The following is a 257,119-nucleotide window of genomic DNA, read 5'->3' on the forward strand; positions in this document are numbered from 1 at the left end:
CCAAAAGTACAGGAAAAGTCTGGGTCTACCGAAATGGAGGTGCAAGTCATTATTGAGAAAACACCAGACACAGACGATAATAAAACTGTATGCATAGAGCCTCCAAAAGCTCAGAGAGCAGCCGCGGCGAGAGCATCTATATCAGCGGGCCCAATCACAGCCTTAGAGATTGAATCCAGTTCATCAGCCGCCGAAAATGCATCGCTTGCGAATTTAGATTCAATTGCAACGATGCTAATTGAACCAACGAAGCTTTCATTGCCTGATGTAAGCCGGCGAACGTCATTGGCATCAGAAAGAGAAGAAGATGCCATGTCCGAGGCCTCAGACACATTCTCATCAGAAGTTAAGGCCATTCGAAGAATGGAAAAATGGTGCAAGAAAGGATGGCCGAAAGGAAAGCCTAGGCGGTAAACTTTGGATTCGGAAGTTGTATTAGAATTTGATATCGTAAACCTTTTTTTTTAAATTTTTTTTGAAGTGCGACGGAGCTAATGACCAAAGTAGTCGATAACCCGAAAAACATAAAAAAAAATAATAAAAAAAATAAAAATATTTTTAATCAGAGAGAGCAAAAAACTATGAAATTCGAACGAGTTACATTATCAAACGATTCTAACCTATCTCATTATTTTTTTTACCTACCACCCCCTAATCACCCCTTGATTAAAAGTTACGCATTGCGCATCCTCAGTGAGTGACTTGGCCACTAACCTCCCGAGACCCCGCAGGATCCAGCTGTATGCTGTGCCCTGCTCTGCCCTGCCCTGCGGGGGCCACTCGGTTGGTCGGGACTCGATTCTTTTTTGTGCTATGCCTCTAACCGGTGCTCTCCCGTGAAGATGGGCTCCAGCCGGTTCTCAGTCTTTTATTTTTCTCCCGACGCAAGGGGTCCCCAATCAGTCATCAAAGACGGTCCACCTCAGCGAGCCGCCTTCTCATGACCAGGGCTGCCCTTGTAAATCCTTACCAACAGAACTAAATTAAATTAAGCCCAGTCCCATTCCCTGGCGTCTCTTTCTTTATTTTTTATGATTCTAGTTACCTTCGTAACTACTACATCTCATTCAGACCTCTCCTTCATCATATACCCATCGTATTCTCAGGAATCAGATCACTCAATCCCAGTGCTTGTCTCACATGATCCCATTTGCAACACCGATAAACCCTGTGCTCAGTCAAATCCAGCTCGTTACAATATCGACATTTTGGACTTGCACGCCAGCCAAACCGGTTGAGGTAGGCCTCAAATTCATCATGCCCTGTTAGTAACTGTGAAAAATAGAAATCAACCTCCTCGTAACCCCTGTTAATCTACACACCAACTTGCGGAATGATCCTTCTGGTCCAGCTACCAGTTCTAGATGTCTCCCACATTGCTTACCATTCATCAATCATCTGTCTCCTATCTTTGATCCGCGACATCCCATCATAAACTCTCCGCAACATCTGGGCCCGCAAGTTTACAGGGGGTATACCTGTTATAATCTCAACGGCGTTTTTGGATACCGTCTTATAGCATGAAACAATACGAATTGTAGTTTTCTTTTTTCTTTTTAGCTTGATTAACTTGATTAACGACGCAGAACAACAGCCAAATTTCTCTTGCGAACTGGGGGAAAGTTAAATCACCATCACATTGGTAACGGGCGACCTGCTTAAAAGTACAAGTAGTTGGAGATCGTTTACGGAGGCGGTCTAAGAGCTCCAGATTCACAGAACATAAGGGGTCTGGTTCAGGACAGGCTGCGGCGCGAGTGCACAGATGCCTTGCAAGGGTTGGAATGATGCATAGAGCACAGAGAGGAGGTGGAATTGATGGCTGAGCAATTCGACTAAGCCATTAAGACTGGCTGCATAAGCGTTCTACGGCGGCACCGCAGCCAATGGACGGACCCTTATGCGGTGGCCAGTCCGCTGATCAGAGATTGCCTGGAGCCGTCATGACCGTCGCTTCCGGGGAGCCGTCTGTTAGACGCAGGCGGAAACCTGGGAAAAAGTGGTGGTCCTCTGACCTTAGCGTGCTGCACGTAAGAGTTACGTCCGCTAGGAATAGATACCAACGTCGCTCCCTAACGGGAATTATTATTGACGACGTACGCGCTGAGTGTCGGCAGATCTACTGGCGCGCCCGTAACGAGTATGTTCATGCCAGCAAGGAAGCCAAATTCAAGTTTTGGCTAGACTCCATGCGCGAGTTAGAGAGCAACCACTGGGAGCACGCGAAGCCATGTTACCGGTCAAATCCATTGCACGTGCTGTCCAATGTTCGATGCGGGTTTGGTGGCCGAGAACACACTTTAACATCTTTTGTGACTTACCAGGCGTTTCTGGATACTCTGTTTCCACATGCTCCGGAGGGTGAAGCAAACGTCGGCATCAGGGCGAGTGAGACACCATTCCCTGACATGCGAGCTGTGAATCGTGTAGATATATACCGAGTGGTTTCTCGAATGGCACTGAGAAAGGCACCAGGGATTGACCAACTTGACCCGGATATTCTCTATCGTCTGCTCCTGTCATAAGAGAGCCGCTTCGCAAGCTGTTCTTGGGGTAACTTACTTGGGGCTGCTTTCCGGCCTGCTGGAAGGTGGCTTTAGTGAGGGTGCTCGTAAAATCAGAAAAGGATTCTAGTGAGGTCGGTAGTTGTTATCGACTCATTAGCCTCTTGCCGATTATCGGTAAGTTGCTGGAAAGGCTAGTTGTGGAACGGCTCTGGGAAAATATCGATATGAACTGTTTTCTAAATCGACGCCAGTCATGAAAGCGGTTGGCACCTAGGATTGCTTCTTAAATGCTCTTGCCGAGGTGGAAAGCGCCGACTGTAAATATGTTTTGGTAATTTTTATTGACATAAAGGCAGTATTTCCTTCCTTGCGTTGGAGTTCTGTCCTGTATGAGTTGGAACGCCGCAATGTTCCTATAGCCCTACAGGCCGTAGTACGTGACTACTAGTAAAACCACACGGCTCTGTTTAAAGATGCGCACCTAGTTGTGGAAAAATTCGTGACCAGGGAAAGCTCGGAGGCTTCCGCCGTCTCAGTGATGCACAAACTTAGGAAGATAGCTTGGAAAGACTATGGGTTGTGGAGGTGTTAAATATACATGGTGTACCGAGGTGTCCTCCGATGCGACCTCTGATGCGGCGCCCGTTTGGGCGCATATGTTGGATATGAATAGAGCACTTGTTCAAAATTTAAGGAGTGCCCAGCGCAGAGCCTTAATTATATGCACTGGTGTTTTTAAAAACCTCCTATGAGGCTACCACCCTATTGGAAAGGTTGTCCCAATTGATTTAGTGGTGAAAGTTCGGGCAGCCATGTGGAGATTGCAAAGTGCTTGGGAGGCCGAAGTGTTTGGGATGCGGTTTTGAGCCGGGCTAGTACCGGAGCGGAACGGTGATCACAATGCACTGGATCTAAATTTTGTTCAGTTGCCTATCTTCCGCCTGCGGAAGAGGCTGCACAGCCTGGCGATGGATGCATGATAGCTGGAATGGCTCACCACGACTAAGGGAAGAAGATCCTTGTATAAATTTATACAACAGGTTCTGGGAGGGATGGTATGCCTCGAGCTCGTTTTTAAGGGCATCGGGTGCCCAGGTGTTCACCAATCACATTAATTTGAACCAATATCTGTATCAATTCCGCCTGGCAGCTGATGAGCTGTGCATCAGCGGAGAGGTCTGTCAAATGAACAGCTGATGTTTGACTGCCCTGCTTTTGGTTGGGGCCAAAGACCGGGCCACCCTGGAACTTAGACGTCAAGGGGAAAATTGGCCTCTCAGAAGCGGCGAGTCAATGTGGCGAGAGCCGCATTGTCGGACCGTGTTAGAGTTCCTTCATGGAATTGCTTTGTTCAACCGACATCAATAGTTTACCTAAGGAAAAAGACTCCTACCACACTGGTGTGGGAAGCTAAATTAGAGATATATATGGCTGACAACCAGCCAATTAAGGGTCCAAGCGCTTTAATTTCATGAACAGGTACTTGCTGGCATTCAGAAATCAAGGCGTGGCAGCGAATTGCATTCTAGACGAAATAAATTTTAGTTTATGGATGTCATATATATTTTTAGTAGTTGATGGGGTGTGCCTACTCATTTTAGCAAATATATGACAAATGAGTGGTTGGGACATGTAAGCCGGTGGTGTATGGCAACGCGCTTATTCCGCTCACACCGTTAGGTAAGCTCTAAGAGCTGTTTTGGATACTGGTCGCTAAACTGTTCGGGGTTCAGTTGCCGTTTGTGCACAGACATTAGGTCTTATGCTTTAGGGCGACTGAATGGGGTGGTGGAGGGAGCAAACCAATATATTCCAGCTATTTTTTATAATTTATTTTTTTAAGACAATCATTTATCACATCGTATTTCTCTTTCAAATTAATACCATAAGCAATAGATATCAAAGGATATTTTTACTGTTGTGTAGTAGAAACACTTTTAAACTATATTTGGACAAATCTATGAAAAGGTGCCAGTCCTCAGGTTTATGAACTTGTCCTAAGTGAAGCTCATCAATATTTGTGCAATAAAACACATTATTTTAATCAATAAAGTACTGAGAAAGTTCTTTTTGTTGGCTTCAAAAGCCCAAAATTTTTGTATTTTTTTGAAGTAAATTCCAACCTTGCAGTCTAGATCCTAACAGTTGAGGTTGATTTTTTGATAAATTTAAATCCCTAACCATTTAATTCACCTTGTGAAATAAGATGTAGCTTATTAGAACATAATTCAAAATCAAAACTATTGTTGTCTTCTTCAGTACTGCCTGATTCTTTATCGCTGCTTTCGAAACAAACATTCACAGGTGACTCAGGAACCGAAATAATTTCACTGTGAGGTACAGGCCTGATTGCAGATTGCAATGAAGGATATTTTACAGTATGTTAAGATTTTTCGAAATTTCAGACCAACATGTTAAACAACAATCAGTTAAATGATTCTTTGGTTCACGCCAAACCATAGGTACAGTAAGTGGCAAACCTTTTGCATACTTTTCAGCCATCCTCTTTAATATACAGAACAATTAGTGGATACTATATGAGGAGCCCACGTCTTATCCTGATCACTATTGTACACTGAAAGTACAAATGATATGCTTTTTTAATTAAAGGTGTAATGTTTTTTCTGTATGATTTTACGGTAAGCTCACCACATACATAATATAAGGCATCCACATCATTTACACAATTTTGAGTGATTATGATACTGAACTGTTAATAAACTTAAGACAGCCATAAGACTGAACAAAATTAATTCATTCCTAAATCCAGTGCTCAATACAAACAACACAGCTTTGTTTTCAGCTACATGTTTTGATCTGCACAGGCAATCTTGTCCATGAAGGCTTACACTTTAGTATTAGATATGATGTCATAATATGTGACTATGATATGATTTAATTGTTTGTCTAATATTGTTTATTTATAGCTTACAAATTATGTTAATAAAGTTAAACAATAAAACATTAACTAACAAAATACAATATAGGAGCTTAAAATGCTAACTATATGATAAAAAATTAAAAAACTTCTTTAATTAAAATTTAAAAATTTTTCAAAAATGATTGGTGATAGAAAGATTCTGAGTTCATATTAATTTTCAGCATAAAAAAACAGATTAAAATCATATATCGCATGTTAGGAAACAAAACTTTCGTTCATCAGTGTTATTATTTTCCAAAAAGGCTTCACGAACATCAACGGACAGGTTTAAAAATTGGCTAGATTGATATAAGTAATGATTTGAATTACAGAATAAATATTGGCTAAAGTTAAATTTTGAATAAAAACTGACATTTTTTCTTTTATATTGTCTGTTATGATTTAAAGTAAAACATTTGGCAAAAGTTTTAGATGAATTATTGTAGCGAATTACTTTCACATTGCTTCCTGTATTCACTTGTGCATTTGATGTAACTACGTTAAGGTTTTCTAGAAGTGTTATTCTCGTGTTGAGAGGTTCTATATTCTTTAAAGTTGGAAACCTTTGATTTGACAATTTCTCATTTCATAATCTTAAAGTGTTGTAATCCAATTCGGATGTTAGAAATTAGACTACGATAAATTCATATGTATTAACAGGAAGTTGCAGTGCTTCAAGTGAATTTACATGTGAGGATATTTTGTTAATAAAATTAGATAAGTATCTACAGATTATCTTTTGGTGGAGTCTGAACTTACGATTATGAGATGAAACTTATGATTAGCATTATGAGATGCGATTAAATATTTGTTGTCAAATCGTACCTTTAATAATTCTCGAAAATATAGTTTTCGTTAGTTATTGGCAGATCTTTAATAATGGCTAATGCTTCATCTTTTAACGAAGCATGCAAGTAATGTAGTTTTTGTAAATTTGTTAAATCAGTATTATTATGTATTAAGTCAATAAATATGGTTATAAAAATGCTGTCACTCTTAACATATTACCTCTAAATACAGGTTAAATACCTCTAAATACCTCTAAAATACCTCTAAATACTGGTTGTAATTGTGTTTGTTTAAATAATGTATTTGAATTAATTTCTTTATTAGATGATTTTTGATTATTACTATTAGTATAATTTATTAAATGTTGCATTTTGCGTTGTGAAAATCTTCTTGATTTGTAAAAAGATTTAAAGAACGCAAATTGCAAGTCAACTTAATTTGTAAGTCAATTCTATAATCTTGTGAGGGATCAAATTTATCAGTATAGTTGCAAATTCTCGTTGTAGAGGCTTTTACTGACTCTCTTTGTCTTTATGGAATTGGAAAAATTCCATAATTATATTAGATAACTCAAATTAATAATATGAATAAATTAACAATTAATATAATCCACCCTACCAGCACGTTGATATGTTCTCTAGATCTTTTGGCTTAGAAGCCATCATCAGGAGTTAAAATGAATGCATTAAAGTCAAAGTTTAAAACATCATAGTTAAAATTTAAAAACAGTCATGACTGTCTGTTCAATTGGAGTATACTAGTAGAACCGGGACAGTCATGACTTATTTTAGTCATGACCTAGATCTAGAGAACATACCAACGTGCTGATAAGTTGGATTATAATAATTGTTTATTTATTTATTTAAGATATCAGCGGTACCATGTTTGATAAATTAATAATATGAAATGTTAACAAAGTAAATTAAATGTGAAATGAATCAGTGATATTACACAAATGATGAAACAACCTAAATTAAATATAATAATAATAAATTAAGATGTTATGTGAGTTGTAGATCTAGATGCTGTGAGTCCCTTTATGCAGTAGATCATTGAATATGAAGATTTTTGAATGATGTTTTTTGAAATCGTAGATTTTATCCGCAGTTCTGATAGATTAAATGATGAATTCTCTAAAAATGTAGATTATATATATCCGTGGTCGGAGCACCAAAAAAAATGTTGAAATAATATCCGCCTTGGTGTGTTACCTTGGTCAGAGTAATTACTCTATGTATTTACTGCTGGTTCAAACAATAAATAAATATAGACATTATTAACATCAGTTCATTATTAGATTTAATCCTTTAATCTTTGAATGAATAATACAAGATTATGTATAAGTGTGTATAAATACTTTTAATGAACAAATAAAATGTATTATATGTGGTACATTGTTAAAGAATACAAATTATATTTTTTACGTTGACTCCATGAAGATTGATAGAAGGCTGGAAGAAGACTGACTGAATGTAGTGCGGAGCTGGCTTATGTATTGTGTACGGTGCCGCTGAATCGTCAGGAGCCAAGTGCATCCGAAAGGAGCTGTGTGAACTGTATGGAACCGAGTGCAGCCGACATGAGTCGAGTGTAAACTGAGAAAGACCTTTAAATTTTAAAGTCCTTAAATAAATTTTTAATAACATGCACTGAGTCTGAACAACGTCAGTGTAAATGTGTATTTTATTATTTATTATGTCAGAATGTGTTTTGTTTTTCTTTCAGTAAATTAATGCATTTTTAAAATATTTTCTTTTCGATTTGCACGCGCCCTTCATTTAGTGTTGTCATCCCCCCTAGGGAGGCGCACGCCCCAAGCTTTACAAAACTGCAATATGTGAAAGATGTGTAACTCATACCTCACAGTGAAACACATAATAAAGGAGTGCACATTGTATAGAGATTTCAGAATGATTTATAATGATTTCAAACCTAGGATTTTTCGTACCATAACATTAATCGATGGTACATATTATTTTAAATCACGTGAATATTTTTATACTACACTTTTTATAAAGATCATCTGCCAATCGTAAAAGAAGTTTGTAGATAATCTCTTATACAATTCCTCTGGTTTATAGCGAAATAATAATATTCATATATTCTTTACCATCTTAACATAAAAAATCCTGTAATTTATTAACTGAACACTATAGTCAGTGGATGTTCCTCTAAAATACACACACAAACGTAGTTGATATAGTTTAAATAAATTCAGTAGGTGTAAAATTTTCAAGAACCGTTAATAAAACAGAAAAAAGTAAATAAATAAATGTTTTTTTTTTTAGATGATCTTTTAAGAGTTTTTTAAGCGCTTGGCAAAGCCCATTCCCAAATTTCAGTTGTGCAGACCTTCTGTTTATTAAATAATCTCACGTTTCAAATACCACTGCTAACTGAAAGAGGAAGTTAGCAGAAAATTTCTAGTAATTAAATTCGTGTATGAATATCGTGTATAATATTGGTGTAGTTTGCTATCTATGCAAGAATTTGGTCCTCCGGTCCTCATGAAATTAAAAATTTTTAATCTACGCAACTTTTCCGCAATTGAGAATTAAGAAAGCTCAGTTGAGCATAATATAGTAGTAGATTGCTGAACTGGATTGAGCTTATTGCTACCTATGACCGCGACGTCTTGTTGGGGTACACTACCCCCTCCACTATAAACTTAGTAGTATCAACACTACTTCAGACACCTCAGATAGAATTATTGCGAATTACCACAAACACTTTACTAAAAAGATTCTAGATAGCTATCGAAATTAATCTCTTGTATACGGATTTTATAGAGAATCTTTAGAGATCAAATCTTATTTTAAATAAAAGGAAGTAACAGAAATTGAATAACGCATACTCGTAGTAAATTTAAAATTAAAAAAGCAGTATTGTGATCTTAACATTTGTATCTCAATTAAAAATAACTTATTCGGTCGTTTACAATAGCAGTGGTATGTGGCTGCTGGTCTCTGGGTAGGGGTCCTAACGGGACGTTGCCAATGTCACATGGTCAGGGACACAGGCGGGCCGGAAACAAAGTAGAACACTAACACACAAGTACTAGTAACACACACTAAAACAGGAGCACTATTAAACACAATCTTCCACTTTCACTTCTCAAGAGAGACTCTCCGTTATTATTACAAAGTAATGTTATATATTTCAAAAAATCGACAAAATCCTTTTCCATCTACAACATGTCTCAATTCCAATCCGCCTGTTTTCTCTTTCCTTCCATATCACAGGTAAAATGCATGCTATAATCCTATTTCCAGTCTGCCGAGATGTTCTACCGGATGAATTGGGCTAATGTTTCTTTATTTTGCTCGGAATGGCTCACAGATATGTGTATCAAGCATCAACAGACTTTCAAAGAAATTTTTCTTTGTTTGAGTAATAACCTCAAAAAGTTTCTCAATTGAGTAATAAATTAGGATTTTTTCAGGCATTCTCAGTGGAGACCCTAGTTTGGGATTCGATGACACTTGATGACATATCTGAGGATCATTCTAAGAAGAATTAAAAATTATCAGCATGATTCATTCAGTAGAATGGCCAGATAGATTGGAAATAGGTTTTTAGTCAAATCTTTTTAATATACGAAAGATAGCAAAAACAATATATTTCAGGATATGAAATCCTGAAAGTTGTAAATATCATAAATAATAATGTAGTAATTCATCACAAGTAATGTATTTATTATAAAATTAGTTAACTAGGAAGGGAAGAATTATAAAAACCTTTTCCTAGATTTTAAACAATTTTTGTGATATATTTAAGATAACAGGGATGACAGGGCTGAAGATCAAACTCCAAGTAAAATCGAAAAAGTGTTATAAAGTTTTAGAAGAATTAAACAAAAAAAAAAATGGTTGTAGTATTGATCGCATTAAAAAACTTGGTTTTGAATTCAAATTATTGATGATGAAATTAGTATGATCAAGAAAGTTCAGTTTATCACTAAAATGAATACCTAAATCAATTGCTGAGATTTTCTGTTCTAGCTTTCCATCACAAACAGAGCAATCATATAATCAACTGATTTTGTCCTAGTGAAACTAACAACAAAACACTTTGATACAAAAATTTAATATATTCTCCTTGCTCAATCTTATCACTACCTAAATACTACTTTGCAGCTGGTCAGAGTCAAAAAGAGATAAATTTAAAAAAAACAAAATCTTTAAGTTATCCATAAGCATTAATATTGATAACGCTTAAGGTTAATTCCAGTGTCATTATAAATGCTGAAAATAATGGGATACAAATTTATCATTTGAGAAAAACTGGAGTTAACCTCAAATCTATCAGAAATAAATCGACTATATTTACATTAAACTTGTCAAAATATATCACTTTCATTGGTCTAAAAAACATGTTTATTCTGTTATATGCATTTAATAAGGTTTGTGATAGTATTTTTTGCTCTGATATGAAATCCGGAAACCAAAATTTAATAGAAGGCAGGATTTTGTAGAAAGACGGATTCTAAGAAGATCTAATTGCATAAGGGATTATAGCCTATAGTATGCTATTATCTTATCTAATATCCAATTTTCTTTAGTTTTTTCCTGCATTCAGCCTCTTTAATATCCTTTTTCAATTTTCAGCAGTAATCAGCAGACATATTTAGTATCCATTTTCCCTGGTTGAGTGTTTCCATCATTGATACATCCTGGTGAAAGTGCTCATCACTTACATCACAAAGGTTAGGTGGAAAAGCATCCAAATGTGAATGCAACATATGTATTTTTATAAACATTTTGCATCCCATTTTTTTATAGTTTTCAATAAGTTCACTCACCAGTTATACAAAGTTTTCAGCCATGCTTTTGCTCAGGAATGATTTGACAATATAATTTTGAAATGTTACTAATGCTGATATCTTAGATTCATTCAAACTCCTCTCAAAGTCCGAACTTTTTATTAGATTATGTTTCTATGGACCAAGAAATTATTACTTTGATTTTTTTCTCACTGAACCTAATAAAATGTCTTTAGTCCTAATAAAGTTTTGCCTTCAGTCCTAACAAAATGCTTTTGAAAAAATATTTTTGTTACATTCAAACTGTATTGCAACTAATTTTTATATGGTTAAAAAGCTTCTATGCATTTCTAAATTCTCTAAAATTATTAAATTAAAAAATGAACTATTTCACCACTTAAGGCATAACACTAGCACGTTTTATAAGATCAGAAGAGGTAGGAATTATTACTTTGTAGTGTTACTCAAAACGCATTTTTTAATTTTGACTGTAGTGTTATTCGAAAACCATTTTGTATCAGATGACGTTTTATAACCTTCATCTCAATGCAATTTTTTATTTAAGCCATTCTAAATCAAATTTCTTTTACTTAGGCCAGATTTTTTTTATTTCAGGCTTCCTGAAATAATGAGAACGTTGCCTTTTTTCGTACGGGCTTACACTTATTCAACTTACACTTATTTAGACTTAAAATTTATGTACAAATTACAGATTTTACTAAATGTTATACTGTTGATATATAAAATTAAATTTCCACTGAGTTTTTAGTCTTAATAAAAATCTGATGTGGGTCACATGACTTTCTTGTACGCCTATTATAAATTACACACACACATTTTTAAAATGAAAAGTACATAAAATTTTATTTCATTAATAACTTGTGATATTTTTCAAAAAGTCCAAAATCAAATTTATTTTTGGATTTTGGGCTTTTTTGGACACTTTTGGTTCATCGATTGCAATCAAAAAGGGAGGTGCATAACTAGATGTAACAACAGTTCTAAATCCAAAATTTCAACATCTTACGGCTAATCGTTTTTGGGTTATGCGAGGTACATACGTATGTACGTACGTACATACATACTTGCAGACGTCACACCGAAACTAGTTAAAATCGATTCAGGGATGGTCAAAATGAATATTTCCGTTGAAATCTGAAAACCGAAATTTTTCACAATCACAATACTTTCTTTAATTCGTAAAAATAAGTAATAAAAAGAACGAAACACGGTAATTAATTTTTCATAGAAGCGAAAAGTAATTTTTCGTTCCACTTCCAGTCAGTAATTTTTCCAGTCAGACGGTGACGTGATATACAAGAAAAAGAAGATATTCAGCTTTAGAAAACCGAAGAACGTTGTATCAAAATAAAATTTTTATCCAATGCAAAATCAACCTGTGGATTTTCCTATTATTCAAAATGTTGAATGCTGGTGATGCAATTAATCGATATGGAGAAGTGAAATAGGGAGGGATTAGAAAAAGGTGAGTGGTTGAAGGCAACCGATTGCTTTAAATAAAATAATATTGTCTATTTACTTGTGAGTTAATAATTATGAAATGTTCAGTTCTTGCGAAAATGAATTTGAGAAGCGAAAGAAGTCAAGTACTGGTTGGGAAAAATAATTGAAGAAGGTGTGTGATAATCATTCATTGAGAACCCTATTAAAAAAGATACACTGTTGAAGTAGATGAATCGTGTTTCTTGTGCAGGAAACGTACCTTAGGGAAATATTTTCCCTTAGATATTCACAACAATTGACTTTTTAGGAGGTCGTGTTCCACGAAATCAAAGAAACGTTCTGTATGCTGTACCTGAAAATAGTGTAACACCAGTGTGTGTCAAAAAAAAAACAAAAAAATACTACTTTCTGTCACGGAAAGGATACCGCCGCCTGAATAATGCTGAGAATATGCAGTTTCACTGTTAAAAAAAATTTATAAAATTTGTAAATTCTACTGTAAATATTTTACCATGCCACGTGTGCTCGAGGTCAAACGATACAACCGATATAGACCAGCGCAAAAGGACGCAATGATTCGTATTTTGCGAGTTCATATAGCTACAGAGGCGGTATCGGGAAACCGATCTATTCCATAAAACGTTGAAAGATGAATTCTGGCTTCACAAAGACAAAAGGGGGAGTTCCCGGTAAAACAAAATATGTTTTATAGTTTAGAATTCTAGATTAAAATTAACTTTTTATTCAAAACGGCGTAGGCGGGGATATTCATAAAACTCAAAGCATAATTTTTTGAGCTAGTAACTTTAAGATTGTTTGTAATTTGAATGACATAATGAATATGAAAGCGGAAGGGTATTTAAAGAGAAACATAAAATATAATTTTAAAATCGATGATCGTCAAGATAATAAACTAATCCTACAATGAATCCAACGTAGACCTTTTGATGCATTAATTCATTTATCTACAAAAACTATTTTTACCAACAATTCAGCCTTCATTATTCTACAGAACTGTTGTATCTGCGAAGGGAAATCTTTTTACCGATTCGTTTTGTGGTTTTCTATTCAACGTAAAAGATAACTATAAAAAACCACAAATAAAGTTCAATCAAAAACAAAAGTTAACTCACTAAAAACTGCTTTATAGTTACTTACTTCACAGTTAACTATTCAAAACTGAAATGATCCTGAAATTTCCAAAAATAGGAACTCTGGATTTGTGAGTAGAATCTAACCATATTTATCATTAAAGATAAAGATCATGCCAGATTTTTATTATCATTTTTAAACAAAAACTTATTAGTAAGTCTTTTCGGTTTCATAAACATAGTCGGGTAGTATTTTAAATTGCTTGGTAGGCCTTGGTGCAATATATACAACGTGGATGGAAATACACATTGTTGGTAAATAAAGAAATTCGAACGGAACTTGATCCGAATAAACTTTCGTTATTTCAAACTTATATTTTCTAAACCTCTAATCAAACCACGATAGTACTCTCATTTTAGTTAAATTTTTATTTTATTACATATTTGTAACATATCGAACATAACCACAGTAATTAACTACTGTAATTATATATACAGAAATTAAAATTAGGATGAGGCTAATGAAATCGATATAATTGAATTTTTAAAGTACAGAAGCAAATATATTCCTTTAAAGAATAGCAGCAAAAAATGCATTTTTTTTGTGAAAGTATTAAATATATTGCTATTACAACTCTCATCAATTAAATAGCATTTCACATTGCTTTAAAGTAATAATTAACTTATTTAATAACAAAGAACAAAACAGCTACAACTGGAAAATTAAATTCAAAGTCGTCGTAAGCATTGGACCATACCTATTTACTTAGATGCTGATTAGAATTAAAAGTGCATGATGGTTAGAAGTTGTATTTTCAAGGGGTTCGGGACATCGTCTCTTAACGGAGCGTTAAATGTGTCGCGGACGAGGTGTACGACGGTTGCATGTCGAACCTGACCTAGTTATGTTTATCAATAGGTGGCGGCGAGGAAGACCTAGCTCCGATGAGTACAGCTGCGGCCCACGCCAATTCTAGTAGCAGTATTGTCGGTGCAACCATGTGAGCAGTACGACTACGTCTCTACAGTTTACGTTGCTTCAACGTAGTACAACGCCGATTTCAACCGGTATGATAAACCGTAATGACCATTAATGAGAGCTGGAATAATTCATTTACGAAAATTTTATTTATTATTTATTTAATAAAATTAGAAGTGTAAGTACACACAGTAGAAAATGAATTTCAAGTAATAGTGCAAAAAAAAATGCGTAAGTTTATCAGTTGTTTCATCATATCTTGTAACTGGTAAATAAAAAATTAAAAGCTTATTATATTATTTTAATTGATAATGAAATCTGAGTTATTCGATCATTTAGGTTTATAGTCTGACAATTTGTAAAAATTCTATTCTTGCATACGCTGAGTGGTAGAAAAATGTGGGTTTCTGTGAATTGTTCATTCACGGAATATTACCTTTTATCGAATATTAAAAGTTATTTATTATTTGTTTATTTTAATAAAGAAATAATTTAAATCTTATTAAATTGTTGAAAAAACGAATGAACGTAAATGAAAAATTGGTTCGGACAGCTAAAAAAAAATATATATATATGTATATATATATATATATATATATATATATGTATATATATATATGTATATATATATATATATATATATATATATATGTATATATATATAAACAAAACTTATTTTTAGAGAGATCAGGTTTTAGAAAAAAATAATCATTGTTATTGTTATAAATTAAAATCATTGTTATAAATGAAGTAAGATAATTAGAATACAAAATTGGAGTAAAAAGTTATCTTAGAGTTAATAAAAAAAATTAAGTAATTGTAATAAAAGATTAAAATGTAATAAAACTGATACTATACCCGCATTCCGAAGAGTCTTACCTCATACTCGGCACTAGAAGATACCGATAAATAGTATAAAAAAACTAAAACCTAAAATTAATAAAAGAAAAAAACAGCTATAATAATAATAATAATAATAATAATAATAATAAACTAAAATAAATAAATTTAAAAAAATATTTACCAAACACTATAAACAATATTTCTGCGGTGTTTATAAAATAAAAAAAAAAAAAAACAACTGTTAACTGAAAGCTATAATGTAGTTTTAGACAATCCCAGTCTAAGGCGGAAAGATCAGAGTATAAACCCCTCACACTTCATATCAGATTACCCACCACGACCTAATAATACACCTCCTTATAAGGTTTACATTAAAATTACAGAATTTATCTGAAGTAAGACAGAAATTCTATGAACCTTCAACAAATTCAAAATTCAAAAATTTTCGTTTTCAGTCGGTTTTATGAAACGGATTTATATTTTTGAGTTTATTCTCTACTTCTTTTATTTGCATATCATGTGTTTTTGCAGTAAATAAGCAATAAGGATAGTTATTCAGAATTTTTTTTCCTTTAGATTGTTCCTCTCTGCTTGCAAGTATGCAACGCGAAAGAATTACAGCAACTTTTAATAATAAGTTTGGTGAGATATTGCAGACAATTAAAATAATATGTAAAAAGCTGAAATTTCAGCATACTTACTGAAAGAAGAGTAGTCTAATATTCATAATAAACATACTTAAACTTCCCAAAATTTACATGCGAAATTCATTCTAAAAGCCGTCCAAAATTCCTATTTCCGGACTAACCACCGTTTATTTGATTGATTTAGTAAATTTTTTTTATAACCACGTTAATGTTAGTTTATATACTTATTATTATTATTACTTTAATGAAAAAAAAAAAAAAATAGTGTACAGATAATATTTGAATTTACAGAAAAAAGTCATTCAACAGATCATTGTTAGGTAGCAAATAATAGGAATGGATATTCTAATCGATGTTAGCTGGATAGGTATTACAGAATCAAAATTTATAAAATTATTGTTAAAATTTGTATAATTTGTACTGCATTTATTGCAAGAAATACTAATTCAAATAAACATATTAATATTATAATATTATTAATAATTATATTAGCATAATCTTTATTATTACAGTAATACAATTTATTGTTTTGGTAATTTTAATCCTACTAATAGTAGGTTTAAGTTTATTAAATTACGTCAACAATAATATTGTTGAAAATTTTAATGAAAAATTAAAATAGTGATCAAAGAAATGTTAAAAGAAAAATAAAACATTTGTTCAGAGATTATCAGTTATTTTCAATATATATATATATATATATATATATATATATATATATATATATATATATATATAATTAGACAATATGTGTTGCCAATTATTGGATAAAAATAGTTAATACACAGATAAAATGAAGTACATAAATTGAAGGAAATTTGTATTTCAAAACGGAGGCAGTAATAATTGAATGCTGAAAGTTTTAGGTTATTAAATACTATTTGGGTACGGTATTACTTCTAGAATTTTGCTCTATTTTTTATTATAAGATTCTGAACTAGTTGGATTAAGACATAATGTAAACGGTTTGGTTTTAAAAATTCCCAAATCGGCTTTTTAAATAAACATTAGGTTTATTAATTATTTGGCTGTAGAAGTGTAAAAATTTCTATTAACTTTCTGAAAGTTTTACTGTAATCCCTCGGGTGACATTTATCAGGCGGTTAACCCGGTGAGATGTCTGTTACTCATATAGGAGTAAAGTAGCGGAAAAGTATTTATTGAGCTCATGAGTAGGCACTCTATGCTGTGAAGGACCTTTTTTCGTTTCCTATGACAATTCCTATTAGTGAAATTGAGTATGATTTCCATAAAGATATAATTTATTTGAATTCGGTCTATCCCATGAAATATTTTCACATTCTATACTTTGGGAAACGGTTCGAGGTATTTTTCTTCCAAATCATTTCATGTTCAAAGCGGAGTTATCATACATATAACCTTTCAAAAGGTTCTACAGAAGGTTAAATTTTTGAGAATATTTTGTTGATGAGTTCGGTAGGTATTTTGGATGACAAACAGGCGGATTGATGAATCATGTTTGTACGATAACTGTTTCTCAATTGAACTTAAGAGTTATTCAAGTAACATATTTATGTCACGAAAAAAATTGGATTCCTGCTCTGACTACAATGTCTACTCGTCTTAATTTATTGTAGAAAAACACACAAATTTGCGTACAGTTTTCTTTTCTTATCTGCGAAAATGTGAATGTAATACTAATACAGTAGCTGTAATACAAGTATAATGAATCTAGAAATAACCATTTCCATCAAACGATATTTTTATTTAATGCACACTATAGTAAAAAGTTAAAGAATTTTGATTATGTAAGAACTTTTAGGACAAAGAAATTCCTTAAAATATAAGTCGCTGCGTTAGCAAACTTTATTCACATTATTTAAAAAAAAATTTTTCTGATGAAAAAATAAAAAATCAAGTAATACCTTTGATCAACTTTGTCACCCTGAATCTATGTAGGTAAACAAAAAAAAGAGAAGGACAATTATTTTTCATTTTACAAAGGTATCTTTGTAAAAATTCAAGAATTTAAAAAAATACGTTACTCCGATAGAAATAAAACCAATATTCTTAGTTAATATTTAGTTACAATAATTCGAAAAGGCCCAAATTACTTTCAAGGATATGAGCAAGAAAAGGGAGAGAAATAAATATTTTATTAAAACCATGAATCTATATGGAAATCATTACCGAAATTCACGTACTAGTTTTACCCCCGAGTTGTAGCTGTGTGGCGAGGCATTGCTTTAATTGAACACGAACGTCAAAAAGAAATTTATGTTCAACGTAGGTGTTTTAAATGCCGCTTAGACAAACAAGAATACTTTTAAGAAATCAGAATGAAAATGCCGATGAGACAAACAAGAATACCGTTAAGAAATCAGAATGAAAATGCCGATGAGACAAACAAGAATACCTTTAAGAAATCAGAATGAACAAAATACAGATGCACGAAATGTTAAAAGAATGTGTAAAAAGGATTAAGTTTTAAGAATTAAAGCGGATACAACACATACTCAGAAGTTATATAAGTCCTAATTAATTCAAAATAAAATTCTATGTTGGTACGTTTTTGAAACGTCAACATAGCAGAAATATTAAGATCCTTGGGGTGCATATTTTATGTAGTTAAAAATGGTTGGCACTCTTGGCAGGGAAGAGTATGGCAGGGAATATGTAAACCCTTTATATACTATTTTAATTGGATTTACATATGATTTTACATATTATATCACATACTATTTTCCATTCTTCCGTTTATTTTAAGCTACTGACAACATAAGTAGAATATGTATTTATTCTGCTTTTATTTATCCTATTCTGCTTTATATCCTTTTATTTTAGTGTTTTTAGAATAAAAAAAAAGAAGAAAATGTGGGAAACTGTGAGCCTGAACGTCCTCAACCTTAATCTTTTTCAAATTGAAGTATGTTATATAATTAATAAAAATACAAGTTTCAAAAGTCGGAAGAATGAAATTACCTCATTACTCTTCCTCAGAATCTGTAATGGTCTAGCGTTATTATCAGCTGTTTTGGGCAACTTCATCATATAGTCAGGATAGAGTGAAGCAAGACTGGACCATAAATAATGTACTCGGGTCTTGTAGTCCCTGTATTTTCTTTTGAAAAAGAAGTCTGCGAGATTCCCGTGCGAGTAGTGCTTACAATTTCCTACCGAGGAACGTTTGAATGCACTTCTCGTCACGCACGCTCGATTGTCTGTGAATGAGCTCCCGTGTCCAGATGTATGAAATTATAATTGTGGTTGATCACTAAATGTTGGTAGCCCTCGTGTTGGAAACAATTATATGTCTTACAGCAATCGCTAACAATTATTGTATCGGAGAGAATATACTTTTGTATGATAGGCAATAAGGAGGCGTGTGTGATAGCTGGTGTAGCTATCACACTTTATTCTATTGTTGAAAGTAAGAATTATTAAAGTTGATTTGGGAAAAAAGATCTGAAACAGTAATTTGGATTTACAGGGTGTATAAAAAAAAATATCGGTACTTATCGGTTATACGGGACCCCTACTGAAATCCAATTATTTGCGTATATAAAAATAAAATAACCTATACGTATAACTTATTGTATATAATTTTTATTTTCAACGTTAATCAGACGAGGTTAGCGAGCAAAGCGAGCGTAGGATATGTTTGATTAGATTATGTTGATTTCGTGTAATGACGTATCGCACACTATATCAATATAACCTAACCAAACATAACCTACGCTCGCTTCGTCTAATTAAAGTTAAATATACAAATTATATATATATATATATATATATATTTAGTGTTTTTCGTTATGAGAGCAAAAACAAATATTAATTTGAACTAATTTAATATTAACTTTAGTTTTCAATTTAATAGAAATAAATACATAATAATGTTTTATTTTTTTTTGCGGGAGGAGGTGGAAATGCATTTATGCACGGAGTGTCGGGTTCCCACTGATAGTATTATCCAGTCTCCATCAGCAAACTACCTACTAAAACCACCCCCCTTTCTATCAGGACTCGACCCGGAACCGTTTAACATATTACTTCCCGCCGAGTCTTCCTATACCAGTCTGAGAAAGCCGCTACCTAATTTTCGGAACTATTCAAGTCCCCTTCTTGGTCCTGAGAATGCTGCCGATTACGGAGCATCATCGCAACCATTTTGTGGGGGCTCACTGCTCCGAGATTTGCCTCTAGTGTCCCTCGATCTGCCAGCCACCGAGCACATTTGAAAAAGGTGTGCTCGGCGTCGTCCCATACACCGGGGTAATAGTGGCAATCAGGGTACGGCACTTTCCCAATGACATGGAGGTAAACGCGGAAGTAGCCGTGACCCGTTAAAAACTGGGTCATTTAGTATTCCACCTCTCCATGCCGCCGTTCCGTCCACGGTCTGACCAGAGGGATAAGCCTTGCGGTTCATCGTCCTCTGGTCACGTGGTCCCAGGTTTCTTGCCATGCGATAGACAACCAGTACTGAAAGCTCGGAAACCGTTCGATACGCGGAAGCGACTCTCAAGGCCGCGGTGCGTTGCTCCTGTACGAGCCGCTTCCGATTTCTTTCGAATCTTAATGTCTGCGCCAACACTTCCACCCCGTATAACAGGACGGAATGCACCGTGGACATCTGCAATCGCCGTCTGCTGGCCTTCGCCGAAGCTGCTCAGCAAAGCCGAGTTTCCAGTCAATCATCATACCTAGGTACTTTGCGGCCGGCTTGGTCTTGACAACCTCAACCCCGACTCCCAGGGAGAGAAGGGTGTCGATACGCTTCTTCGTTGGAACCAAGATCTTCGTTTTGCTGAAATCTAGAGAAAATTTCTGGTCCCTTGGATGCGTTTCCGGAGACTTCTGTGGTCTTTTGGTTTACTGGAAGTGTTTTTGGCTTTCGGTAGCGTGTGTACCTACAGTTAGTTTCAAGGCGTACTGATAGCACACTGCGGCTGCTGTTAAGCATAAATTGTAGACTTGTTATTTGCTGTTCTCTTGCCATGTATAAGGCACAGCTTTCTGCGACGCGTACCCTCCTCACCGCGGCGAAGAGGTTGCAACGACTTCTGGACGTAAGCCCCTGCAACGAGTAAGGGAAATACTTCCTGCTAGTCCTACTTGCGTTCTTTTCAAACGAGGGCCGTAATCCGTGGTTATTTTATAACTGATCCAGAAGCGGCTAAGAGGTACAAGGAGAGACAGAAGAATATGTCACGTCTTCAGCTGCCCGTGCTCGCTGCGAGCAGTCGTCACGAAAGTGGGCTTGCACAAAATTTCAGTAGGAGGAAGACAGTGAGAGTCTCGATCCATGCGTAGGGAGGACAGGGAAGCTTCGACCATGGAAGGATTCCAGGAAGTAGCGAGTAAGCCCACGAGCCAGTGCCTTCGACTTCCTCTGAGGATGAGGTATTGGAGATGGAGTTAGGGACACCCACCATCACCCACCATGACTGCGTTAAATCTAACGCAGTCATTGAGGCATTCAAAAAAGCGAAGGACAGACATGGCAGTTCTGCCCCGCTGGTTAAAGTAGCTAACAGTGAGAATAAATGTTCCAAAGGACCTTAAGTCTAGTCTGTTCGGGAGCTGAATATAACCTCTGGTCCCCCACTTCAGCTCTAACTTTGAGCACCACTTGGATTTCCAGCTAGTTGATCGCAACCAACATTTACTTATTTGCTCCTTAATAAGTGTGCACTTCAATTCAACAAATCGCCGTGCTTAATTTTGTAAATCGTATCCGGGAGAGTGAAAATCACGCTCCCGAACAAGACCCCTATTGATACTTGAACTACTCTAACCGAGGCTCAGTGTCAAGCAAGACTATCTCCGGCCAATCAAACTATCGGGCGGACCTTAGCTATCCGGGTAACTAACACTAAGTAAACCTGCCAGTCCAAGATGCGAGGAGAAGTAAGCTAGTCAAATAAAATTGATAAATACAGTAGCAGAAACTGCTTAGAAAGAGTTCTCTACTAGGTTTCCTTTACCTACTGAAACAGCATTTCAGTGAAGACCGAAGCAACTCAAACTAAGGAGATTTCCCCAATCCATCCCCAGTGCAAAAGCGTCCCAGCAAGCAGGAATAGAAACACGCAGAAAATGCCCAGAGTTCATCACCTAACTCGTGCCAAAGTAGCGATTTGGCAAATCGCAATAGATCTAATAGGCCTTCTGTATCGAGGAATGGGAAAATCGTCACACATGTGAAAAGACCACAAAAACCGGATGACCTGGTAGATCGCTCTACCAGTAAAGAGCGCTACAAAAAGCAACCCCGAGACTCACAACAATCGTTCACCTAACTCTGTACACAGACATCAAGCATCAATGAAAAGTCCTACCGTCCCAGAGAATTTAAATAGAATTTTACCGCTCGTAAATAACAGCCAGATTTCCTTACTGTTGACCGAATGTCTTCACTCTTTGCGCAACCTTTTACAGTTGACGTAGGATGGAGAGCCTCAGATTTCTGCGATAATCTTAACGCTTGTGACCCTCCTCGCCACAATGAGCGCAGACTGACGCTTGCTTACAGAACTAACTTGGCCCTGTGGCCAAAACGACAGCACTTAAAGCACCTTTGTAAATCAATGTACCCCTGACTCAACAGGACGTGAGATCGAGAAACAACCTATCCTAGACACAAACCTTTTGAAGAGACCAGCACCAAGTTCAAATACACCGTGATAACTTTGGGAATCTCACTTCCCAATCTTGAAGAGTAGGCTACACTCTTTGTTAAACGCGGCCTCATCTAACTCATTCAAAACCAGTATCAGACCCATGCTGGTCTCTTTAATTTCCCTAATCTTGAGTTTTTTCCGGTTACTACAAAAAGCAACCTGGAAATCCTCCTTGAGTTGTCTACTAGTTTTAGTAGACCCCTCAGCCTTATTTACAAATAACACATCGGACTGCTTCGAGGTTTGACTAGCCTCGCGCTTGCTCCGTACAACGTCAGTGTAACGGTTCGGCTGTTTGGGAGAAGGCGTCGGAACCTGAACTACCTTGACCTCCGTGGGCTTAGAGGCCAACTTTTCAAAACCGTCTACAAAAGCAGAGAGAACTCGCCTAATATGCCGTACACGTGGCAATATTCTGCTCCGCGCCCCTGCACTGACGCTGCGGGGACTCTCAACAAAATCCAGAAGATTGTCTACAATTTGTTGCGCTGCAGCCAAAATCGCGTCAGAACTGCCAGGTCTGCCCTGTGTCGCCTTGAATTCTTGACCAACGGGTTGCCTCTCACTTTCCGGATGGGTGTCCCTTCATCCATGTTCGAGCCTTTGCCCTCTGAGTTCGAGGAGAACGGGGGAAATTTCCGATTTCCTCTTCTGCTCAGGCCTAACATGGCCAGAGTTACCCTAGCCTCACTACCATGGGATTTCGACATGCTAATCTTCCTCTTCCTCTTCCTAGTCTTCCTCTTCTAATTAAATTTGAGCAAGCCAACAAATGTGATTACTGTTAGCAGCAAGCTACAGACAGCTGGATATTCCCCAGTCACTTTTTGAACAGCCTTCTATATTCCCCTGTCACTTTTTGTATCCTTTAGCCGCTTCTGGATCGGTTATAAGAGTACAACCACGGATTACTGCCATTGTTCTAAAGGACACTGAGTCTGAGGGTACTGAATCCTCTAGACGCATCTGAGGAGAGGTTCCTATATCCCAACCTCGTAGGGGGAAGAGACCCACCTTGTGACGTTAACGGTCGCCGGACCAGATGACCCCTCAGAACTCCGTTCCGAGCACTGAGGGTCTTTACCGGAGGTCGTCTTTAGACCCTCTAACTGATTACAGCTCAGTCATCAGCCAGGTTTCGGTCGGGTTGCCTCCGATGTAATTATCTCCGCAGACACTCGCATCAGTAAAATACATATCAAATTTCGCCTTCACGTAGGCCTCAAACGGACATCTTCACACCCAACCTAACATGATTCCCTCAAATTAACTGACCGAAACCGCCGAAGCGCAAACCCCGCGCATAGTCCAAATTTGACAGCACTGTTCGTGCCTGTGAATGCCTCAGAAAACGAACGAGTTTAAAATTAAATCAGTGCTACACTCATACCAATCAAAATTATTTCTTACGCAACATAGAAATTCAGATCTACACCCAAACAAGTCGACCGATTTACGTCACCTAACAAGAGGAACGATTTCTCTCCAGACATGGTGCCTGGAGAGAAACTGTGTGATATACCGATGGGGGAGACCCATCCAATCGCACCTAAATCTGACACTATAGGAAATAGACCATGCATGTAGCGACCTGTGGGGGATTCATCCTATCTGACCTGCGAAGACGCAAGGCCCCGCTCTTCAATCTCCTGCTTTTGTTCTGACGTCAAAAGGTTATTTAACTTGGAAGTGTAGCGTTCCTTACGCTCATTAGCAAAGATATCCATTGGTTTGATTCCGGATAAAATGATAGGTGATGATAGTTGAGGGAAAGAGCAAAAGGATTTCTCCCGTTTGGTTTTTGTATTGAGATGTATTCAACGTTTGTATGCAATTGGTAATTCTACAAAATGTGTAGTCTGTTTTGTTCATAATACCTGCAGATAGCTCATGTCCTAAAATGGGGGATTTAACTGAAAGCTAGAAAGCGAATATGTACACTTCAATATATAATAAAGTCCTTTACCTTGAAGGAATTTTATGAATATTTTTATATAATAGTGAAATCGTTAAAAGATTTCATGTAATCCGCCTGCTTTGTGTCTAGGTCGAACATATTCTTTTGCCGGATGATTTACATTTTAGTAAAAATTACGATATATTAAGGAAATGGTTACCCTGTGATTGGGCAAGACCAATTGCTGAATTGCGTGCGATTAACCGTACTGAATATTTGGAGGTAAATTAATCTGAAATAAAATATATTATTAAATTGTAGATCAGACATTATGTTTGTAGTAACAGATTATTTTCTTATTTCTTTACAGGTAGAGAATAATATCAAACAGCAGCTATGGATGACCGAACAATTGATTTAATTTTTACGGGTTCCCTGGAAAGTTTACCTCCTGTCAGTTCGAAGATTGTTCGTATTTTTACGAGTTCAACATTTACTGGTAATATCTTAACAATTCGTATTTTTTAGTGTTAAATTACATTTATTAAATATTAGATGAAACTTCACAGAATTTAGTAAACATAATTTTTTAATGAAACTTTACAAATTCTTTTTTAATACGAAATTTCAGTTGCAGATAAAGTCTAAATAACACGGTCTTATATCCCATTAAATTAATGTCATTATTTTTCACTTTTCATTCACTTAAAGAAATTTTGCAACGGCGTTTATTAAAATGGGTGAAATGTAACTTCTGATATTTGACTTGTCTGGCATTTCTCCCACCACCATTCCATTCGGTCGTCATAAAGAATAAGATAGAGTGTCCGTGCCACAAATGGCTACTGTGCCTCAAAACGGTTTAGCAACCAATATCCTAATTAGCTCCTAGAGCTTACCTAACTGCGTGAGCGAAATAATTGTGGTGCCCTACACCACTCGCTTGAGTGTCCCACCCCTCACTCGTCATGTATTACGAAAATTGATAGGCGCATCCCATCTTCATACTAAAATATGACAATATTTTAGTATTGACGGAAAATTTATTCCGTCAAGGATAGCAATTTGCTGTCACGCCTAGGTCGCTGAATTCCAGCAAGTACCTGTCCACCATATTATAGCGCTTGGAACTATATTTCACCGATGGCCAGCCATTTCTCTAGGGTAGCTTCCTACAGAAAGCGGTAGGAGTCTTATATCACTTAAACTACTGATGTTGGTTGAACAAAGCAACGGCATCAAGGATCTCCCACACGGTCCGACAATGCTGCTCACGCCACATTGACTAGCCGCTTATGAGATATTTACATATCAGACGTTCGCGGTGATTCACGACCACAGCTAGAAGACTGGGCGCAGGCGGCTTTGTCAGCCGTCAATTTTTCCCTTCTTCTCTAAGTTCCAGGGTGGCCTGAGTTCTGCCCCCCCCCCCACAAACAGCTGGGCAGTCCAGTATCATGTGTTCGTTCGACTGAACCTTTCCGCAGACGCACAGCTCATCAACTGCTAGGTGGAACCGAAGTAAATATTGGTTCAAATTCGCGTGTTTGGAGAGTACTTGGGCTCCCGTTGCCCTTATAAACGAATTAGAGGCGTACCATCCCCCCAACTCCTGAATAAATCTATACAAGGACCTACCCTTAGTCGTAGCGTGCCATTCCTGCTGCCATGCTTCCATCGTGAGGCTGTAAACCCTCTTCCGCAGGCGGGAGATGGGCAACTGTTCGAAATTTAGAACCGGTGCATTGCGATCACCGTTCCGCTGCGTTACTGGCCCGGCTCGAAACCGCATCCCAAATACCTCGGCCTGCCCACCTCTTCGCAATTTCCACATGGCTGCCCGATCTTTCACCACTAAATCGATTGGGAAAGCCTTTCCCAATACGGTGGTAGCTTCGTAGAAGGGTGTTTTAAACACACCAGTGCGTACGATTAAGTTTCTGCGCTGGGCACTCCCTAAAATTTGAATAAGTGCTGAATTTCTTTCTAACCTATTCTCCCAAACGGACTCAGCATAAGAGGTCATACTTTCGAAGACACCTCGGAACATCATGTACAAATGACGGCCCGACAGCCCGTAGTCCATCCGAACAATTCTCCCAAGCTTGTACATCACAGAGACGGCGTCCTCCGCTACTTGTGTAATGTGGTTGCTAAACAGCAACTTCTCATCAAACAAAACACCTTGGTACTTATGAACTCTAACTCGGCTGATTACATAGCCTTTATACTTAATATGGGGGTTACGACTGTACGATAATTAGTCTGCACCCTTGAGAAGTATACACTTCGTCTTGTGCACAGCAATCTTTAAATTTTGCATGTCCCTCCAGATATGCAAAATTCTGCGGCTGACAAAGCCGCCTGCGCCCAGTCGTCTAGCTGTGGTCGTGAATTATCACAAAAGTCTGATACGTAATTTTTTTTCATAATATTTATACTTATTATACTTACTAATAAGTTTCAGTTGATTGAGAAATTAGGTACTTCGCATTATCAGAAAAGCTTGAAATTGACATCCGGAATTCAAGGAAGAATATTTGTATATATATATACATATATTATACATATATATTTATATATACATATTTATATATACATATATATATATATATACGTACATATTTATGAAGTTATTTATCTAAGAACAAAAATCTTCTGTTTTGTACAATTTTTAATAATTTTGAAGTTCGTTGAGCTGTATAATAAACGTTAGCTATGACCTTAGCTGTAGATTCAAATCGACCAAAAATATTGGGAATTTAACTGGTCAGAAGTTATAATAAAGCCAAATAAAATTAATCAATTTATTTTAATTTATCTAGTTTCAAATATATATTAATTTTTATTTTTATCTTAGGTAAAAGGTTACTGAATTATAAATACCAGTATTTTAGGAATGAAATTTGTAAAAAGATTAAATTACCTTAAAATATTCTACAGATGATAAAAATCTATGTAGATAAATGTTAAGGCCTGATTCTGTGATAATGATGCTACACATGACATTGAAGGATATAATCTGTAATTTATTCAAAGCTTTAGTTTATACGGTATTTCGAAGCTTGGAAAATGTTACATTTATATTGAAATGAAAAATAAAACGACTAGTTTTGATTGTCTAATGTAATGTCTATAAATAAAAATATAATGTGAAGGAGCTCAATCTAAACTCTATCATCTTGAATTTATCATATTAAAAGTGGTAAAATTATAGTACTATAATCAAAACCTCATATAGTAATGCATACTATTTAATCGAGTAGTATGTTCTTGTATTAAATAATTAAGTATTTTTTAATATTATACGTGCATTGCATACAGTTGATATCAATTTCATTGCAAGTGTTTTAAATTTTTAATTAGTAAATTAGTTTTAAGCCCATCAAAACAACTCACATCTACTTCTTAAACTATTACTATCTACGTTCTCGATACAACATATAATCATTATTAGAAGTATAGTAAACATATAAAACTAAACATATTCAAAAGTTTTAAATATTTAAAAGATCGCTGGTTGGTTGGTACTTTGTTTTACTAAGAAATGAAAGAAACGGGCCGTTCCTTTTTTGCGCTAATCCGATTAACTAATTGTAGTAGTCGCTTTGTAACACTTCTGATGATAATCTGGTAAATTTCAAACTGGGCTTATATATACATACACGCAAAACCCACATTTACGCCTTAATTATTATATCGCTGTGATAAGACTTAAAATATTTTCATCTGAAAAAATTTACCGATTTTTTTCAGACACGACTATGGAGCGGAATACTCTTATGGCACAATGTTACCCGAAGTTAAAAGATTATTGCCGAGAAAAACATGGTTTAGAATTTCAGGTGAACACTTTCCTTGTTAATAATTATAAAAATAGATCTTTTGGTAGTTTAATATTAGTTTAAGAAATTACACATTTATTTTGTCTACGGGAAAAGTTTAATTATATTCTAAATTAAATTTATTATTTGATTCTGTTTGTATAATTTTTGTTTGACATACAATTTTTTATTTAAAAATTGTTCTTTATATTTGTTCTTTTATATCTGATGTGAACAACACATAACTTCCTTGTACGCCTATCAAATTATACACATTAAAATACATATTTTTTTTAAAAATAAAAAGTACGTAAAATTTTATTTTGTTAATAACTTCTGATATTTTTTCATGTTTTTTTTTTATTGTTATTATTGAATTATTATTTATCGTAATTTTTTTTACAATCGGAGGTTAATAATTATTAATAAATCAATATCTATAAATTAAAAAAAAAGTTAAAAAAAGAGATGAAGTTGATTCGAACCGATATGCCTTCCCCTTGTAAGATCCAAATATTCCATTAATTTTATTTTACTTGGCTATAACTCTGTAATCAATGAAAATAAGTACCACGTATGGAATATAGTTGAAAATTTCTCAATGAGGGCTTATTACTGCAGTTAAGAAAAGGTCCAAAATCCCAATTTTTTTGGATTTTGGGCTCTTTTTGGACACTTTTGGTTCGGTCGATTGCAATCAAAAGATGAGGTGCATAACTAGATGTTACAACAGTTCTAAATCAAAAATTTCAACATCCTACGGCTAATCGTTCTTGAGTTATGCAAGATACATACGTACATACACGTACGTATAGACGTCACGTCGAAACTAGTCAAAATGAATTCAGGGGTGGTCAAAATGCATATTTACGTTGAAATCTGAAAACCGAAATAATTCGTGATCATAATATTTATTTTACTTCGTACAAGGAAGTAAAAATGATTTGACATCCATTGTGTTTATTCATTTCATGTGTCTACCTAATTTTAACAATAAAATTGAATCAGAGTAATACTAGAGAATATTTACAAAGGATAAATTTTTTAATTAATTCAGTATAATAAAGCGGTCGACTCCTCCATTATGATATTTATCAATTGATACAGAAGAATCATCAACTTTTAATCACTCATTCAGTCATAACAGTAACAGGTGCTGTTGGAGTTTAAGTTATCTTGATATATTAGTAGACAAATTATATTTGGTACGTGGGCTGCGCCCGTACACTGCGAAAATCGGGCTGCGAAAAAAATATCCGACTGCGGAAAAATTGGAATAAAAATATACGTGCTAGAAGTAAAATAAAAAAATCCCTTCGGCACGCCAGAAGGCGAAGGTAGAATTCACCGGTGCTAAGTAGGGCATAAAAAAATTTTCACTTCAAAGTTAAGAAAAACTTCAAATTTACTCAATACGACAATGGTTGCATGTGAAAAAAGTTTCACATATTTAGTATACAATTCCAGCAATGTTTACAGAGTGTTTACACATTCTTATAATTCCAGCAACATTTTGGTCATCCACTGCCGTAAGGGTTGGTTATATCAAGAATTGTTTCAGACAAACGTTTTAGATAATGCTTACACGACTAACGACCACTATAAACCCATTTGATACTGTGCGTATAAGGAAAGTATGATTATTTTGTTTTCGAAACCCCATTTTTTCTACCCCCTGGGCCAATGGTTGGTGATATCAAAAAACTTTACTGAGATACCATTTAGGCCCTTATCCAAAGAATAGTAGAAACTTTAAACGAATTCTATATTTTTGTTAATGAGAAAGTTATGGCGATATTATGTTTTTTCGAAAAAGCCCCCCCCCCCTCATTTCTATCCCTATGGTCCGATTTTGCCCATTAACGAACTCGACCGAGATTTTTGGTCGTTATACTTTATGTATCAATTTGAAAGTGATTGGCGCAAAATTACAGCAGTTATCATGTCCTCAAGAAAGTGAAATATAGGTATATATTTATATAAATGTATATATAAACCTTTTAGCTGACGGTGGTTTTTGGGTCTTGAGGGTGTGAAACGCGAAGATATGTTGACATTTTTCGGAAGTCGAATCATGGTACCCATTACAATAGGTAGCTTTCTTATGAAATCTACCAAATTATAGACAGACAATTCATTTTAATATCTGCTGTATTAAATACAAAGACTCGGTTTACCTGCAATCTATTCACATTTTTGTCGCATAAATGAGCTAAATAAAAGGAAAATAGGTCCAGAGGTAGAGAAAATAAAAAAGGGTTCAGAAGGAAGGAAAAATAATAAACTAAATTAAAATTTTCAACAGAAAAGTAAAAATGTTTTAAACTAATGATTAAATGATTAAATAAAATGATTAAACTAACTGGAAATTATCATTTAGAGCTGCTACATCCCTTTGAAAAATTACTTTGTGCTACAGAAATTCATTTCAAAACTTAATGATTATAAAAATTAGAACTCATACAAAAGAAGTATGCACACATGAGAGATAAACGTCGCACACATAAAATATTAAAAACGAATGAATACTTTTACTGAATCATTTTAGCATTTATCTGATGTTTATTTCTTAATATGTATTTTTATTGAAGAAACTACGGTTGTTTATTATAGGTGCAGGCCAAAGACTCATTCTTAATGTGATTTGCGCCTTATTATTGATGTGAAGTGGTTTTAGTAGGCGTTATTTACTATTCAATAACGTTTTAAAAATCACTTTAATCACGTTTTTGGTAAAACTGATTTAAGTTGTTTATTCTCTTTTTCTACTAACAATAGTAAATTAACTGTACTTAAACTTTATAATATCGTTATGAACAATAACTATATTGTACAGTAATGAAAACCAGTAATTAATAAAACTGTTTTATGAAGATTGTAAAATATTTGCTTTATTTAAAAATATTAATACCTAAAACTAATTACTAATTTATCATCTATTTATTAATATTGTTAATTATGTATATCGAATGTATTTAAATTAGGTGTGGTCAGCCTGTGAGATTCCAAAATCTAATAAAAAAAATCACACACTGATCTTTTAAAAAAGAGTGGGAAATTAAGTGAATCTGTTACTATACACTGAAATTAATAGAATTAATTCATTAGATAAACAGTAAATATCTTTAAGCGATTGATTGTTTTTAAGGAAATTATCTGAATTTATTTCCCCTAAAATATTTTAGAATTTTTGGAGTCCGAAAGATTTTTAAAGCGGATACATAAGGGTTCCTTATCTCATTTGCTTTGATAAAATCTAATTATTATATTCCTTATATCAAAATAACAATAATAGAAGGCAATATAATTCTATCGGTATAAAATTACTGAACTGCCAGGAATTTGTGGTAACTTTTTGTGATAAAGATATGGTGGAGTTAAAAAATCACTTGGTTCCGTCCTGCAGTACATCATTTCAGAAGTAAATGAAAAGTGGATAGACTTTTATTAAGTTTAAAAATAGTACAGGAAATAATTTTCCTTTTAACGGTTTTTAATTCACCATTTAAGGACTTAATCTTCATTATTATCACTGTAATGTTCCACTTTTGCCGTCGGGTGCTGCTACCTAGCGAGGGCTAGAGCTCTCCGGCAAGCTATGGTCATACGATGTCCTACGTCATAATACCGCAAGGAGTGGTCATTATGATGTAGCGACTTCTATTCATTCGGCGCCAGAATCTAACCCAGAGCGGTCGTGTTGTACATTCAGTCTGGATGGATGCGCATACTAATGTTCGGATGAACACTTATTTTATTGTATACTTACATGTTATTAAGTTCAATTATGTGTGTTACGTTATATGTTAGATGTTCAGTTATATGTTACCGAAATGTCAAGACGACAAGAAATTAATTTACAATTCAATAAGCAACAAGGCATTGTTTCAATTCATCACCTATGCCTCTACAGTTCATACTCGTTCTAAAACCTACCACAATGGTTCTATGGTCCTCCACATCGCAAGAGATCTAACAATCACAATTTCTTTTAATGTGAAATACCGTATGTTGATTTTAAAGGAACATAAAGAGACAATTTTCATAAATCGAACATTATTTCTTAATAATTAAGAAAAAATACTTTTCAAGTTGAAAATTAATATGTTTATCTACAGACTGCAGTTTTACGTGCATGAATAAAATAAACAGATAAATGAGGAATTTCAATTGATATAAAGTAACTTTTTTTTTACCGCAATTCTGCGGTACCTGTCAAAAGTTATATGATGAGTGTAAATGAGTACTAAAATGTCAATGACATTTGAACAGCGAGAAGATTAATGAGTCTCAGAGTGTTTGTTGGTATCGACCGATACGTACCAACAGGCACCAGTCATTTGATAGCTAGCGCGCTGTACCCCATCACCGACGACTAACTGCTAGGTTAAAAGAAAAATAACTAACGGGAAAGAATAAAAGTAATAGTAAAAGATAAAGTAGTCGAAAAAAATAAAAGTTTAAAAATACTTTCCCGAGGAAAATATTTTAGATATCTTTGTTGATATTTATTGACTACATTTTGTTCATATAATTTTTAGTTTTATCATTCAAAAAAAATATTCTTTAAAATCATTATACTACATAAAACGTAGAACTAAATTGAAATTAGTTCTTTAAATGATAAAGTTGGACGTAAAAATACGATACTTTTTTATGTTGATACTGAGGCACTTGTTAGTGAGTTGACCATTGATTTATCATGCACTATTCGTTCAAGAAAGTAATTTTGATATTTGTAGTCGTATTACAAAACTAATTAATTGATGATTGCAAAAAACTACATTATGATCTTTATACGGGCTACAACAAGGCACTCTTCAAGGCGAATAGTAATTTTAAAAAATCGATTTAAATAAAATAATTTAAACTAGAAATTGACGTTTTTACCAATTTCATCTATGCTTTTTAATTTAATACCGATTTTTTTAAACGAATTGATGGAACAGTAAAGGGTAACCTCCTTCAGAATTTTTAATTAATCTTTTCAGAAAATTTTGAAAAAAGCTAAGAGAAAATAAAATATTCTTGTACAGGTATACGGATGGATATTTTTGCTGTTTTGATACTTCTCACAACATTTTTTTTTTTTACGTAAAAGAAATTAAAAAAATATCAAAGTTACTTATGAGATTGAAAGTAAACAGATGGTGGAAGTTAAAAATATCACTCGGTTTCTTCCTGTAGCAAATCATATAACTAATTAATTCATAAAGATAATAAAATCGGTTTTAATATTTAAAGAAAAAATAGATAATTCAGGAAAGGTTCTTTTCACTCAAGTCACGTACTATGAAAGCTTTCGTTTAATTTATACAGCAAACCTAATGCCACTTGGTGAAGAAACTTATGGCAAAAAAGTGCATTTTATCAAAAATGCTGGTGAATTCAATCGTTTTACCAAAGAAGTCAATGGCAACGTACAGAAAAAAATCGACAACAAATCTAACGGTCAGAAAAACATTCTTACTTTGTAATAACAAAGAGAAAGAATCGAATAATCGTGATCAATAATTAAACATTGGCCTCAGAAAATTAAAAAAACGAGATAAAAAACTTAATTTCGTTATCTTGGCTTTGTGTAAGAAATTGTCTCTGCACTCATAAACGCTAAAGACAACTAAACCCGCTAAAGAGACGGCATAAACTGATTTTCCGGAGCTATGATAGCAGTATAGGATATGCAGGGAAAACTAAAATAGAAACTAGAATAAAAAAGAGTATTTGGTTGATTACTGAAAGAGAATACCAGGGAAACTTCATCGATAAATTGCGTTATTATATTTTGGATTTTAGAATTTTTAATTTATTTCAAATCATTCTGTGAACGTTTCCTAAGGTAAGAACATTAATCGTTTATCCTTTCTCTTAAATTTTGTTAATGGGAGAGGATATACGCTTGGGTGAAGTTCATGCTATTCCTTTCCTCATTGAGATAAAGTTTAAATCTTATTTAATCCTATGTAAAAGGTACTCATTAGGCCGTGGTGGGTAATCTGGCCGTGGTGGGTAATCTGTATCAGAGGTTTTTTTTTGGTTAAATTGTTTTAAGCAACTTTAAGCGTTCGACTGGGATTGCCCTAAAACGATTTATTTGTTAGAAATACTCATTTTGCCATGTTTCATAAGTACTATTTTGTTCTAATTAACATCTGTTATTTATTCTTTGGTTTATTTAATTTTTATTTATCTATTTACGTTTTTATGAACTCGTATTATTTCCTCATTATCTGCTGGTGATAATTGTTTAAGAAACGAAGTGATTATCAAGATAATTAATAGTTTCGTGAAAACAGCTTTTGGGCATTTTCTTGATTTCAAACTTATCGCTAATATGAAAAAAAAAAACGCCGTAGGAATCGATAACAAGGTAAATCACCTGGTGTGATTAGTCAACGACAGCAAAGCTTCAATTACAATTGATGAGGACATTGTTAATATTCGAACCTTTCTTTTTCCTGTTTAGCCTCCGGTAACTATCGTTTAGATAATACTTCAGAGGATGAATGAGGATGATATGTATGAGTGTGAATGAAGTGTAATCTTGTACATTCTCAGTTCGACCATACCTGAGATGTGTGGTTAATTGAAACCATACCACCAAAGAAAACCGGTATCCACGATCTAGTATTCAAGTCCGTGTAAAAATAGCTGGCTTTACTAGGACTTGAACGCTGGAACTCTCGACTTCCAAATCAGCTGATTTGGGAAGACGCGTTCAACACTAGACCAACCCGGTGGGTTAATATTCGAACCTATTGTTAATATTTTTCACTCTAATAACCTTGTAAACCTTAACAAAGAAAATTGGAAATCTAAATGGCAAACAATCAAATCATTTCTAGAGTGAAGTTATCGGTATCCTTGTATGCATTTCTCTCTATGTAGAAATCAAGCGAGGGAGCAAGTAAACGTTAACTGGTGCCATACCGATCAAGTGTGGTGGATGATCTACAACGTTATTTGCCTGTTTATTTTTGACAAATTGTTTCTGCGGACAAAATCTTTGGTACACCGTGTTGATAAATAACGATGCATTTCCAGACGATTGAGAAGAATACTAAGGGATTGAAATTAAGGAACTCAAAAAATTTCCTTCTAGAATTTTTTTCTACAATGGGCTCAATATTTTTTATCTGTCATGGTGGCTAGGAGTTCACTGTTAACGTCATCAGCAACTCTTATACAAAAAACAATTCCTATAATTTATTATTTTCATTACTGTGTTACCTTTTCAAGCAATTTTAATTTCTCTAACGGCGCTTCGTGATACAAATTGAAAAATTAAATGTAGAACACGTTATACAATCATAATATTCCTGGGGTTTCGCTTCATTAATGCCAGATAAATCTGTTACTGATTGTAAAGAATTTTCTTGATTTGGCACTTTGTCGTCAATAGAACTATTGTTCAAGCAATTGTTGCCTTTAAAATTGTGTGTTTGGTAATTTTGAGACTCATCTTTAAAAATCTTCAGACACGTCCCATGGTAACGGAAACAGCAATTGACACATAGAAGATTCTTCTGTTTGCCATAAAACGGATGTTTGAAGAGGGAACAAGAGTCCGAACATGGCGTGAAGCTTAACAGTAACCAAGGTAACAAATTGAAACTAAAAGACGGTCGTCTGAAAATACCTGCCTTACAACAAGAGTTTTATAAAATTACAAATTAACTTAATAATAAAAATTATTAAAAAATGGCAAAAATATAATTTTGATTTGAATAGTAAATTGTACTTCTAATAATAATCAGAAAATTTGAAAATCAATCGGTGAACTAATTTTCGATAAATCAGCTTTATAAGAGGAGAAAAATTACATATTAATAATGTTCATACATTAGATTCTGATTTACTAGTAATTATATAATTAATCGAGATTAAAAACAGGAAAAGTAAGCGCTTATGATAACCATCGTTAAACGTACAATTGTAATAACAATAATCTTAATTATAACCGTAATATTAAAATAATAATAACTATAAAACAACAACAGCAATGATGGTAAAATAACAGAATACGTGTTAATAAAATAATAATAATAATAATAATAATAAAAAATATATAAATAAAGAACTAAATGAATAAAATAGAAGTAGGAGATGGGTGGCAGAAGCCTGTGTAGCGAAAGGAATTCTTCATGAAGGGAGGTTTAACCTATAAACACGTGTTAAATTTGTAGTTTAGACACGTGGCCACATGAAGCAAGGAGACGAAAATAAGAGACGCACTTTCGAGGGGAGGCTGTGCCGCTTAACCTATAATTACCACGAGGTGAAAAAAAAGATAGCAAAAGAAAACTGAAAAAATGAATAAAACAAGTGAAATGACTATTATTGATAGTAAGATGGTAAGAAGGTGCAAGAGGTGGCAATAAGAAACATATTAAATAAAGAAAAAAAGAAAACAAAAAGAGGAAGCCATGTGGGACATGAACATATTTTAAAAATATACGGCATTCATCAAAATATTATTGATCTCCTTAAGGAGATCATGGGAGTTCATGGTGTGTAGAAGTGGTACTCCCTAGAGGAGGAAATAAGTCAAAACCAATCCCAATACGACGCGGTATTTTTCAAGGCGATACTTTGAGCCCCTTGTGGTTGTGCCTAGCTGTGAACTCTCTCTCAAGTATGTTGCACCAATCGGGACGCGAAAGGGAAAAGTATATACACTATCAATCACCTAATGTACATGGACGATCTCAAACTGTATGCTAGCAGTGATATAGAACTTTCAAGTTTGCTGAATATTACAGCCATATTCAACAATGATATCCGGATGCACTTTGGTGTCGGGAAATGTGCCACTCTAAAGGTTACAAGGTGTTACTAAAGTGTCCTCTGCCACTAGACGCAGAGTACTGCCACTTACAAATATCTTGCTTTCAAACAGACCCTCATTATAAAAAATAAATTAAGCAAATAGCAGTTAGAGAAAGTAATCAGAGAAAGACTCCGCAAAATCCTGGAGACAGAACTCAACGCAAAAAACAAAATCAAAGCCATTAACTCTTGGTGTGCCAGTTCTCAAATAGACATTTGGAGTTATTCATTGGTCCCAGACAGATCTTGAAAACCTGGACATCTTGGTACGCACAACATTCACAAAATACAGGATGCGTCATCCTAAATCCGTAGTAGAACGTTTGTATATCTCTCGTAAAGAAGGTGGTAGAGGCCTCCTCGACCTGAAGTCGCTTTGTAACAGACAGACTGCATCAATGAAGAGATATTTTCTCTTCAGGTCTGAAACATCGTGATTGCACAAAACAATAGTTACATCTGACAAGGGCTACTCCCCTCTAAAACTGAATGATGACGATTTCTACTCCAATATCATTACAACAAGTGATAGGATCCAAGCATGGAAATCTAAAGCACTCCACGATAGATTTCCCATTCTCTCGAAAATGCCGATAAGGACGCATCTATGCGTTGGCTAAAGGATGGAAAAACTCTTTAGAAAAACTGAAGGGTTTATCCACGCTATCCAGGAACAGGTCATCGCGACAATTACAAAAAGTTCATAGAAAATCAGGACATCAGTGATGAGTGCAGAGTATGCCATCAATCAACCGAAACAATTGATCATTTCATAACTGAATGCTCCAACTTGGCTTACACGGAATATCTGAATCGCCACAATCTTACAGTAAACATTGTTCATCAGGCATTGGCTTTAAATTAAGACTTGTAGATGACAGAGAGCATTGTCCTTATTATGAATATAAGGCCAAACCTACATTGGAAAATGAGAATTATAGACTGTATCTCCCCCGATACGTGCAAGATTTTACGTACTTGTTAAATGAACCAAACATTGAATGAAATATGCCCCAATGGCCTCTTATACTGAAATTCCGGAAGTGAATCTCCGAGACAAATAATAATAATAAATAATTCTTGTTTATAAACTATGCAATGTCCTTTTAGAGATCCAGTGGAAAGTGGAATGGGAGTTTATTAACTACATAAACCAAATTCTCAGTTCGGATTGCATTAGATGTAGATTATTGTCTCTTCGCTTTTGTTAGGAATGTATTCAGATACTGCAAGTTCTACCTTAACAAAGTATCTGAGAGAGCTACAATTTATTAATAAAAAGTAAATTTACTGAAATTTGACGGAACTCGATCCAAGCTGTAACATTCTAAAACTTTCTTTAACGGGTACGTGACCGGTAGATCTTTTTACCGGTACGTGAAACATGATGGGCCTGTGAAAGAAGGCAAGAAACAATTGCTGGTGTCCAAAATCAAAAAAAGAGATTATGACTGTTACTGATTTCGACAAACTGTTGTATTTTATAATAATATTGTTAAATATTTTAGATACGTTATGTGTAATAACTACATTTATTTCATAATTTACTTGTTTTTAATAAAACTTTTTTATAAATTCACAAATTATTTTATTCATATTTCATAAGTTTTTGGAATGTAACGAAAATACTGACTACAAGATTTCTTGTTATTTTCTACCATGAAAGGGAATATTAGGGCCTTAACCTTGTAATTTCAATCTAACATTTTTTACTATACATAATCGATGTAGTTAATGATATATATTTTTTATGAGTATTATTGTTTGACCCCAAGGGAACATATTACGTCCAAAATGACAAAATGATATATTGTTCACTTCTCTTTCTACTGCAACTAAAGATGACTCTGTAACGTACATATTCGACTATAATTTTAATTTTTAATTTAAATGACCGTACTCTTAAACTTCAGTTAATTTTGCATCGGCATCAGTTAACATGGGCTACAAACCGCAACAATCAATATAAATTTTTAATGAAAACGGTTTTGTTGATTCAAAACTTAATAAACATTTTCAAAAAAACATATAGATTCATGATAAATTAGAGGAGAATATTTCAGGTTACTAGAGAAATAAAAATCGGTTCCTCTTTTAATAGAAAGTCTAAAATAAGGAAGAAAGAGAAAAAACAGTCTTTAATTTGCATATAAAAAATATAGTTTTCTTGTTTTTCTAGCGGAAATGCTACGTTTAAGGACTTTTTAATTAATGATTTCATAATTAATAGATTAGTGATTGTTTTATGCTCATTACGAATTCTTTTAGGAGTTAATGACGAATAATCAATGTCCATTAATGGAAAGGGTGGGCTTAATATTCAAAACAAAATGTTTACAACTCAGTTTTATTTAACATCATAATCCATAAAATTTTTTTTTAAGATGACGGCATCGACTACTTTGGTCATTTTGCCCTTTGAAAATTGAAATTTATAGTATATTAAAAATGTCATGTCTGACCGGAATTCGAACCTAGGACCTCCAGATGAAAGGCTGAGATGCTACCACTCCGCCAAGGAGATCGGAATTTACTTTTTAAAGAACGAGAAAGGAAGAATGGAAAAAATAGGTAAAATTCTTCAAGAAAGGAATCTGTGATTTTTAACTTAAATCTTTTTTTAGCTGTTTGAAAAAACAATAAAAAAGACATTTCTAGTCTTAGTTGATCTCATATAAATTACCAAACTATTTATCATCGTATTTTTTGTGCATCTAGTTTGATTAGCTGATTGATTTATTTTTTTAAGAAAAATTTAGATGAAATCGTTAACGTTAAAAATATTTTGCGAGGTTTTATCATTGCAATTTATTTTCGATAAATATCTAAAATGCTATAATCTTAAATTTATAGCTGGTGTTATTTATACTTAAAAAACTATCGGTATAATTCAGTTTTTAGAATAAAAAAATGAATTCAATAATAATAGATATATAATAAAATAGACATTGTGCTTGTGAATATGAATATATTGTGACGTGCACAATGTCAAATCAAATTAAGTTAACTGATTCTATAAAAGGAACCATGAAAAACATCTAGAGGGAGTTTTGATGGCATTTTACATATAAAAATATAATTTAGCTTAAAAATTTATGATAATTTAATTTTAATTATAACTTCGAAAAACTCGTTTAATTGTGAGATTGCATTAGCAATATTTTTACTTGTTAGGCACGACCACTTTTTGTTAAAAATCTAGATATGGTATAACAGTAGTGTAATAGAATAGTAAAGTAGCAGCATAGCTCTAGCTAGTAGCTCAAGACAAAAAGTATGGTAATCAGTCAAAAAATGAGGTATGGGGTTTTTGCATTTCTCGACGTTTCATAACTCACAAACCTCAAAAAAAAAAGAGAAGTAAGGTTCTTATATACGTAAAAACATTACTATCTATGTTGTGTACGTAAGTACGTGTGTATGAATCTTAAAAACCTTTGACTGGTTAAACCGATTTTGATTAAATTTGGCACAGAATGTATATGGGAAAATTTGTTGGTAAATTTTAGAGTCAATATCTCCAGGAGGTGAGCTAGATAGTTTCTTTGGGATCAATTTTCTTAAAATTTTGTTAACATAATACCACTTTACACTGTATATTAAGCTCAATACATGCGTATATGCTTATCTTACCATTTAAAAAAAAAAACTTTGTCCCCAAATACGTCCCTTACCAAAAATCCCTCCAAAAAATGTAAAAAAGCTATTTTTTCATTTATTGTATAATTTTTAAACGAATCTTTTTAATGTCTTCCTATGCATAGTAATAGTGTGAATACAATGTTTTGAGCCGATCAGAATTTAAAAAACATTTTTTTTTGAAGTTTTTAAACTTTTTTCATGCATCGTTAATTTTTTACTATATAATAATAAATAACCGGTGCTAGAAAAGTATAACAAGTTTGTTTTTAGCTTCTTTTTAATACTTCGCAATAACAGACATGTAATATTATTCGAAAAAATTACATTAGTGTTACATCAGGTTAATATGTTTGTTATTAACCTGTCTTGCAATAATGAATTTACTTCTCCATTTATTTTGAACTGTAACGAGTAAGTTGAGGAAACTACGTAATATCCGCTTTCTCGTTTAAGAGGACTGCATAAAGATATTAATTTTTAAACAAAATTTACTACTGTGTTCAGAGAAATAATAGCCTACTCCACTACATGAAAATAACTTCTGTTTGATATGTTTCTTAGAAAGTTCTGTTTCTTAAATGTATACTAAAATAAATACATTTTTAACAGCGATAGGAATTGAAAAAGTAAATGTTGGAAAACTTGCGGTGCGTGTACCAGAGTCTTGTTTAACAACAAACATTAATTTCCTGTCTTTTAATATCACCAACTTTACGTTTTGCTGCATCAATGTATCAGCATCATCAGGGAATGAAAATGTCCACAATTACGTTTTGTCAGTCTTGCATACAAAAAAAAACATATCACACCAAATATTATTTATTAAAGTATGTATTTAGAAAAAGTACGCTAGCAAATTGTCGTGTTGTTCGGTCTAAGCCTACGCCTGAACTGATTAAATTAGTATTAATGTTTCTTTATCTTTTGTTATCAATGCAGAAAACATGTTATCAGTTTCAACATATATATGTGTTCATTTGTGAGTTTCAAACCAATCGATTTTGATTTTTATATATTTGTTAACTTACCACGCATTCATATTATAGAATTTATTACAAGCTTTTAATATCTTCATAGTTTCATCAATTACTTGATATTCATGTCCCGTTTTCAAAATATGACGCTCATAATTTGAGTTTTCTGGCTGATTCAATGCTATAGCAGCTATATGCATGTGTTTTGTACCTATTTTTAAAATTTATTGTTTGGCCAGTATATATACTATGACACGATTCGCAAGAAATGTTTTACATACCAAATCTGTGGTAAGACGATAATTAGAATTATATATGTTTTAGTAGAGAGAAATATATATATATATATATATATATATATATATATATATATATATATATATACTCACTCCCCGACGCAGCTTTGCTCGCTCTATATGGTTATTTGTGTTTCTTGTAGCGGTCAATCTTTTTATTTTATGTTTATTAGTCAAGTAATCGGAGGCAGGTGCAGCCAATCACACATGCAGTAAGGTCGTGCACCTTCACGCTCCTTAAAAAAAATCGGAATTAAAAAAGAAACCGAAAATGGTTTTTATGTATTTATCTGAAGAGTATTTGTAAGCCCAAATCTACTGAATATTTCATTTACTATAGTCTGGATTGGGAAAATTTACAATCATCGTTCAAAACTTATTTTACCATTCTTCATACCCTTTCAAGTTCGAATTTCAAAAATCTAGAAACTAAAGATTACATACACCAAAAAATCTGGCTGATTTCTTTATTTGTTACCGAGAGATTAAAAAAATAAAAGGGTTTCAAAAAAATTTCGAAAATAAATTTTAACCCTTGAAACTCAGAATGAAACTCAAAAAATCTAGAAATTTGTGTTTATATGTTCGTAATCAATCAATTCAAATCCAGCTCACACAGTGATAGATACTCACCGTTCACAATTCATTAAAATTTGTGCTTCAACCGGCAAATCTACACTACTACATTATATGGAAAGATCGGGTAGTATTTTTATTTATCCCGAACGAACAAAAACCCGCTTCCTCTTTACATATATATATATATATATATATATATATATATATATTCCATTTAATATATTTATTCTAGTATGCAATGTTTTAGGTTGTCGACATGAGATGGGGCGTGAGAGATGAGGCTACAGACGATCATATGACAACAGAACTCTGCATGCGTGAAATAGAAAATTGCCAAAGACTATCAATGGGCCCAAATTTTGTGGTAATTCTACTATTTGCCTTTTGTTACTATTTGAGGAAGAATACTTTACTAAATGCAAAAAAAAAATGCTGAAATGTTCGTTCGGTGATAGTAATTGCACATTCATGTAATGTTAGTAATGATTTTTAGGTGCATCACATAACAAAAATAAACTAGACAACAAGCTCTCGTTTTACTTGAATTTATTCAAGTAAAACGAGCTTTACGGGAGGTGATCTCAATACCTCGGCATTGACATCTTTCAGTCTAGCCTCAGCCAGGATGTCACCGATGCGATTGCCACAAGTAACATTTCCATCGATGTACTATTTACTATCATGAACTCATAAACAAAATACATCATACCAAATCTTAAATATTCTGAATGGACTGCACGGTAACAAAGGAACTGAACTACCTACCCGAAATAGGCAAAAGTGAGGTCAGCACACAACACGAAACAAAAAACATAAAGCATAATACACAAAACACTAAAACACAACACTAACACTAAACACAAAAAAATCAACAGCAAAACATAAATATAATACAACAACAAAACTTAAAGCGGGAAAGTCCAAGCAAAGTCCTAAACCCCCTAAGCAATCCTTTCCTTTGCAAGATAAGTTATAAAATTTTCCACAATCGCCCATTCACCCCGGTTCTTCAAATTAGTACGGAGATCTAATGCTGACTCGATGCTATCGAGCCGACAAATAGTTTCCGTGCGCATCAGCTCGTATTTCGCACATTGATATAATACTTGGTAAGCGTCATCTAGTTCTACATTGCGGAGTCTACAAGGCCGAATTTCTGCAGACTGTCTCGAAAAGTGCCATGGCCAGAAAGAAATTGCTTCACATACTTATTAGGGTGTACCCAAGAGGCGTCCTACAAACAAACAACATTTGCGAAGAGATTATGCGTATAACTCCTACCTTCTGTCTCATCCCATCTGGCTTGCCACAAGGCATCGCTGTTTTTTAATCACTCGAATTTTTTCTGAAGTCAGCTCACGGAACTTCTTTGCAACATACCGCTGCTGCTCCTCTGACGCAATTAAGTCTATCGGTTTCACGCCTGCAATCACCAAGATCGCCTCCCGTGAAACTGTACGGTAACCAAAGGTTATCGTTAACAATTTCAGGTGTTAAGCTCTCAATAAAATATCCCGATAAATTTTTAATTTTAGTCATCCGTCCAAACAGGCGCCGCATATAGCACAATAGCCACGCACACATCCTTATACAAGATACTCGTAATCTTGATATTAAGATCCCAATCAGGACAGACCACACGTCGAACACCAAAGAAGTTACTACAGGCCTTCTCCGCGACGTATTGAAGGTGATTCTTATATTGAAATTTCTTATCAAGAAACATCCTGAGGTACTTTTGAACCTGAACAGGCACTGCATCCCCGTGGAACTGAGCGACCTCTCTTTGCACCCGCAGATGGTAAGCGGTCTCTCCAGCTTCACTATTATCAGGCAATAAATCGTCTAGTAATCTGTGTAAAATTTTAGACGTATCCGACATTACATCAAACCTGGTCAAGAGAGCAGACAGAAGAACATCCTTTCGTAATTTGTGCCTTAAGACCCTACTACGCCCCAGGGATCCCTGTTTCCCTGCTTAGAACAAAGAAATGCCAGGAATCCCTTTTCGCAGTCCGGACATTATAAAAATAATGACATCTCAGATCTCTATATTCGGGAACAAGGGCTGCCCGCCGTTCTGGATCACCCTCATGTTGAGAAGCTCTCAGTAAATGATAAACGGCTCTCTTCATGCCTGACAGTTCCCTATTCTAACATAATGTAAGCCTCTCTTGATCGCAACAACGGGGAATTGAACAGTCAGCGGCATCAATAAAAGCCGCCGATAAACCAACTGCTAGGTCTTCCAAATCGAAGACATCCAGATTCCGATACAAAACTCAGAGCCTGGCCGAAAGAAAATCAACAGATTTATTTCAGTTGGCATGCCTACGCAGGAAACAACCCTGAACCGGAACGTTATGTCGGTAGCGCTCACTCAAACCACCAGCAATCTCAAAGACAATCAATCGATGATCACTTGAGCAATCATCAACTACCTTCCAATTACAAACATTGACAGCGATCAACCCACCAACGGTAACATCGATGTTTGTTCCACTAAACAATCGACGCCCATCTACCATACTTAAGTAGGTGGACAACTCACCAGGTACGTTATATACCTGTAAATCATGCTGGGCTAAAAAGTTCTCTATTAATTCACTGCCATCATCGGTGAAACCGCTGTGCCGCAACAGCATTCACATCCGCACCTATAAGGATTGGACCAGTGCCAGAGAATCGTAGGATTTTATCCCAATCCTCAAGATGATGATCAACAGGGTCTCTATAGTGGAAATATGAACTAGTAACATACATATGCAAGTTCTGAAGATCCACACGGACAACGACGAGATGTTGATTATTGAGAGCTGTCGAATAAAGACACAATCGAGTTCCCTTCTGCACAAAACAGCGGACATGGTTTCATAATCACAGTAGAACCTCTTCCAACGAAAAAACCTGGCAGATCACCGGACACAATATATGGATGCTGCAACAAAAAAAACATCCAACCCCCTACTAATGCAGTCTCTCCAAACTGAATCTAAGAAATGCAAACACCCTATGCTTTTAAGTGACCAGTTCTAATCATTTAACGAAATAGAATTACAGTACATGTCAAGAGCTCTCTGATAACACCACAATCTTTCCTGTTCACACAGTGCTTATGGTCCTTCCGAAGACGTTTGCAATTAACATAAGTCTGACCTTCCGATTTCCTTGGACACTCCTCAGGCATGTGTCCATCACCATAATGATCGCAAACTGCAGGATTTTCACAGAACTTAGCTCTGTAACAAAACCTATAGCACTTAAAACAGCGCTGGACATGTAAGTAATCCTTGGCCTTACACGAAGAGAAGTCTACAAACAATCTGCTCTCTGCAGTGAAGCTCTTGAAATGTTTAGAACTTACTTCGAAAATCCCATGGTAGTGCTCCGCCTTACGACTACTCGATTTAAGTAATAATCGACACTCAGACTTGAATGTAATCTTATCCATCTGAGTATTTTGCTCCCTAATGCGAGCCATTAATTCTTCCTCAGACAGCCGTCGATTTATGTCATATCACTTAAGGACGCCTCTTTCCTTTAGGGTCGGATTTTCCAACTTAAAAGGATCAGAGATGGCCCGCACAGTTTCTTTGTCGTCAACAATGACGACTAACACCTTTTTCGTCTCTCTAACATTACGAATTCTCAGGCTCTGCTCCTTTTGTCGAAGGACGGCAAAAGAGGAATCCTTCATCTCCTTTGTTTCCCCTTCCTTTAGGTTGACGAACACAACCTGTGGCTGCTTACGGGATAGACTAGCCTCCCACCTCTCTTTCAACACCTCTTCTTACCGTTTACGTTGAGACAACCCCTGCTGTGGAACCAAGGGAGCGGCGGAAACTATCTCCCGCACAACCTCTCTTACTTCAGGGTTACTAACCAATTTTTCATAGCCTTGATTCAAGTCCTCAACAATGGATTTGAATTCCCTGATCTTAGGGAGAATCTTACTGCGCATAAAGCCTTAGTACTTCTTGGATTTTCAAAAAATTGAATTAAGAAGTCGTACTTCTCTTCAAACGCCCGTACTAATGGTACTGAACCTCCAACCCTCCCATTACCTTCAGAAAACTCCTCAATCGTTAATTGATCTTTATTCTTTCCAGCCCGCGAAGAACCACTTGCTCGCGACTTCTGATCCCCAGAAGAGGATGAAGAGTCGTAGAGCCTAACCTCAACTGTTTCCTTACACCTAGCGAGATTTAGCCCGCTTGGACTTACCCTTTTTTCTTCAGTTTCAAACATTTCTGAACTCACAAACCCAACCAAAACAGTATCCTAAACACAAATGCACACTGATGTAGTAAATAAACAACAGCCAATGGCGAAACACCTTAACAAAATCACTAACACTAGAAACACAAGTTAACAAAGATGAAAACCACTAACAAACAACGTAAACAAATTGTTGCCAAGTGGTTGCTAATCAACAACTTTTAATAAATACTAAAATAAATAGTAGTTAAATTAAACGATTTAAACTGAACTAAATATTTTTAACTTTAATATAACTTAAGTATAAATTAATATTAAACTGTCCAAGTCAGTTCCAGTCACAAAAGGCCAAACAAGCTACTACTTATGTAAGTGGCTTAGATAACCGTAAAGGCTACCTATACGTCCAAAAATTCACAAATAGATATATATATTTACTAATCACTTAAAAACTATACAGAAATAAAACCCAATTTCTTACTTATGTATCCTGCAAAGATACTTTGTTAATAATAAACAAAGAAAACCGGATTATAAATAAACTTTTCAGCACCTACACAAACTCAACCGCCCTAGTTCGCGTTGCGTGTTGAACTCAATCTTTTTTCCTGCCGAATTATGTGTAAGAAGCTTAAAAACAGTTGCCATATACTAAACAATAACTACAAAATTGTAATTAAAAAAAAAATAAATAGCCAACAGAAAATATTTAAAAAATAAATTGTTTATGAAAGTATTAAAAAAATGAAACCATTTTTCTTTTAGTACAGTATTATTTTATAATGAAAATTGATGAAAGATTAATAAGATTAAGATAATTTATTACATTCTCTTTTATGCAGATTGATAAAGTATAAATTTTTTCTTTGTGAAAAAGTAATCTTTATGAGATTTGTTAGAGTTTGTTTGACAAACTCGTAAGTTTTCAATTTTGGGTATGAAATATAGATTCTAAAAAAGTATTAAGAAAGTATTGTTAAAACAAAAACAAAACTATGAATTCGTATGTTGGTCCTGAGGCAGATCGGTGTATTGTAATCATTTTTCATCTGTCTGACTTGTTTTCCTTTTCTTCAATAACTATATTTTTTTGTCTATATTCATAATAATTTTTCCTTTGTTCTAAAGAGTCTGCCAAGACTTTTATCATCTGTACAGAATTTTTTTTTGTAAATCTACTATTTTATTTTTTCTAAAAGTTCGATTTTCATCCTATTCGCATTCACTAATTACTCAATTACTTTTATTTGTTAGCATTACGATGAATTAAATAAGTGTTTTCTATTACCAGCGCATTTTCCTTTACAAATCAAAAGTATTTACAGAATTATATATTAATTTTAATGGAATATTTTGCGATGCTTAACTTTTTACTTGTCTTAGGTTTATTTAATGTCTTTGTATAACTAGTGTCTTTAAAAATTATACGGAAACGAGTATTAATAAGTCAAAAGTCAACTTGATTGCGATCTATGTTGTCCTTATAATTTCTTCAAATTTACTAAACTAATAGTCACATAATCAGAATTTAATGGTGGTTTTCGTAATAATTAGCCATTTTACTCAAAGTAAACATACGTGAACAAAATTTCAGGTTCTTACGTTGATTCACAACGTTAGGAATGTGTATTTTTGTAAGTATGGAAGTAAAAATAATTTAATGTAAAGATCAGACAACTTCAGAAATTTTTAACTTAATTTATTACAACCGTTTAAACGAGTCTCCGATCAGTCTGAATGTAGGGCTTTTCTGAAAAGGCTGTTAGTTTGAAAAGATTAAAGCCAGATCCCATAATATAAATATTCAAAATAAAATTTTCTAATACGGTTTGGGATTTTTCAACATAAACTAAATTATTTTATAATAAATTTACACTGTTATACAAAGTCATTATATTTTTTCTTTTCCGGGGTAATCTCAGGCTACTAAAACGATTAAAAAATTCCTTCATGGTCTAAAAGTAGTTAGCTTTTATGTAATGAAGTAGAAACTTCCTAAATGATATTGCTATACAGCATTTAAGCCACTGAATCTTTTTTCTAATTTCAACCAGTTTGATTCACTTCTCGATACAAATTATTTAGAATTTGATTTGATTTAAAATTTAAAAAAAAATTCTAAATTCTAAATTTGATCATACATAATAAATAGGTGCTGAATACCCTAGTAACTTACTGACTTTTTGTTCCTGCAAGTAAGCCGTTAGTATGTTCTTTTGGGCTGCATTCATCTATAACGACTAGACATGAGGAAACAATTGAAATAAACAATATTATACAATATTTGAGCTGTGTTTTTTAAAATTTGTTCTACCTTCAAGGGAATGTAAAAATCTTAACGATATCAAAGTGGTTCAGTAACCTTATCCTACCAGTACCTCTGGTTCTCTAGTTTTCTCAAGTATCAGAAACTGAAATATTTTAAATTTTGTTTTCTTTAAAAAACAGTTGTAATTTCGGACAGAAATTCAATGATTTTAAATATTTTGCAATATTCTTACACCTCATCTCCAGTTATAAAGAAAAATTATGTATTATACATACAGAGTGTTCCAAGACTTTACCGAACTTCAGAAACTGATTCAGGACCCGAAAATGAGCAAAAATGTTCATATCGATATAAGTCCTATTTTGCTTTGTTTTCTTTCTTGACGCCATTTTGTGATTTTCAACAAATAATTATTTCTCAGGAACAGGTAAACCTACTTTAATTAAATTTGACAGATCTAAGACTAATGACTTGTTCTACAAAATAAAAAAAATTGAAAACGTCACCTTCAAAAATTTCAAAATGTCAACCATGTTAATTTTTTAATCTTCAGTTTCTTTGTAATTATATTTGTTTGTTTAAATTTTTACTTATTAAACATTTATGAAGCACTTTAATTTGAACAAAATGCTACCTTGTTTGTAAAAATACGTTGATAAACAATCGAGTTATTGCGGACAATTAACCCGGCAGTACGTTTGCGAACCGTAATTCAAGCTGATCGTTTTTTACCCCATTTATTTCCTCACTAAATGTAGTAAAAATTATTAATAATAAAATAAAGAATTATAGGAAATTAATAAAAAATAAATGAATAATAATAAAAATCACCTTGCATTCCAGTGCACATATATATGTACATATAGTCTTTGACACAGTGTATCAGTAAGTCCCTGAACATCTCCCTGCAATGAACATAATTATATCCATTTGTAATCCTCCAGTTAAATGTATTCGTAAACGAGCGGCAAAAATTAATACAACGCGATCAAAAATTCATGAACGTATTAAAAAAGACTTGAATATGATACCAATTCGACCAAATTTTGAGAATGAATTATCGGTTGGAAATATGGAAACAGCGTGTTGCAGCCTACTTGCTTTATTATCAGAATTCTATAATGCGGTGTTCTACAAAACAGCGCTGTTTTCAGATGGATTTATTACTGTTCATAAAGCAGGAGAGTGATTTTCTGGGATAAAAAGAATCTTCATTTTGTGTGTGAATCATCGGAAAGGAATCCACCACATATCATGATATGACTGGCACGACATTGCGGTACTAACTGGGTCCATACTTTTTTGAAGATTACGTTAATGTTGTAATGTTGGTGAAGACCTCAATTTAAAAAAAAAGTATGCCATAGAACGTGTCTGGATACAGCAAGACGGTTCCAGCTCATTTTTCTGTTTGATTCTGTTCAATTTCTTAAACGGAAAGTTTCCAGGTCGCTGGATCGGCCGCGATCCACATCTCGATTCCCTCCCGAAGGGAGAAGATCCCACCTCGTAGCGTGTCCGGTCGCTACACCACCCCCTCCGTTCCTAGCCAGTAGTGGCTTTAACGGAGGACATCTCGCCCTCAAACTGATTGCGCACCAGGCCCCGCAGAGATGCCACCGATGCAGATGCCCCGAGGGACATCTGCATCGGTAAAGTTCACCCCGAGATAGTTTTATGTGTTTATGCCTTCAGAAAGAAGACAAGGGACACCTGCAGCTACCACGTCGCCCTCAGGAACTAAGCTAGAAGCCTAACCGCGGATTGAAGACCCCGCGCCTAGCACTAACTTTATTGAGCCAATTATCGAATGTCTCAGATCCGAGCAAACTACCACTATAACAAAACTTTCCCACTAAAGTTTAACACAGCGAAATTTAGACCTTGTTCCCTTAAGAACCCCGCTTATTACTCGAAATGAGTTTAATACTGACTCCGCTCCGTTCTGCCCGGGAGAGGAGAATTAACGCCTACTCCTATACAGCTTCATCGCGGAGTCCCGCGTGACATTCACCATCTTTCGTCACCGCCGCCGAAACGCCGCTGCATACCGCCGAAGCGGCACCCAGGGACGCCCCGCCGACAGTGTCGTTAGCTCACAGAATGCCCTCGTCGAAGCGCGACCGCACCGCCCGGGACAAGGATAACCATGCCCGTTGGCAGCGGCCGCAACTCCGCCGACAGCTTTACTCCAACAAAATAACACCAATTATTCTAACCGAGGCACGCTGCCATAAGCGCCTACCTTCGGCCAGTCAACTGCCCAGGCGGTCCCTAGCCACCCAGGTCCCTATCACCTACTAAATCCCTTCGGCAGTCCTGCTCAGGGCGAGGAAGCGAAGGAAGCCGGCAACTATAGTCCACTCTCTACGAGTCCTCCAGTTGACTCGTAGATCCAAAACAGAGTTTACTCTCTCGAGTTCCCTAGTAACTCTGGTACGCTCAGCTTCGTACCGGGGACATATGTGTAGGACATGGTCCACGGTGTCATCGACCCTACAGTCCGGGGCCGCGATCCACAGCTTAAATTGCAATTGTCACCGAGAAGCCCTGACCTTACTACAACCGACAACTCATTGTGAGGAGTAAACAAGGCCTAGCTCAACGCCAATAATTAACCAACGTCGCTAATTATACCTCAACGTCGATAACAACAAATGAATAAGTTTGTAATGATTTGGTAGGAAGACTCTAACTTTGGAGATAATTCTTAACGAGTCAAGAAGGACGTGGAGACGTATTACTCTGTGTGTTCAGCACGAGATGCATATACAGATACTCTGCATAAATAATTCGTAAGTACAAATGTATTTAAACTTCAAAATCTGTACTAAGTTCACAACGAATATTTGTCTAGGGGTACGGGGACTTCTAGCAGGTACTGTACATATATTATATATTGAAGTCATTAATATTCTCTAAAAAATGTAATAACTCTTAATTAATACCTTATTATCATTAATTAAATCAAATTACTCACAGAACTTCTGTGTTTCATAATAGGTTTTTCTGGGACAGAAATATGGTTATCGTCCAATTCCAACATACATTGTCAGCTCGGAGTTACAGATGCTACGAGATGAGTTAGCCGCAAACGGTACGGACGTTTCATTACTAGATACGTGGTACCGTAAAGACAGTAATGCAGTACCGCCGGTTTCTGTCCTCCAACCTATTTCTTCTATCTTAGTTAACTTTAACAATAAGGTAACACTCCATAATTTTCAGCATTTTAAAAATATTTTTTAAATAGTAAAACTTTATTAATAAAATTATACGTAATTAGTAATAAATTAAACACTATTTAATAAAATAGAATAAACATCTAAATGCCATTGGAAATTAAAAAGTTAATTAGATAATTATTAATTAATAATAAAGAATTGGCATTTGGTAGTAGCATAAAGGAGCTCTTAGTAAATAAATGACATTATTAACATACAGTAAAAAAATGAAGCGCGTATTCGTTGGAATAAAACTTTTTAACCGTTTATTCGGTATAAAAAGTGCCAGATATGGCCAAGAATACATTCAGTAGAGTACAAGAAGATATTATCAAAAATGTCACTTTCTAAAGTTTTTTTTCTATCAACCTTCAGTGAAAATTCAGCTACTTCAACTGAAGGGCTGGATAGTGAAGCATTTTGTTTTATTAAATTCAGATTCAAATAACAGCAACTGTGTGTTGTAAAACCAGCTACATTTCAACTACATAATGTTCAAATTTATTTGTTTAAAAAGCAACTATTTTTCAAGTTTCTGCTACAGAAAACTGAATAAAAATAAGTTATTTGGAATAATAAGAAGAAATATTGAAAGATGACATCTTAAAATTGAAATAGTGTGCTAGAGGAATAGATTTTTTTAAATTTTTATTTAATGATAAAAATGGTTTAATGTTACGAAAAAATTAAGAAAAAGAGTAAGCTTCAGCCAAAGGAAATATTTAAAATTCCTGTGAAAGTGCGGTTTTAAACCGGCAAATTATATGAAAATTTTGAATGTGTTTGTTTGAGTTAAATGAATAAATTTTCTTTCAATTTGATCGAAAAAAGATATTTCAAGATCGGGAAAATAGTAATAATAGTGGTATGAAATAAGCATTTCATCGATAAAAAGAAGATCGGAAGTAATAAATAGATTTATTTTTACTTGTAATCCCTAGTTTTATTTTTACTTAAGAATTCTAGAATTGTTCTTCAGAAGATTATAGCTTATTGTGTAATAATGCCGAAAGATTTTTATCAGAATATTTTCAAAGCTGTTGATATTTAATGCGTTTGGTTACTAATTAACTTGTTTATATTTTTAACAAGAAAAACTTACTTTATTATTTTAGTATGAGCTATGGTGCATTAAATTAATTTTACTGTTAAAGGCAATTTAGTTTAATTAAGAATCTTGGATATGTTTTTTACGGGTAAGTTACCAAGCTGGAGTGTATAAATTAATTAGTCTTCATATGTAAATAATGCCATAAATGATGATGAATTGCATGTTGAATAAACAGTGAAAGTCGGCGCTATCTGCTGAGAACTGTCATTTGAAATTTTGTATGCAAATTTATGTTAATCAAGCATTAAATGCTTTGTTAATATACTGTAATCAGTAAGTGAGTTTAGTGAAGTGAATTTTAGATCTTGAGTAAGGATAAAATATACGGTATATATATATATATATTTTTTTTTCTTCTTATTTTTACCGATTCCCACAAGCTGAATTCAGTTAACAAATTAAAATTATATGATTAGAACGAAGTTACAGATTCAAAAAAATAATAGTTCTAATATTTAAAAAGTTTAGAGTAAAGAATTGAGTGCTCTACTGTAAATTACAGCTATTATTTATTATAGTAAAAGTTATTAAAAAAAGGTTAAATTTTTTTTTTTTTAATACATTTAATTTAAATATTTATTTTAATTCTCGCCGTACAAAATATATTAACCTCTGGTCTCCTTGAGTGCGTCCAGAGGACTATGGAGTCTGTCTATTGTCAGTAACGTTTTGGCTGATGGTCGTGTGTGTACCTTCCAGCAGTATCAAGGTTTTTCTGATTCTCAGACTGCGACTACAGTTAGCACTTTGCGTTATACTCATTACTTTTGGATTTTTGTGATGTTATAAGGTGTCGATTTCTGCGACACGTACCCGCCTTATCGCGGCTGAAAGGTGGCAACGACTCCTGGTCGGAAGACCCCGTAACAAGCAAGAGAATACTCCCTAGTCCTGGTTGCGCTCTTTTCAAAGCGAAGGCCGTAATCTGTGGTGCGCTTGTTACCGATCCAGTAGCGGACAAGAGGTACAAAGAGTGACAGGGGAATACAGAAGGTCCCCAGCTACCCGTACTCGCTGCGGGCAGTAGTCAAATTTATGGGCTTGCCCAGTGTAGAAAGTAAAAGGAAGACAGTGAGAATATCGTTAGGTCTAGTGGATAAGGAATCTTCGACCATGGAAGGTTTCCAGGAGGTAGCGAAGAAGTCCAGGCGGAAAAGAAAGCCGGAGCTTGTGCCTTCGACTTCCTCGGAAGACGAGACGAGTGAGATGGACGCAGGAACACCAACCCGGGTTAAGCAGACCCCCATGGTAGAGGCCTTCAAAAAAAGCGAAGGGAAGACCTGGCAGTTTTGCCCCGCTCGATAAAGCAGTACAGAAGGACCTGGACTACTTGTTCGACTTCTTAGCGCTTCTTGGGGGCTCAGTGTGGGGACGAGGAAGACCATTCTTTTTTCCCGTCTGACTAAGTTGCGAGAGGCGTTTTCTGCTATTGCAGAAGGCTTTGAGGGCTTGGCCTCCCAGCTCAAGGTGGTCAAGGTTCTTCCCAAGGTGATACAGGCTCAAGCTCAGCCCAGGCGTTACGCTGATCTTCTAAAATCCAAGCGCGAGACCAGCAGGACGGCTAAGAAGCCGGAGGTTTTTTTTGTTAATAAGGCGGAGGGCTCGCAGACCACGAGTAAGGACCTCAAGCGTGACTTCCAGGTTGCCCTTCGTGACAACCGGAAGCAGCTAAAGATTAGAGACATTAAAAAAACCAGCAAAGGGCTGGTAGTTGTTTCTAAAAATAAGGAGTCAGTCCTTAAGGAATCATAAAGGAATCTCCAGCCATCCAGAAGCTCGCGGAGAAGGTCAACCCCAAGCGACTACGTAGGCCCCGAGTCAAAGTTTATGACATTGAGCTGAGCCTCTCCGAGGATGAGGTTCTGTCTCTCATCCGAGAGCAGAACACTGACTTGGACGAGGCCTCATTCAAAGATCAATCAGGATGGTCTTAAAGACTGGCAAGTATGATACCTCACTGTATCCACGGTGTTTTTGAGTTAGGGGCTGGTCTCCACCAGAAGTTCGTGTCGGAGGGATGAATCTTCGTTGATTTTGCGTCCTGTCGCTTCAAGGAATACACTGATGTGCAGCGTTGCTTTAAGTGTTGTAGATTCGGCCACAGGGCCAAGTTCTGTAAGTATGTGTCGGTCTGCCCACATTGTGGTGAGGAGGGTCACAAGCTTGACGATTGTCCTCAAAAGAAAGAGGCTTCGTCTTGCGTTAACTGTAAAAGGTTACGCAAAAGTCATAGGCACTCGGTTAATAGTAAGGAGTACGGTTGCTACTTAAGAGCTGTTGAAATGTACATCAACTCTCTTGATGGTTAGGTTCGGTCAACTAAATGTTCATGGTGCCTATGTAGTCCAAGTTGAGTTAGGTGAAGTTGTCGAAAAACGGAGCGTTGATGTTCTTTTCTACATCACCCGTACGTGGTTAAGGGTGATCTGCAAGGCTTTTCAGGTTGGAAGAGGTTTTTCGTTAGTGATAGTAAAGCCGACGTACTGTGCAGGAAGTCTTTAGATAGTGTCTTCTTACGGCAGGCTTTTGACACACATCACGTTGTTAAGCTTGTCGTAGATGGTATGGACCTGGTTGTTGTTAATTCGTACTTTCAGTAGAGGGATTCCACTGCACAGCATTTGGAAAGATGGGATAGGATTGTTTGGTTGGTAGCGGGTCGTCCTATTCTTATAGGAGCTGATGCGAATGCCAAATCGCTTCTTTGGCACAGTGGGATCACAGATGATGGCGGCGAACTGATCGAAGGTTTCATCGCACAGCATCAGTTTGGTGTTTTTAATGTAGTCGGCGAATTGTCTACCTTCGCTGGTGCAGTCAGTTTTCGGAGGGCCTTCCATGGTACCACCATTGATGTTACCATTGGTAAAGATATCCTTGGTAGGATTCTTAACTGGTCGGTAGTCGATGATTGCGAAAGTAATAACGGGCTAATGGTTTTTGATTTGGTAGGTGGGCGATGTCTTTAGGAGTGATGATCCTGTTCAACAGGGGCGCTTCCTGCACAGGCATGCGGTTTGGCCAAGGTTTTCGAATTTTTTTGCGGCCAGGCTTCGAGTTTTTGCTCGAAGTCTGGACAAGGTCCCTTTAGATAACCTGGCAGAGAATGTTTCTTCTGCGATAGTTGAAGCCGCTGAGCAATCGATTCCCAGAGGTACGGGTCGGGAGAGAGTAGCTGGATGGTGGACTCGGGACCGCGACGATGCGGACTGTGGGCTAGCTCAGAAGAGCCGCACGGTGTGAAGGTGATCCCGTGCAGTTTTGATTGCGGATTATCGTCGGAAGAGGACCGAGTATTTTTACAAGGTTATGTCTTCTAAACGTTATTCCTGCCGCTCTTTTGTGCAAAAGCAGGGAAATAAAGACCCATGGGATGTTGTCTATAGAGTACTTGGTCATAAGCGTAAAAAAACATTCTCCTGTCGGCTCTCTCAACTCAGGATGGAGTGGTTACAGATAGAGATGGTGTCCTCACTCTTCTCATGAACGATCTGCTTTCAGGTGATAACGAGGTTGGTGAAACCTCGTATCATCAACGTGTTCGCAGGGAAGTTGTATGTTTTCACTCTGAGAATTTATCTTCTGAAATTACTGAGGCGGAATTTCACCAAGTAATTTGTAGCCTGGCTAGGAATAAAGCCCCCGGATATGATAGTATCTCGGTATGCTCCTTGTTCGCACGTTGCTGTTGATTCTTGGTCCTTTGATTAGGGTTTTTAATAGGATGCTCGTTGCTGGGTATTTCCCAGTATGTTTGAAACGTGGAATGTTCAAATTGCTCTTCAAAGGTGGTCACAAGGATCTCACTGTAAGTACTTCTTACCGTCCTCTGACGCTGTTGCCTGTAGTAGGTAAGGTTTACTAGAAGGTATTGTACCTCTGCATTAATTGTAGGTTGACTTCTAACCATTTCTGATGGACGACCAGTATGGTTTTCGCCCCGGCAAGGGAACAGAGGATGCAATTCTTAGGGTAATGGATCTGACTTCGTCCAGCGAGTGCAAATATATACTTGGTGTCTTTTTGGACATATCCGGGGTCTTCAATAACTTAGGGTGGCTCTCTGCCTTGTTTCAACTTCAGCAGCGTGGGTGCATGCTAAAAATGAGATTAGAACTCTCTAAAGCTATTTCAGTGACACAACTGTAGTTCTTCATGATGGGAGCTCGGAAGTAGGAAAGACCCTGTCAAAAGGTTGTCCACTGGGCAGTGTTCTAAGGCCACTAGTCTGGGTCGTTGAGTTCGACTCTCTCATGCGATTGCAGATGCCCAGTGGCTGCCGCATCGCGGCTTATGCCGACGTTTGATTGCCGCTGGTCGAGGGCAATTCGCGTGTCGAGATAGAGCTCAGAGCGACACAGGCATGCAAGGTGTTAAGGTTGTGGAGTCCTCAGCTTAAGATGGTTTTCAGTGCGAAGAAAACCCCTATGATGTTTCTGAAGAGTCTCCTAGCAGCAACTCGTCACCTGCGGGTTGTAATGGACGGCCTTCCGATTAGGTATGTTACCGTTCAGAAGTATCTGGGTGTTATCCTTGATGAGAAGCTTCAATTCAATAATCACCTTCAGTTTGTTGCAAAGGCAAAGAAGGCCATTGATGTTTTCTTTGGTGTCCGTAGAGTCATTAATCGCTATTGGGGGCTGAAATATCGTATCATGTGTATTCTTTACAAAGGTATCTGTGAGGCCATAGTCTTGTACGCTGTGCCCGTCTGGGCTCATCGTTTACAATTCTAATGTTGTAGGGATATTCTTTCGTAAGGCCAGCGTCTTCTATTGTTAGCTGTTGTCGATCACCATGATCGCCGGCATGAAACCCCTTGATATTTCAGCTACGGAACGTAACAAGTGGTACATTCCCACGAAGGAAGGCCTTCTTACTTCAGGGAGTCTGCGAGAAATTGAAGACCAAGGTTTTGACTCTTGGCAAGGTAGGTGGAACGATTCTTCTACTGTTCGATACACGCATGGTATTTTTCCAAATGTTAGGGAGCTGTGAGCAATTAGTTGCGTTTCCCTCAATCGGTATATAACTCAATTCCTTTCAGTACATGGTGCCTTTAGGAGTAGTTTGGCTAGGTTTGGTTTGGCTGACTCCGGCTTGTGTCCGGATTGTAGGGTCGATGATACTGTGGACCATGTCCTGTATGTCTGTCCCCGGTACGAAGCTGAACGTACCAGAGTTGTTAGAACCTTGAGAGAATGGATTCCTTCTTTGACCTGCGAGTCAACTGGAGGACTTGCAGAGATTGGACAATTGTGGCTGACTTCTTCCGCTTTCTTACCCTGCGCAGGACGGCCGAGAAGATTTAGTAGAGTAGCATCCCTGGTGGCTAGGGACTGCCTGGGCAGTTGATTGGCCGAAGGTAGGTGCACTGGCAGCGAGTCACGGTTAGTTAGAATTGTGGTGATTCTTTAATTGTATAGCTGTCAGCGGAACGGCGACTGCACTACCGAGGGCATGGGTTACCATGCAGCCGTGACATGTAACGGTGTTTGGACGAGAGCAGTTTTGAATGAGTACACGACACTGTCGGCGGCGGGATGGCGACTTCACTGCCGAGGGCATGGATCCCATGCTACCGTGAGGTGTAGCGGCATCTCGACGACGGTTGAAAGCAAGTAAATATCATTGGGACTCTGCGATGGAGTTGAGTGGGAGTAGGAGGTCTGTCCGCCTCTCCCTGGTAGACCAGATCGTAGTCCGTAATTAACCTATGTCTGGGGTATGAACTGAAGTTGAGTTTTTAGGGAATTTAGACTAAATTTCGTTGTTGCGAGCAACACTTTTTGGTGGTACGTTGTATTTAAATTGCCTTGAATTCGAGACATTTTTTAGAAATTGGCTCCTCAATAAAAGAAGAACTAGGCGCGGGGTTCGTGCTTCAGAGGACTCGGTTAGCTAGTTCAGAGGGAAACAACGTGGGACATTCAACATATCCGGACGAGGCCTACAGCGAAGGCAAAAGCTAAGTTCAAAAATCACCGATACAAATGTCTACCGAGGCATTTACATTGGTGGCATCCCAACGAGGTCTGGCTTATTATTGTGAGATGTAAAATGTTAGAGGGCGATAGACGACTCCCGTTAAAAAGCCCGTCAGCTCTATGAACGTTGGCGGGAGGGGGGTGCGGGTCGACCAGAAGCGTCACAAGACGGGTGTCTTCCCCTACGGGGTTGGGATGTAAAAATATATTATTACCACAAATGAAATTATCATAATATTTCTTACGATAAGTTTAAATCAACTATGACACGAAAACATAGATCTGTTACAACGAAAATGCGGGGTCTTCACAGAATAACTTGCATAGCTTATTCTGAAATTATCCATGATGAGATATCCCAAACTTGTTTGAAAGCAATTTGTTTTATGTAACAAGCCTCAGGAAAACCATCTCGCTGATTAAAAAATTCCATTTATTTTCCTTTGATTCAAGGTACCTTGAACATCTCTAGAACTTTTAGAAGTATTTAATAAAAAATTAAAAAGAAACACGACTGAAAAAAACAATGCTGACAAGCATTACTCTTTAATATAAGATAATCACTAATTTAGAACAATTAAAAAGCGTGCGTGTGACAATTTTGTATATAGTATAATTTTTTTTCAAATTCTTTAAATTTATTTAACTATATTTACGATATTAGGTAGTATCGTTTATAGTGATATCGGATATAATGACCAAAAACTTGTCTCTTTGTTGGTTTGGTATGTTGTAAGTAGATAAGTACAGTATGTATATTGTTTATAATTGCATCGGTTGTAGTGACAGCCGGTAATTATGACTTATTTTTTCTACTGCATTGCAAACTTTTATCGCTTATAATTGCGGACGGAGGTAACGTAGTAACGTAGTATATCTACATTGTAGTTACAGAAATATTTTGACGGTTAAAATGAGTCACTTTTTCTTTTTTACCTGCATATGTACTATAGTTTTTCTTTTTCTTATCTACTTCCTGTACCAGATTATTGTAAACTGAAGCAGCCACATTCAGTTGTTATTAATCGTTTACTGTGAGCGTATCATATCGTGTGGGAACAATATTTTATTTTAGATATCCTGAGTAATTCATTTAACAGTGATTTAATTATGACTTCGCGAAAAAATTCACTATAGAGGAAAAGGCGCACATTATCTGGCGGTTAGAGAATGGTGAAACTAATAAGGACATTGCCCAAGAATTAGGCGTAGGTCATAAGACAATATCGGTGATATGGATGAACAGTGAAAAAATTAAGAAAGATTTTGAAACATTCTATGAAATCAAAATAATTACGGCCTAGTCGTAAAGATACAAAATTTAAATAAATGAAAATACACAATTTTTTAACGTGATAAATAGAAAAAAAAAATTAATTGAAAAATTAGTTAAATAAAATTGACTTAAAAGAAAAAAAATACATAGAACCAGAATGTAAAATTATTTATATTAACATTGAAATCAATAGAATAAAAGGCAATAAATTCATGATGTGAAGAATGAAAGTAAAACATAATAATTTCATAATGGAGAAATAAAAACTAATAAAAATAAGATAACATATAAGAAGAAGATATGAAATATTCATAAGACAAGAAAACTGAATATTATTATGAATTTATACATCCTTAGCATTCACTTAAACATTCACAGTTTATATATGTAGATTTTTTTTTTAATGTAGGTAGTATATTAATTTATTTTGTTGTATGCTGTTCATTATAATAATATGATAAATTTCTTTTTATTAGTGTAGATTAGTTTTGTATTTCAACTTGATAATTTAAAATGTATATTATGTTTCATCCATTCATCTATTTGTTTTATTAGATTACTTTTTATTAATCGGTCGTAAAAATGACTGAAGAATGTTAGAAAATATACTGTAGTAATACGGAAGTTTACGTTTGCGAACGGTTAATTTTGAAAAAATTAACCGTTATATAAGTATTTTTTACTGCTGAACGAGTATTGTACGGTGTATTTTTAAATTCAAAATCATTTACGTATTTATTTAAGTGTAATATTATTTTGTTGATATATATTTGCCTCAAAGTAGGTACTTTAAATTCTTCAAATAAGCGTGTACCGGGATATAACCTTGGTCTACCAAGAGCTGCTCTAATTAAATATTTCTGGAGAAAAATTTTTTATTAAGATGGGTGTCATACGCTCCTCCCCATATTTCGATTCCATATTGAAAAAGTGAATGAGCATAAGAAAAATAAATAATTATTTTTATTTCAAAATCTTTAATTTTGTTTACTTTGTAAAAAGTACGTAAAAGGTATTTTAGTCGTGATGTTAAATATTGTTCATGGATATTTCATTCATATGAGTTCATTCACAGCTTTCAGAGCAAAATTCTAAAAAGCATAGCGGAACCACCGTGGTTTGTGGGAAATGCTGAGATTTTCAAGTATCTGGGGACCCTGTTTGTTCACGAAGAGATTGGACATCTGAGCACGAAATATATATATAGTTACCACATATTTGCCTAATTTAACATCGGCGGACGAACACGGTAGCAACTCAGATGTGAGTTTTTTTTTTTTTTTTTTCTCACAGCTCCCCTGGGCCGGACCGACTTGTTGGTATTACGCCGCCCAGGGGAGTGTCTTTAAACTCAAATAGGCCTCCCCACCTACCGGCTATATACCGGCATGGCAGGTCGGCCTACCGGTTAGCTCTTTTTGAGAGTTCTTTATTAATATTGCCCTTTTCGACACCACGCCAGACCCAGTTCGCCGCGACGCGGCGCCGGGTCCCTTCAGTATTCAGTGTGCTGTTACCTGACTGTTACCCGTGGAGTCCTTGGTGGCTCATCAGTGCCAACACACCGCAGCATGCTGGACCTCACCAGCAAGGCTGTCCACCCAGTCCTACTCTAGCCAACACCTTGTCTTCTCTCATCGGAGTATTTCTGTAGAACAACTTGTCTAACAAAAGTAGCAAAATTATTCCAGTTTGACTCGCTTCTTAGCATGTAGTCTATTGTTGTCTCTGGAGTTATACCTGTGAGTGCCTTACTATGTCTAAGCGTGTCCCACCTATTGCACTCAAAATAGGTGTGCTCAGCATCATCTATCTCGTTGCAGTAGTTGCAAATTGGCTCTTCTCTCTTGCCTATTTTGTGCAGGTATTTATTGAAGGAACCATGTCCTGTAAAAAACTGCGATAGGTGATGATCAACCTCACCAAATCTTCTCGACAACCATGGCTTGATGTTGGGGATGAGGGTTCTCGTCCATCGACCCACAGCTTCCTGCGACCATCTTTCCTGCCAGATATTATAAACGCCATCCCTGACCTCTTGTTCTGGCTTGCCTTGTGCCCTCTCCACCCTCTTTTTTGCGATTAGGTCAATAGGAGGTGTACCCGATAACACGCACAGGGCGGCATAGGACACTGTCCTGTACGCGGACACAACACCTAGGAGCACACATCTGTGCGTCCTTGCCAGTCTCTCTTTGTTGCGCCTGATGGCGATAGAGCGCCACCAGGCCGGAATGGCATACATAAGCGAAGACACGACGGTGGTCGCCAGTAAACGGCGCTTTGAGGCCAGAGGGGCATTCTGCGATGACATAATGATGTTTAGACTTTTTATCATCCTTTCTGCCTTGTTGCATACATTGACTATGTGCTCGGTGTATCTACCGTTTTTCTGGAGGATAACTCCTAAGTACTTGATGTTATTCGCTTCTTCTATAGCATGACCGTTGATGGAAATATTGAACGGTTCTAGCACTCTTCTACCCGTAAAGGCAATACACCGGCATTTTTCCTTAGACAGTTGCAGGCCCCTGGACCTCAACCACTCCTGTTTAGTGTCGATGGCCGCATACACCATCTCGCGCACCTCCAAGACCGTTCTTTCCTCTACGAGGACTGCAAGGTCATCTGCATAAGCCAGGACCTGGACGGCGACAGGAAACTCCTTCTGAAGGAGTTCATCTATAATCACCAGCCACAACAACGGCCCCAGAACAGAGCCCTGCGGAACTCCACCGTGCATTTGAAAATGTACTGTTTCTTCCTGTGCTTCTACCAGACATCCTCTGTTGGACAAGTAACATTCAATTTGCCTACGGAGGTACGGGCCGAGGCCCCTAGCTGCAATTGCGTCATTAATGTGACCCCAACCAATAGCCCCGAACGCGTTTTTTATGTCTAGTGACAACATCAGTGGAATTCTCCTGGTTCGCCAAGTGCCTCTCTTTACCTCGTCGTCCCATCCCGAAATTCGGCAGATAGCCTGCACGGTGGATCGCCCCCGAATAAACCCGTACTGGTTAGGACTGATTCCGGCTCCCTTTTCTAGTTCTTTGATGATGCGGCCAGCCAGCATCTTTTCTACTAGCTTCCCCATCATGTTAAGGAGGATCAGGGGTCTATAGGTTATATCTTCCTCCGAAGAGGTGCCTTTAGGTAGGAATACCACTCTGGCCTCCTTCCAGCAGTCGGGGAAGTCTCCGTTCTCCATGCCGTGGCTGGAAATCTCGAGCATCTCCCAGGGAGCCTTCTGAACCAGCCCCTTGATCACTGTCGCGGGAATCTTGTCTGGGCCAGGGCTCTTTTTGGTTGCCAAACTCCTCGCCGCAAGTTGTAGCTCTTCCATGGTGAATCTTCTATTGTCGCAAGGTGTGGATCTCACGATATCAGGCACTGTATGCGGGAACAACCTGGCTACCTCCCTTGCAACACTGGTCTTATTGAGGATAGGCATACGTCTCCCGAACTTTTTGGTCACAATACGATATGCCTGGCTCCAAGGATTGCTGTCAAGCTCTTCGCAGAGCCTGATCCAGCAATCCTCATTGCGTCTCTTAATAGCCTTATTGAGCGTTCTTCTTGCCTCGAGGTATCTATTGGCTATTTCCTGGTACCCTTCTCTGTTATTTCTAAGAATACGTTGTTTCCTTCTCCTAAGGGACTGGAGCTCTTGTCTCATTGCTTCAATTTCAGCAGTCCACCAATATACGGAGCGCCTCCTTGTATTGTTAGCTGCCATTCTGTCCATTTCCTGCTTTATTATATTAGATAAAGCCTCAGGTGATTGTTGATGTCTATCAGACAGTCTACTTGCAGTCCTGTTGACGATTTGCTCTATTTGTAAGGATGAGAATCTCGGTGGGGGGGAGTGCACTTCACGCCTGAAATCTACGTCTTTCAGATCCAAGATAGAGGCGCGGTGATCGCTCACTATATCTTCTGAGAGAACCATCCACTGGTACTGATTCCTTCTCCACCTACAGTCCAGGATGGTGAGGTCAAGCACCGACCGATGACCTCTCGCTACGTACGTGGGCGTATCGTCATTAATGCAGATGCAGCCGGCAGTTTCCAGGAGATCGGCAAGGATCTGTCCCCTCCTGTTGGTGTGTCGACTGCCAGCCGCCACCATTTTGCCGTTAAAATCACCCAACATTACGATCCTCTTGGTTGAATTGGTAATCACACCTTGTAAAGTGTCGATGAAGTTAGTAAAGTCCGCGATCGCAATGTCGGGCGAAATGTACACACCCACGAATAGAGTTGTTTCGATCTCAACAGACACCACGCCACTACCTCTAAACTTGAAATTCCATTGTATACTATGACTTACGTCCATAATGGCAACATCTCCCGACATATCAACAGTCCATCCAAGTTTGGCAGCTTCATATTTATTGGGTTCGGTGACCACAAGGAGGTCTACGTTCTTGTCTGCAACAACACGACTAATTAAGTCGTGAGCGAGAATACTCCTATTGGCATTCGCTAACATAGTCCTAATCATGTAATTTTTTCTTACATTGCCATGCTCCAGTCCTGTGTTCACCGTTCTTACAATCGAGGCATTGCTTAGGTTCAAGACAATCCGCTATCTTGTGACCTCTGCTACAGCAGTTGAAGCACAAATCGAGCCTATCTGGGCCTTTACATTCGTGCCTTCTATGGCCCGTGCCCCAACAACGATAGCACCTGTCTTCATCTTCCCGGATGTACGCCCGGCAACTAATCCATCCGATTCTTATTCTTTCCTCGACCAGTTTGCATGCCGCTCTGTAAGAGGTCATGACCGTAATATTTTGTGTCTCGCCAAAACCTTTTCTCATGGATGTTATCTTGACTTCCTCGCTAGAACCCACGCGATTTATAATGGCGGCCATAACCTCTTGCTCTGTTGTGTCATGCTCGACATCTCGGATGTGCACAACAGTTCTCCTTCCAGCTCTGCTTTTTATATCAACGTGAAGGTCGGCAGCCTTGTCCCTCAGGATAGATGTAAATTGTTCCGCTTTCTCTGCACCCTGTATCCTAACGTGGAGCTCCTCGTTACGGCCCTATCGCAATGAGATGACGTTATTTGGCTCCTCGCTAGTGACAGCATCCTTCATGGACCGGAGGAGCTCCGCGTACGTTTTTCCTTCTGCCTTAACAATCACTGTTTGGCTTTGCTCCGCCGGTGGAGTAGCCTTCTTTATCGGGATTTGATTATTACCGATGTGCCTGGTCCCACCATCCCCTTGGAGAGTTAACACATATACAGGTGTTTCCCTTGCTCTGAAGATATAGGATATGATCTTCTTGGCAAAATTTCCCATACTGCCCGAAGGCAGTATATACGCTGAATTTGGTGACTATATAGCTATCTTTTTGAACGCCTTCAATAAACAAGAAAGGGTTTCCTTTTCCGGGGCTCTCGAGTCATAATGTATCTTAAATTTCTTCTTCTTTTCTTCAACGGGTTGGTCTCCTATTAGAGTTATTTCGTCTTTTATGATGTCACCAGCTGCGAGTTTGTTACCCATATCCTGCTCACCTACTCTCCTTAAATCTCTAAGAGTACAAGTGTCTTTGACTTCAGGTGGAAGGTCAGTAACCAACTTTAGCTTGCCCCTAAGTGAGTTAGGCCACCTTTTAGGGAGGAGCTCAATGAGTTCTTCATCACTCAAATCGCTGGTCAAAATATACTCCATGTAATCGTCACCCGCAATAGGGTCCGTTTGGGTAGCTTGGGAAGTCTTTGTGTCTGGAGAGGACAGCTCGGAAAGCGCATTCAGTCTCTCGTATACTCGCCTTAGATCCTGTTCATGGGTCGCAATGTACTTATTCAAACCTGGGCCTAAATGCTGTTTTAACGATATCAGTATCAGACCCAATTGGTATGCTAGACTGCTCACTGTATCGGGCGCCTCTTCTTCCTCCTCGGAAGATCCTTGACGGAGCCTCTTCTTCCCTTTTAGATCGGTTTTCTTGACCATCGCCGATTTTGTCATGCTGCTGCTACTTTGGGCGGATATCCCATCCATAGGGAGTGAACCACGTTTTCGCATGTTATAGTACTGTACTCAGGGGGCCGTCCCAAGTTCTACGAATACCCACTCGGGGAAGGGGCCCCAAAAAAAAAATTGGGTGGGGTTGAGGGGGTTAAGAAAAATGTATGTGACCGAAAATGGGGTCAAAAAATTTGGGGGGGGGTCAAAAAATTAGGGGGTTAGGGAAGGCTTTGGGACGAATTTATGTCCAGGTAGGAAGGAAATCGAGTGAGTAGTTCTCGAGATATTAGTAGAAATGTAATTCCCTAATAAAACAGCTCTGAGGACTTAGAAAAAATCTCTACTAGTACGACGATAATACGAGAGAATAATTACAAGTCCTTGTTTACCACAATAAACACGCCTGTATGAGCCTGTGTATTAACATAGAACAATTTCGCTAAGAATTGAATAATTCTAACCTCAAATTCACTATATAAATTATTAAAAAAGTAGTTTTAATTCACTTGATCGTACTTAAAGTAACGTCCAATAAAACTACGATGCACTAGAAACGTAAAAATGCATTCACCTGTTATAAATCTTCAGATGTGAGCTGGCGTACAGTATACGTACGCGCTGAAACAATCACCACTACCGCCGCGCAGATGACTGCGCAGTTCTCCCACTATAGTAGCGCTGCGGCCCCATCACTTTTAGGTTCCAATAAAAGAGCGTGCGTGAGAGAGAATTTTCAACTAAGGTTAACGGTATGTAACTTCGGTTACTACCAATTCTCGGAAAGTGCAGGACAAAGAACAATGAAAAGGTAATCGGATGAAGAAGAAGGAAGACCCTCTACTCGTCCCCACATCACGGACTGGAGTCCGGAACAAAGCCCAGCAGAGATGCGTCCTGAAAGGCAGTCATAACAGAAGTGGATGAAGAGCTTCTACACAACTCTTCCTTTAAAACTTACATAAAAATTAACACAAATCAACAATTGCGACTCCTTCGGAAAAGTGGGCGCATTGCTCCCTCCATATAGTTAGTGCCCCGTTGTGGCGTATTCCTGCTAGCCTATGAAGCGTTAGCACCGAAAGGACTTCAGTGGACGGTCTTAAGGGGAATTACGTCGGGAGGACAGGTTGCGTAAGCCTAGCCTTCCGCGGTCGGCCCATAAAATGGGTTCGATAACGCTGGTTTAACAACGGATTGGAATGCAATTAAATCCGTCCCTAAAACACAAAATACTAAGACAAAACTTGTAAAATTAGACCCGTCATTTAAAAATAAACCTTAAAAACAAGCCCGATAGAATCATCCAGCAGCAAGGGACTCTGTCCAGGTTCTGCGATCCGTAGGGAGAATATATAAACTCCTGCCAACTTTGCATTCCATTCCATTCCATTCCAATTTTCAATTCATCGTTGACCACCACTTGGAGAAGACCAAGAAGAAGAAGAAAAAATAGTTCCCTGGCCGCCTCAACGTGGGACCACCCGTCGGATGCCAACATCCCCGCCGGAGCAGTAGGCCTGTCCGGCCCGCCGAGGGAGCCGCTGGATGCGGACGTTACCTTCCCGCTCCAGCTCGCCGGGCTTCAATCGCCCTGGCCGGCGGACTCAGCAGCAGCAGCCGGCCCAGCGTGGGATCGCTCGAGAAGAACCGCCTCGGCCGCGCCGGCGAAGAACGACCGACGCCGACCCGACACTGCGGGGCTCCGGGGGCCACCACTGTCACGCTGTAGTAGGGACCCAACTGCCGCTGAGGGTAAGACCGGTCGGACTTCAACGGACGAGCCGCAACTCCCCGACTTTGCCGGAGACCAGCTTCCGGACCCAACAGCTCTTATCAGAGCTAACGGAAAAAACGGATCTTTTCAGGGCCACCACAAGGGTTTGAATTATGAGCCGTCGAAACCATTCGACGATAACACCCTTTCTCAGGGCTACTATAAGGTTAGTAATTACAGCGAACTGTCGAAGCCAATCGACGACAAAAACTGCCGTTTTCAGGACTACCATAAGGTTAGTAAATGCTACGTACCATCAAAGACATTCGGCGGCAATATATATATATATATATATATATATATATCTCGACTAAACGCTCATGTTAATCTCGCTTTAAATTTGTTGCAAAATATCGAGTATTTCAGACGATAAAAAGAAATTCACGTGTTGAATCAAGAAATCGGATCCCGATTTTGAAGATGTTGTTCTGATGATAGATGAATGGTCTTCTAAGTTGAAGGACTGTGAGGTTACTGAACAATTCAGGAAGATGGTATGTATCTTGCTATAATTCTGATCATGTGTACTTTCTGTACTCTATGATTATTTACGTTTTGATTTGTGTTGATTATTATTACGGTTATTATTTTATTGTTATTTGGATTATGTAATAATTACTGTTGGACTTTGCAATTATTTAATACCATTATTTTGATTATGTGTTATTTACTTTTTGGACTCTACGTCCAAAAAGTAAATAACACAAAAGTAAATAACTTTCTGGTTATTTATGAGTTGATTATTATTCCAACATGTATATTTTGTTATTTAATTACTCCGACTATGTATTGAATACTTCTGGACATTACAATTTTGTAATTTAAATTAAATTAGAGTTATTTATGTATTATTCAGTTGTTTTGCTTTTGAGGAATATCACTGGATGCTCCTCTTTCACGTAGTATTTGATGAAAGATTTACTAATGGTTTCTGTAACGGAAAGCGATTGTAAATAAAAGATTATAAAAAAAAAATTACGAAAAGAGTAAATGTAATCAACACATCAATAATCGTAGTGTAAAGAAAGTACACATAATCAGAATTAAGGTAAGCCGTAAATATATCATCATAATTAACCACGTATAACATAGTATGGATATGTTCGAAACACATATGATCCTCCTGAATTGTTCCGTAACCTCACAGTCGTTCAACTTAGGAGCCTTACCATCTTCACCATAAGTATCCGATCCCTAGATCGGAAACATAGCCTGAGCTGTCTGGGATCCTCGTTATTGCCCAACGAATTTAAAGCGAAATGTTTAACATTATTTCGTGCTCAGATGTCCAATCTCTTCGTGAACAAATGGGGTCCTCAGGTACTTGTGAATCTCGGCATTCTTCACAAACCGCGACGGTTATGCTCCTTAGAATTTTGCTCTGGAACTTTTGGATGATCTCCACATTGCTCTTACTAGCAGTTCCCCGTAGTTCAATTCCGTATATCCAGACTGGCTTCAGAAACACTTTGCATATTAGCAGCTTATATTCAGAAGATATTATGGTGATTTGAATTTAATTTTTTTAAATAAAACGGTTAAAAGCAACGGAAAAAAATTAAATTAACACATTTATGAAGTTGTATTTTATACGATGATAAAGTTACCTTTTCTTTTTTATAGAAATAAATTTTTAACGGAACTGCTAAATTATGTTAAATTCTAAAAATCTAATATTTGCAGCAGCGTATGGATTGTAAATGTTGTGAATAATCACTTTAGTTTGTTACAAATGTTCTATTATTCTATTAAAACCCCAGATCAAATAATTCTTTAATATAGCCGGTAAACAATTTAGTATAAAGTACAGTGTAATTGGGATAAAATACAATAGCAATTAAAACAAATATAGGAAGCACAACATAGACAAGTATTCAAAAATAAAAAAATAAGAGAAAGAAACGGTCAGTTATTTTATCATTAGTGAAAGCTACGAAGTTGAAGATTTAAATTAAATCTTTGAAACTTATTTTAGATAATTAGTTAATTATAAAAAATAAATATTGTTATTTCCGATAAATTGTCATCAAAAACAAAATTATACTAACGAAATAATACTAAATTTATCAAAACAGTTAATAAACTGCACTATGTAAATTTGAATTTATAATAAACTTCTGTAGTTGTAAATTTGATCCGAAAAAGTCATATATCGTAATCAGACAGTTCTATGAAAGTGGTAGAGGTTATATAATGTAGTTTGGCACACTTCGTGATAGTAAAGAAATATATTCGACATGAAAAGAATCTTAAAAAAAGAAATCTGTATTCGTGCAGGCCCTGTCTCGACAGATGTCGTGATTCAATTTCAAAAGTTCAGTTATAAGACGAATTTTATGTGGTGCAATGCTTATTACACAATAGGAAGAATACTTAGTAACATATTGTAACTCATAATGTATTTTTTAGAATGTTTACGAGTAATAAATATCTAGACATGAAAACGTTAATATTACAGTGGAAAGTAAAATGTTCGCTGTTATGTAAATTGAAATAAAATTATTTTAGTAATTTATAATTTCCATATTTCTTTAGTAAAGTGGTCTGGAAAAACGTATATATGTATTTATAAAAACTTAAAATTCATGTTATGTAACAGCATCAATTAAATTTAGAATAAGTACATAATTTGAATAAAAAAGTTGACAAAAAAAAGGTTATTGAAGATTTTTAAGCAGACTGTTAAGTCTTTAGAGCTAGGATGGACTGTATTAATTGTTGATGAAAGAATGAGACAATGTTCTTCTAGGTAATTGAATTTAATTCGTAAAAGATACTAAATGACATACTAGATAACTAAACCACATAGTCACGAAGAAATACATGACCACGCCAGACGGGATTTTTAACTCTAATGAATTGTATGAACTGGTTCGCAGGCCAGCGCTAATAAAAACTAGAGAGCAGCACTAGCTGGCTCAAAATAGGAACCGAACACAGACTAAATAAAGTTAATAAACATTTCACTACAAAACGATGAGTGAAGAATTATGAGTTTATTGTTCATAAAATTAGTAATTCTGTAGTCAAACTTAACGGTTGCAGCAGCAAATTAATAATTTTATATTTTTCTGAAGCAAAAGCATTAAAATAATAAATTAACATATGATATGTTAATTTCGTAAATAAAACAAGCGTGGAGTAGAAAAATCATAAAACAAAATTACTTAATCGTGGTTATTGATTAAAACCTAATCCATAAATTAATTTGGAGTTTGACATTGCAAGTGACTATTATAATGAAATTCGTTCTGAATCATTCAGGACCAAAAGTTCAATCCAGCTGTCGTAATCAAAATTTCAGTCATTACAATACCATAATTACAGACATATTTTAGAAGTAGAGGTTTAATTAACGGCATTATATTATTCTGGTCAGCCAGAGTCTGAACTGAATAAGGCCACTGTCAGAATGTTAATGTTAAAAAAAGGAGCAGACACATTTTTACTCGATCTTGCTATTTCATGTAATATAATGACGTTTTATCGCAATTTACCATCATTTATTAAACATTTTACAATATTTCTTAATAATGTGAAATAAATTAATAATACATTGTTAATTTAATAATTATAAGTATTTAATACGATCAGTGAATAATGTAAACAACATGATTCTAGAAAGAGAAACACATAGGCGATACTGATAAACTCGTAAAAATATAAAAATTGCTATCAAAGAGAAAATAATTTTTCAACTTTATACATTTTTAATTATTTCTCTTGATACTTTTCTTCAGTTGCTATAAAAGTTTAAGATAAATGTTTTGTCTTTGAAGAGAACAAGTTTCAAATAATTCGGTTACCAGATTCATCTATTACCATTTTAAAATGATATGATTACCTTTTAAAACGATAACCTTCTTCAACATGCTTTGTAAAAACAAATTTAATTTTTCTGTTGCGGCAAGCAAAATGTTAATTTCTCAAATAAGTTCATATCATAGTCAACTACCTTTGAAAAAGGGGACGACGCTGATCTTTCCAGAGAAAACTAATTTGATTTCGCTTCTCGTTTTAGTGCATTTGGGAGCTCTAAACAGCTGCTCTTTTAGTATTAGCATTACGAATTTAAATTATGTTACCCAATTACTGAGTCACGTACATCAAAGATTCAGATAACAAAATTGTAAATATGTATTAACGGAAACTCATCTTTTTATTCAAAATTTATTATTTTCCTCAAGTAACTACTAGTGAAATTATTCATAACTTCAATTAAATAGTGTTAAACTAATTTATTATTTCTTTTTTAATTACAAATTATTATTATTTACTCTACTAACCTTAATTGTACGAATTTTCTACTTGGTATTTATGAATATATACATACGAATGTTATAAATCGAAAAAGTATGCGATCTAAAATAATTTTCTAACTACTTTAATTTCAGCTGTATCTTTGTTTATGAATCAATTTTGGCAAATGATGCCATTTTGTTTAGAATAAAACGCTTAATATTTTACCCAATTAAACTTAATTCGATAAAACTAATATTTAATTAATTATTAATGATTAAAATCGTTAAAGAACCACTATTTTGGGAATTTTTAAAGATAACATTTTCAAACTTATTTATTTGTAGAACCTTTTTTGAGTATATGTTACACCAAATTTCAATAAAACATCTCAGTCCGTTATCGTAAAAATTTTCATTGAAAAGACCTAAAATGGCGGACAGAGGAAAATTGAAGCGAGTGGCATTTGTTTACATGAGAATTTTTACTTATTTTTACTTCCTGGATCAATCTCTTAAACATGGCAAAACTTTCCAGAATATTCTGGATACTAGATTAAAAATTTATCATGAAAAATTAAATTAAGATGTGTATGTGTATGTGTGTGTGTGTGTGTGTGTGTGTGTGTGTGTGTGTGTGTGTGTGTTGTGTGTGTGAATATATATATTGTACTAGTGTAATATGTTCTGTTAGTAAAATATTCCTAACTTTTTTGGAATAATTTTACATACAACAATAAATGTACATTAAACGGTTGTTAAACAATCAAAATCAGAAGATATGGATTAATTAAGATAAACACACATACTGAAAAGGAATCAATAAAAAATAAAAGGAAAATTGTCAATAAAAAGAGGTAATCAATTGAACAAACAATTACTAATTAACCCTATAATAAGATTATTTCAACCTTTCGAAATAAAGTGAAAATAAAAATATTTGTTGACCAAAAACTAAGTATCGTTTTCATCCGTCCGAGTGAAAACGGTTTAAACCATTTGAATTCCCCCAGTAATTTAAACATTCTCTTGAATATGGCTTTGATAAAAATTTATTTAAAAAAAAGTGGAGATAGCACTAACCTTATTAACTTTAATGTCATACAAACAACTCCTACGCTAAAAAATTACAAATAGTATTTCCCGCGAGTTTGGTATTATGTGTAATTTATAATTTTAAATAAAAATGAAAATAAAAAAAAATTCAAAGTTTTATCAGTATTTAAAACGAAATCTAATTTAAAATATTTTCTTTTCCTTTTAGATTTAGAATTTCTTCACATTACTAGAAGAATTAAAGAAAACTCTTATTGTACATTATATTTTAAAAATTAGTGACTGAAAGGTTGTTATAAAAACAGTATTTGTGCTAAGGTAGGCGAACCGATGGATGATGAAGAACCAGCTGCTACTTTAATTTAATGATATTAAAATAACTAGATTTATGTCGAGTAATATTAAAAAATAACCTCACTTTTTTCTAAAAATATTGATAAATATTATGTCATTTTTTCACGTTTTTAAAAAAAATAATAATTGTTAAGTAAGGTAAGAACTTTTTTATTTTCAGAGAATCCCAAAACTTCAACAACATGATCAAGCTGTCTGGTGGGATACATTAGCAAAAATGCAAAAATTATTTCGCAAAGCAGCTGCATCGCTGTACAATGCTAATAAAATACCGAAAGACATCATGCACAATTATTTCATGTCAGGTAAATTTATTAGTTTGATCAAAGATTAATTAGCAAGACCGAATAACAATAAGCTTGAGTTTTTTCTTAATCTACAGTCTGTTAGAAAATTCTAAAAAATGGTGGGGTGAGGTCATTATTTTAATAATTTATGTTCATTTATTCACATTATATTTAGACATTTATTTTACTCTTTTGTTTATAAAACATTTTTTAAAAATCTGTCTTTTAATTACGTTTTGTAATTTGTTTCAGTAATAACGGTTTTAAAATATCTCACACTAAAAAATAAATAATTTAGCGGTACTGAATAGTGAGTAAATGCATTTTTATATTTTATTGGTTGACTTTAGTGACAGAGCGAGAAGTGATAAATGGCATTCTGAACGTGAAGAATACAAAAAACCATTGCCTAGCGTATGTGAGGTATATAAACAATATTAACTTACAAAATCTAAAGAAAGCATCGTTATTTTTGGATATTCTGAACCGAAGTTTAGATACGGAAGCTGCTCGTCTTCTGGGTAACTTGCGAGATGAACGACTTACTGCTAAAATAGAAACCAGCAATTATCAAAGGTAGGTTTTCTATAGAAGCAAAACATTATTGTGCTTGAAATAATTGAAAACTATAGTGAAAAAATTATTGAGTTAGAAATATTTAAATATTCTACATTATAAAACAATGCTCCGATATTTTATCCTAGTTGTATTAAACCTAGTAATACTCATCACATTAACTGTTAAATATTTCTTGGTGACTATTTAATGCTTATAATGAAAAATAAAGAATAGTTTTATAGACACGGTTTGAAGCGTGGCTGTTTCACAAAGCTACGAAATATTTACGTATAACAGACGTTGTATGATTGTTTCATATTTGAATTGAAGGTTATCAGTGTGCTACAGCATTGCTACTCGACGTTATGATTCCTGCATTTAGTCAGTATTGAGATGCGGCGGACATTAAAATGAATTCATTACATTTGTAGATCAGTACTCCTGGTATGCAAAAAATTTAAGCAATAAAATGTTTAACCTCTGCCATAACACCACTGTAAAATTGCCACACTGATTTTCTTTCTTTTGTATTACTGGCTTTTTTTATATAAAATGAATGTCTTAAAATTATATTTAGAATTAAAATAGAACAACTGATTAATAAATATTTTATTATAATTTTGGAAGCCGATGAGTGTGGTTTTAATGAAGGTAATGATTTAGATTTCTTGAAAGAGTAAAATGAGCGTGAAATTAATAGAGAACGGTTCTTGATCTTGAAAAGAAAGATATCTGGAGAAAGAGGTAAAGAAGTCGGAGCAGTGGTACTATCTACGGAGATTAATGAATCATAAAGAAATGAAAAACATTCCTTTAATAGGATGAAGAGGATGATATAATTTTCTTGGAGGAAGTACTTTATATTTAACTAATCCAAACCAGTTCGAATCATAACTTTCCGGCTAGTGAATCTTTTCAGGATGTCCATTTGTGTAAAATGCACAGTTATAAAACTGAAAGTAGGATACCAAGTACAAACATCAATAGATTTCACTTTTTATCAGTTACTTTCAACTTGCTAGCATTAGTTCCTCCGCCAAAGAAATCATCTGTAGGATTAAGTGCTTCCTTAAATTTCACTTTTCAGAATCTTTTAACTTTATATACACCGGAAGCATTGATATGACCAAGTTTCTGTCAAACTAAAACCAGCTTCCTTAATCTTTTCACTTCTCTTTTGAGATTTAACATTAAAATTAACTGTACTTTCTTACTTAACATCGTTTATCGTGTGAGGTTTATAACACTTCAGACAATTCTGCCAGAAAATCTGTGGTACTAGTAAACAGTTTTTGTCTTTTTATCATAGCCATCAGATAGGTAATTGGAGAATTTTTCTACTTCTACATGCTCAACCCCCAATTAATACAAACAATTTACCATTCAAGCTATACAAACGAATAATTATAATCTAGATCCAGGCTAGGACTTTGTAAAGAAATTTACGCACATTGACGAAAATATCGTGTTATAAAGAATAATTTTTGAACTACTTAAATATTTTTTATATGAAAAAATTAGATAGAAGAAGTAAATATAACAACCAAAATAAAAGTAAAACGAGAGGGTAACTGATAGAGAACCGTTCCTGATCTTGAAGAAAAAAAGATCTGACGAAGAGATGAAGAAATCGGTGAAGAGGAAATATCTACGGAGACTAATGAAATTTATACTAACTGAAGTTTACGTAAAGAAATGAAAAACAAACATGCGAGAGTCAAGGTGGAGTAGAGTAGATTTGAAGAGAATAAAAGTACTTTTATTTTGTTTGACGATACTGCTGAACGTTGTACAGAAAAAGGATCACATCGAAATCTCAACGTTTAAGTCGAAAGGAATTATTCCTATTAAAAAATTATTCATATTCACCCGATAACACATTTTCAATATGGACCGTGCAATTCACAAATACAATGCTGGGTGGTAACCGGTTGAATAATCTTAAATAGTTAAACTTTTAATCTTAAAATTGTTCAAAGATTTTTACCGATTCAATAATCTATTGTTTTAAACTTGAAACATAAAATTGAATACGTACGCCGTAATAGGAAATATTAGACAGAAATAGCTCACTAGAGCTCATATAGAGTTCTAAGGTTCAAATCCTAGTAATGGCAGTTACTTTTAAACGTATTTGAATACTAGATCGTGGATACCGGTGTTCCTTGGTGGTTGGGTTTTCAATTAACCACACATTTCAGGAACGGTTGACCTGAGACAGTGCAAGACTGCAATTCATTTACAATCATACATATCTTCCTCATTCATCCTCTAAAGGAATACCTTCACGGTGGTTCCAAAAAACAGAAAAAAAGAGAGAGCTCATCTATAAAATCTGAGAGGTCATTCATAAAACTTTCAGCTGTTGCAACTAAAATTTATCAGCTGATAAGTTAAAGAAGTCACGAAAAATTCTAATAACATTTAAACTACTATCTCTAACAGCCTAATAAGTTACAATTTTTTATTTTTTTTTTGAACTAACTACGCATTATTGCTTATGTTAATTATTTTCTTGTACTTTTACATTTTTAGTGTTAATTCTTCTGAGCAATGATTTTTACATAGAAAATTAAAAAATAACATTCTACGAGTCGGACCGTGGAATGTTAGAAGTCTAAAAAAGGTTGGTAGGTTAGACAATTTAAAGAGGGAAATGGGTAGATTAAATGTAGATGTAGTAGGAATTATCGAGGTTTGGTGAAAACAGGAAAACGACTTTTAGTCAGGTGACTTTAGAATAATTAACTCAGTTTCAAATAAAGGGCAGGCAGGAATAGGTTTCATAATGAACAAGAAGATAGGGAAGAGAGTAGAATATTTCAAAATGCATACTGATAGAATCAACGTAATAAGGATAAAATCAAAACCTAAGCCGACAACGATTGTTAATGTCTATATGATTATAAGTACCCATGATGATAATGAGGTAGAATGTGTATACGAAGAAATTAACGGAACAATTAAACATTTAAAAGGGGGATGAAAATTTAATAATAGTTGGAAATTGGAATGCAAGCATTGAAAAAGGCAAGGAAGAAAATATTGTGGGTGAATATGGGCGGTCAAAAGGAATGAAAGAGGGGACCGACTTATTGAGTTTTGCACGAAGTATAATTTAGTAATTGCCAACACCCAGTTTAAAAACCATAATAGAAGAATATACACATGGAAAAAGCCAGGTAATACTGCAAGGTATCAGGTAGATTATATCATGGTTAAAAAAAAAAGTTAGACATCAACTCGTATACTAGATCGTGGATATCGGTGTTCTTTGGTGGTTGGGTTTCAATTAACCACACATCTCAGAAATGGTCGAACTGAGAATGTACAAGACTACACTTCATTTACACTCATACATATCATCCTCATTCATCCTCTGAAGTATTATCTGAACGGTAGTTACCGGAGGCTAAACAGGAAAAACAGAAACAGACATCAACTCGTCGATTGCAAAGCTTACCCTGGAGCAGACACTGATAGCGACCATAATTTAGTGATAATGAAATGTAGATTGGAGTTTACAATCCTGAAGAAAAGGTGTCAGACGAATCGGTGAAATTTAGAGAAGTTTGAGGAACAGAAGGTAAAGAAGATTTTTGAGGAGGATATCGCAAGAGGTCTGAGTAAAAAAGGTAAGGTAGAATATTTAGAAGAAGAATGGAAGAATGTTAAAAAGGAAATTTTTAAATCATCAGATGCAAATTTAGGCGAAAAAAGAGAACTGGAAGAAAACCTTGGATATCAAAGGATATATTGGAGCTGTTGGATGAACGTAGAAAGCATAAGTGATGAAGATGGTAAAAGGAACTATCGAAAATTAAGAAATACCATAAACAGGAAATGAAAATTAGCGAAAGAAGAGTGGACTAAAGAAAAGTGTTCAGAAATGGAAAGATAAATAATGATCATTGGGAAAATGGAGGTAACATACAGGAAGTTAAGGAGAATTTTGTGATACATAAATTAAAATCTAATAATGTATTAAACAAAGATGGTACATCGATTGATAGAAAAGGTCGATAGGTGGGTGGTATATATTGAAGAAATATACGGAGGAAATGAATTAGAAACTGGTGTTATAGAGGAAGAAGAGGAGCTCAGAGAGGACGAAAAAGGAAATACAATACTGAGATCTGAATTAAAAAACAATACAATCTGAGAGAATTAAAAAATTTGAATGGCAGAAAGACTTCTGGGATACCTGCAGAATTACTGCGCAGTGAAAGTGAGGAAGCGATAGATAAATTATACAAATAATGTATATATACATATACATGTAAATGTATACATATATATACAAATATACAGGTGTGTAATATTTACGAAAAAGGGGAAGTTCCGTCAGACTTCAAAAAGAGTGTTATAGTCATGATACCAAAGAAAGCAGGAGCAGATAAATGTGAAGAATACAGAAGAATTAGCTTAACTTGACATGCATCAAAAATCTTAACTAGAATCTGTACAGAAGAATTGAGAGGAGAGTGGAAGAAGTATTAGGAAAAGACCAATTTGGTTTCAGAAAAAGTATAGGGGCAAGGAAAGCAATTTTAGTACTCAGATTAATAGTAGAAGAAGATTAAGGAAAAAAACCAACATATTTGGCATTTATGAACTTAGAAAAGGCGTTTGATAACGTAGACTAGAATAAAATGTTCGCATTTAAACAAAAATTTAGGGTTCAAGTATGAGATAGAAACCAAATCATTAACATTTACAGGAATTAAATTGCAACAGTAATAATCGAAGAACATAAGACAGAAGCCGTGATAAAAAAGGAAACCGACAAGGATGTTCCCTATCACCGTTACTTTTTAATCTTTACGTAGAACTAGCTGTTAATGATGTTAAAGAACAATTTAGACCCGGAGAAATAGTGCAAGGTGAAAAGATAAAGAGGTTACGATTTGCCGGTTATACAGTAAGTCTTGCTGAGTAAAAACGATTTAGAAACACTGAATGGCATGGAAGAAGTCTTACGCAAGAACTACCGCATGAAAATAAACAAGAACATAACGAAAGTAATGAAATGTAGTAGAAATAACGAAGATGGACCACTGAATATAAAAATAGAAAGAGAAGAGATTACGGAGGTAGAATTTGTTGTTTGGAAAGTAGAATTACTAAAGATGGACGAAGCAGGAGCGATATAAAATGCCGAATAGCACAAGTGAAACGAGTTTTCAGTCAAAAATATAATTTGCTTGCATCAAAAATAAATTTAAACGTCAGGAAAAGATTTTTGAAAATATATGTTTAGAGTGTCGCTTTATATGGAAGTGAAACTTGGACGATCGGAGTACCTGAGAAGAAAAGATTAGAAGCTTTTGAAATGTGGTGCTATAGGAGAATGCTAAAAATCAGATGGGTGGATAAAGTGATAAATGAAGAAGTGTTGCGGCAAATCAATGAAGAAAAAATATAAAAAAAAGAAAAAAAAAATTTTTTTTTGAAAAAATATAATTAAAAGAAGAGACAGACTTGTAGGCCATATATTAAGGCATCCTGGAGTAGTCGCTTTGATATTGAAGGGACCTGTAGATTGGAAAAATTGTCCAGGTAGGCAATGTTTGGAATATGTAAAACAAATTATTAGGGATGCAGGATGTATGGGGTACACCGAAATTAAACGACTGGCACCAGATAGGGAATCTTGGAGAGCTGCACCAAACCAGTCAAATGACTGAAGACAAAAAAAATTCCTAACTAGTTTTCTTTGCAAATTTTAATTTTTGTTAATATTTTTAAAGTTATCCAAACCATAAGTTTTATGATTAAGTTTAAAAGGTAAGTTTTTTTAGGTAAAACTTATCACTTAGTAAATTAAATATGACTGTAGATTGTCATTATATTTTTGAAGATAAAATCGGTATTCTACTGAGGAGGAATAAAAAAAATATGTTTAGTGCCTTTTATATATAAAAAGTTCAAAAAAAATAAAATTATAATATTAATCTCAAAAATAATAAAATTATAAACATAAAATCTGTTACAGACAACATAATTTAACACAAATCCCCAAAAAATTATAAAATTATTACAGAAAAAATAAAAATTTATTGGGGATTGCAGTCGGGCTGAGAAATCGGCTATAAAAATCCCATTATGCTCAAAAATATTTTAAAACACTGACTTCAGATTAAAAGAAAATTAATGTATAGGTGCTTCAGGTGGTTCGAAGGTAGAGCAGATTTGTTAAGAGCTGCCTGAAATATTTTAATCGATAACAACTGACGATTAAAGTAAGAAACAGGTGAATTTATAGATATTAAGATATATATATCTTAATACTGTTACTTTGATAAGAAAATAAAATGAACTCAACCGTTATTTCTGACATGTTTAAAAGATTGAATGTTAGAAATACACGGGATAGGATTAAATCTTGTGCTCGTATTATTGACCTTAAATAAAATCAGAAACAAAACAGAAAAATTTGTACTAAAAAGTAAAACAATAATTCTGTTTTTGAGAAGATTACTTTTAAAAATACTTTCTATACATCCATAAGTAACAGCGTACCCCAAACTGTTCTTTTTAGTCATTTATCAATAGACATTTTTTTAAAAAGTAATTTTCTTGAAAAAAAAAATATTTTTTACTTTTTAGTAAGATTTGTTTTGTTACTTTCTCGTACGAAGTAAAGGAGGTATTGTGTTCGCGAAAAATTTCGGTTTTCAGATTTCAACAGAAATAGCCATGACCATCCCTGAATCCATTTTGACTAGTTCCGGCGTGACGTCGGAACTAGTCAAAATACGTACAAACGTACGTATGTACAAGATAATATGTACAAGATACGTACAAACGTACGTACGTTTGTACATATCTTGCATAACTCAAAAACTATTATCCCAAAAGTGTCAAAAAAGCCCAAAATCTAAAAAAATAATTGGAATTTGGGCTTTTTCTTAACTGCAGTAATAAGCCCTCATTGAGAGCTTTTCAACGATATATAAACATAAGTGGTACTTTTTTCATTGTTTCATTGAATTTATAAATCGCTAATAGTACGTGTAAAATATTTCTTATTGTGATTTATGAATATGCAAAGCATGAAGTAATAGATCCATCATTCATGTGTCCTTGATACGTAAAATCAATATTTGTTTTTATATACGTTTTTACACAAGCGTCTCGTTATAAACTACATTTTTGGTTCTTCAGTTATCACAGCAAATAAAGAGCTCGCTGCATTTGCTTGCTCGAGAACATGCCATATACAACTGCCCACGAGAAAAGCAACTAGCTCGTAAATCTACAGTAGTTGTACGTGAAGTTTAAATTTGACTTATTGATGGTTGATGCAAAATATATTTTAACTGGAAACTGGAGTCTTTTAGTTAAACAGAAAGTTGTTAGATATGATTGGAATTCTTGGGATAAATACAGTTTTTCCTTTGCAGCAGCCTGTTAAGATAATCGCTTCGATGATATATTTTTAGACTTAACTTTCAATCGAGTTCCATTACATAATTGTGGTGGCTTCAGATTTCTCATGAGTATAATTGAACACCTATCTTTAATTTTAATGTGTAAGCTGGTAATCCTGATAACGATAAAAAATTCAAAAATTCGGGTAATGAACTGCATCCTCTTTGCTCAAAACTGAATTAATGGATTAGTATGTATTTTAGTCTCCTGGAAATTCTCACAGTATGAAGCTATTTATGACATTTACTTGTTCATTTCTTGGAGCTAGTATCACACGGTCACATAACCACGCATCATAGTGTAAATTTACAAACTCAATGAGCCCATAAACCTTTCCAATTAACTCCGCCATTGAAGAAACTGTACTTTTCATATATATATGAAAAGCAATATAGATACTTGGGATTCGTACTGGCTAGGAGTGCCAGCCGAACTTCACTCTGTTCTGGTGTCTCCGTAGCTCTCAATTGAGATATGTGTAGGTTATGAATATCTAATCTTGCCTACTTGGTTTCATCTTCATTTGCATTCTTTTTTTAGTATTTTTGACGCGTTTTTTCTAACCGTCTTTAAAGCCGAATCTCTGACTCTTTCTTCAACGTTTTAGAATTTTGTTTATTTCCTTTCCTACATGTTTACAAAGATTCGGTGTCTTTCGACACTTCTTTCATTTTACTACTACTTTTTTTTAATTGTATAACAATTTTAAAATGACAATTAAGTTTTTATTTTTACTTGTTTTAATTATTTAGCAAATAAAAAAATTATATGCAGTTTTATTCTAATTATAATCTGGAGAATTACTTTCTATAATTATAAATGATACCAGTTATTTATAACCAAATCAGACAATTAGTGTACATAAATTTACGCTAGTTACATTTAAATTCGCTTCAACAGCCATCTGATCGACTCATACTGAATCGACAGTCAAAATCAATCGGATGAATAGCTATATCGTATCGATTCAATTTCCTTCCTTATGATCTTCCTCTTGCGTTATGTATAGGCACAATCATACATATATATAAAATATATGAAATTAACAATAGAATACTGTATTGTAACCCGACTTACTGTCATTGAGTAAAATTTCACCATTGTATGACGTCGGGAAACGAGTTTAATTAAGGTTGCAAGATTGAACCTTGCAAAGTTGCAACGGTTGAACCGTTGCAAGTTAAAAGAAAAGAATGTAAAAATTTTATTGATTAATATTTCCGTTGCTATTTTTACCTTCTACACTTACTTGTAGAACCGTATTCAGTGACTCTGTAAACCTGTTTGTGACACTTACTGTTATATAACGAATTTCCTTCTTCTATAACTCGAATTAATATTTCTTCGTTTGTTTTCATTCATTTTGTAACCAACTAACATAATTTAAACGTTTCTCTACAGAAGAACACTGCATTTCAAAAACCACTATTTTTCAGTTTTTTTCTGATCTCCTGTTGTCTACGTTTAACTACTATTAAGAGCTATACACCATAAAAATGCAAAAAAAAAATTTTTTTGCAATTCCTTTCTTCTGTACAATTTTAATTTTAGCTTCTTGATTATTTAAATATTATAAGTACCTTTGCTTTTTCCGTTACATATTCTCTTTTCTCAAAACTTAAAAAAACTGCATTCTTTGCTACTAAATATGCATTTTTAAAATCTATAAATGTCGTATATGCAGTTTTGTTTTTTTTTTCAAACTACTTTTTAAAATTTAAGCAGTTACAGAAGGGCTTCATCTAACATTCTCGACATCTTCCTGCATTATTCTTCCCTAATATGATATTCCATTCCCTCATTATTAGTAGATCAATCATTACCTTTTATTTACGTTTCTAAATTACCAATTCCTTGTTTATCTCTTCTGTCTGTATGTTTTCTGCTGAAGAGGTTGATGTAAACTTGCACTGTTGTAGACGGTTAGGTTTGAATCTATCCTGATTAAAATTATTTTTTCATCGTGTTAGGGCCCATAGTAAAATATTACTGAAAACATGTTTGTATAAAATAGAAGAATTGCTACACAAAAATACGTGAAGTGGAGGGTATAATACTACACAACGTAATTATAACATACGTATCAGGTGAATTTCATTCGTTGGCTGAAATCGAATTACTTTTGTGAAGCATCTCAAAATTATGTTGCAAAAACGATTTCATCAGCGTAACTGCCAGGGTAAGGAATGAGGAGAGGGTAACTTTAATACTTTAATAAAGGATTAAGGCGTGGTGGCTATTGAGTTAATTTTATAGTGTGGATGAATTTCTGAAAATCCTAAATTTTCTGATGTAAACGTATATATATATATATATATATATATATATATATATATATATATATAAATGTTCTGTTGTAAATGTGTAGATTATTTACTTTTGTGTATTAAGCGTAAATATTGTGTTGTAACTGAAACGTTGTAATTGACTAATTGCAAGTATAACATTATAATTGTTATTATTGCAATCTCAAGTATTGTTTATACCTAAATGTACTATATGTGTATAAAATAACCATGAAAATGTTCATAAATAAATCATTTAACCAGAAAGTTTTTTGTAAAACATTCCAATGTTAATACTATTGAATCATAATTCATAAAAAATTTAATCAATTTTATATATTATTTTGCATTAAAGGTACACTTACTGTCAGTTATAAAAGAAAAAAAAAAGAAAATCAACCGATCACATCTTCTTTGGTAAATATTGTAGTATTTTTTTTTTAATAGGAAAAGTGCTCTCAAATTCGATAGAATTTTACTTGAAATATTAAGCTTGATTTTATTAGTTCTATTAACTAAGTACATTATTCTATAATTTAATATTTAGGCTCACACTAGTATAAAATTTATTAACTGTAACAAAATTTTTGAAGAATTAATTTTATTTCGTTTTGTTGGTTTGTAATTGAAAAACATTTTTGAATTAGGTATACTGTCGAGTGGATCGGCAGAGAAGGTCTTGACCCAGAGACGCATGAAGAATATCTACAGCACTTCATTATGCATTTCTATAAAAATATCGTTAAGTTGGTCGATCGAGCGATGCGCAAAGAAGATTCTAGTGCCCAGGGGCAGATTGTTACCGAGATTCTACAGCACCTGCACGCCTGTAACAACTCTGTTAAGGTTTCATTATTTGATAAAAACGTATACTAAGTATTTTTTTTTGTGCCTGGAGATATTTATAATTCTTTCTGTTTGTAGCGTTGGGATTATCAATTATAATGTATATTTTAAAACAAATATAACATACCGATAATCGGTTCTAAATATATTTTACTTGTAACATCAACTTTGAAATATGTTAATCAGCTGCGCTGCAGCAATACTGTAACAGTCTATGTCAAGAAACCGTAAAAGAAATTGTATTTAAACGTTTTCAATAGAATTTTGTTTAAAGTGGTTTGTGTTATTGATATTAAATATTACTTCTTCTTAAAACTATATAGTTATTATTTTAATTCGTTTACATTTTATCAGAAAATAATTACACTCTAATAAACAGAATTAGTGTTTAGTTTTGTAGTTGTTGCAACAGCCGGTTAAATGGTCACTGTTTCAATCGTATACTAAACAAGATTATTACATTAAATTTGATAAAAAAAACTCGCTTTTTTCTGAAATGAGTGAAATAATGCGATGCAAAATGTTTTGTTTTTAAAACGAGATTGTTAAAAATGTAATTATTGCCACTAATAAAGTATTTATGTATGTATTATTTTTAGATTAACCTACTGAGTACAGTAATAGGGTAAAATTTAACAGAAAATCGAACGATTATTTTTTTATAATTTAATGGGAAAAAATTGTCTTCTTTAACGTAAAATATAGTTTACAAAATCAAGTCTTAAAATTTTATCCTTAAACTCCGATTTGCCTATAAATTGTATTTCTGTGATTAAAATCACACTAAATGTGATTAAACCGAGACCATTGATGTACATTAATGTATTATAGAATTAGTGTGCTTTAAAGCTTAAAAAGTGCACATCTTATATTTTATATTAGTAGAAATAATAATTCAATATTAAAATTACTGACGCTTAATGGCAGTAAATAAAATTGTTTTTAAGATTGAATTACATTATTTTTTCCACAACTGTAGTATTCTACATCTCTGTAAACTTTAGCCAAATTTTTTCCAGCTGATTAAAATTTCACTAACATAAATAAAAATAGATCGCAATACTTAATAGAATACAATAATTATACGATTTTATATTTACATGTCTGAAAATATGGATTTTCATCACTGCAAGTGTAATTAAAATGAAATAATCTACCTGTTAAAGAAAAAGAAAAAAACACGTAACCTATATAATGTTAAAGATTTAGTTTGAAGAAAATTTACAAAATTTTACCTTGAAAAATAACTTTCTCCATTAAAACCATGAAAAAAAAATTCTGTATAATGTCCTCATTTCATGTCATGTATTCAGTTAGATTTTGTTCAACTACTGAACGGAAAAAAACACAATTTTCTATTCAAACTATAAATAAAGATGATTTGATGGTTTCAATCTTACTTAGTTAATTTAAATGCATTGTATTTCAGATTAATATATCTATTAAACTTGATGTATTGTAACAATATTTCTTTAGTTGAGTAATGTGTAACATTCGAACTCTTTATTGCATTAGGTTTGATTGCGACGGTGTGAAAATTTATTGTTTTTAAAGATCTATTTCAGAATATTATCTTTACTAAATAAAGATTTTATACCGTTAAACAACTTTGTTTTAATAAAAAAAAACAGGTATATTAATGAAATAAAACAAAATTGATTATTTAAAAATTAAACTTTTTAATTTTAAATCTGAAAACTGTTCATATCTAATTTAAAAATAAAAAATTATTAAAATAAAAATGATAAAAAATATATATACCAATGAGTATGATTACAATAATTTTATATATATATATATATATATATATATATATATTTACACAGACACACACACACACACACACTTCCTTTCTTATTCTTTCTTTAACTTTCCCGCTTATCAGTATTCTGTTTTTTTTAAATATAAATTATTTGAGGACTTAGGCTAACTTTAAGTTTTAAACATTGATGTATTACAGTGGCAAGTCTGTCTGTGCAAACATTTGAATTATTGCTATTGTTGTAACAAAAGAAAGACTCAGAGGCAACCAATTCGACCTAATTTAGTAGTCTGGATCAACTGTACTCGTATATTGCATAAAATTGATTTTATGACTGTAAATCACATTTTTTAAGAGTTACGGTTATGAACTATATTACTCTTTCATTGTTTAAAGCAACGTTTTAGTAGTTAATTTATTCAGAACCTCCCCAAAAACAGCAAATTGAATGACAGAAAATCCCACTTAACGGGAAGAAATCTATTTTCTGTTCTTCAGAATAGAACAGCTGTGTACTATCCGCTGAAAAGAGAAGTCAGGCTTGTATTACTGCTAAATTAATGCTTCGTTTTTTAATTATTTTAAAATGCAGTAATGTATTTTTGCTATCGTTTTTGTTAGGTAAACGTTTAATATAAAAACAGCCACTAAACATTTGTTCTACAGTTTATAAAAAATCCATTTTTATAAAAAAACCTGTTGGTTAAATTGATTTTATTTTAATCGAGATTACAAACGTATAACAATCAGAAAAGAGGAGAAATTACGTACTCTGTCCTGAACTCTATTCTCAGAATATTATAAATTTTCTCTAATGTTGTTGAATAAACAGCATTTATTAGAACATTTGCTTTACAAAATTATGATTTATTTTCATATTCGCTTTAAAAAAGGCACTAAACATAATACTTAAAATAACTTTATATATATTTTTAATAGTTTTAAAAAGTATTTCTCCATAAAAACACATATACAATTGATATGACTGAAGGTCGTCTGTTAATTCAGGTCGTTTGCATCAACAAAAAGACTCCTTAGATTTCAAAATAACTAAGTAAAATCGATATCGGTAGATAAAATTCATTACTCGAGTCTAATTAATGAATACATGTTAAAAGAAAATAAAGTATTCCAAGAATAAGTAACACAATAATGAAAAATACCTAAAATAATCGCAGTACATAACAATTTACATTTTACAATTACGTTCAACAATAATAAAATTAACTGACTAGCTATAGTTACAGTGTAATCAAAGTTACTGTTAAATATGCATTACTATTTTTTTTTCATTACTGCTATACATTCTTAAAGATAATGTAGGCTTTTGTTAAACAGTTTCCATTTAGATTTTATATAATTACTTAAAAACAGAGTTAGTGCCTTCTGGAATTATAATCAAATTCTCATATGGAAATACCTGCTTCAAATACATAAAAATGTTTCTTTTATGACTGTTATTTACAATCCCGAACACATTAATTCTATTTGTGTCGGAAATCATCAGTCATTTATGCTTAGATTTCTTTACGGCTTTTCTAATTGTAGAAGTTTGAAAAATTTACTTATTTTTTATTCGAAATTTGTTGTAGTAGTAAGTGTAGATCCTAAGCCGGAAAGACATGGCGCTCTCTTCTATGCTTGAGAGCCCTACAGTCTTTATATTGCTTCTATCGATGAGTATCTAGCCTAATAACTCGCTAAACAATGTGCTAAAGATCAAGAGGTCTCGTTTTATTTCCCGCTGGATTTTATACTGTGATTTACAAATTTGTTTCATTTCTAAGGTTCGACATGAAAAATCTAATGAAAATTAAAAAAAAAACTTCTTTTCGTTATTATTATTTAATACAGCTTGTCTTTAAGTTTGTGTCTCTTTCCCACAAAAATAGTACGTGTATCTACAATTAATTACTCAGTATAGTAATCACAGCTCCACAATCACAGTTGTGGCTCAGTTTACATATTTCGTGTTTTTACGCAGTATCTTTTGCTTATAAATAAAATTTATGGAGTTAAACACAATATTACGACTTATCTAAGATGACAAGAGAACTGTCTAAAATGAAAATGAGATTAAAAATAGATCGAATGACGTATATTAGTTAATTTGTACGAATAAATCGATCAAACTAATTGATTTAAGGAAAATGCTGTTTTTAATATTTTATATTTTATTAGTATTATCTACTGGTGGCCAGTTGGTAATATTAATACTGATTTCTCTTATTTTAATAGTTTGCTCTTTTGGGTATGTCTGTTGTTCCAAATAGAAGAACAGACACACACACACACACACACACACACACACACACACACACATACACACTTGCATATATACAAAACCAATTATTTTTTTGAGTAAGCTACAGGTTGGAATTAAATATATTTGTTAGTGTCATTGAAGCTAAAATTTATCCTACGTGTTTTTAGGTTTTCTATGGAAGAGAAGATGAATTGGTGAGAATAAAAACTTACATGAGTGACAATTCCGATAAGCCTCTAGTCTTATACGGTGAAGGAGGCTGCGGTAAGACTTCTCTTTTGGCACAGTCAGCCGGTCTTAGTTCTGAAGAGTGGTTTGCAGGCGCCAAACCGATATGTATAATTCGTTTCTTGGGAACGACTCCGGATAGCTCCGCTCTTACTCCTACTCTTATTTCTATTTGTCAACAGGTTTGCTTTATTTCATAGAATTTAAGTTTTATTGCCTGTTTACTATTACTTAAAAAAGTATGTTTCGTACAAAATTTTAGTAGGATTTGGAGATACTCAATTTGTAACTTAAAAGAAAAAAACAATTATTTAATAAAAAGAGGCGCAAGTAGAATACAAAAAAATACTATGCAGTAATATTTAGTTGTGTATAATCAGAGATAATTAGACTAGCGATATCAGAATAAGTTATTTTCAAAAGACAAATTTTGGGAATTTCAAATTTTTTTTAACAATAAAAAATCAAACTTTTCACAGAAACAACAGAAAGGATTTCTTTACTTTTCGGAACTTCATTTCATTTCTTGATTCTTCTCTTACGTTTCCAAAAAGAGCAGGAGGAGATCATTGCCAGTTACTCAAATAAACACCTAAAGTAATAGTTATTACACAAACAAATAAAGAAGCATATGGTGGTATTAAATGTAATTTGCAAATGATGTAAGGAGTTAACTTAGCTGATTATTTTTCATTGCTTACAGTTTATTTTTGTTTCATTCATTGTTTTATATAATATTTCCGTGGAAGTTCTGTGTTTGACTGATCATTTCATGCACTTAGAAAAGTTAAAAAAGTTATTAATTTTAATTGTTTGGTTCTTACTCTTTAAATAATTGCACTAATGCTATTTAGGCTACACTACCAAGTAGTAATAAAAAATTCATTTCAATAAACTAATTAAAAGATCAAAACATACACGCGCCCGCGCAGTTTGTATAACGGTACATTGATTCCAATTTTTTATTTTTAAAAAATGCTAATTTTTATATCAGCTAATTTTATTTTCATAAAGTCTTTTACGTAACCTCTAAAGAATTCGTTAGGTTTATTTTCAATTACCCAAGCTTAGTATACTTCTAAAACGCTTTATATAACTTCTTCGCAGCAATATTCTCGATTCTTTCCGTATTTCAGTAATTTTCCATCACAGGCAAAATGATTACACATTAAAAAATTATCTTATGTAAAGTATTCTTTGCATAACGATAACATAATTTTCTCTCCTTTAATAGGAAGAAGAAGAGGATATAAGTTTCTTGGAGGAAGTACTTTAATTTAACTAATCCAAACCAGTTCGAGTCATAACCTTCCGGCTAGTGAATCTTTTCAGGATGTCCAGTTGTATAGAATGCACGATTATAAAACTGAAAGTAGTAGAAATTACAAACATCAATATATTTCACATTTTATCAGTTACTTTCAACTTGATAGCATTAGTTCCTCCGCCAAAGAAATCATCTGTAGGATTAAGTGCTTCTATAAATTTCATCTCTTCAGAATTTTTTAACTTCATGTACGCCGGAAGCATTGATAGGACCATGTTTCTGTCAAACTAAAACCAGCTTCCTTAATCTTTTCACTTCTCTTTTGAGACTTAACATTCGAATTAACCGTACTTTCTTACTTAACATCGTTTGTCGTGTGTGGTTTGTAACACTTCAGACAATTCTGCCAGAAAATCTGTGATACTAGTAAATAGTTTTTGTCTTTTTATCATAGCCGTCAGATAGGTAATATTTTCAACTTCTACGTGCTCAACCACCAATTAATACAAATGATTTACCATTTAAGCTATACAAACAAACAATCATAATCCTAGGATTTTGTAAAGAAATTTCCGCACATTCACTAAAACATCGTGGTTATAAAGAATAATTTTTGAAGTAATTAAATAAATATTTTTTACATAAAAAACGTAGATAGAAGTAAATCTAACAGCCAAAATAAAGTTATAGGAAAGTTGTTTTTTCTTTAAAAACAGTGAAAAAGTGGAAAAAGTGAGTTATTTGTTAGAGCAAAATATGCTGAGGAAACCTTACCAATAAAACTGCTTAGGATAAATCTGAACAAAAACAATTAATTTATATCTACTTCAGCGACGTGAAACAAAGTTAATATGTAAACTAATATAAAATGCTGACTCGGACACCACAGAAAACGTGATGCAATGTGGTATACACCACAATACAATTACGTAATGTACACTTTATTAAAAAATTGGAGGTTCGTATCTTACTTTCAAATGAAACTATTTAAATGAGGTGCAGCAAAAAAATGTGTATAAGTAATTTAATAGGCGTATAAGGAAGTCATGTGTTGTCCACATCAGATTTTTATTATTGTAAGAAATATATTAATTTTCTTTTCAGATTTCCTACAATTACATGTTACCTTTTGAAGATATTCCTGACGATCTGGTACCACTTACAGCTCACTTTAAACATTTGTTAACACATGCTAGTAAAGAACAACCTTTGCTTGTCTTCCTCGATTCGGTGGATCAGCTTACGGGAGCGCAAGACTCAAATAATGTCTCATGGCTACCGACTCGTTTACCCCCTAACTGCAAGGTAGGTTAATGTTCGAATTAATACTATACTAAAGTAGTAAATTATGTACTTATACGTTAATTTATTAGTGTATATTGTATAGTTTAATGCTTATACTCTAGTTTATCATACTAATAAAGTAATTACTACTATGAACTACACTAATGCACGACTAGTTGGAAGATGGTGTCAGAGAATGCAACAACAATTTTCTCTATTTTGATTACACGTCGATGAAATGACATACAAGACCAGAAAAATGTAACAAACTGCTAACAAAAAGGTTTCTCAGATAATCCATGGCAACATAAAACAGGCATATCTTATTTTCTTTATTTTCATAATCCTTCGTACTAGCACAGCTACGGTTCCTGAGGTGATATATAAAGTATTATTATTATGTTCCGATCGCAATAAAAGATTTATTTATATGATAACATTATAAAAAAGGAAATTTTTAAATTTAAAATGCACAAGTGACTTATCTGAAACAAATTTTCGTTACATATCATGAATCTAAGTTTTTATAGTATAGAAAACATTCAATAAAATTTCTAACAGGTAAATTAAACAAAACTATCATGATAATGACAAATTTAGTTTATAGAATGAATTGTTGTAATTTCAGCTAAATTGGAAAAAACAAATTTATTTTTTTCAAAGAACGATTTTTAGAACACCTAAAATGTTTTTAAAAACAATATTTTGAAAATTCTTATGTGGCCGACCACCACCTAACGTTACCGACCATCCAAATAATGTGAAAATTTTGGAAATACGTTAACAAAAATTTACATTATCACAATTGAAGACATATTGTATTTAAAAAAAAAATAAATTACAGGTTTTTAAAATAAGCAACTGTTTAGGTCGTTAACATTGTACGAGTGATGATAATATACTTTACTTATATTGTTAGTTATTTATTAACTAGAATGAATAAAAATAAAATCAATAATATCGTTTTAATTATAATAAGTTTTAAATTCCATTAACTTTATTTTAGAACAAAGAAAATTTCATTTTATTAGGTTCTGAATAATCAAATCACTACTTTTCGTGGATTTGTGGAGACCTAGTTCAATTCAAAATAGTTTTCCCACTTTATTACTAAATAAATCGGTAGTAAGTAGTAGAAAAACATAACTTCTATACATACCAAGTAGAAAGTAAACAATATGTGAACAAGTAAAACATAGTAATCAATGATAAAGTAAACAAATAACTTATGTTGAAAAAGCGTAAGTCTCATGGAGGGATAGCACACACTTGGTAGCTAAGAAATCTACATTACGTGATTTATCGGCGTCTACGATTTTATCTGGTTTAGGTTGGTAGTTTTTGCAGTTTTTATATTGTTTTTTTGTGTTTGAAAATATTAAACCTATTGAATAATGAACAAAAATATATTTATTTTTTGTAAGGCCAAGGCTACACGTTTTTTTAACGAAGAAAATGCGCTAAATAGAATGAGGAAAGTAACCTATTATTTGAATTTTTAATCACGCTAAGTGGATATTCATTTCTGCACAACGTCGAAATAATTTAAAAAAAAATGTATATTACGATTTGTTTTTGTTTTTATAATTCTCTTTCCGTTAGCTATCAACATCCACTTCTACGAAGGATTCTTAAACATTCATCCAGCTTTTAATTTTGTATTTCCGCCCTTAATATTTTCAAATGCAAAATATGATGATATCAAAAAAAAGTAGTATGGTGGTATCACACTGCACTTTCTTTTCTAGATTCTTAATTTCATTTCATTCTTCCTTCAATTACCTTTCCCTAGTTTTTCTGTTTTTCCTTAACTTTTTTTATTTGTGATACATGGTACTTCGATTTTCTCCTGTCTTATTCTTATGCTTCCTTCTTTCTTTATCTCCATAGTTTCTTGGCTCTGTTTCTTTCAAGATAACCTCATTCTTCCTCTGCTCTTTGTACTATGAAATTTTTTTATTCTCATTCAGGTGTTTACTCAATGTTCTCATTTTCCTTTTTTCTTTCTTTAATTGCCTTAGATAGTGTTTCTGTCACTGCTTCCTCATCCAATTCCTTCAATTTTTATAAGTTGCTTTACTTAACTGCCCTTCCTTTTTCTACTTTTTTAAAGCTTTTCTTATTTACATCACAAGTAACATATGTTCACTCTTGATAACTGCACCCACAGGCTTTCTTAACAGCATTCCTATACCTTTCATCAACAGAGATATGGTATATCTTTATCCCAAGAAGGTATATCTTTATCTCATCCTTTCATGGTTTTTGAACCAAATGTTGGTAATAAATAATTTTTCTCTTACAAAAATTTTAATCTGTTCCTCCTATTCTTCACCTCTAAGCCAACCACACTTTCTCCTTCAGTTTCTTTATCCACAATGTATCAGTTTTCCATCAGTACCTTACAGCAGTCCTTTTCTGATTTTAATACGAGTAGATCTTCTATACTCTCATACACTTCTCTTCTATATATTATTCATAATTTGATATTAGGATGTATACTTGTATTATAACTAATCTTCTGGTAACATCCCAATCCTTAATGATATTCATCTAACATTTATATTACATACTTTCTGCATTATTTTGTTACTTCGTTACTTATAATTTATTGGCACTCTGTTTTTTCCTTTCTTTCTTCCAGAGTAAAATGTGATGAATTCTCCTCTGTTCATTACAGCCTGCCCTTCCTACCATACTTCACCCAGTCCTAATATATTAATTTTATTTATCTCCATTTCCCTCTTGATATTCTTTAACTATCCATAATGTAATAGATCTTGATATTCCAGGTTACTACACGCAGTCAGTCTTGTACTTCTTTTGTTTTTTCCTCTGGAATTCTGAATGTGAAACTATTCTAACAAAAAAGGCAGCATCATAGTGAAGTGGTAAGGAATTCTTACCTCTAGCGGTAAGAATACCTCTTATCCTAGTGGTACACTAGGATCTAACTTCTGTTAGTATGAGTGATTTCTAGAAATACATTTTTCCTGTTTATATTGACTGTTTTAATTTATTACATGAGTTTTTAGTACAGAGTTGCAACATTTATTCTGTAGGACTGGTGGTCCTAAAGTAAAAGTACAAGAAAATTTTATATAAGTGCATATTTATTTTAAAAAAACAAAAGTTAACCAGTTTAATTTTATTATAATTGAGAAATTTTGCTATGCTCATGGTTTAAATTTAAATTTACATGATGAAGAAAGTTAATGTGCTTGTGAATCTAATGTTAGAAAATAAAAAGGGATGAAATGACTAAAATTAGAATAAAAAATTATAAATTTGAATTTGTTATAAAAAATTAAAATAAAAGAATATTCTGTATAGCAGCAGTTCTCAACCTTTCAATCTCTGTGCCCCCCTTTGAACACTGATGTGATTTCACGCCTCCCTGCCACCATTACCATATGTGGTTGGAATATCGGAATATGAAACTTAAGCTGGTTAGGTCAGGTTACATTAGCTAAAGCTGGTTATTAAATTAAACTTCAGATAATTTTATACACATTTAATATTACTACACTTAACTGTGTTTTCAACACATTACGATTTCATTAATTTATGAAAACAAAGAATCATAGAACTAAATAAAAATTTATTTGAGGTAATCTATGATCTATAAGAGGGTTATGCGTGTAGTATCAGTCACTTTCGCAACATTAATGAGAGAGCTGGTACTATTTGTCCTTGACAAGTTTTTCAATATTTGGTTGTAATATTTGGTTCACACCTCAGGTCACTTTTGACATCCAGCATTGCTTGATATTTTGACTTTATGTATGCTAATGTAGAAAATCCAGATTCACAGAGATATGTGGATTAAAACTGTACTAACAACATTGCAGCTTCCAAAGCAACTTGTGGGTAAACAAGAAAATAGCTTAACCATAAATCTTCAATATCCATGTTTGAAAATTCCGCGTTTGCTTGAGAATCACATTTTAGGTCAGTTGCCTGTTCCTGAATATGATCAGTAAGTATATCCACGTCAATTTTAAAGGGATCTCTTATAAAAACTGCCAGTTCTCTGAACTAATATCTGGAAAATAGTCTCCAATTTCATTTTTCAGTGCTACCAAATGCCCTGATATAAGGTCCTTCAATTTATTTATTAGGTGTAATGTAAGATTTTTTATATTTTCGAGGAGGTCATTCAATCTTGGAAAGGATAAAAAGTTTGGCTCTGAACTCTGAAGGCGGTGTTGCCAAAGAGCTATCTTTTCTGTAAAACTCTTAACTGCATCATAAGTCTTCAGAATGATTTACTGACCTTGTAGCTTGAGATTCAGAAAGTTGAGTGTTTCAAAAAAGTCTGATAAATATGCCAAGTAAAAGATAAATTTATCAGCTGTAAGCTTACTGTACACATCTTCTTGTCTTGAAGTCATCAAAAAATTTCAATTCCGATTTTAAGTTAAATAATCTAGCAAACCTTTGGACAGCCATCAAAATTCTGTGTGTAAAAGAAGAATCTCTTGGTCACTGTTCAATTCTTGACACAACGCCTCAAAGAGTCTAGTGTTCAAAGCGCTGGATTTGACATGGTTTACTATTTTAATTGCTATGTTTAAAGCAACATTAAATGATTAAGGTAGAGTCTGACAAGCTAAAGCTTGTCTGTGAATGACACAGTGAGACATTGAGAACCAATTATTTTTGGGTTTTTATCTTAGCCAATTCTATAAATCCCGATCGGCATCCTATCATAGCTTGGGCTGTCAGTACACATTCCAATAACTTTCTTCCAAGGAAGGTCATTAGCTGCTAAAAAAAATATGAAGAGTAGAAAATATGTTAACAGCTTTAGTTGTCATTTCAAGAGAATTTGAAAACAATATTTCCTCAAAGAATTGTTTTCCTTCAATAAATCTGTAGTAAAACAATAACTGTGCTTGTTTTGAAATTTCGGTTGTTTCATCACACTGCAAAGAAAAGAATGGGGAACTGTTTAGTTTTTGTAATACTTGGTTTTTTAATCCAGAGCCATTTTCTCAATTCTGAATTTTTTTGTGTCGTTTGACAGAGAAAGTTTTGCAACTTCATTATACTACAAGCAGTAAATAAACAAGGTTTTATTTGTGACTCACCAATTGTATGAGGTTTCTTGTCTTTTGCTATCAACAAGGCAATTTTGAAAGAAACAGCTATATCATTTTCCATTAGAAAACTTCCAGTGGGATCAGGTTTCATGCGTTGAAGACAGTTTTTATTGGCAATAAAAAAGGCTGTAGGCTTGTCTTTCAGGGCAGAATGTTTTGTAGTCAAATGTCGTTCCAAACGTCCAGGCCACATTGCATCAATACTCAGAACAACACGGAAAATAACAACACATTCAGGTAAATGACTACCTTTTTTTCTCAATGAAGGTAAATCAGTATTTAATAGTCTTCACTATATAGTCTTTTTTGTTGTAGTGATTTAGCATTTTCACTCCTCCTACTACTACAACAACACACAAATTGTCACTCTCACTTTTTAATGCGTTTAAAACAACACCGACGTCAAGAATCACAACAAAAATGGTGGCTCACAACTACGCTCACACGCAGAGACGATCACACGACTGACGACACTGGTACGCATGACACCAGATGATGCCGGAGTAGGAATAACAAAGGGAATGCAGCTCAGCGAATAACCGTTCTCTTACTCTTACAGTGTAGCCAGATGTACGACAATTATCGTGTTATTACAATAATCGTGTGTTCGAGTACAACGTACAAAAAACTATGATAATTTTGAAAATATACACACGACCACAAAACTAAGTAAATTATAGTTTTATTTTTTTATTATTTTTTTTTTTTTAATACACTCACGCCTCTGTTGAAATTCTTCTACGCTCTCCAGGAACCACAACTGTATAGAATGTATTTAAATAAATAAATAAAAAAATTGTTATAAGTTACATTTCTTTCTGCTCTAAATGCATGGTATTATACTAGTAAGACACACAAAGTAATTGTAAAAAAAATTGGAAGCTTACTCCATGGAAAAAGTAAAACCTAAATTTTCGTTAGAAATTTATATGTAAATTTTAAGAAACTGATAATAAGATAGTCCAAATAGATTGTATAAAATTTTGTATTTCATAAGGAAGAAAGAAAACCTGAGTTGAAGTAGTAGTTCAAGTTCACCTTTTTGTTTTGAAAATAAAGGAAAATAATTATTGGTTTTAGAAGTTAGACAAATAAAGCAACTCAAAAAGTAATAAAAATCAGTGTTAGAAGAAAATATCTGGTTCTACTTACTGATTGACTCAATACAGAGGTGCCTGAACCGCGACTTCAATTTAAAAGTGTAGAACAAACGTATTAAAGAACAAATTACTGGACTAAAGAGTAAGCTCAAACGAGATTTTTCCAACAAAACATAACGAGTTTCTGAAAAGTTTTGTAATGATATCGTAGAAAGTGAAATCCGGATAAAGAGTTATGAAACAAAGGAGAATGCTCACTTCTTATGGGACGAAAATTTTCAATAATTACAAGGAAAAGATGCCATATAGCTAATTACTTAATTATAAAGCGATTTTGCAGGAAAACTATTTCAAGTATGGTAACATTCCTTTTATCGTCACTTAGAAATTTTTTCGGATTATAAGAAAAAATGATTATTTTAAAAAGTATGAGTTTTTGAAATGTTTGAATGATACAAATTCAAAAGGAATTTCAACTAAAATTGATATTTTCTGTCCAGTTCTACCTTCTTATTCTTGTGATGAATAAATCTATTTAAACAAAGAAAAAATTATCAAATATTTTTGTTATTTTGTGACGTATCAATAAGTGCATATAATATTGCTTTTTGTAAGCTATTCCTACAAGCCAGTACACTGTGGGTAAATTTAACTGATTTATAAAATGATTTATAATATAGACTAATATTAGAGATGTGTTTCAATTTTAATTTTCATTTAATTATTTTTTTTATGAATTTAGCTAATCGTCTCCTGTGCAGCCGAAGCTGGTAATCCAGAAGTATCTAATGATTATCATGTTCTACGAAGAATTATTGATATAGAAGAACAATTTATTGAAGTCACTGACCTGGGAGAAGAACTCGCTATGCAAGTAATAAGGTCAGATTTCTTTCCATCGAATCAAACGTAATTAGTCCATTTTAATGCAGCCTATACACTATGAAATTAACACACATTCAGTTAACTTTTAATATTTTCTGTTTTTTAGAAATAATGACTAATACAATATTCACACACACACACACACACACACACACACACACACACACACACACACACACACATACACACACACACACACACACACACACACACACACACACATGCACGCACAGAGAGTGTGAGAGGGGCATACATTGGGTTTTATTTTCATACATGTGTGTGTCTTTGCGCTCTCTTGTGCGTGCGTGAGTTTGTGCAATTTTGTTGTAATTTCATAAGAATTTTAATGTTACAGTAAACATTTCTAACTGGATTTGTCTTACGAAAACGGGAAACAAAGAATCTAGTAGGTTTTGGGATCACAGTCAGAAGAAAGTGGTTTTATTTTTAATCTTAATTCTAATTTAAAAACTTTCCCAAGGTCATTCGCACAGAAAATTCTACTTAATCTCTCAAGACATTAGGAGCCGATACTGGCCAATACTCTTTGACTTAGGTCTCAAATGTTACTTTAGCCATTTTCTGTCATTCTGTCTGAAAATCGAGTTATTAATTTTAAACCTTTTTTTTCACAAAATATCTGTGATTAAAAGATTAGTTTAGCTATTACAGATTTTTTCTGGTTTTATTGTAGGATATTTTTAGTTTTTGAAGAAATCAAGATCTGGAGATAAATATTTTTTATGGACTTTGTGGTATTCTTAATATACATTTAGAAGAACGCCAAATTTAATTATGATTTTAAATTAACCGAAATCGAACTATCTATTTTAAAATTACAAAAAAAATTACTTATTTTCGATTTTCAGTCATTTAATTGACTCAAAATTGTAAAAATCTTAGTTTATAATTGTTAAGACTCAATATATATAACTGAAATATAAAATAACCCTTTCATAGAAAAAATTGTTGAATAAAATTTTCAGTATAAAATGTTATATAAAAAAAAAATATTATGTTTATGATGTGATACACAGATTTATGAGTTAGAAAAGAATTGTTTTGTATTTAAAAAAAAGAAAGAGTGAAATTTTTTTTCTTTTCACCATTAACTTTTTAAAGTTTCATTTAGTGGCGAAGAAATAAATTAATAATATTTAATATCATAAAAATGCTCATAAAAAGATGCTTTCTGTTTTGCTGATTTGATGAAATATTTAGGAAATAAAATTGCAATCTCTTAAATAGACTTTATAACACTGCCAGTACTCTAAATCTGTGGTTTGTTGGAATAAATTGCAATTTCTATGCGAATATATATATATATATATATATATATATATATATATATATATATATATATATATATATATATATATTTTATAATTAAAATAGAATTATAACATTTATTTTGAGTTTTAATGTATATTTCTAGTACCAAGAAAATAATTCATCCCATATATTTTAATTTGAATCAGCTGAAATTTATCCAATAAACCGATTTTTATTTTACGAAAACTCTTTTTCAAAAATAGCATTTCTTATACTACTATACTCTTCCTATACTACTATAACTCATTTTTCTATGAATTTTCTACAGTAGTACTGATACTACTATAACTCTTCCTATAACAAGCCTCTCGTTTTTCTTAAAAATGTAATTAATTACAAAAAAATATAATTCATATTTTATTCATCTGTCATTTCTAAAGCAAATATAACTTGTTGGTTCCAGCAACTCAATATTTTAATATAGAATAATCATACAACGTTCAACATAGGATTTGGAATATAAATATTGGACTTAGATTTTAAATAACTTAGTACCTCATAACTTAAATAACTTTAGTACATCTGTAAGTGTAAATTATGACGAAGTGAATTTACACTTCGTGAAGCTGGAAATATTTAGCAGTAAAAATGTTGTCTATTATATTTTAGATTTATTCTATTCTGCATAAAAAATCTACTTTAGAAGTACTATGTTAATTTATTTTTCAGTTTTAATCGTTTTATAAGCACTGCTTATAAAGATCCAAAGATTAAATTCCAAGATTACAAGAATTACTTTAATTCATTGTATTAAGAAATGTTGGCGTAGGAGTACCTCTACATGTTTCCAAGTACTTAGATCTAGTAAATATTCAACCTTAACCCGCAGAAGACCATCAGAAACGAAGGAATCAAGGGCAAGGAAAAGAGAATAGAGTGAAAGGACATTATTTTATCAGGGGGCTGTGGAACGAGATAAACAATCCGACCCAATGGATTACTTTACACCCAAGATCGATACTTTTTCCGTAATCACTCGGTAAGAAGGGATATTTCTACCATAAATGGGATCAAATTACTCATTACTGATTTTTCTATGAACAGCTGAAACATATGCTTTCTCTCATGATAAGGAGAAGCCACCTGAGAACAGGCTTCTTTTTTTAGAAAACCCGTCGTTTTTCATCAGAAATGTTTGTAAAATTTTCTACCAATTAAATAATTAACGTAAAATAACATAACATAACATATCAGTTACAATATCAACAAAATTGCTAGTCCATTTTTAAAAAGTTACTTTCGATATAATTATTGTAGAATCTTCAGAAGAGAAAATTCTACATTTTGCTCTATCCCAAAATTTAAAATATTCATGAAATTTGTGGTTAATTTAGGTAGGGTACAATATTCTTAATAAGTTGTTTTCTTTGTAATACAGGATGTGGATGAAAACAGCTCATCGTGATTTAACAAATTACCAGTGGAGATTAGTAGCCAATGCAATAGACAAATGCTCGTTACCAATTTTCGTGAAGCTAGTTTTTGCTGAAATCTGCAGGTGGCGCAGTTACACAAAACCTCAGGATACACATTTGGCTTCTACAGTAATGGATTCCATCATGCTACTTTTTGAAAGAGTTGAGAAACAGGTACAAAATTATTCTCCATCATAAAATGCTGAAAATACTCTTATATGTACCTATTCGTAAATAAGTTGAAATTCTTTCCCAGCTAGGAAAAGTTTCATCTTCATGAAACTCATCTCAATGATCTGTTGAAATCGTTTGACGATCTACGCAAAGTAATGATAGAATAGTGTCTTCAACTTTTATCCGAATGATCTCGGATTCGAATCCAGGAATTTACAAGAGCTTGGAAGTTTATATACTTGACAAATATCATATTCCTACACACAAGCCTTGAGCATAGATGACAAGTCAGTTGAATAAAAATCTCCCAAAAAAAAGTTATGTTCAGAAAAAACAAATAATCTAAGTCTGAAAATAAAGTAATATTATTTCCTACCTTTCTAAACTGATATGAATGAAATAATTTGGTGTTTTATGTGGAATTTTTATGCTAAAACTGTCTGATTTTTAAACAGTTCAGTAAAAAATATACTTTCTCTTTCTTCATTACTTTTTCAACAAAAAAATGTATGGAAAAACTTCAATCTTGTTTTTTACTTTAATTAAAATACGCTTATGTGCCCGCGTTGCTCGGGGTCATAATCTCTTCATAGACCCATTCATCTCTTTTTTTACAAATATTGACACTAACTTTTGATAACAAACATAAATCTCCATTGAATTAATTTTTATTGAATTTAACCTAGTTCAACTGTAGGATACAAATATAGTCTGTTAATTACTTTACAATATTATGGTTTGAATGAAAATGCGAGGAGTTTGAAGTAAGAACATGTAACTTTCTAACAATACACAGTGCAATAACTAATGAAATTATACAAATATGTACAGATTCACTATATGTAAATAAAATATGCTGCTATAAAAATACGTGCAATTTAATTTAATAGGTTGACTGCTACGTTTGATTACGGTAACAGTTTTTTCTCACTGTGATGAATTTGTCTCTCACTAACTTTTTCCATATTTGCTCCTGAGAGCTAAATTATCTCTCAGTGCAGGTCGTTAAGTATACTTGCAGGTAGTTTACTATTCATAAAAAGTACAGAGAATTATTAACTTTTTTTGAACACTCGTAACCTTTTTAATAAACACGCTGCATAAATGCTAAGCACATTTCCAAAAAACTATAGATTTTTCTACGTTGTGCAATAGAGAAATTCTATTTAAAATTGATTTATAAAATAATCTCTCAGCTGTTTTTTTAACTGCCTGCACTGAGAAATAAATTTTCTTTCTCAGGAACAAATATGAAAAAACTCAGTGAGAGACAAATTTATATCTTACTGTATCGAAAAAAGCTGTTACCCAAATCAAGCGTTGAAGTCAACGCGTAAATCGTGCCGTGAGCATTGAGAAAGATGCTGCAAAGAGCTATAAGTTGGATACGAAGACACATATATACATACACAAATGTACAGTATACAAACAACTAATGCAACTCTATAGGAAGTACAAATGTACTATATACATTCAAAATATTTAGGTATAAAACAGAACTCACAGTTAAATCACAGAGGTATAAAGAAACAAATCACCAACTTGTTCTCTGGACGAATCAGCGAGCTCCTTCACAGAAACCTGAACTCGAGAAACCTCTTCAAAGCGATAAACACTTTTGCTATTCCCGTCCTAAGATACTCCTTTGGTATCATAAGATGGACCAAAACAGACCTGGAAAATCTTTAATGCGAACTTCGGGTTCTCCTCACTAAAAATAATAAGCACCATCCAAATTCATGCGTAAAACGAATGACAAGCGCGCGACATAGAGAGGACGTGGAATAGTTGACATCCAGAATCTTCACAGTAAGCAACTACATATACTCAGACAATACTTCCTAGGAAAAACGCATCCACTCAGCCACCCGACAAATAGATATGTGTTATATTCCCCTCAACCTATCTTCACCAAATGCATTAAACGAGACTTACACAATAGACCAGAAGAAACAGGAATGGGCGGTACTAATATACATCACTACCTTACACATCGATAAATGACTCAGCTGCGATTGGTTACGAAGAGGCTCTTTGTTTCCTGAAACTGAGGGCCTGTTGTCTATCCAAGACCAGGTCATCAACGTACTCAATTACAGGAAATTTATCTTAAAGAACAAAACTGTAGCCTCTGACCTTTGTAGGAAATTCAAAATGTTTTCTGAGACAATAAACCACATAACCGCCGGATGCAAGATTCTTGGCGCCACTAACTACACAGAGACACAACAATGAAGCCAAAATAATTCACCGAGAACTGGTTAACACTCACCAACTAAATATAATAAACGTGCGGTACTACAAGTGTAACCCACTCACAGTAAGAGAGAGCAGCTCATATAAATCTACTACGAAAAGCCTATCCTTACAGATAAAACCGTTATCGCTAATAGATCAAATTGAGATCAAGGGAGTTTGAAATCCAAAACATTCAGTCCAGAGACTGATGTCTCTGGAAATACTCAGGATCACGAACCGTATCCACGGCACAATTAAAAAATCGGTCATACTAAACACGTGCAGGATTGTCAGAATGTTCTTAAATCAATAACTGGATAATTTGTCATGTAACCGATAAGTACTGTAAATAAGTATATATAACAAGAACAGAAATGTAATAACCTAATTAATTCAGCCGGATTTTAACTTTAAAATAATATTTATATATATGTATATGTATGCAGTATAACCAGAAACTTTAGAAATAATGTAAACCTTTGAATAGACTTGGCTATGACCCGTCTTCTCAATGTATCCGAAAGTGTAAATGCTTTCGAGAGTCTACAATAATAATAATAATAATAAAATATTTGGAAGAGATGACTAACCAGCGAAGAATGCTGGCGTCTAGTATATATTTTACATAATATTTATGTATATTGTTCAGATTTTAATCAGCCAGCAACAAAACAGTAAAGAATGTAAACATTTTTAAATTTGCTTGTAAAATTTACTAAAGTTAATTTTAAGAAAAATCTGATGCAAAAATCATCAGTACATAATAAAAATATTATTTGGTCAATAAAAAAAAGAGATAAATGAGTAAATAATACTTTTAATTATTTTCATAATGATAATTATTGTGTATATTTAATCGCAGTAAATTATTTGGTGGAAAACTGTTTCACTTTAATTTAGAGAATTATTATTTATTGTTGACAGCACGGTCGTATTCTCGTATTTCATGCTCTTGCGTATATTACCGCTGCCAAGAGTGGACTATCTGAATCAGAATTGGAGGATTTAATATCTTTAGATGATAAAGTTTTAGACGATGTATATCAGTACCACATGCCTCCCGTACGTCGAATACCGCCCCTTCTTTGGACACGAATTCGAAATGATCTTCCAAATTATTTATCTGAACGTGAGGCAGATGGAGTCAGCGTACTCAACTGGTATCACAGGTTGCTATACTGTACTTACTGAAATATATTTTAAGATTACTAAATTTTTATTCATTCTAATAATTTATAGTAGTCTAGTATGACAACAGTAATTTTTTTAGCTTAATTTAAATTTCAAGTTATAAAAGGTATATTTATAAAAAAATTAGACTTGTTTAAAATTGCAATATAATTTTTTGAGATATAACCGTTATTTTTAAATAAAATTATTGATTACAAAAAATATCGAATCTATAATTTATTATTTACACAATTTGCTAATAATCCAATAAGTTTCTCAAAATTGTACGACCTAATTATCTAATGTAACTCTTTTATCTCTGCAAAATGATACTGGCAACTATATTTTTTCATGAATTAAATTTAAGAATTAGGAGTTCATATTAACGAATCAGTAGGTACTAAACTGGTATATTGAACAAATGATTTAAAATGGTTTTTATAAACCTAATAAAAGAAAAATATATCTGTTTCATGTATTCATGGAAACATTTAATTAATAATAACTGATGTAAAGTAAAAATTGTTTCCAACTGAATTTGGAAAAAATATAAATTACTTAGACTACTTATATAATAAATACCATTTAATATAAATTAAATTATAAAATGTTTTAACTTACCTAAGTTTTTTTCTATAATCTTGTTTAAATTAGTTGTTTGCGAATAAGATGTCGACTTTTATTCGACAACATGTAATTTGACAAGCTGCAAATCAACCTTTTCCGTTTCAGGAAAATGTCGCTCCGACTATTTTCGGCGCAGGAAATCAAGCACCACAGAATTTTTTATTGTGTGTGTGTGTATATATATATATATAAACCATTTTCAGTATATAAATAATTTCCTTATTTATCCAGGTTTTTTCTCATTTTAACCATACCAGAATTCTAATTGGAACTGTTATTTCGAAAAATGTAAAGATTTCATAGCTCAGTTAAATTAACAAAAGTAATGATCTGAATAAAAAAAACTATTTTCAAATCGTCTATTGATCAAAAAGGGCTGGGTACAAAGAGGACAGAAAATCAGTTTGAATATTCATCACAACATAGGAATCTGCTGAGTTTTTGCAGATTTATTCCATACCCCTCGAATCAAGGTACTAGTACTAGATAAAAATTCAACTTATTCAATAATAACAGAAAAAGTAAATAAAATTTTCATTATTACTTTTTATTATAGTTAATTACTTCTGATAACTTAAGTCTTATTAAGAAGAAGCTTAAGGACATATTAGATGAGATAATAGGTGGATATATGGAATACGATATGTCCATTTGTTGTATAATTTTATTTCAATTCATTAGAAAGTTTGTACCCTAAAAGTTTTTACAAGCTAAAGTAAACCATTTAAAAATGTAATAAAAGTCTATAAACTAATTTATATTGAAAGTATTTTTTGACAATGTTTCTCTTCAGATCAATGAAGGCAATATGCTAAATGAAACATTTGCCAGAGCAGCGCTTAAAGAAGTTAGTACTAATAAGAAGAATTAATTGCCATTAAACTTTAATGTATTTTGTATGTTTTAATGAAAAGGATGAAGCTTCAAATATCTTTTTAAAATATGAACAGCGAACCGACTGATAGGTATTTTACTGATTATTGTTACAACATTTTTCAGACAATTTAGAGACACAGCAAGGGAACGTTATTTCAAGAATGTTAACATGGCAATATACTTCCATTCATCCATTGCCGACTACTACCTTGGCATCTGGGGAGGTGGAAACCCTAAACCTTTCAAGTACACTGAAATACAAAGGCATAGGTACGGGCATAAGATGTTAATTAATATTATTATTATTTTTTTTTACTGCTTCGTTACACTTTAAGTTCGTATTTTAATAATAACTTTTTTTTTTTTTTTAGTTTACTAAAATAAAATCTTTAACTGATTTTCATATTTAAAAAAAACTTCTGTATAGATGTTTCGTGTTAATTTATATTATATCATTAAAAAAAGGCAAATAGTATATGTTCTTGAAATTCTAAGAAAATATAAATATAACGTGTTTATTATAAAAAGAAATAATCGAGAAATGAAATTACACAACAGGGAAAGCTGAGAATGAAAGTAAGCGTGTGAAACTGGAATGGTAACGTAGCTATTTGAATTTCTCCTAATGTTCGAGGCTCGGCTGATAAATTTTGATATTGGAATGAAATAAAATTACAATACCTTAGCCACAAAATGCAATATTTATTTTTCAATATAATTCCCGTTTACACTGATACACTTTTCCCAACGTGTGTCAAATGTTTGCATTCCACCACTGAAAAATTCTGGCGATCTTTCTCGGATACAAGTGGCCACTTGTGATACAAGTGGCTTCCTTGGATGGAGCCAAATCGGGGAGTATGGCGGATTCGGAATAGGCTGAAACTTCAACTTGCGGAGAGCCCCTGTAGTGGCACGTGCGGTACCCATCGCGCACAGATTTTATGGCAACCCAATTGCTCGATAAATGACCTACTTGTTCTTTAGATATGCCTAACTGAATAGCGATGCGTTGCTGGGTGACTTGCCGGTCACTTTGAAGCAAATCCTCCATCTCCTTTCGATGTTTCTCGTCAGTCTCAGAAACCCGTCGTCCGCTGCGAGGTGCATCCTCAATTGTCCCTTTATAAGCTTCACATTCGCGAAATTTCAATGTCCACCTATTCACAATACTCCTGTTAACATCATAACCCTGTAGGGGAAGACACCCGCCTAGTGACGTTCCGGTCTCCACACCCTCCCCCGTTCATTGCCCTGTTGGGCTTTAACGGGAGTCGTCTATCGCCCTCTTACTTTTTATATCTCATAGTAATAAGCCTGGCCTCGTTGGAATGCCACCGATATAAATGCCTCGGTAGAAATTTACATTGGTGATTTATTAATTCAGCTTTTGCCTTCACTGTAGGACTCGTCCGGACATCTTGAATGCCCTACATCGTATCCCTCTGAACTAGCTAACCAAGTTCGCGGAAGCACGAACCTAGTTCTACTTATATTCAGCCAATTTCGTGAATGTCTCGTAATAGGCAAATTTAAACACAACATACCACCAAAATGTTGATCGCAACAACGAAATTTATTCCTAAATTCCCTTACTGAACTAGTTCATACCCCAGACGTAGGTTGAATTATGGACTTCGGTCTGGTCTACTAGGGAGAGGCAGACAGACTTCCTACTTCCAATTAGCTCCATCGCAGAGTCCCGCGTGACATTCACCTCATAAATCATCGTCGAAAAGCCACTGCACCTCACGGCTGCATGGTATCCCATGCCCATCGGCAGTGCAATGCCCGTTCCGTCGACAGCTTTTGCAATTATGATCATCTCTTGTCTATCTAACTGTGGCTCCCTGCTAAAACGCCTACTTTCGGCCAATCAAACTGTCCAGGCGGATCTTAGCCACCCAGGTTCTTACTCTACTAGATCCCCGCGGTCGTCCTGCGCAGGGCGAGGAATCGAAGGAAGCCAGCAATTGTCCAATCTCTGCGTGTCCTCCAGTCGAATCGCAGTTCATTCTCTCAAGTTCCCTAACAACTCTGATACGCTCAGCTTCGTACCGGGGACAGACATACAGAACATGGTCCACCGTGTCATCTACCCTACAATCCGGGGTCAACCAAGCTAAACCTAGCCAAACTATCCCTAAAAGCACCATGTCCCGAAAGAAATTGGGTTATATGCCGATTGGGAGAAACCCAGCTAATCGCTCGCAACTCCCTAACATTTGGAAAAATACCATGCGTGTATCGACCAGTAGAATAATCTTTCCACCTAGCTTACCAAGAGTCAAAACATTGGTCTTCGATTTCTCGTATACGCCTTGACGTTAGAAGGCGTATATTTCCTTATTGGAAATATACCGCTGGCTACGTTCCGTAGTTAAAATGTCAATATGTTTTATGCAGGCGATCAAAGTGACTGCCTCTCGCCAGACAGTTCTGTAGCCACCGATAAAAAGTAACAATAGAAGACGCTGGGCTCGCAAAAGAATATCCCTCTAACATTGGAATGTATACGATGAGCCCTGACGGGCGCAGCGTACAACATTATGGCCTCCTTTGTAAAGAACCTTTGTAAAGAATACGCATGGTACGATAATTCAACCCGCAATCGGGATATTAATAAAACAAAATCTGAAAGCGAAAACCTGAAATTTCCCTTGAGACGTCAAGGGAGACGTCGGTGATACGAGATATCACCAACCTCGGTACCATCTGGAAGCAGATCGTCCATCAGATGAGTGAGGACACGATCTTTATCTATAACAACACCATCCTGGGTCGAGAGAGCCGACAGAAGAATGTATTTTTTCCACTTATGACCAAGTACTCGATAAACGACACCTCATGGGTCTTTATTTTCCTGCTCTTGCACTTAAGAGGGCCAGGAATCACGTTTAGAAGACCAAATCATATGAAAATACTCGGTCCTCTTCCGACGATAATCCGCTATCAAGACTACACGCCGATCAGGATCACTTGCACATTGTGCGGCTCTCCTGAGTTGACCCACTGCCCACTTCATCGCAGTCAAGTCCCGTGTCCACCATCCAGCTACTATTTCTCGACCCATACTTCTGGGTATGAAATGTTAAGCGGCTTCAACTACCTCAGACGAAAAATTCTCTGCAAGGTTGTCTTACGGGACTTCGAGCAAAACCTTTCAGCCTGGCCGCAATAATATTCGATAACATAGGCCAATCCGCACGTGTGTGCAGGAAGCGCCCTTGCTGAACAGGAACGTCACCCCTAAAGACATCGCGTAGTCCACCTATTAAATCAAAAACTATTAGCCGGTGATCGTTTTCGCAATCATCGACTGTCGACAAATTTAGAATCCTACCGGGGATATCCTTACCACTGGTAACATCAATGTTGCTACCATGGAAGGCCCTTCGTAATCCGACTGCACCGGCAAAGGTAGTCAAGTCGCCGCTACATTAAAAACATCAAAATGATGCTGCGCGATGAAAACTTCGATTAATTGGCCACCATCGTCCATGATCTCACTATGCCAAAGAAGCGATTTGGTATTCGCATCCAACCTAACAATTCTATCCATCCTTCCAAGTGCTGTTTAGTGGGATCCCTGCACTGAAAATACGAACTAACTACAACCAGGTCCAAACCATTCACGGAAAGCTTAACAACGACATGATGCGTGTCAGAGGCCTGCCACACGAAGACACTATCTATAGACTTCCTGCACAGTACGGCGGATTTACTGTCACCAACGAAAAACTTATTCCAACCTGAAAAACCTGGCAGATCACCCATGATCATGACATGTGGTCATCTGACCACATACGAATGGTGCAGAAGAAGAACATCGAGGCTCCGTTTCTCAACAACCTCACCTAATTCAACTTGGACTGCATACGCTCTTTGGGCATTAAATTGTCCGAACCTAACCATCGAGAGAATTGAAGTACATCTCAACTGCTCTCAAGTAGCAACCACACTCCTTACTACTGACTGAGTGCTTATGACTTTTGCGCAACCTTTTACAGTTAACGCAAGACGGAGCCTCCTTCTTTTACCGACAGTCTTCACGCTTATGGCCCTCCTCGCCATAATTCGCGCAGACCGACGCATACTTACAGAACTTGGTCCTATGGCCAAATCTAAGCCAAACCTTAAAGCATCGTTGCACGTCAAGGTATTCCTTGACGCGACAGGATACGAAATCAACGAAGATTCGTCCCTCCGACATGAAGTTCTGATGGCTACCAGCCGCCTCTAACTTAAATACTCTGTGATACCATTGGGCATCACGCTTACCAGTCTTGAAGATGAGCCTACACTGTTCCTTAAACGAGGCCTCGTCCAAGTCAGTGTTCTGCTCTCGGATGAGATGCAGAATCTCGTCGTCGAAGAGGCTCCGTTCGTTGTCATATACAATGACGCGGGACCTTTTTAGACGCTTGGGATCTACCTTCACCTCCAGCTTCTGGACTGCAGGAGACTCCTTGATGATGCGGACTGTCTTCTTGATCTCAGCAACAACTACGAGCCATTTACTGGTCTCCTTGATGTCCCTGATCTTTAGCTGATTCCGGTCGCCACGAAGGGTAGTCCGGAAATGACGCTTGAGTTCTTGGCTCGTGGTCTTCGAGCCCTCTACCCTGTTGACAAAAAGGACCTTTTAGCCCCCTTGCTGGACTTGCGCTTGATCTTCAGCACGTCAGCATGGCGATTGGGCTGCGCTGGGGCCTGGACCACCTTAGGCTGGACTTTGACCTGGCGGGGCTTGGAGGCTAAAGCCTCGAAACCATTTTCCACCGTAAAGCCTCTTTGATTTTTGGCGAGATGGGGAAGAATCGTCTTCCTAGTTCTCACACTGACGTCGCCGGGAAGTGTCAGTAACCCGAATAAGTAGTCCGGGTCCTCCTGGACTACTTAGTGGACTAGCCAGCGGGGCAGAACTGCCAGGTCTGCCCTTCGCTTTTATGAATGTCTCTACTCCGGGGTTGGTTTGCACCCGTGTCCATCTCACCATCTCGTCCTTAGAAGAGCTTGTTGATGGCACACGCTCCGACTTCCTCTTTCGCCTGGACTTGTAGAAAGCCTGGACTGGTAGAAGATTCCCTAACCTAAACAAAGAACTAACGAAATTCTCGCTCTCTTCTTCCTATCCGTAACTCTTGGCAAGCCCACAAATGTGACAATTGCCCGCAGCGAGTACGGGCATTCTGGAGACCTTCTGTATTCCCCTGTCACTCTTTGTACCTCTTGGCCGCTAATGGATCAATCAGTTAGGTGCAATTAATGAATGTACGGCACGAAACCACAGATTACGGCTCCCGCTCTGAAAAGAGCTCAAGCAGGACTAGGGAAAATTCTTTGCTTGTTACAGGGTCTTACGAACAGGATTCGTTGCCACCTTTCAGCCCCGATGAAGAGGGTACGTATCATATAAACCCTGTTACATCTGAAAGTCAGAAATAATCAGTCTAAAGTGAATATGCACTAACTGTGTCCGCAGTCTGATAAGAAAACCCTTGCTACTACTGAAAGGTACACCCACGACAAGCAGCCAAAAAATCACTGAGAATAGACTCAAGCCACAGGAACTTTGGACGCACTTAAGGAGACCAGAATTGTGTATTCCTGTCAACAGTTTCACTACCGTAAACCTCTTTTAAACGATGAAAAATATTCGTAGGATTTACATTTTTTGCTGTTAAAGATTCGATCACTGCACGCTGTTTTAACCGTGTTTACATATCGGCCGTACTCGACTTCATTTTAACTGGTACTGAAAACAAACCAGTAAACAGATTTCAATGCATTATTACAGGTTTGTAGAGGAGGATTTTAGCTATCATGTGCTGCCACGCCCAACTCGATAGTACCTTTTTTCTACATGTAGCACACTAGTGTGCAAAATTTATCAGCCGAACCTTGTGCATGGTTCTTAAAAAAATAAACAATTCAAGAAAAATTGAGTAGTGTACCCGATCGAACTGTGCGTTAGGTATTGCTGTTGTAACCATCTTGAAGAAGTAATATGCATTTTTTTATCAGGTATTGAGACAGCATGAATATGCTTGTATGTTAAATGCCAAAGCTGTAATAGCTGTAGGCATTCACAAGTCATTCGAGAAAATTACATAATCTCAAGAATAAAAGTATCCGATGCCAGGATTTATAGCGAACATGACGAATGATGTAGTCTCGCCCTCACAGAGCCAAAACTACTTTTGCATTTTGGCATGCTGAAATGGAGGTCCCTACAAGTGAGACCTGCACTTTATTTATGGCAAGTTGGCTGCATAGTGAATGTATTACTTTCACAAAAACAAACTCTGATTGCTGTCTTGTACTTTAGCTGTTTTACATATGTCACAGTCATAAGAAAGACTGGAACAGATAGTGAAAAGCAAAATATTAATTCATTATGTACATTACTCTACTCAGAAAGGGATATTAAGAAGTTATCAAATTAGAGTGATTTCAATACTCATTTTAAATAACAGTAGTGGAAATATAAAGTTTGAAACAGTTTAGAGTTGTAGAATACTGTTGACCGTTTCACCATTTTTATTCTGTATAACATGAAGAATCCAATCCATGACAGTCGACCTCATCTTTCTTTACTTAATCTGTAAGTAAAATATTTTTTCCGCCATAAATTTTAATGTAAAAATTTAATATAGTTCACAAAAGAAAATTTTACCCAGATTTCATTTTAAACTGGCAAATTGCAAGAAATCATTAAACAATTCCCTTAAAGTTACTTCAACAGTTTTCACATCTCTAATGTATGGTAAACTGAAGTCATGGAATACTAATTATTCCAAACAAGCCATTCGATGTGAGTGTTAAGATTCACTTGTTTCTTTGTCCTCTTGCTTAATGTAAACATCTCCTGTCATCTTCTTCTTTCTTTTTATTTGTTAATACCCAGCTATCTAAATTATTCTTAGAATTAATTATATGAATTTACTTTCCTTTAAGATGTATTAGCAACAACATCACTAAATTTTTATTGTTCTAGCTAGACATATTTAATATATATTTAAAATGTGAATAAATTTGAACTTAACTAAAAACACAAATTATTATAACTCATTGCAATGTTGAATTAATGAAGTGTAATTTTGAAACTAAATAAAGAAAGTGATTATTAATAATTGGTTCGGCATTACTTAATGTATACAGTTTACTCAACCAACAAACTGCTCCGCGGCTGAAATTGTTGTACATTATTTTTGGTTCTCCAGGCCAGATCATTAAAAAATGTGAATAAGACCGGATAATTAAATAATTATTTGACATATCAGCTATATGTAAAGTTCTGGCGTATATAAATACATGGTAGCTTGCTAAATTCAATCTTCATTGGTGATCTTCAATAATAATAATAATTAACTTATGAATGAACGAAAATATTATTTTGGAGTTTTCTTCAGTACATTGAAACGGGAGTCACAATTTACGTTAACACCATTATCAATATAATATTATTTGTGTAATTTAGTTTTAATTTGTTTTTCGGTGGTAAGAGACAAAACCTTAGCCATTATTAAAAATCTTTCAATAAACAATGAAAATTATAAAATTGCATTAGATGTATTGATAAAACAATATGATAATAAAATATGGTTGCATATTTTAATGCAGGTCACATTTTAAAAAGAAGCTTTTTAAAAAGAGAATCATTAGATGTTCTATCTAAATTCATTAATGACATTTCTTCATTTGTCAACTAACTTGAAGCAATGAAACTTCCAGTTAACATATACGAGAGGAATTCATTGTAATTCAATTTCTAACAAGGCTTGATTATAGTACTGCCAGATTATGGAAGGAAAGATTATCAAATAAGGATTGTCCAAACTTCAAGAGTTTCTAGAATTTCTTGGGACAGGTGACACATCCTGGAAAATCCTAAAGTACTACAAACTCACAATTCAGTATTGGAAATGTTAAAGGACATTACAACAATGCATTTAAATCTCATCGGAAACATCCTACTTCAAACATTAACAAGATTCATAAACAACATAATGGTAGTTATTATTCTAGATCTAACTTTAAACATTGTTTATTTTGTAATCTCAATCATCAATTACAAAAATGCAAAGAATTTTTAAGTTTACCCAGTGATGAACAAAGAGACTCAATAAAGAAAATTTGCCTATTTTTGGCATAAATAATGCATTAGCCAAATCTGATTATAATGTAGTACTTGCACTGCATTCACTATACAAAAACTTTTCATACCTGGCACATTGTACTGTTTTGTCAGACATAATTAATAACCTTCCATTACATACATTTGAAACTTCTCATCTTAATCTACCTCAAAATCTATTCTTTGCAGATCCTAAATTTAATACATCAAATAATATTGATATTTTAATCAGATTTATGCACAATCTTAAATTAAATTGGTCCGAACGAATCACTGGTCATTTAACTACATGGGAATTAAATCAGACCCTTATCTTTTTCATAAAACAGTCTTCAGTGATGAAATAAATAAACTTAAAACAATCAAATTATTTCTAATCAAAGTAAAATTATTTCACTTGACCCATTTCTGGATGACTTAGGACTATTACGAGTGGGAGGTAGATTACAACACTCTTTATTTTATTATCAAACTAAACATCCTATTATCCTACAGTCAAAGGCAAATATAACTAAATTAATTATTACTGTTGAGCACATATGTCTTTTTCATTCTGGGATACAATTGACTCATCATTCATTTCGCCAGAAATACTGGATCTTAAATGCTAAAACAAGCATTTCATCAATCATTAATAAATGTTTGAACTGTTTTTTTTAACACAAATACTCAAGTGCAACAACTAGGTCAGTTACCACCTTTCAGAGCGGTACCTTCTCATTCATTCTCTTTCTGTGCAATAGACTATGGAGATCCACTTACTATTCGTCATGGTGGGCAGCAGTCCAAAGGTCCAAATTTATATTTATATTAGTATAACATTTGTGTACCTTTTATTATAACTTAATTATATATTCTCATGTTATTATAAGAAAAAATAACTTCTTTTTTGATGTCAGATTATTTTCTTTGTCCTCTTGCTTAATGTAAACATCTCCTGTCATCTTCTATTTATTAATGAACCAGCTGATCTTAATTGTTCGAATTAATTGTATGAACAGCAACAACATCCCTAAATTTTTATTGTTCAAGCTAGATATATTTAATGTATATTTAAAATGTGAACTTAACTAAAAACATAAACTATTATAACTCATTGCAGTGTTTAATTAATGAAGTGTAAATTTTGAAAGTAAATAAAGGAAGTGATTATTAATAATTGGTTATCTGGCATTACTTAATGTATACACTTTACAAACCAATGAGTTGCTCTGCAACTGAAATCATTGTATAGTTAGTAGTCTTTATTTACGAGTAATAAACTACTAAAGAGTACTAAAACTACGAACTAGTAGACAGTGACCTATGCAAAGTGTAACGAAGTGTCAATAATTACTTTTGTTTTTAAGAAGATATATAACTGTTTTTGCCCATATTACCATATAAATAACCAGATGTATTCTGTGATTAATTAAGTGCACAAAATTGTGTATGACAAAATAAAAATTCCTCTACCTTATACTGTGACAAGTAATCATTGACAATGTGCTTGACAAGAACTGTAAGATATATACTATTAAAAAGGGTGAATGAAGGTAGTAAACAAATTCATGACTTCTCATTCCTTTTGTTTTCCCAGTTTTATCATTTAAATTAGAATAAATATACTATTATATTTTTATTTGTATTGAGGACAATTTAAAATAGTTTTTCTATCTCATACATTTTGTTTTATTTCTCAGCTAATTTGTATTGCATCAATGTAATAGCTTTACATGATAAGTTATTTTTATTACAATCACAGTTAAAAATATTTTTTTTAAAAAAGCATTAGTCTTGAATATTTAAAATAAAAGATATTATCATAATCTATTATAATTGGTATGGTAAATAAATGAATATGTTTTGTTTAAGATTTAAAATAAACATTTGGAAAAATTAAATAACCAATCGGTAAGTATAATATTTGTTTGATTCTTTTTTCAGGTTTAATTTAACCGATAAAGAGGGCTCTGCGGACAGAAAAGTACCCATTCAGCCTCTTGTATTTTATTCAAAGGATGGGAAAGTTACACGCTACAATTTAAGAAAGGCAAGCTTCATCAATTAATTCCTTTTTTTCTTAAAATTTTACATTTATAAATCACAAAAAGTGATTTATAAATGTAAATCTACCATCAGTAGTAAAGCTGTAGTAAAGCTGCCATCATCTATTGTTTTATTTAAAAAAAATTTGATTCAGTTTTGTACTAACATTATTTTATATTGTTGATGTGTAACTTGTCTGCTTCTTTCTTGCAAGATCATTCAAAAATTTAATTTAATACAGTCTACACACCAACAAATTTGATTCGTGCTCAAACCGATATAATTTATGTTCATTATGCTAATGTGTTAATTTAGATCTAATCAATTTGTCATGCATTCAATTGCATAATCTCTTAAAATTTATTTTCCGTAGATTGCTTTTCATCTAGTTACATTAGTTGTGTCTAATTGACTTGTGTACAATACTGATCTTTCTATTTCATTTTTTTTTATGATTAATATTACCAATTTTTCTGGCAAAGGTTAGGCTACAAATTAGGCTATTTTCATTACATTATAAAATGTTTAAACATTTTAAAAAGGTAAAATTTTATTTTCAGATAATATTGAAACAGATGTAAAAAAAACACACAAAATAATGAAAATTAGGTTTGAATAATATTCATAATCATACTTCTAATGTATGTATTTGAATTATATTCATCTGCGAATTGAAAGTACTTCCCATTAGAAACTGATAACGTACTTTGAGAAGTGGGTTTTTAAAGTTATAGAACCTAACTGAAAATTAAATTATCTCAGAAGTGGTGTCGGTTTGCTTTTAAATGTGACTGATGTAGTAAGATTTTCTTTGTACAAACTGTACTGTACAGAACCATCTGTACTGCTATTCAGATGGTTGTTTTGACTTTTATGAGATCATAACTTATCATTAATAACATAGACCTTAAGAGAAGTGTTGAGTAAATGTTTGATGTGTTGAGAAGTGAAGAACAATATGGTTAAATTTCTTCATCATTTGACATTAGCTGGTTTTGTTGCAGTACATAGTTTTTGGATGATGTGCTTTGTCTAAAAGGAAATGAGAGCAAAGATCTGGGACAATGAATGGAACAGTACACGTAAACAGTCCAAATTTTGAATAAATATAAGGGGTAGAAAGTAACTGTAGTGAAAGGAAAGTAACAATTATTAATTAGGTAGGGTACTTGAAGTGAGGATATTTTTAAAAAATCGATGCAAAGTTAGTTAAAATGATCAAGGAATGTGGAAAATTAAAGGGGCTGAAAAGTGCTGATATCCTTCTCCAATAAGATCAGAGGTGGCTAAAGCTGAATTTAAGCATATATGTCAAGAATTGCATAACATAAATTTTTGACAAGGATCTTTCGGGACAATGTTCATAAGTACATCATGAGGAGGGGTGTTTTATGCTACTTGTTAGTCCAGGAAACTTATTTATCGTCCCTCAATATATGTGGGGTAGGATGATCGAGGATTCCGCATTCTAGATTAATTTTAGGGGTCAAAATATATATCATGCCTAGGTATCTCTTCTTCTTCGCCTATATCCTTAAACACAATTATCAAATTAGTGAAGATTTTTCCATAAATTAGTAGAAGGCAGTTAAAAGTTATTGAAGTGTCTTCTACATCTATTTTAAAAAATGTAAGAAAATGAGAATCTTACATGTAACTGAATCATTTTTCAAATATTTTGTGAATACTTGAGACAGCTATCTCTCACTGATCCGTAATTTCAACTAAAAATACTGTAATAGTCGGTCGGGTAATTATCGAGAAATAATTATTTTAGGATAATAAAATAAAAATGAAATAACTTTATTAAAGAAAATTACTGAACGAAATTTTGTACTTCCAGATTTTATACTTGACATTGAAGTATTAATTTTGTTTATCATGTTTAAATTTAATTTTTAATTTCTTTATTCTTCATTTTACAGTTTGGAGAAATGCCGTTTCACATGGTGAGATCGCGCAGGTTTAAAGATCTTTACGAGAACGTCTTGTTTAACTACAAGTGGTTGCATGCTAAATTATCATCATGTCCCTTGCAGGCAGTGCTTAGTGATTTTGAAGATGCTTGCGTTAATATAGATGACAGAGAGGCGACGAGGTTAGATTTCTGCTTTATTTTAGAATTAACTTTGTTTTAATTATCCGAAAATAATATATATTGTAAATGAATATTCTTTAACTACTATTTTATAAAATATAATTAAAAATTCTACAAATACCGAACAGAATGATTCATCTACATGTGACTGACGAATTCCATCAAGTTATTTACCATATTTTTTTTGTGAAATGTACTCCAAAACTACTCTGCTTATTAATATGAAAAAATTCTTCGTGGAAGGCGTTATTTAAATATTAAATTGCAGGTATGCACTATAACATGAAACTATTCCAGAAAAATTAGAGAATGTTTAACGATGAAGTTCGTGAAATAAAAATTAATATTTAATTTAGAATTTAAAGTATGGTTCGTTGACAATGCAGATCATATTGTTAATAATTTAAGTAGCATTTAATTTTTTTTAACAGAAAATTTAATTATACATAAACTTTTATAAACTGATAAATCCAATTTTTTTTCTCTTTAACTAAAGACGAAATAGAAAAAGTGCTAAAATGTTGAAGCCGAAAGCATCAGCTGATTTTAATTATTTAGCAGAAAAGTTTTCTTAACAGTGTTACACAACCATTATATGAGATACTGTGCCATCTATGAATTTGATGATGGGAGCCTGATATTTTTTCCTGTTGTGTTCGTGAAGGCTATTTTCATTTTAAAAAGAGTCAGTAAGAAGAATGTTCTTGACTAACGACCATTTTCCATTTCTACCGTATCGATGAGAGGGCGTAGTAGATTGATCTCTTTCATCGATAAATTTTACATCTTTTTGCCCATCTTTTGGTCCAATTCTTAATGGTGCCGATGTTAACGCGAAGTCGCTTCTCTGGCACAATGGGATCACTGATCATGGCAGTGACTCAATTGATAGTTTCATCGCGCAGCATAATTTTGAGGTCTTTAATATTATAGACCAGATGGCCGCTTATGTCGGTATGGTTGGCAGAGAAGGGCCTTTTCAGGTACAAATATTGATTTCACCATTGGTAGGGAGATCCCTGGCAGGATCCTTGACTAGCCTGTGGTCGACGACTGTTCTAGCGATCATCGGTTGATACTATTTGAAATAGCGGATGAACTGCGCGATGGCCACGAGGGGCACTTTCCTGTTTACCGGGGGCGCTTCCTGTATAGGAAGGCGGACTGGCCGAAATTCTCCTCTTTGTTGGAGTCCAGACCAGAGATTTTTCTCGAGACCTTGACGGCCTGCCATTAGATGTCCTGGCAGAAAATTTCTCTTCTGTGGTGGCGGCGGCTGAAGCCACTATTCCTAAAAGCACTGGCCGGGAACGTATATCTTGGTGGTCCCGGAATCTGACAGCAATGAAGCAGTCTGTGAATCGACTCAGAAGGGCTGCGCAACGAGTGGTGAGCCCGATCGGTGTGCGGTCCTAACTGCGGATTACCGCAGAAGAAGGGCTAGGTACTTTCACAGCATTAGGTCCTCCAAGCGTAATTCCTGGCGTTCCTTCGTTCAGGACCAAGGGAATAGAGACCCTTGGGGAGTCGTGTAGAGAACTCTTGGACATAAGCGCAGGAAAGATCTCCTCTTGTCAGCTTTGTCGTCCGCGGGGATTTGGTGATTGATAAGGACCATGTTCTTAATATTTTGCTGAATGATTTGCTCCCGGATGACACTATGGTGGGTGAGGTTTCATACCACCGGCGTGTCAGGCGGAAAGTAGCGATTTTCGAGACCGACTTACAATCTTCTGAGATCACTGAGACGGAGGTGCGTCAGGTGATCTGCAGTATGGCACCGCACAAGGCCCCGCATATGATTGTATCACAGCGGAGCTCTTCGTCCGAGCGTTTCCAGTTGTTCTTGGTCCTCTATCTAGAATACATAACAGGTTGCTCTTCGCCGGCCATTTTCCGGCATGTTGGAAGCGTGGAGACTTGGTATTGTTCAAAGGTGGCGACAAAGATCCTACTGTTAGTTCTTCTTACTGTCCACTAATGCTCTTGCCCGTGATTTGCAAGGTTTTTGAGAAGGTCCTACATTTGCGCATTAATGTTAGATTGGTCACTGATCATTTTCTGATTGACAGCTAGTATGGTTTCCGACCGGGCCAGGGCACTGAGAATGCCATACTAAAGGTGATACATATAGCTTCCTCTAGTTCATGCAAATATGTATAAGGGATTTTTCTGGACATATCCGGGGCATTTAATAACTTATGGGAGGGAAGGAAGGGGATTCACGAACCATTGTAGGGTTTCGAGCTGCTCATGCAGCTCCGGCTGTAAAGTCTCCAACAAAACATGATTTTAAGCCCAGAGAAAGTCACATTGATGTTGCTTAAGGGCGATTGGCTGCTTCCGGACGAATCCGGGTTAGGATGGCTGGTCTCCCCATTCGGTACGTTACGGCTCAAAAGTACCTGGATGTTATCCTTGACGAGAATTTTCGGTTCAAGGAACATCTACAGTATGTGGTATAAAAGGCCGCTGATGCTTTTTATGAAATCCGTAGTCATTCATCCCAATTGGGGGTTGAATTACCGTACAATGTGTATCTTTACAAAGGTGTCTATTATGGTTATAGATGTCAGGAGGCTATTCTGATATATGCTGCACCTGTCTGGACTCACCGCTTGGCTTTTAGGTGTTACGCGGACATTTTGCTGCGGGCCCAGCGACTCCTCTTGCTGGCTGTTATAGACGATTTAGAACAGTCTCGCGGGAGGCAGTCTGTGTTATAACCGGAGTCAAACCAATAGATATCTTGGCTACTGAGAGTAAGGAACGCTACATTTCCAAGGTAAATAACCTATTGACGTCTGAACGAAAGCAGGAGATTGCAGACCGAGGCCTTGCGTCTTGACAGGTCAGGTGGGACGAATCTCCCACAGGTCGCTCGCTATACGCATGGTATATTTCCTATAGTGTCTAATGTAGGTGCGATTAGATTGGTTTCCTCCAATCGGTATATTACACAGTTTCTCTCCGGGCATAGTGCTTTTCGGGCGAGTTTGGCTAGGTTCCGTTTGGTGGATTCGAGTCAATGCCCGGACTGTGGAACTGATGATACAGTGGACCACGTCCTCTATGTCTGTCCCCGATATGAGGTCGAACGTTCATGAACTGTTAGGGAACTTGAGAGAATTCCTTTCTGGATCTCCGTATTAACTGGATGATCCGCGAGGAGTGGTCTGTAGTGGCTGGTTTTCTTCACGCCCTTGCGATGTGCACGTCTGTAGAGGGGGGTTAGTTGTGGGATTTGATCGTGGCGTAGGCATTAGATTAGTTGAAGGTAGGCGCATTGGCATCGGCTTGTATTTATATTGTTTATGATTCGATTTGTGGCCGCGCTACTGGGGTATGGTAGCCCGTGCAACCGGGGCCGTGGCGGTCCTGATTGCGACTTGGTAATACCGCGCGAGACTCCATGATGGGACCTGGTGATGGTGTGGGGTTTGTCACCCGCTTCTGCGTGAACCGCAATGAAGTTACGTTTCCCGTGTTAGGTGACTTAATTTGGTCGACTTATTTGAGTGTAGGTCTGAATTTCTACGTTGCGTAAAACATAATTTTGATTAGAATGAGTGTAGCACTGATATAACTTTCAACCCGTTCGTTTTCTAGGCATTCACCGTTACGAACCTGTTGTCAAATTTGGACTAGGCTTCCACGGTTTCGGTTAGTTAATTTTAGGGAATCATGCTAGGTTGGACGTGAAGATGTCCATTTGAGGCCTACGTGAAGGCAAAATTTGATTTGTATTTTACTGTCGCAAATATCTGCCGAGGCATTTACATCGGTGGCATCCCGACCAAGGCCTGGGTTATGACTGTAAGATGTAATCAGTTAGAGGGTCTAAAGACGACCTCCGTTAAAGCCCCTCAGGGCTCGGAACGGAGGGAGTGGTGTGGCGACCGGTAACGTCAGAAGGTGGGTGTCTTCCCCCTACGTGGTTGGGATGTGGGGTTCCTCATTCGTGTTTGGACCGCTGTTTTTCCTCATTTAGGTTAATAATCTTACTGCATATTTGGATGAAGTTAACATTATAGTAGTGGCTGACAACACAAGTAACGTTTTTGCCAGTTTACCAGAAGAAGGTTTGTATTTAATAACTTAATTCGAACAAAAAAAATAACTGATTCCATACATTTTTAAGATAAGAAACATCTTATCTCTGATTTTCAAATTATGCAAACGGTCAGTCTTCAGAATTTAGGATCACATGAAAATATTTTGTGTTCAATATTCGTACTAATCTAAACAGGTCCTTTCATATAAATCAAATTTTTTTAAAATTAAACTCAGTTTGTTACATTTTTGACCTTTCATAAGGATTTTTAATTTTCTGGTCTGAGATAATATTCTTTATGGATAATATTCTGTATTAATAAGTTTTACGATAAAATTATGGATATTATGGTCGATATATATATGTTTTATATAAATATATGTATATATATAAAACGTTTTATGGTGTAGAAAGGGTGATCCGTTGATGACCAATAAATAAGTTTTATTTATATCCTTGATTAGAATTGTTTAAAAGTAAAAAAGTTACATATTCACTGTATACTTTTTTAATGTTTCTTTTCAAGCCATGTTCAACTAAGAACTTGGTTTTGGTAAAAATTGTCAATCAGTTTCATAACCACGCTAGCAGAATGGTTTTTAAAAATACTTAACAGTAAATGTTTATTGATGAGAAAGTTGTAATTCGGGGTATGTAGCTTTTATCTTGATATTAATGTCTCTCTGTGATTTTAAATGATCAATCTTTTAAAAGCTGTATAATAAGTTTATTTTTATAAATTTGTTACTCATTTGAATGTAATATCTATTATCTTTATATTAATTTTACGATTTTTAATTAATGTAAGTTTGTTCTTATGGATGTAATTTCATAAAGATTAATTTTTTAAAATCGAATTTTTATGTTTATATTTCACTTTATATATGTATGTGTATATTTTGATAATATATTAAATTTTTCTGAATGCAAAATAACATGAAATGAATACTTGAAATGAAATGGATAATGTCACATAGAATATTAAATCGTAATTGAAAGGGTTAAAAATGAAAGAATTTGGGATATTCGAAGAAAAGGTTTGTACTTCAGTGTTACGTTGTTTTACTACAGTAATTTAAAAAAGAGATGTGTAATTACAAAATACAACGTACAAATTGGTTAATTAATATATATGACATAAGTTTCTTCGTTAATACTTGTATTATGCATACATTGTTTATAATATTTCATTACATTTATATTCAGTAAATAAATTTTTCTATCTAATCCTTTATTATTCCCAAACGTTAGATTACAGTAATTGTTAAGCAATTTTGATTATTTGGTTTGAATAAACACCAGGAATTTTTTTTTTTGTGAAAAATGAAAATTTTGTTTATTAACAAATCCGTTAAGATGGAAATGGACTTGCTAATGGCCAATTTTCCCCTTGACCTCTAAGTTCCAGGGTGACCTGAATTCTGGTCCCCCAAGAACTGGGCAGTCAAACATCATGTTTTCGTTCGACTGGACCTTCCCGCAGACGCACAGTTCATCAGCCACCTGCGCCACACGGCCACAAAGCCACCTGCGCTCGGTCTTCTAGCTGCAATCGTGAGTTACCAGGAACTAACAGGAGACAGTTATAGGCGAAAGACTGGGCCGTGACCCCTTCCGGGAATGTCAGTCCCAAAAATCCGTCGAATAGCAGGTTCCACAGCAAGTTCAACAACGAGAACGGAGCCCTGCGGGCTTCCCCTGGTGACGGATTTTTCCACAACTAGGTGCGCATACTTAAACAGACAAAACTGTGTGATTGCGACGTTCCAACACATGGAGGACAGAACTCCAACACAAGGAAGGAAATGCTGCCTCTATGTCAATAAAAATTGCCAAAACATATTTACAGTCGGCTGTTTTACCTCGGCAAGAGCATTTAAGATGCAATCCTCGGTGCCAACCCCTTTCATGAAGCCATACTGGCCTCGATTTAGAAGGGAATTCATATCGATCTTTCCCAGAGCCGTTCCACAACCAGCCTTTCACGCAACTTCCCAGTTACCGGCAACAGGTTGATAGGTCGATAACTGCTGACCTCACTCGGATCCTTTCCTGATTTTAAGAGCACCCTCACCAAAGCCACCTTCCTTAAGTCGGAAAGCAACCCAAGTTTAGGCACCCCCAAAACAACCTGCCAAGCGGCTCTCTTACGACAGGCAGCAGATGACAGAAAATTTCCGGGTCAATTTGGTCAATCCCCGGTGCCTTTCTCAGTGCCATTCAAGAAACCACTCGGTCTATATCTACGGGTTCCACAGCCCGTATACCAGGGAATGGTGTCTCACCCGCCCTTACGTCGACTTCTGCTTCACCCTCCGGAGCATCTGGAAACAGAATATCCAGGATCGCCTGGTAAGTCGTAGATATTTAACTGTGTCAAAAAAAAAATACATGTAAAACAAAAATGAAACTCTAGTTTATCTATTATTTCCACATATACACATACACGTATATGCAGACATGTAATTTAACACTATCAGACTCTCTAATCATTTCGACAGTGAAATTGAGATAATTAGATAAAGAAATCACACTGAAAAATAAAAAACAAGTAGTGGAATGATTATGGTGTTTGACGGATAAATACTAACCTACGTGGGTACTACAAGCATATGATGTAGACGTTCAAACACCTTGTAATCCCTGCATCCGTAAAGATTCTTTCAGACAATACTAGACATTTTAGTATATAGAACGACAGCAAGGGGTCAACAGTTCAAAAAAAAAAAAAATTTAGACAATTAAAAAAATATAATTAATTTTCAACTATCTGAAGGCGGATACAGTAGAGTAGTAAAACCTTGGATTAACGAGTTATTTGTCCTACTCCTACAAATGTTTACTTATACAATATGTACAAAAATTATAAATTTGTTATAGTTTGCAATATAAATTGAAAATACTCAAACTTTGCTATCGAATATCACTCAGCTTCATCAGAATGTTATTGTTTTCTAATATTCTATTATGTACCAGCAAATTAAGAAATATATATTTTTTTAAGTGTAAAAGTACATGCAGTTTTATTTATTCTTAAATATTTAATTTTAAGAATGTTTGATAAAGCAACCAAACGTTTTGGAATTATTTACAGCGTAATAATATTGAACGTAAACGTAAGGTTATATTTATTTATTTATTTATTTATGATTTATGATAAATGCCAGCTAGCGTACTGATTATCATAGACATAATTGATTTAATATTTGAGACACAATAGAAAAAATAAATAGAAAATATAAATTACAAAATTAAACGTAACGATAATAGGCAGCACGAGAAATTAAAAAAACGTTTGATGCTTAAAAATTTGTTTATATTAAATTATTTAACAGTTTACTAAACACGCACTCACAAACTACTGAACTGAAAAAAGTGTGTGGTTCACTAAGAAATTGTGAAAATACTTTCTAAAATCTTCGCGGCAATGATTTGATTTAATTTGTAGTGATATTTATTTGCACAGTCGTAAGTGTAGTAAAGAATTTTTTAAAACGGTATAAAAGTGTGAACAATGTGTAGCAAAGTAAATGTCAAAGGTCAGATCTTACGCACATTCTAAAAATCAACATTTTGGAACAAGGTGGGTAACAGACTACTTCATAGTGTATGATTTACTGCTAAACTGATGTCACACCATTTCCACTTCAATTTAAATAACTAAAGCCCTACAGTTCCATTTGATAAAAGTAAAGTGGAGTCGTGAAAGGTAAATGCCATATTTTACCCTTCCATATGATATGAATACAGATAAAAAAATTAAAATAGTAAACTCTATAAAATTTATATTAACTATATTATGAACTGCTCCATAAATGAGAATCTCTTCTGAGAGAATATTGAAAAAAATAACTATTCTTATAATTATGACTTTCTGTAAGATAGGTAACTGAAAAAAAAAATTACGGCGATGGGAAAAAATACATCTGTATATATTACGCTAAAAAAAAGTAAATCAGTATACAGATCCTAGCTGTAAAAGCAGAGTAAAATTCGTGGTTTTAAAAATATTTTATTCCATTGATATCGGTAGCCGTGTGGTTTTCATTGAGAAAAATAAGTACGTATGGATTCAGGTTGAAAATAAATATAAGTTTTACTTAATATTTATTTTGAAAACGAATTACTTTTGTCTCTTTTTTATTATTTGTGAAGAAAATCGCATTTTGGATCGTGAAACTGGAGTAAAATTTTTAAAATTAATAAATAAATATAATTTTAACTTGAGGAATATTGCTAGGAGTTATTTCTCCGTTTATTTATCGTTTTAAACTATTATTACTAACGTTTCCTTCTCAACAAAAAAATTCTCTTTCAGAGTTATTTGCTTTTGTTCAACGTTCAATGATGTTATTTCATAAAATCATTTACGAAAAATGCTGTAAACCTATCATTTAAAACAACAGTGAAACTTCATATCACAATTTTAATTTAAAGTGCAAACATTAACAAGAACATTATAAGGGGGAAAAAAATAGTAGCCCTTACAGTCTTCGAGTAATTCCAAAAATATTTTGTGAAAAATCTCAAAAGCTGGAAGATACGATCTAATTTACGAAGGGTGAAAACTGTACAAATTACCAGAAGGCGAAGTGGGAGGTTGAAGTAACTGATGAAATAGCAATGTATGCAACCTTTTAACATAAATAATACTGAACAATTTTAATTAAAACAATTTTTTTGTAATTTTACCATCCTTATTAAAATCATTCATAACTCCATTATATTTTTTATAAGCACTTACAGATACAATAAAATACTGGTACCGCATATTTTGACTAAAGTATTGATTACCGCACAAGTATTGATTATCATTTCTAAGTCATTTAAAAGTCATAGATTATGGATGATTTATCAATAGATTATTGTCATTATCAGTTTTGCTTGTATATAACTAAATGCATATATATATATATATATATATATATATATATTCCATTGCATAAAATAAATAGTCTGCATATTAGGCATTCATTTATGTTTGTTAAATATTTGTGTCTGTAATCTATGCTTATTTTATACCTGCAGACGTTTTATACTATTAATTTTTACTGTTATTTTATTTTGTTTAGTGCAGAGTAACCATTAAATCCATTTATAACTGTCTTAAAATTAAGAATTCGATGTTTGAAATTAGCAGAAAATAAACTGCTAGCACAGATAATTTCCCCAATTTAAAACATACTTTTAGTGCATAACTTTTATATTAGAGGTTTCAAACAATTTTATATTTCTAACAAGGTTCATGCTATTAAATTATTTCGAGATATTGTAACACAATCCAAAATTAATGCTTTCTATTTCTAATTGTGCTGTAAATTTAAAGATACGCTAAAATCCATAAAACTTTCAAATGCTATGCTTAGGAATAACCCATAGGTTTAATAAATTTAGTTTGATGTGTTACGAAAGACAACTTTACTGTCTGCTTCCTTTTTTTTGTAGAGGTGGGAAATCCATTTTACAGACGCCGAAGCGGTGTCAGGGTCGTTATCAGGTTCCGCTAGGTTTTAAGAAGAGCGTAGTATACACCTGCACACTACCGACTAAACCTTCACTTCTGGCTATCCTCCCTCCTGGCATAGCTAATAAGCATTCTATCAGGTAGGAGGAAATCGCCCATACACATATTCGTACACCACATTCATACATAGTATACAGCAATAAAAGTACATTATATAACCTCAAACAATATTCAGAATACGTATTGGTATAGTAAAGTAATAAATAATATAATAATAATAATACAACATAATACTATTAAACAATGGCTCTTTCTACCCCCAAAGGGATACTGGAATTTAAAAATAATTATATAATCACCCTGTACAATATACAGTATCATAATGCATTATATACATGCTACATGGTTTGCGATTATGTAACACAATCACCCATTAGTACACCAGTGTTATACTATATTCATGCATAATATGCAGTAATGGAAATACATATTGAAATCTCTTACAATACACAAAATACATATTGGTAAAGTAAAAATAATATAATGAAATAAAATAATGATACATCAGAATACAAATAAACAATGGTTGATGTTACCCTAAAAGAGAGACTGAAATGAATACATTATATTTACAATATTATAATGCAAGATTTTTTTTTATATCATAATATAATAATTATATTTATTACTCCCCCAGATAAGGGGACTACAATGAATATGATTATACAATACAATCACCCTTATAATGTACACCGATCGTACACTACATTTATACATAATATGTAGCTTATAGAAATCCTTAATATATCCGAAAATAATATACATTTTAAAATTTTGGTAAGGATAATAATACAATAAATAAATAATGCAAAAATAAATAGTACCAGAAATAAAATACAAAAATACAATAAATAAAATGATACAATATTATAGACAAAGTGAGCAACAGATGTAAAGGAAATACAATATACAGGTGCCTATAATACTACCTACTATCTATGTAGCCAAATATTATACACACATCTGTTAAGGCACATAAGAGAAGGCCTGGGTGCAGAGGACGGATACTCTTTCATTTATATTAGTTACTGCCAAAATTATCAGTTATCACCAGCACCTAACTCTATCACGGGTCTCCTCCTAGGCTTTTAGGTCATGCATGATTGTTTTAACGCATTCAGCAATCATCACCCAGTTCCTCTCTGAGTGTAACAGTATGTCCTGCACCTTTTCTGATGCAAACATGTCCTACTGATGTAGAGCGTCTAGTGGCTTTCTCCTCTCATCATATCTGGTATACCAGAAAAGTATGTGATGAGCGGTTTCTTCTTCATTGCTCACTGAGCACAAGTTGGAGAGATCCATACCAAATCTATGCAGGTAGGACCTGAACCCACTATGTCCCGTCAGAAACTGCGTGAGGTAGTAATCCACCGAGCCATGGCGACTATTGCTCCAGCGCTTTATGTCTCCAAGCATTCGGTGCGTCCATCAACCCTTCTCACCTCGGTCCCCTCTCTGCTGTCATATGTATTTCATTTCAGTCAATACTTCAGCAGGCTACTGTTTTCACTCTTCGGGAGGAAGATTCCTTGCTTCCTATTTCCTCCTTCGTTGTTCCACAACTAGATCTATGGAAAGGAGTCCCGCAAGGACCTCTGCCACTGTACCTGATACAATAATCGGAGACAGCACCTTCTGTGGTGGGCCTCCAGCGACCCTCTGTGTTTACCATACACCATGACTCCTGCCCACACTTCAGCGCCATACGAAACGTGGAGCGGGCCACGCTTGTAAAATGTTTCCTTCTTTGCTGTTTGGGGCCGTTGTAGTTGGGCAACAGGCTAGCAACTATCCTCAACACTCTGTCTGCTTTTTTACTCGCCTGAAGAGTGTGTATTCCAAAGCGTAACCTGGCATCAATCCACACGCCCAGGTATTTCACATGTGGCCTAGACGTGATGCGCTGTCTTTTCACGGTGAACATCAGCCTAGGTCACCGTTTTCCTGTCCTTTTTCCTGTTTAGCCTCCGGGAATTACCGTCAGGTATTACTTCAGAGGATGAATGAGGATGATAAATGAGGATGAGTGTAAGTGGACTGTAGTTTTGTACAGCCTCAGGTCGACCATTTCTGAGATGTGTGGTTAATTGAAACCTAATCACTAAAGAACACCGGTATCCACAATCTAGTATTCAAATCCGTAAAAAAGTAATTGCCTCTACTAGGACTTGAACGCTGAAACTCTCGACTTCGAAATCAGCTGATTTGCAAACACGCGTTCACAACTAGACCAACCCCGTGAGTTTAGGTCACCGTTTGGCTGAAGTTATCATTACAGCTTCGGTTTTTTTAGGTATCAAATTTAGTCCGACTCCTCGCATCCGTATTCTAATGTTGTCATAGACGTTGTGTATTTTGCCCACAGCCTCTCTCTTGTTGTTAGCTTTGACCACCAGCGCTAGATCATTCGCATACCCCATTAGGGTGACTCCCGAGGGGCAGCGGAAGTCGGAGCACATCGTCGTAGCAGCGGTTCCAGAGGGTTAGTCCAAGAACTGACCCCCTGCGTTACTCCCCTGTCTAATGCTCGTTCTAGTATGTTTCCCTCAACTTCACATAAGTTTGCGTCCTGTCAGGCAAGATATAATAGTCCTGATAAGATATTCAGGGATCCCATGTGAGTGAAGTGAGTGTCCAGTAGCCGTGTGTGTTATGCTATGAAGGCATTCCTAACGTCTAAAGTGACCAGCACGCACATTCTATCCGTGAACTGACAACCGTTATTCCTTGTAATATTACAAGCCATCTCGAGGACAGAAGCAACCGCTTTAAGATCGAAACTGCCCTTACGGAAACCATATTATCTTGCAGAAAGTCTGCCCGTCTCTTCTACTGATTCAACGAGTGTGTTCTGTAATAGTCGCTCCAGTATTTTGCGGTTGCATTTATCTTGGCGAGTGGTCTATATAAAGTGGGAAGTTCCGGGTCGTTCCCTATCTTATGCATAAGCACCAGTCTCTGCCTCATCCACCTATCCGGGAATACCTCTTCTTTCAGGCATGCAATCAGAACGTCCAAGAATGCATATGGTGCGGCCTGGGCTGCTGCCTTAACCACCATATTAGGTAGTAGATCCGGCCCGGGTGACTAATCTGCTAGCATGTGCGTTTCACAGCAGCAGCCAGCTCCCCTTCAGTGAACAGCGGTGAAGGTCACTCGTTGCCTCGTTCGCCCGCTGCAACAACTTCTCCACCAGGGAGAATGTAGCTGATTTCCTTTCCATCTGTTGTAGTAGGTTCTCTTGGTCTCAGGACCCTTTTTACTAGCAATGTTTAGGGTCGCAAGGGTCTGAGTCCACCTCTGAAAGCGGACGTTGTCAGCAGGATTTCTTTGATTCTCTGATCATGACATCAAGTTGCCTCCTGCTCTCTTTGAATTGGGCCTTGTCTATTGCTCTGAGTCAGTCAAGGCGATCGCGTGTAGCCAGTCTTCTATATTTGTGGCATTCTTTTCTTTTTTCGCAGATTTCTTACGTTCACCAGTATACAGGAGGGTGTCCTTTGCCTGTATGTCTTTTTGGTAGCACTTGATCTCACGCCGCACTCAGAGCATTAACTAATATGCAGTTATTTCTTCAGCTGTGGTGAATCCCGTAATTCCCTGCAGGTCACTTTGTTCCAGTGGTTTTTCTCCACAATCTCCTTCATATCTACGATCGCAATTGTATCAATAGCTCCATCTCTTCTGCCAGGGAGGCCTGTGTTGGTACTGCGGTATGTACCTTTTGGCCATTTTCTTGTTATGAATTCTGCCATTTTCTCATTGATGATTCCATTTTCGAGTCCATTTTGTAAAGGGCAGCCTGTGGCAACCACGGTTTGTGTTGCTACCTGTGATGTGCTTCTCTTCTTTATTTTAGGTGTGTTTCCACTAATCATCCTCCTTAGCTTGTTAACTGTAGGGAGTAATTCTTCATCGACTTCCTTTATGGTGCGTTTCACTTTTTATCTACGCTTATTGGAAGTGCTGTAGCCAGATGCTCTACTTTCGCAGTTATTTCCTCGATCTACATCGTTGTAACCTTTCCTTCAGTGGTTGTGTGCATTATTCTGGCCTTTCCGTCTTTGTTCTATTTCCAGTACTATTCTTTGGGGGCTGTCCATCAGGCTGTGTGTCAGTTTTCGTTGCACTAGTATTGGTCTTTATTGTAGGAGTCACGAGCTCTCCATGTCTCTCATATCCTTTCTCTTTCATTTTCAAAAAATACATTTTTAGTGTGGGAGGGTGTAGTTGAAAAGAAAATATTTTTTTTGGTGGGTGGGGGAGGCCGGTTGAAGCCATCAACAATTTTCTTTTCTTGAATATAAGTCTTCGTTAACGGTTAACATTCACTGATAATAATTCTTGAATAATTTACGTAGGTAATTCCAGAGTAGTGATCAATAAATATTATAAATGTGCAAAAAGCAACCAAGAGTGATTTTCAGCAGGAGAAGTAAAATCGATTTTTCTTTATTCTACCTGAACTAATAATTAACATGATATTCTTTGTATGAAGGGATACTGAAAAAACAAAAAAAAAAAATTAAAGCGATAAGGTTAATTTTAAAAAAAGTTACATATTTTTTCAAAATACGAACTTGAAAAAATATATTATTGGATACAGTCAACTTTATGCAAAAGAAAATCTAATGTTGGACTTTTTTTTAATAAAATATACTGAAATTGAATACTACTTTACAAAAATACTTCCTTTTATGGAAATGTTTGATTTCAAAATCAGGAAAGTTTTTTCTTACAGTTTATGAGTCCTCAAAGAGAAAAGAGATTAGACATTCTATCTCTAACTCCGTTTTATGTATTTAACTGACTGAACTTTTATTGTAAATTTATTTGCTTTGAAGTTGCTAATGAATTTCTTAAAAGTTTAGAGTTATGTCAAGAAAATTTTGAAAAGCTTTCCATTAAATAAGTATTAAAGATTTTGAAAATAGTGATTAGAATTTTCTTTACCTTTCAATGGAATTTATACCTGTTTAAATGACAATTTTTATTAACATATAACCTTTCCTGAATTAAACTAATTAATTTAAAAACCTATTTTTACAGAATTTATTAAATCAATATTTCTGTTTTATACTATTTTTTTTTGTGGGAATAAGTAATGTTAAAAAATGTATAACTTATGTGATGACATTTGTGAGTTGGTAATGAGAAGATGCTCTATAACTGATTTTCAACTGCTGGATGTTTTCAATAGGGCAGAAGTCAGGTTGCTGCAGAGGTGAGTCCGGTAATTCAAGGGGTCAAACACGTGAGTTAGGTCATGCATGACCGCTCTCTGTTTATTTTATCTCTTATACATTATTTATTTTTTACGCAAATGTCTACTTATAAATAGTTATATTTTATATTTGTTCTTTTATACATTCGTGTTATTTGATTTCAGCTCTCGTAATTTGTCTGTAATATTGTCTAGCTGTATTCTATTGTGTATCTGTCTGCGTGTGTTGTTTTCTTTCGCTTGTAGGTAATTAATGATAGCAGTTGTTGACTCATGCTTATAAAACTTTATTCGATTTCTTTATTATTTCTTTGTTTAAAACTCTTTTATCTTGACCTTAAAGTCTTTTACACTCTTTATCTTATTAAATGTATATATTTGTAGTGTTAGTAATTTTGTCAAGTAGTTTTTTAATTTTTAATTGAATTTTAAAATATTATGATGTAATTAAGAAATTAGTGGTAAGAGAAATAATTATTGTGTAATGATTGTATTTTGTGATTATTTATGATTTTCTTCTGGGGAGAAGGGACAGAAGAAAAAGACACCACATTTGAAAACCAAGAATTCGAAAAATGCCAAGGACCATGGAATACCGAATATAGAAGTTTAGCAATTATAATTTCACCTTTTTATTTATAGCTTTTACTGAAAGAAATTTGACTTTAACCATAAAACATTATCGTTAATTTATGGTAATATTCGATAAAATTTAATCGAAACCATGGAAGTGCTGCTTAACATTCTAACGATTCCAGTTGAACTTATATTTTACACTGTATGTTTAGTAATATAAATAGTTTGGAATTTATTAGAGGAGAAGATCGTAAGCCCCAAACTGTAGTAAAGGAAGAAAAAAAGAGTTTAAGAATTCGTAAGTGGTGATTAGATGGTCGTTAATTTTATTAATAATTTATACTATTATATGATTAGAAATTGACTTCATAAGAAAATGAATTTTATGTCAAAACATCTAATGTCGGCCATATATCTGTCAAATCGCATATGAAAAAAAACCAAAAAAAAAAAAAAAAAACAGTTACAAATAAAATTTTAAACATTAGCTTAAAAATAAACATTAGTTCGTAAGGTTATATTTATATTTTTATTGACATTAAATAAATGTTGTGATTTAGTTATTTTCAAAAAAGTAATTTTCGTTATAAATTAGATAATTTTTATGTCACTTAAAGTTTTTATATTAGATATTTTTAACTACCTTTTACAATTTCTGTTTTATGATGTTGCCAATTTCTTTTTCAACTTTTATTAATCATTCATTCCTTTCTAAATCACAAATATTCTTCTGCTACGCTACTTTTTTATTTTTAAGATGTGTTTAGTTTTATCATACTTAGTAATTACTTTATTTTAGAAAACAATTTGTTAAGTAAATAATGAAAATATGGAATGTAAAATTTTTAATTTTAAGCGTATTAAATTTAACTTATTTACATATTCTTTAATATTACTTTCGGGTCTTTTTTTGTATATTTCGCTAAAGTTACTATTTTTATAAAAAGTTTAATTAAAAATTCCTTTAATATACTTCGCAAATGTTTTCTCTGGTAAAGTAAAAGCCATGTTGCCCTGACTGTTTTGAAAGTAAAAAATTCTATGTTTGTTTAGTTGCACTACTTTGCCTATTTTAGTATTTTAACTTCAAAATCTACTATTAATATATATAATTATTACATATTGATTAATATAATTATATGTATGTATACTGGCAGTACTAAACTATTGAAATAACTTCTTCTGAAAAAAAATCGTAGTTTTATATTAAAATAATAATAAGCCATGTATTTCTCGTTTCTTTTGCTCCTAAATTTTTAAATATGGCAGTTTAATGTAATGAAAGAATTACTTTGGAATAATCCAAGCTTTATGTTAATTTACATTTTTAAGTAGATAAACCTAAAAACGTCTATTAACGATAATAATAATAATAAAAATAATAATAATATAAAAATAACAACAACAATAATAATAATGCCCCGGATAAATCCAACCCCACGTCCGTCCGAAAATAGCGGGGGTGGGAGGCATGACCATAATCTGTTTGCCGATGCTGGGTAGAGTGCGGACGGGAAGTGCCCATCCCTCTTCCCGGCTCTGGAGTCGGGTTGAGATAGGCTGCTGTGAGCTTGTTCTGCCGACGTCTTGCGCCGTTTAGCATGAGTCAGTCACATAGGCCCTTGGCAGGGATTGCCCCATAGGTAAGGGTATCGGAGTCCTTACTGTCACTTGTGAACCCTGATATGCTGGTATCATGAGTCAGGGAGAGCCTGACTCCCCGCCCGGGTTAAATTTGTGGGAGGCGGCTGACTGGGGAAACTCAGGCAGGTTCAATGATCCGGAGCACGCCCAACTTTCTTTCCGCCCCAGCTTGTGACATCGTGACTGGCGTATTATAGGATTATGGACAATTTTTCATCCACATCTTCCGTGGCACAGTGTCCACGTAAAACCCACGTCCTGGGAAGACTTTGTCTTCGCTGGCAAAGAGAAGGAACGGCGTAGAATTTAGCGATAAAGAAGAGGTTATAGATGTACAAGGGAAGAAGGAAATCTGTAAGTTTAGAACGAAGAGTGCAAATCTAGGCGTACTGACGGTATTTTACTGCTACTGCTCTCCCGAGTCTGGATTTGACTGTTATATAGAGTTCCTAAATGACTTATTTCTGGTGATTGGACGTCATCTAACGGAAAACCTAGTAGTAGCGGTAACTTTAATGCAAAGTCATGTGAGTTTGCCGGGGACATCACGGATATCAGGGGCCTCCAGCTCAGAGGTAGAATAGCGGTTGCCAATCAACTATGCCACAACGAACAAATGGCAACATATTTCCAGAGGATCATCAACATCTGCTATAGATTTTACCTTTGTTTTAAGCAGTCAGGTGTCTCGATTCGTGGACTAAGATGTTCTGGAAGAAGACTCACTTTCCCAACACCTGTTTGTTGAGTTTGCAACAAGGGATTCCACCGGGGTTCAAAGTCCTGAACGGAAAATCGTGTCTAAACGGGGCTGTACCCGGTTTAAAGAGATGATCCAAACTCATCTGACTGGAAGGTTGTCATCGGAAGAGCTGATGACTGATTCAAGCGGTTTATGCCGAAGCCGACGTGCTGGTCTCTTGTAATCCATCGCGTCATGCATGTTAGTGGAATGTCAGAATCGCTTGCCTCAGACAGGAGGCGTGAGTGGCCGGGAGATTTCTCCAATAGCCATGAAGCATGGCTCTTCGGAAGTTCAAGTGACGGCTCGTCATTGTTTTGTAGTGGCCAGGGGAGCATTCAAGGTGGCAATTAAAGAAGCTAAGAAGAGCTGTTGACAGCAGTTGTTTGAGGTTATTGATCGAGATTTTTGGTGGAATGGCTTTCGGCTGGTAACAAACAAGTTTGGCAGGAAAGCTCCAGTCCTCACAGAGGAGCAAGTTTTGGGGGCTATCTAAATGTTGTTTCACGAGGGGGATGATCCTCCGAGGGAGGAAACTGTCATTGACGACTCGTCACTCTTCACTGAAGACGAACTACTGCAACCCAGGAAACGGCTAAAACTGCATAACAGTGAGGGGTCGGATGGCCCCGGACTGTATGAATGACTAGGTCTTTCGGATTCTTGTAGAGAAGACCCTGATAGAAAGTTTTGAGGTTATGAACAGTTTCCTACTGTCTGATAACATCCCTTAGTCATGGAAGGAATTCCGGTTGCTATTGTTATCGAAGCCTGGACGATCAAACATTTACCGTCCGATATGATTTACAAATTCCATCTGCAAACTACTAGAAAAGATGGTTGATGCTCTGCTGAAACAGGACATTGGAGCTTCATGGTGGTTTATCGGAATATCAGTATGGCTTCTGCAAAGGCAGGTCTGCCCCAGACGCTGTGGGGCGGGTATGCCGCTTTGTCGAGGAAGCAGCTGCTGACACCTGGCGTACCAGGCGCATTCCGGTCATCTTGCTTCTTGATGTCAAGAATGCCTTGGATTCGCTACGTTGAGGTGCGGTGTTTGAAGCATTAAGAGCTAAACAGATTGGTGGAGGTACGAGACGGCTTGGGTAGCATTATCTAGAAGACATATGGCTCGTTTATGACATGCCGAGATCTCGACTTCAGTTTCCGACCAAGTGTAGAGTTCCACAGGGATCGGTGATTTAACTGACCCTATGGAATATGGTATTTGACGGGTGCTTTGTCTCCACTAACCAGCCGGGGTGGTGCTGATTGCTTTTGCAGACGACCTTGCGCTGGTGACCTCCGCGAAACACGCTGACGAAGTGGTTGCTACTGCCAACGCGGCAATTCGTCTAGTGCAAGATTGGTTGGACGGCAATTTCTGCTTATAAGACATCTCTAAACTCTCCTGTAGGGAGGCATCTCATGCCTCCGCTATGAATTAAGGTTGGAGACAATTTCATTTTCTAAGTGGAGGCGACGAAATATTTGGGGGTGTGGTTAGATCATCGCCGCTCCTTCACGGTACATGTTAAAGAGACGTCGGGGAAGGCAGGAACGATGGAATCTTCCCCCAGTAGATTACTGAGCAATGTAGCCGGCCTTCAGGCCTCTAAAAACAGCCCTCTGTGAGAATTTTATAAATTTAGAGCTACTATATAGAATTGAGGTTTGGTCATAAGCATTGGGGAGGGATCGAAACCGCCGTATAGTTGAGGGAGTGCAGCGGAGAATCGCTCTCCGTATTGCGTCGGCATATCCTTCTGTCTCGACTGAGGCGGGGTTGTTCACTACAGGAGTCCCTCCGTTTCAACAACTTGCTGCCATGCGACTTAGATTTCTTCGTAGGGCAGCTAAAGCTGCGATGGTTTACCGAATGTATTACAAATGGCTGGGATCGGTCCTCTACAGGGTGGTGGACTGATGCGCTAAAAATTCGGCAAGTGAAACCTTGGGTCAATAAAAAAATTGGTTAAATCTTCTACTGGCTGACCAAGTTTTTGATTGGTTACAGCGTGTTCCGGGAGTACTTGCATGTGCGATAGTGAACTGGTGACCCCTTCTGTCTCTCTTGCGGGGAGCTTGATACCCTGGAGCATGTTGTGTTCGACTGTGGCCGTGGAACAGGGAACGTTAGCAATGCGAATGGATTACTGGATAATTGTCAGTAGAGAATGTCGTGGATCTTATGTTGGCGGATTACGTGCAATTTCGGGCAATATCCGATTACGTTACACGTATCCTTCAGCAGAAGGGTAGAGATGATGGGGCAACGAGGGGATGAGGGACAGCTTTCTGCTGAGCTGTTATTCCTTTACGCATACACAGATGGGTGGCAGTGATGAGGCTCGTGGACTCTTTCTTGTGAGGAAAGAAAAGATCGTAGCCCTGGCGGAAATACCCTTTCAGGTGTTTTCATTAGTGGCAGGATGGCATGAAGACCGAGTCCCGGCTTCTGAAGTGGAGGAACGGAGAACGACATAATGGTGCCTGGTAATCCTATTTCGGGAGTTAGAGGCAGGCAATAAATTAAGATCCGAACGGCAAGCCGACCTGTTATGCCTTACGTACCGCCTATCGGCAGTACGTAAGGCATAAGAGGGCTGTTAGGTATAAGGAAACTCTTCCGGACTGTGTTATGCAACATTGTGGTATCCGGAAATTACACCTTTCGGAATCGAATCGAGTTGGTCAGCCGCCGAAAATATATCACTAACGATCGCACTAAGTCTAAATTCGATAACAATGATGCTAATTGCTTCATATACATTGTCATCACCTGATGTCAGCCGCAGAACGTCACTGGTATCAGAAAGAGAGGAAGATGTGCCATGTCCGAGGCCTCATACACTTTGTCATCAGAAGTTGAAACCTTAAGGAGAATGGAAAAAAGATGCAAGAAAGGATGATCGAAAGCAAAGTCTAGATGGTAAACAAACAAATGTAATATGTTCAAGAATCCATATTCAACGTCATTAAATTTCTGTATTTGTTATACTTTGTAAGCAAGAAAGAATTAATAGTTCTAGTTTCATTGGAAGTGTGAAAAATTTAAGCCTTTTTTTATTTTTTCTGAAGTGGAGAGGCTAATGACCAAAGTAGTGAATGCCCCTAAAAACTTCAAAAAACATTTAAAAAAAAAATAAAATAGTAATAATGATAATAACAAAGCCATGAGGTAAGTAATCCCCACGTCCGGAACATAAGATCTACGTTCCACGACCAGGGCGGAAACAGCTGTACTATTCATAATGCTGGCTAACGCGGCTCCGACTGTTTTCCTCGGAGATGGAATTTCTTCGGTGGTCTGATTCCACCCACAGGTCGTACTACAAAGGACTGGATTTTCGGCCAACTGCAAGTATGAAAAACTTAAATGATTAAGGAAATGGATTCACACCATCTTTAGAGCTGATGATGTAGCGGGCAGAGTCGAGGTGATTGCAGATGTAACGGAGGCCCTTTCGCTATCCACATGTCCTCCGCGATGGCAAACATGTACTTAAAGTGCTCATGTATGTCGGATCATGGGGCCCTGAAAACTTTGGTATGTAGGGGCCTGTAGTCAGTGCAGAGATTGCACATTCGCTCCCTGCCAGGACATATGTCGGTTCAATCAGAGTACCGGATCGGACCTCCGGGGTTGATAGCTCGTTGTCGTCGTCGTCCTCGGCTTCGGTGGTGTCCTATGCCGGGAGCCGGGAGCTACCCGGCCGATGACATACTTATCGATCATGAAGCTGTTCGAAAAATGGAAATGAAGAAGAAAAAAGGATGACCGAAAGGCAAACCAAAAGATTAAATAATTTAAAAAAATAGCGAGTTGATAATTCAATGGAATATGAATGAATGTTTGTCGAGCATCAATGAGCTCAAAGCTTGTTACATGTTGTAGATCCACTTTGTACATGCCTGCAAGAAACAAGTTTCTGCCGAAATAAAAATTTCTATGTAAGAAGATAAATACATTTTGGCGAGATCACCGCCAAATATAAGGTTAGAGGTGGAGTAGTTATATTAACATCGACTAGAGTTACCATCGAAGCTGTTGAAATAAGTACATATCTGCAAGCGGTCGCAATCAGACTGAAGCGTCCGCTTCAGATCACTATTTGTAGCATAAACTTGCCGAATTTTGATTGGAAGGAGGATGACATAGCACGATTAATTGCTTACCTTCCCCCAGCAATACTGCTGGTGGGTGACTTCAATGCACGTAAATTCTCTTTGGGAGTCATATCGAGTAGATCCCCGTGGAAGCGAATTGGAAAAGTTCCTGCTGGGTTCTGATTTCATTATCTTTAATGATGGTTCAGGAACTTTTTAGAATGCCAGAGATGTATCAATGTCCTGTATAGATCTAACACTTATAAGTGCATCGATAGCACCGAGGTACACTTTCCATGTTTTAGAGGATCTACATGGAAGCGATCCTTTTCCGATGCAAGTTGTAACTGACGTTACAAGAAAAATATATTCCATCAATAAGATGGTTGTTTGATAAGGCAGATTGGACGAGCTTCGTAGTTAGGACGATACCTCCTGAAACAACAGGGATTATCGAAGCTGATGTAGACGCTATAACTAATGCCATACTTGATTCGGCATCAAGATATATTCCCAGAACATGTGGGAAGCTCAAGAAGCGACCCGTTCCGTGGTTGAACGATGAAATAAGTGAAGCTGTTAAAACAAATAAAACAGCATATAATGCTTTTAAGAGTCCACTATTATAAAATCTAATTGCCTTTAAATAATATAGGGCGTATGCAAATAGACTTATGATAGATTCTAAAAAACGATCCTGGCTGCAATACGTGTCATCCATTAACAGAAACACGACTGCATCAGACGTTTGAAAGAAAGTGAAGGCTATTTGTAGGCGTCAAACTTTACTACCATAACTCCAAACGAAACTGCAGAGTTACTAGTCAATCATTTCGAAGAAGCCAGCAAAACGGCTAATTAAGATGAATATCTCAGAACACAAAAAACAGAACTTGAGGGGTCTGCTAAATTTCACAACGGAAATGAATTAGTCATATATACCATTGAAAATAGAAAAACTTGTGAGAGCATTGGAGAAAGCCGGCAATACAGCTGCTGCTCGGGATGAAATTCATTGTCATGATCAGACAGCTGAATACTATTGTAAAATGTAAATTGATAGAATTATATAATCAGATAAGGCGGGAAGGAATGTACCCGCAGCAGTGGAAAAAACACATATTGTTCCAGTTACAAAGAAAGATAATTATCTGACAGATCCCAATAGTTACCATCCTATTTCTTTGACGTGCGCTACGGGAAAAATATTTGAAAAAATGATAAATAATCGGCTCGTTTGGATTTTAGAAAAATGAAATCTCTTATCTTCACATCAAGCAGGTTTTCGACAATACCACTCTACTACTGATCAAAGGATAAACTTAGAGAACATCATATGTAACAGCCTTATCACAAGAAAACATTGTGTCAGAATCTTCTTTGACCTGCATAAGTCATTCGACATGACCTGGCGTCATGGAATGTTGCTCCATTACATAGAGCAATCGCGGCAATCTGCCAGTATTACTCAGCAACTATATACGTGAACGACCGTACTTTTCAAGTACGTGTTAACAATGAATACTCAATATTCCAACCCCGTAGGGGAAGACATCCGCCTTGTGACGCTTTCAGTCGCCACACTCTCTCCGTTCGTGATGGACTTTCACGGGATTTCGGTCTCTAACTTTTTACATCTCACAGTAATAAGCCACGCCTCGTTGAGATGCCACCGATGTAAATGCCTCGGTAGACATCTACATCGGTGATTTTTAAACTCAGCTTTTGCCTTCGCTGCAGGCCTCATCCAGACATTTTGAATGTCCTACATCGTTGCCCTTTGAACAAACTAACCATGTTCGCGGAAGTACGAACCCCACGCCTAGTTCTACATTTACTGAGCCACTATAGTCTAAATGTCTTTCAAGATTTGAGGCAAAATGAGAAACAGCATACCACCACAAATATTGTTCGTAACAATGAAATTGAGTCCTAGTTCCCTTAGTAAACATAACTTTCAGTTCATACCCCTGACTTGGTTAATTTACGGACTCCGGTATGATCTACAAGGGAGATGCGGACAGACCTCCTCCTCATCCCACTCAGCTCCATCGCAGAGTCCCGCATGACATTTGCTTACTTACTACCATCGTCGAGATGCTACTACATCACTCAGCAGTGCTGTCGCCGTTCCGCCGGTAGTGATGCTTGCTCATTCAAAACTTCCCTCGTCAAAACGACGCTACACCTCACGGTTGCATAGTAACCATACTCTCGGGTGCAGCCGTTGTTCCGCTGACGGCTAACATTCAATAATAATACCACAACTTCTAAACTAACCGTGGCTCGATGCCAACACGCCTACCTCCGGCCAATCAACTGCCCAGGCGGTCCCTAGCCACTCGGGGTGCTACTCTACTATAGACCTTCATCCGAGATGCTCAGGGCGAGAAAACGGAGGATGCCAGCCACAATGGTCCATTCTCTGCGAGATCAAAGGTTGACTCGCAGATCAAAGAAAGAATCCACTCTCTCGAGCTCCCTAACAACTCTGGTACGTTCAGCCTTGTACCGAGTACAAACATAAAGGACATGGTCCACAGTATCATCGATCAAAAAGTTCAAGCAAAAGCCCAAATCAACCAAACCAAACCTAGGCAAACTATTCCTAAAAGCACCATGTCCTGAAAGGAATTGAGTTGTGTACCGATTGGTGAAGACCCGACTAATTGCTTGCAGCTTTCTAACATTTGGAAAAATACCACACATTTATTGACCAGTAGAAAAATCGTTCCACCTAGCTTGCCAAGAGTCAAAACCTTGGTCTTCGATTTCTCGTGTACGCCAAGACGTAAGAAGGCCTCCTTTCTTAAAAACATACTGCTTGCTAGGTTCCGTAGCTAAAATGTAAGTGGGTTTGATGCCAGTGATTAGGAGAGACTGCTTCTCTCGAGACAGTTCTTGTTAGCTGACAACAGCTAACAATATAAGACACCGGGCTCGCAATAGAATATCCCTAAGCAATGGAATTGTAAACGATGAACCCAAACGGACGCAGGATACAAGATTATGGCCTCACAGACACCTTTATAAAGAATACGCATGGTACGTTAATTCAACCCCCAGTGGGGATGAATGACTCTTCGACACCAAAGAAGGCATCAATAGCCTTCCTTGCGACAAACTGAAGGTGCTCCTTGAATTGAAGTCTCATAAAATATCTGGATGACACCCAGATATTTCTGAACGATAACGTACCTAATCGGAAGGCTGTCCATCACGACCCGTCGGTTACGGGTCACGGCTAGACGACCTTTAAGAAACATCATAGTGGTCTTCTCCGCAGTGAATACCATCTTATGCTGAAGACTTCACAAACTGACAATCTTGCATTACTGTGTCGCTTTGAGCTCTATCTCGGCACGCGAGGTACCCTCGACACGCAGCAACCCATCGTCGGTATAAGCCACTATACGGTAGCACTGGCATCCGCAACCCAATTAGATAATTAAACTCGACGATCCAGACGAGTGGACCTTCAATACTGCCTTGTGAACAACCTTTTGACAGGATCTTTCCTACTTCCGAGCCGCCGTCGCGAAGGACGACGGTTCTGTTGATGAAGTAGCTCGAGAGAGTTCTAATTTCGTTTTGCGTTCAGCTACGTTGCTGAAGCTGAAACAAGGCAGAGGGCCATCACAGGTTATTGAAGGCCCCGGGTATGTCCAAAAAGACGCTGAATACATATTTGTACTCGCTTGTCGAAGCCAAATCCATTACCCTAAGAATTGCGTATTCTGTGCCCTTGCCAGGGCGAAAACCATACTGGTCGTCCATCAGCATATGGTTAGAATTCAACCTACTATTAAGATGGAGGTACAAGACCTTCTCGAATACCTTACCTACCACAAGCAAGAGCGTCAGAGGCCAGTTAGCAGAACGTACAGTGCTGTCCTCGTCGCCACTTTTGAAGAATAGCTTCAACTTATCACGTTTCCAACGCGCTGGAAAATATCCAGCAAAAAGTATCCTATTAAAAACCCCAGTCAAGGGACCAAGAATTACTGGCAACGTACGAACAAGGAGCTCCACTCTGATACCATCATATCCGGGGACTTTATTCCTAGTCAGGTTATAAATCACTTTGTAATCTCAGAAAACAAATTCTCAGAGCAAAAACCTACTCCTCTACTCCCCGAACACGTCGATGATAAGAGGTATCTCCTGGATCGAGGTCAGTATCATCTGGAAGTAGGTCGTTCATCAGAAGAGTGAGGACATGATCTTTGTCTATTACAACTCCATCCTGGATCGAAAGAACCGACAGAAAATTGTCTTTTTTCTTCTTATGACCAAGAACTCTATACACGACACCCCTGGGTCTTATTTCCTTGCTCTTGTTCAAAAGAGCGCCAGGAATCACGCTTAGAAGACCTAACCTTATGAAATATATATTCATCAGAAAAAATGATTGGAAAATGGCGTATCAGAAGGCTCGCCGTTGAGTGGTACCTTGTTCACGATTGCCATCAATAAACTGATATTAACCATTCCAGCAGAAATCAGCAGAAGTGATTTTTTCTATGATTTGACAATTGCGTATACCAGCAACATTACAGCTATGGCGAAGTACAAATTGCAACGTACGATAAACACCCTCAACAAAGTTGCGAAAAATAATGGTTTCATATTTGTACCAGATAAAACGTGCTGTGTACACTCCTGTAGGAAGAGAATTCCTCACGAAAGTCTTGTTTTGACTATCGATGACCATCCAATAGAATACAAAGATAATGTATGATTTTTAGATCTGTTACTAGATAAATGCTTTCAGTGGGATTACATATACAGAACTTGATTGATAGATGCACAAAAGCTCTCTACACTATGGAACATTTATCCAACTTCAATTGGGGCTCTGATAAAGGAATACTACTGAGGTTGTATAAAGCATTGGTTTAATCGAAACTCGACAACCGATATATTGTAAGCATTCGCTAGACAATTACATTTAAGAAAGTTAGACGTAATAAATAACAGCAAAATAAGATATGCCACAGGCGCTTTCCGTACAAGTCCGGCGACTAGTCAATGTCGGAAGCCGGAATTGCCAGAAGAGATCCTATTGCTAAGATATGCGGCAAATACATGGGCTTGCCTACCCATATAAATAATAAATCTTTTAACAATCATCCTTTGGCTGCATTATACGAATGTTGTGCTACTTATTCCAGACCAACCGGATTAAGGAATCACAAATTAACAAGAAAATTTGAAATTGCTTTACCAGAGACATTAGAAATTTCTACAAAAAAATTACCGCCATGGCTCTTACCAGCGGTTAACACAATATTGGATCTCTTCTGTTGAAAAATAAAAGAGAAGCCAGCAGTAATCATCCAACTGGAATTTTTATCAACCGTCAGTAGCTACGAAGTATACATAAAAATTTATATTGGCAGTTCTAAAACCGAATACGGTGTTGGATGCTCCATATATGTAAATGGAGAAGCCATTCTCCATTCTTGGAAATTGCCAGATATGGCAAGTGTTTATACGGCAGAACTTATTACCATTCTGCAAGCTCTTCACTGCTCTGAACATTTCTGCAAAGAGAGAGTGCTTTTATGTCCGACTCGATAAGTACACTTATTGTAATTCGGAAAAAGAACATTAAGGACGTCCTTATTTCAAACATCCTGTACATTTTGTACGTTTTAAATCGACAATGACAGCGATGTGTATTTGTATGAATTCCAGAGCATGCTGGTATTGCAGGAAATGAAAGCGCAGACGAAGCTGCCAGAGAGGCACCAGTCTGTGATAACTTGGATAGAATTCCTGTACAAGCGGCAGATGTTAAAGATTGTCTACCTAATACAATAAGAAACAGGTGGAGCAATGATTGGAGAAGATAAAATACGAAACTAAACTGTGTTAAAACTTCTCCATATAAATGTTAGAGCGACCTGATGCTGACTCGCCGAGAAAAAATTGGCGGTGACCAGACTTAGAATCGGTCACCCACGAATAACAATTTCATATTTGTTAACTGGCGAAGAAAGACCAGTGTGCTGTGTTTGTTATAAAGTACTTACAGTCAAGCAGCTAATAGAAAAGTTTACCATATTCGAGGACCTCAGAAAGAGGATCGGTCTAATAAATAATATTGCTGCTGATCTGGAAAATGAAAAAGAAATAAGTAGTTGCTTATGTACACGCCAGTGGACTAATAACAAGTGCATAAGTAAATTTTAGTTGTGTTAAGGAATTTCAAAACGAAGTAGTTTCATTCCATGAAATGGATATTTTTCAATAATATTGGTATTGTGAAGACATTATTTTTTATTTTATTTTTTAATATTTTATTTTAATATCAAGGCCCTTTACACTCTGTAAATGTTCTCAGTGTCTTTAATATATGCGAGTGCCTAAATATATTGTGTTGGTGTTTTTAAATAAAATACAAGGGCCCTTTACACCCTTACATATGACGAACCGGAAAAATAAAATAATAACAACAATAATAAGAATGTATCCATCTATCTTCAATACTAATTAAAACTAAACGAACAAACATGAATTTTTCTTTTTTTTGTTAATGATGTTTAATTTGGTTGTAACTAACAATTTTATTTATTATTTCTATGTAGATTTTTTTTTACATTAATTAACTTTTATTGATTATATTTGCCTCAAGTAATATTGCTTTAACTGTAAAGAAGTATTGCATGCTTAAATTAAAATTTTATATTTTTACTTTACTATATAATACCTGTGCCATGCCTACCTTCTTATTTGTAAATTTTTTGAATAAGACATAAAATATTTACCTATTTTATGATTTTGTACGGACGATTTTTACACTAGCCTTTTTATGTGCATAAGAAATGAGATCAATTATGAGTGGTGAAAAATGTTCAACCTAGCTTCAAACCGAATTCAAGAATTTCAATGTATTCATATACAATAATTAAATAATATCTGTTTATACTAATTACAATATTAATATTTTATATATTACGTATTTATACGGATATTTATTTGATTAATAAAAAGGTAGAAGTAAATTAGTAGATTTGATTTCAATATCGTGTTCACATAGATCTGTATATCTGACAGTGCAATTTGTTGCAATGTGTTTCATGTATTTTAATAGGTAAAAATTAAAAGTGTGAAGATTATGATATAATTGATACTCTGTTCCTAATAAACTGCTAGCGGATATAGCAAGTATAGCTTTAATTATATTTCAACAAACATTAAAAAATTAAAAGATACTCACGAAATTCATGAAAATGACTCAATCTTAATAAAAAATTCGACTCATCGAATTGTTATAAGATAGAGTAAATTTTCAGAACGTTTTATGAAATTATTTTAATTTTTGTATGATTGTTACAATTGTAATAGGAGCTGTACTTTCTTAGCTTCGCGAGGAGTATTCTTGTGATAAAAATGTAGTAGTCCTGGAGTTCATCTTATTTACAGTTTACTAATTTATTTTTACAGTAATTTATTTTTACAGGCGTAAGTAGTTTATAAGCACCATAATATGAGTATGCTGGACTAAAATATTTTCCCATGCATTATTTTACGTATGATTTCATTCATAAATATAAGAAGTTTGAAAAATTGCTAAGAAATGAAGTAAAATATTTTCTGTTGATTCTTTGGATTGTTGCAAATATACGAGGGTAGGTCAATTATTATCCGCAATGTAGTTATAAATTTTATTGCAATACAAATAGGAAACTTACATGTACATCACTTTTCATCATAGTCCCCTTGCATTTCAACGCACTTGGTCCATCGTTACACAAGTTTCCTGATGCCCTCATAAAAGAAGGTTTTCGGTTGAGCTGCGAGCCAAGAACGCACCGCTTCTTTCACTGTTTCGTCTGAGGTAAATCGACGGCCCCTTAATGCCTCTTTGAGTGGACCAAACAAGTGGTAATCAGAAGGGGCAAGATTAGGACTATACGGAGGATGAGTCAGTACTTCAAAGTTGAGTTTCTGGTGCGTTTCAGCAGTGTAGGCAGCAGTATGTGGACGGGCATTGTCGTGCAACAACAGAACACCTTTCAACAGCAGTCCTCGGGGTTTGCTTCGAATTGCTTGGCATTTAGCTTGGCATTTAGCATCTTATCGTAACGCGCACTGTTTATTGTCGTGCCCCTTTCCTCATTGTTGGGTAAAATTAACAAAAATAAAATGACACATAGCTCGTATTTGCCAAACAAAATTGGACTTTAATTAGAAAAAAACAAATAAAGTGCATATAAGCTAATAATGTGAAAATCTACAATTTAACAAAACCTGAAAACAAAAGAATTTAAAACACCTTTTTTAAAAACATACACTTATAAAATTAAATGAAATTACGAAATAAACTTAACTTAATTCTGACTAGTCCAAACTTCTTTGTGTGGAGTTACTTAAAAGAGATTGTTTATAGGAGCAATCCACACATCTTGCAGGAATTGAAGACCAACATTACCAGTGCCATGCAGGTAATAGCCAGGCTACACCTAACAAGAGTAGCCAGAAAGATGATCAAACGTGTTGGCAAGTTCATAGAAGTGGATGGACATCATTTTGAACGCTTTTTGTAATTAATTATGTTGTGTTATATGTAATGATGGGGCCTGTTATATGTTGAGCACTCTGTATTATATGCGTATATTATTATATAATATAATTATATATATATAATTTATCAATTTAATCGTCAAAATTAATTAGTATAATAAGTTAAGTATTATTTAAACATCTGTTGAAAATCAGAATGTTGAGGAATTCAAAGAATGACTACTTATGTTGCAGCTGTAATGCGTGCTGCTTTTCATCACAGATCAAAATTGAATTATAAAGATGAGCTCTTGAGAAATGGAGAGACATTTATTTGAAATGTTAACATCAGCAAAATTACATGTTATTTATCACTACCAAAACCATATTACGGTTATTACATTAAAACCGTATATAAATTAGTTCCCTGTCAGTTACTTATGAAAATTTTCTTTTATTTAAATTATTGGATATTGTAACAGCACTGTTAAACAGTTATATTTATAAATTTCAAAATTCACACTTAAAAACGAAATTTGTTTAATATTTTTGTTACCCACTTAGTCGACTTGTTACGACTTAGCCGTGGCCGAGTAGAAAGCGTATCGGCATTTTGTGCGGTAGTCCCGGGTTCGAATCTCGGTCAGGCATGACACTTTTTCTTACGCTACCAATTTCCACCAGGCTAATGATCATAGCTGTTTATGGCCGCTCTTTCATAACAGAAATAAATAAAGGATAAAAATATTTTTTTCTCAATGCGCAAAATGTTCCATTATCAAATATCCTATTCTCAAGCAAAACGGAGAGATCCTTATTGGAAACAACTCCGCTAAGACGGGGAGAGATTCATTTAGAAAAAAACCGCAAGATCGTTTTTCTTAATAATTAGCTTACCAGTGATTACTTACCCATGATTACTTTCTTCTTTTTAATAAACGAGAAAAAACTCAACAATAATACTATCACTTAATTATTTAATTTCATAAATGCTTAATTAATGTAAAACTTACATTTTATCTGTTAAACTAACTAGTCAAAATTAGTTTTACTTTTAGTAATAAAATTATTTTCATTTTTAAACTTTATATTTTTTTATAGTAACCTTTATACAAGCAATATTGATTACTGGATTGAAATGTGTGATTTTGTATCTACTACTGTAATATTTTCATTATTTTAACATACATGCAATTACCAATAAATATTTATAAGAAATATGCAGACATACGAGTTTGCTGTACATGTCAGTGTTACCGTAACCTGGTTAATTAATTTAATTTTAGAAGAATATGATAGATGAAAAAGTGTTTTAATATTAACAGTGAAGCTAGTAAACATCCAATATGTTATCAATAAAAGTTTGATAAATCATTTAATATTATTTAGTATAGGAAACAGTAGGTAAAGTATAGTACGTATATATAGTAACAGTAATAACAGTACAGTATACAGTATAATCTATTTTATTAAAACACTCAGTGATTTAAAAATGTACATACAGAATTATTGTCTGGAAACAGAAACAAACATTATTATTCTGTCTAAACAATTTACTACGAATTACAAAAAATTACATTGAAATATTTGCATTGAAAGATAAACGATCTAATTCATAATTGTATTACAGAGAATTGATGCTAGTAGCCGATGCCTTGCGATTGGGTGGAGCAATTCTTAGTCTGTATCCTGATATGTTGGCACCGCAGTTAATCGGCAGGCTCTTACCTGAAATCGGGCCCAATCCGAACGTTAAGATGCTAATAGGACAATGTGACCGATTTGGACTTGAAAACTGCGCTTTATTACCTTTCTACCACTGTTTACATACTCCTGGTGGGCCATTAAAGGTACTTAAAAGACTTAAATTTATTTTTCTAAAGCTAACTTTTTATGTTAAAAATTTAAATGAAATACTTCCTAATATTTATTTTAAAAATAGTGTACGTGTATTTTATGTGTACATAAAAGGCCTGACAGTCTATTAAATAATAATAATAATTTATTATTTAAGTTATTTATTTACAATACCAAATTAATAACATAAACTCATCTTTAATAAAGTTGGTCAAAAGATATTTCCTACTTAAACGTATATAATGAAAATATAAAATGAGGTGATACGTTTTCTTGTTTTTCCCTTACTTGTTTTGTCGGTAGAGACGGATTCCATACGCTGTTGAACTATGTAACTCTCTCCGGTCCAAGCCTTTCCTCCAACATCCCTCAGATTTTTGCAGTCTCTCCCTGCCCCTTTTCTCTTTACTATTTAGTCTTACTGGTCCTCTCCTTTCATCCTCTCTTGCCCACGCTCCTTGTTTTGGCATTCACGGCCCATCCATAATGTTCTCATCGAATCAAAATTCTTCCTTTCCACCCGATCCACAGTTAAATTATGCTCTAATTCTTAGTTGATAAAATTTTATCTGATTCCATTCTTTCTTAGACGTCTCATTTTTGATCTTGTTAATTTACTCATATGCTTAGCCAGGGGTTTTCAACTCCACTGAAATGGTATGTGATTTTAGATTACATCGTAATTTATTTTAACTATTACTACTATTATTATAAAAATTTCAAACTATATAAAATTTAAAACAACCCTTATTATTGCAATTATAAATATTTATCCATTTTAGATGTGTTATTCGGCTACCGTCTTAGCTATTCATACACTGTTAGGCAATTTTCCTTTCATGCAATCTGTATTTCACATTAATTATTTAGTAGAGGCACCGATTATGTAATACTCTTTACTTTGCTAATGACGCGAAGAAAACTTTTCTAATTCCATTGTTTTACACAGAATTCCTTTCATTATTAATCAGGTTACAATAACAGCTGGCTGAAACTGAGAGATGATTAAAACACTAGACGTACACTGAGATTTAATTAAAAACTGTACGAGATAGATGTTAGTACAGTGAAACAGATAATAACTTCAATGCATCGATCAGATCCACTTATAAATAACTCCATCTTGTTTTTTCTTGTTCAGTATAAAAACTACTGTATTACTTTAGTTTAATCGAAAATTTTATTGTAAAATAGATTTTTAAGTTTATAACAGATATGTATTAAGTTTATGTGATATGTATTAAGGTGGAAAATCCAAAATATTTTTCAACCAGGTAATCATAGCTTTGGGGGAGAAATTTGGTTAGAAATTCATACGTACTACATAAAGTATCAATATGTCACAACTACGTATTGCTGAACCGGTGATAATATATTATTTTGTTATATCTTTTGTTAAAGGTGTTAATACAATCAAATATGGCTGTAATGAAACATTATTATCGAATGTTAACAGGTGATTTTTTAAATATAACGATGCTAAAATTTAAACAATAAAATTAGTTTTTATACATCACCACTTTTGAGAAAATAAATAACAGTTTTAAAAATTTTAATACATACTATAGCATAGATCAGAAAGTGTCCTATGTATACCTGTTTAGAATACTGTAGAATCTTTGAACACCGTATCTTTACAAATTATGCCGATAAATAAAAAAATAAATTTCGTAAAAAATTTATTAATTTGGTTTGGATGTTTAATTTTGTTGAATCTAAACACAATTTTGGTGATAATAAATAATTTTTAAATTAGTAAATTTGAATTTTGATTAAAATAATCATTTTTTGATCTATTTTTTAAAATTGATTTTCTAAGGCATTTTTTAATTTTATTTGTTACTACTTAAAGAATACAAACAAACTATTGGTATTACTAAAATATACGTCCTTGTATATTTTTTATACGTCCTTTTATATTGATTTTGAACATTTAAAAAAAAAATAATTTCTTGGATTAAAATTTGTGGCAAATTTAGGGATAGTATCACCTAATAATAATTCCATTTATGGTGATGCTTGGGAAGTTAATATTACTGACTTGTATTTAGTTTTTAACAAATGTTAAATTTACTATACATTAAATGTATAGTAAAATGTTGTTAAAATCTTTTTCCCGGTTTTTCTTTCAATCTGAGATTTTTGTAATTATTTTACAAACAAATTTCTATTTATTTTCTGAAATTGTAAATATCATTAATAACTAATGATAAATATCGTTGTAAAAAGGAATGAGTTATATAAGATATGCAGGACTTGGATTTTATTGAAAAAAAATGGATAAACTACTTCAAAGCTTGTTTATCTACTCCTAAATAAGTAAAATTAGTAAAAAGAAAAAAAAACGCTTTCACAATCAGTTACGGAAGAAGATTTACAGAAAAAATGGCTTTGTCATAAAAAATCGATTTTAATAATCTTAAAAATACATGGCAATAGTAGCTAAATTACTGTGGAAAAGTCAGAAAATCGGTGAAGTATATAAAGTAGATTTTTTATACTCGTATTAATGAAATATTTTAAGTTAATCAGTTTTCTTGCAGTTTTATTAACAAAGTTAATGCAGTTAGTTATAGTGTAATTTGTAATCATGAAGTAGTTTTTACTTAAAGTTATTGCTGATAGTAACGTAGTTTACATGTCACCTGTCACCGATAAGGAAATTAAGGGTGAAATTTTACCTTTAAATGAAAATAAATCTGCGTGCATTGGTTTAATAAGTTTAATAAGATATTCAATTAATTAATGATCAAATAAGACCTGTTATAAGTTGCATTAATAGCTTTCGTAGTGATAAATAAAATTAATGTCCAATTTCGATACTCCCAGTTTTAAATAAATTGCTTGAACTGCGTACGTAGTAGTCTTCATAAATCGTTGAGGATAACGATTATCTAGGAATTAGTCGATACGGCTTTAGGTAGGGGCTGGGAGTTAAATTATTTACTGATTACTCTTATTATATAAAATGTAAATTTTGCTAAAGCAAACCATACTTTAATTCAATTATATATCTTTGAAAGGTTTACTGGCATTCATTTTCACTCATTAGCCTTGAAGAAACTTTAGGATATTGGATATGGAGTACCAATGTTTCCTTGGTTTAAAAGTTATTTATCCAACCTTCACATTTTTGTAAGAGTGAATTGAAATTAAAAGTGATTCTAAATTATTTCTGCCCTGTATGGAACAGAGTATCTTAGAACCTTATTGGTTTTTTTATACAAAAATTATGTATAAAGATAATAAGAAATTAAAAAAAAAACCGTGTTGAATATTTTCATTTTGCTGATGATGTCTCTTTATTAAAGCCTTACTATGATTTACAATATGGTTATAATAAATTACTGCGATTAATTCAGAAATTAATTATTATAAAGGAAAATTTATTACAATAAAGGTAAAACAATCATTTTGTATATTCGATCTTCTAAGAACCAAAAATGTAGAAAAATGAGAAGTTAATCCTTGTAAAAATAACCTAACCATAAGAAATTCATGATAAGTTAATATGTATTAAGGTGATAAGTTGTTATTAAGCTATAGCATGACTTGGAAGTTGATTACTGTGTATATAAAAATATTAAATAACCATGCAAATCAGGAAGCTGCCTATAATTTACATAATGTTAATAGCCAACTTATTTCAACGAAACTTCGTTTTTAATTTTATATATACATATAAAATATTACCTCCCCGTCGAAGCTTCACCCGCGCTATATGGTTACTTGCGTTTCCCATAGCAGTCAATCTTTTTATTTTATGTTTTTTAGTCAAGTAACCGGAGGCAGGTGCAGCCAGTCATAAATTAACGGGGACAGTAACTGTTTTGGTTGAGCCTCAGCCCTGTATACCTTCGCACCCGAATATATTCCTGGCCACCAAGATCGCCTGAATTAATACCATTAGATTTTTGTGCCTCGGAATGGATAAAAAGTGTTGTATACAAAACAAAAATACATTTTCGTGAGAAATTAATTAATTGCTCGCATTAAGGATACGGCTGAGCAACTTAAGGACAGCCCAGAAGAACTAAAAACGGCAAAAAATGCAGTACAGAAGCGTGAAAAGAAATGTGTTGAAAATGCCGGGCTTCTTTTGAAAATTTATAAAACAGGTAAGTATAATGCACATTGGTCCACTGAACTATTTCTAAATAAAATTCGAAGTTTTCTAACTTTCATTTCTTTTATTCAAGTTATCTTACATCATTTTGTATAGAATTAAATTTTCTAGTAGTCTTGTTTAAAACTTTTATGTGTTCATTACCCATTTAACAAATTTATTGTACGATAAACATAAAAAACAGGTTTTTTACCCCAATTTATTGGTTTTAACCTCAGATTTCTCAAAATCTACTGCAGATACAGTTCTGGAATCTATTTTATTCGGTTTTTAAAGTCAAAAAGCATAAGAGATCACTAATTCTGCTTCTTAATTAACGTCCTAAAAATTTCAGTATCACCTCCTTTCACCGGGGTAACTAAAATTCCCGCAAAAGTTTTCACTAACTGTAACTCGCTATCGAAAAATTAGGGACATATGTTTTTCCGTTAACTCTTCCGTTATTTTCAACAGTGGAATAGGTGATGAAAGTTCCGGGAGAATTTCATGATACACTTTGTATAATCTAAAGAGAAAAATCTATAAACTACCAAAATCACCAAAATTTACCAAAATTCGGCAATTTTACTTTTAAATGAATGGCCAGTTGAAGGCAAGGATTTTTTTCGGGATAGTGTGTCATTAAAAATTATATCTAATTTACGAACTTTAGATCTGATGAAACAAGAGGTTTAATAAATATATTGAAGAAAGTGCCGCCTATAAGTTTTTCTTGAGAGAAATATTTTTAATAGATATTATGTAAACTTTAAATAAAAATTCGATTAATTTTTCTTATACATCAGAATTTCACTCAAACGTTTGATGGCGTTTGAATACGGATTCTGTCACCAATCTTATCTGAAGTGAAAGCCATTTGGAAAAACATAAATGCGAAATATATATATATTCCTTATCGTTTCTGCCATTGCCAAGAATTATTTTTGTAATGTTATTATTTTTAATTGTCTAAAAAAGAATTACTACTTAGAATGCAAGTAAGAAAATTTTAGCATGAACGTTAAGTTATTGTTACAATTCTAAAGCGTGTAGGTTTTTAATAATACTATATAACACCGTATTCAGTAATAAAAAATTGTGTGAAACAATCCTGCAAATAAATTTTCTTTATTTCGATAACCATAAAATTCTATTAGCTAAGACCTTAATATAATGATAAATTACAACAATTAAAATAACTGAAAAATCTCAATTTCATTTAAAATGAAAAGTGTTTATATCTAAAAGAAGAAAAATAATTTTGATGGCTTAGTAAACTGTTCAGTGTTGATTTTAGAGAAATTAAATTTGAATTTAAAGAATTTACAGTAATTTATCGTTTTTATAATTACTCAATGTTGAACAATTCATCATCTACTGAAGTAACTTCGAGCTTTATACTCATTAAAAGTCCGTCCATTCAATTCTACCTCTTAGGGCGTTCAATAAAGATATTAGCAATTCATGTTCGGGGTCTGAGTTTGCACTAAGGCTTCATCAGTCTTAGTGCAAACATCTTTCATTTACATAGGACTACCATACCACAAAGTTCTATCTGCTCTCTCTCTCTCTCTACAATATATAACAATCAGTATATGTACAAATCTTGAGAGTATCACAACTTATTAGTATTTTCATATTTTTAATAACTTCGTTTATTAAATACCTAGTTTTTAATAAACTCCTCCTCATAACCTCCTCCTCGAGTTTGATACTTTTTTTACCTCCGGGACCACCGTCAGATACTGCTTCAGAAGATGAGATGAATGATTTGTAGCGTGTGTAAAAATGCCATGCCTGACTGGGATTCGAACACGAGACCTGGAATTGATACTTCATAACGATAAAATTCGAGAGTGGTTTATTTCCTAATATTTGTTGTCTGAAGAAAAACTATTTTATCCTATTTTTAGTTGAACTCTACTACAAAGTCGAGTCGATGGATATAAAACCCACATCAACTGCGAAAAACATTAGTCATATTAGCTGATTAAAAATTAATCTTTTTCCATTGAAGACTCCTCCTCCAATTTGACAGTTTCTCCAACTGTTGTTGGTCCAACAGTTTTCCATTTATCGGCGATTTGTTTTATGTTGTAGCTTTTTATAGTTAGGAATAATTATTAAAAAGCAAAAGAAAAAAAGCAGCGGTGTGTTCATTTTGATAAGTTAAGTAAGAAAATAAGAACAATAATGAGCAACAACTCAATTACGTCGCAGATGATGTGATATTTATAAACAAAATTTGATTTAATATTTTGCGTTTGAACGATGAATGCATTTGTTCTTTCCCAAGAAAATGATTAGCCGACGCTTTGTTTAGTGAACTGCAGTTAGAAATCTGTCTATATTATGTGGTAGTTATAATACATCACTCTCCACAGCAGTTAATATAGCAGTTATAAACAAAGTGTTTTCAAATCCTTTTTGCCACGATTGTTTTGATGAATTTTTAACTATTGTAAATATTTTATGATTCAGGTTATCAAAACGATCAAGTTTTTCATTTAAAATAATAACCGTAATAGGATGAAACAGCAGTCTTTACACGTATGTTAAAAGCCGTAACTATTATGGTTATTCACTTCCCTGAGATAGTCGCTAAAAGATTACAGTATCATTAGCAACATTTATTCTAACCTTATTGAGAAAAATGAATAGGTTTTTCTTTTTTACAAAGCGCATATACTTATATTGTCATATCAAGCCCAGCCGGAATGCAAGTGATATGCAGTCCTAAAACTAAACATTTACTTCCTGTTTACTCAGACATTGACTGAAGTGAAAATCACCACTCTTACGTAAAGCTAATACGTTAGAGTTGTCATAAGATAGATAACAACTCCATACAGTGTAGAAAGTCTAAAATAATTTAGACAGTCATAAAAAGACTGGATCAAAAGTAATGTAAGGAAAGAAAACTATCTCTTTCTGTAAAAAATAATGCACTCTTATTTCCATTCTCTTTTAGTGTGTTTTCTCTAAGGGAGATACTAATACTTGAAAAATGATAACAATCGTAAAAACGAATTGGATGATAACAGAGAAAAATAAAATTACATATGTCATAATATGACATATTATAACATATGATATATTTATATTTATTTATTTAAATTTATTATGATATACCTATTTATTTTTTTTTTTTTTATACTTATGACATATTTTATATTATTATTAGTATTAAGATAGGTCATTTCTGATACATGTTAATCCATGGATAGTCAATGATGCGTGTCATCTGGATCACGTTACTGAAATGGGTCACGTTACCCCCTCCCAAAAATGTAGATGTACGAAGAGGACGGATTGTATAAGCAAGAGTGTACCTACCTTCAGAAGCGCCCTAACTCGTGTGAGAAATGAAAGAGTGTTCACATTACGTATCGTTTTATTCCATTATACCATTTTCTTTTATATTCGATCTTTAAATTTTTTTTAGTTTAATCGTATACCTATTTTTTTGCCAAAACATTATAGAAGCTTAATCATGCAACCATGCTTAATCATCGTAGATTTAAATTATTATTTTTTTATGGTGGTATCAACAGTATAACATAAATGTTAACGGAAAAATTGAATTGAAATTTCTATTCATGACAAATAAAAATCCCATCGGATTGTTTATGTTTATTAAAGTAATATTAAAAAGAGGAAGAAAGTTATAAACATTAAGAGGTTATTTAATTGTAGTAAGATTTTAGCTGTAGTCTTTCTTTCAGATATTGGGTTCGAATCACGATCAGACTTGGCATTTTTCATACTTAACAAATTTCATCTCTCAATCTCTTTGTAAGCTAACTTTAAGCCGTAGTTGACAAAAAAAAAAAAATAACTACTGTTACAACCTTATTAAAAGAGCAAAACTGTAGCGGGGGTTGGCGGGAATTGCTTAGCGTTATTCACTAAAGGACTTGACAAATTTAGAATTAATAAAATTAAATTTGCGGTGGGATAGGTGTGAAATTACCACCCTCCATCTTCAGAAGTGTACATTTTCGCGTCATTCACCATCCAATTGAAATTATTTCTACTGTAAGTAATACTTTGTTATCCTTAGTGAGGTATTTAGTTCAAGTTATACATCCTTGTCAATAGCTTGCATGTGATGATATTAATCTGGAAATGGAGTTCGCTTATGTAAAACATCATTCAATTTTCTTTACTGCACAATTCCAGTAAAATATGTTCATAATTTATTTAGCACTTTACGTCATCGATCACTCAAACAATTTCCTTGTTTTTCCTCAATCATTCTCTTGTATGTCAAATAAATATTTAAAAAAAGCTCAGTTGTATTTGTTCTCATTTTCTATCGAATAGTAGATTTGCCGCTTAAAGAAATTCCTTTTTCTATTCAGTTGGAACTTTTTTCAAAGTTAGATATTTATTTGTTTAGCCACAATTTGAATCTGAATTTTAAAAGTAATGTTTATTTTACCAAAAAAAAAATCTTCTTCAGATTGATATTTAAAATATATATATATGTGTGTGTGTGTGTGTGTGTATTCCATTTGTAACCCTATTCTTATATATTCTTTGAAAATCTATTGGGAAAAATGTATAATTTACTATTATGATTAACACTTATTCTAAAAGATATTTTGGTATAGTTATGACGATTTCTTTTGTAATATAACGTAATACGTATGAGTATTTAATATAAAGCGTAGGAATTTAGTACAATAATAGTTTATACATCCTGAGCCCGATAGCGGAAGACACCCGCCTTGTAAAGATCCCGGTCTCGCCACACCAGGCTCTCCGTTCTTAGCCCTGTTGGGCTTTACAGTAGGTCGTCTAAACTTGATAACACTACACTATCATCAGTTTGGCCTCCGTCAGGATACCACCGATGCAAATGCCTCGACAGACATTTCCATAAATGTATTTACACAACCTATTATCATCTTCCTATGGCCTTTTCCAACCACGACCACCTACCATAACTTACAACTCTCAACTATCAAATTAATCGATTCGCGGAAGCGCCACTCTCCAACAGAAGGTTTAACAAAAATTCTTCCTATATCTAACTTCAATTAGACTATGCCCTCAGATCACTAAAACGCCTATCTTGGCTAAGTAAACATCCAGATGGGCCCCTAGCCATCTGGGTTGCTATTCTATCTACACACCGATAACAGCATCAGACCCTCTCAGCCATCCTCTGCAGGGCTAAGAATTTAAGAAAGCCAGCAACTATATTCCATTCCCTTTCGGTATTAACTTGCAGATTAAAACCAAAATTGATCGTCGCTCTCTTGCTACTTTGTTGCGTTCAGTATCGTACCTGGGACAGACATATAAGACATGGCGTACATCATGCACTATGTCCAGAAGGAAACTGTGTAATATGCCGATTGGGGGGTATCCACCTAACTACCTGCGCACTTCTCACATCAGGATAAATACCAGGTGTGTAACGGCCATTGAATGATTCAGTCCACCTGACCTGCCACGAATGGTCGTATATTTCTTTTATGCGCCCAGAAGAAAGTTGGCCTACCTTCTTACCATCAAAAGGGAATTGGTGTTTAGGTCGCAAGGATATCAATGGACTTAATACCATAAATAAAAACCATCTCTCGAGAGGCAGTGATATAGGCACCGATCACAAATAACAATAGGAGATGCTGGTCTCTCAACAAAGTATTCCTACAACATTTGTACCTCATTCGATGAGCCCAGACAAGTGCAGCATGCAACCATATATCGAACACACATGGTTCTGACATTAAGCTCCTAATCGGGGTAAATTGCTCTCCGAAACCGAAGAAAGCAGTACAAACTTTTTTGGCAGAACACTGAAAGTGTTCTTTTAATTAAAGATTCTCATCAAGGATAACATCTAAATACTTCTGCATTAGGTCATACATAATTCGATGACCTACCTTTGATACACCAAGTTATTGTGTAACAGCTAATCTGCCCTTGAACAACATCATCATTATTTTCTCTGGACTAAACAACATATTATGTTGTAAACTCCACAACTGGAGTATTTTGCAAGCCTAGGTAGTCCGGAATTCGATCTCATTCTTCGAATCTCCTTTTACCAGAAAAAGCCTACCATCTGCGTACGATATGACGTGGTATCCACTGGGTAACCTCAATCGCATCACAGTGTTGAATTCAACAACCCAGAGCAAGGGTCCTAAAACACTACCTTGAGGACAACCTTTTGGTAGTGTTTTTCTTACTTCTGAGACGCTGTACCAAAGAACAACGTCTCGATTGCTGAAATAATTCATTCATTTCATTCTGCGTACAGTCTTGCTTCTGCAGCTGAATCAAGGCAGAGAGCCACCTTAAATTATTAAAAGTCCCTGCTATATCCAAAAAGATACCTAACATTATCAGACTCACTAGAAGAAACAATGTTCATAACCTTAAGAATAAAATCTTCTGTGCCCCTGCCTGGGCGAAAACCATACTGATCAACTATCAAAAACTTTCTAGAATTAAATTTATCAGTTATACGAAGATACAATTCTGTTCCTTCTTAAAAACCTTTCCAACAACTGGCAGAAGCGTTAAAAGCCTACAAGAGGAGGTTACAGTAAGTCCTTGTTATCACCTTTACACAAAAATTTCAGAACTTTTTTCCCAGGAAACAGAGAAATCGTCAGCAAAGAATATCCTATTAAACATTCTAGTCCAAGTACCATCATAAATTCCAACAGAACGGACAAGAAGCTCCACAACATAACATCGAAACCGGGGCTTTACTCCTACCAGAACTGAAAATTTCCTGATGTACCTCTCTGACTCTGTAATTTCCACAGGTAAAACATCAGAGAGAAAATCAGCAACTTCCTCTCGGACTCCCAGATGATACGAGGTTTCATTAGTTACAACATTATCCGGCAATAAATCATTCAATATATTATTTAAAATCTCGGGTTTATTAGAGGCAACACTCTGCTGGGTCAAGGGAGCCGATAAAAGAATATATTTCTTACGCTTATGCCGTAAGACTCTACACATAATACCAGAAGGGTTTTTATTTCCTTGCTCTATAACAAATAAAAAACGCCTTTTTAATGTCCTTACGAAATTTTCTGACCAGATGAAAATATTCAAATCTCTGTTTTGATAGTCGTCTACTAAAACCGTTCACCGTTTAGGATTACTTTCCCGCTAAGCTCTCTTAAGACGGTTCACGGACTGTTTTAACAAAGAAAACTATCTAGTCCATTAAGGGGCATTTTTCTCTCGACGCGAACTACAGGTAACTGAATTCTCAGCGGCATTGAAGAAAGCCACGGAAACATTTTCTGCTAGGTCTTCCGACTAGTATCATCCAGACTTCGTCTGAGACACAGAGTCTAGCTGAGAGAATATTAACAAATTTAGGGCAGTCCACCTTCCTGTACAGGAAGCGCCTCTGATGAACAGGGACATTGCATCTATAAGCGTCTCGCAACTCCTTGACCGACTCAAGGATAATTAATGGATGATCATTGGGACAATCATCAACAACAGACCAAGTATCAACCCTACCAGGAATATTCCTACCAACAGTAATATCAAAATTCGTTCGTTCCAGCAAACAATCTTCTTCCATCTTTCATTTCAGCATATGTTGATAACTTACCGGTAATTTATACAGCATTAATATCTTCAAAACGAATATTAGGGTGTAAATTGGGTTAACTCTCTTTAAAAAATCATTACAATTCAAAAAATAAACAAGTTGAATTCTTTCAGTCAAAATCAATTTCCGTGCTTCTCCAAGTTTTTCATTTTTCTGACCTATCTTTGTGGGGTTCATAGCAATTTCTCAAAATTATGTAGTATAGTTTTATGTTCACTCGAAGTTGCACTCCCTTGTGGCTCGTTGTCCGCGAGAAAGTTAACTTAAATGAAATTTAAGTTGCTCACTTTATGAGCAAAATAAATTCAAACTTCTACAAACCAAGCAAAATTGTGTCAAATAACATTTTATAAATGAAAAAAAAATGAAAAGGTATATTAAATTAAAATCTGAATTTACAATAACAAAAGTTAACATTTTCTTCTAAAGATTTTCGAAGTGAGCTCCTTGCCCAGCGATACACATTTTGCTCTAGTGATCATATTGAGAATCACCTGATGAAACAAAGGTTGTCAGTGTAATCGATTTCTTGTTGAATGTTCACTTTCAGTTCATCGATAATGTAAGGATTTGATTCATAAACTCTATCCATCAAATAGACTAAAAGAAAAAAAAGAAACTAAATAAATCCGGGAAATACGGAAGCTACCATTCTCTGCCGAGAGTTCTTTCTTCTCTAAAAGTCTCATGAACGCGTGCTACTGAATCGTTGGATGTTTGAAATGTCGTTCCAACTTGTCTTCTTTATTACGATCCACAAAATGGAAATAAAATTCTTCGAAAATTGTATTAAAATTCAACATTTTAATTGTATCTTTCAAAAATTGTACACTTTTGTTTTGACTGTCGTGTCAAAAATATTGACTCTTCAATAAGATTACCAGAAAAAGTACACCATATACCTATTTTCTCATCTTGAAATGAAGTGAAGTGGACCCTCAAACGTTTGATATTGTGTTAATTAACACGCCCAGATAAATGAAACCAAGCCTTCGCTATCATGATAAACAGTATCAGGTCTCTTTCATCGATCATTTTTTTCAGAAATAAGTAGCAATAATTAAAATGTTTTGGTTTGTCTTACACAGTTGTCACACAGTTAGTTAAGTCGTTACACAGTTGTTACACGGTATTTTTTACATTTAAATCATGAAGAATCAACAAAATGTATATTTTAGACCACTGTTGTGATAACTTATAATTTTTTTGCACTGGCAGAGATTGAATGCCCTCTGGAGTCCTAACGGAAGGTTGCCTATTTTGTTTTGCGTTTGAAACCTACCCCGTTGTACGCCATTTTTAACCAAATAGTGCTTGCTATCTTTTCTGGGAATGGCATTCGGAAGTTTTTCCGTGAATTATTGACGCGTTTCTTGAAACGATCCAGAACTCACATAAGCTTCCATTACAGAAATTACTTATTCAGTTGAATAAGGCATCTTGGAAAAACACAACTGCAAAGAGCGAAAGTACTGCACTGAAGCATGAACAGTTTACAATTGACGAAAACAGACGACAGTAGTAACATACACAACTAATAATGGCACTATTAGTAGCAGCATTAGAAGTGAGACTCAAATAACTGTAAAGAAATATAACTAATTTTAGAAATAAAAGTAGAGCTTTAGTTAACGTTGTATCATAATTCAGAAAGCTGGTTTTATACTTAAGAATGTGGGTTAAAGTAGTTTACTGTGTTCATAATTTCGATTTTAAGGTTTTATGGTTTTTTTTGTTTTTAATTAAATGAATTGCTTAAAAATAAACACTGAGTTTCTTATCTATTTTACTTATACGATTTCAACAAATTCAACGTGTAGGTAATATTATTGTTGACAGTATTCATTGGAAGGCCATCAGTTTGCGGTATTTGACTTTTGCATGACAGACGACTACAGGTACATAGTTAGCATCTCGAACAAGTTCATAACATGGGATCTGTCAACCAGCGATTTGACCCGTGACGTCAATCCAGGCTTGGAGGGGATAATGCAACAACTTTGCCTTAGTCCGGATAGTAGATTTGCTGCAGCTTATACTAATAATAACCAGGTGAGCGTTACATGTGGCCATAAATCTCAATCTAATTTTGTATTTATGCGAGTGGAATAATTAATTCAAACATTTTACGTGTATTCTACTTTACTACATATTTGACTTATGCATACATTTATTCATGTACTTAATGACTTCATAACTTAATGAATATTATCTCGTACTTTATGATTACTTCTAGAACTGAAAAGATAATTAAAATAATTAAGTTAGGAATGTGTTGTTAAGCATAACATAATAAAAAGTATATATTTAGTAAATTATGTACACAAATTCATGTAAGTTTACCTAAATAGTATATAACATAACATTTACAAAATAAATAATTACTGTGTATGTTATTTGTGCAAATCATTCACCCATAAGCTATCTTTTTGGAAAAAAGTTTATAGAAGCAATTTTATTTCAAATCAAGGAAAAGTTGAGAACTGCAAGTTTTTAGAATAAAATCCTTTTTTTGCAGAAGGCTCTAAAAATCTTTTTAATTACTTGTATATAACACAATTTAATTTGTTGAAGATTTATAAAAATACACATATGTTAATTTGATAAAAACTTGTAAAAGCGAAGTAATGTTGTAAAAACTGTTATTGTAATAGATTTTTTATTATGTATGTTAATATAGTTAACTTACTCTTACGTTAATGAAAAAATGGTAATGAGAAAATAAGAAGACTGAGGTTGCCTCGAGTAATTTCAAAATTCCCATCCGTTAGTAGGAAAGTATTCTGATATAGGTAAATTGGAAAAAAGGGTGCCGTAAACTAGAGGGTCCCTGCACATGGTTTTCCCTGCGGGATCACGTGGAGATACCTTCAACTGAACTGTAGTCAAGGAAATACTCCCTACAAACAATTCCCTCCGGGATCATTAACTCTCCCTTACACTCACACAAACCTAGTGTGAGCTATTAGATAGCCCTAACAAGAGAGCCGCCTATCTAGGAACATCAAGGAAGTCCCTGAAAACCAAATCATACAAACAAAACTACGCCTATGAAAACACACCTGCGTCCAAAATGCATCACATATATGCACGTGCGCGCTCTTACACACACTCAGGTACTCAAACCCAATCCTTCTCACTCAATTACTCAAAAAACACCCCAATACTCCAATTCCCGCCCCTGAAGCCTATTTATAATATCCTGTCAGAAGAGACCAAGCTTGGAGCGCCCAGCAAAGAAAAACAATGTCCATTCTCATTTTTCGTCCTAATCATACCATATAAAGCACAAACATACCACGTAAAACGATAACATCTCACAAGCACGTACATTCTATATCAGCCAACCACTCCAAACGCAACATCACACACTTCCTAAATTTTCATACAACCCATCCCATAATCATTCCAATTATACAATTTCAATTCTAATCTCTTCCGCATATTTCGAAAAAAAAAACATATAGTTACTCTCCTCTTCATACAATCACACTTCAGCACTTTTCCCATTTAGCAACCGCCTCCAACGAGATCGCCCCGTCTGTCACACAGACATTCACCTTCCTCCTATCCCGTTGCACGACTCTTATTCACATCAACAAATCTAATGAATCCCACGCAGCATACAAAGCGCCTCCAAACTAGCAGTTCTGTAGACAACTCACAATTTAATTAACAAATAAGTTCTATCCGCTCAAACACACGTAAAGCATCACTCTAACTTACAGTAACATATATAAAATTTGACTCCACTCAAACACGAAACATCAGTAATAACGCCAGAGAGTGAATGGAATACTACCACCATTAATAAACTTCGTTCAGTTAAGAATACTGTGTCACCTTGGAGGTCTTCATGTAGGAATAACCGTTGTGAAGAGGTTATTATTTGCCGTTTGCGAATAGGGCACACTAGGCTCACTCATGGCTCACTCAAACGGGTGCATCAGTCTGATGACACAGACTGATGCACCCGTTTGTGTTCGCTGCGACTGCCAACTGATGGTACACCACATACTAGTGGACTGTGTCTGTTATCTGGCACTGCCACGGAAATTTAAATTTGGGGCTAACATCAGAAATATTTTAGGTAACAATATGACTATCTTATCAAATGTCTTACGATCTTAAGGCCGTATATCTGGATCAAAAATTTGATTATTGATTCAATCTATTTCGTCTATTTTTGCCATTTGGCAAATTCCAGATGGTATTTTTGTTTTTCTAAGTTAGATATTAATTATTGTATTTAATTGTGGTTTTTATTCGCTTTTAGCATACAATATGGCATTTTCCATCTATTCTACTTTTTTGTAATTTTTAGGTTAATCGTTTAAATTTCATTTTTTATTATATAAATATCGTGCTCGGGCGCTAACGACGACACTTAGTTTTCCGCCCAGGAAAACAAAGAAAAAACCAACGCCACACCACTTAAAATTCCAATACGCCTTGCCAACCCGTTCTACTTACTAAATTCCCGTTCCACCTCTGTACCCAAAATAATACACATTTTCATTCATACCCAAATACCATAAATATAGCAAAGATGCACCAAATCATCCTCCATCTTTCCTTAGTCTCAAAGAACCTTTTGAAGAAATATTTGAGTGGTATGAATTCGTGACAAACTCATAATAATATACTACCCACCAAAAAGCGAAATATGAAAAATAGACATAGAAAAAATAATGAAGCAATAATTTTTATTGATGCACCAGTTTATTTCTTACATCTGAATTATGACACTAATAATGAAATCTAATTTTTGGAAGCTAAAAATCCAACGTAAATTACATTTGCTGAATTTAATAATCACAAAGAGAGTTCTTTTAGGATTTCTATCTAAACTAAATGTTCTTAAAATTGTGTATTATACAATCAGTATAATCAGAATTTAATAAAAGAAATAGATGGGATATTAAACTATGTTAACTACGCGGATTTATTAGGTTTCTTTGGTTGTTTAATATTTTGTTAAACTTAACGTTGCTTCTTTCGTAACTACAAAAAATGAAACACTGAAGTCAGAAGGACAGAAAAAAATATCAGTTATCCCTACAATGAAAATTATATATATTTTGATATTTGTTGCTTCTTACAGTTGGTTTGTAATTATTATGTTCACCAGCACTAAACGGGATTCTGTTGTAACATTTGTTTTTATTTGATTTAATTAATGCTTCTTTACAAGTTCCACTGAATACTACTCATATTCACTTACTTTGCGTTTGCACGAAATGTATCTCGTATGCACCAACACACACACACACACACACACACACACACACACACACACACACACACACACACACACACACACACACACACACACACACACACACACACACACACACACACACACACACACACACACACAAACTCTCAAACTACTTTTCATTCACTTATTTATTAAAGCATTTACTGATTAATTACTTTACTTATATAAAACGACCTCTAATTAAACTATACATTGAAAAAAAATTAAACCTCCGAGAGTAAAAGTGGCGTTAAAATTATTAGTCGAATAAATGTAACTTTTACAAAAAGAATTTTGAAATTATCTTACTTTCCTAAAGGTTGAGAAATCAGAAAATAGACAATTAGTTTTTGTTATGTAATTGACAGAAATTTCAATGATAAATCGAAGGGGAGGGCAAAACAGTATCAGTCCTCCACAGTTAACTGTCAGTATTTCAAAATTTTCAGTTTCAGAATTTTAGAGTTTCATGAAATTGTTATATATGTTTAACACAGAGGTATTATATATGTTTTCAAAATGTGAAGTTTGACTAATGATAAAAGTTTTATGCCGATAAAAGAAAATTCATGTCGTACTGCAATGAGGCGAGAAATCTGCGTCTGTAGAGCGGAAACTCATGAAGGTGATCCGTGATCCTTTGCGACTGCCATTTTGTGGCAGTTGCAAAGGGCATCACAACTACCGTTCAAAAACTGTCCAGTTCACAAAATGGAAACGGCGATTCAGGAGGTTAAAACCCTGCAAAAATAAGTTATCCTGTTGCGAGGAAAATTGTTAGCAGTCAAACATCTACCGACAATGACTTATGCAGAAGCAGTTGCTGCCATTTCTTCATTCAAAGTTACTGCGGAGCAGTATTTGCCTGCTCTTGCGCCAAATCTTGCTGCTATGATTGAGTAAATCATAGATACTAGGAAGAAATCTATTCAACCAAAGGAACAAGTAAACCCCGGCCAGATGCAGTCACCGTTGAACGTTAAAAAATAAGGATAAGGAGTCATCTGAAAAACCCAAAAACATTTTCCTTCGCCCAGAAAGGCGAAAGAAGATGTGGCAAGGGCGCAGAAGAATTCTGAGATTGGTGCAGTGCAGGTGAAAGTTACGATGGAGAAAACTTTAGATACTGTGACTGCCAACAAGCAGCCATGGAACCTCCAAAAGCCCAGAGGGAAGCTACGGAAAGTAAGTACTCGGCCTTTCCTTTTTCCTTTTTCCTTTCCCTTTTTTTAGAACAGCAATCCCAAAAATGTCATTGGAGAGTGCATAATATTTGGAGTCTTTGACAATGATGCTAACCACTCCATCTAGATCGGTATCACCTGATGTTGATCGCGGAACATCCCTGGAAGAATATACCATGCCCGAGGCCTCAGGCACCATGTCATCGGAGGTAGAGGTTATCAGGAGGACGAAGAAAAATGTAAGAAATGATGACCTCTGGGAAAGCCTAGGCGATAAACGAACGTGATATGTTTATAAATCAAGATTTTCAAAGTTAGAATGATTTTATAATAGCTTTGACATCAAAGTTGAAAATATTGGGCCTTTTTTTATTTTATTTTTTGTTTAGGAAAAGGAATAATGAACAAAGTAGTTTATGCTCAAAACCCTGAAGTAAAAATATAATAAGAATAATAATCATAACAAAATCGCTAAATTTTTAAATACGTTTTAATTATTTAGAAGCTACAAAATAGGAAATTTCCTTAATATTACGATATTATAATTTATCCTTAATATCCTACAAAAATAGGATATTAAGGTTAAATTTTAAATTGAAGTGAAATTTTTAATTTAAGAATTAAGCTATGAAGGTGTAAATTTAAGGATAAATTAAAAATTAATAATTGTTTTATTTTATGACTGAAATACTTCAGAATGAATCATGAATCAACAGAAAACAGTATATTTTATTAACCATGTTAGGTTATAGATTTTTTTTTAATCATTCATTAAGCACCCCAAAGGCAACTGATTCCTCGCCGTTACTGGTAAAACCAGTCGCCTCAGGGTACCGAGGCAGCAGTCTCTGCGCACCCGGTCTTGCCCCTCACCAAAGGGTTCTCCCATCGAGGTCCCCCTAGTTTCATCGGGTCACACCGACTCTCTCTTCCTCTGGGTAGCCAATGCATCCCTTCACTAGGGGGCTACCCGCCTCCGGCCCTAACCTACCAGATTCAGTTGTGCGCTCCGCTCACATTCACTCTCCCCGCGGCGTGACACGCAGCCTCATACCTCGAGGGTCCCCTATACCATCATCGAGAGTCCCGATGCACCGATGCACCCACTCAAAGTTAGTGCGTGGGCGGACCAGGACACCCTAGGCATACGGGCTAATTCCCGTTCCTGCACGTCGCCACGTTTCATCCATCTTCCAAAAATCTTTCGTTTTTTTTACTTTTTTTTAAAAGTATTCTTTCTTAGTAATTCTTTTTTCTTAGTTTTTTCTTTTTTTTCGCTATTCCTCCTGTTTTCCCTTTTTTTGTTGTCCTTTCCTCCCTTCTTTTTGTTTTTTTTGTCTTGCTTTCTTCCCTGTTTTCCTACCCTTCTCCTCCTCCTCCTCCGACTCCTTGTGTCATGCAATCCACTAAGTTGCAAACCATGAGGCGCGAACCAAGATTATCGATTTGATTCAGGCTACTTTAGTATAATAACAAAACTTTTATTACATATGTTTTCCTCTAAATTACACTGTTATACCTATATAATTTCATTCTATTTACAGAGCACAAGTTTCTGTTCTGTCTGCAAAAATAATAATCTTAAAAGCAATAATTTAGGGAAAATAATATTGTTTTTATGGAATTTAATTTCGTTCAGATTTTTTATTAGGCTTTCAAAATTTCTTATCTTGATTATCTTTCATCTCGTTTCCCGAGGTTGGGACGACCTTGACTTAAAACGTGACATTAGAAGGAAGTAACATATTACGAGAGGTTATCTCTAAAGTAAAAAACCTTGTTTCTGAAAAATTTATAAATATTTCTTATTTCCCTTAAACTACTATTATTACCCTTGTAATATTTCTCTATGTAATCACCACATGAATTAAGACATTTATCGTAGCGATACACCAGCTTCAATATACCCTCGTCGTATTCTCCTGCCGCTATTCCGTTTAGCCACTGATTAACAGCATTTTTAAGTTCATCGACAGTCGCGAATTGCTTACTGCTCATACAATTTTTCAATTTCCCAACAACTGGTAACCAGAAGAAGCTAAGTCCGGACCATATGGCGGGTGATCGTAAATTTCCCATCCAAATGTTCTCAGTAAATGAGTGTCAGACCCGCAACATGTGGACGTGTAACAGGATGTGCCGTCGATCATCCGCCTACGTCGCCGATTTTGAATGCGCGCCGTAACTTAGTAGAGTTTCGCAGTAAGTTTCTGCATTTATAGTCGTTCCACGTAGCGTGAAATCGATCAACAGTATGTCAAACCGATCCCAAAAGAGTGTGGCCATCAGTTTGCGTTCAAATGGCTGTGGCTTGACGTTTGTTGGTTTTTTTGGTAATTGAGGATGACGCCATTCTGTTGGCTGCCGTTTTCTCTCTGACGTGTAATACGAAATCTATGTTTTATCGCCGGTAACAATTGAATTAAGGAACTCATCGTCTTTTTCTGTGTAGCGCATTAAAAATTCCAAAGCAGATTCCGTTCAGAATTTTTGACGTTCCGTTAAGACGTGATGAAATTTCGTTAAGACAGACCTTTCTGAAGCCTAAATGTTCAAGAACGTTACAACTTTTGAAACATCAGGAAAAAGAAGGACCAGGTTGGAAATCGTTGAGTTACGATCTTTTATAATTTCATCGTCGACGCGGTTCAACAAGCGCTCGGTGATAATCGAGGGCTTCTCCGATCGTTCTTCATCGTGCACAATAATTCTGTTATTTCTAAAACTTTCACACCATTTCCGGACATTTCTTTGATTAATTACATTATAACCGTACACAACAACCAACTGCCTATGAATTTCAGCCGGATTAACGTTTTGATGGTTTAAAAAACTATGATTCCACGTATTTCATAGTCTGCGGTAATATCGATTTTCTTATTAATTTTATAACGTAATAACTCACACATAATAAAAGATACTCTCTCTTTTTTCCTGTTTAGCCTCCGGTAACTACCGTTTAGATAATTCTCCAGAGGATGAATGAGGATGATATGTATGAGTGTAAATGAAAAGTAGTCTTGTACCTTCTCAGTTCGACCATTCTTGAGATGTGTGGTTAATTGAAACCAACCACCAAAGAACACCGGTATCCACGATCTAGTATTCAAATAATAAAAGATACTAGAACGCAACAACTTACAGACAACAATGCAGTGTGTACATTACTAGCATGGCCATAAACGACACAGGTTCGCCAATCTTATGGAGAGAAATTTCCCAGCGGTCTTTACTTTAGAGATAATCCAAGTATATAAAATCTTTACAAGATTGAAAGGTATATCGTTTTTTTTTTTTTATAAAGAAGAAAAGAAAAATAGACCTAAATTTCATTTTAAAAAAATAATAAAATTTATATTAGCGAAGTCCTTAGAAAATATTTAGGACTTTTAGAAGTTAGTTTATTTTATGGGCAATAATTTATTTGTATTTCCGTAATAAGATGAAGTATTACATGATGACCGTATACAAATAAAATCCTTCTGTAATTCTCTACTGCCAGGGATCTAGTTCCAAAAAAAAAAAATTGAATCATTTATACTTAAATTTATTGAGTCTGAATTTCATGTTGAATTATCAGCGATTAAAAATATTTAATACAATAAAATTTTTAAAATTACTAAATATGGAAAGTTTGAATTGTATTCCTAATATAAAAAAAAATAAATAAACTAAAATTTAGATAGAAAGAAATTGAAATTGTATTTTATTATATATATATATATATATATATATATATATATATAACACCAAATCTAGTTGGTAGATGTTATACTAATAAATTTCATATTGACTTTTTATGTAGACTGTACTATTGAATATGCTGACTAGTGAATACGTGATCCTAGAGAACCCTCTTCCGGAAGAAGAGAATGTGTGTGGAGTATTCCTTCTCAATTCCCACCTATTTATTCACGGCCACTCCAACTACTGCCGATTTGATATGCGAGGAAATTTAGAGGGAAGGTTTGTAAATAAAATGTGTAATAATATCTTTCTTTGTTAGAATATAATAAGTTTCATTAAAACTAAAGCGTTATTTTTTTCTGAATACCAACTGCTGAGAAATTATTCCATAATATTATTTCTTTTTTAACAAAAACAAACATTTCTAGTTCTTTTGAAAATTATGTAAAAAATACGAGTAAGCATTTATGGTTTTAATTTTATTAAAGAATAAATGCAAAACCTAAGTTTATTATTATCTCTAGTTGAAAAATGTAAATGACAATAATCTATCATACAATCTATTATACAATTTTATTTTATTTTCATGTAATGGGAGATGACGGGAAATGGGGATGATGGAAAATATAAAATTGTTTCAGTAATCATTCCTAGAAGCCATTAAGAATTTCATTAGTAGAAATAACTAAAGCCGTTAAGAATTTGCCAGTAATCTGCATTACTGATAAACATAATCTTTTATCCATAGTCATATCCATCATTTTTTATCCATAGTAATATGTAAACGACGATGTTGACTTTAACTGGAAAATTATCAAGTGTCATGCATCCATTAATTTTGAAAATTTCACATAAACAGGAAAAAGTGATAAAAAATATAGCTTAGTTAGGGTGAGTATTATTCTAATAATACAATTAACCATAAAAGCATTAATGGAATTAACCATGGAATTAAGATATTTTTGAGATTATTTAAAATAATTATCAAAAGTATTTACAAATTACTCATTCTGAAAGTAGTATATCAGTACGATATACATTAATGCAATTGTAAAATTGCAATTTCTCGCGTCTATTCTAAAAATTCATTATCTCTTTAAGTTAAATGAAAATCTAAAGAGAGGAAAAGCACGGATCAATACCTGGACAGGCTAAAAACATTACAGTAAGCTTAACACCTAAATTTATATTAATCTTTTTTAATCAAGGAATCTGAGGATCTGTTCTGAAAGGAGAACGAAAATATGATAAAACATTCAAGAATATTCATAATGCTAGTTCCTAAAAGTTTCAGACTCCCAAGATTCGTTCTCGCAATATAAAACTGAACCGAAGTTAACTACCTTATGGAACTAAAAAAATCTATTGAAGATATAATAAATCATTATAGCATTAACATTTTATTTTAGATATAACATTTTTTTTTTATAGATGAAAGTTTTTTCTTTATAGATTGTAAATTTTGTGTAAATCAAAGACGATTATTGATATCATATTAAGACGATTAGAGCTTAGTCTAAAAATTAGACGATTTTTAAATTAGCTCTAATCGAAAAGGATTAAGATGATATATTTTTAATGAATAGATAAAACAATAGGTAAATTAGTTGATAAATCATGGGACTGAAAATGGAGACTGAGAAACTGAACAACTACAACTATAAAACAAACTATATTTTTAACTTGCTTCCAAATTATACTCTCTGTTAAAACTCAGTCGAATCAAAACGTTCAGGTTTGTAAAAGCTTCCGAATAAATAGAAAACCAATTTTCAACTTTGTAAAATAAATTGTGAAAGTTTGACTAAAAATAATTAATTCTGATTGGCACTGAGCGATCTTTATTCATTTCTACGTTTGTGTGATTTTGATATAATTGGAAGTAATAATTTTAGGACATTTATCGAAATTAATTTTCTTCAAATTCAAATTTATTCTAATAATAATTTTACAGATACATACACAAAGTTGCATTCTCTAGAATACTTGGAGCAAAGGTAAAAATACGAGTGCCAAAGGTAAAAATACATAAAAGAGTAAAAATTCAGTGGGTAAAATTTTCAGTTTTTTGAAAACCTTAAGAGATGAGTTGAAACTGCTTTTCTTTTAGAATTGCGTCATAAAATGTAAAAAGTGACTATCCATTACACTATAGATCTTTACACTCTTAATAACAGGATTTCTTTTTAATGCAATCCTAAAATCTATGTTTTTTTTACTAGAAAATATGTTAATTTTTAACTTAAAACACACTGAAATGATATAATAATAAAAAAATTGTTAAGTTTTCTCAACTTTAAACGCACCGAAAAAAACGGTGCGTTTAGCCTTTGAAGGCTAAAAGGCTTATAAATTTGGTAATAAATTTCCAAAATTTATTACCTATTAGTATTATCATATTTTACCACCTTAGAAATGTATTTGTATTTATTCATAAAATATTATTGAAAAACAAAGATTAGTAAAACTTTACATAAAGATTAATGTCTTTATTAATAATATCTTTAAAACGAGTGCTAATTATTAGCGTTAAATTTTTCATCAAAAAAATTAATAGGAAAATTAATTAAAATGTCTTTGCGTTCTACATTTAAATTTTAATCGTCGTTAGTACATAAATTCTATTACAATAACAAGGAATATTTCATCAAAGCAACGCAAAAAGCTTTTTACTTGAAGGATACAATTACATACCGTGGATTTCATTAATTACTGAATAAATTATAACTTAGGAGAATAATCATTATTTTAATCTTTTATTAAATAAAAGAAGGACTACACTAAAATTTCATTAAGAAAATTAATAGATAAAATTTATAATTACTTGAATTTATGTTTGCAGTAGGTAAGTTATTATTTGCCATTAATGTATTAGTTTTGAATAAAAAATTTAGATTAGGTTTTTAACCTTACGCTGTTTTAAATTGAAATTTACATGGTCGTATCATATTATAATGCAAAGGTTTTCCAGTCCTGAAAATCCTAATCAGTGGCCAATGTTGAAGATGGAGTACACAAGTATGGAGGACTACAGGTTCCTGTTTTGGTCCGGCTCTTTGGAAGATCCATCTATGCTGCTGCGTGTTAACAGACCTGAAAGTGAGCTCAAACCATTTTATTTCCGTAGGTAAGTTATTGTTCACTTCAAATTAGATTTTAGTTTATTAACATTAATTACAGTGGGAAAATTGTCAGCAGCCAAATCAGTGGAAATAAAAGAATCTTATTAAAAGTTAATGTCTACAGGAGTAAATACTCAAAAGAATCCTCCCCGTATATCCAGATCCCGTAGGAGACGCTTGCCTTGTGACGCTTGCGGTCGCCACAACCCCTACCACCATTCCTAACCATGATGGATTTTAAAGACCATCATGACTTTAAAAACGAAGTCGTCTTTCTGTCGGTTCTGTCGCTGAAGTAGCACGAGAGATTTCTTATTTCGTTTAGCGTGCACCCGCACTGTTAAAGTTGAAACAAGACAGAGGTCCATCACAAGTTATTGAAGGCCCCAGATATGTCCAAAAAGAAGCCAAGTACATACTTGCAGTCGGTGGACGAAGCCAGACTCATTACCCTAAGAATGGCGCCTTCTGTGCCTTGCCGGGGCGAAACCCGTACTTACCGTCCATCAGCATATGATTAGAAGTCAACCTAGAATTAGTGCGGAGGTACAAGACCTTATCAAAAACCTTACCTACTACAGGCAAGAGCGTCAGAGAACGGTAAGAACTCACAGTGGGATCCTTAATGTCACCTTTGAAGAGCAATTTCAACATACCACGTTTCCAACACGCTGGAAAATATCCAGCGAAAAACATCCTATTAAAAATCCTAGACAAAGGACCAAGAATCACCGGCAACGTGCGAACAAGGAGCTCCACCGAGATACCATCATATCCGGGAACTTTATTCCTAGCCAGGCTACAAATCACTTGGCGGAATTCCACCTCAGTAATCTCAAAAGAAAAATTCTCAGAGAAAACACCTACAACTTCCCTGCGAACACGCTGGTACGAGGTTTCATCAACCTCAGCATCATCTGGAAGCAGATCGTTCATCAGAAAAGTGAGGACACGATCTTTGTCTATAACAACTCCATCCTGGGTCGAGAGAGCCGACAGAAGAATACATTTTTTCTGCTTATGACCATGTACTTTATAGATAACACCCCATGGGTCTTTATTTCCTTGCTCTTGTACAAAAGAGCGCCAGGAATCGCGTTTAAAAGATATAACCTTGTGAATATACTCGGTCCTCCTCCAACAATAATCCGCAATCTAAACTACATGGCGTTCAGGATTACCCTCTTCCCGTGTGGCTCTCCTGAGCCAGGCCACAGTCCGCTTCATCGCGGTCAAGTCACGAGTCCATCATCCAGCTATTATCTCTCAACCCGTACTTCTGAGAATCGACTGCTCAGCGGCTTCAACTACTGCAGAATAAAGTTCTCTGCCAGGTCGTCTAACGGAAATTCGTTAGAGTTTGAGCAAAGACTCAGAGCCTGGCCACAAAAATATTTTAAAACGTAGGTCAAACCGCCCGTCTGTGCAGGAAGCGCCCCTGCTGAACAGGGATGTTCCCCCTATAGACTTGCGCAGCCCGTCTACTAACTCAAAAACTATCAGTCGATGATCACTCACCCAATCATCGGCAACAGACCAGTTCTGAATCCTACCTGGGATATCCTTACCAATGGTAATATCGATGTTGGTACCATGGAAGGCCCTGCGCAACTCAACAGCACCAGCGAAGGTGGGCAATTCTCCAGCTGCATTAAAGACATCGAAATGATGCTGCTCGATGAAGCCTTCGATTAACTCACCACCATCGTCCGTCATCCCACTGTGCTAAAGAGGCGATCTGGCATTCGCATCTGCACCTATAAGAATCAGACAACCCGCTATCAGCCTAACAATTCTATCCCATCTTTCCAAATGCTGTTCAGTTGGATTCCTGCGGCTTTTTATAGTCTTTAGATAGTGTCTTCAAACGGCTAGCCGTTTGAAGACACTATCTAAAGACTTCCTACAAGTACGGCGGATTTACTATCACCAACGATCCTACCGGGGAAACCTGGCAGATTACCCTTGACCACGTACAGCTGTTGCAGAAGGAAAACATAGAGGTTCCGTTTTTTGACAAATTCACCTAACTCAACTTGGACTACTTAGACACCCTGGGCATTAAGTTGACCGAATCTAACCAGTGAGATAGTTGAAATAAATCTCAACTGCCCTCTTGTAACAACCACACTCCTTGCTATTCACGGAGTGCCTATGACTCTTGCGCAACCTCTTACAGTTGACGCAAGTCGGAGCCTCTTTTTTCTGCGGACAGTCCTCACGCTTGTGGCCCTCTTCACCACCATGCCCGCAGACCATAGCGTACTTACAAATTTTGGCCCTGTGGCCGAAGCGACAACATTTAAAGCACCGCTGCACGTCAAGGTATTCTTTGACGCGACACGATGCAAAATCCAGAACGATTCTATCCTCCGACAAGAACTTGAAACCAGAGATCAGAGCCTAATTCGAACACCCCGTAATACCCAGCGGCATCACGCTTTCCTGTTTTGAAGATGAACCTATTCTCTTGTTTGAACGCAGCCTCGCGGACGTCATAAACAACATTGACACAAGTATTTCTAGCACAGGAGCAGTGTTACTCCTCGTCAAATCCATAAAAAGTAATTTTTTTGCTATAAGTGCCCAACCATGAGATTTATGTGTCTAATTAATCCAAGGAATAGTTCTGTAACTCGTAATTTAAGAAATAAATTCGTTTAATCAAACAAAAATATGTCCCATTAAGATTTAAGAACGGCATAAAAAACGAAATCTTCTTAAAATTCGGAAGTTTGATACAAATCAGTGACTTGATTCTTAACGGAAACTAACATATACCGTATTCTAAGATTTAAAAAATGTTTTGAATTGTTAATGACACATTAATTCGTAACCTATAAAAACCGTTTCTCAAAAAAAAGTTCAATATGTCAATATGTTCAACATGTAATATTTTATTTATCAGTATAAAATGTATTAGTAAATTTAGCTTTTTCTAAACAAATTTTAAAATCATTTCACATCAAGATATCTTTATCTTTTTCAGCGCAATGGTTATGTCAAAAGACAAAAGAAGGTTGTTCTGTTGCACACAAAACGGTAATTACAGCGTGAGAGAATACTCAGCACCCAAAGGAGCAACTTCTTGGACGCTAGTTCGCAAACTGCCATCAACTTGTGAGTTATTGAATCTTAAAATTTTGTTTATGATTAGTTTGCATTTTTAGTACGAGGTGCAGGTTTTTCTTACTCGTGAATAATATACGTTGAACGTCATCAAAAATCGTTTTAAAATGAGTACCTTTGAGTAAATAACATCTAATATCAGATTGAATGTGCATAACTGACTAACAGATGGATCAACCTGAAATATAAAAATATTATAGTCGTTTAGAATTGTTTGTAAAATCAGATGTTATGCACAGGCGGCGCAACTAATTTTAATGCTTGGTGCCACGGCAGCGACAGCCATAATTCAAATCATTCTACTAACCTTTTAGCATAACATTTGCTTCATTGCCTAACAGTGAATGGGCCTTAGTATGATGTATTGTGGTATTGGTATTGGATGGTAGAACAGAAGTTTTTGAAATTTTAATCACCAAAGTGTATAGCTAATGTTTTGACATTTTAAAATTTGATTTGATAATGACATAGAAACAAGTATTGTAATGACACAGTGTAATGACATAGAAACTGGTTTGTATGCAACTTCCATTATATTATTATAAAGAAATAATAAATGATCCCATAATATTGTCAAGGATGTGTACTTGTCGCATATATTCAGCTTCCGTTTCTTATGCTTTATCACAAAATACCTTCCAATTGTTTTCATGCTGGTCTTCGGAGCGCGAGTAGTCACTGACATCAGGAGAGATAGCAATTAGCTCTCCACTGAAGAAGACTTGCAATATAAAGAGGTCTCGCAGACGAGAAAAGACTACACATTTGTTTTCTCAGGTGAAAATGTAAAAACCGGTAACCTTGGACCAAGCTTCAAGGCGAGATATAGTGTTACGTAGTAGCCTATGTGCTTTTGTTGTTGGGTGGGACGCAATATATATCGCAAAATCAACAAATAAAGAACATGAGAAATGTGGCTGCACACATTTAGTAATACTGTTGATGGCTATAGAAAATAAGGTGGCACTTAATACCCTTCCTTGAGGTACTCTGTTCTCCAAGATGACGCTACCCGAGAGATAATCTCGTACACGAACACAGAAACTTCGGTCATTTAAGAAACCCCTAATAGAAGCGAGCATATTCTCCTTGTTTCCCCATTTTTTGAGGGTGCGTAGAATACTACGTCGCCAGGCCGTGTTGAACGCTTTGCTGATGTCAAGGAAGATAGCGATGAGGCGCTGGCATAGTAGGAAAGCGTTTTGAATAGCTGTCTCCAGTGACACTAAATGGTCAATGGAGGATCGTCCTTGTCAGAAAGTACACTATTCTGGAGATAAAAGGCCATGTCTTCCCACATTCCAAGTAAGCCTCCGGTTCACCATTCTCTCCATTACTTTGCATAAGACGCTTATCAAGGCGATAGGGAGGTAGCTTGCGGGGCTTGCTTTGTCTTCATCAGGTTTAATAACGGCTTCTGACCAGATGAGTGAGAAGACTTTTGCGGAGAATAAATCATTATAACCGTTCAACAAGTGTTGTAATGCCGAATGAGAAGGTGCGACAGCATACCGAGACGAATGTTGTCAGGTCCAGGAGAGTTGTCATGGGAGGTTCTAAGTGCGTGCAACAACTCGTTGAATGCGAATAAAGCATTTAATTCACCGGCCGAATCACGAATGTTCAGCGATAATACTTCTATCTGTATCTTGTACCTCCGAAATTCGTTACTGTATACTGAAGTGAGAAATATCGAGAGGAAAGAGTTTGCTAAGGTAGTTGCCACTGCAGAAGATGATGAAAGGAGTTCTCCTTCATGAATAAGCCTGAGAATAGATTGTTTTGGTGATCCGCAAATTGCATGGATCGTTTTTCATACAGTAGACGTGGAAGTAGTGCGTGAGATGGTATCCACGTATTTCCTCCATGATTTCATCTTAGCGTCCAAGAATACCCGACGAAATACCGCTCTACCCTTACGGTACAAATCTGGATGTTCATTTGTAGGCCAGTGGTTAAATTTACACAGCGCCTGCCGTCGTCTGCTAATAGCGTTTTGGCAATCTCATTCCACCAAGGAACAAAAGGACATTCTAGGGTTTCCCGATGTTTGTGGGATATAAATATTAGCATTCCCAAGTATGATGGACATAAAAGAGGAAAGTTGATCAAGGACGCCCGCGCCAACATCATACTTTCATACTTTGATGGGAAGGGTTATGGTAATGGTTCCAATCCGCCTTTTCAACAATCCATCTCCGAGGACATTTTTTCTTCTCGTGGTCGGCAGCAAAAGCAATAATAATCTGCCTGTGATTACTGCCGTGAAAGTCATCACAAAAAGACGAGGGAGTAAACTCGTCGAGCATACGAAAAGATCGATGTTGGACAATGTAAAAGATGACAAGGACATGAATGTGTGTGACCCTAATGGGTCACACACATTCTGCAGAATGATTTTAGCAGAAAAAGATGCAAGTTTTGCCTCACTCTGTTTATCATATATCCTCAGAGGAGCAGTAAAATGTGTCCCAGAAATATGGTGAGCATTGGAGCATTGACGTCTCCTACTATTAACGAAGTCGATGAGATCTGCGTGAGGAGATTTGACAGTTCTAGAGCATTGAACTCTGGATGAACATTGAGTCTGGAGAGAGATACAAATTGCAGACATGCAATTTGATGGGGATAGAGACCTTCACAGCAACAGCAGGAATTGGGGTAGTTAGTGGTATCCTTATAGCCGACATTTCATTCCGCATAAAAATAGCAACTTCACCAATCTCCCAACAGTATATTAGACAGTCGTATCTCCCAGCGACTTGAACAGATAACATCTGAACAAGTTGTTTTAGCTCACTGCAGGATCCGCACTGCTGATTACCTTATACTGTGGGAGCTTGTTTTGATGTAGCGGTGACAAAAGACACATCTGGTTTAACCAGGTTACGTGAGTTTTTCTGTATTGCAGCCGGAAAAGATAGCTTTTGCTCGGTAGAGATTCTGAGAATTGCCTTTTCTTCTTTAAAAGTTGAGCAATCTCGGGAGTTAGTTGTATGTGAACCACTGCAGTTCACACATTTTTCATCTTCATGGCAGTGAGTGTCATTGTGACCTTCCTTAGCACATCGAGCACAGATCTCTGACTTCGAGCAAGATGTTGTAGTGTGACCATAACCTTGGCATTTGAAACGACGCGGGTAGGATATGAATGGTCGTACCCGAACCGACAGGTAATCCATTCAGGTGGCACCAGGAGATTAAACGTTATCGTAAGAGAAGTTATTGGTTCTTCCGTTCCGCTCTGCTATTTCATTATACGTTTCACATCTACAACTTCTTGGGTTCGAAGCTCATCACCTATTTCCGTTACATTCAGCTGTTTTTTTGCAGAAGTTCCCTGCAAAATATTACTCTCCGGCTGGTATTTAAAATTTTGTGGCAAATCGTACTTACATTTATACCGCTCATATTAGTAACACGTAAAAGAGATCTATTCTGTTCACCGTTATGATTTTCGATTAATATCGATCCATCACTTAATTTTTTTATGTTCTTCGGTGAGTCACATGATCCTGTTATTACCTTGTTAATCAGGGGGGGCGAGACCTTGTGAAGGGACCTTCCTGAGTATTTCGCATATCAACGAATGTAATGTTTTTAAACTATGGATGGGCTGCTTTACAATTTGCATTGTTTTCTTCATTATTGACATCCTCGTCAGACAAAGTTGATTGAGACCTTTCCACAAGATTGTTTTTGGAGGTTCTTTCAGATGGACCACCAACCAACATAGGAGTTTCGTTTAGACTTGTGATTTTGGCCCCACGAGTTCTGGCGATATAACGGACCACTCCAGCAGAGCGCACGCGTACTGGAACTAGAGCTAAATACAATTGGGTTCCCCCAGGTACCCAGAGGACATCGTTCGAGACTCACTACGAATAAACTACGTGGTAGTGAGTCTCGGTTATTATCGTAAAAATAAACACGGACAAGCCAAGTACTATGATTCAGGAAATGAGTCACCTTTCTTAAAATCATATCAAGAAACAATATTGCTATGAGCTCGTAGTTTTCAAATACAGCCAGCCAATTTAAAAAAAAATAATTATCCATAAGCCTACGTTATTGAATGTTTGAGTACAATCCAGTTACTAGTTCTTCTGTTGTTTTGTTTTGATCCTGTAAAAGTATTTGTGCAAATTCCGTTTTTTTTTTTTATTCGAGGTTTGATTGAGAAAGGTTTTTTCATATTTTATAAACGGTTGTGTGTTTTTAGTGTTTTATATTTATCACTGAACTGTCTACTGTAAAAAACAAAAAACTAAAACGGCAGGTACGGGAAATAATAAATAGTGAGTATGAGTTTATGAAACAAGAAGGTGATAGATTTCCGTAGTCAGAAAAAGAAGATAAACAACTTATTAAAATTAAAAGATGTGAAGATAGAACAGCAGCTGCGTGTGGGGTGTCGCGATCCCAAGTCCAAAAAGTAAGAAAATATAAAAAGTCGTTGCTAAAAAAATTAGTCGAAAATCCTGCGGAGATTTCTTTCTCTACTTCAATAAAACATAAACCCCGTGAAAAGCCTACAATGGGGACTAGTTGACTTTGGCAAGTGCGTGGTAAGATTGACTATAAAAGAATTTCACGAAATTCATAAACAATTGCTGTCGGTAAAAAATATGAAATTATCCCTAAAATATGCCATTAGTTATTCAGGAAACGAGACAAGTTTGAGAAAAATAATAAAAGAAAACAGCTTTAGGTGGAGAAAAACTGAAAGTAGCAGGAAGGTCCTAAGCGACTTGACCTATGGTTGAGCGTATTCACTCTCTGACTGCCGTAATAAAATTTAAAATCGAAAATAAGCAGATAGTGTACCTAGATGAGTCATATATATTATTTTGTCATACTAAACATAAGTATTGGTAACGTGATTCACGTGACGGACTGAAAGTTCTTATTTAAAAAGGCAGCAGACTTAATATAGTGCACGTTGGAAGAGAAATAGTTGATAAAAACCGCCTTACTATCTTGGCAAGTAAGTTTAAATAGCGGTGATCACAAAGCTTAAATGAAACCAAAAAATTAAATAAAATGGACGTAGAAAATATTAATTCCAAACCTTCCGATAATTCTATGATAATTTCTGACAAATACCCTATCATAATGCCGTTTTAGAAAAATAAAAAAATTCATATTCAAGAAAGGAAAATATGATTAAAGTAGTTGTAGAAACATTCTGTTTCTCATTCTTCCTTGGTGCTGAAACCACAATTGTGCAAACTGGTAAAAGCAAACAGGGAAAAGATCAAGATGTCTATGTATTTAACGAACTTTTAAAACAAAAATCACATGACGTTCTCTGACTACTTCCATATTACCGATTTAAATCCTTTAGTATTGGTTTAGTCAGAAGTTAAAGGATATGTAGCAAGTCGCAATGCAACTTTTGATATCAAAGACGGTAAAAGGCTATGTGAAAATAAAGTGGCCGACATGAATGAAATCAATTTTTTTTTTTAATGAGATGTGCAGGCATCGACTGCTACGATCATTTAGCCTGAATGGAAGTTTGTAGCGTATGAAAAATGCCATGCCTGACCGGGATTCTAACCCAGGATCTCCGGGAGAAAGGGGGAGACGCTACCACTTGCGTCACGGAGGCCGGCTTGATTATCCGACTTATATGAATTTTACTTAACCAAGTGAAAATGGTTGATCATAAATATCTAAGTTCAAAATATGAAGAAATTCATACGGAAGCGACAGTCAAAGAAATAGAAATGAAAATAACTAACAATAAGTCACAATAAATTAATCACTGTCACAGTTTGTAGCACTTTAGCAACCCCGTTAGAGCAATCCTTAGAGAAATAGAGTCCGTTAGCTCATGGTATGATCCACTGAAACAGGTGTCAGGACATTTTTTAACATCGACTGCAGTCGTTTATAGACTGAAAAAGCAAGTAAACAGATTTATCTTTATTTAGCTTATCACATAGCCTGTTCGGACTGGGTTCAGGCTGCAAATACAGATTAGTTAATGGATTTTTAAGATGTATTATTAGTAAACTTTATGAATCAGAATTATTGATTTATAATTTTTAATTTCATACAAATTTTTCAATAAGCACTCTGTACATGTAAACGAAACATTTATTGTGTAATAATATTTAGCTAATTAATTTCAGTAATTTGCAATGAAAACTTTTATGTATTAGTATTCCATATTCTTTTTTCCTCATTCTCTCCTATATATATATATATATATATATATATATATATATATATATATATTGAACAAATTATAAAAAAATGTTAAAGTGATTAAATAATTTTTTTCGTTTACTTTAGTGCTTGTATTCTAATATTAGCGGAATTTATATATATAATTTGAATCACAATGTCATTAAGTAATTAAATGTATTCATATAAAAATAGTTGCATGTATAGATAGTTGAATATATGTCATTATATGTATATATATTTTTTTCTTTTTAAATGCTAGGGTGTGTAATGAATAATTTATTGTTGCATTTTATGACGTACATGGAAGTCTGTGATAATTTGTGTGTTTATTTACGCTGCACTTAAATGGAGTAGTGTATTATGTTTATTTTATAAAAATATACAGCCTGCAGGTTCTATTAAAAAATTCTATTTCTGACTTTTTTTTGTGGACGATAAAAGCTTTCGCGTTATAATTGCTTAGACTAAACATAAAACAAAAAAGACAACTATAACTAGACAACAGAAACATAAAAAGTATAAAATTTAACAAAAAATAAATAAAATATAACGAGATCGGAGAGGAGTTATCCGAGGGCAATTTCTCTGATAAGAGAAAGATTAAAGAACTAACATAAAAACTCATCAGTTATAAGAAAAATAACTGCATTAAAAACTTTTAACACCAGTACAAAATATATAGACGAGTAATACAAAAATAGAATAAAAAATGATCGTTTGATTAACATGAAAAAAAAAATTAAATTCTATGTTGATTGCTAGTACCTCATAGAAATAACCCGGCCTAAATCTTCCTTATCATTGGTCAGGATTAGGCAAATGTTTCTGGGCAATTTAAATTTACAACGTAAGGCTGCATAACATATGCAATTCAAAAGGATGTAGTGCGCAGTCAAACGGCATTAGCATCGTAGGCATACTGGTGCGTTTCCTGCTGACATCAGGTACCCGTGACTAGCACTGGTATATCCTAATCGCTTTCGGCAGAGGACACCTTCTTCTCAGCGAATTGTTCTGCATGAAGAATCTAGTGGCAACCCAGTATTCTTGATGTACAGGAATTTATTATCCCTGTAGTTGTCCAGTCACCTTGACACTTTGCTCGAAGTGTGTTTTTTACACATTTAATAAAGTTGGAAGTAGTAACACTAGTGGTGAAGGACAGTTGACTTCATGCGTCATTAGCAGCGGAATATGCTCGTTCATAACTTGGAATCTCACATGGCTAGGGATCCAGCAGAAACTCACTTCTGTATTCCGCTGTTTTAACTTAGCAATTGCATTATATATATTCGGTGATGATAGAATATCGGGAAGGCAAATCTTTTAAAGCTTGAAGTGCCCTACACGATTCGCTACAAATAAGGATATCACGGTATTTAGCGTTAATGATATTCATAGCGTACAGTTCAGCAATAAAACCCCTTGTAATACTAGGTAGACCAAACATATAGGTTCTTTCATTAACAACGAATGCTCATCCAACGGTATCATTCTGCTTTTATCCATCTGTGTATACTACTGCGTCTGGGTTTGTCTTGGAAAGAAACTGGTAAAATATTTACCGAAGAGCAAAATGAGTTGTTGATATTTTATTGTATATGGTAAGGTCAAAATTAAAATTTATGGGGTCGATTCTCCACGGAGAATATGAACTGGAATAAATTGGGAAAATAGTGTGTATAAATTTAAAAGTTGCAGTAAACGCTGGGTACGAGCCGTGTGCTCGTATCCAGCGCTGTATAACAAGGATGGTTCTGATACCTTTGTAAATGAGGATTCGCAAGGACTGCGTTAAAAATCAGGTGATTCGGTTGTTCTTTGACCCGGATACACTAAGACGCTAGAAGTTGGTCCCGTCTATCCCAAAGTGATGGCTCACCGCAATTAACAAGTATGCTTCCGACAATGATCGAAATACGCTCATAATAGCGTCTACTGTCATAGATAGTTTTAACAGTTAATTGCATTCTGCAATAAGTATAGAATTTCTTAACTTACGTTGATATGAGGACATTAAAAATACGGCCGAATTATTTTCGACAACAGACATATTGTACATAAGAAATTCCAAATATGAAGACTAAAAGACTGTGGAATTTGTTTCGGTGTATTATAAACGTAATTAGAGATTTCAAAAAAAGAAGTTTGCTGGAAAACCTTACTGTTAAAAACATTAGATTAAAATGTTTATAGAAGTAACATGAACTCTGAATAGAAAAATGCTCAATTCATTAACTTTATTATTCATCAAGTATGTATAATATTTATTCATAATGATGCTCTGTGTGTATGTACGCACGTGCATGTGCACGCGTAAGCGTGTGTGTAGTAAAATCCAGATTCAGTTATATATTTATTCAGGTATATTAAATTAAGTACGTGTACATCCAGGTTAACTATGAACGGTGAATCTTTGTAAAAATAAGGAAAAATGAGGCAGATAATAAGGAATATCTGAACTATGACTTGGCTAAAACTATTTTGATTAATTCAGTATTATATCAAATGTACATAAAAATTCTAACATAAATTTTAAAAGTCATACGTGAAAGAGTATTTTGAACTCTCAGGGTAAAAGTTTAACTACCTTTTCTGGATTAGAGTTAATATGAATTGATAAGTGTGAGAGTTTGGATGTAACATAATACCAAAAGTAATAATTTTACAATGAAGACGAATTATTGATTTCTTCTTAATGTTTTTTTTTCATCCTTAGTAGAAATATAAAATTTCTGTCCATTCTGACTATATTTTATATTCAAGAACGTATATAGTTATAACTTTTTCATTAAGTTATTGTATAATTTTCATTAATTTTCTTCTATTTAAATTGGCTCTCGTGATATTACCAATAATAAATATACCTAAAACCTTTACTGAATACCTTAAAATACTTTCGAAATATAAGCATGACTAAATATATTTCTGACGCTAATATTACTTAAACAAGTTAAATGCAAAATTTCTATAAATGATAACTGTGCAAAATTATTCTCATCAACGCGAATAAAAGATTCGTAATTAAGGAAGACTTGAGGTAGTATATTATCCGATTGTCTTTAATAGAAATAATACAACCTAAAATATTTTCTTTATTTGATTCACTTAAATATTTACCATATTTTTTCAGAACAAATTTTGCTTTCCTTTCATTACTTTTAACATATATTTACAAAATGTACACTTTAATGTCATTATAGAATTAAGTTATCACGAAAGAACCACTAATACATATGTATGCTAGTAAAACCAATAGTTAGTGAAAGTGGTATTATCAAGTAAGTTTATTAAAGTTCTAATAATAAACTTAGTTTCTTAACGGATGGGTTTTTTTATTATAGGTAGAAATAGTGAATTTGATTAGTAACTAGTAACTACGGAGAATGTTTTTTTTGTTTTTTAATAATTTAAGTTGAGGCGTTACATTTAAAATAAAAATTATCCAAAATTGCAATAATTAAAATTAACATGATACTATCATGCACGAAATACTTGGAATATAAAATCAGAAAATTCAAAAAATAAATGAAAAGTGAAATCATTATCAGATGGTAACACCTTTGTCTTCAATTCACTATTGGATTGCATTACCAACATCTTTGGAGTAATAGGAAAAGGAATCAGTTACAAATTCCTACACAAATTATAAATAAAAAATGTTGGTTTTTAAAATTAATTAATTAATCTTATTTTGAGATTTCACAATAAATCGTATTTAAAAAGATAAAACTGAATAAAGTGTTCTTATTTTCAGTTTGTATTCCAAAAATGTTGGAAGCAACTAGGGAATACTACCATTTGGAAAATGATTGTCAAATTACGATTTGGCAAATGATTTGGTCAATACGAATAAGTGATCAACAAATTAATGATTTGGCAAATATCTACAAATATAATTCCCTCATTTGACTGAGAAAATTGTTGTTAATATCGCAAATATAATTTTAGGGTAAAGAATGGACATTTATGACTCATATTCATATAAAATGTATCATGCTTATTATCATTATTTTGATGAAACCAATTTAACAAAAAATTTAAGAAACATAAAATTAGAATATACAGCAAAGAATTTTGTGTAAAATATTTTCAGAATAAACGGTTCTGGTTTCATTATTATTATTATTTTTTAAACAAATGATTAGGTTTATTCATAAAATTAAAAAAGAAAAAATAATTACAAAAATGCATTTACATAACTAACCTTGGAAAACTGAAAAAAGTATTAAATATCAAAGTTTTATTTTACTATAAAAAAATTCTGCCGTGAAAAATTCTGGTGCTTTTTAGTAATCCTTGTCACGTTTGGGAGTTTTCTCGTAAAACAAAAACCTCACCACCACCGCAACTACCTCTTGCTCATTCTCATCATCCCTTTATCTGCTTCCACCCACGGCTTATAATGACATAAGCCTACGTAAACTTTATTAGGTTCTACGGTAATTACATTCTGCCCTTTACCGTTATTGCTAATATTTACCACACCTTTTTTCACTTTAATTATTTAATTTTTTTTTTTTATTATTTCATTTTATACCAATTTTGTATGAAACGTAAATTACACTTCTCTTAGAATATAAGTTTAAAACATTTTAATGCTTTAATCCTCAAAAATATGTAAAATATTATGAAGAATATTGCATCAGAAATTTATTCTGAACTGTTTTTTTTAAATTTCAAGGAGAAATATAATTAGAATGATCAGAAATTACAGGAGGTTTCATGGAGTATCCTGACAATAATTAAATTAGAGTTCAAAGATTAATATTAAACACTTTTTTTAATTCCACCTCCGCTTAAAACAAAATAGTTTTGACTGGCTTAGTTTTTAAAACATTTTAAATTAACTTAAAAAAATAATCCAAAACTGGTATATTCTTATCAAATAGTAATTAACAGTCAACGGTTTTACTAAAAAACAATTAGTACGTTAACTAATTTACTATAAAAGTACGTCAATTAAGCTAATGAAAAGAAATAAATCGTTTTTAAATATTAAGTGCTTGATATGAACATCTTGAATGCTTGCACTTTAAAATACGTAAAGTGAGAAGGAGATTTCTTCCTTCAGGTGTTGTATAGGAAAGGTAATTGGGTATTAAAATATTTGTAAAAAGACAAAAACGAAAAAAAAAGTAAAGCAACAACTTTTCATTTCGTTTTTGTTGAAGAATTATTAGCTCATTAATAGTTAAAAATGAGTTGATTACAACTATTTACTAATTCTTAATTATTGTTATTAGTATAAATTATTCTTAACATGCAAATAAAAAATTATTTTTTTTTGTTTTTGTGAAAATTGAAGTAGAATAAAAATATTTGTTAAATATCTACAGTAAATTATTATATATATATTTTTTTTCCGGACCTTTTTAACCCCTCAGGGGCAACCGGTAATCGCCTAGAAGACGCTGCCTCGTTCGGCCCTGAGTGACGTGGCTGCAGATCCACCTGGTGCATGCAACTAACATAGCTGTCCTACCTGTCGGAGTCCCTGTTTGTTCATTGAGACATCACGACTAGCACTTCTGGTTGCCACGACGCCTCTCCCCAGAAAGGCTACCCTTCCCATCCCTATACCTTAATCAGAGTCCGGATATGCACCCCACGGATACCCCCCCCCCCGAATCGCGCGCCCACCTCATATACCTTGAAGGTCCTTAATGCTTCATCAGAGAGTCCAATCCAACCATTCTTGCATGTGGGTCGACTAAAAACGTCCTCAGTATTAAGGCTTTTCTTTCTTTTTCTTGTTTAGCCTCCGGTAATTACCGTTCAGATAATACTTCAGAGGATGATATGTATGAGTGTAAATGAAGTGTAGTATTGTACAGTCTCAGTTCGACCATTCCTGAGATGTGTGATTAATTGAAACCCAAACACCAAAGAACCACGATCTAGTATTCAAATCCGTATAAAATAACTGACTTTACTAGGATTTGAACGCTGGAACTCTCACTCACAAATCAGCTGATTTGGGAAGACGCGTTCACCACTAGACCAACCCGGTGGGTATCAGTATTGAGGCTACCTCCCTTGTCACTACACGTGTATTGACAATATCATAAATGCTGTTGAACGCATTTTTGATATCTAGAAGTACCAAAAGGGGGATCTGTCTCCTTCGCCAGGTACCCGCCGCATAACGAATGCGGCCCAGTCCACGACATAACGAATGGCGTCAACGGTCGACTTCCCTTTGACGAATCCAAATTGGGTCGTGGAGAATCCTGCCCCCTCCCCAAATTCCTCCCATATTCTTTGACAATCAATCTCTCATACAGCTTCGCTAGTTCGTTAAGGAGGCAAGACTGGCCTGTATTTCTTTTCCTACTGATCTTCAACAGCCGGTTTCAGCAGGAAAACCAGTCTAGCACCCTTCCAATTCTGAGGGAACGTCGGATTCGTCAACGCCTCGTGCATGACTTCCAACACTACCCAGGGGTGGTGGTTAACAAGGTTCTTAACAATAATGCTAGGAACTTTGTCTGGTCCCGGACTCTTTTGTCCCGTGATCCTCAGGGCTGCGGCCCGAAGCTCATCTTCAGTGAAAGGCCTGGGAATCGCGCTCTCGACCTCCACCCAGTCCAGATCCATGACTGAGAAGAGAGTCAATATTGCTCTTCCCGTCTGATCCTTGGAAAGAAGAGGGAGCCGCTTATCAAACCGTTTCATGACAATTTGATAAGCCCTCCTCCACGGATTTTTGTTGAGATCCTCTATCAAGCGATCCCAGGCCTCTCCCGCTTTGCCTTCCTGAGGTTTCTCTTGGTCCGGCGATAATCTTCCTCCGCGTCAGCCAAACCAACCCCTTGCCTTCCTCTGAGTCTCACGAGGGTCCTCCGCGCCCGGCAGGCTTCTCATTTCTTATCCGCTATGTTGTTGTTCTACCAACATGTGGATTTCATTCTTCCGATGGACATGCCTGCCTCTCGCTTGCACACGGAAGCCAGTAGCCTTTCCAGCTCTTCAGGATCGGTGATTCTCTAGAGCGCTATCTCTGTGGCGGTGTCGTCCACTGTCCTAACCACCTGTCTTTCATTTGGCTTCCTGAGCGGATGGATATCTGCCGCTCTCCGGATTCCAATTCAAGGCGATGGCCTGATGATCGCTCCCGTACTCTTCGTTCAGGACCCTCCAGTTCACCATTTTCGAAGCAGTGCGGTCCGTTATTGCTACGATATCTATAACGGATCCGCTCCCTCTCCCTACGTATGTTGACACCCGTGGTTCGTTCATAGTCACCAAGCCTTTCGACGCTAACATGTTCGCTAGTACGTATCCCCTTTGTATTGATCTGAACACCCGTAATTCAACGTAATTCAGAGTTCAGATCGCCAGCCAGGATGATCGGTTTGCGTATGGTGGACATACGCCTATCAAGGTTTTCCAAATGTTCCAGAAAACGAGCGTACTCGCAGTTTGGGGATATGTACGTCGCGATCAGTACCTATTCAGTGATTTCCACTAAGACGTATCCATCACCTGGTTCAGTGTGCAACACGGCATATCGTCCAGCGACATTCCTAATCGCCACGGTACCCTATTTGTCCGTATACCAGTTACCTGCAGCCAGTACCCAGTGGTTTGACTCACTGACGAGGACGTAGTCAACATCATTGTCCTGTGCAGCCGCCCGCAATAGATCATGGGCGGTCACACTTCTGTTCACGTTCAGAAGGAGGGATTTCATTTCCTGGCCGTACAAACCCAGGCCTCAGTCCAATGGCCAACATTTTTACTATCTACACACCATGGTTGAGCCGAGCAAGTCACCCTCCACTGTCCGGCTTGCCGTAATTGTAGTAGCATTTGCGTCTGTCCTGGCCAGTGCATGCCGAGAAATTGTGGCCACTGCCCCAGCACCTGTAGCACGTGGTGTCTAGTTGCCGGATCGCAATCCGACAGGACTGCCACCCGACCAACAGCCTTCCCGTCGAGGTCAGTTTCAGTGCCTCCCTTAACGGTAAGAGCACCGTCGCATTTTGCGTGGCCCCATAGGCTAGACGCAGTGAGGTCACCCGAGCTTGAGTGTGTTCCCCCACTATCCCCACGATAGCCCTTGAGACTTCATCCTTCGGGACCTCGCTGTCAAGGTCACGTATGTGGATGATCGTCATCTTGTTCGTCCCATTTCTTTCTGCAACCACTACCGTCGGGGCCGCTGTTGCTACTTTACGCTTGATACCCAGAATCGCTGCCGATCCCTGACGTACTCTTACCTCCGCGTTGTCACCTCAGCCTTGTCTTACTGACAGGATGACTGCTGCCAGTTCGAGGCCGACCGAGGTTTTCACCGTTTTTAGTAGACTAGCGTAGGATACGCCTTGCTGCTTCAGTACCACCGTCTTGCTCTCTTCCTGGGGTTGTTGTTTCGCCTGAGGTTCTTCTCCATAGAAATGTATGGGACGGTTTGGCTATTCCGCCGGGCCCAGAACTCCGCCGTTTTTCTCGCCGCTCCCCAAGTTGTCCTTTAGGGCAGTATGAAAGAGTCATCCGCATGCTTGAAAATCCTATCAAGGTCTGAGAGCAGATGATCCACCGTCTCAGTATCTTCATCCTCAACTAACAGAACGTAATTATCTCCCATCTGGTGGACATCCTCCTTGTCCCCAAGCAGCGTGACCGCTCCCATTTCTTGGACGACGTGTCCAAGAGCCCTTAGTCTCCCCGCTAGTCTTGCAAAGGCTGCAGGTCCCGCCGTCTTAAGCTTATCTGCGTACGTTTTTCTGGGAGTCCCATTCCTGCTGCATACGAAGACATGTCCTTTGTCTTCCTCATCCTTTGGAAGTTCCGTGAGGAGAGAAGTCTTTTGGAAAATCTGAGTTTTCCATCGTCGGTTTATAATTGATTGCAGATCCGCCATTATGCCGGATTGCAACATGTCTTTGATCGCTGACTGTCCTGTCGATGCTGTTTGAGCGCCCCGTTCCATCGAAACGACTCTCCACTGAGTGTGTCTCAGAACCAGCGCCATTTCCTCAATCCAGCCTCTTACTCTGGACCTTTAGGTCTTCACGGCCTCCCGTGATGGAACTCAGGAAGTCGTTAGGTTTCTCGAAATCTTCTAATATCGTGGCGATATCCACCTCCTCATTATCCATTGAACTCCTACTAGAAGACTGTCTCATTTCTTGCTCTTTCCTTTGCTATTCCATCAACATTTTTGCTTTGTATTTGTTCTTTGTGTACTGGTACCGGAGGAGGGTCCGCATCCACTTCGGAAGTACAACTCCCACTTGCCTACTCCAACTTTCTGTTTTCGGGTCTTCACCATATTGATAACGAAATACAGGTCCTTTAGACCCACACTGAGTATAATATAAATAAGAGCAGGTAAGTAAGCGGTTTGTCTCAACGCCGTATAGGGCCACACAAGGGTCGAAATTAAAAAAAGGATAGTAGTTTCGGAAACAGGAGAGAAAAAGGAAGAAAATGACAGCGGAGGGGTAAAGATTTTGAAAAAATTCGGGGGATTGATGGAAAAATGCCGGGGACGAAACTTGGTTGGGGGATAGGGAGGGGCCGGCATAGGTACAAAAAGGTTTTGGAGGCGGGAGCCCAGGTACCGATATATAGAGAAAATTAAGTTTCCCTATATAAACACTACTGTGGGACTTAGAAAGAATTTCGACAAGTTCCTACAGTTCACCAGTTCAATAGGAAAGATTCACTGAATTTAATAGTACAAAGAGAAAATATATATTCTTTGTATTCACTTACTTCACCAAAGTTGGCAGACCTGCAACAATGGCGGGTTCCGCTATACGAGGACGTGGCGAAATTTTGGTTAACAATGTGATCGTACCATCTTAATAAAACTATATATCACCAATAAAAACTAACAAATACCAACAAATAAGTCTAACCGGTCTAAATATACAAAATAAGTAATATACATCATTAAATATTAGCGAATAAAGCCAATAACACCCACGGATTATACCGCCAACACGTTGTCTTATGCTAATATTATATATCACTTAATAACTAATCACACACAAATATCTACATCTTCCGAACTTACACGATTGTTGTCACATCTAAAAGATGACCGCACAGTATCGGTCGTCTTCCACCAGCGCGGCCGAAGCGGTTCTCCCCGAGCGACCCCACGCTGGACCGGCTCCTGCAGCCAAGTTCACTGTCAGGGCGATTAAAGCCCGGGTGGGGAAGGTAGCATCCACTCCAAGCGCTTCCCTCGGTGGGCCAGTCAGGACTGCTTCTCCGGCGGGAATGTTGTCATCCGTCGGGAGGTCCCAAGTTGAGTCGGCCAGGGAACGTCTTCTTCTTCTTGGTCTTCTTCAGCGGGAGATCGACGACGAATTGCAAATTCACTATAGTGTATGTTCTTTTATAGGAGCATGCGCGTGGAGGGGCCGCAGCGCCACTGTGGTGAGAGATCTGCGTGGTCAGCTACGTGATGGGAGTGACGCTTGTCATTCCCACCATTTTGCTATTTCTAGTTTACTCCAGCTGATATCTGAGCTACTAGCGCTGCGTCCACCGATATTAAGCTAGGCATATTTAATCTACCGGGTTGGTCTAGCGGTGAACATGTCTTCAGTTGATTTCGAAGTCGAGAGTTCCAACGATCAAATCCTAGTAAAGGCACATTTGAATACACATTCTTATACATATTTGAATACTAGATCGTGGATACCGGTGTTCTTTGTGGTTGGGTTTCAATTATACACATTTCAGAAATGGTCGACCTGAGATTCTACAAGACTAAACTTCAATTACACTCATACATATCATCCTCATTCATCCTCTGAAGTAATACCTGACGGTGATTCCCGGAGGCTAAACAGAAAAAAAACCTAGGCATATATGTGGTAACAATATATATATATATTTCATTTAACATTCTGTATTTTACACTATGGAAGTCTATTCTCTATTTAAAACAGATCATTGACTAGTACACTAACTTGATCACTTAAAATGAACGATTACTGCTTCTAATTGGATCGGTTTGTTTCGCGTGTCATATTTGAAAGGAATAACACCAAATTTCACTGGTTAACTGTTTGAAAAGGTTGATACTGAACTTCAGTTTAATATGATTCATTCTTAATAGTTAGAACTGCGACATTTATTAAAAAATGGCAACTGTGATGAACGTATTGTTGCCATTTTGCAGCGTGTAATCACATAACTTCGGCTAACACTACCCTGCTGAAGAGTTCGGCAAACACCTACATAAAAAAATATAATTCTGCAAGATCAAGGTCTTCGATGTTATCAAACCTTCAGTCTTTCTTGGCTCAGCGTGATCACTTGTGTTACAAGACCAAATATTAGACTATTTACTAGGTGTTAATTAAAATTATACTATAGAATTGCTTAGAAAATGTGCTTATCTTGAAAAATTGTTTGGTAAATTGTTAACTAAATAATATTCTAAACATAAGTATAATAATATTTATTTTTCTTGATTAAGTTTTTAATATGTCATCTAATATCCTATTGACTAATTTTAAGTTATAACTATAACTTATATAGTTAATATATCTTAAAATTAATCAATAAACGTAACTATATTACAAAAAAGTTTTTTGCTTACTTCTAAGTTGAGAGTTTTTTTATTGTGACGCCCAACATCTGGAAGTTACTACATAACATTTTTAATAAGCCTGACGCTATTAGAATATGATGACTCGGTCTATTTATAAGTACAGAAAAAACAATTAATTGGGGAGAATGGGAATTTTTCAAACGGCTTACTATCCACAAGACAATTCTAACTTTAAAATACAGTGAGAATGAAATAACTACTTTTATATACTAACGAGATATTTTTTCAGATTATTTTAAAAATGTAGAGATTAGAAATCGGATACGTAAAAAAAAAAATGTTTTTATATATTTTTCTAGAATACAAACGACATTCTTATACTGTGTAAATATTCTTATTCTTTTACTGTTTAAATTGTTTTTTAATAAAGTAATGTAGAAAAGAAATGGTATATTATATTTTATGACCTATTTTTTTAACGTATGCTACAAAATTATAATGGAAGATTATAGTGGTGAAATGAAAACAAGGTTTTACTTCACTTTCTCTTGGGAACGGAGATTAGTATTATTTTCAAACTACTGTTACTCCTATATCTCTTTCATTAGAAAGCTCCAACTTTACTGCAGTTAAAAAACACAAACAATATAATGAAATATCTTCCTGAAGGGAAATTATTCGAACTGTATGGTCTCAAAGCCGATGTAATTGAAACATTTAAAAAAATTCATTTTTATCTTCTATTTTTCGTAATTACTTCCTTTCTACTTAATAATAAAAAATGACTGTTTTATACTTAACAACTGTGAAATTCTCAAATAAGTTTTATGAAATAAATTTACATGATTAAGTTTATAAATCATTAAGTTTTAAAATTAAAACTGTATGAATTTTCTCAAATGAGCAGCTTGGTTATAAAGCTAGTTATATCTTTTGGATCGTCGTGTCTCTTTAATAGTATTGCAATTTGTTCTACTACGTAATTTCATAATATCTCTACCGAAATTAATCTTATAATAATACTTTGATATATTTGGTTATTTCTACTTACTTGGTTTGCCAATAAAGCTTTCAAACCTTAGTTATATTATCTATTTATTCCTACTTGTTAATAATAAAATGGTTCTTGTAAGTAAAATCATAATCGTGTTATGATTTTACTAACTTAGTTTATCCATATTTTTGAGATAATGTAAAATGTTTTACATTTATTTTTTGTTATATTTTGTTCCTTATCTGTTTTATTTATTTGTTTGTTTAGATAATGAGGAATTAGAGGCATTGCTTCAGCTTAAACTAGATAAGGCGGAAGAAGTAGTTCTAGGAACAACAGCAAACGGTTTTGTTGTATGGGAAATTGCTGAAGAAAAGGTGACGGTATTACCGTTACCACACGGCGTAAGAAATATCTCAACCCGGATGCTTCAATCTAATTCTTGCATGCTGTCCGCTGCAAGAGATTATTGCGTTGCAGGAGTGAGGTAAAATCTTTGTACTAGTTTACCAAAGCTTGCAAACTACAAGATATATTTTACGTGAATAGTCAACCAAATACTTCAATAGTTATCCAAATGACTGAAAAAATAAAGAAGCAAATACTTTGTAGAGTTAAGTTGAGAAGTACTTTTAAGTACCATGAGTTTAAAAGTACTGTATCTACAGGGAACGTGATATAATATTGAACATATGAATATTATTAAGGGACATCACTAATCCCCTAGGAGAGAGAACTATCTTGTGAAAATTCCGGTCATCCCACTACAACCTCCTTTCTAATGGGTTTCATTGGAAGTCGTTTTATTAATTTTCAAACACTGATTATTGCAATTATCAGCTAGGTATCTGTCAGGTTGCCATTGATGCAACCATCTCATTAGAAATTTTCATCAGTGAATTCGCTTTAATTTCCCCCTTCAGCAAGGCTTCTTTAGATACCTTTCTTCCGACCTACAAAATCGGTAACCGTCACCCTCTCAATTGCTAGCTGTATCGTGGAAGTGGGAATCCCGCGCCTAACATAAATATCTCATCGAAGAATGTTTCTTTTACTTCCAATTAATCCAGTTCACTATTATAAGATTATAAGTAAAACTTCTTCATAGTCTTGTAATAACTGGTTACAAATTCATATCCAACAAAACTGGTGTGTTATTCAAAACAATAAAAGAAATTTCGCACTTTGCCCCAAGTTTCTTTATACCATCTAATATTATCTTTTTAATCATTTTATTTATGATACTAACATCTTTCCTCAGACGTCCATTGCATTTCAAGTAAACTATCAATTAACTCTGCATTAGACTTAAACTATGATTATGACTAAATCAGTAACACTTTCCTTAAATGACCACGGTATTCCAACGTAAGTTCTTCTCTAAACTAGCGCTTCTTAATACAACAAAACACTAGGTAACTTGACTACGTAAAACTTAATAATTAATCTTTTCCTACAAAAATTTCCTGATCCTCCCTTAAAGTAAAATACATCCACATAATGATGATTCCGGTCATACATTTAAATTCATACATTTCATCCTGATTCATCCTCTGAAGTAATACCTTACGGTGGTTCCGGAGGCTAATCAGGAAAAAGAAAGAAAAAAGCTAACTAGTCTCTAAAAGCGCTATGTCCTGCCAGAGATATTATAACTCATCAATTGTAACATACCCATCTTGCAAATTGCAAGTCCTGTCTCAATACGGAAAATACCAAACATGCAACCCCCGTCAGAAGATTCACTGCACTTAATCTGCCAAATCTCAAGCCCGTGGTCTTCAATTAAACATCTGAGTTAAACTGACCTTCCAATTTATATCTATAACGTAATTTAAGCTCGGAGGCATGATATCTATTGTTTTATTCTTTTTATTATAGAAACAGCCTCTCTAAAACAGTTTTGTAACCGCGGATTATTAGTAGAAGACGTCTGGCTTTCAACAAAGTGTCTCTGCAGCTTTCATATTGCATATGATGAGCCCGGGTAGCTGCTTAGTATAGCATTATTGAATGCAAAATTCGAAAAAAATAATTCGAAAACATCTTTATAATGGATACACAAGTATCCAAAATGACGTATGTCATTGTCCTGTCTTACGAAGATACATTTTAATTCCTGCATATTAAAATTAATATACTTTTATAACCAAGATATACTTATTCCAACCTCTAAAGCTTGGCAGATCATTATTGACTTCATGTGAGCGCTGTAAAAGATCGAGGATCCGTTATTCAGCAACTTCTTTCTGTTTACTCAAAGTGGACTGGTTACTCCCCTTGGGTATTTAACTGTCTGACCTTAACTATCTAATGAATTAAAATAGAACTGGACCGCGTGCTACGCGTTATCTACGGACTGCCTGTGCTCCTTGCGCAATCATGTAGGCTTGAGTCTCAGTTTTGAAGAAGAATTATAAAAAAGATTATGTTTATTTTCTAGTACATTTTTTAAAATTCGTCTTTATTCTTTTTGTCTGCAATCGTGACAAGGAAAATTTTGTAGATCGCATCTTTATTTAAAAAAAATCTTATGTTTAATATTGAAGAAACGTAAAAGGGGTAAAAGGAACTTTCTCTTCAAACAGGAAAGGAATCAAATCATCTAAATTCGTGCAATTGGCAAAATGTAAGACTAGAATACTTGTAGAAGAATCATACAGATTGAACTGAAAACTCTTCAGTTGTTTAGAATATGAAAATATGTTTAGATAAATGTTTGTTATTGTCTTACAATTTCAACTGATACTAAAGTGAATCTTTGTTTTCATGAGATACAATCTACACTACTTATTAATCAGTAACATTTGTAAAAGACGTGGAATATTTTAAAAGATTGTTTAGGTTCCAGAAATAAATTTGGAGATCTTCAGACATCCTAATTGACATGCGCAAAAGATCTAAATTTGGTAGTCAGGAAATGTTTCAATTTTTAAAAGTCATCAATTATTCCATGTATTATTGGTTAATGGTCAGGTTTAAAACTAGTTAATAAGTAACGCATTTACCAATAATGTGTTTTCACTTTTGAGTTTAAGACAAAAGTAATACGAAAAGATAAATTTACGAGGTCTGTAAGTAGAGTAATGAGACTAGTTTTTTTTTGGCAGCCAAAGTGGCAACACCGTAAAATTTCTAGTAAACATATCTTCCTTATCTTTCTAGTAAACTCTCTTATATGTACAGCTGATTTATATTAGGTATTAATATGCTTAGTCTACTGTTGCCACGTGAGACAACAAACTTTTCGTGAAACGAATTTTTGTTGTGCGTTACAAAAATGAGTGATACTAATTATGAGCAAAGTTGTGCAATCAAGTTTTGTGTTAAACTCTGCGAGAATGCTACGGAACCTTTTAAAAAATTGAAAAGGGCATATGGAGATGACGCTGTGTCATGAGCCCAAGTTTTTAGGTGTTTAAAGCATTTTCATATGGCCAGGAATCAGTTGCGGATGATCCACGCTCTAGAAGACCGTTAACGTCAAAGGTGACGAAAATGTTGTGCAAATCAGAGACTTGATATGGTATGACCGGCGATTAACTCGATTAACTGTCAGAATGACTGAAGAACAATTGAATTTAAACCATGAAACACTCCATCAAATTTTGACAAACGAATTGGACATAAAAAAATTTGTGCAAAATTGGTCCCAGAAAACTCACTGTTGAAAAGAAAAACAACAGGGTGGAAGTGTGCCGCGATCTTCTAGGACGAATTGAAACTAATCCTGATCTTCTAAAAAATATTATTACTGGTGATGAATTTTTGACATTTGAGTACGATCCAGAAACAAAACGCCAGAGCAAAAAATGGCGCACTTCAAATTCACCACGTCCCAAAAAGCAAAAATGAGCAAATTTAACCATGCTAATTTCTTTCTTCGATCGTAATGGCATTGTCCATAAGGAGTTTTCACCTACATGACAGACTGTAAATGAATGTGTTTACCGAGAAAAAAGTTGTCCGCGTGAGACCAGCCATCAAAGACACCTGGATGCTGCATCATGACAATGCACCTTGTCACATTGCACTCTCAATTAATAAGTTTTTGACAAAGAAAAACATTCCCGTATTTCCTCAACCACCTTATTCACCTGACTTGAGACTCGAATCCCTGCAACTTTTCCTGTTCCCGATTTTAAAAAAAAACCTCAAAGGACACCATTTTGGAACAGTAGAAAACATGTAAAAAAATTGAACCGACCATCTGAAGGATATTCCGGTTTCTGAGTTCCAACACTGGTATGAAGAGCGGGAAAACCGTAGAAATAATATATTTCAAGCCTATGAGTACCCATTTTAGGCAAATTACTGTTAATTATAAGTGATCTGTTATAAGTGATAAGTTATTACTGTTAATACATAAGTGAAAAGGGTAATTATTAAATTTATTTTTGATTCATTTTAATGCCAGAAAAGTATCATCCAAAAGTTAATTTTTGGATGTTGGGTAGTAATATGAAAGCATTTTTTTTTTAAAAGTCTAGCAGAAAGTTACTGAGTTGTGGAATTTTTTAAATCTGATTGAAATCGTGTTTAAATCTGATTACTCTTGAAATCGTATTTCACATTTTTAATAGATTAATCCGTGGAAAATTATTTTTGCTCTTCATCAAATGAGGTTTTTTTCTAACTTTTTTAGAATATCAGCCGAAAATGTTATTGTTATTCAAATACACAAATATAAGAATTCCAGAAAATAATTTAGTAAAAAAAGACATATATGAACTTAAAATGCCAGCATCATCAGCAGAAGAAGCTACAACATATAAATCTCAAAAATAGACCTTGAAAAGGGTCTCTCACGGAAAATAATCAATGATTTTTGAAGAATGACACTGAATTACAGAAAGAGATAATTTTGAGCATATATTAAATTTGTCATATTGCGCCGAAGCAAGGGATTCTAACAAGTTAAAAGCATATCAGAGGTACAGTCCAACAGCATGAAGTATTTCCATTGTGAATGCACAGCTGGATAGTGAGTAGTACCAGCAGCAGGAAAGGATACATTAACAGGAAAAGAGTTGTGAGAATAATGGAGCTCAGTGGGTAAATAATAATAATGGGCGTATAAAAAAGGTTGTTGTCCGCATTTCTTTACTGTGTTTCTTACATCAATATAAGAAAATTTTTTAAATAGTCGTAGATTCAGAAACGTCTATTTTTCGTCTGTTACTTTCCGTTAATTGTTAAGTAGGAAATTATGTGGAATTGTATCTACTTATGTTTATTTGAACGTTTTTCATGATACAAGTAAATATGAAAAATTGTTATTTAAAAATCTCATCCGTGCCCTTTTTTTAAATTATGGTCTCATCCGTGCCCTTTTTTTTAAATTATGGCTGGCAAATTTAGTATTTTGTAATAATTCTGTTATAATTTTTAATTATAAGATTTTAAGGGCATTATTATGGAAAAATGAAACTTCATTAATTAAAAGAGATTTTAAATCACAAAGTATGTTAAAAATTGTTAAGACTAACTCTATATTAAAATTTCATCAGAGACTTACAATCCAATCTGAAAAAAAATATTTTGTACCAGATTCTTTTTCTTCCACCAGTAAACATTTTTGTTTGTTAGGTAGATTTTTATTGCATATTATCTTACATTTTAATCATTTCCGTTAATCAAATGATACCTTATTTGTTGGAGTACATCTTATACTCAACAACGGTACACACAGCAGTTTTGAAAAAATGCAGCTACATTACAAATTGCTAGTTCTGCAAAAACCCCAAAACAATTTGAAAATAATTTTCAAACCTTTTAACTGAAAGAAACATTCCTACTAAATTTAAAAGTGCAAAATAAACTTACTTCACGGTTTGATTTATTTAATTTTTATTTTACAAATAAAGGCAGTTTAAAAGTGCAAGTCCAGTGTGTTTGTTCCCTTTGAGTTCAGTACTCGGTACATTTGATATCTGAAACTCTTAACGAGTTCAGATATTCAATAGTATTTAATGTAAACCATGTAGACTAGCTCTATTTGTGTTGCAGTTAGCCGTAGATGTTGTGGGTTGCATTATCAAATACATTATTTTTAGCAAAAAATAATGATAATAGTCAAGTTAAATGAACAGCAAAAAAAGATATGCAAAAAGAAGACAATATGAAGAAGACATCTGTTTTTTTATATACTATGTTTTGATTGTAGCCGTATATTTTCTTTAGTATTCTTATTACTTTTATATAGCTTTTATGTAGATTATCATTGTAGGGAAAATTGTCATCGTTTTATTGTCATTGTCTTATCACTCTCGTTTCATGGTCATTTCTACTGTTGCACTATTATATGTTATTTATAACGCATTCCATACCAAATTATAAAGACACTGAATACTGAACCTACGATAGCTTAATTAAATATATTGTTTGATACTGGTTTCATTATTATGATGAGAAGCATAAACCGAGAGAGTGCAAAAAATGTTTAAAGAGAGCAGTTTATGTGAGTGTTTACTCGTTCTATATCTTTTATAGTAAATACAGTTGTATACATGGTACTACCTGCATATGAAAATTGTCAGTCCGTTTGTAGAAAATATTTAAAGCAACTTGAAAAATGAGAACATGTGAAAAATGTTTTAAATTAGTTAATCGATCTTAGCTAACTAATCCTATCTGTAATATGCACTTTACAAATATTTATATTTTATAACTTAGATTAACAAAGATGACAGGACTAAATTTATTTAGGTTTTATCTCATTTTTAAGCCAATGTAAGTAATTTTATTTTCATTCTATGAATTTACATTAAGCACAGTTAAAAGATATTTAATAACTGTATTGATAGCAGTAGTATAGTAGATATCAAATATTTTTAATTAAAATTTTATCTATAAGTACTTAAATTTAACTTGTTTTTTAAATTAATTAATTTATTATGACCTTGGACATAATACTTAGGTAATATGACCCATTTCACAGCACCAGTCCGTGCTGTGAATCAAATCTAAGATCAGCTAACTAATCTAGACGTATCCGGAAAAAAATTACATTAATTAGCCGGCCACTTGTCAAAGTAATGGTTTGCCAAACCTATTTAAACAGTAGTTAACTATCTAGTGTTTAGTCTTGTTGGGAAAAATTTAGAGCAAATAAGGAAAGAATCCCAATGCTTAATGCCTTAGAGTAAAGAATTTAGTTTTAATTAAGTAACTTTAGATGTCCGCACTATCTTATTTTCTTCTTAACCCTGCACGAGGAATAGCATCATTATATAAGACTTACATATTTTCTATTTGCATTATACCTCTAAAAAATATTAATTAATTAAAAATTTAAAACACCATTCCAGTGTGATTTTTTTATTTTTATGCTCTTTATTTAATATTAGTCACTAACAATTATTCTTTGTTTGACTTAATAAATAATGTACAGAAATATTTCATTTAAAGGAAAAATTTGTACGTATGGACACTAGAGAAAGGATCGCTGGTTAAAGTGCTCGATGCTCATTTTGGACGGATTATTTCATTAGAGGCACTCACTGTTGCCAACTGGAATTCGGTTATCACCTCATCAATTGATCGTACTGTAAAAGTTTGGAATATAAATAATATTTTCGAACAAGTGCACGTTATTGATAGACATGAACTTCAAGTAGATTCTATAAGGTATATGAGTTTTTATTTGTTTTTAAGTAAATTAAATTATTTTAATCCACCGAATTGGTCGAGTGGTGAACTTGTCGTCGTAAATCAGCTGGTTTTGAAGTTGAGAGTTCTCAGGTTCAAATCCTAATGAAGGTAGTTGCTTTTATTCGGATTTCAATATTAGGTCGTAAATACCGGTTCTTTGGTGCTGGATTTCAATTAACTACACGTCTCAGGAATGGTCGGCCTGAGTTTGTTCAACATTATACATTTGTTGGTACAGTTACATTAGATTGATAAGTCGCTAATGTCTTCAATTTCTGATGCGACTAAAAAAAGATTTTATTTTGAATGCCATGAAGGTTTTTGGAGAGTACTAAACCTAACTGTTTATCTTTTGCTTTTGTTGAAATTAGTGATTATTTTAGATTTTAATTAATATTTTGCAACATCAGTAGCGTTTAGGTTGGATATCTGATCTACTATTTTTTTTTTCCTGTTTAGCCTCCGGGAATTACCGTTCAGGTATTACTTCAGAGAATGAATGAGGATGATATGTATGAGTGTAAATGAAGTTTAGTCTTATACAGTCTCAGTTCGACTGTTACTGAGATGAGTGGTTAATTGAAACCCAACCACCAAAGAACACCGGTATCCCCGATCTAATATTCAAATCCGTATAAAAGTAACTGCCTTTACTAGGACTTGAATGCTGGAACTCTCGACCTCCAAATCAGCTGATTTGGAAAGACGCATTCAACATTGACCAACCCGGTGGGTTACTTTCCTCTTTATACGTTCTATTCATAGCCAGTCAAATGTTACTTATGCGCATTAAAAATATTTTGCTTTGTAGTAAGTGCCAACCTTTTATCACTTCAGTGTTCATTTTCTAATCTTTCAAACTAGAAGTTAATGTAAAAGAATAAAAAGTATAGAAGATAATTGGAGTCTTTGTAACAGTTTTTTGAAAATGTATAATTCTTTTTGATAAATATTTTGTGTAAATTGTTGTTAAAATTGTAGTAAGCCCTTAATGCAACAATTAATTATAATTAATTGAATAATATTAATATTTAATGTAAAGAATAAACAATGATTAGCAGTTGAGGCAAATTCGTAAGCTGAGAACATTCAAGCACAGATTAGTTATTATTTTTATTACTCTGATCAAAATTACATATTGTAATAAAAATAATTGTAATTCATAGCATCATAATACCTTATCATTATTATTTTAAAATTTCAATTATTGGTTAATGATGTTTGTTAGTGTTGAATAAAATAAGTTGTTAAACGATAATCGATATTAAAGAAATTTCACTGCAGTCGTTTGTAATTAAATTATTAACAATTTTAAATCAGTAGAGATGAGTTTTAATCTATAGATATTGTAAATTTATTTTCTGAAGATGGTATACCCTATTCACAATTACTTTCATTTAAAACCTTTGTTCGGCATGACAGTTTTTATTCTCTTTTAGCATATGTCAGTCATCGGGAATAGCAGTGACTGTTACACGTGGAGCTGTAGGGGTATGGGATATGCAGATAGGACGGTTACTGAGCCAATTAGCTGATAGTCCATTAGGTGCTATAGTTACTCATGCTCTTATTACTTCAGATGGAAGGTAGGTAAATTTTAATAGACGTTTCTCTTATTTACTTAAGCAGTTAATATAAGCACAGTTCAGAAAATAAATTATGGAACTAAACAAATTAAACTAGTGACATTAGTAGAAATATTACATTTGTAATTATCTCTTATGTAGTTGTATATTATAAATAAATACACTATATTGAACGTAAGGCCACTTATTTACAAGGTAATGTAAAAAAAATATGTGATACTATAATTGTTAATTTGTAATTGAAATGTACATGTCAATTTATAATAGCGAGAAAAATATAAAAGACTAATGATGATCTGTTTTAAAACGACTAGGTTTTCGTTTAAACGTGAACCATGAATTAATGTTAAAATTTAAATGTTTTTCTAGATTTTTTTATATTTTTTTAGCTTATTAAGTCTATTTCAGGACAAAGTATTGTTTGAATTATGTAAAATACAAATAGGTCAATGCAACTGAAATATATGACTAGACTGGATGTTTGCAGCGGTTATCACTAAGTTAGAATAAAAATTACTCTACTTGGATGGTACTATAATTATATTGAAATACTGTAATAATTAAAATAAGGTGTTACATAAAAATGTCTGAAGAAATTACATTAAAATATTTTTTAATAAGGTTTTCGTTTTTAAATGTTACTTATTATAAAACTTAAATTTATTTGTTATTTTATTTGTATAATCAAAAGGAAAGTATTTTTATTTAATGCAATAATTTGAATGTAATTATTTCAAAGAAGCTAGCTCTGTTTCCATCCGTGACAATCCATAATTCACAAGTGTTTCGTGGAGGGTTCAAAAGAATTATGTGCATAAAGCCCTTTTCAGGATGATTGCGGCTTCATATTTGACGGATTGACGGATTTTATTTTTTACTACAAAAAATAAAAAAATAATATTTATGCCTCAAAGAAGTTAAACATGAATTTCTTTCTAAAATGTTAGAAGACTTAAATATATCACGATAATGCAAGAGACTAACAGTTTACATCGAAGGACCGCTTCAAGGTTTACCCTAGTCGCAAATTATTTCATCTAGACATAACATTATCTAGTTAATGTTATATGATGTTAAATGATAATTTTCATTTGAAATCTAACACTGCAAATGACAATAACCACTTAAGTTGGGACATCAGAGTGATGCTTAGAAGAGTTAACTTATGAAATATATATCATTCCATTCTGTATGAAAGCGGATTAAAGTCCAGACAACTGGAATTTCATATCAATCCATCAAAACTTAATTTGATAAACGAAAAAAGGGTATTTATATCTACAATTGAGAACCTAATTGAGGTATTATTTAGAAGAGATGGCGTTTGTTGAAATTACCATTAAATTTTTGTCAACAAACGCCAAGAACAACCACCATTGTATGATGAGACTGTTTAGTTAAATTTTACCTAAACCACAAAAAAGTATTCGAAAAAAATTTCAGCTGATCTAACGTAAGGAAGTTCCTAGCTCTTCTCCTTTTTAATCTACACAGCAAATATCATGCAACTTTTACTAAAATGAATGAAATTATATAACAGTAAAAAATCAGACGTTTTCTGAGGTTCAAGATAAAATTAGAATATTTCTTTAAAAAGTATTTACCGAACTTACTAAAAATAAAACCTTCAGTATGTTTACAAATTTTTGAAAAATGTTTTAATCTGCAAGACAGTCTTAACTTCATTTTATTTTAGTTAAACAAATGCGCATTTTCATCTCATAATTGTTTTATTTTAACCATCAGTTTGTCTAGAATTTTCTGACAGTTTGTTAGGAATACCTAAATTTTTTTGGTACGACTTGACAACTTTGGTCAGGAAAGCCACTATGATTCCTAGTAAGGAACCGCAATATCAAATTTCGATACGGAGTGATGAGAAAGAATGTTTCCCCAAAAATCTGCCTACAACCAAGAGACTCACTAGAGATTTATTATCTTCTTACTCTCAAGAGCGCTCTGAACGTGGATATATTGATTAATAATAGCTTAGGGGAAATGCGACATTTTTTATAAATAAAGGTGTGACTTTTTTTTATTTACGTGATTTGCGACTTTTTAATCAACTGGGAACCATATCTCCAAACTTTCATCGTTAGCACTTGTGATAATTTCTTTAATGAAATAATGAGGCCAAAGCATGACCAAGTAAACTTGACTGAGATGCTTAAGCAGAAAATTTTATATGCATCTCTTAACATGCAAAATTAATTACACTTCACCTCATTTAAAGTTATGTAATTAATTTCAAGAGAAATTTAATAAAATAAGACAATACCTAACCGACTAGTATATAAAATCAACTTGATTTCTAAGCATAATTAAGATTCATTTTGATGCGGACGTTAGAATTTATGAAGTATTTTAATGATCAAACGTTATTAAATTCAGTAGGAAGATTCTCGTGTTTGTCTTCGTAATTTATTTCTCGAAGCGACTCCAGAATATTAAGTTCTTTGTCACGTCCAGCAAAAAGGCAATAACAACTAAATGCAAAATAACAGAATATTACTTTGTTCTATTGATTACTATTCTAAATAAATGTAAAATCAAATGCCTTCAAGGCATTTAAACATTTTTGTATCTTTTTTGAGAAATAGTGACACATAAATTAATTAGTACATTATACGCTACATCAGTATTAATTTATAAAAATCGCTAATTCTGTTAAGTGGTGTGTAAGTTAGGAAAATCGCCTATTTTGTCTTACATAAAGCAAATTTGGAATTAAATTTGCATATTAATTGTATAAGAGAAACGCAGTATTCATAATTCATAGTATTAAGTGTTAATTCTAGAGTTCACTGAAAATTCCATGCTCAAGCTTCGAAGCTTATTTGAATAATTAATCATCCAAAAAAAAAAATTATATTTCCTTTAACAGTAATTTGTAGCTCAAGTTTTATTGCATTGATGTTTAATACTTATATTTGCATATTATGTAAGTAAACAATCGTCATAGATATTTGTAAAGTCGTTGTAAGAATAAAATTATGACAGTAAGAACCGATCAGGAACTTCCAACTTGAACACTTCCCAAAGGAGAAGATACTCTAATCAGCAAAAATATTTTTTTAATAAAAGGTAAAATGTTGTTTAAATGAAATTGTTCTAAGATTCTCGTAATGTGAAAATTTTTTATTAAAGATAGCACCATGTGGTCTTCGAAGACGTGTACAAAATTCACCACATACTATCACCGAGGTCATTCGGATGGCCATGATTTCAACTCCCATATTTTTAAAAGTTTTACTAGAAATTCATGAATAAGGAAGTCCTATCGCATTAGGTACATAAGTCCTATTGAGAGCGGCAATAGTAATTTCAAGCTGCATGTAGTTTTCTTTCAGTTTTGTACAGGATTGTAGTGCTCTACTAGCTTTAACCCCTTTGTAGCATCTTAGAAGCAATATGATTTACTTCGATTTTTTAGGAATTATGGTGCTGTTAGCAATGCTGATTTTAACAATGGCCGAAGCTGTTTTCCGCTGTCTCCGCTGTTTTCTGTCCGTATTTAAAAAAAATAATTTTAGAAGTGTGTTGCTCATAGGCCAACTATCAATAAGCAACCTAGTTAAGACAATATGTAAGAAATGTATATTAAGATATGGCAACATCAACAATAAGAAACATTTTTACTAAAATTCTATCGTTCATAAATCAGTAGAAAAAGTAAAAGCTAATTCAAAAAGAGTAATTAAAAAAATCCCATACACTGTAATTATATTTCTATTAAAATATACTTTTTATAGAAAGTTTTTCCTGATATTTATTAACGATTTACCTTACTATGTTAATAAACCTGAATGTTTATTGTTCGCTGATGACGTGGAATTTATAGACCTGTTAATTTTTAAGACGATTGTTATTTCTAATTGATATTAGTAATGTAGACGCGCGGAGTTTAATTATTTACAGTATAATACAGGTAATTTTAAGTATTAGTTTTCACTCGTAAACCACAATATAATAATTTCAGATATATGGTAAATTTAATAACTTGAAGTAGCGCCTCAGAGATAAAATATTTCGACGTATTGGTTCTTACCTATCTTACGTACGTCAAATATGTATCAAGTAATAAGGCCTATAGATATCTTGATTTTGTGATAAGGAATACGTAAATGTTCTGCAGTCAATATCATGACTGCAGACCAGAACAGAACTGCAGAACTCAGAACTGCAGTCATTATCCTAACTAGTCAGGAGCACACTAAAGTACAGGATAGTCATGGAGTCTTTATCAACAGAAATGTATTCGTAAATTTGAAATTATTCAAAAAAATGTTTAAGATATCTCTACAAAACGTTTGACTTACCCTGTCCTTTGGGTTATTTAACAGAGCCTTGAGAAATGTATTCCCTATCATTTAGCTGCCAATTCTGTTTGACGATATTTATAACATTTATAAAAAATTGAACGTCCCTGCGATAAATAATCTAATAACATTTTAAGTCCATATTAATTTCGTATATCTAGATCAAGAACGGTTTATTTTAATAATTCCTATTTTATGCGTACCTTCCCCATTTTGTTGAAATAAAAGAAGTCTTAGACCATTTGTAAATAAATAACTCGATATTTATAAACGATTGTTGTAATGTTCTCCCAAGACATGTATAGGTGGATTACATAGACCGATTTTTTTTAAATTTTATTTTTACTTTTTCTTTGTAGTTTTTTTTTAATAATTTTAACGTAAAAACTTAACATTTTTTTGGAATTTTCTATAAACCACTACTGATGTGCACATAAAATAAATAAGTAATTTATAATATTTTAATAGTTTAAGAAATACAAGCTAGCTTAACGTATCAGATTATTATTCTTAGTATTCAATAATCAAAATCATCTACACGCTTAAGTAAATTCAGTTCTAGGTGGTTTGGGTCCAGATTTCCTACTTTACTGATAATCAATAATTTTAAAGTGGTACTTACTGTTGATAGAAGGCATTCTGTTTAAATTAAAAATCAGTTAAGTAATGCTTTTATTATAAATTTTATTTTTACTAATCAGTTGGCATAAAACTATACTTATTATTTAGATATAGCGTTAAAAACCAACTTAAATTTAAAAGTTTTCGTAATATAATAAACACAAATTCTTAATTCTAGCCTTAATTACAAGTTAAATGTTAACTTTTAGGTTTTTTAATAAAAAAAAAAAAATTAGTATTTTTTCTTTAGCAAATAATCTTATCATTTTCAAAAGCAACTCTATTAATATGACGTAATTAGAGTGCTCATGGTTTCGCAAGATGTGTAGACCCTACACAAAGATTAGGTTTAAATTTTTTGCTTTATAATAAATTCCTATAGTTTTAATTAAACAGATGATTATCATAAAATTCAGGACGTTAGATAATAATTTATTAAAAATATACATTTCAACTGAAAATCTGAATAATAAATTATTTTCTATATGTTAAACCAATAGATGAGTTTAAACATATAAAATTAAAAGTCATCAGGTACTACAAATACTAAATTAAATTAATTATAAATATAACCTAAACTCATTCGACTAAAAATTAAAATACATAGATAGTAAGTAGAGTATTTAATTTAAACTAAATTTATAAAAGTGAGTTTCTTACGTGGGAAATATATGACATTACAGGTTTATTATCTCCGCTGAGTCGGGAAATATATTAGTCTGGAATCGTCTTACAGAGCAAGTAATAAGCAAAAATGAACAGCCAGGTATCAAACAGCTTTGCTTTTTGGAGGAAAATAGTATTACACCACGAATACTAGGAATTTCAAGACCTGCTGGTTCTGATGGACAGAGAAATGTCACTGCTACTGGAGTCGTTAGGACCGTACCAGGTTAGTGTTCAAATATTTAATAATAAAATCTAGTTTTATTTTAGACTTTTTGACTGTTTAATATACATAAAATATTTCACAGTAGAAATGAATAAATAAATTAATTATGAACAAAAAAATATATTTAAAATTTGCTCCCAAAAAAAATCCAGTTAATTATTAGCGAATTTATTAAATTCTTACAGTTTATTTTAAATTAGTTCATTCTTTAAAAAAATCGGTTAAATGTATTTAAAAGTTGCTCGATTAGTGTTTACCTGTGATTCTTTTCCAATAAATGCAATAAAGAATACGTATTAATTATAATAATATTTTTTTTAAATTTTAATATCAAAATGTTGTATTGCAGATCAATCGCATAGAGCTGTTAAAAAGTAAATTATTTGTGCTACAAGAAATTTTATTTGATTTTTATAATTAATGTTTTTTTTAATAATTAAATGCTGCTTTTTATAATTACCTATGATACAGTGATCCTGAACCATTCATTAATATATTTTATTGGCTTTTAGGACAGAAAAAACAGTAAAAGCTGCATTGATGTATGTATACAATTATTTATAATTTTTTTACAGCAGATATAAAAAAGAAGCTCCTTGAGCATTTATATATCTTTATGCTTGATCAATCATATCAAGGTACATATTTAGTAAAATCTAAAATCTGAATAGCTATAGTTATGTTATTTCTCATTTTATACTAATGGTGGATGTTTGGGTCACTTCTGAAACGTAGAAAGATTATTTGTGTGTTTCCTTAATGTAATCTGTACACACATCAGCTGAAACAATAGCAGGTCCATGATGCAGATCAGTCGCATTAATTCGTAGGATTATAATTCTCCTTCGAATGTTCTGTAGCACTATATATTTTTCCTGTAGTGGATAGAGGAAACAGACCATAATCTACTACACAGATTTCACTGTGACCCGTTAAGAAATAGGAAATAAATTGAGACTGGACCCTTTTAAATTAATTATGTTGTATTTAAAGTAAAACATATTTCGGATATTATATAACAACTATGTACAAAAATAAACGAAAAATATTTAAGTAAATAAGAAATTGTTTTGGGTCTCATGGGTTATATGACCACCACTATAAATATCTGTCCATGTTCGGTTATGAGAAAACCAAATATATATGAATATATTTATTATAAGACACACAAAACTTAACCTACGCTCGCTAGTCAAGGTTAGCGAGCGAAGCGAGCGTAGGTTAAGTTTGGTTAGATTATATTTAAACTTTTAAATTTATTTATTATATAAATTTATATACGAGTATATACATTTATTTGGTTATCTCATAACCGAACATGGGTAGATATTTATTGGATATTTATAGTGGTGGTCCTATATCTTATGAGACCCATTGTTTTAAGTGCCGGTAGCATTAAAAAGTAAAATAAATAAACGGTCAAAACCTAGAAATTTTTGAACGGTAGCAAACGGATCAATAAAAATGTTATAACTGATTTTTTTATATTGAGGTAGTTTTAATCGCAGTATTTAATTTTGTTTACAATCATAATTAAAATATTTTAATTGCTTCCATGACAGGAGAAATGACAACTAAAACTATTTACGTGACAGCTAAAAATATAGGTGAAAAAATGTTTAATATCGATAGGCTTCTTAAAATCTCATTTCTGTATCATATATTAATGTATTATATTTTTATGTAGTAAATTTGTTTAATAAAAATATTTCTGTTTAGCGTTTTATAGTTAAAATTACCAAGTATGTTACTCGTTAGTTTTTTCTCTAGACTTTATAAAGTACTTCAGTTAAAAAAAAATCAATACATGTATTTACCTTCCATTTTAAAGTATACCGGCATTTGTCGTTAATTATTGGAAATTCAGCTATTATAAACTTACTGTTTAGTCAAGAAAGATAAACAAAGGACCGATAGCATTAAATTATAAATATTAGGGTGAACATCGATCTGTCATCCTTTCTCACGAAAGAGTAAGATTTGACTGCTGCGAAAATCCAAACAACTTAATAATGATTTTATTTGTCAAATCATGTAATGCAATGATGAGTTTCATTAAACAACACGTTTTGATCTGAAACAATAAAAACAAAATGCTAAATAAAAGAAGCAAAAAAAAGTACAAATAAGTAAATAAAATAAAACATCACCGAATCCGAGATATTATAGACTCATAATTAATGTAAAAAAAAAAACTAATTATGAAGTTGTCGGAAAGGTAAAAATTATCGGCTAGCGCATCAAAACATTTCTTTTCAATATAATAGCAGATTTTATCGATAAACATTAATACACTAAAAAAAACTATTGTTTTACACAATAAAATTGATAAAAATTTAACAAATGCTCGTATTAAGAGTTAACAGTATTTAGTAAATCAGTTACGACTAAATTACATTAAACTAGTTAACTAATTAACAGTCAGTAACTGAAATTTATGCCCAAGAATGAATAGTACGGCTTAAGAAAGTTACTTAAAAAAAAAAATACTTTTACTGTTAGGTATGGAATTAAGTAAAAAAAATATAGATGATAATTGTCCAGTACAAGAAGAAATAATTTCAAAGAAGTCTCTAAAATAGCGTAATTAATTAATTTTAAAATGAATTATTATTTATTTAAATATATTGCTAATATAAATAAAGAAATTTCTATATTACTTTCAGATGGAATAAAATTGTTTTCCTTTGAATACCCAGTGAAAGCAGCCGCTGGTTTGGGGTTTAAAAAAGCCGTAATAACCTGCGATTGTCAGAATATTGTTGTTCTAGCGGCAGATAAAGGTCATCGTGAGGCTGTGCACGTTTTCAATGCAAAGACTGGCGCTTTAATATCGAAAATTCCGATAAAGATATCTGGAGTAAAGGTATGTCAACACAATCCTAAACAGCTGACTACAGTATAATAACAAATACGAGTAATCAAGATTTTCAAATTGTCTAAAGCCACAGAATTTTAAAATTTTTATTTATTTTGTAATTAATTTCAGAAATTTTTTTATACTCTATCGGTACTTTTTTCAGCTACTGAAGGATACTTGAAATTATTTTATGATTTCTATCAATGTTTTTTTTATTTTTGTGTTGAAAAAATAAAACGTACGGTTGCAATTATCCGTAGAATGTACGGAAGAGTACATTCTGTACTCTTTTTCTCTAAAAAGAAGTACTCTTCCGAAAGGAAAAGTACTTGTAACGAATACGGAAGAGTAACTTGTTTTACAAATTTTTTACTATGAAGTAAATGTTTAATATGATAGAACGCTTACTTCTGCCTGCAATAGATCCTGCTTGTAGTTTACAAAAGTATTGGGAAAATAGTTTTTATTTGGTATATCTCACTGCTTGAAAGTGGAAATTTGGTCTTGCCTTTTTCTATATAATGTTTCTAAAAGTAAAAAAAAAAAAATCATAATCCTGACTTACATCCAGTTCACATTACGCACAGAAGCGCTGGTAAATTAATTTATACTTACTCATATAAATTAAAGAAAAATCTGTCGTGAGACAAGACCAGAGGTGATGGAAAAATACCTTAAGACCTGACTAAAAACCTAAGCAAATTTGAAAATAGCTCAGAGTTTAAATTGAAACTAACGTCGTACATTTTCTGACTCAAATATTAAAATAATCATGTTATATAAATTTTGCTGATCGTGTTTCAAAGTTAACTGAACGTGATGACGATAATTTTTAGCAAAAATTAAATTACACATTTTCTTTCTAGATTAACAAAAATATATAATTTCGATGAGGCTGTGTTTAAGAAATAATTTTTTGTAGTGCCTACTGTGTGGAATTCATGCAATAGAATATTTTACGAACTAAGAATACTCTACTACGTGATCCAATATTTTCATCTGAATAGGGCATCGAAGCAAGAGATCCTGTCTATAGCCAAAATATAATGTCAGCTTTTAATAAACGTTATAACAAAATTTCTTTCACGGGGTCATTATATCGAAGAAGTGCTCGATCAAATTTAAAAAAAAAAAAGACTTTTTATCGTATCCCGACCAAGTTCAATAAATTACAGCCTTTTAAGCAAAACTATTGAAACCTTTAGCTTGCAAGGTTTATTATCGTTTATTGTTTTGGAAATCCACATATAGGACAAAAGTGAAACATTTTGTATTAACTAAGAAAGTATTTGAAATATAATTAGTGAGAAAGTTAATAAAAATGATATTTAAAAAAAATGATTAAAAGTGAAATAATACACAGGAGTATTAAATAATTTTTATTTAATTTCATTCTTGTATGAGTCAGAGAAACCAAAACCATTCAATGTATAAAATTGTTACTACCTAAAAATTCGTAGATATATAATATCAATTACTGAGAACAAAATTGAAGTTTTTAAAGTAACCAATTATGATGGCTTGATAGTAATTTATTATAAATTAATAATAGGTTCAAATATCATTATTAAAACAATGCTTTTACAATTAATTTTACCAATCAAACAGAAGTACTTCGAACATTGAAATTTATAAAATTTAAAAATCGGAAGAATTTTCAAGATTCAAAAACTTCAAACTTTTCTCCTTCTAAATTCTTTACTTTCCATAGTTCATTACCATAATACGTACTTTATTCTCTAAGGTAAAGATGTTTTTTATGCATTATTATAATTTCAAGGTATTAACAACTACTGCTAAGCATTATTTTAAGTCAATATTTTAACAAATCTTATTTCTTACGCGAAAACTGTCCATAATAATCTAAATAATTTTTTATATTTATTTATTTATTATTTTTTTTTACTACCACCTAGATCTATCTAATCACTTATCACTGACGTCAAGTAATGCATAATGTTGTAACTTATTTATAACAATAGCAATTATATAAAAAATAACTCAAAAAAACTTAGTCATTAACATAATTTTGTAATTACTTTCATACAAAGTTCTATTAGGTTTCGTATTTGTTGCACGAGAAATTCTATATTGCATGTTAGCATACCTACTTATCCTCAGAAATATTTTGGACGTCATGACTTACAACCGCATCATAAGTTCTTGGACGAGTAGAGGAATTCGTATCTGGATCTCTGCTAGTTTTCCTATTTAATGATGGGAAGATTGCATTATCCAAGTTGAAGTAGGTAGCCTGCCTATTTTGGTTTCCAATAGGAGTAGTTATTTTCCTAGTCGATGTAAACCTTTACCTCAGTTTTCTCGCCATAATTTCTTTGTAAACCATACGTCCCCGATTGTTTGCCGGATGGTTACACTGGCATAGTGTGCAAATAGCTGGTGTGTTCCTGTCACTAGTGCCATCAGTAATCCTATGTTTTTCGTCGCATTTCACATACCTATAAGGCAGAATACAGTTTTCTCGTATGACTGACCTGTTGACAGTGCACACACTGCACAAGCCCTGGAGATCATTTGGGCGGTTCAATGACGACAACCCCAAAATTGGAGGTATATTTTAAGCCAAACACCTCCTTGTTGTTATTTTTTGACTCAAAATTAACAAAAAAATTCTGTAATAGCTCTTTTGTAATTTGGTGCCTCGCGTTGACTATGAGGTGGACTGCATGACCGTGACGTTCAAGTTCTCCACTGATAAGCTCAAGGAAGAGATGAATATAGTTCCTTACTACGATGTGAAAGGCTCTTTCATCCTTCTGGTGAAGGTGTGACCGAACATTTAGGGTTCCCTCACCAAGTCAATTCATTTTTTGTAGGTTGCCATCTCCTTTAAAACAATGCGTAGTTGTAAGACTGAATACTCTGATATTGTAGTTGCGTTTATCAACCACTGTTTCGATCAGTCAGTATAGCCTCATAACATCATTGATGTTACAAGGCTATAGGTAGTGGCTTAATTGTGTCCTTCCGATCAGTTGAATGAAAATAGTACAGGACAAACTATAGTACGAAAATAAACAACAAATAGAATTTAGGGGTAAGGCCAAGTGAAGGAAGAATAGACAAATTTTAAAATTTCAGATATTTGTGTACTGGTGACAGAGGACTGGAAGAGAGCAATGAAAATAAAAACAAGTATAACGATGGCAAAGGTATTCTTCTCTAAGTAGAGGGAATTACTATTTAGTAAATATCTGGTCTTACAGTTGAGGAGGTTAAGGTTAGTGTCTTAAAGTTTAACCAACTATGTATGGAGTATCTTTTTGTTTGGAAATGACGTACGGGTGTTGAATAAGAGAAAGAGGGACTCAATTGAGGGTTTTGAAATGTGAATATGGAGAAGGATGGAGAAAGTAAGATGGATGAATAAAGTAAGGACCGAGGAAATAATAATAGGATTAAAGAAGAAAGAGCACTTTTTGGTGGAAGTATACATTGAAGAAGAAACCGGTTAGAACATGTGGTTAGAGGAAGTGAAATCTTGACAACTGTATTGGAAGGGTCAGCAGAAGGAAAAAGGAAGCGAGGAATAAGAACAAAGTTAATAGATAAGGTAAAGACTGGGAATTACAAGGAGGTGAAGGAAAAGTCTTAGCAAAGAAATGAATGGCGTAAGCAGTGGCGTAAGGAATCTGCCGCCAGGCAGAATACAGCTAATGATGAGGAAGAGGACCAACATTTCTTTGGTGGCTTTGCTTGCTAATATTTCCCTGAAAAGGACTTTTACAAAATCATGTGAACTTAAAACTTTTTATATTCCCGAGGAGCAGTTGGAAAAGAGAGTAAAATACCAGCAAGTTTCTAGATTTTGGTTGTATTTTACTCAACTGATTGTAGATTTTTCATTCGTTACTTAAATATTAAAAATTATTTAGCCCAGTCACCAGTGACATTGATGGAAAAGGGGAAATAGCGTACAAAATTTAGTCGACAAGTATGAACGTATATTAGTTTTTATAAAACTTAAATTTATTCGCATTTATTTCAAAAATTCGATGTTCAATCAACAGAATAATACTGTCATAATTTTTAAATATTTTAAAAATATTTTCAGTCGGTTGATTAATATTATTCACTCACTTAAAGAATTGCTTCATCAATGATTATGATAAATAACAATTGCAAAATGCAGATTTTGGAAAAAAATCGTCATGCAAACCTTTTATTTGAATTATAGTTTATGTATTTATTAAAAGACTCAATACTCATTTAAGCGTAATTAGATTGCAAACTTAAAAAGAAATAAAATAAATCATAAAATGATTTTTGAAACATTTTTAGGAGGTTTCATTCATGGTAGCGATGCCTAATAAAGCAAGTCATGTCTCTCTGGTGGATGTAGAAAAATCGACTGTATTAGATCTGAAGAATAAAAGGCCTGCGCGTACAGTACAACGCTGGGGAGGTATATGTACTCGAGACGGAAAGTACGGCCTATACGCTCCATCAAGGTAGGTACTTAAACTTTAGTATTCTGTGAACATATTCTGTGATACAAACTAAGAAGTACATTTCAATTAAAAATCTGAAAATTTATCTATCTATCTGAAACATATAAACATTCTTTATATTTAAAAATGTATCGGAAAATAAAATTTTATGATAAAAAAATATTAAGGCCAATACTTTTAATTATAAGAAAAATGAGTAGGGCTTGAGCAAAAATACAAAAATCTTGAGATCTTAAAGAATAAATATTGATTTTTAAATAATCAGAGCAGAATATAACATATTTTGGTATTAAAATCTGACAAAATTAAGCCTTCTGTGAAAGGAAGTAAATAAAATTACATACACTAAAAATGGCTGCATCATTTGGGAATGGTAAAATGGCTGTATTATGGCTGTATCATTTTTAGGAGTGAAATTACCTCGTGTCCGTTCACCTATAACTATTACTATTATACATCAACTCAGAACGATTGAAAATTCCATAAATAATTATTATTATATGGAAGTAAATATACTAAAATTTTTTTTTTGTATTAAGAAAAATATTTAGTTAAGAAATCGATTAAGAAATGGTCAAATTTTAATATAGTTTTGAATTTCTGTTTACAATTAATTTATATTGTTAATTAGTTAGATTAATAATGCATTTATTTTACTAAAATTGTAATGAAAACTTTTGAAGTTATATATTTCTTTAAAGGGTACATTACAAACTTATGTATAGCAAAACTGTTGATTCTTGTTTACATCAACCTATGTGTACCCAATAAAGCCCAATTTACCTGGTACAATTTACCAGGTACAATTTATCTGGGAAGTCTGCAACTTGAATATCTTACTACGGAAAGATCCATACAAACATAACTAGGATGGTATCATACATTCACCCGATCGATCGTTATTACTGCGTATCAGTAAAAGTTACAAGTTATATTAGTTAGTAAAATGCGTCAACTTAACCGGAAGCAATAAATAACCACTTTGATAGTTTTTGTTTGAAGTGTTTAATAGGAACACTTTAGTTCGAAAAATTATTACAGAATTTATTACTAAAACGTTTATTTGAACATTTAATTTTATTACCCAAAATATCTCACTAGTCAACGAGAGCATTATTTATATACAGAGGCCGTAAAAATAGATTTATGTATAAAAACATCTGAGAACCTCTAGTCAACAGTCAACCAATATCATCAATTACTTAGTAAAAGAAAAATGAAAATATCGTACACAATACGTTTTAAAGATAATACTCGATCTTTTGTAAATTAAAATTATTAGCTGCTGTACCCCCCTATCACCATTAAAAGTCATCATTTGCTTCTAAGTAATAAAGACACAAATAACATTTGAGGGTAATTAGTAACCCCTTCGCTAATTCCGTAATCCAAATTCGATTAAACCGAAAAGCGTTTTAACAAGAAGCCTTAGAATTCTTAAAATATTCATAAAATAAAAAATGATTTTAAGGAAAAATGTGAAATTATTATTAATCATCAATATACTCTTTCAAGACAATAATTTTTTCACTTACAAGAATATCAAGATATTTATGATATTTTTTCCTTATCAGTATGCCTCATACGAACAGTTATAATATTAATTAGCTCTACGGATCCCTCAATAGTATCAAAAAATAATGCCGGTGGAAAAGGAGAAAATAATAAAAACACTTTTACGTACGTCTAACGAAAGCCTACGTTGTTTATAGAGTGCATTTGAGTTTATTATTTTAGTGACTGTTATAAAAAGCATACACGTTTTGTTAAAACATGGTTTACAAAAGTAATTTTGCTTCTTTTTTTTTTTTTTTTTTTTCAATTTATCTAAAAGTAATTTGCAATAATAATGCGAGAGCCATTAAAAACACAATTGTTAAATAAATTGGGCTTATTTCAAGAATTGATTATAAAAATTGTGTTTGACCTTGTTACCTTTGTAATATATACAACACCGTATTTACATCACTTTTACAGAGAAGGTACCTACTGTAACCATATAACATCACAAAACGTGATAATGTTAATTATGTCAGGAAACCAAATATTATTTATCTAAAACATAGAATTTTTTTTCTTCGTGTTATATATTAACTATTCTTAAAAATTGATCAAATTTATTAGTTTTTTAATATATTTCTTCCAAATTATTTATTTCAATACCTAGCAAGATTTTACACGAATTTACCGTTCCTGTTACTATCAGATTCCTCAGTTATTTCCCACTTTATTGTCAATATTGTAGCCCTTTTCCAATCTCCTTTTTCTACTTTAATTACACGTCGGTAGCATTAAATTCCATCTGCAACACCATTAACTTTTACATTATATCCTGTCTCACCGCATACCTGCTTTTTGAACAAAAATTATATATCATTTTTCTTGAGTTAGTTTCTTTTACCGTAATTAAGAATAATACCTGGAATAACAATAGACTCGGAGATGTCAATTTTTACATGACACAATTACTGTCGGGGCACGGCTCTTTCGGTCAGTATCTGTATAGGATCGGGAAGAGAGCCACCCCGCAGTGCATCTATTGTCCAGAGAACGACGATGCCGAACATACGTTGTTCATATGTCCAAGATGGGCCGTTAACAGAGGTCAAATAGTAATTAATAGTCTTACACCAGAAAATCTCATAAACTGGTTGGGGTACAACAATGAGAACTGGGAATGGTTCCGCAGGTTCGCCGGGGAGGTCCTGCGGGCCAAAGAGGATGAAGACAGAAGAATGGGAGTATAAACAGTAGGGTAGGGCGGACAGTCACTCCATGGAGGGCCTGTACGCCTTGGTGTGCGGGTACCTGAGAAGGGGGTGAACTCCAGGGGAGTTTGAGTTTGGGTTAAAATAAAAGACCAAGTCCCGGTCGGCGGGGTCGTCCCTGCGGGAGCCTAGGCTCTTTGTGGGGTCGGCGCTGTCGATTAGAGGCCAAAGGCGTAAAGACCGAGTCCCGGTTCCCTGCTGAGGCGCTGGGGGACGGCATAGCCGGACCTTGGCTCTAAAGCGGGGGATTAGAGGCAGGCAATGTAAAACAAAAGATCCGAGACCGGGGAGGCCAACTTGCCGTGCCGGACGTATAGCCGGCGGGTGGGGGACGCCTCCTTTGAGAGTAAAAGGACACTCTCCCCGACTGAGTATACTTAATTGGATATCCGGTCGGGGAGAATAGGAAAAAAAAAAAAATTAAGAATAATGAAAATAATATTCACCCGTCAATTTTTATTTTAGCTTCAGAGATAAATGTTCTTTGTAATAACAATTTCATAACTTTATACGCAGATAATTTACATTTTGTTAAAAAAATTAAACCTGGGAGAGTACTACCTAAAAAATACTTTAAAGTAGTCCATTGTAATAAGAACATTAATTTTTAAACGAAAAAACGTCCACAAAACAAAACTTTGCAAACTATATATATTGCCGCGTGTTCGCGGTTTGACAAGGATATTGAGAAACTAACAAAAATAAGAATTATTTTTAGATTAATAAATAAAATGTATTACTCTAAAAATATATAAAATAAAATTTTTTTTTTTTTGTCTTCAGTCATTTGACTGGTTTGATGCAGCTCTCCAAGATTCCCTATCTAGTGCTAGTTGTTTCATTTCAGTATACCCTCTACATCCTACATCCCCAACAATTTGTTTTACATACTCCAAACGTGGCCTGCCTACACAATTTTTCCCTTCTACCTGTCCTTCCAATATTAAAGCGACTATTCCAGGATGCCTTAGTATGTGGCCTATAAGTCTGTTTCTTCTTTTAACTATATTTTTCCAAATGCTACTTTCTTCATCTATTTGCCGCAATACCTCTTCATTTGTCACTTTATCCACCCATCTGATTTTTAACATTCTCCTATAGCACCACATTTCAAAAGCTTCTAATCTTTTCTTCTCAGATACTCCGATTGTCCAAGTTTCACTTCCATATAAAGCGACACTCCAAACATACACTTTCAAAAATCTTTTCCTGACATTTAAATTCATTTTTGATGTAAACAAATTATATTTCTTACTGAAGGCTCGTTTAGCTTGTGCTATTCGGCATTTTATATCGCTCCTGCTTCGTCCATCTTTAGTAATTTTACTTCCCAAATAACAAAATTCTTCTACCTCCATAATCTTTTCTCCTCCTATTTTCACATTCAGTGGTCCATCTTTGTTATTTCTACTACATTTCATTACTTTTGTTTTGTTCTTGTTTATTTTCATGCGATAGTTTTTGCGTAGGACTTCATCTATGCCGTTCATTGTTTCTTCTAAATCCTTTTTACTCTCGGCTAGAATTACTATATCATCAGCAAATCGTAGCATCTTTATCTTTTCACCTTGTACTGTTACTCCGAATCTAAATTGTTCTTTAACATCATTAACTGCTAGTTCCATGTAAAGATTAAAAAGTAACGGCGATAGGGAACATCCTTGTCGGACTCCCTTTCTTATTAGGGCTTCTTTCTTATGTTCTTCAATTGTTATTGTTGCTGTTTGGTTCCTGTACATGTTAGCAATTGTTCTTCTATCTCTGTATTTGAACCCTAATTTTTTTTAAATGCTGAACATTTTATTCCAGTCTACGTTATCGAAAGCCTTTTCTAGGTCTATAAACGCCAAGTATGTTGGTTTGTTTTTCTTTAATCTTCCTTCTACTATTAATCTGAGGCCTAAAATTGCTTCCCTTGTCCCTATACTTTTCCTGAAACCAAATTGGTCTTCTCCTAACACTTCTTCCACTCTCCTCTCAATTCTTCTGTATAAAATTCTAGTTAAGATTTTTGATGCATGACTAGTTAAACTAATTGTTCTGTATTCTTCACATTTATCTGCCCCTGCTTTCTTTGGTATCCTAACTATAACACTTTTTTTGAAGTCTGATGGAAATTCCCCATTTTCATAAATATTACACACCAGTTTGTATAATCTATCAATCGCTTCCTCACCTGCACTGCGCAGTAATTCTACAGGTATTCCGTCTATTCCAGGAGCCTTTCTGCCATTTAAATCTTTTAATGCTCTCTTAAATTCAGATCTCAGTATTGTTTCTCCCATTTGATCTTCCTCAACTTCCTCTTCTTCCTCTATAACACCATTTTCTAATTCATTTCCTCCGTATAACTCTTCAATATATTCCACCCATCTATCGACTTTACCTTTCGTATTATATATTGGTGTACCATCTTTGTTTAACACATTATTACATTTTAATTTATGTACCCCAAAATTTTCCTTAACTTTCCTGTATGCTCCGTCTATTTTACCAATGTTCATTTCTCTTTCCACTTCTGAACACTTTTCTTTAATCCACTCTTCTTTCACCAGTTTGCACTTCCTGTTTATAGCATTTCTTAATTGCCGATAGTTCCTTTTACTTTCTTCATCACTAGCATTCTTATATTTTCTACGTTCATCCATCAGCTGCAATATACCGTCTGAAACCCAAGGTTTTCTACCAGTTCTCTTTATTCCGCCTAAGTTTGCTTCTGCTGATTTAAGAATTTCCTTTTTAACATTCTCCCATTCTTCTTCTACATTTTCTACCTTATCTTTTTTGCTCAGACCTCTTGCGATGTCCTCCTCAAAAATCTTCTTTACCTCCTCTTCCTCAAGCTTCTCTAAATTCCACCGATTCATCTGACACCTTTTCTTCAGGAATGTAGATTGGGGTTTAAAAACCTGAAGAATAAAAAATTATAAAAACAATATACATACATAATAGTAATTCAAATAAAAAGACAATATTTATTTAACGAAAATTAAATTATAAATATGACAATACGTCTGGTCCCATTTACTAAACACTTTAGAATGACTGATAGAAACTAATATTGCAATAAGAAGGTAACAATAAAAAAGTCTTAAGTTCATACAGTATTAACTTTCTGCGTGTATTTTTACTTCCTTGTACGAAGTAAAGGAAGTATTATGATCGCGAAAAATTTTAGTTTTCAGATTTCACGGGAAATATCCATTTTGACCATCCTTGAAATTCATTTTGACTAGTTTTGGCGTGACGTCTGTACATACATACATAACCTAAGTATGTATCTCGCATAACTGAAAAACGGTTAGCCGTAGGATGTTGAAATTTTGGATTTAGTTCTGTTGTAAAATCTAGTTGTGCACCTTCCCTTTTGATTGCAATCGACTGAACCAAAAGTGTTCAAAAAAAGCCCAATATCGAAACAAATTTGGATTTTGGACTTTTTCTTAACTGTAGTAATAAGCCCTCATTGAGAGTTTTTCATTTTCAACGATATATCATAAGTTGTACTTATTTTCATTGGTTCCAGAGTTACAGGCAAATGAAATTTTAATTAATGAAATATTTGGGTCTTACAAGGAGAAAGCACGTCGGTTCGAATCCGACTTCATTTCCTTTTTATTAACTTTTTTTTTAATTTAAATATATTGATTTATTAATAATTATTAACTTTTGATTTTAAAAGAAATCTTTATAATAATTCAATATTAACAATAAAAATAAAAATAAATAAATAAATAAAAATCAGAAGTTATTAGTGAAATAAAATTTTATGTATTTTCATTTAAAAGTTTTTACAAAGTTTTATTAATAAATCAATATATTTAAATAAAAAAAAGTTAAAATAAGATATATGTATATGAAGTTGGATTCGAACCGATGTGCGTATGGTTACGGATCCGACACGTTCTCACTTACACCACATGTAGTTACACCTCAAGTAGTTACTTGAGGGACGTGAAAAAAATTAATATAAAATGCTGATACGGACACCACAAAAAAAATTGATGCAATGTGGTATTCACCACAATGCAAATGTGTAACTGTCCACTTTATTAAAGAATTGGAGGATCGTATCTCATTTTTAAATGAAATAAGTTTAAATGAAGTGCATCAAAAAATGTGAATATTAATAGGCGTACGAGTAATTTAAACGATGTAATACTCGGTAAACGAGTAATTTAATAGGCGTACAAGGAATTCACAGAGTGTCCTTATCAGATTTTTACTTTTACTGTTAAAATAATAATCCCTAAACTTAATGAATGAATAGAATTCTGTCACCTTCATTACCGTTTAAGAGTAACTCACCGAACAACTTGTATTCGCCCACTGTCTACATTGTAATACTCCTGACATACTCTTCACTCGTTGCTATCACCCACTTACTGATATCGCTGTTATCAAGACTGCACCGAAGACAACCTCACAGAACTACTGACTCTGCCCGCTGGTCCCTGAGAGTATTTATCCTTCCTGGCCTGGAGCACCAGTATCTGAATCGTCCTTTTAATTGTTGAAGCGTAATAATTTTCATTTTCCTTGCCTACGTTTTTCTATAAGTTATTATTCAGCTCCAGTAATGTACCAAGAGCACCAGTAATCCAGAGCTCCAGTAATCGACCTTGTCGATCATGAGCTTTTGGAGGTTCCATTGTCTGTATCACGAAGAAAGAATTGAAGAAACAATAAACGGACCCGTTATTATAAAAAAAAACCCTTTAAATTCTTCTTTATTTTCTCTTTCTTTCTTCTTAATTGGAAGAAACCCATAAATCCATTGGAGTTATTTTCATCTCTTCTAACTCTATTACCAATTAATAAGGTAATTTATGCTATGTATGAAATAGGCCTAACGTAAACATTGAAATCTATTTTTAACGAAGTAATTCATATTTTTACTGTAATTAGTTTCCAAAAGATGAGTCAACAGGTTATAGTACAAGTTTATCTGTTGCTTCTTATTAGCTGGCAGAGCAGTTAAACTAATTAAATTTTATCTCTCAGAATAGGCTACATTCTATTATGATATGTCTATTGTATCATCCCTTAATATTTATCAATTATTGATTTAAATATTTTACGCCAAATTAATTCTTAACAGATACGCGATAAAGAATATACACAGACACAAGTTAAATATGATTGTCTCTGTTTATAATTACAATTGAATATAATTATAAGGTATAATTTATGTTACAGAAACAGGTGTTATATGTACAGTAATACGTAAAATTTTATGACATGTCACTTGTGAATCATGTTATATTTTATATTACAAAATTGTTACATATTTTTTTAAAAATATATAAATTAATTGATTAAATTAATTTTATTTTAATATTAGTGGATCGTATTTCCCCGCTATTATTGAAATATGTGAGTCAAAAATATTTAAAATTATAGCCAACTTATACATGTCTATATAATATATTGGGTTCATTGTACTTCTGAACTGTTCGGTGTAGAATGGTTTATGGTAACTCAAAAAAAAAAATCTATTTTCTATTATATAAACATTAATTTAAATTACTCATATCTTGAGGAGTAAAGTAATTCTAATTACAAAAGGATTAACGAAATTCTTTTGCTATTAAAATAACTTAACGCTACAAATTCTGTGATCATTTCTTTTACATCCATTTATTTTTAACAACAATAAAAGTGAATATTCTGTAGGCCTTTAAATTTTTCCCAGGTAATTTTTTCTTTAATAATAGGAACGGTAAATGAATTTTAGTGCTATAACAATAAGAATTATTTAACAAACGTAAATACCAGATTTGTAAAGTTTTTTCTGGGCGAAAAACTTTTCCTGTTATTATCGCCTGGAAAACAAAAATATGAAACATAAAATCTAATAAGACAACAAAATTAAACCAAGAGAGAAACTTTAAGTAGAAATTTAAAAACAAAATTAAAACTCAAACTAAAATACTAAAAATAAAGACAAAATAAAAAACTTAAACTAAAATTTTAAATACAAAAATATACAACTACCATAAAAAAATGAAATTTTAAGAGCACTATTAAAAAGTATGTAAAATACGAATACTTTGAAGAAATAAAAATACGCGGTCCAAAATTTCTTTATTATTAACAATTTAAATAACGTATGCAATCCACGGGGATATGGTGAACAGTCAAGCGGCACTTGGCGTCGTACGCATATCGGTGCATTTTCTAGTGACATCATGTACCAGTGAGTAGCCCTCGTATGTCCTATTCGCAAGATTTGTAAAATGCCCTCCTGTTTATCCATTCCTTTCAGATAAATGTATCTATGAAAAATGGATTAAGTTCAAAATAATTTTTCATCGTTCAAATCCTATTGAAAATTGACAACTAAACAACATAAGATTCTTCATAAATGGTTGAAGATATCAGACGTAGGAATTTTTCTGCATTCTAAATCTCACACGGCCAGTACATGTAAGTTAGTACCTTACATCAACCGTTTAAGATACATGAATAGCTGTAAGCAAAATAACTACACGGTTTTCGTAGGTTTGTAAAATCAAGTTGAACGAATTTATATAATATGTTTATTACATTACGTGCTTTTGTTCAATTCATTCATCATTTAATTGTATAAAAGTTAACAAAAAATGATAGTATACAATTTATATGTGATATTCTACAAAGACGGATAAAATTTCAGTTTGTTATTATTTAACCTTTCTTATTATAACTTAGAATTAAAAACCAAATTTAAATTAAAATTCTTCTCCCTTAATATCATGTGGTTGAGATCGCAGGTCTAATAGGCTATGGCCTATTTTAATTATCAAAGATGTTTTCCCGACCTTCAATTTGGCTTCAGAAGTAGTCATTCCACTATTCAACAAACATATAATTATTAGTGTTATTAACAGGTGTCTGGAAAGGAAGGAGTATTGTTCAGCGACATTTTTGGATGTGCAGCAGACCTTTGACAAGGTCTGGTTGCCTGGTCATTACAAGTAGAAGTCAAGCCTGCCTCAACCATTCAATTTAGCTAGCTACCTAGCTACCTGCATAATCAGTTTTCGCAAGTTATATGTAATCAGAAGTTGTCTAAATTTATTGACACTCAGTCAGGAGTTCCACGCGGTTCAGTTTTGGGACTGATTTTATACATGATCTTTACTGCAGACCTTCCTAATCCGGACTATGTCACAGTTGCATCATTACCGGTTACGGAAGAAACGGCATCTTGGTGGTTGACGATAAGCCAACTCAACCCTAGGGTAAACTGTAATCACGATTATATCTTATCAAAGTGTGGCTACCTAAATGGAAGATAAAAGTTAATTCGAAGAAATCAAATCATGTGACGTTTGCAACGAGGAGAGGAAACTGCTCATGTGTTTCCCTGGAAAATATTGATATCCAACATACCAACAATGTACGGTTCCTAGGTTTGCATCTGGGCTGTCGTATGACATGTAGAGATTAAGTAAGAGTAAAAAGAAAGCGACTAAATATTAAGCTTAAGCGGATGTTCTGGTTGCTGGGCAGGGGGTTTCAGTTGTCTCTATCAAACAATTATTATTTTATAAAGTAATTCTTGAACCTACAGATTTGGACCTACAGCATTTAAAATTAACAGCAATATCGAGGTCATCCTGTGGTTCCAGAACAAAATACTCACCAACACAACGAAACCGCAATAGTTCGTGAGAAACAATGAGATTCATGAGTATCTGGCGATCCCCAGACTTTCGTGAGGAGATTAAACGACTAGGCTCGAAATATATATCTAAGCTAAATACACATGTGAACCATCTTGTTATCAATTCATTAATCAATGGCGAGGATGTTAGACCACTGAAAAGACTCCATTTGTTGGATCTGGATGATTCTATCTGATGACTAAAGTGAAAACTCTTTTCACTCGGATAATAAACTTAGTTTCTATTATAACTATAAATAATAAACTAGTTTCTATTGGCTAATAAAATAATTAATAATAATAAAATAATATACTGGCTAATCGGATAATAAAATAGTTTCTATTGGCTACCTTATCTTTTGTTTTGTCTTGAATTCTCCCATCGACTATAATTATTCAACTTGGAGGACTATCGATTTCGTTTAATTCAGATATTTATTTATTTTTATCCAACTATTTATTGGTTACGTTTGATATTGTTTCACTATTATAATCTCTCATTATGTATTTTTTTAGACCTGTTATGCTTGCTATTAGTTAACTGTATCTTTCAAGGTGTATCAATGGATACTCCTCTTTCAAGTAATTATTTATTATGCAATTTCAATTTACTTATGGTTTCAGTAGGTGGAACCGATTGTAAATAAAGCATCACATTGCAATAGGCAAGAATACAATACATATATATATATATATATATATATATATATATATATATATATATATATACATACGTATAATCTATATTACTTCATTTTCATTTATGGAGCAGATATACAAAAAAAAACTTAAATTCTAAATAAACTGTGAAATGTAACAATAAAACAGGTGTGCTTCAACTTAAAAATTCTAAATTGTAATCTTGCCAATTTAAATTAGAGCTCGTGGTTTTTTTTAATTTTCGTAGTGAAAGTAATAGTTTTTATTAAATCTATGTTGTAGAGGTGGTCTGGAATTAATTGAACTTAAAAAGGGCTCTACTGTAAAAACATTCATTCCAAAAGTTGCTGAAGGTGTATTCACAGTAATCTGTATGTTCAATAAAACTGATGAGTACGTCTTATATTATCACAGCGGAAAGAAAACTCTTCGTGTATTCAGGTGAGAGTAAATATAAGCATTCTACAATGAATATAACAGTATTAGAGTATTTATTAATCAGAAGATCAATAATCTTTTATACGTATGAATTATTTTTCTGTATAGGATATAGGATTGTGTATGAGTTAATAAAAGAACCTTTTGTCTCTAAGAAGATTGAGACGATTAATTCTGTTACTGAAAAAATATAAATGAATCATTTTTTGAGTAAATTAAAAAATTTAGCCCGTAAGTTTATTTTATAATATAACACATTTTTAATAATATGAATTTTCAAATTCACCGAATTATTTATTCATATCAGTAACATTCTGCAGTTTACCAGAAAATATTACAGAACAGTCGCGTTGCATAAACTTTTGAGCCGAGGTATGTTGAACCGGAATAAACGTCTTCCCTGAAATAAGCAGAGAATAATATAAACGGAAGTAAAATATTTCAAAAGTAACTCAAGAATATGTTACCCTAAAACTATTCTAAAAGCGATTTAATAATTCGGTACTATACATCATACCGTACAGTAAACAATGCTTTATATAAATTTATAAAGAATCTTCATTAAAAATTTGAATAAAGTAAAAAAAATAAAATAAAAATCTTTAACGTTGATAATTTAGCAAAGTTCACTAAGATTTCGTAGAAAAAACTAACGTACCCATGATTAATAGAATGAAAGGTTTCAGTAAGCCAAGTGGATTAGTGTAAGTTAAATCATACAATCATAGGAATAATACTTAATGTAATATATATGTATATATATATATATGTGTAATACAACCAATACACATGTATATACAAAGTATATCCGCAGCTCAAAACTAACTTTATCCACGCTGTGCAAATTCCTTTTAGTATTAAAGCTCTCCACTTTTAAAAATACAACAAGAGAACCATTTAAACCGTAAAAAAACACATTCAGAAGAAAATAAATTGTTCGTTGTTGCACAGGATTTTTGTGCTTCATTTTCATCTCTTATTAACATAACGTTTTTAAATTACCGTTTTAAAAATACAATATTAAACATTAAAAAAGCTGATTACGAATAAATTCGTATTTAAGTCGACCGTTATTAAATTAGGTCAGCACATCTATCAAATCCGCTCGGTTGGTCTAGTGATAAAAACTTTCGTAAATCAGCTGATTTCGAAGTTGATGTTCTCTGGTTTGAATCCTAATAAAGGTAGTTTATCTGGAGACGTCCGGAATATTCATAAGAAACTGTTTATCAAAAGTGTAAATAGATAAATAATTCATCTTTGTTAAGTATGAAGAAACGTAAAAAAATTATTAAAAATTACCCTCGCTTTCTAACTGCGTGTAATAGACATTTATAACATTTTCCTGAGATATTATTGCGCTTCTTCTTGTGGAGAAGGAGTGCGAAGTACAATACCAATGAAGAAGGAGGGGAATAATGAACCCGAGAAGATCATCAGGAACCACAATTCCATTCTATGAGAAAGGAAATCGTTTGGACTCATTAAAAGAATTTTTTCAATAGAAGAAGAAGGAAATTGTCTCATCTCTGCTAACTATAATCCTTAGCCTAGAAATAAGAAATAACAATGAGATATAAAAAAAAGTTAAATAATATTTTAAAGTCAAGTGTTCTATTATTTGGGATAAGATCAGAGTCACTAAACGGACATACGTGAAGGATCTTACGTAATACACAAGTTGCTTCTGCTAAAAAATTATTAATTCCTTCCTAACATAGCTTTTAATTTACTTCATAGAGGGGGTGATACCTCTCCATTACTCAGGTGACTGTTACCTCTTCCTTTGTTTAACCATACACCCTCAACGATTCCTTCTTCCCTGATTGTTTTCCTCCGAGTTAGCTGGCTCTTTCAAATTACACTCATAGTCGTTTCTTCTCTCTTTATATTTAAAATGTAAATGAAAAAGTTAATAAATTATCTACATTCTTATCGTAAATATCTAATAAACTATACAGTAAGCGAAGAATTTCTAAAAGACCATGAAATCAAACTTATTCCGCATGTCACTGGATATCAGTCATTGTAGGTTTTCATCATGGAGACATTTTATTAATCTCTAGATTCTAAAGATATCAATTAAATTTATATTTTAATTTATATTTATATTTTTATTTTAAATTTTATTAAATTTTTATTTTTTTTAAGTGATTCACTTAATTGTTTAGGCGTACTGATTATCGTTTAGATAATAGACCATTAGATAAATCGCAAATGTTTAAACGGTTCTAACCAAAACAGATTCTGTTCTACAACAGATTCCCTGTAGAATTTTCAATTAATTAGTGTAAATTACTTTTGGTTACCAACTCATATTAATTTTCATAATTATTGAGCAACCGTTAGATTTATTTTTTTAATTTAATCTGATTACAATTAAAAATTGAATAATATAAAAATTTATTATTAATAACATCTTTTTAACTTTAAGGTTATTTTTTACACCTAATATTTAACCCAACGTCACAGGAATACCTTTAAAATTGATCTTTAAATAATTTTACTTCATTTATCATTTGATTTAAAAAAAATTGTGTTTTTTTACATTGGAGAAATTGCCGTCTACCATCTTGTATGTATAAATTGAATAAACACTATATTATAAACATTATAAATTGAAAATACCTGAAGGTATTTTCAATTTCAAAATTCAGGTAATTTATAGTGTTAATAAATTTATAGTGTTATCCCATTGTCCGACTGAGAGAAAGTTTTTTTTTTAAAAATGATACTGATACTAATGAAAGTCAGCGCAGCCATGCTACAGTTGCAGTGTTACAATCCAATCAAACCACTAAACCGTATCGTTTTCTTTCTACTGTAGTCAGATAAAAGAAGCCGATAAAAAATAGTAGTTTTTGCTTATGTACTTAGTAAACTGTACAAGTTTTTTCTTTAGTGGCTTACAATAGAGAAATTTTCTTACCGGCCACTTGATAAAGTTCCTGCAGTTCTTATGTTTTAGTTATTTTATTTTTTTATCTCGCATATCTCTTGTATTTTACTCTTCCTTATGATATTTCATTATATTTGTTTTTCTACTAAAGAGTTTCTTAACTGCTCAGATCAAAATGGATATCTATCGTTGTTTTTTGTATTTTATTCTTGGCTTTCGTTGGTATCTAGTTTTCTTTGTTGCAATACAGAAATAAATTTCAATATTTTAAGTGTATCTTTTAATTTTTTTCACTACTTTTGATATTATTCTTATACTGATAAATTTTTATAATTACCAGATATAATAAATATTCAATTACTTTCGGTAACTATTTTTCTCAATTTTCTTATTTTGTCTTCTGTTTTAAATAATGATGTTCAGAAAAAGTGTTGACAAATTCATACCTGTAATTCAATTTCTATTACTTTGTGAGGTGTCTAATTTTAACGGTCGTAGGGGACTTTAACAAAGCGGTAGACAAGCAGTTTTTTCGTTGCCTTCTTCACTGAAGAAATTCCTCAGTGGAAAAATTCTCTTTCCACAAAATTTATTTTTATAAAACAACCTTGTTCTTTTAAATGCGAACTACTTATTATTATTATTGATTAAGTTAATACCATCAGGTCGATCACTCTAAGAATTTGTTTTTAACCTTAATTAGATTATGCTGCCATTTAAGTCATTAAGATTACGCTAAGCCTTTTTTATCTCTTTTTGAATTAAAATACCCCTTGATAAATAATCATCTATTTATGTATACAGTATTTATTTTTGAGAAAAGCAAAAAATATTAAGCTTACATTTTATCTGAAGAAAATCAAATATAATAGCTGTTTTAAGCGCAAAAAATAGAAATTAGGTGTCCTTGAAATGTAGGTAAAGTTTTTTAACTGGAATAAAAATTATGTAATTATGATAAAAGTGTACTTACAAAAAATGTAAACAGAACCGGGTGAAAACAAAGACACTGATAGAGATTGTAGAAAACCACCTAAACGAAAGAAAGCGAAACTGAAAATTAGATTTAGTAGATAAATCAGTTAACGATTATTTACTAAGTAATGAAGTAGGTTATTTACATGAAATGAAGAAGGAAAATAAATAAATGCATATACAAAGAAAGTGAATTGAAGTAGATGTGTCAAATGGTCTCTGTGACGTCAATAACCTTTATCCATCTCTATCATTTTTTTACTTAACTTGATATTAAAAATTTATGAATAATATTTTATTAAAAAAAACCTTTTACTTGTGTTTAATGATTTTTAAGATTGAATTATTAGTTATATGAACATAGACACTTATAATCTCTAGTACCATATTCTAGACACCTCAAAATATTTTGAAATATTTGTTATTTTCAGAACATCAGATGCAGAGATGATCGCCAACTTTAGGGTACAAGCAGAACTTAGTGCTGTAGAGAGTACTGAAGATGGACGAGCAGTGGTTCTTGGTACAGTAGACGGATGTGTATCAGTTTTGGCTATTGCTGACCCAGCTAAACCTGATATGAAAGAATTCCTTGCTGCCTTGCCATCACGAGATGAAGAGGTCTTTTCAAATATTCATATTTATTGGATTTTTTATTTCTATAAGTATCATTACAAAAGAAAGTTTTAATACACTTTTTATTCTGCTGTACTTTGATCTTGATTTAATAGAGTTTATTTATCTTTTCTTGATAGAAGAGTTTCCAATAGATTGCAGAGTTTACTGTGGTAGTTTTACTGGTTTTCCTAACCCAACTAAACCTGAAAAGAATCCCTTGCTGCCTCACAAGATAGTCTTTTAAAGAGGTCTTAAATATACTTATATTTAGAGATTTATAATCTAATAATAATAAAAATGTCTACAAGGTACAGGACTTAAGCATTTATTTTTATTTTTTAGACTGATATTCAACAAATGTCACCTAACCTTTATTTCTTGTAGGTAGTTAAATTTTTTAGCTTATGCAAAATTCCATAAAAAACCCAGATCATAAATAATGGCAAGTACAATACACTTCCCACCTAAAATAAAGTACTGAATTTACTTTTTACAGAATATTTGTACTCCAGAAATGAACAAAATTATTTACCCTACTCAAAAAGTTACTGTGAGAATATCTTTATAACGAATCTGTTAGTTACACAACTAGTATGTATTATTACAAAAAGGACGATTATAACAGAAAACAACATAATTTTATAAATCGAATAGTATCGCTTTGGTGAAGATTTATTTTTCTACAACTAAAGATATACACAGTGTATGTAGAATTACAGGCTTAGCTGTCAGACTCAGCCGGATCGACGCAGTGTCTTTACTTTTCATTACGGCAAAAAAATGTTATTTTCACCAGGTTCCCTTTGGAAATAAATAGATTTTTGTGGGCATAACCTCCTGAAGAAGTGTAGTACGATTTAATGAACAGTTCTATGAAATTTGAGGGGTATCGAACTAAAATTTGAGACGCTTTTCAGCTCTTGAGTTTTTTTATTTCATTTCACTTCCACTTATATTTAGCAAAGATTTGCTAAAAAATTTAAAAATGTAATAAAATTTTTAGTAATAAGAAATAAAAATGTTATTTTTTAACGCAATGAAGAAATTTTATTTAACGGTGAAGAACAATCTTTTTAACTACCTTGATTTCGTAATTTTATCTCTGTTTGACTTGATGACGCAGTAATACAATTTATGTTTCATGATGCTGGCTGGTGGGGGGCAGAGAAGCTGGTATGTTTGAAATAGATCTAATTCAAACAGTTAATCGCCCAAAGGAAAATTAAGCCCACGTCTGAACCAATTCGGCACTCTAAGTTTAAGAATCAAAATATAACCAGAAATAATTAACACACAGACATATATATATATTATAATAAATATTTTTCATTTTAATATTTCATGGAGATAGTCATGAACGGTGGTAATATTATCACCGATTGAAATGTTACTTTTTGCTGGAATTGTAAGTTTTTATCCAGTTATCAATGTATAATAAATGGATTCAATTTAAGCAGCAAGAATATTATATCCTAAGAGCGTTTATAAAATACCCTTAATGAAAGTTTAGTGCTGTAATTTTGGAATATAAAAATGATTTTATATGTATCATTCATTTCTTCATGTAAGTATTTTTAAATTAATGAGTTTTTAATTTTTTTAAATTCTTCCTTCTTTTTTATCAAACAGTGGAAGAAGAAACTTGAAAAACAGAGGGCTTCTAAACGCTTCCGTGCCGCAGGTTCGATAGCAAAAGTTTGTCTTCGATTATTTGATGATGTAACGGGTGTAGCAAATGGTGAAGAACAAGCAATTCAGAACTCATCCGAGGATTTTGAAAGAAAAAATCTTATTGCAGAATAAATCCAGTGAAATATTTAAATCAACTTTTTCAAATTAACCGTTTTAATAAAATGGTGCTAATCCCACCTTTTAAAAAATGCTGAAAAAATAAAACATTATATTATTGTAAATAAAAAATTGTTTCTGAAATTAAAGTTTATTTACAGTTTAAGAAACGTCTTCTTATTTTTAATAAAATGCAGAACACATGTTGCCCATGTATAATGTAGAAAATATGACACACCATAAGAAAGTGGTTCATAATTTTTAACAAATATTTGATGATTGTGTAAATTTGGTTATTACCACTTAACATATTATTTTCACTAAATTATGATATTCGTGCGGTCAAAGAAAGGTGGTAGGGACTTGTATACAAATAAAGGTTTAGAGCTCTTTTTTTATATTAATACAATCATGGCGTACTCAATCATCTGTAGCAGCGTCCATTTTTTTGCGTAAAGCCAAAATCCTCAATAAATTATTAATTGACTACACACAGTCATTTAATATTCGTAAAGAAGTAAGGAATACGATTTAATTTAAAATGCAATTATCTGTCATTGATTTAACATTAGAAGCCGTAGTTTAAAGGTTTTGATTTTGTCTTTAGTACCTGACATTTATTTTTTTAAACTAAATATAATACCAATATTTCTAAGATCTAAACTATGGGAAAACTTTGTATGTTTGTTATTTTCAATAATAGGTAATACGAATATGTCCTAAAATCCTATTCCATTTACTCTTTTGAATTCTTATAAATATTATACATGAGAATAGCAAAAAAGACAACCCTAATATTATATGTAGGAAGTCTCTCAAACCATAATATCTTACTTTTATTTAAAATAATTCGTGAAATGATCATCTACACGGCATTTTACACTTCAAAAGTTAAAATCAATCATCGTAATTTAGGATGACATATTTAGTGATTAGTGCTTATTCTAAAAAATAGCCAGTGACCTAAAAAGTGCAAAATTATTTTATGAATCCCAGTATCAAGTAATATTCAAATTTTGTTTGAGGTATTACTAATAGATCATTAATAACCAACCTTCTGATTATATTACGGTGGAGGAAAGTCCATTTCCGTTACAGATGCAAATAATTTTGTTTTATGGAAAACGTGTAACATACAAAATTTGATGTTGATTTTGAAATAAAAAAAGATTCAAAAGTAAGCGATATGCAATGGTATTTATTTATTTAAAGCTTTTGAGAAATACAGTTGAAAAAGAAAACCGGCTAATCTTCTTTAACCGGAATGATTTGGCGTTTAAAAAGTTACACCGATGTTTAAAAAAACAAAATTGAAAACATTGAATTAAACAATGTTTGGGTCAGCAAAAACCAAGCAGGTATGGAGGACTTCATCCGTTCCAAGTCGATCGTTTTTCTTGTGTTTTCGAAATAAGAAATAAAGTTATAAATAAATAAATATAGTTATCTACCAGAAATATTCTAAGTCTTGAATAAATGACAACCTTAAGTTGAATATAGTAAAGGAAAATTTAACATTCAGCTGCAGTGCATAGATTACCACGAACACGTAACTATTTTTATATTCAACGCATAATAGGCTTTAAGTAATATGCCTGATCAATTATATCCAATTATATATGAACTATATTTTAAACAAATATGTATTATTTAATTTTATTTAAAGATTCACCCATTGTAGACTATGAATTGATTATAATAATTTATAATTTTAAAATACAAAACTGAACAAATTAATAAAAAGTTAAACTTAATCCGGTCCGGACCTTGGGATATGTAATTAAGTACATAATGAAAATAAAAGTAAAAGAAGTCTTTATTAAAATAAACACGATTTATTCGCTAACTTTCTTTAAAAATAAAAAAATCAACGTGTTTTTTTTCACAGCGCACTACAATATTTTGTAGTAAACGATGTAACTCAGTAGTTGAGCATGATGTCACTGCAGTTGTCCTGAAACTGACTGTGATCGGATGTTTGCTTTACTGAGGCAACAGTTTATTATATTATAATCTAGTATTACCTTCATCTGTTACGCCTTAAACTATTTCTTCATTTTCTAAATAATATCCCTCAATCTATTTAAATTTCTTCATTATCCTTTCAAGTCATTTTCCATTACAGATATTAAAAATCCTCATAAAACAGAGTAGATTACAGCTCTGACGTTAGTTAGAGTTCCAAATTATTTGCAAAAGTTAAATTTTTTACTTTTTCAAGGTGAACTCAATAAGACAGATCGCATTTCGGAGGAAGCCATAGTGCATAAAATGTATCCCTTGCTGAAGCTGCGTATGTAACGCAGCTTCAGCTGCGTTTTGTACTAATTTTTTCTATGCCTGTGGAGTAGTATTATTTGAAAAGATGTCCCTTTTCTAATGTGTTCCGGAAAATTATCAAAGCTCAAGACCAAAAGCAAAATTATGTAAGACTAACTGACAGTTGCTGGAACCAAATTAAACAAAAGAAATCCGGCCTGATATTCAAGTTAAAAATGTTTAACTTAAGATAATATTATTCTGTTAAATTTTGTGTTATTTTAAATATATTACTATTTATAATGTATACACATATATTACGACTCTTCGTATTTAAAATATACGTAGTCTATTGCTTAATTAATAAAAAAAATGTTCAATAACAGTTCTTTTTAAAACTTCTATAAAAATATTGAACATTTAAATATTAGGTCCCCCAAATATCTACAGATGTTGGTATAAAAGACTAAATTCATTTTTTTTTAATAAATTTAAACAGGCGAAAAAATTGAAATTAATCCTTGTCAAAGTTGATTTTACCATACGAAATATTAGTTACTGTTTGAAATTTTAGATACGATGTATATTGTCGCCTAATGGCTTCGACGGAACGTGTCACTTACTAACCTTATGGTAGTCTTGAAAAGGGCCGTTTTTGTCGCCGATTGGCTTCGACAGCTCGTTGTAATTACTAACCTTATAGTAGCCCTGAGAAGGGCTGTTATCGTCGAATGGCTTCGACGGCTTGTAATTCATAACCTTGTGGTGGCCCTGAGCTGTTGGGTCCGGAAGCTGGTCTGAGCTGTTGGGTCCAGAAGCTGGTCTCCGGCGAAGTCGGGGAGTTGCGGCTCGTCCATTGAAGTCAGACCGGGCTTTCCCTCAGCGGCAGTTGAGTCCCCACTGCAGCGTGGCAGTGGTGACCCCCAGAGTCCCGCAGTATCGGGTTGGCGTCGGTCGTCCTTCGCCGGCGTGGCCGAGACGGTTTTCCCCGAGCAATCCCACACTCGGCCAGCTGGAATAAATAAAAAAATTCATTTTGTGTTCTAAAAAGTTTAACAAACTGAAAATATACTATGCCCAGTTTTTGAAAAGGCTTAATGCTGCTTCCAACTTCCAAAAATAATGCTTATGCCACATTCAATTCATGGGTGTGCTTCTGCCTAAAATTCCATCCTTTTACACTAAAATGCTACAAATAATTATTTTTTTGTTTTAATTTTGAAGATAAAATTTAAAATGATTCCACCAGTAGCTGCAATGTAACATAAATAATAATAACAAAAAGACGTGAAAAAGTTGTAAACAGAACACAAGAAATACGAACAATTATTTAAGCACCTCAGAAACATAGGTTAAAACAACATAATTATGCTAACTCAGGCCAAATTATTCTGAAAGAGCAAATATAGCAGCAACAAAATTCAGAAGTATGTAACAGAGATCACTGAAGTCATGGATCCTTGAAGGAAAGAAAAACGCGGCTAATGGTAGAAGATAAAGAAATAATACCTTCCTAAATATCAGTTTTCAGCCAATATATACTTTAAAATAATTTTATGATTAAAGTGGTTTATAAAAATAAATTATAAGCCAATAAAATGAAAATTCAATACAAGAGTGATATTATTTAGAAATAAGGAAAATATACAACAGCAAGAAAAAAATATTTTTAAATAAGTGAGTAAATGGAAAATATTGAAAAATTCTAATTTTGACAATGAATGGAGTTAAAATGAAAATCAACGGAGTTTTATGGTATTTACTGGTCTCTGGTAAATAAATATAAAAAAATTAGTGGAACAAAACTAATTAATGAAACTGGTATCTAATTGGTATGAATTGAAATAGGTATGAAATTTGAAATTGGTATCTCACTAAAAATTGCCTTTTATTCCTAGTGATTTGGAACCTAGCGCTTCTCAACTACATATATAGTGGGTTAAGAGAATAGAAAAGAGTGATAACATTCCAAAACCATTTCAGAGTTCACACGATACGTGCTTACTGGTTAAGAATATATTGAACAAATCTAATAAATATTTGCAAGATATATTATTGACTCGTATTCGCTATATGACATAGTGTGATGCTAGGAATTTATTAATGTTTACCTTACTGTGTCAATATTTGTGGGCCGTCAAATTGAAGCTCAGGGCAAGTCGTTGTTTGCCCTGACCTTCTTAATTACACGGAAGAACAAATAGTAGAGGAAATGTCGAATGATGGAGTCATTCAGTGCTACAAGCTAACCTAGAGAAGAATTGGTGAAGTTCTTCCTTCACCCTCGCATGTATTGATCTTTAATAGACCCTATCTTTCTGAAAAAGTACGAGCTGGTATACATCGGCTTGATGTACGCGCATTCATCCCGAACCCATGCGATGTTTTAAGTGTCAACGTTTTGGACACATTGTGGTCAGATATGAAGCGCAGAGATCTGCATGTGTGGAATAAAACACATGAGGGTGATCCATGTAAAAATTTCCCAATCTGCATTAACTGCAAAGGCACTACAACTGCCAATCAAGAAACTGCCCGGTGTATAAATTGGAAATGGCCATTCAGGAGGTTAAAACGCTTTAAAAGGTAAGCTATCCTGAAGCGAAGAAAACTGTCAACCAATGAACATCTCAACCGACAGCTACTTATGCAGAAGCAGTTTACCCCTTCATCATCTAACGTTAACGTGGAGCAGTTGCTTACTACGATCGCAAGAAGTCTTGCTTCAATGATAGAGAGAATCATTAATACTAAGATTGAGTCTAGGCAGCGGAAAGAGCCGTTTAAAACTTATGAAGTTTCATCCACAGACTGACATCGCTGACACAAAGAATATACCTGCGCAGCGTAAAGAATCAACAAAACCTGCGACCATGACACCACCAATTGATGTATTACATAAAGATCACGATATATCTGAAAAAGCCAAAAAAATCACCCCGTCGACAAGTTATAAGTCAAAGAAGGATGTGGCAAGAGTACAGGAAATATCTGAGACTAGTTCAATGGAAGTGCAAGTAATAACAGAGAAAGCACCAGACACAGACGGCATACAATCTCTACCTATAGAACCTCCTAAAGCCCAGAGGACAGCTACGGGAAGGGCGTGTATTTCAGCCGCCCCAAGTATACCTTTAGAAATCGACTCCTGTTCGTCAGCCGCTGAAAATGTATCACTTGCGAGTTTTGATTAAATAACAACAATGCTAACTGCACCAAATAAGTTGTTATCACCTGATGTCAGCCGCAGAACATCATTGGTATCAGAAAGGGAGGAAGATGCCATTTGTCATCAGAAGTTGTCATCAGAGGCCGTAAGAAGAATGGAAAAAAGGTGCAAGAAAGGATGGCCGAAAGGAAAACTTATGCGGTAAACAAAATAAAATTTGTGATATGGTGAAGAATCTAAATTTATCTAGATTAAATTTCTGCATTTGTTCGATTTTTTTAGTAAAAAAGATTTAACAGTGCTAGTTCATCGAAAGTATGAAAAATTTAAGTTTTTTTTTTTTTGAAGTGGGATGGGTCTAATGACCAAAATAGTCGATGCCCCTAAAACCCCCACCCAAACAAAATAAATAAAAATAAAATAATAGAACGAGCGCATTTTGCGAAATGAAAATTTAAATTTTGGCTTACGAAATAAATTTTTACTGTAATTAAAAAATCTTCGAAAGGGATGTGGGTCTAAGTGGGTAACTGGAGTTTAAAATCTTTCTTCAATTATAGGTTGATTAGTAATAGGATGATTTTCATCGTCCTAAAATTTTACGTTCAAAATATTGTGTGACAAAGTTTTATTGCATTTCAATTTTGAATTTTTCTGTATTGCATCCGAGAAAGAAAGAAAATTATTTTGTAATGGTTGAAAAAATTTGGAAATGCTTTTATACAATCATGATGTTGTTTAATGAGTGATTTTATACTTATTATTAGAATTAAATAAAATTTTTAAACGCTGAGTCAGATTCCGTAATGTAGCTTACAGTAAGGGCTTTCTAAATTCATCAGCAAATGTGTTCAAAAAAACCTCATGTTACAACTTTTTACACGGTTTAATAATACCTTTGAACTAAGTTTTGCTGTATGATGTCACAGAATTTCTTTTCGCCTGGTTGATACTGTAACGTAGGTTTACCAAACTGTTTTCTTGCAAGTCTGTATCCGGCTTTACAAATTATTTGATTTAAGTACTTCTTAGAAAAATTGTTCTTGTCTTCTGTTAAAATAACAATAAAGTGTAATAACATTTGAATCCATAGATCCAAGTATCGGAAATTACTGAAATATAAAAAGACATCGAAAAGAGAGAGTTTTTACTTACATTTATATAAAACCTATTGATAATATCAAACTAAAACCTTCGTGGCAATTATATACTGTAGTAGCAGTACAATAACGTTATAACCGATCAGAATAACGGTTATTGTCAACTAATCAATCTGAATTCTATCCGATCTAAATAACCATAAAAAATAAATACTAATTTAAATTATGTAAGTAAATTGCCAAATTGTACAACTGAATGGAATTGTTCGTTTATTAAATTCAGTACATCATATTTTTGATTACTTAATAGAATGCATACATAGATAGCAATTAAGAAAAACATGTTTTCTTCAACCACAAATCGAAATAACTTTTAGATTTACTACAACAGAATCTCGATAAGAATGAATGTAATTTTTAAAAACTTATAACGCATGCAATCAAAACTTCAAAAATATTCTTCGGCCGTGCAGCCATTACTACATTAAATTAAATAATAAGAGGAGGTAATTAACTAATTTATAGTTTTGTAAAATGAAAAAAGATCAGATTTTCTTCCGTAATATTTCAAAGATAACATGAATTATGTGTATGATTTATTAAACGTTAATGTTACTGCAGTTTAGATATTGAAAAATAAAAATTTTTTATCGCTATTTCCACTGTTTCTCTGCAGCATACGGAGATATCATAAATCTCTCTCGCTCACTCTCTCTCTCTCTTTCTCTTTTTCTTATGCTTCCACATGTATAACATTTTACGGTGTAATCACCCACAACTATCTGCCCAGACAATAAAATTTACACAACAAAAGTGATGGATATATCTATCTCTTCAGTTCAAATATTTACTAACTAGCTGCCCCTCACTGCACCCAGTATGTTGTTAATTTCTTTGAAAAAAATTTCGTTTAAAAAAAAATTGAAGGCTTAGAAATCATTCCGTCTTCCTTGTAGTGAAACTTTAAATTCTTTAAACGTTTGCAATGCTTCAGGCCATAAAGGCCCTTGTAAAGCCATTGTTTAAGAATATTTCTTTTAATATATATTTTTCAGACTTTTAATGTTTTTGTTTCTGTAACTGAAACCCATTTTTCAAGAAGGAATTTTGATATTAATTACCCTTCAATGTACCGTAAGACCCAACATTCTCTATTAAAAGTGACTATATTTTATATAAAAATGTTAGAATAGAGGATTTTTTAAAAAGAAATAAACATTTAAAAGAAATCATGGTAGACTAAAGGAAAAAATAAACGATCATCAGCAAATTATGTATTATGAAACTCATGCATATAGACAAAGTTTTCTTTCACCTTCATGATCTATAACTAATAAATCTTAATAACATTGCTGAAAATTTCTCCAACGATTTCTCAACGATACACGATCTTCTGTCTCTCACTAACAAAGATCAATCTGTAAAGATTTTGATGTTAAGGGTTTCGGTACCTGTAACACATATACGCATGTCATTTTCTAAACTAAATTAATTTATTCATAAATCTCACAAGAAAGGCTAATAAGTATTTTTTTTTTTTTTTGCAGTGAAGTGTTAAGACTTTTGTAGGTTTTTTTAAAATAATACTAGTTTCAGAATTTTTCAGATTCCATTCAGCAAAAATTGTTTCCGTATGTAGAGATTAATTAAAGAACTGATATATTTCAGTTATACCTGAAGTGGGTATGTGTAACCAATTTCTGCCGCTTACACATAGCCATTAATGTTGTAATGAACTTATCATTTTCAGTTACATCACAACAATGAATTTTATATTTACTTGTACATAAAAAATCTTCAATTGGTAATTTATTGATTTCCGGTGGCAATGCACTTTAGTTTTGAGCAAATAACGCTAATTCGAGTAAAATACATACTCCGATACTAATTTACTGATTTGATAACTATAAGTCTCTGAGGTTTATGAGACAGAAAGAGATAAATTCATTTTATCCTTTTTTTGAAATAGAAACTCGAAAATGGGAATGGCAATCAATTTGATTGCCATTCCCAGATTGTATTATGATACAATAAAAAACGATTGTCATTTGTTGGAATTTATTTTATTGTACTGTAATTGATCAGAACCATTCAGTGCTATGACTGGTATAAATATGAGGATTTCCCATTTCTAAAAGTATCCATTTTTGTGGTTCAGTAAGAAAATAGGTAATTTGACTGGATGGAGATTCTTGTATCATGATTAACAGGAACCAATCAGTAATGAATTTTTCAGAAGAGTTGCTTGTTGGTGGCTAATAAAACTTAAGATTGATTAATATCTAAAACGAATTAGCGTTCTAATTGAATAATTTCATAACATTGTCGGTTTGTCAGAATTAGAATTATTTATCGTGTTTGGTCGTATTCATTCCATTTAGGTACATTACTTCCCAATAATAAATGAAAGATTTTTCTGTACATTTTAAATTAACTTTGTATGATTCTGATAGAAGTGATTTTCAATATAGGTTTTTTTATAAATTCATAAATATTTGTAAGGGAAAGAAATATGAATTTACTACAATACTGACACACACACATACACACACACACTCACAATTTATTTATAGTTTAAAAATTCTAGTGATGTGTGACAGATGTAATGACGTCTCGTGTGACCGACAAGGGATATAGTTACACACACACGTTATATATATATATAAGATAAAAGGATTTCAGGCAATGTTAATTCAAGTAATCACACATTTACAAAAAAAACCAACACGTTAGAAATGTTAAGCTGAAAAATACTTTACTTTACTTAAGAAAAAAGTAGCATTTCTTGTCAGCTATGAAAATGAATGAAATTGAATGAATGAAAAATTTGTAGAAAAACGTAAGGGGGTGGACGATGAAAATGATTATGCTTCAACAATTAAAGGGATGAGACGAGTACTGGGTCTGCAGATTAGCGGATATAAATACTGCTCAGGACCGGCGAGGAGAGTCAATAGTTCTGCTATGCCGTATTTGGCGTAGTAGTGATAAAAGCGATAACGGAGTAATTTCGCAAGCCGATGCGGTTGCGGCGAAGGCGATATCAGTGGACGTGAGGTAATAGCAAGTGAAAAGTACGTCACAATATTCCAGCATGAACAGTGAGTGAATTCACCGTATAACATTGCAGAATGTTATATGGTGAGTTATTAGTAAACAATAGTGAAAACGACAATATTCTAGTCATTCATAAAAGGTAGAGTAGATCTATTGCAAACAGTAAAAATGTTTGCAGAAAATTGAAAGTTGATCATGTAATATCATGTTCTAGCGGTCATTATAACGTTTTTAGTAAATTAAACTATATTCTGGTTTTTATTCTGGAATACTTCAATTGTCTTTAAACACATCTTGTCCTTTTTATTTGAATTACTATTTTGTATCTTATATGTACTTATTATTATTAAGCCGAAAGTGCTCGAGAGTGTTTTTTTAATACTTGTACTTTATTATAGTATAATAAGCTTTTTAAATATTATGAATATTTTTATATAATAAAAAATTATTTTTCAAGTAAAACCAAGAAAATCTTTTTAAGTATTTAATTTAGAAAATGTTCGGTTATAAGCAGAATATTTGTAAGAATTCAAATTCATTTGAAGAGTTCAAACTACCCTAAACTAATGGCGTTTAATCTTGATTTACAGTATATAAAATTTTTATCCTAACACGATGTAACGATATTATTTTAATATGTACTTAATTAACCCATATCGTTTAAAGATAACGTAAATAAGTTCATTAGTTTACCTTTTTAAATACTTAGTAAAATTATTTCGAAACTTTTATAATACGTATTATAATAGCAGTATCCAACTCAGTTAACTATGCAGCTTATAATGATATTTGATGAATAGTGAGCGAGGGCTGCACAATAAAGATCTTACTTAGAAAGAATATAAGATAAACACGTAACACACATATTGAGTACAATTTTCACAATCGATCAATTATGATAACTGCACAGAGTAAATAGAGAAAGCGGAGTTCTCTATTTATGTAGGATTTGGGTAAAAGCCAAAAGAGGGTAGATTAAACTTTTTAACGTACAGAGTGCTTACTTTTATTAAACTTTAAATCTGATATCTCTTATAATCGTTATTAGTACGCTATTGGTATCATCATTTAGAAACACTTTCATTATAATTCTTTTATGTGAGAATGACTAGATATTGAAGTAGACCAATTAATATTTTTACGTTCTCATAAAATTGCAAAGTAAAATTTGATTATTTATCTAATTATTTGCCTGATAAAACCTCCGTCCTCAGTACATATTTACTGATCATACAATAAAACGATATTTTATTGACCAATAAATTTTATTATATCATTTAATGAACATACAATAAATAATATTTATCATCTTTGGTTACATTTATTGATCATTAAATCCCAATAGTTTTTGAAAAAAAAAAAAGAAAAGAATTTTAATGAAATTACAATTTATTATACTAATATAAATTACAATATGCTCAAATTTAGTAGTTTCTTTTTTCATCTCATTACAGCTGTTAAAAAATTTACTAACAAAAATGTATTTCGAAAAATAAATGTACATATATTTTTATAGGCAGTGTTTTATAGTTTATCTGCAAAAGAAACGTTTAGATTTTATATCAACATTTATTTTTTGTATTTATTTTAATTTGTTAAAATATACTTAAGTAAAATAAATATATATACAAAAAATAAAATAAAATAATGATTAGCGAATTGAGTCTGTCAGTGATCCAGAATCAACATAATACAAGAGATAAAACTTTTCTGATTTTAACTTGCATAGCTTGGAAAAAATATCTGACAGTTAAAAATTCGTATCTAACTAATTATATAAGCAGCAAATTACAATGAAAAGAGAGAATATATATTTCCGACGTAAACTTCATCATAATAAATTGTGTTCGTTTCTTGAAGCAGTTGATTAATTTTTAGGAGTCATGATGAATCATATTCTTTTTGAATCCTGGGAATTATTCACGCTTAAATCAATCTTCGATCTTAAGGATATATTAAGTAATACCGCATATATAATTTAATGGCTTGTAAAATCATTTTTTCCTTTTTAATACAGCTCTTCTACTGCAGATTGTATGTCACATAGAGATTTCGACTTTATAATCTTAATTCTATTGATCTTCAGCCGAATCATTCAAGCAAACTATGTAACCAGGAAAAAGTGTTTGGTATTCCAGCACTGCACTCCCCGTAAGAAGTTAAAAAGTAAAAATACATTTACGCACATTTGTAGTACGTGCTGAATTTTATATTTATTATTATTTTTTTAATCATCACATTACCAGAAAAATTAATATCTCTTTTCAAATAAACTTTCTTACAATAAATAATCATTGTCTGTTTATATTTCTAACTAATTATAATTTTCCAGTTATGTTGGTGATACAAAAAAGTTGTAATAGTTAAATTTTCCAATATGGTAGTCTAATATAATTCAATTAATTACACATATAAATAAAAGAAACTTTGTTTTGCAACATATGATCCCTTTGCACCGTTTGAATTAAGAAGTATATCTATACCGTTTTGATAATTGAGTGATTTTTGACGTCCAAAAAATACTTATCTGTGTCTGTAAACGTTGTCTCAGCTGCATTTTTTCATCACTCTGCAGTGAGTTGAACATGTCATTCTGACCAATTCCTTTATTTGTAGACTATTGAAAGTAGCATAGAAGTGTCAGTACTGGAACAGTATATCTTGACTTTTATTCTACGACGTCACACTCCACGAACCTATAGGATAGTAGTATTTTGACAACGTGACTTTGACCCCCCTCCACTGCACTTTGTCACCGCCTTTCCACCATCTTGTTCCAGCCTATTCATCATCTTTCCGTTTCGTACGTATCTGCAAGAAATTCAGGGAGTGATAGAAGGATATAAAAACTGGATAGTTGCGATCACGGCTGAAAATTCTGTAGAATAGAAAATTAAAAAAGCGCGGAATTAGAATGAAAGAAACGAAAAAATGATACCTCGTTATCAGGAATTGTCATCCATTCACAAATATTGTGGTCAGGATGAAAACTGCGGCTTTTCATCTCAGTTACGATTCTTTAGTTACACTCTGCTGGATGAGGAATCCACCTCTCACATTTCAGAATATCGTCAGTTTGTGTGTAATAGAATTCACGTATACAATTGTGTGTGTGGGTTTATTAAAGGTTAAGCCAAGATATAAAGATCCTATATTTGAAAACATGCAATCAAACTGCTGTAGTGACTACAAAACTATCGAGTCATTGACGCTAATGAGCTGAAAATTTGTTTCAAGAAAATTGCGCAATCGCGAGACTAATTTCAAGAGATAAGACGCTTATCATATCCTGCTGTAGACAGTGGAGGGAATAATTTTCAAATACTAAGGCACTGGTAAAGTTTAGCACTCTATGGAGTAGCATCAAGCAGCTAACGTTCAGCTACGTCTTTAATGAAGCCTCGTATACAATCATTTATTAAACGAAAAGATTAGACGATATACAGGGTTTCTATGAGTTTCCTGTATGGGATATGAAAAGGATGATTACCAGAAATGGGGCTTCTTTGATATTCGTTTTGAACGACACAATAAAGAACGAACTGTTTCTTTCTTTTTTTTTTGAGGCGCAAAATGAAGTACCGTCATTATTGAACATAAAATTTATATATTAAAGAAATTAAATTTAAAAGAGTAGCTTAAAATTTACTGAATAAAAGAAAATAGCCGTATCATATACTAACAGCGAATTAAAACCATGATAAAATACAATAATTAAAATTTAACTTAAGAGAGCAAAAATACCATCGGGCATATGCCAAATGGCATAAATACATTAAAAAGATTGTATGAATAATTAATTTTTTTAATCCAGATATACGGTCATCAGAGATTGTATGACATTCGATAACGTCCCACATTTGCTGGTCCCAGATTTAAATTTCCGATGCCGTGCAGCATAACAGACACAGTCCAATATGTGGTGCACTGTCAGTTGGCAGTTCCAGCGAACACAAACGGGTGCATCATTTGAGTCATCAGATATCTATGAGTAAGCTTAGTGTGCGCTTAATACGTGAAATTAATAATGTTGAGCAACAGAAGGTATTGAAGGAAATTATATGTTTAAAGCTACGAGAAGGCTTGAGCTTCGATGCCTAGCGGAGCAGTAAATCTCAGATGTTCCTGATATCTTTTAAGATGTGAATTATAGAACACCGTTACGTTCACGGATGACATTATTATATGATGTTCGTAGGGAGATTCAGGAGGAGAAACTCGTTGAGGCTATTAGAGTACAAAATACTGACCTGTCCGTAGATGAATTTTAGAAAATTTTAAGATTGTGCTCTGGACTGGTAAACGAGATGGTCCATTTGTACATTATGTTCTGGAATGTGAAAAAGGCCTGAGGAAGAAGTTGCTAGCTGAGAACAGGTTGTTTGTAGACTATCAAGCCTGTACGTTGCGTGATTTTGTTACAGTTACACGTTGCTTTAAATGACCAGGCTTGGACCATGTGGCTAAATTCTGTAGAGGCTGTACTTTGCACGTCCTGTGGGAAAGAAGGACATCGAATGTCGGACTGCCCAACAGGCCAGGCCAAATGAAGGCCAACCTGCGTAAATTGCAGGAAAATGAAGAAGCCTGACCAACACAACAGCCGTAGCAGAGAGTGCCCCGCCTACAGAAGAACCACAGAGTTACATATAAGTAGAACTGATGTATAGAGTCAGTCAACTGAACCTTCAGCGTTGGTATTGCTCTCAATTGGAGCTCGAAAAATTAGCAAACGCCCTGCAACTTGATATACTCTTGGTGCTGGAACCTAATGTTTTATTGTCCAAGGTCACTGGTTTCAATCGGGACTGTAATGTTATATATAATGGTGAAATGGCAGCATCAGCGGTATTAGTATGCAAAAAGTTTAACATCTTATGACTAGATGAGATCTCCAGTCCACACCACGTGTGCGTGAAGTTTCAAACACCTATGATAGAATTTGTGCTAGTCTCGTCCTTCTATTTTCAATATGCTGACTCCGAGTAGCGACATCTTGGTTGGTGGGATGCTATACTGCGGAATCTCCCACATGAAAATTTTATATTAGGAGCAGATGTTAACACTAAATCACATCTATGGCGTGCTGAATTCACTGATGAAAAAGGGTACATATAAAAATTTTATCACACAATATGACCTGGAAATCCATAATGTAAGTGGGGAATTGCCGACATATCGAGAGGCAACCTGCACCCCTGACGGGCCATACCTGGTACAAACATTGATGTGACTTTGAAAAAAGGGCCGATCTCTGTCTCGAATTGGCAGGTCACAGAGGAGTCAATAAGTGATCACTGTCTGATTCTGTTTGATGTGACTACAGGAACTGCGACTTCTGATTTTAAGAGTAACATAGCTGATCGAGGCAGATTTTTGTTGCATAGAGCGGATTGGAGACTTTACCGTCTTTTTCTTCGTGGACGTCTCCTTACCTGGAGACAGGAGCTACACTCTCATAATGTTAATATGGTAGCAAAAGAGTTTACTTCCATTCTGCAGGCCTCAGCCAAGGATTATATTCCACAAAATATTGGTGCTGAGCACCTATCTAGGTGGTAGTCACCCGTCCTCGCAAACCTTCGATGAAGGATGGGACGCTCTCGGAGGAAGGCATACCACGAATTAGATCCACATGCACATCGGGTATTATTTAAGGTGTATAAACGAGCCCGTAACATATGTCGGGGTGACGTCCGGATGCCAAACGAACGTTTTGGAGGACGTTTGTATGCGAGTAAGGTAACAAAGATCCGTGGAGGATCGTCTATCGAACAGTCATGAGCAAATAGAGGAATGAGATAGTACTTTCAGCACTACGGGGTGGTAATGATTTGATAACCGACTATTCAGAGGTGCTCAAGCTTTTAATTGATGGGCTATTACCTGACGATGAAACTATGACTGAGTCTGGTCACCACGCTTGAGTGCGGAAGGAACTGACTGCGGTGAATGAGTTGAGAAATTCCCCAGCAATTACCACTGACGAAGTTTCAGTAAATCTATATGCCGTGAATTGTGGCAAAGTACCCGTCATGGACGGTACCAAAGACGGCATCACCGTAGGGCTTTTATTGAAATCTATGGACATATGCCTTAACGACCTCACAAATCTATATAACAAGGGAGTGACAGATCTTATCTTTCCGGACTACTGGAAGCTTGGTCGGCTCGTGCTTTTATATAAGGGTAACGACAAGGATCCTGCTCTTGTTACCTCTTATAGACCGTTGACATTGCTACCAGTTCTAGGAAAATTGTTTGAACGCATATAGAATGCTAGAATTTATAATCGACTTAATGCCCAGGGAATGCTATGTGTCAATCAATATGGTTTTCACCCTGGAAGAGGCACAGAGGATGCGATTGGTGTGGTACAGAGGAAGATCGCGACTAAAACTGAGCCATATGTAAGGCATATTTCTGGACATACCGGGGGCGTTCTAAAGCCTTTGATGGCTACCCGTGTTATACCAGTTAATATGCCGAGGGTGATGTTCGATGAATTTATGCTACTTGAAAGCTATTTTCAAAATAGAATGATGGAGATGTGAAAAGTTACATACTAATATAGAAGATAGTCCCCAAGGCAGCGTTCTAAGTCCACTTTTATGGACGATCGAGTTCGATACCCTATTACGGCGTTCGGTTCCCGCCTGCATGCGGAGTCATCACTTATGCAGATGGTGCTCTCCTCATGATTGAGGGGCATTCACGCCTGGATCTCGAAGAGAAGGCTAGAATGGCCTGCAGGCAATTAGAGTGTTGGGCTTGTCAACACAAATTAAAGTTCAGCCTAAATAAAAGGACGGCGATGATGCTGAAGGTAGGTTCAACCAGCGCAGAAGAGCGAGGGTGTATCTCGCCGGTGAACGAATTACCTACACCAACACACAACGATATTTGGGTGTTATCCTGGATGATCGTGGTTTGTTTGCGGGCCATATACGGATGGCTGGCCAGAAGGTTTACACTGCATTCAGTAAAATTCGGCGTGTAGTTACTTCCAGTTATGGTCTTGATTTTCATACGCTAATGCACTTGTATAAAGAGGTATGGCTGAGGCGATGATTCGCTAAGCCTCATCAGTTTGGGCTAACAAATTGAGATATGGCCGATACCGCACTATGATTAACCTAGTTACCAAGGCATACTGAACCGTCTCTGGAGAGGCACTGAATGTAATTGCAGGTGCGAACCCTCTAGATATTACTGCGATTGAGAGGATGAAAAGGTTTACCCTCCGAAGGTCAGGAGAAGGTAAACCAGAACGTATTAGAGAAATTGAGGAGGAGGGTTACCAAGAATGGCAGCATCGTTGGGATGCCTCGGCCTTAGGCAGGCATACTCATATGTTTTTACCTGACCTTCAATTACGGTGTAAGGCTGATTGGATACGACCTGATCGTGAATTAACCTAAATATTATCAGGTCACAGAAATTTCCGTGCAAAGTTACGCAACTTCTCACTTGTAATAGACGATAGGTGCTCGGTATGCCTGGTACCAGAAACAGTGGTTCACATAGTTTATGATTGTGCACAGTATGAGCGTGTTCGAGAAAAGCTACATTGCGACCTTGTACACGAACATCTTCCATTAGACATGAAGGTTCTGTTGCACTCAAGAGTCGGCTATAAACTGCTTCTCAGTTTCATAAAATACATCTACACGCGTAGGCATTAATTACAGAGATCCCGGCTGGTTAGAACTGCATGGCCTTAGGGTCATGCATCATGCTTGAGCCAGTCGGGACTCTGTTTAGGGCAGGGCGGCCCGCAGTTGAAGATCGTCAAGATTATTATTGCTAACGTAGCATACAACTGTCGATTTTTAAGCAGCGATTAGGACGAATGAAGTCCACACAGGATCGTCAAATTCAATGAGAGAAGCGACTGGACCGGCATTTGTGTGCCGGCCCAAGAATACTCCCGATGAAGCCGGTGGCATAGACAAGGAAGGCTGTGGGGGGGGGGGGAATCTGAGCCTGGCAAGTGTCTCTAGCACAAACGTACCGAGGGCTTTTGAGGACTCCAGGCAAAGGCTTCGGCCTAGAAACTGTAGGAGTGGTGGACTACCGGAATAGTCCAAGGTGGGCGTCTCTTAACAAAAATAAAGATGCCCATGTATTAATGGTAGAAGGGGACTGAAGACACGACCTCGAACAAAAGGCCGGAATGGCTTGCAGGCAATTGATGTTGTGGGCTTTGCCCACAATTCTTATTTGCAGTGACTCGTACAGTGCTCTCCAGGCGTTTGCCATGCAGAGATCCGGAGAATATAACTCTGAACAGTGTACTGAGATCGAGCAGCAAGGCTACGACGAATGGCAGCGTCGTTAGGATAATTCGCTTCGTTGTTGGCATACATATACACTGTTCCCAGATGTGCGCCTTCGCTATAAATCAGAAAGGATAAGGCCTACCCACGAACTTACAGAAGTACTCTCTGGCCACGGGGATTTTCGCGCAAAAGATTTGTCCTTCGCATTAGTGGATGATGGCCGATGTTCGGTATGTCTGGTGCCAGAAACAGGGGATCACATGATCTATGATTGTATTTGTTTCCAACGGGAGCGAGACAAGCTACAACGTGACCTTCGGCATCGAGGAATGCCACTAGATGTGACCATCCTGTTGCGATCAGCAGTTGGTTATAAATTACGTGCTGCTTTTATCAAGTATTTATTCTCGCA

The 257,119-nt window shown here is 34.1% G+C and overlaps 1 protein-coding gene across 1 annotated transcript; it reads left to right on the forward strand.

The window, feature by feature from the left end:
- The first annotated feature begins 14,542 nt into the window (after nt 1-14,542).
- On the forward strand, nt 14,543-239,000 carry LOC142332106 (NACHT and WD repeat domain-containing protein 2). Its single transcript, XM_075378333.1, has 30 exons — nt 14,543-14,780; nt 24,914-25,042; nt 28,300-28,388; nt 42,935-43,051; nt 52,178-52,381; nt 74,345-74,489; nt 74,822-75,047; nt 85,396-85,594; nt 89,790-90,032; nt 92,222-92,422; nt 99,349-99,488; nt 102,202-102,412; nt 105,575-105,819; nt 107,447-107,593; nt 117,390-117,495; nt 119,417-119,589; nt 151,608-151,827; nt 165,382-165,594; nt 173,792-173,952; nt 176,636-176,800; nt 179,785-179,915; nt 198,908-199,127; nt 206,051-206,269; nt 207,733-207,879; nt 213,503-213,711; nt 216,378-216,577; nt 220,874-221,043; nt 232,405-232,563; nt 236,866-237,055; nt 238,682-239,000. Exons 2-30 carry the CDS (start codon nt 24,940-24,942, stop codon nt 238,853-238,855), a joined length of 5,127 nt encoding a protein of 1,708 aa, XP_075234448.1. The 5' UTR covers nt 14,543-14,780; nt 24,914-24,939; the 3' UTR covers nt 238,856-239,000.
- The last annotated feature ends 18,119 nt before the right edge of the window (nt 239,001-257,119 follow it).

The sequence above is a fragment of the Lycorma delicatula genome, chromosome 1 (genome assembly GCF_047948215.1).
Source record: "Lycorma delicatula isolate Av1 chromosome 1, ASM4794821v1, whole genome shotgun sequence".
Lineage (NCBI taxonomy): Eukaryota > Metazoa > Arthropoda > Insecta > Hemiptera > Fulgoridae > Lycorma > Lycorma delicatula.

Bases quoted from the DNA above. Each gene is read 5' to 3' on its own strand.
- LOC142332106 (XM_075378333.1), top strand. From the start codon at position 24,940: ATGGATGACCGAACAATTGATTTAATTTTTACGGGTTCCCTGGAAAGT. The intron at 92,423-99,348 runs GTAGGTTAATGT...TTATGAATTTAG, and splicing joins GTTTACCCCCTAACTGCAAG to CTAATCGTCTCCTGTGCAGC. The intron at 105,820-107,446 runs GTTGCTATACTG...AACATTTTTCAG, and splicing joins GTACTCAACTGGTATCACAG to ACAATTTAGAGACACAGCAA.